The sequence below is a fragment of the Marmota monax genome, unplaced genomic scaffold, assembly GCF_021218885.2.
Source record: "Marmota monax isolate L192 unplaced genomic scaffold, Marmota_monax_Labrador192_F-V1.1 WCK01_AAM20220418_F8-fsc00136, whole genome shotgun sequence".
Taxonomy (NCBI): domain Eukaryota; kingdom Metazoa; phylum Chordata; class Mammalia; order Rodentia; family Sciuridae; genus Marmota; species Marmota monax.
The window spans coordinates 3720149-3965950 of record NW_026693905.1 but is presented as its reverse complement, the minus strand read 5'-3'; the positions used below and the strand labels follow the sequence as shown (position 1 = coordinate 3965950).

At 36.1% G+C, this 245802-nt stretch overlaps 1 protein-coding gene and 1 non-coding gene across 2 annotated transcripts; one reads left to right on the top strand and one right to left on the bottom strand.

Moving 5' to 3' along the window:
- Positions 1 to 77343: 77343 nt before the first annotated feature.
- On the top strand, positions 77344 to 198725 carry Cps1 (carbamoyl-phosphate synthase 1). The gene is made up of 38 exons (XM_046462888.2): positions 77344 to 77620; positions 92378 to 92487; positions 95175 to 95319; positions 96234 to 96323; positions 98374 to 98430; positions 107826 to 107918; positions 110995 to 111084; positions 112926 to 113054; positions 113625 to 113731; positions 114566 to 114704; positions 115378 to 115455; positions 117510 to 117608; positions 118637 to 118732; positions 121638 to 121827; positions 122799 to 122956; positions 124720 to 124848; positions 127866 to 128010; positions 129523 to 129733; positions 131165 to 131363; positions 134679 to 134855; positions 138211 to 138329; positions 156575 to 156716; positions 158153 to 158218; positions 158686 to 158749; positions 160795 to 160976; positions 167343 to 167537; positions 167959 to 168026; positions 169606 to 169681; positions 174228 to 174305; positions 176797 to 176904; positions 178519 to 178608; positions 179923 to 180093; positions 182535 to 182609; positions 185249 to 185347; positions 194549 to 194608; positions 195345 to 195457; positions 196765 to 196894; positions 197643 to 198725. The coding sequence occupies exons 1-38, from the start codon at positions 77495 to 77497 to the stop codon at positions 197739 to 197741; spliced, it is 4503 nt and encodes a 1500-aa protein (XP_046318844.1). The 5' UTR covers positions 77344 to 77494; the 3' UTR covers positions 197742 to 198725.
- Positions 138634 to 138740, bottom strand: LOC124105689 (U6 spliceosomal RNA). The gene has a single exon (XR_006855811.1). It is a non-coding gene; the product is annotated as a U6 spliceosomal RNA (small nuclear RNA).
- Positions 198726 to 245802: the final 47077 nt, after the last annotated feature.

Below are 245802 nucleotides of genomic sequence, written 5' to 3'. Positions count from 1 at the left end.
TTTAACAAAAATAAGAAAGAAAAGAAACAAAAGTAATAACAGGACCACCATTAACAAAAACAAGGAAATGCTGAAAAGAGGGATAATAGGTGCTTTGGGGATAATTTATACTTAAGGGCATTCTAGAGGCCATGTGAATACTCAAATGACAATTGATAAAACTTCAGGAAATGACTTTATAAAAACCTAAATCACAGCTCTTACACAATTGAATTTGTTATAGCCAAAATGGGACCATAACAGTAGATACTGAAGCCCTTAAAAAATGAGGCAAACCGAGCAAAAGATTTACAAAACACAATTTCAGTATAGAAAGAGAGAGAGAGACAGAGAGAGAGAGAGAGAGAGAGAGAGAGAGAGGAAGAAAGAAAGAAAGAAACCCTTAAATCCCACCTGGAACACATTAGGCCCATTCTGTTGGTTCAGAAAATTTTGGACTCCAGTTGAAATGGCAAAGTCACTCCTTTTCCTCCCCTTATTTAGTGAAGGATCCTAGCCTTCTACTTTCAGTTGTTGAAGTTCAGCTCCTACCCCAGTTATGCTTACCCTGGACCAAGTTTGTCCCTCTGTGGTTGCCATCCTAAGCTTTCTCGGATTTTTTTTTTTAACTGTTGCTCTCTCAGAAAAACATTAGCTCCTTTACCTCACCAAATTCATGAAGATTTAGTAGAGACTTTTAGTGAATCTGAAACTGGACATTGTTCCTATCTTTAAAAAATGGTTGTTTGGAGAAGCAACTCATATTAGAGAAAAGGAAAAGGAATTAGAGGTATTTGTTAATTTGCTTTCATTAATCATTAAGAACTTAGTATGAATTTTTATCTTACTCATGGCCTTTATATGAGCAATTAAAATCATATTGAAGTGTCATATTGTAGCATGGAGCATGGGGTTGGGTTTTTTTCCTTGTGAATTCAAAGAATGAAATACACAGACACGAGGGTAATACCAAATTAACAGGATTTATTGGAGTAATAAAAAAGAACAGAGCTTCCAAAGGGGAGGAGTCCCAGGAGAGGGATACCAAAGAATGGCTGTTGTCTAAGGGTTTACATGGGTCTGTAAGGGTTAATGGAGCTAGCCCCCTCCCCAATCCTGGATAAGACACTTAATGTCTATGAAACTCTTCACTTGCTCTTTGGTCCAATCAGATGACTGAGTCACTCCTACCCGTGGCGCCCTCCCCCCTTGTTTTGATGGGGGTCTGGGTACCAGATAGCAGGCTGGGTAGTATCAGTTTTTTTCTTTTATTTTTTCTTTCTTTCTTTTTTTTTTTTTTTTGACTACACAGGAGTCAACCTGACCTTGATGAGTCCTCTTTTGTGTCTGTATTTTCTCATCCCTGCTGAATAGAAACCTGACCTGAAGGAGCCCAAGTTTCCTGCCTGTTCACTTTAACCCTTTCTCCTTCTTCAACATTTAAGTACATTTAAGATTCATAGGGGGAGCAAGGCATCATATCACAGCAGCTAGCATAAGTAGATTGTACTTAAGCAAATGAAAGCATGAAATAAGAAAAGGGAAAGAGCAGAAGGAGGCAGGGAGAGAAGGAAGAAAGAGCATTTTTTCTTGGAGGGCAGCCTCCCAAGACTGAAGTAGCATATACTACATGGATAACATGAGACTGATTAGGGGCTCTCAGCCTCAACACTATTGATGTTTTGAAACAATGCTTCTTTTTTGGGGGGTGCTTTCTTGTTCACTGTTCAGCAGTATTCCTTCCCACTACCCACTAGATTCCAGTTCCAGCCCCCCAAGTGGTGCTGGGGATGATTCTTCCAGGTGACAAATATCTGTTCCTTGGGAGGTGAGGGCGCGACAAAATTGATCCTATTTTTGTGGGGGTGGTATAACCCAATTGGTATAACCAAAAATGTTTAATAAGATCATATGATTTTATTCCGGTATCCCCATTGCAGATATGGCTTGCTAGAATAATGTTAGTGAATTCTCAGGGAACTTTTGCGTATGTGTTGAAAACGCTGGTGCAGAATTGGTTTAACTATATCCTTGGGATTTAGTACAGCATCATCAGTGCATTCAAGACCCTCTTTTGTCTCCTTACCGGTCTTTACTTCCTGCCCATTATTCTCCTCCAGAAGGCAACTAGTACAATGTTTAACTCATATGTCCTTTGAAAAAATGTCATGTTTAGTGAAATCATGCAAGAAATACTCAATAACCTATATTTAGATCTATCTGGATTACTCTATGTACAGTTTGCTATTTTTAGATAATTGTACAAAAGTTTCATAGTATATACCTTTATATCAGTTTGTATTATGTTGCCAATAACACAATACCACAGACTAATTAAGGTATGTAAAAGAGGTTTGTTTGGCTCATGCTTCTGGTTCAAGGTCAGGAAACCACAACTGGTGACGGCAGAGTCCTGAGGTGACACAGAGCATCACGTGTGTGACCGTGTGTGTGTGTGTGTGTGTGTATGTGTGTGTATGTGTGTGTGCATGTGTGTGTTCTCTTCTTGCTCCTTCTTATAAATTCACCAAGATTCCGTTCTAAGGGCTCCACCCGCACAAATTTATCCAATTCTAATCTCTCCCAAAGGCTCACCTCTAATATACCTTAGGTAGATTAAGTTTTCACCCTCTTACTATTTCACATTTGGGATTAAATTCCAACACGTGAAGTTTTGGGGAACCCATTGAAACCATATCAAAACCATAGCAGCTTCTATCTCATTTTACTAATCCTTTTCCTGAGTGATGGGCATTATTTCTAACATACCACAGCTAGGAATATCCAGGTATGTTTTCTTATAGAACTGGGTATGTGTACACCTGAGATATATGCATCCAGAAGCTAATTGCCAGATCATAGAACATTCTCATTCTCCCCCAACAATGTTAGATTACTTTTTAGAACCACTGGACTAGTTTATCTTCCCTCCAATAGTCTCTAATATTTTCTGTCATTACCATATCCTCTCCAGCACTTTGTATTATTTAGAATTCTAATTTTTTCATTCTAATAGGTAACATTGAATCTCATAAATGTTTAAAGTTTCCTTTCTTTTGTTGCAAATGGTACTGAGCTTTATGTATAGACTGGCTAAACAGCTGGGATTAACTGACCACATTCTTTATTGCATTATTTTCTTGTCAATTTGCAGGAGTTTGATTTCTTTTGAAAGGCATATTTCAGATTTTAATTTCCTTTGGCTTTAGATTTTGCAAATATCTTCTTTAGTCTTCTAATGTTTCCTAGGGTATCCTTCATTGAATGGTAGCTCCTTCATTTTTTTTTTTTTTTAGTTGTAGATGGATACAGTATCTTTATTTATTTTTATGTGGTGATGAGGATCAAACTCAGTGCCCCTACCACTGAGCTATAGCCCCAGCCCTAGCTCCTTAATTTTGATGAAGCTGAATTCATCAATTTTGACACTGGGATTTGAGAATCTTCATGTTCAGATGAAAGTTCAGATGTAGTCAAAGCATGAATAAGTCCTCTGTTTGTTGTGAAAACCCCGAAATATGAATTTTTGAAAACCATGTGATCTTGCTCTTCCTCCCTTCATTTTGTTAGAGAATCAATCCCGAGAATCCCTCTTTGGTACCTGTGATTGACATTTAGTACTTGTATTCATCTACTAGGGCTGCCATAACCAAGTATCAGAGACTGAATAGCATAAACAACAGAAATTTATTTTCTCAAGGCTAAGGATAGAGGTACTCTACTAAGATTGATCTCATCAAGATGATGGCAGAGTAGATTTCTTCTGTGGCATTTCTCCTTGGCTTGTAGATGGCTGTTTTCACTTGGTTTTCCTTACTCTGTGTTGTCTGGCTCCAAATCTCTTCTCAAGAGGACATGATCATAATTGGATTAGAATCCCCTCCAGTGACATTTCTTAACCACAGTTACCACATTGGAGATCCCATTTCCAAATATAGCCAGATGCTGTAGTACTGGGAATTAGGACGTCAGCATATAAATTTGGGGGCAACAAGGTGGTCCATAAAAGTCTATGCTTTCACCTATAGTCATGGTGGTGGAACACATATGTGATTAACACAGATTTCACTGTCATAGTTTCTCAAGAACCTTTCCACTTTTGATAAATTTAGAATGATTTTAATGATGTTCCTTGCTGCGGTTGGGATGTGAGGTGTCCCCCAAAAGCTCACGTGTGAGACAATACAGGAAGGTTCAGAGGAGAAATGACTGTGTTCTAAGAGTCTTAAACCAATCAGTGATTTAATCCCCTGATATGGGTTAACTGAGTGGTAACTAAGGTGGTAGGGTGTGACTGGAGGAGGTGGGATTTGGGATGTGGCTTTGGGGTATATGTTTTGTATCTGGAAAGTAGAGTCTCTCTCTCTGTTTTCTGATCACAATGTGAGCTGCTTCTCTCTGCCACGCTCTTCCATCATGATGTTCAGCCTCTTCTCAAGCCCAGAGGAATGGAGCCAGCCTTCTATGGACTAAGACCTCCAAAAACCATGAGCCCTCAAATAAGCTTCCCCCCTCTACAGTTGTTCTGGTCAAGTTTTTTAGTTACAGCAGTGAAATAGCTGACTAAAACATTCCTCTTCTTAATTTGTGAAGCAGTCTTGTGTGATCTCTCAGGAAATAAAAATTGTATTACTGTCTTTAGAAGAGAATACTTCTAGAAATTTAGGAAAGTTTATATTAAACAAAGAAAATAAATATCATTTAAGGGCCCTTTATTTCCATTCTAAGACCCCTCAATTTCAAAATGTTATAAGGTGCATTCAGGTAAAATCTAAATTATGGCTATAAAGAAGCCCCCGAACACAATCCTTGAAGTAGAAATGTATTTATCTTAGTTCAGGGTGGATTTTGCTCCATGTAACCATTCAGAATTGTAACTTCCTTTTATCTCACTCTGTCACAGGTGAGAATTAAGTCATATGACCATCTCTAGCTGCCTGGAAGGCTTTGAAATGAAATCTTCTGAGCAACTGCATGTCTAGCTATGGTGAAACAAAGCGGAGATTGACTTTGATGGGCATTTAGTGGTCTCTAACACATAATGGAAGTTCCAGTAGTAGATACTACCTGCCTGCTGGCAAAACAGCAACATTCTTATGTTACTGTGGTCTTTCCTTCTCCCCAACCTCATAGCAACCACACCTTCTATTTCCTCCAGTATATTCTCTTTAACTTATTTTAGCAGCTGGATCATTGATCTATGGTAGAAGATAGACCGTGAAGCTACATAGTCTTTCTTTTTTCCTGAAAATTTTCCTCTCTTAAACATGCACATCACACACACACACACACACACACACCAGGCAAATGCCTTTTAGGTCCCCCACCCCCCCATCATACACACTTCCGAGTATCATGTCTTCTTCTTGTAGAGGGTATTGTATTTCCTTTTCATTTTAAAGAAGGTGTTATCTAAGCCTGAGTTTAATATCACCATCTTGTTTGAACATCTATCTGAGACTGTGTACTAATGAGGCAACTTTATGTATTGTTCATGGTATAAAACTCATGAATTGACTGAGCTATCTCCAGTGGAGGAAACAGATATAGCCTGGGCACACTAAGGTACCCTTTTAATATTCTGGAGACTGTATTTCCATGGCATTGGCAACATTTCCTCCTTGCCTTCTCAGGATTCTGATTAGTGTGCTGACAGATTCATTTCTCTAAATGTACCTGCTGGGTGAAAGTCACTATTAGGTGAAACAGATGATCTGGGGTTTCCTTGGGAGACTAAAAAGATTGTGAGTACAGAAAGTTGGTAAAGATATACAAACATTTACACTGTTTATTTTTCCTCCCTATACTTATTTAACACTTGAGCAGGGCTCTTGGTCAACAGAATAGTTTACATCTTTGTGGGCAAAATGAAAAAGAGGCTTTCCCCTTTAATGTTGAAAATATGAACCTGTATTGTGTTAAAATCGTGCAGCCTCCATTCTCTGTCTGCTTGAAATTCATGGTGAAGGTGAGGATGGCCTCTTACCTGGGGTCTTCCTCTTAAGAAGTCATTGATCAGGTAGATTCATTTGTTTCCTCCCCAACCCAACCACACAGAACTCACCCACAGAATAGATGATGTCTTAGCAAAGCCCTGTTGAGGCGTTCTTCAGCATTTAAGTCCAGCCTTCTGGATGGGCAAAGCATCCAACAGAGACCCTGACCCTTATGATGTTTCTTCTAAGCTCTGGAATTGCCTAACATAGGTAATTTTCAATTGTTTAAAATAAAGTCTTCAAAAATTTCCAACTTGCATGGTAGCCACGGTATTTGTACTTCATTTTCTTTTCCATTGGCCACAAGAGGCAAGAGTTCAAATGTATAGGTGGGTAACTGTGCATCCATAATAGTTTATAATAAGAGGTGGGAGAAGCTGCTTCACCAGGGTAATATGGACTTAGCAGTAGAGTTTATGGACCTAGAAGGACGCTATGAATCTAGCTGGTTCAGCCTGCTACCACCTTGTGGGATCATCTTGAACTGAGCACATTACTGGTCTGGCTGTGGTGCAGGGAGGTGGAGGGACAACGAGGCCATACCAGCAGGAAAGGACTGGGCCCTTTGCCTTTACTACATCTGGACTCTGTCAAAGCCTGGGTTGGAACTGTCTTCAGCAATGGCTGAGAAAGTGAGAATGAAATTCTCGGGTATGATTTCTTAACCCTTGAAGGCTAGAACTTGTAGTCCTAGGTCAGACAAAACTGTTGCCTGGTTAATTCCCCATTTCCAGACCACCGATTACCACACATTATTTTGCTTCAGAAGCTTATTCAAAATACAGATTTGTACACCTCACTGCCATAGATTCTGATTTAGGAAGGTTTGGGTTGAATCTGCATTTTAAAAATGAATGTATGAATCTATTTCATATTAGGGTCCAACATACTAGGTTGAATCTTTGTATGATTCTCTTGCAGACTTTTGATATATGTTGGTTTCAGTGAGAGAAGAAAAAAATCCTGAATATAGAAACATGGCTCTAAATGGTAACAGACTGAAATTCTGTGAATTATGATGTCTTCCAGTGTACATTTAGGGCATTGTAGTCTGTCAAATATTTCTTTGACTATGATTAAAAAAAATAAGAAAATAAGAAGAAATGTCTGTCCACTCTAACCTATGCCAATGTGTACCTATAGGTAGTTATTTTACCCACATATTTTCAGAGAAAGAACATTCATAACTACTTTTGGCAGTCAGTTAGGATGTTTTATATACCCTTATTTCCCCAGGATTTCTTTCTTAGAGATGACTTAAATGTCTCTCAAATAGAAGTTTAAACATATATTGAGCAGGATGAGCAACTAGTCAGGAAAGTTTTTGGTGTTTTTTTTTTCTTTCCACTTTTTTATTGGTTGTTCAAAACATTACAAAGCTCTTGACATATCATATTTCATACATTAGATTCAAGTGGGTTATGAACTCCCATTTTTACCCCAAATACAGATTGCAGAATCACATCGGTTACACATCCACATTTTTACATAATGCCATATTAGTAACTGTTGTATTCTGCTACCTTTCCTATCCTCTACTATCCCCCTCCCCTCCCCTCCCATCTTCTCTCTCTACCCCATCTACTGTAATTCATTTCTCTCCTTGTTTTTTTCCCATTCCCCTCACAACCTCTTATATGTAATTTTGTATAACAATGAGGGTCTCCTTCCATTTCCATGCAATTTCCCTTGTCTCTCCCTTTCCCTCCCACCTCATGTCTCTGTTTAATGTTAATCTTTTCCTCCTGCTCTTCCTCCCTGCTCTGTTCTTGGATGTGAGGGCGATCTGGCTGCGACATCTGTCACCCCATTGATCGCCAGGGTTGATTCGGCTGATCTGGCTGGCTAGGCAGGTGTCCCTTTCCTCCCTCACCGCTCCATGTGTGTCCCTCCCTCCCGAAGCTGCTCACTCGGTCGAAGAGGACGACCTTCCCCGATAGAGGAGGACTGTTCTTCGGTCAAGAGTCAAGAGTAGCTGCACTCCCCTGCTAGAACCTCCAAACAAGCTCTCAAGGTCCATTTGGTGTTTTTTTTTTTTTTAAATAAATTTTCAAACTTACACTTGATCTTCAGACAGAATAATTTCATTTTACACCTTTTTTTTAATGGGCCAAAGCTCTTTAATAAAACTCCACACTGTTAAGCCAGGTGCTACTCAGACAGATGCTGTGGGTACCCAGAGGTTTGCTTTCACTCTGTGTGCAAAGGTTCATAAACTGTCCAGAGCATTTGAGGTAGGTGGTAGGAACATAAAAAGGCCTAGAAGAGGAGATTGGTACATAGCCTGTTCCTACTGGCAGCATCTGCTGTTCAGAGGGCCTTCACAGTCACCAAGCACTTTACCATTATTCCCTTTGTCCTTGGAATAGTCTCCTCTGAGTAGCACCATGCATCATCCTACCTTTACACATGATGTCACCATCATACTAGTGATGACACCAGAACTTCTGACTTGAGAGCTAGTATGTATAACAGCCCTTATCCCCCTATCTTAGCCCAGAAGGCTCCAACCTTCCATGTCCTCTTCTCTATCCATGCACCCTGTTGACATCAGGGCTCTTGGGCCACTGCACAGGACCTCTCACAAATCCCAAACAAATTCCTAAGTAATTCTTTCTGCTCTAAGGCTTTATTTCCTACACACTAGGTTGCTCTGAATATTAGAGTAGAATTCAAATAAACTGGTAGAGATGTACACGACTGTTATGGTTTGGATCTGAAATGTCCCTGAATGTCACGTGCCAAAGGCTTGATTTTCAGCCTGTGACATTATAAGGAGGTGGTACAATGTTTAGGAGGTGGGGCCTAGTTGGAAGAAGAAGGTCAGTGGAGTGGCACTCACCAGTAAAATTACTCATCACCTTCACTCCTGCCTCTTATAAAGTCTCAAGCCATAAATAGAACGCAGACAAATTCTTGATCATGGTTTAGCATTGCTGGATTCTAGTCCAGTTTCCAATAGATTCCTCATTTCCATCTGAAGACATTTACTGTTCACATTCTCAGCATTGTGGTCTTCTCAGCCCTCATCAGAATCATCCATTAAGTTCTGTTTACAACATTCTTGGCTTTCCTGTAGCCTGCTTCTCCAAACTTTTCCAAACTCCTTCCATAAACCAAATCCATAAGCCTCCTCCATATCTCAAGGTGTATAATAACAGCAAAGATTGTCCCTCTCTTTGGTACCAGTTTCTTGTGTTATTCAGTTTTCTATCTCTATAATGAAATACCTGAGGCATTTAACTGATAGATATGAAAGCTTTATTTGGCTCATAATTTTGGAGATCGATCCATGATTAAATGAATCCACTAGCATTAGGCCTCTGGAGAGAACGTATCATGTCAGGAGCATATGGTATAAAACTGCCCACCTAATGAGTCAGGAAACAAAGACAGTCATCGTTTTTTATTGTTTAGTTGTTTTCCATTGTATGTTTATATCACAGTGTTACTTCATCACCCATTACTAAACATTTGGGTTGTTTCTAGTCATTGGCCATTACCAACAAATCTTCTTGTAATGTGTACAAGCCTTTGCATGGCTATATGATCTTGTTTGTCTTGAGGTTCATATTCTCTCAGAAGAGGAAAGTCTGGGTAATATGTTAGCTGTGTTAACTTTAAGAAACTAATAAACTGTTTAACAAAGTGATTGTACCATTTTACACTCCCAGTAGTAGGATTTAAGAATTTCAGTTCCTCCACATGCTCACCAACACTTAATGTGTTCAGTTCTTTTAATTTTAGCCACCTAGTGGATTTGTAGTAGTATCTCATTGTGGTTTTAATTTTTATATTCCTATGCTATTAAAAACCTTTTAATGCTTATTTGTCAACCACATGTCCTTTTTTGCTGTGTGATATGTCTATTCAAATCATTTGCCCTCCCACTCCCGTTTTTTTTTTGGGGGGGTGGTGGTGCCAGGGATTGAACTTAGGGGCACCTGACCACATCCCCAACCCTATTTTGTATTTTATTTAGGGACAGGTCTCAGTGAGTTGTTTAGTGTCTCACTTTTGCTGAGGCTGGCTTTGAACTCGTGATCCTCTTGCCTCAGCCTTCCTGAGCTGCTGGGATTACAGGTGTGCGCCACCACCCTGGCTCCACTTTTTAAATAGTGGTTTGTCTCCATAATAGCATTCTGAACACAAGTCTTAGGACATATAATTTGTACATGTTTTCCAAAGCGGGGCTTGTCTTTTCATTTGATTAACCATGTCTTTAAAGAGCATGTAATGACTGACTGTTCCTCCATAGAAGAACAAGTGTCTAGGTCCCTTGCTTCAGTCTGGAACCACTCTGAAGGAACAACTTAGGTCTAGAGTTCTTCATGGGATGGGATGACAACTCTTGTGCAAATGCATTGAGGGTCAACTTCTCTATCCACTTGATCTATCTCTGCATGGCTCTCATTCCAGAGAACGCTATACCATGACCTCTTCAATGCAAGCCTCCACCTCAAGTCAGTTTCCAGGAACCAAACCAATAATGTTGACTTGTGTCTATTTTTGTTTGCTTTAAATCTTTACTCTGTATATGAATCACTTCTTCTATACAAAGAAGAATGTATACAGAAGCACATATTTATTTGTCCCTCACTATCATTTCTAGAAAATGAAGTCTAACTCAAGAATACTCTTAAATTTCTACCCTCTCATTTCCTTAAATAAGCTACATATAATTTTCTTGGAAGGGTTTACTTAATCACATGCCACTGATTTTTATTCACATGGCTCTATCTGTGGTGTCCCCACCTGTATTTTTCCGTGTTACCCTGTGGTCTTTTGACCTCAATCATTTAGATATTCAGCAGAAGGAATTGCTGCTCTCTGCTATCTTATAGCTAGACAGTAGAAATGATAGATGAACTTCATATGTCACAGATTCAATCTGATTCATCTGAATTTGTGGCAGTTTAGTAGTTTACAAATGGGAGTGACTCAGGCAGCTGCTATGGGGTGGAGAACACAATGGGGTTGTCTGAACCTGTATTTGCAAAACACTTGACTAAGACAGAAAAGCGTCAGTTGTGCACATTAAGGAATGAAAAGAGAGGAGGTTGATGGAAATTACAGGATTGTTCCTCCAATTCACTCCTTGACATGGGTATTGTTTGAATGACTTCTTGTCCTTATGTTTGATATTATTTTATTGGTTGCTTGTTATATTGTGATACTCCTTTTTGGTTCAAAGCTAAATCTAATCCTTCTCTTTTATGAATTCTTTTCCCCACAGTTTGGTTTTTCTCATTCAAGCATTTGGATAGTAACTTTACCTTTACACATGTTTGTGCTCCCAGCCATATGTATCAATTTGTAGAAAGTGAAATAGAGAACAGTTTAGCATCAGTGAAATGTCAGGAAAATGCCCAGAAGGCACCATTGCAATACTTGAGCTTCGAATTTTGAGAATGGAATTAGGCCACTAAATCAGTTTTCCTGCCTGTGTCATGGACTATGGGGATGTGTCCTAGTTCTTTAAAAAAATGGTATCTGCATCTCACTCAGTACAACTCTGTGGTGGGGACCTGTGGGAAACCTTTGGACTTAAAACTAATTGAATCTGCATTGCAATCGCCTTTTCTTTTCTTTATTAAATCTCTGTTTTGCTCCACAACCTTTCTCTGTGCCTTGCTTGCATTATTCTTTTTTAAAGCTGCACAAATTGGCTATTCTCCAAGCTTAAATGAGAAGAAAGAAAAAGAGAAGACAAAACTAGAACTGAATCATACTTTTCAGATGCTGGGTGTAACTTTTCCTTTTGTGTTAGAGGAGAGAACACACCTCCACTGGTATAGAAGGGAGAAAAGCTAGTTGTCAATGCAAAGTATTATTACATCTTCGAGGTCACAGTTGAAGCTAAAACATCCTTTTTATTTCAAAATCGAGGGAGGATAACATACATCTGGGCTCATGATTATCATTCAGACCCATACCGTAAAAACTGTCTGATTGTAGGCTGAATTTGCTCATGACCACATTTCTTTTCCAGGGCGTGACAGATTGTGGTTTTTCAGCTGTCTCCTTATTAGCATGCTGCCTGTCCCCTCTATCTGCTTTCACTGCACCTGCTCTGATAGTGAATGTTTTGTGTATATAGGTACCATTGCCTTCAGAGATTAAGGGCTCACTGCAAGCAGAAATAAACCAATGGATTTATCAGCAGCTATACAAATTCTACCCATCTTTTGGACAATAACTGAAAAATCTCTCTTGGGAAAGTAGTTTTTTGTTTCTTAGAATTGTAGGCTAAAAATTTACATTTACAACTCTGCCTATCTCCCCTTTCCCACTCTCTTATTCCTCCTATTTTTGATTTATAATTGCATTTCACAGCCCCCCCAAAATAGTAAAGAGCTTATTTTTAAATAAACTATAAGGAAAAAAGTGAATTTTTTTCCCTAGTAGGTTTACTGAGATTTTTCTAGTAAGTCCAGAAGTTTAGTATACTGCAGATTTATGCACTTTATGAATAGATTTTTTTAACATCAGCTTTTTCTCTGCTATGATTAAAGGACTCAACCAGCACAATTGTAGAGGAGGAAGAGTTTATTTTAGGGGTTTATGATTTTAGAGGTCTCAATGCATAGACTGCAGGCTTCATACCTCAGCTCAAGATGAGGCAGAACATCATGGTAAAAGAGTGTGGTGGAGGGAAGCAGTTCACATGATGATCAGAAAGGAGAGGAGTGGGGAGGAAGGGAGGGAGGGAGGGAGAGAAGCGCTCTTCTTGCCAAATACAAAATAAATATATATCTCCAAATCACTTCCCCGATGCCCCACCTTTTCTAGCCATACCCTACCTGCCTTCAAATACCACTCAAATAATCCCATCAGATGATCAATTCACTGATTGGGTTAAAGCTTTCATAGCCCAGTCATTTCTTCTCTGAACCTTCTTACATTGTCTAACATGTGAGCTTTTGGGGGACACTTCACATCCAAACCATAACACCTTCTGATATATATATATATATATATATATATATATATATATATATACACTTTTATATAAATATAAATCTTGGAAATTAGAGATATAAGAGAGTGTAAAAATTATTTAAATTTGTTCACTGGAGAGCTCAGGCAGAAAACTATTTATTTTAATATTTGAAAAATTATTTGGTGGACCTATACTGCAAATTTGTAGATGTTGGAAAGACTTTTCTCAAAGGGGTCAGTGGAAACAACCCTGAAGAAAGTAATCGTGATTTTGGCTTACCTTTTAGTTCTGAAGGGTGTAAATTCCAGGGTTTGAAGGGTAAGAGCTTCTTCTTTCTATCTCCCAACAGATATCCCTTTTCTCTTAGGATCAGTCCAATTTGATGGACGAGGTAGTCAACTGCTACTGCTTTTGTTTAGAATTCTTGTCTACTGAGTTCTTTGGAAGACAGAGCATGGTTCATGTTGGGTGTAATAAAGGCGGATATTTGTTGGTTTTTGGTCCTCCCCCACACATCTTGGGAATTAATGCTTTCCACCTTACACATTGACTTTATTCTAGGGGAGTGACCCAGAAATAAGGCTACCCCAGTTTTATGTGTTAATAGGCAGGGGGGAGTTCCCTTCCCTGATTCATATACCTGCTGGCATTCTGACATTTCCAATTTGGAGGTCATAGAAACAAGTAAATTAATACTAAGTAAGAAACAAAGATATGGCAATTGAAGCACCCTTCCCCCCAAAAAAATCATAAAATAGGGAGACAGAGCCACAAATAAGTCATACCTACTTTTATCCATGTTATTTTAAGAATAAAAGAGGAAAGGAAAGAATGAAGGCAGGGACAAACAGAAAAGAAAAAAAAACATTTCACACTTGGGGGGAGATTCAAGAGTTATCAACATTATCTGTGGCTACTCAGGAACACAATTTAGGAAATCTCATAGAGCTAGAGCATTAATAGTAGCAGTAATATTCTGCAAGATTATGGAAATATACATATACTCCTAAATTTACATCTGACATAGTTTTTAATTAGACATAATCCCCTCTTTCCCTTCTTGCACAGCCATGATGGGTTTATCAGTGTAAATCTACACAATTTTAGTAGGTGGATTTCAGTTTTGTATGAAGTAATTTTGCATCTCATACATGCATATATACTTAACAAATAAATCAAGAATTATGACCTAGGTGATTTTATGATACTATGTTATTGGAAAATTGAAAATTTAAAAACTATGTTACTACTGACATGTTCACTGCAGCTTGAGCTCCCATTTCAGATGTGAAGTTAAGTGCATTCATCTGTAGACAAAGAGGGTTTCCACATACTTGTGGAAGGTGGTGGGAAGAAAAAAATTTTCCCAGTAAGGGAAATTACTGGTCTATTTAATGTTGACAGGGCATATTAAAAGTGGGAACAGAAGACAGGTTCTCTTCTTTTAGTGGTGAGCCATGACTACAATTAACAAGATCTGTATTTCTTGAAACATTATAAATAGTATTATTCAGTTTTTACCATGAAATTGGCTCTAAGATTTGGACCACACAGTACAAAAATACTTACATATACACTTGTTGGTCTATTAGCATAATTTTTTTCTTGAACACTTGGGAAATATATTTTATTTTTATTTTTGGCTTGTAGCATCCAAGGACATTCTGTCAAATAACTAGCTGAACATAAACTAAGAAGCAGACTTTAGTGATCACACATGACAAGGGATATAGTCTCTTCAAATATAGTTAGGAAAATCAATAGAGAGGTGGATTATTAGTCTTCAACAATTAAAACAAAGAAAGTAAAATAGAAAACTCTGTATAAAGGGATATATCTGATATCTAGAGTTACCATATCATAGTATTCATGTGGTGAGCCGCTTCTGCCGTTTCTGCAGATTATGGTCGCCATTACAAGATGACGCTGGCTCCGCTGTGGTCTGTGACAAACAACTCCTTATCTGGGAGAGTTGGCACATGATTTTTCACCACCCTGTGAGAAAGCTCCACGCGGCAGCTTTGCATTGGGGCTTGGGATGCTTTATTAAGGCTGGGAGGGGCATCAGAGAAAGAGAAGAAGAAATATCAAGGGCCTGAATAAACTGCTGAAAGAAGATTCCTGAGTTGCGTCTTCCTTGCGGGCAAGGGGTCGCGACAAGTGGCGCCGAGACCCGGGAACCAGAACTTTCAACAGTCAGGGGTGGTGCACCGGTTAGTCCCAGGTAAGTGGGATCCGCGATCAAAGCGGGGTTAGTCCCAGGTAAGTGGGATCCGCGACCAAAGCGGGGCAGCTCCTCTGTAAACACAGAGAGAGCCTTACATTTTATTGCAGCTGCACTGTGTACTTTCGCTTTTGTTTTCTGTGTTTCTTTTGTTGTGTCATTTCACTTTTGTTTTTTGTGCTTCTTTTGTTGTTGTGACGACAGGGATGCTCCCCTGTAAAAGGAAGAGAGCGGGGAATTCATAGAACGGAACGCTCCCCTGTAAAAGGAAGAGAGCGGGGACTTTTGTACTTTCACTTTCTTTATAGCTCTAAAAACATTATGGGCGTTGCTTCTTCAAGCCCAATTTTGTTGGCCCTAGATGGGTTGTTACATTCAAAAGGACTTAAGATAAAGCAGAGTACTTTGCAGATGTTTTTAAGAGAAGCTGATATAGCGGCTCATTGGTTTGCTTTTTCAGGGAGTCTTACGGTTCCCAGCTGGGACAAATTAGGGAAAGATCTAGATTTCGCTCATGAGCAAGGTACCTTGCAGGGTGGCGTTATACCACTTTGGAAGTTAGTTAGAGGATGTATAACAGATGGTAAATGCCAGGAAGCTGTGAGAGAGGGTCAAGCTATTCTTGAGCAATTGCATGAGGAAAAATCTGAAGGATCATGTAGTGAAGTGGCAGAGAGTATTAAAAGTAACAGTAGTGAGAAGGCAAAAGAGCCTGAAGATAAAAATAGGAGAAGGCTCTACCCAGACTTGACCGAATTAAAAACGCCTGAGAACACAAGCGACTCAGAGAGTTCTGAGGACCTTGATATATTGTTACAACAACTACATAAGATAAAAATGAAAAAGAAGAAAAAGGAGACACAGGGCACACAGGCCTACTGTAAGAAGGGGAAGGGAGTTAACATCGGTCAACAAAACTCTGAGGAGGAGGAGGTAGAATATCTAGAAGAAGATATGGTGCCGATTGCCCCACCTCCGTATGTGGGGGGGAGCCAAGGTTCCGGGAGATCTTTTCATGCACAAGTTTGGAGGACAGTTAATACAGATATGGGACTTGCATACCCTGTATTTCAGGACAATAACAGGGGAAGATATCATGAGCCTTTAGACTTTAAGATAATTAAAACCTTGGCAGAATCTGTCCGCACTTATGGCATAGATGCCGCTTTCACTCTCACTCAGGTGGAGGGACTTACTAGATTTTGCATGACTCCCTCAGATTGGGCTAGTCTAGTCCGCGCTTGTGTTTCCCCAGGGAAATATTAGGAGTCCAAAGTTGGCTGTTTAATGTTTCTGGCAGTACCCAAGACTCGGAGAGAGGTAGGAGGCTTAAAATTTCTGCAAATAATTCACAATTATCTAATGCTACATTACCCTCCGCAGCAGTCTGTCTCCAATCTCCGTTCCTGTTTCTTTTGGCTAATGTTACATTACAGGGGATGCTTAATTGTTCTAATATTACCTGTTATTTGTCTGAGTGTTGGAATGGATCCTGGCCTATGGCAATGGTTATGAAAATTCCAACTTTTGTCCCGATTCCGGTTACTACAGATCCAGAGTCTTTTCCTATTGTTGAACTGATTAGAGCCCGTAGAGATTTTGGAATTACGGCAGCTATAGTGACAGCTGTGGCGGTGTCTGCTGCTGCAGCAGTTACAGCTGGAGTAGCCATGGCCAGCCAGGTACAAACTGCTGCCACTATTAATCAGGTTATTCAACAAACATCCACCATACTTGAATCTCAAAGTAGAATTAATCAACACATTTTATCTGGGATTCTGGCTGCTAATCAAAGGATAGATCTGCTTCAAGCTCAAGTTGAGGAATTGTCTGATCTAGTACATTTGGGTTGTATTGATCAATGTGCACATTTATGTATAACCTCTGTCAGATTTTATGATTCCAGAAATGCCTCCCGCATCATCGGGGAATATTTATCCGGAACCTGGTCCATGGAAGCAGAAAACTTGATCCAGTCTCAACTAACTCGGATTGCTGTTCTGAATAGCACCCGTGTCGAACCAGTGACTTTGGGTCAATTCACCAGTTGGCTATCCTCTGCCTTTTCCTTTTTTAAGGAATGGGTGGGAGTGGGCATTTTTGGTGCAATGTGTTGCTTCGGTATGTTCCTCTGTTTGTGGTTTCTCTGTCGCCTTAAGGCCCGCAGTGCTCACGATAAGGCTATGATCATACAAGCTCTTGCAGCTTTAGAAAATGGCAACTCGCCTCAAGTCTGGCTTGCGCATCTTAAGCAGTAAACCTTTGTCATGGTCGTTACACCCCAAGTTATTATAACATTGCACTGGGATCGACATGACTTTCCTTGTTATTCTCTTAGTGTTGGAAAGCCCTTGCACTCTGCCAGTCTTACTGCCATTGCACGCAGATGGGTTTCCACACTAGTGCTTTTCTATCGCCTTAAAGTTCGTGCCTTTCTTTCAGGGTGCTGTCAACTTGTTTGTCGTTATAAACAGCCACAGTTCAGCCTCAGCTATCCCCCTTCGTCCACCATCGTCACGATACAGGATGCGAGGCAAGGCACTGCACTTGAGTGATCCTTGACGTGGACCTCAAGGAGAGCATGTCCTATTGCATGCGGGTTCCACGCGTCCACGCCCCGCCCCACGAAAAAAGGCGTCGGCTGATATGGCCTCAGATCTGGGGAAGGGCCCTCCTTAGGACTGAGCCATACTATGCAGCCACTTCTGCACAGTGGGATAGGACCTCTACTCTCGCCTGTATTGTTTTAAGAAAACAGAAAAGGGGGAACTGTGGTGAGCCGCTTCTGCCGTTTCTGCAGATTATGGTCGCCATTACAAGATGACGCTGGCTCCACTGTGGTCTGTGACAAACAACTCCTTATCTGGGAGAGTTGGCACATGATTTTTCACCACCCTGTGAGAAAGCTCCACGCGGCAGCTTTGCATTGGGGCTTGGGATGCTTTATTAAGGCTGGGAGGGGCATCCGAGAAAGAGAAGAAGAAATATCAAGGGCCTGAATAAACTGCTGAAAGAAGATTCCTGAGTTGCGTCTTCCTTGCGGGCAAGGGGTCGCGACATATTCAAATGTCCGTTTTCAACAAAAATTACAAAGTATACAAAGAAACAGGAAGATTTGGCCCATTCAGTTTTGACAGAAACCATCCACAAAGAAGTTCAGACATTAGAAGAGTACCAAAGATTTTAAAATTACCTTAAATATGCTCAAAGTGCTAAAGGAAAATATGGACAAAGAACCTGAAGAAAAAAAAAAGGCAAATAGTGTATACACAAAATAATAATAATGATGATAATAATATCAGCAAAGAAATAGAAATTTCAAAGAGAACTAAATGAAATTTCTGGTGATGGATATACAGCAAATGAAAAATTTAAAAGATCATTAGAACGAATCAACAGCAGATTTGAAAGCCAGAAGGTAGAATCAGGGAACTTGTGATTAGATCATATGATATCTTCCAGTCTATGGAGTGAAAGAAAAAAGAATGAGGACAGTGAACAGGGCCTAACACCTGTGGGCCACCATCAAATGGACCAGCATCTGCTTTGCCAAAAGAAGACAGAAGGGGACATTAACTGTATTTTAGTATTGATGACTAAAAATTTCCAAATCAAACTGAAATGTACAGTCATCCCAATTCTAAGTTAGTTCATAGTCTGTTGAATAATTTATACAAAATAACTCCTAGATCTCCTACTTTATTTTATTTATTTTATTTTTGGTACCAGGGATTGAATCCAAGGTTTACCTAACCACTGAGCCACATTCCCAGCACTTTGTAAAATTTTTCAAATTTTGAGATGGATTTTTACTGTTTTTCCTGACTAGGTTGCCAAGGCTGGCTTTGAACTTTTGATCCTCCTGCCTCAGTCTCCTGAGTCACTGGGATTCCAGGTATGCACTATCATACCCAGATTCTTGATTCTTCAATCCTGTACTGTCTTCTCTCCCCTTACTTATGTGGTTTTGATTCTACACTCTACAATTTCAATCTATTCAATCCTGTTCTTCTCTAATATCCTTCTTTTCCAAAACCCCACATTTTCTTATATCAGTAACTTGCTGCTATTGGCTACTACTGTATATAAAGTATATTTCTTTATGACTTGCTACATTGGGGTCACCATAAAATGGCTTTTTTCCTGAATTAAAGGATCATTTTTTTTTTATATTTTCCTAGTTAATTATTCTTCACTCTTCCCAAGTACAGTATCTGCCCCAGACATTTCATTCATACATTTTCAACAATGCCTCCTCTACCCTCACTTATTATTTATGTAGTTTTTGAAAAGGCTAGTTTATACTTTTTGTGTGCAAGATAAGAATATTGTCGAGAGACTCCTAGCTTGGTAGTCTAGTTCTGTCTCAACCATGGAAATCTTTGTCTCAGAAGAGTCCCTTCAAACTGTATGGTTCCTGTATTCCTCATCTGTCGGATGCAGATTTCTCTGGAGACAAAGATGGACATTTCTACCCAGGGCTGTGGTGCTTCAAAGTGAGATACTACAGATGCTTCTAGGATGCTAATTTCTGGAGGCGATTAGTAGGTTTGTAAACAAATTGTTTTGAAGTGAAGGTTTGAATTGTATATTGGCAGAGATTGTTTGAATAATTGACTTGAATGAGTTTAATTAGTTATAAGACAGTGTTTTGTTTTTGTTGTTTCTTTGTAAGATGTAATTATCGCCTGTGTTGAGTTCCTGCAGGAACAATTTAGATGTTGGATATTTAGAATTGTGAGCATTGTGAAAGCATGCATTTGATAGCTGTGGATTTGTATGGTTCTCCCTGACATTACAAGTGGCCTGTGATAATGGAAAGTGACCGCCTCACCTCCATTATTAAGGTATTAAGTTGCTACCTCTTTCCCCATAAAATGAGTTGCAGGTGCTTCTGTCAGCACTGGGGAGTTGCACAGGTGCCTCTGTCTTAGGAATCCTCTGCTGGGAGCTTGGTGGTCTTCTGACAGTTGGAGAACCAAGCTTTCCCTTGAGCTTATTAACCTGAGGAATGGTGATATCATTCCACTCTTTTGTTTTAACCTCCTTCACTTATCAGAGACTGGAGGGGAGATTTAATTAGTTAGCACTGAGGCTCAGGAGATAGCATACCACTAACCACTGGCTACACCAACATTATGGTATGGAGAGTTACTAGATATTCCAAGAATTTGCTGACAGTGCAGGAACCACAAAGTGGCTGGATATGAGTTCAGTTGATGGATACGAGTTTAGATATGATATACTAATAGACAAGAGTTAGGTTTCACTATACTTCCAGAATTCTTTTTTCTGTATAATACCATTTTGTAATTTTATAACATTCATCATTTGGAAATCTCAAAAGATGTTATAAGCGATAGTAGCATTTGATGGCTGAAGAGCCTTTGGCTATAGTTATACAGTTTTATGACACACAGCTTTATGCTTTGTATATATGGAGGAGAAGTTCCAAAAGGTTAAGTTAATTGCCATAGTCCTTTAGCAAGTCACTATACAAGTTGGAAATGAGATAGCTACTGTATATGAGTACTGAATAATTTCTTTTCTTTTGAAAGAAATGTTGGTGAAAGCATTTCATGTCATTGAGGCTTGATCATCTGCAGAAAATAAAATTTTAATGTTTTATTTGGAATGAAGCATAAAGGATATCTGTCTTCTGTAACTCATCATGAAGCCCAGAGGGCTATTGATAGCACAGAATGTAACAGAAGATACTTTGGTTTCTTTCCTATCTTCCTAATATGAATTTTAGGATTTATAAACTCAATGAGAAAATTATGTACTTAGGATATATATTAAGACTACACAAAAATTTAGCACAAATGAGGATGAAAAGAGAAGTCTTTTGAAATTAAATTTTCTTAAACTTTTTGTGTCATGATTGGCAAGTCTGCTGAAGTGTATCAATTCTTCTCAGAATGCTTTTAAATTCACAATATAATATATGAAGGATTCAAAGAAAAAATACCACATTGAAACAGTTATAAAAATAAATAAAACATTGTGATATAGTATATGTGTGCTTACTTGTAGAATCCAGTGTTACACATTACATAATAGAATCTAATAATCATCATAAACCCAAAGTAATAGTGCTTACAGTTTTTGAAAATGTGTATAACTGCAATTAGAAATAGAAATATCTGTAAATTCTGTGATGAAGTCACAGTAACAGCTAATACTATCAAGATTTCCCCCCTTGCATTTATGTTTGAATGGAATACTAAATTTCAGTTGTTAATGAAAGTAAATGATGGAATTTGTTTTTAAATTCAAGTTTATGGATTCTTTGAATTCTATCACTGGATCCCTCTCTGTGAGTTCAATATTAAGAACTCCTTTGTTGAGTTTCCAAGTCATTTTTCATAAACTGCTTCTTTCAGATAGTGTTTCAAATAGATTTTCAAATGGGGGCAAACTGGTGGGTTCTTTGGAGGAGAACTAGCAAGAACACTATCTGAATAAATCCTAGAACAAATTATAAAGTGATAACTTTTTTCTGTTACACTCACCATACTTTTTGTGTAACCTTCCTCTAAGTCAGGTTTTCAATACTTTTGAGTATTATGAACAAGTTAACTAGATGTAATTGTTAAGTGATAATGTTTTTGCCTTCACATGGGCATAGTATGTATATTTACATGTATTCTACTGGGAGATAGCACTATTTAAAACAAAGGAATCCAGTACCAATGATGGATTTGGGGCTCCTTGTCACCTGGGTTAATAGGTAAAAGAATAATTTAAGCTATTGCAGAAACCTTTGAATCACCTCTTGATTGACTGTTTCTCTTTACTATCATAAGTCAATTGTTGGTTTTATTTGGCAAATAGGAAAAGTGGTTTTTTTTCTGTTTGCTCTTGGTTCTACTTATCCTGGCAGTAACATTTCCCTGGGGGCAAGCAACTATTCCTTCAATTTGAACATCTCATTTGCAGTGTTGTCATTTGAGGTGATAGTCATTTGTAGTTTATAGAGGCATGATTTCATTCATAGGAGTGAACAGATGGGTTAATAAAGCTGTCAGAAGTTGTAAACTGGTTCACAGGCTCTTTCAGGGACATCCATCATGGTGTCATGATGCTGAATACTCAACTACTAAGAGTCTATTAGATTACAAGCACCTTGAAAACCAGGGTTAAACCTAATCTAAACCAGGTCCATAGCCACACAGCATGGAAAGGAATGCTTTCCTTCTGTGCTTTGAGAGGTAAAGAGGGTCTGCTGCTTTCATGCTGTTGAATAGCCAGAGGAAACATTCAAGTTATAAGTTAATTTCACAATAAAGAACTAAAATAAGTTTTGTGCTATCTTATTCTAAAAGCATATTTCCCTAATTTTTCTGACTGTAAAATGGTTTTGGCATCTTGAAAAAAAAAATGATCGAATAAATGAAAACATACTTTTAAAAGAACTGACACTGTATGGGTTATAGGTGAATGGATTATATTATATTATATATATTCCATGCTCTCTAGTTTTTGGAATGAACTCAGTTTTGCTTTATATTTCTTTGCAGTATGCAATGAGATTTATTTTGAAATCATATAAGAAGGGAAGATTGGGAAGGTAGTGAAGGAAGCTGCCCTAATGGCTGGGTTTCTACTGGGCTTAATTGTCAGGGTGTACATGGCATGCAGCATTGATGTCTGATTGCGTAAGGCAACGAAGTTTAGCTCTGGCTCTACATTAGAATAAGTACCAGAGTTTTAAAATATACCAGTTAAGTTGCAGTCTCTCTGGGTGGGGTTCTATCTTTGGTATATGTTGCTGTTGTTATTATTATTATTGGCCTGAAGCAGTATTTGCCAAGTATTAAAAGCACTCCAGGGGATTCTATGTGTAGTTAGGGTTTTAAATTATTGGCAAGATAAATGCAAATATTAGACCATGAACTCAGATTGGCAAGAAATACAACTCATTTTTTTTTTCATTACTAACCTCATTTTGCTATTAAGCTCATTTTTTCTTATGATTCACTTAAATCCATAGTGTAAAGTTCTTATAGATTGTGTGTGATGGTACCTGAGAAGAACAACTTACAGGAGGAAAGATTGATTTTGTCTCACAGATTCAGACCATGCTTGGCTGTCTACTGTTTCGGGCCAGCACCAGAAGGGTGTGGGGGAAGAAAGCAGCTTACCTCATGGCAGCCAGGAAGGTGAGGGAGATGGGGTGGCTATAGTTTCTATCACCTTCCAAATAGTCCATTTAGTTATGAATTCATGAATGGATTAATCCATTGATGAGGTTGGAACCCTCATGATCCAATCAATTCCCCAAAGCCCACCTCTGGACATTGCTGCATTGGAGACCAAGCCTTCCTTTGGGGGATCATTTCAGATTTAAATTGTACCACAGTGTAAAATTTTGGGGAGAAGATGATTTTTTTTCTTTTTAAATTATTTTTTAGTTGTAGTTGGACACAATTCCTTTATTTTAATGTGGTGCTGGGGATCAAACCCAGGGTCTCGCACGTGCCGGGCGAGCACTCTACCGCTGAGCCACAACCCCAGCCCCTTTTTTCTTTTCTTTTTTTGTAAGTTATGTCTCCATTGAGGAGTCTGTCCTTCTATTAGTGTGGCACTTTGGGTCCGCTAGAGTGGCATACTTGGAGAACCAGCATCTTCCTGTGATGTGTCTTTACTTGGGGAATAGGGCTGGGACTAACAGTTACTAGAGAACTCAGTGATCACATAATTTGTATTTTAATGTAGAATTGCCAAAATTCAAATTGATGCAAAAAAATCCACAATGCACAAAATATCTTAACTTTACATAATAAGATGACAACTCCCTACATCACCAGAGAGTAGTGGTAGGAAAAAAGTTTCTAGTAACATGTAGTCACCTTCTTTCCTTGTGATTGGAAACAGTTTCTATCAATATACAGACCATCTTTTTTTCTGCCTGTCTCTTCTACTTGAGGGAAATCTCAATCCAGGGAAAATATTTCTCCTTTACATTTCTGTCTTGCATACTTAATCTATTCAGGAGAATGGTCTTTTCATTTTCCTAAATCAAGCTTAGAATTTTGGAAACAGAATATATGAAGAAGTGTTTAGCAGGCAACTTTCATTTTTTTTTCAGGAATCTCATTTGTATTAGTTGCACCAAAGAAATATTTGCATTAATGCACAAGGAAGCTTGTGAAAGGAAATACATCAATGTCTAGAATACTACACGTTTAGAAGCAGCCTACATATCCATCAAAAGGGGAATGAAAAAATAAACTAAGTTTCATCCATGTAATGCAACACATTACATGGGTAAAAAGAATGAGCAAATTTGTAAATAGGAACATAGATAGATCTAAAGATGCATTATTAAATGAGGAAAACAATTTCCAGATGATTCACATAGCGTTTTAATATTTCTGGCAATTTTAATTTTGCTTTTGTCTTACCTCTCTTCTTTTTCACTAAGAGTAGAATTCACTACTCGCTCAAGGTATGTGTGTTATGGTTTAGATATAAGGTGTCCTCCCAAAACTCATGTGTGAGACAATGCAAGAAAGTTTAGAGGTGAAATGATTGGGTTATGAGAGCTTTAACTCAACTGGTGAATTAATCCCCTGATAGTAATTAACTGAGTGGTAACTGCAGGCAGGTAGGGTGGGCTGGAGGAAGTGAGTAATTGGGAGTGTGCCTCTGCTCTTCCTTCTCTCAGAAAAACTCTTGTGTAGGAGCAGCTGACATCTTGTTATCAATATTTCCTGCTTCTGTATTCAGATGTCCTCGAATAAGACTTTACTCATCCTCTGACTACAAATAAGAGCCAATAGACATGAAATGAGTCCTTTCAAGGAGACCAGGTGCAAAGATGTCTGAATGTAAGCAGTTCATGTATACCATCAGGAGATAAGGACAATGAGTTCTTGGAGGTGAGATGATATAGGACCCTACACTACAGATCATTGGAAGGACTTTGTCTATCTCCCCAAATGAGACAGGAAGCCATTGGAGGATTCTGAACACAGAAGTGATGTAATCTAAATAAAACTTAATCCTAGCTATAGGTACTCTCAAGCTAGTTTCCTTGCTACTCCCCAAATATATCAGGCATGTTCCTTCATCAGAACTTTGATAATTGCTATTCTTTGCATCGGATGCCTGCCTCCAGAAGGCAACATGGCTCGGCACTTTCCCTTAGCAATATCTGTCCTGGTCACTCTACTTAATGCTTAAACTCTATCTTCCCTGCTTTATTTTCCTTCATAGCACTTATCGCTATCTGATACTACGTGCTACTTATTTATCTTACTTTCTGCAAAAGAAAACTACTCTTGTTCTGAGCAACTGATATGTTTTTACCAAATAGGGAATGAAAATCTTGCAACTGATGATATCTCCCCTTTTCTTTTCATTAGCTCTTATAAGCTCAGCAAAATATGTGTAAGATTTAATAAAGGAATATATTCCTGTATCCTTGATTCATCTTATATGTGGTCATCATTACCCTTCACTCTGATTTTAAAAATTTAAAAAGGTGTTGTCATTCTTACTGTTGTTATTATTTATAGGTGTGGTGCTGAGGATCAAACGCAGGACCTCATGCAAGCTCGGAGAGCACTCAACCACTTGTGAGTCACATCCCCAGTCCAGTACTGTTTTATTTCTACTTTTCTTCTAAGCCTTTTTTGGAATTGAGGCAAGTTATAAACAAGAATTCATCTTTATACCTCTTATTGCCAGCAAAATTTGTGCACATAGAACCTGTCAAGATGTTTAGTAAGTGTAATGTGTAAGATGAAAAACATATTCCCCAAAGACCTGCATTCTCTTCATCTTGAGAGGTTTATGCTTTTTTCATTATAATATACATTTTTTTAAGAACACAGCATGAATATGTTGATAAATCAAACTAAAATTTGAACAATTTCACAGTTTGGGGGTAGACTTCAGGATAGGGGAAAAAAAAGGAAAAGAACAAAGGGACTCCACTCTAAAAGGAAGTCACAGTTTCTGGGTCTAGGGTGCTTCTTTCCTGGCTCCTTCCCTGACCCTTCACAGTCTCATGGTTTCCACCTTGATTTAATAAGAATTCATGATCTGAGTGAGAACTGGGTTCCCTTCTCTGTTCCTCCAGCAAAGGATGGAGGTAGTGTGTTGCTCCTTCCTCCTTTCTACATTTTAAAACAGGAAAGAGCTGAAGCTCAGGGTTTCTCAAAACTTAAGTGGCCCGAAGAGTTTAAAAAAAAAAAAAAAGAAAGAAAGAAAGATCCCAATTCTTTGGCTAACTCCTAAAATTTCTGACTTCTTTTATTTGGCATGATACCCAGGCACTGATGTTTTTTTAAAAAGCTTTCCATTCGATTGTTTTGTGAAGCCAGAGTGAAGATCGTTTGGTTTCACTAAGGTCTCGCTTAGCTCTGACATTCTGTGAGGAGGTGGCTGATTTAAGTCTTCCCAACTCTGTAGAGAAAGTCAGCAGATTACATTGATGGCCGATCGGGGGTTATATTACTTTCTACCACTAGATGGCGCAGGCATTTCTTGGGAGGGAGGAGATTCTGGTTATTTGTGAATTTTCTTTTCCCTGTGCAATATACTTGAGATACCCAGTTTAGGAAGCTTTGTGGGGACATAACACTTTAACGCAGAAGGTGCAGCTGTTTTGCTTGACAAGTTGATAGAGAGAAACTCATTAAATAAACGTTTTGGTGTCTGAAGGGAGAGAGAAGGTGAACCCCCTTGCATAAATATTAGTTCACATTTTTCTTCTTACTTCCAGAAGGTGTGTACTCCTTTCCTCTTCTCTCTCCCTTATTCTTTACTGAAGGACTCTCTCCCCTTTTGGTTTCTGCCTCTAATTAATATTTATAATCTGATTATAATGAACTAATGGTAGGTAAATTTTTATTTCACTATCTGGTTGATAAAAATGTCAAGAATCCAAGCATGGGTTCCAAAACGACATTCTGAGAAGAGCGAACATGTTCAGGTCACAATGGGAAATTCTTATGCAGGGGACTAGCACTGCAATGTTATGTTTGTTCTTAACAGCTGAAGCAGCACCAGCCAAATCCAGGAAGAAAGAAAGAATTTTACGCCCTATCAGGGAAAAACAGTCAGCATCCTTTCCTCTTTATAGTACAATTGGGGTGAGGGCCAAAGCTCTTAGCATACACATAAGTAGGGGTTTTGCACAATAATAGGGTGTGCTTCTCTGCTCCTTTCATTGGAAGATCTCAAAGCACACTTGCTGCTTTATTCTATAAAGCAGCCTCTTTTCTGCGACTATCAAAATAGGAAGATGTGTTGTGATTTTTTTTTCCCCAAAGAGATTACATTCCTTCCTTGGCTTTGCTCCAGCCCAGCTGTTGTGGTTCAGGGAGATGCTAGGCTCTTGGTGCCAGGACATACCACTGTGTTTACTTCCTCCCTAAGCGACATATACTGATGGGTCACTGCCTGGAACGAGGAGCAAAGCATGGTGTGTGTCCACCCTTGAAGACCCCTTGTTTACTCTTCTCTGGTTTCCATCTGGAAGCCTCGGTTTCCTTTCTTATTAAAAATCAAAACAACCGACCTCAAACTCCAAATCATGCAAAAAACAAGAACTATAAGAAAAAGTGTTTTCTATACTAATAGCTAAGGTTTATTCAGTGCTTACTATATACCAAATGCTTACTGTATGTACTGCCATAAACACTTGGCATATATGATGTCATTTAATCCTCATATCAATGTCAAGCTAGGTCTTATTGTTACCTCCATTTTATGATGAGAAACTGAGCAAAACCAGAATTAAGTAACTTGCTCAAGGTCATAGAGCTGATAATTAACCAGGCCAAACCTCTGAGTCCAGGTGATCTGATTGCAGTACATCTTAACCCTCCATCTAGATTCTAAAAGGTTAGGGATTGAAGTCACATACAAATAAAGAATAGATTCTCCACTTGACTAATCATTAAGAAAGCATTTATTTCCTTTTAGTGCATTGCATTTCTTTTGGTATAAGATTGAGCAGATGCTTTAAGTTACCTTCTTTCCCATCCTGGAGGATCTTTGTATTGTGGAATACTTACTTCTTATTGGTGAAACAATAAAGAGGAGGGTGGGGGGGAACATCCTTCCTAATTGTGACAGGCATCAGTGACTACATAGTCCCAATAAGTTGGGGAAGCAAACAATTAGAATGATGATCTTTGTCTTTTTCTTTTTAATTTTTTATTGGAACTAGTGATTGAACCCATGGGTGCTTAATAACTCAGCCACATCCCCAGCCCATTTTAATACATTATTTAGAGACAGGGTCTTGCTAAGTTGCTTAGGGTAGGGCCTCACTAAGTTCCTGAGGCTGAATTTGAACTTGTGATCCTTTGCCTCAGCTTCCTCCTGCCTCAGCAGCTGTGATTACAGGCATGTGCCACTGTATTCAGCCTTTTTTTTAAAAAAAATTCACTTGTAAATTACCTGAAAGGGGTCAGGGACAGGGGACACTATATTAAATTCTAACAGATGGTATTTGGGAGATTTTCCCCATTAGCCATATCCTAACTTCTTTTGGCCAAGAAAAGGCTAGAGGAAAGAGGCAACTATTCATTTTGCCTAGTTCAATATGTTCTTAATGTAATTCATGTGATATGGGGTATGAAGAAAGAAGACAGAAACCATTCTCCAATGAAACTCTTTCTAGGAGAATATTATAATATTGCAAATGGGGAATCTAGAAGGAAGAAACTCATCCCATCATTAGGGCTTCAAAAAATAAATCATGAAGAGACTGTAGCCACTAAAAAGAGAGAAGGAATACAGTTTTTGCTAGAGAAGAATGATAATATCAATGGAACAGTTACCCAAGAGCCAGAAGGCTCAGGTTGGAAACAGCAGAATCAGGACAGTCTTCCAGGGGAGTTGAAGAAGGGAGGCTCAGTATTCAAAGATCTTTATGATTATGTAAGCAAAACTTAAGGTTTAGAAATAAATTCATATCACACTGTGGTCAAACTTAATGAGAAAAAGGCAATAATGGGCTATACCTAGGACAACATATAGACACTATTAGACAGGCTATTCCTGGAGCCATACTGGTCAAGGGTCAATATCAATTCCTTAGAGAGGAAGAACTGTTGGCTAAACTTGCAACTGACTAATAACTCTTATAGTTTGGGTTATATATCTTACTTTGTATATTATTATTACTTATACATTGCAATTTCAATAATTCTTAACAATTTTTGTCCATTAATGTAATCCTTCAGCTAAGAATTTCTCAAAGTCTTATTCTATGTGATTCATTACATCATGAATTAAGGTGAATTTCAGATTTGCCCATCAATTGCCTTCTGATATTTTCTGTTCATTCTCAGGCAGCTCAAATTGAGCATAATCAAAACTGAACATATTCTCTTCTCTCTGGACCTCTTTTTTCTTCTGATGATCATATTTTAGGAAAAAAAAACCAGCTCAAATCTGACACATAGATGGCATATCTTACACCCCCTCCCTCCCCCTCTTCATCGAGTCAATTACAAGGCCCACAGTATCTGTTTCCTCATTCATCTTGGTTTTACTGTCTTTCCCTCTTTCTCGGTGCCTAAGTTCAACATTGTCTGTTCTCACCTATATAATTTTCTGCTCCTCTCTGACCACATTCCTATATATCCTCCTTTTTGGTTTAGAGATTTTTTCTAAAACACATATCTGGTATCATTTCTCTGTTTACATTTCTTCAGCTGCTGTCAGGCTAAAGAAAAATTCTATTGCAGAAAGCCCTTGGAGATTCCAACCCTGGCTACCTCTCTACCATTATTACCCTTTGATTGTTATGCGCATCTTTCTGTCTTCACATGAGCTTTTCACTCTCATCTCTTACTTGTCCTTCAAAACTCAACTCAAGCCACCTCATCCAGAAAACTTTTAAATTATACACATCAGCCATATAGTAAAGACTTTGATTTTGCTTTCTCTAATATATTTTCAGTTTCTTTCTTTACTATCTTTTTTGATATTAGGCTTTTCTTCCTCTTTATCACTTATTTATTAAAATATTAACTTTCATTCTCTTCAATGTTCTTTTCCTCTCTCTATTCTTGGTAAATAAATTAATGCATGTCCATGGCACCTATTTTTCCCTACTCTCATATATGTCCCTCTGTTATTTCTCTGCAGATTTGCCTTACAATGTTTTGTAAAGGAGAAAATATTTCATTAAGAAATTTCCAATCTCACTTTGTTAATAACATTAAACTAAGGAAAATCTGGGAGCAAACACATTGGACTTTTCTACCTAATTCCTTTAAGTTAGTTTTCTTGCTGTAATAGCACTGTTCTCAGCGGTTACAGATTTGGCTGTATCAAAGATTAATGAACTTTATTGGTGCATAATCTTCAAAGAGAGTCTTAAGGTCTACAAACCAGAGAGGTAATACATGCCTGGGTCAGAAGTCCAGGGTACACTCCCAGGTGTGAGTTCTTGTAAGGTAAGAGTTTCTATTTATTGGTGATAAAACAGGTAGGCCAAGATCAGCTCCATTCATAAATTTGGTCTGGGTCAGATTCAATTCACAGATATCAACCAATAGAAGTGTGAGCTGCAATTGTTAGTGGCCTTGAACTGCCCCACCTTGGATCTTGGGAAATCAATGTGGCTTTGTTCAGCAGTGACTGCCTGAAAGGACCATAAATCAGCAGCTTCCATAGGAACCTTTTATTGTCAAGGTAATGGCAAAGAAAAATGATAGCAGTTATTCCATTTACACAGTTTAGCCTTTTTCTTCTTCATTGATGTTTCTTCCTATTTTCTTTTTTTTTTCTTTTTTGTATCTGACTAATAAGAACATATGGCTTTGCAGTGTTTTTCTACAGGAATATGTGATATAAAAAAAACGACATGGAATTCTTCAATCATTTTATTTGTTGGAACTCGTTCTATCTATGCTGTATTTGGAAGCAGTCAACCCAGCCCTCATTAAAAATGAGAGTTTTGCATTTTTTGGGTGACTGTTAACCACCTTTGTCATTTGCTTTTTTCTCCCATATTTTTTGTCGGTGCATTATAGTTGTACATAATGATAGGATTTGTTGTTTTATATTTGTACATACATACAAAAATCATCTTTGTAATTTTGTATCATGATTATATATCAGAATCAGGCCATTAAATATAACATTTATGTGATGGAATCTATTTATGCACCCCTTTAAAAAATGGCTAGCACCATTAGACTTTCAATGGTTATGTTATGATAGTTGGTCATTGGTAAGGTTCTCTGTTCATGATTTCCTGTTGTGATCTGTGTGTCTTTCAAGAAATTTGTCACTAATAATTATTAAGGTACCAAAGATTGTGAATGCCTTCCTGTTTTAGAAATTAGATTGCATTCACAGTGATCCCTATGATGATGTTGTTACTACTACATGCTGTTTAATGGAAGAGAGTCTACTGCTGGAGCCATTTCTTCTAGGTACTTATGCTTAGTGCTAATTATTACCCAATAGGTAATAATTTTTTCCATAGTAAAATAAGCCATGATTTTTAGGTGAGTAGAAAATGGTTAAAGATTGAATTTCCCATCCAATCTTGCAGATAGATGGATGGCCATGAGGTAGAACAGCATTCAATTTATAGGAAGTGTCTCTAGAGGGAGGGAAGACTTTTATTCTTCTTCTTTCTCTTTTCCTGTTGAATAGAATTAGGAAGGCATTCACAATCTTTGGTACCTTAATAATTATTAGTGACAAATTTCTTGAAAGACACACAGATCACAACAGGAAATCATGAACAGAGACCCTTACCAATGCCAACTATCATAACATAACCATGGCTGAAGCTCCAGCAACCCTCTTGAACCATGAGGTAACTTTTGGGAAAGGAAGCTGATTCTGTGGAATCTTGTATCAAGCCAACTTTTGGACTTAACAAATATGAGAGAGAAATGAGTTTCACTATTTGTTTAAATCACTGCAATCTAATTTTTTTGAACTAATTCTCATTATTAAAATGTGCAAACAAAATAAAGGTCAAGAATCAAAACAAGTAATTCTTTGATTCCTAAATAACAGATCAAAATTTCCGATTACTAAACCTTTCCTTGTGGATGACTCACAGGCCCTTCAAACATAAATTTTCCAAATTCAATTTATTACTTTTCCTCTAAATTTGCTCCTATTATGTTTTTATTTCTGTTAATTTATAAACTCAAATTTCATGCCTTTTTTGTAAACCCTGCTTTCTGCCCACGCTTGCTCTCCCTAGTTGACCCTTCTTGACTGTCATGGTTTGGGTACGGTTTGTCTTCCAGGGGTCCATGTATTGCAAGCTTGTTCCCCACTATGGTAAGACTGAAGTGGGGGGAGCTTTTAGGAGGTAGGGCCTGATGGCAAGTCCTTAGGTCATTGTGGGTGCTGCCCTTGGAAGAGTCATGTGTTCCTGCTTCACTGCATTTCTGGTAATTTTTGATTGGGTGTCAGACATTGTGACTTATTTTGTCCTGCAGATGTTTGTATTCATATAATTATTCCTGAGCTTTGTTCTAGAACACATAGAAGTTACCTGAAAACAGTTTGACTTCTTACAGGTGTTGCTCTTACATTGTCTGAGGTGAAACTAACTACGTTGAGTCTAGGGTTAGCTCTTCCCCCACTACTGAAAAATGACTCTTCTATGTCTAAAACTCAAGTGGATTATAAAAATTTTTAGTCTATCTCTACCCTCTGATATTTTGAGGTGGTTTTCCCCCCTGATTTTGGGAAAGTTCCTTACATGTCAATGTTGAATACTTGAAAAACACCCTCTGTAGACCTCCAAAGTTCTCTTGGGATAACTCACTCTATGGTGATAACTCTGCTAAGAACTCTACTTGCTTTTGTCCCTTGGACCCAGTTTCATGTTCTGAAATTTATGGGTCTCCTGGACATTGTGTCAGTCCCCTCTCCCTCAACTAAAGCCAGAAAAATCTTCAAGACACTAAGGTGTGGCAACCATTTGTATGCAGTATGTGAAGTCTATCCTTGGTTACCTATTTCTTAGAGTCTTGAAAACTATTATCTTATTTATGCTATTTTTTGGTTGTTTTGTGTGGGAAAGTATATCCAGCCCCTGTTAGTAAAAAAATGGAAGTTTTACCCTTTGTTTAAAGAGCTTTCTCTTGTTTTCGACTGACCGCAGCTCATTCAGCCATAGAACAGGTAATTTCCGGCTGCCATTCGCCTGCAGCTTGCAGACAGATGACTCAGGCTCAGTGCCTGAGTGCTTCTTGGAGCCTGCTCTTATCAGAGCATACACCGAGCACGGAGCGGCCGAGTTCCGGCTCCCGGAGCTGCCCTGGCCCAGGGCTAAGGAGCCCACGGAAACTGCTTCTCGGTCCGGGTCCTGCTGAGGACCGGTCAGGAATCACTCGTTGCTTTGGTTACCCGGCAAAGGGAACGAAATGCTGCCATTCGCATAGGATACCAACATGGCAGAGATCTGATGTCATCAGAAAGCAGTGGAGGAGAGAACTTCATCAATACCAGCGGGGACAGAAACAGCTGGTCTCCTGGTAGGGAGGGTGAGGCACAGACACCCGAGTCTGTGCCCGCAAGGTAGGCAGACCTGCGACCGACCGGTGGAACAGACCCAGCGGCCGGCAGGGGTGGTAGGCACGTCACCCCAATTGGAGTAGGAACAGAACAGAGCCTTCGCCCGCGCCCAGAACAGGCTCAGCAGTCCGCAGGTGTGGTAGACAAGTCACACCAATTGGAGGGGGGGCAGAGCAGAGCCGCCGTCTGCGCCTGCAGGGTAGGCAGACCTGCAAATGACCAGCGGATCAGGCCCGGTGGCCTGCCAGCGTGGTACACTCGTCACCCCAATTGGAGTAGGGGCAGAACAGAGCCGCCGCCCGCGCACGGAACAGGCCCAGTGACCTGCAGGCGTGGTAGTCACAACACACCAATTGGAGTAAGGAGAGAGCAGAGCCGCCGCCCGTGCATGCAAGGTAGGCAGACCGCCGCCCGACCCTGCAAGGAAGACTTTTCAACTATACAAGAGCAATATAAATATATAGGGGAAAAAAACATTTCAAAAACAACAGTTTCACCAAGCAGAAAGAAACGCAAGCAGTATGAAAAGACAAGGAAAGAAAGGACCACAAGCAATGCAGTTCAACTCAACTTTAGAAGAGGTAACAGCTGCAGCAGATGGAATGTCAGATAAAGAATTCAGGATATACATGCTTCAGATGATCTGGAGTATCAAGGAAGACATTAGACAGCAAAATCAGACAATGAAAGATCACTTCGACAATGAATTACACAAACAAATCCAGGAAGCAAAGGATCAACTATACAGGGAGATAGAGGTTATAAAAAACAAACAAACAGAAATCCTAGAAATGCAGGAAGCAATAAACCAACTTAAAAACTCAATGGAGAATACTACCAGCAGAGTAGAACACTTGGAAGATAGAACATCAGACAATGAAGACAAAGTATTTCAACTGGAAAAGAACATAGACAGCTCAGCAAGACTGTTAAGAAACCATGAGCAGAACATCCAAGAAATATGGGATAACATAAAGAGACCAAACTTAAGAGTCATTGGGATACAGGAAGGTACAGAACTCCAAACCAAAGGAATGAGCAATCTATTCAATGAAATAATACGAGAAAACTTCCTAGACTTGAAGAATGAGACAGAATCCCAAATCCTAGAAGCCTACAGGACGCCGAATGTGCAAAATCATAAGAGATCCACACCTAGACACATTATAATGAAGATGCCCAACATAGAGAATAAGGAGAGAATTTTAAAAGCTACAAGAGAAAGGAAGCAGATTACATTTAGGGGTAAGCCAATCAGGATAACAGCTGATCTTTCAACACAGACTCTGAAAGCTAGAAGATCCTGGAATAACATATTTCAAACACTGAAAGAAAATGGGTTCCAACCAAGAATTGTGTATCCAGCAAAATTAAGCTTCAGGATGGAAGATGAAATTAAAACCTTCCACGACAAACAAAAGTTAAAAGAATTTGCAGCTAGAAAACCATCTCTTCAAAACATCCTCGGCAAAACATTACAGGAAGAGGAAATGGAACATAACAATGAAAACCAACAGTGGGAGGTAGGACAGTAAACGGGGGGGGGGGAAGGAAATAATCAAAGAGGAAAACAAACCATGTTTAGTAACATAAATAAACAAATATGGCTGGAAGAACAACCCATATCTCAATAATAACCCTAAATGTTAATGACTTAAACTCACCAATTAAGAGACACAGGCTAGTAGAATGGATCACAAAACAAGACCCAACAATATGCTGCCTACAGGAGATGCATTTGATAGGAAAAGACATACATAGGCTGAAGGTGAAAGGTTGGGAAAAATCATATCACTCATATGGACTTCGGAAACAAGCAGGAGTGTCCATACTCATATCAAATAAAATAGATTTCAAGCCAAAGTTAATCAAAAGGGATAAAGAGGGACACTACATACTGCTTAAGGGAACCATACACCAACAAGACATAACAATCATAAATATAAATGCCCCAAACAATGGTGCAGCTATGTTCATCAAACAAACTCTTCTCAAGTTCAAGAGTCTAATAGACCACCATACAATAATCATGGGAGACTTCAACACACCTCTCTCGCCACTGGACAGATCTTCCAAACAAAAGTTGAATAAGGAAACTATAGAACTCAATAACACAATTAATAACCTAGACTTAATTGACATATATAGAATATACCACCCAACATCAAGCAGTTACACTTTTTTCTCAGCAGCACATGGATCCTTCTCAAAAATAGATCATATATTATGTCACAGGGCAACTCTTAGACAATATAAAGGAGTAGAGATAATACCATGCATCTTATCTGATCATAATGGAATGAAACTGAAAATCAACGATAAAAGAAGGAAGGAAAAAGCATACATCACTTGGAGAATGAACAATAGGTTACTGAATGATCAATGGGTTATAGAAGATATCAAGGAGGAAATTAAAAAATTCTTAGAGATAAAAGAAAACACAGACACAACATATCGGAATCTATGGGACACATTGAAAGCAGTTCTAAGAGGAAAATTCATTGCTTGGAGTTCATTCCTTAAAAAAAGAAAAAACCAACAAATAAATGATCTCATACTTCATCTCAAAATCCTAGAAAAAGAAGAGCAAAACAACAGCAAAAGAAGTAGAAGGCAAGAAATAATTAAAATCAGAGCTGAAATTAATGAAATCGAAACAAAAGAAACAATTGAAAAAATTGACAAAACTAAAAGTTGGTTCTTTGAAAAAATAAACAAAATCGACAGTCCCTTAGCCATGCTAGCGAAGAGAATAAGAGAGAGAACTCAAATTACTAGCATACGGGATGAAAAAGGCAATATCACAACAGACACTTCAGAAATACAGAAGATAATCAAAAAGTATTTTGAATCCTTATAGTCCAATAAATTAGAAGATAGTGAAGGCATAGATAAATTTCTTAAGTCATATGATCTGCCCAGATTGAGTCAGGAGGATATAGACAACCTAAACAGACAATATCAATTGAGGAAATAGAAGAAACCATCAAAAGACTACCAACTAAGAAAAGCCCAGAACCTGATGGGTATATAGCAGAGTTTTACAAAACCTTTAAAGAGGAACTAATACCAATACTTTTCAAGCTACTTCAGGAAATAGAAAAAGAGGGAGAACTTCCAAATTCATTCTATGAGGCCAACATCACCCTGATACCTAAACCAGACAAAGACACTTCAAAGAAAGAAAACTTCAGACCAATATCTCTAATGAACCTAGATGCAAAAATCCTCAATAAAATTCTGGTGAATCGGATACAAAAACATATCAAAAAAATTGTGCACCATGATCAAGTAGGATTCATCCCTGGGATGCAAGGCTGGTTCAATATACGGAAATCAATAAATGTTATTCACCACATCAATAGACTTAAAAATAAGAACCATATGATCATCTGGATAGATGCGGAAAAAGCATTCTACAAACTACAGCATCCCTTTATGTTCAAAACTCTAGAAAAACTAGGGATAACAGGAACATACCTCAATATTGTAAAAGCAATTTATGCTAAGCCTCAGGCTAGCATCATTCTGAATGGAGAAAAATTGAAGGCATTCCCTCTAAAATCTGGAACAAGACAGGGATGCCCTGTCTCTCCACTTCTGTTCAACATAGTTCTCGAAACACTGGCCAGAGCAATTAGACAGACGAAAGAAATTAAAGGCATAAAAATAGGGAAAGAAGAACTTAAATTATCACTATTTGCAGATGACATGATTCTATACCTAGCAGCCCCAAAAGGGTCTACAAAGAAACTATTAGAGCTAATAAATGAATTCAGCAAAGTGGCAGGACATAAAATCAACACGCATAAATCAAAGGCATTCCTGTATATCAGCGACAAATCCTCTGAAATGGAAATGAGGACAACCACTCCATTCACAATATCTTCAAAAAAAATAAAATACTTGGGAATCAACCTAACAAAAGAGGTGAAAGACTTATACAATGAAAACTACAGAACCCTAAAGAGAGAAATAGAAGAAGATCTTAGAAGATGGAAAAATAAACCCTGTTCATGGATAGGCAGAACTAACATCATCAAAATGGCGATATTACCAAAAGTTCTCTATAGGTTTAATGCAATGCCAATCAAAATCCCAACGGCATTTCTTGTAGAAATAGAAAAAGCAATCATGAAATTCATATGGAAAAATAAAGACCCAGAATAGCAAAAACAATGCTAAGCAGGAAGTGTGAATCAGGCGGTATAGCAATACCAGACTTCAAACTATACTACAGAGCAATAGTAACAAAAACAGCATGGTACTGGTACCAAAACAGGCGGGTGGACCAATGGTACAGAATAGAGGACACAGAAACCAATCCACAGAAGTACAACTATCTTATATTTGATAAAGGGGCTAAAAGCATGCAATGGAGGAAGGATAGCATCTTCAACAAATGGTGCTGGGAAAACTGGAAATCCATATGCAACAAAATGAAACTGAATCCCTTTCTCTCACCATGCACAAAAGTTAATTCAAAATGGATCAAGGAGCTTGATATCAAATCAGAGACACGCCGTCTGATAGAAGAAAAAGTTGGCTATGATCTACATACGGTGGGGTCGGGCTCCAAATTCCTCAATAGGACACCCATAGCACAAAAGTTAATAACTAGAATCAACAAATGGGACTTACTCAAACTAAAAAGTTTTTTCTCAGCAAAAGAAACAATAAGAGAGGTAAATAGGGAGCCTACACCCTGGGAACAAATCTTTACTCCTCACACTTCAGATGGAGCCCTAATATCCAGAGTATACAAAGAACTCAAAAAATTAGACAATAAGAGAACAAACAACCCAATCAACAAATGGGCCAAGGACCTGAACAGACACTTCTCAGAGGAGGACATACAGTCAATCAACAAGTACATGAAAAAATGCTCACCATCTCTAGCTGTCAGAGAAATGCAAATCAAAACCACCCTAAGATACCATCTCACTCCAGTGAGATTGGCAGCCATTATGAAGTCAAAGAACAACAAGTGCTGGCGAGGATGTGGGGAAAAGAGTACACTTGTACATTGCTGGTGGGACTGCAAATTGGTGCAGCCAATTTGGAAAGCAGTATGGAGATTTCTTGGAAAGCTGGGAATGGAGCCACCATTTGACCCAGCTATTCCCCTTCTCGGTCTATTCCCTAAAGACCTAAAAAGAGCATGCTACAGGGACACTGCTACATCGATGTTCATAGCAGCACAATTCACAATAGTAAGACTGTGGAACCAACCTAGATGCCCTTCAATAGACAAATGGATAAAAAAAATGTGGCATTTATACACAATGGAGTATTACTCTGCATTAAAAAATGACAAAATCATAGAATTTGCAGGGAAATGGATGGCATTAGAGCAGATCATGCTAAGTGAAGCTAGCCAATCCCTAAAAAACAAATTCCAAATGTCTTCTTTGATATAAGGAGAGTAACTAAGAACAGAGTAGGGATGAAGAGCAGGAGAAGAAGATTAACATTAAACAGGGATGAGAGGTGGGTGGGAAAGGGAGAGAGAAGGGGAAATTGCATGGAAATGGAACGAGACCCTCAGGGTTATACAAAAGAACATACAAGAGGAAGTGAGGGGAAAGGGAAAAATAATACAAGGGGGAGAAATGAATGACAGTAGAGGGGGTAGAGAGAGAAGAGGGGAGGGGAGGGCAGGGGAGGGGGGATAGTAGAGGATAGGAAAGGCAGCAGAACACAACAGACACTAGTATGGCAATATGTAAATCAATGGATGTGTAACTGATGTAATTCTGCAATCTGTATATGGGGTAAAAATGGGAGTTCATAACCCACTTGAATCAAAGTGTGAAATATGATATATCAAGAAATTTGTAATGTTTTGAACAACCAACAATAAAAAATTAAAAAAAAGAAAGCAAAAAAAAAAGAGCTTTCTTAAGTTGTTACTTACATACTATAACATCAATGCATTTAAATGTACAATCCAATGATTTTCGATACATGTTCAGTTGTGCAACCATCACTACTATCCAGTTTTAGAGCATTTTCATCAATCTCCAGAAGAACACATGGCAATTTTCTGTCAATCTTTATTCCTACCTCCAGTTCAAACAGCTAAACTCAACTTTATAGATTGTTTTTTCTGGATATTTTATCTGACTGGAATTGGACAATATAGTGCCTTTTGCATCTGGCTTCTTTTAGTTAGGATGAAATTTTTTAGGTTTATCCATGTGATAGCATTTATTAATAGAGTCTTCTTTCTTTTGACTGCGTAGTATCCCTTTGTATTAATATATCCTATTTTATTTATCCACTCATCAATTGATGAATATTTGGATTGTTCCTACATTTGGGCTATTATGAATAATGTTTCTATGGATATTCATGTATAAGTCATGGTAAGAACATATTTCTTTTCATTTCATTTCTCAAGTAGATAACTAGCAGTAGCAGTAGTATTGTTGTATCATATAGTATATTTATGTTTGCATTTTTAGGAAACCAGCACACTGATTACAAAGCAACTGCATTATGTTACAATCCCATCAGCAATTTATGAAGTTCCAACTTCTCTGTATCTTCATCAACACTTTTATTACCTGTCTTTTTGATTATAGTTTTTGTAGGGGTCACGAAGTGATATCCAATTGTGGTTTTAATCTGCATTTTCCTGGTGACTTCTGATGTTGATCATTGTTTTTTTGTACTTGTTATCCTTTTTCATATTTTTTTCTGGTAAAATAGCTATACAGATATACATATATTCCATTTTAAATTTAGTTATTTGTCTTCTTTGTCTATTCTGGATACAAATATCTTATCAATAGTATTATTTGCAAATATTTTCTTGCTAGTCTATGTCTTATTATTTCACTTTCCTAACAGAGAAAATAGTGTCATTGAAGTGCAAACTTTTACATTTTGATGAAGTTTAATACTTTATTTTTAAATTTTATGAATCATATCTTGGTATAGTTAAGAGTATTACTGTTTTAAGAAATCTTTTTTCTATCTAAACTAGTAAGAATGAATTTTCTTGTGTGCAACTAAAAACCACTGCTAATATGATAATTAAGGAAGGAGTCAAGAAGAATTATATTTACATTCTCAAGATTTTGAATTCAAAATGGGAATGAGATATTCTGAAATCATAACTTTTTTTCTGGACTATTAAGTTTTTGTTACGTGTCTTTGATTCTGTCAACCAGAGGGTGCTATTGGCTCAGCTTCTGAGGCTCACTGAGCTTCCTTATCTGGATGTTTGAAGTTGTTTTCATCTCAAAAATCTTCAGAGATCATTGTGGACACTTGATGTTGCTTCTTGTTTCATGGAACTCCTTGCCATGTTATATAATTAGAAAGAGCAAACCATCATGTTGGGTGAGATCTCAGATAGAAAAAGTTTAAACTTCTCAAGGAAATATATGATTTTTATCTCTAGGGGTCTTATGAGAAGGATATTGTAGACAATTTAAAGCTACCATGGAATATGAGAAAACTCTGGTGAATAAGAACAGAACTGAATTAGAAAATGTGAGACCCAGGTTAAAGTCTTGGGTCTCATATTAGGGACCTATTAGGCAACTCTCTTTTTTTATCTGAGCTTTCATTTTGTCATCTGTAAAGTAAACATGGACTAGATATTGTAGAGTTCTTTAGACCCTTTCTAGGTCTAACCATCAGTATGGAAAATGTTCGATAGTCTCTTATTTTCCACCTCAAACAGCAGTATTCTAGGACATATTGAGCTGGATTCCATCCACTTGGGAAGATAGAAGAGAAAGAAGTTCCCCCAAAAGCAAACTGGTCATACTGTCTACACATGTTAGAGAGAAGGTTCATGTAGGTACATAGAGCTTCGTGTTATTTCCTGCAGTGAGTGTGTTTGAAGGTAAGGCAGATATGGACTGCAAAGAGTGTTGTTTCCCTGACCAGCAATGTTGACCCTTTGCTCTTTACCAGAGCCAATGGCCCCATTGTGCAAATTAAATGTGTGCTGAGTGGAGGGTACTTCAGGTCAAGGGCCAGCTGTACACAAGATTATGAAGTAGATGAAGTCCACATTCTGTGGTAGTCATTATCTTTGCACATTCCCTGAAGTTTTGCTACACCATTTTAATGACAGAGCATAAGCATAACTGCTGACTATAGCTGTGAGAACATAGGCATTCATGAACAAGACTTTCCTTTCCCTACTTTCCCCACATCTTGCCCCTGCATGTACTACACCATTTATATTCCATAAGCCTCTGGAATCTTCCTATTGTTCTCCAGACATTTAGGATTCTCAATTGCAATCTGACTCAGGCTTTGATCCTTTTCTAAACTTTTGCTTTTACTAAAAATTTACTAATGGTATTTTTTTTTTCCTTTTTGGATCTACTAGTTATCTAACTGGTGTAACCAAAAGGCAATTTATTTAGAATTCAATTAATTGAAATTAAGTGAATTCTTACTACGTGCTTGGTAACAGTCCAGTGATAAAAGTACAGTAAGGAACAATAGAAATAAAACTTTTGTCTCCATGAAGTTTATACTCTAAACACTAATGAAAAGTAGGGACATAAATAAGTAGTGGCTATTCTATCTTTGTTCTCCCCAATTCTATTGATCTGTTTCCTCATTTTCTTCTTTCTGTACCCTGATATTTCTGTGGGAAATTTGTCATTCTTATTTGATTGGAATCTTGGTGGGACTGTCCCCAAAATTACTCTAATCTCTCTCTCCCTTAGCCAATCTGGGTACACGTGACTACATTCAACCAATCAGATGCTCTGTCAGGTTGAGTAACAAAAGACTGAAAATGATTGGACTGAATTCTGCCCAAAGATGGCCCTTTGACAAAGGCCAATGCCTCCTGTTACCTAAAACCTCAGAGCTTCACTAGTTCTTGTTGGTTCCAAAAGCCTTATTCTTTAGCTATTGCTTCTGTGCAAAATTTGCATTGTTTCTCATTTAAATTATTGAGCGTAATTTTGTGTTGCTTGGGATCCACTAACCCTAATATGAAATTTGATGAAGTGAGAAGTATCACATTTCTTTTGGTTTAATATTTTCCCTCCAATTCAACTTTCAGCTTTTATTCACTGGGCTAGTAAAAAACTAAATCTAATTCTTATTGGAGGTCTTCCTTCTCTGTGGTATAAAAACTAAGGATTTCCTATTATCATCATCATCATGCTGAAGTACCTACTATTGCAGCTTTTGTGTTATACAAGGAAATCTAATGGGGTTGGTCACCCCTGAGAGTTTAGCTTCTACAGGTGTTCCATGCAAACCTTAGGGTAGGTAAAGCTATATAATTTCTCTGAAACTTTGTACTCTCCAGCTAATTACTCTGATGCAAAATCTCCCTTAGACAGTTAACTTATCTGAAAGTGTCTGCTATCTTCTATGAACAGAGGGCAAACTATCATGTTCATTCTGTCTTGTTCACTCACCTATCTTTAAATTACTCTGGATTTATATATTAAACTCTAGGGAACAATTACTTTATTCATTCATTTAGCATACACATATTAAGTTTCTCCTCTAATCCAGGTCCTATTTCAGGCTTTCAAATGACAAAGAACTTATTATAGTTTCCACCTGACAATGACTCATCTTGGGCTGGGGAAGAGGAAGGGTTAGTGAGATGGCAGCTAAATCATCAAGTAGCCATGATAAGTGCCACAATAGAGGTATAAAAATAGGCATAATGGGAGCCTAAACAAGTCTCCCATCTGTTTGGGGATGTTATTCTGGAGATGGCTTGCAGGACAGGATAGGTGGGCTTAGACCTAGGGAGCAAACAGAGTTTGCTTATATACTTATCAGTAGATGTAGAACATTCCAAACTGAGAGGAGAGAGAGAGAATAGGAGGCGGAGGGAAATAAGAGACAGGCAGAAGAGAAGGAATCGGAGGAGTTTGGAAAAAGGGGAGTGGGGGAGAGAGGAGAATGGCTTGTGCTAAAAAATGCAAGTTGGACAACATGCCTGATCCAATTGCAGTGGAGTCGACTGCGGGGCTTATGAGAGATGGGCAAGGAAAGGTGGGCAGAGGACAGAGCTCAGTTGGAAAGGAAGACTCTACAATCAGGCCACCCTGCGAGAGAACTGCTCCTTTGGTTCTGTGAGCTCAAGAAAGTGACTTAACTGTGGCTTTATCTGTAAAAGACTTAGAAGGTGACAATATCTCCATTTTAATATTAGTTAAAGAATTAATTGTGTTTATGAATGAAAAGTGCCTACATGGTGCTGTCACATAAAAAGAATAAAAAAATTTTCTTTTTTCCCTTCCCTCCCTCTCCTGCCTCCCACACCCTGAAGTTTATCAGGAAAGTCATAAAGCTGAAGGTTTCTGATAAAAAGTCCTTGGTGGATGCATTTGGGAAGTGCTGGGAAAATGAATGAAGAGAGAGGAGGAAGCTGAATTAAAGAGCACCATTGAAGCTGGGTAGAGGGATTGTAGTTAAAAATCACAAAAACATCTAAACATCACTTAATTGCAAACATAGTATTAAAACAAAAACAGTTACCAAAGATACAAATTATCACAATATTGTCATATAACCATGATATTTCTATTGAAGAAAGACTAAACTATCTATTTTCAATTTTTATAGATTTTCAAACATGGTTTAGATGGGATGTATACATTTGAAATTTTACTTAAAAACGAACCATGATATTTTTCAGTTATCTGACAGCCTTTTTGTGCTGTATCCTTTCCTGCCTTTTATATTCCCCTTAGGAACCATTAGCCATTAACTTATTAACCATTGTTAATAGCTTGGTGTGTTTCCCTACATATATTTCTCTATGTTCATAAAACCCTGTATAAACAAAAAACATCTATATTAAGTTGTTATTTTCCTAAAAATGGAATAAACCACACATTTCTTTGCAACTTAGTTTTCTTACATAAATATACATAAGGGACATCCAGCCAATTGCAGGGCTCTCATGAGATGCAATGTTATACTGAAAAATAATCGTAGAAACTTTAGATCTACATGAGACCATACAGTTCACCTAAACTAGTGGCTCTCAAAGATAAGTCTCCACAATTTAATTATTTCCTAGTAGGTAGAGATTTTGGACATACAATAAATTTTGAAATTGCTATTAAATATTAGTTAGATAGTAGCAGGAAAAAAAAAAGATTTTGAGGGAGTAATCAGGAACTATCTCTTAGGACTAACTTTAATGCCATTGCCCCAGGGAAGTTCCCTGATAGCCCTTACTAGGATAAGTCCCACTCTTTTATTTCCTAAGAGAATCTTCTATTGGTTCTTCGTTTTATTCACTACATGATCAGTGGTCGTTAATAAACTAGTTGTTTTTCATCTTTATGCCCATTTATTTTACTACCTAATATATGCTGGACACATTTTTAAAAAGGAGGAGAATGAATCCATGAGCAGGGGATTTTGTGGTGGAGGGGCAGTCCCAGCTGTTGGAATGTGATGCAATGGAGTGGGAGTGAGGGATGAGAAGTTGGCATTGGAGCTGGAGAATGGTATTTTCCCTGTGAATCCCTGGAAATTAATGTTATATTCCTTGGCATATTAAGACCATAAAACTAACTTTAATGGTATTCTCAGAAATGATTAGACTCTTGGTAAAAAGATCAGAGTGACCAAATAAATACATAGAATATTATTATTTTAAAACAAGACTAGACCCTTTAAAGTGCTTACATCCTGCCCACAGGTCACCCTGTGCCTGTGTTGTGGTATGGGGATACTTAAGTCATATTTGATTGCTTCATGGGCACATAGAATGAAGGGACATTTGTGATAATCTTGAGGCATATTTTGTCTAGGTTGCCATGGAACCAGATAAAACATTTTTACCCCACAGCAGAAAAGGAAACACTTTCTTAAAGTCTGAATGTCAGTCTCTTTCATGGACACAGTATTATTTTCGCCCCTTTTAAACATGTCTTAACAGTAGCTTCCACTTATTATACATAGTTTCTTTGTGTCAACACCAATTAAGCTTTAGCAAAAATATTATAGATCTGAGAGATTTTCTAATTCCTCTTATTATGTGTTGATTTAAATCATTTAACTCTCAATCTTATCTCCCTTTGTGTTGGTTATGTTTCTTCTGATTAAAAGCAATAGAAACGGATACTTTTAAAAAAGGTAATTTATTGGAAATACACCATGGTTGTTCAAAGATGGTAGGACAAGCAAACAAAGGTGCTCAGGAAAGCCAGGCGCAGTTCCGCTCTGGAACCTCAATGGTGAACCTGAGGACAAGAAAGTCATTCCAATTCTGTCTGTTACATTGTTGTTATTCATTAGTTTCAGGTTCACAGATGTGGGTAAGGCAGATTCTGTAATCCTGTTTACTTCTGAATACAAAGGGAATCTGAAATGAGATGCATTAGTAGGAGAAATGGGGAGTAAAGTAATTTTATAGGGTAAATTCCTTGGGAAAATTTGATAGAACATGGTGGCTCATTGAATGTGGGATAAGAAAAAAAAGATACATGAAGAAAACTAACTTTTATAGCCTTGGATAATTGGGGAAATAGTGGTGATGCCACTGCAGAGTGTTTTTGGTAGAGAATTGGTGCTTTTTAAATGCTGGGCATTGAACCTAGGGCCTCACACATGGTAGGCAAGTACTGTACCACTGAGCTACATCCCCAGCCCAAGAAGGGATTCTTATGTTTGGCTTTTTAAATTTTAATTTATTATTATTTTTTTAATTTTAATTTATCATATGTTATTATTATTGTCCAAGTTCACGTTTTTAAAGGGGATTATAGTGAAAATAGTACTGAAAAAGTCAGTGTTAGGACAGTCATCAGAATAGAAAAACTCGCCTTGAAGTTAATTCTGTACATCTCTATCCCTTGTTTCTTTGAACATAACATTCGTGTGTTGATCATCTTTAAGTCTCCTAGGGTTTAGCATTTAGTAGGTGCAAAAAATGTACCTGTGACGTTAAATTGAATTGAAACCTTGAGGAAAAAAAGAGCAGTGTGCCAAGGATAATTTCTATTTGCTACTGGAACTAGTTTAAACTTCATTTTGAACTGAACTGGCTCTGTCAGAATAAACCTATTTTAAAGTCAACCTCTTTTGATAACCAGAGTCTACGTGCATCATTTATTTTCTTCAGTCAGGTTGATACTGTTTAGGAATAGGATTTTCATTTGCTTCTCTTGGGTTTTTGAACTTATTGCATTCCAACCCTAAAATTTGCATCTTGAAAGAAAACAATAAGGGATATATTTTTGTCTGATTTCCTTTTTTGACTCTGACAAAAACAAAAACAAAAAAGATCTGGAAAAATAGCATCCCAGAATACCTTCACTTACTCTTCACTACTTAATCAATACTTACACCAGCAGCAAGAGACAGAATGTCCTCCCTCACATTGGAAGTAGCAATAGGTTAGACATGCTGATAATAAGCGACGGTGTTGTAGAGATAGATGGGATGGATAAAATATAGATTCTATTTGGTTTCTTCTTAACTGCATTTATTCTTTCCCCATTTTATTGCCCATTCATTGTTCCATGTCAGCTCAATTCTATTTCAACTGGAGATATACACATAATAGAATGCTAGATGTTTTCAGTCAAAAGCATTTTCAGATCTTGTCATCAGCTAAGTCTTCTCTCTTTTTAAACAATTCAAATTTTCTGTAGTAAATTCTAAGTGGGTTTAAACTCCTAATTGCTTTCAACCTGTAGACTTCAGCATTTTATTAAAAGTGTAGTATTATAATATTTTGATAAGGCTTACTGCTTTATAATTATTTTCATTGACAAGAAGGATTGATTCTGAAGGCAATTTAGTGACCTGCATAAAGGCATGATGTGATTTTGCTAAAAGTTGAGTGAAAATGATCAAATCCCTGTACAAAATGGGTTGTTATATTAAGTGTAATATAATTTTTGATGAGTAGAATTTTTGGATTCTTAAAATTGATGAGGCACTTCTGATATGGAATCAAAGTTGTGGAAAATGCCAACCATTTGCTTTTCTAAAATTTTATTGATCCTTGATAAAATAATTTACTCTTTTTCTTCCATTTTCAATGATAAAATAAAATTATTCACTCTTTTCTATCAAGTCTGTGTTTTTTATAGAACCTTATTCTTTATGTTGCAATAATAGGGAAAGATTGAGCATTGCTAGAACTCTGCTGATCACTGTGCATGAGACAAGTCCACTCATTATGCTGATTTTGCAAAGCAGGGAAACAAATGACATAAACATTAATTAATTTGCTCAAATAAGTGGAGCATTAACATTTAAATTCAAATGGTTTAACCCCAGAATGCTTTTTTGTTGCCACAACTGCTTGTATTTTTGAGATATTCATGTTTAATTTATACATAAAAGACATAAGGATAAACATCACAGTTTCAGAGTTTCTGAGAAAAGTAAGTTTTTAGAATTTTGTTTTAATTCTGGCTTGCCACAGGGGTGTCCAATTAGAGTGAAACCCATCCATAAAACAATGCTTTAAAGTAATTGTTACTATTTTCACTCCTGAAATGAGGAAGTGAAGGCTTAGAACAATTGTATAATTTAACCTAAGATAGAAATTGTGAGTGGGAGTTGTTAGGTCAGCTGTGAAACCAAGTTCCAGAAACTTCCTCCAGCACCACAAATGTTAAAAGTAAAAATGGTTCAATGATACTTGTTAAAGCATAGTAAGGAATGCTTTATTCAAGATCATTGCAATGGCTACAGGGTCCACTGTAATAATGTCTTGTGGTGGAGGAGATGAATTGCGCTCAACTCCAAAATTGGAATGGGCAAGTAAATTTTGCAGCTAAGAAGGAATGTTGGAGCCATTATCTAGAGAATTAATAGGAGAAAACATTAGTTAACTGGAATTCTGGCTAAAATGACCAAATAGTATTTATACTGAAGATAGGCCAAGATGACTTTATATGAGTAGGGATTGAGGAAGAGGACCCTGGTCAGGTATCAGGGTGTTTGGATAACAAGGATGGGGATGTCTTACTAAACTGACTTAGCAGGTTTCTTAGCTAAAACTGGATTTCACAAGAAAGCAGAAGATCAGAACATCTAGAAACCTGACTAAAAATTGGTCAAGCAAGGAATCTTTGTCAACAGAATACTTCCGTTAGTTTATACCCCAACCTCCACACACACTATAGTGCTATGAATTCGTAGTTGGCAATCACCTACTTCAGAATCAACCAAGGGAGCTAGTTGCAAATGAGGAACCCCAACTCTAACTGTAGAAATTTAGATTCAGTACAATAAATATGTGGCCTGAAAATCTGCATATTTAACAATCCATCTTTGCAGTTGTTACACACAATAAGCTTGCATGATAACCACCTTTGTTAATATCAGGAAAATGTTCATAAAAGAAATGTTGCCTTAAAAAAATGTTTGTTCTAATTTAAGCCTTGTGTATGTATTTTGAAACACAGGTGGTAATATTGCTCTAGAAACTCTTGCCATGTCACTAGCTGAATAAAACTATAAGGCCTAAAAACTCTTGTATGTGACTTAAAATTTCTGGTTTCTGATATAGAAAAAATGATGACAGAAGAAGTAACTTATCCACAAGTTGAAAGATCATGGCCTTGGGGCTGAGAGCCTTGGGGAATCAATTTCAGCCACAGTGGGCAAAGACAAAGAGAAAAAAAAATGAACTCTGCAGAACAGATAATTCTGTGTTCTGTTTGTAATTTGAACAGTACTCTTCTGACAGCCCCTTAGTTCCTATGTTTTCTATGTAACATAGTGTGATGGTCTCTCAATTGTCAAGTTATTTTAGAATTTCTATTTCTTTGGTACTTATCATCCCATGCCTACTGAAAAAGTGAAAAATAAAAGTAATCAATTGGGAACATTGTAATGAGGCAATTCAACCCAGAGCTTTGCATTCAAATGTTTGCTCAAATTTGAGGAAGCTATGCCTACAAGCTCTGTTTCATTTGGCATAGCCAATGAGAAAAGACAAAAGAGCTTCGGGAATTTCTGGTAACTTAGAGTTACAGGAAAAAAAGGTTGCTGATGGGGAGAAGTTTACAGTAGAATGCTCCTTGAGTAGCTAGTTTGCTTGAATTGTCTACAATTCACTGCCAAAGAGAATTGGGGAACAAGATTATAATTTGGCCTCAGTATGAGGTGAAGTTTTAGTTAAGTTGTATGGTTTCCTGAATATTAAAATTTAAACATAAATAGTCATACCCTGTTTTTCTGTTCCTCTGGTTCATGGATTTTTAGGCTGCAATATATATATGTACATATATATATATATATATATATATATATATATATTTGTCATTATATATATATATATATTTGTCATTATATATATATATATATATATATATATATATATAATGACAAATATATATATATAGTTGTCAATGGATCTTTATTTCTTTATTTATATGTGGTGCTGAGAATTGAACCCAGTGCTTCACACATGCCAGGCAGGTGCTTTACCACCGAGCCACAGCTCCAGTCTGGCTGCATTGTTTTTGTGAGTTGGATACCCCCAATATAATTTTCCCTATCATTTGCAGGAAAAATGTTTATTTTCACATCAAGTTGGGAACTCAATGTACTGAGGTCAATGGGAATAAGTTTCTCTTATTGCTTCACAGGACACTCTTTCCCTAAGATGGGGAGTTCTACTAATTCAGAAAATCCCACAATTCTTCTGTATTTTTTGTTTAGTTACATCTCTTATTAACTCTACATTTCCTCTTTGTGGTTTTCACGAAGGGCCCCTGGGGTGAAAGTTTAAACATTTCATTAATCTTGACTAGGTCACAAAGAACTATGAGGCATTTGAGAGTGTTTAAATAATTTTGGAGGGAAGTAAGACAGCTCCAAATTTTAAAATGAGGCAGCAAGGTCTGTATCTTTGCCAGATTTCAAGAGAAGAGGTTAATTAGTCTTTGACCTTACAGTCATTTAGAAGGGAAATTTGTTACTTGGAAAGTCTTAGATTAAAAATTATTCTGAAGAATGGAGAGAGCACTTGATAAAATGCTAAATGAAAAGCTGTATTACACTTGGCACGCATAAATTCGGAGTTACTTTCTTGTTTTGAAATGATCATACACAAATTTAAATAAATGTAGATTTTTTTTCTGTCTTTCTTCCCTGCTTCTTCTTAGGACTAGAGTGGTGATTAGAGGGGGAAAGTTATTAGCTATGTCTACCTTTTCAAATTGAAATTTTCTAGGTCAAAAAAGATAACAAAATACTTCAGATTTTCATCCAGTGGTGCATATTCTGATGTTTATAGTTTGGAATTGTTCTATAGAATTTAATTCCTTAGGTTTAGTTTGACATTAATTTAGAAGATAACTAACTTTAATTAGTTATCTAATTAAACTTTAATTTAGAAGATAACTCTTTCTAAATAAACATATGTGTATATATATAAATGTATATCGTATATAAATATATATATACCTTTTTTTTTGCAGTGAGTTTACTACTATTTACTACTATTCACAGCGACTTATATCTAGTAAGCCATTCTAGCACCTTGGTTGAGTGTTGATCCACAGTCCAAATGGGAATATATGTCCAGAGTACTAAGTTTTAAAGATCTCATTATTTGAGGTTGACTAGATTTCTTAGCTTGAAAGGGTCTTCAAGAAGGGGATGCTGCAATAACTAATTTTCTGTTATTATCAAGCTAATGGAAACAACACCATGAGAGCAAGTGGTTAGTTAAGTAGAGAAAAGCAGGGAAGAGCAATGGCAAGAGGAGAAGAAAGTCACTTTTCCATTGTAAGATTTCATGGGAAATCTGCATGACCGTGATAGACATGTAGGTGTCCTGCTGAGGCTTGTCACCATCTTCCTCAAGCTGTGTCTTATGAATGGAGTCTTATGGAGTCAAAGAAGACCCTAAACCATGGAAAGGGTTTCTGGTTTTCTGAATGTGTAAGTTTAGCTAAGAGATTTAGCAAACAAACCTCATGAACAAAGGACTTTGAGATTGCCAAAATAACAAGACAACAATAGATAGTAGCTAACAATCCCATGGAACTTACTATACATTAGATACTGTTTTAAACACTCTTTTAGAAATCACTCCTTTAATCTTTTCTGAAACCCTATGACATCAGTAATGCCAATAATGCAGATGGCAATTAGACAATTAGACAATTTTCCTGAGTTTGTGCATTTAATAAACAGTGGATCCAGGATATGGACCAGAGAGTTGAGCTCCTGAGGATGTGTTTTCAGCAACTTTCACAATCAAGTTCGTTAAAACATGGGTGGATCAGTGGAAGCTGTGTACATTTAGATTCATGGGGCTGGAAGTGGTGGTAGCAGGCTATGTATTTGACTCTCCAAAAACAAGAACAATTTGTATGTTTTCTGAAAACAAATCATTTTATTAACTGTCTTGCAATCCAGGGACTTCTTGAATGGCCTTTACATCTATTTCTAGAAGTAACCCGGATGATCATGCAACAGACAGTGGCCTACTAAGGGGAACTGATCAAATGATTTTTTAATAAACACTGTGGGAACAAGTTCATTTCAGAGAAATAAATGACGATCCTCTGTTCTTTTTCTTTTAAGGAAAGCTGTTGGGGAACATGATCATCAACCTCTAGAATTTTCTCCACCTGGTTTAATCAGACAGGGAAGTTCAATTAAGCCAGTGTCCTTAGCTGTCATTTTCTGGCTGCTCCTTGATTAGTCAAAGTGTGATTTGAGTGACAGAACCATGTTGGATGTTCCTGCCATGTGTTCTGATGAGTTAGCCCTCTGCTGCTGCTGTCACACAGCTTCTTAAAGAAGTGTCAGGATATCCTGTGGGGAAATAAGCAATGTTTCCATGGCAAAGAGACTGCTTGCAGAGGAGCTGCCCATGGATGCACACGTTGCTTAGGCACGCAGCCAGCCCTGTAGTGATTGATGGATACTCTGCTGCCTTCAGGAGTATTTTCACTTGTACTGGGAAAGGCATGAAGGGCACCTTCGAAAGAGGAGGGACTGTAATAATCACTTCATCTTTCTTCTGTTTAATGAAAATTCATTCTTGAAGGATAAATGAATGTCCACTCTTGTAGCAACTACTAAAAACCAGTACTCTGTATTGCCGTGGGCCAGATTTATACATTTCTAGGATGTTTCTACTATGGCGATGATTGACTTTAGTGTACGGCCTTGATTGCATGCTTTTGTAAGGAAAGTGTCTTAGAAGGAGTAGGGACTAAGGTTCTGAGAGGTCTCAGTAATCTGCTTTACATGGAAATATACAATTGATAAGATATTGTAGTGGATTTAAATTTTTTTATTTTTAATTTTTTTCATTTTATTTTTTTGTAGTTGTAGATGGACAGAATACCTTTATTTTATTTGTTTTTATGTGGTGCTAAGGATCGAACCCAGTGTTTCATACATGCTAGGCAGCGTTTGACCACTGAATTATAGACCCAGCCTGTGGATTTAAAATTTACAACCATAACTCAGGGATAGAGAAGTAAGACTTTTTTTTTTTTGATACTGAACTGAACTTTGGTCAAACCCCTATTTGCTCGGTTGGCTGAAAATAGTTATTCTCATCACTTCAACTTAATTTAGTGACTTTCAGTTTATTTGGTCAAGTTCTAGGGTTTCTTTCTTGCCCTTTCTTTGATTGTCTCTCGAGGTGATCTATGTTACTCGGTGGCTTACGGGTCATCTTGGCATTAGGAGAAGAATATCTTCTTTCCTGGTCCTTGCTGGTTTCCTAGAGCCATAAAAGTTTTCTTGTAGCTCCTGGGCCTCTTTTGCAGCATCTGACGCATGTGGTATATATGGGCCTGGCCAGTTCTCTGGACTAGGTGTCTGGGTTACGCCTTGTGCCCTAGCTCTGGCTCTCAGAAAACAGGTACTCTGAGCACTTTCCTGTTTTTTCTTACTGGATGCTCAGGAACTGAAGTGGTTGCTTTCTGTGCAGGAGGGGAATTCTGGAACTCTAGGAGGCTTTCTCTGGTTCCTCTGTCCAGAACTTTCCACAGTGATTGTCGGGACCACATTTACTTTAGTACCATGCTGAGTGAAAGGTTTACCTAAGAGGCTGCAGCATTCTCTGGCTGTGCTTTGAGAAAAAAAGTATTAGCATCCCCGCTCTAGGTGTATTAACTGATCTTTGAATCTGGGGTTTCCATGGCGGGATGGGCGAATGGGTAGAGAGTAGACAGGTGTCTACCCTTGTGGGCAGGTGGCAAAATGCCCAACCTCTCTCACAGGGGTTTGAAATCTGCAAATTCATTGTTTTCTTATAATAATACCTTAAATTTCCAGATTATCTCAGTTACTGGTTTTAAAAAAGCCAGGTTTGAATACCAAAGGTGAGGAATGTGGTTCTTTGTTCTATTTGCCCTCCAGGAAATAAGGAATGCTGTTTGACTCAGTGGGTAGGATAGGAAACACAGGGATCCCTGTGGAAGAAAACACATCAGTTAATATTTCAAAAAATATTATCCTAGCCATAACACCTTTTCTTTTTACTGCATTCAGGAGAGAGAGAGAGAGAGAGAGAGAGAGAGAGAGAGAGAGAGAGAGAGAGAGAGAAATGTGTTAAGTTTCTCTTCTTTTCCTTCTCCATTCTTTGATGACATTGAAACCTCCTTATTAATGGAGCAAAGTTATGGAGCTTGGAGCTAGGCCCCTGTTCCACCAGGCCAGATTGCTGCCCATCTATAGATGACCTATGGAGAACACTATGAGGGAAGTGCTTTTTTTTTTTTTTAACCAGAAATTGAACCCAAGGGTGCTTAAACACTTAGTCACAGCCCCAAGCCTTTTTGTTTTGTTTTGAGAGAGAGAGTCTCACTAAATTGCTTAGGGCCTTACTCAGTTGTTGAAGCTGGCTTTTGAATTTGAAATCCTCCTGCTTCAGCCTCCGGAGCTGTTGGGATTACAGGCATGTGCTACTGCTCCAGGCATGACTTTCATTTTTAAGATGAGAAAGCTGATTTGGAGAGATTGCATACAGGTTCACTCAGCTAGTGAGTGACAAAGCTGGGTTGCAGATCCAAGTCTGTTGGCATTGACTTGCCATCCTCAATGAAAGTTTCAGACTTATGCAAGAAGTAGGCTAAATCCATCCTGAGTACACTACATGGTGATTAAGTTTCTACAAAAAGAGTTTTATAGACATGTTTTATATACATACAATTTTTAAATTTGAGAGAAAATCAATTTACTGTTATTGGTAATCTTAAAATTTTTGTTGATTTAAAATATATATCCAGCCAGGTGCAGTGGTGCACACCTATAATCCCAGTGGCTCTGGAGGCTAAGGCAGGCAGATCATGAGTTCAAAGCCAGCCTCAGCAATAACAAGGTGCTAAGCAACTCAGTGAGACCCTGTCTCTAAATAAAATACAAAATAGGGCTGGGGATGTTGCTTAGTAGTTGAGTGCCCTTGAGTTCAATTCCTGGTACCAAATTAAATAAGTAAATAAATAAAAAATAAGTAAATAAAGAAAGAAAATATATATTCTGACTTAAATAGCATTTAAGTATTCTTTTGATATAAACCCAGTGGGTTAGCAATCCATAATGAGCTAATAGATCTTCAAAACATTGGAACCACCTGTGGGTATCTACTGTCTAACAATTTTGTATAGAACAACTTAATCTGCCTGATAAGTCTTATATCCAATAAGAGGGAAATGAGAATAAGGGAGAAAGGACATAAGAATAAATTGTTGGCTGGGTTTTTAGATTACTTCTTAAAACTAAAGCTAAATAGTGCAAGATACACATGAAAAGAAAAAAGCCCATCTGATGATTTCACTATTTCATGTGGTAGAAATATTAGCCATTGAAAGACTGTGATAAATTTATATCACATTTATGAATACACCAAAGACCCAGAAAGATATAAAGTTCACCATTTCCCTCCTTAATGACACCAGATGCATTTTAGTAGGAATTTCTTTAGCTTTTGTACTTTGAAATACTGATAAGCTACTGAGGTGTATTATATACTATCTAAAGATGAATTATCAGTTTTGGATTTCTATTTCCTCAAATCACTACCAGGTTCAGTTACAGTACATTGCTAAGGGGTTTTTTCAAACCAATGAGCGATGAGGAGGACTAATGTTAAGGGAAGAGGAAAAAGCAATTTTAATTGGAAAAACTCTTTCCAAGTGAATCATTTTTTCTCTTTTGCAGTTTATGTGTGTTCTGGAGGAATGACAATTTCCTAACTCAGTCTGGTTGGAGTGATGGGTAAAGACTGTGCACAGGATGACGAGTTCCTTCTAGCATGGAACTGTCATCCTCTGCCAGGGGTATGACTGCCACACATAAATAACATAAATAACACCTGCCAAAACAGCCCTCTGAAGTATTGAGTGCTGACACAGTCGAGTGTTCTCGTGGTGTTACAGCAACACTGTTCAACTGCTGTTCAATTGCAGTCTTAATCAAATATGATACCCTGATTCTAGGGTGCGTGCCTTAGACCAGCAATCTCTAGTAAGCTGCCACATTTCCCTAAACAGTGTGCCATTTTATATGGAAATTATGAAACAGCAGTGATTATGTTAGGATCAGCAGTGATGCGATTCATCAGGTACTTAGACTGGCCTTGCACGGAAACTAAAGCAGTTTGTTCTCCTATGAAACACTTGCTGTTCCCTCTTCCACATGACTTCCTGGTACTACTAGTCCTCTCAGGCTGAAAGAACAGTACTCTATTACATGGAAATATAGGCTATCTACATATCTCTGTCTATATTTTTTCTCTACTATACGGATGAGATCATTCAATGCCAAAATTTAATATGTATCTTTTATGTTAACTGTATTTTCCTGGAAATGAGCAATGAAGGACTCTTTTTCCATTTAATATGTTTTTTTTTTTTTTTTTTGAAGCTTATGGCCTCCAAGAGGGTTGTGTCATTCATTATCTTTTCTATGGTAGCATATTTTTTTTTAAACTTTTTTTTTTTTAAATATTTATTTTTTAGTTTTCGGCGGACACAACATCTTTGTTTGTATGTGGTGCTGAGGATCGAACCCGGGCCGCACGCATGCCAGGCGAGCGCGCTACCGCTTGAGCCACATCCCCAGCCCATGGTAGCATATTTTTGATTGTCTAAGCAGGATTTGAAGTAGAGAGATTACATAATTGTGTAATGAAATTATTTTCAAAATTAATAAGGTGCCATTTTCACAGATCTGTTATCCAAGTTTTAAAAACCATTATAAACTTTACAAGAACCTACATTTCCAATTATAATAAAGTCTGTATCCTTATTTCTTATGCTTTTGTGCATGGATATGCATAAAAATAGTGCTCCGATTGAGATGTTCTACTGTTGTATATTACAGATTGCACAACATCCCAGAATAAGGTTCAAGTGGTCTTTAAGAGAAATCAGAAAAACTGATTTTTATGGTAGCTAAACCATATTTCATATATTAAATGAGACATCTTTATGTGTTTTAACTTCAATAATTTACTTCCCAATCTTTTACTTTTTAATGAAAACTATCTTGTCTACAGTAACTATTTTTGTTTTTGTTAGTGTTCATGAGAGAATGACATTGATCCCTATTTAATAAATACTGCATAATTAAAAATCAGCCCTTTGACACCCAGTGGGGATGATAGAGCAACTGTGTGCAACTTATTAACTTTCAACTTTATGCAATTCATTTCTTATATTTTCTTATAATTTCGGCAATACAAGCAAATAAATAAAGTAGAAAATAAAAATATTACATATGTCCATACTTCAGGCCATCATTTTTAGCATCATATATTTTGTCAGGTTTTAGTAAAATGAGTACTCTATTACTATATTCTCAATGTGAAAAAAAGAAAACATTAGGAATAAGGCTAAAATCTCCCTATGGGAAAAAATATTCATCTTGCTGTCAACTTTATAATATCCTTTCAGACCTTCTTCTAGACACTTACAGATAAAAGTTGTATAGTTATAGTGTTGGCTCATGTGTGTTTGTGTTTTATTAATGTCATACTATGCACGTTGTCTTGTAAATGGTTTTTCTCACTCTCTAGAATACTTTACAGATCCTTTCATTTAGGCTTCATCACTAAGTACTAGGGGACACCAGAGAAGACAACTTCTATGCAACAAGTTTCTTCACATGTAAATGGAAACAATGGAAACTTCCTCACAAGATTTTATTTTATTTTTGTACCAGGAATTGAATCTGGGGGCACTTAACCACTGAGCTACATCACCAAAAATATTTAAATATTTTATTTGAGACAGGGTCTTGCTAAGTTGCTTAGGACCTTGCTAAGTTGCTGAGGCTGTCTTTGAACTTGCGATCCTCCTGAGCAGCTGGGACCTACAGGATTATTGAAGGATGATATAACATCTGTAATGCACTCAGCATAGTCTGCCATATGGTAAATGTTGTGTCAGTGTTGGCTCTTACTCTCTGCTTTAATGCTGTAAGCTGCTGAAAAATATTCCACAGAACTGGCATACTGTATTTTGTTTAATCTTAGCTCTATAGATTACTTTGAAGCAAGGTTTGAATTGCCCACAGTAGGTTCAAATGTGCAAATAAGATGTAACTGTTAAAAAAAATAACTAATCTGGTTTATTTCATCTACAAAAGACTTATCTTTAGTTTAATATGACAATTTTTTTTCCCTTGGGTCCTTTTTCAGGATGGCTGCTGGTTGTTTGGCTTACATGATTTGGTGGTGGAGAAGGGAAGAGTGCCTGGATTGATGTGGTGACCTCTGGACCTTCCTTGATATCCGCAGAGGGTTCTGAGCTGGTCTGCTCTTTGTGTTGGTCTCTGGTGTGATGTTAACATTTCATTTATTCTTTGGAGTGATATTGGTTTGGCCAGCTGTAGCTTGTCTGAAATTATATGCTTTCACTGGTCTTTTTATCATCACTCCAGGCTCTTCATTCCTTTAATACACTTAGAACTCTGGGTTGCCCCAGTGTGGATAATCCTGGGTCTTCAGTGTCCAGGCTCTGGGATGCCATGGGCTCTGTCTGCTGACCTGCTGCTGTCATTTCTGTTATATCACTCTTATTTCTTTGATGAGTGGTTCTTGTTTGAAGTTTGGGTGTAGGAATGGAAATAAAGGATGCTGATCTTGACTCCTACATCTCTATTTTTCTTACTACCACTCCTCTTTCTGGAAGTGGTGGACTTTGGGCTATCTATTTCCCCTGTGCCACATCTCCTACCTTCTACCTCAATATTGAACAATCATAATAAGAAGGCTTGGCCTCATTTTGATATGAAAATATGCAATATAATCTGAATGTCCTCTAAGCTGGGTCATGATAAATAAATAACAGTATAAGGATTAAAAATTCTTTCTCCCTGGATAAATCTTACATTTTAGAACTATTGTCTTGGAACAAGATCACATTGGTGTACTGGAAAATGAACATTAACTTTTTATTTCTCTTGTTTTCCTGTAATAATCTTAAACCACTCTAATAAAACAAGTGAGTATGTATCTAGAGAAGGTCAGTAAAAAGAATTTCAAAAGAGAAAATTATATGAATACTTTTAAATATTATTTGCACTGGTTCTTTTATGGTGCTTTTAATGTCTATCCATATATGTAGCTATCATTTGGGGCACATTTAAAAAAAATTAATATTTGTTTTAATTAGTTATACATCACAGTAGAATGCATTTATGCACTTTGATATATCCTACATAGATGGAATAATTTCTTATTTTTCTGAGTGTACATGTTGCACTCAGACATATACATGTAGTCACACATACACATATAGTAATATGTCTTTTTAATTCTACTATCTTTCCCATCCCCACATCCACTCCCCTCTCCTCCCATCACTTCCTTCTACCTAATTTTAACATTGATCTAAGTTACATATGGAGAAATGCTATTGCCATAGGGTATGCACATTTTACATATTACTATAGAAGGACAGATTGTGCTAAAAAGTGACAAGACCAATTTATAATCTCGCTGTAAGTGGCTGATAATCTCCTTTATTCACCAATGCCAGGCTTTATACATAATTTATTTCACTGAAATTATCTCAACAACTATCTATAGCAGGTGTTTTTATTCCCATTTTATATATGAAGAAATTGAGGTTCAAAAAGTTAAAGCAACTTGCTCAAGGTCACATAGTTAGTAAATGGCTAACTTGGAAATCTACTCAAACCAAGCCTACTATTTTATTATTCCACTCTAGAAATGTCATTATTTTGAATAAAAATTGATCATATTGATTGCCATTTTTTCTTCATATCCTAATTAATAATCTACGATAAAATAGAAAACTGTATCACAGATAATGGACAAATGATGTTACTTTCTTATTTAGCTCAGTTTCAATATCTATTTGATGGTCAGGAATAGTGACCTCACATCTTTTTGACTCAGCCATTAGTTACCCTTGAAAGGGACAGAACTTGGGTGGATTAAGGCTGGGAGTACAAGTGATCTCACCACTAGGGATTGTGAGGCCTGAGGCATAGTCCCAAGGCTCGAATCATCAGGGATGCTCTCTGTCCAGAGGGACCTATATTCATAGTCTGCCTCACCTACAATTATGGGCATCTTTATTGAGACTGACAGTAGCGAATTCTTTGGGTTGGCAAAAACAGAAGAACTCTTTCAGCTGAGTCGTGATATTTAAAAATCTCTCTTTTTGAGTCTCTTCTTCGGTCAATCAAACTGTCCTCCCAGAACAAATTGTCGGATAATGAAATGCATATACGGTAGCTGGAGAGTGCTGTCCTATTTGTAGCACTGGCTTCAGCCGGAGGCACATCTCTGGCTGCTCCTTTCTATCTATAAGTTACAGCAATGGCCTCACAAGCAGTACACTCTGTACAGCAGCTGCAACTCGTTATCGGCTTTGTCCAGAATAACAAACAGAACAAACACGTTTTGCAAGGGCTTTTTCCCCCTCTTATGTAGAGCAGGAGGAATTAAGCAATCAGTGAAATGCTGATTGATCAGTTGTGCTGACTTAGAGAAGTCCAAGGCCACATTAGTACTATTAACCCCTGGAAAGAATTTTGTTTTTAGAACTGTATTTAAATCAGTATTTCTGTGATGTGAAATTTAGGTTCCTCCAAAGGAAAAACTGGGAGAATATTTGTTTTATTGGATACAACTTATTCATCTGGGCTGCCTTGTAATACAAGGCATATAATTATTTTCTGAAAAGAGAATTAATGTTATTAGGCAGATGTGGCTGGACCACAGAGTACCCCAGTTGTGTGAATCAAATAGGTTGATGTAAAGCATCTTTAGTAAATTTCCCAATCCTATGCCTCAGCTTTGACTTCAGCAACCAACTCTGACCGTCACTTCTAGACCTCTCTTTATGAGAAACTAGTCCTCCTTAGAATGTCAGTGTTCTTCTTCCCACCTCTCCCCTCCTGTATTTTTTGACCTTGTATATTCATTGATGGTTCTTTGAGCTATAAGAGTGCTTTGATATATGATTACTCAACATGTGTAATGTAACTCTCCATCATGTACAACCAGAAGAATGAGAAGTTATTCTCCATTTATGTATGATGTGTCATGTCATGTGTAACTAATTAGAACAAATTTTAAAAAAAGAGTTATTTGAGCATCACTTCTTATCTGCTTTAAAATCTAGGGTTTACCCTTATAATTATTCCTTCCGATGCTTTCTACTTCCATGCTCCCATTCCTCTTTCACTGGCCTGGCAAAGCTCAAACCTTTGTGAACAGTCTTCCATCTCTATGCCTGCATCCACGCATTTGAAAATGGCTGGAGAAAACAATATTCATGGCCATTCTGCTGTCACTATTTATGATCACCAATCTCAAATGGAAATCTAATATTACTGGCTTTCTTGCTGTAGTGCTCTAAGGAGAGCATGATCTTATTTTCCAAAGGAAATATTTCATGATTGATTGATTGATTGATACTGGGGATTGAACCCAGGGTTGCTTAACCACTGAGCAACATCTTCAGCCACTTTTTAAATATTTTATTTAGAGACAGGATCTCACTAAGTTGCATAGGGTCTTGCTAAATTGCTGAGGCTGGCTTTGAACTTATGGAACTCCTGCCTCAGCCTCCCAAGCCGCTGGGATTACAGGCATGTGCCACTGTGCCTGGCCAAAGGAATTATTTTAAACCATCCCATCTTCAGTGGAAAACTGAATGAAAGACATTCTGCTTCATTATAAAGTGGAAACCCCTGGGTGGCCATGGTCTTATGTTCATACTACTCAATCTATAAGCTTTCACCAAGAGAAGGGATATTTCATGCACCTACTCCTCCTACCCTCCTGTTCCTCCTATGAAAAATGAATCCTTCTCCATGCTCATTGGCTCTCGTCTTTTCTCTTTTTTTCATAGTCTTCAATTTTTCGTTATATTCTCTCCCATGGAAACGTCCTTTCAGGTAGAATAGTCTTATCAGCCTCCAAATGTGTACAGATCACCTTTTATCTCAAAACAAACAAATAAATAAACAACAGCCTATCCCCTCAAACTTGAAAAGCAAAACAAACCCACACCAAATAAAACCTCCTACTTCTGAATTCTCATCCAGCTTCTATTCTTTTATTTAACTGTTTTCTTCCCATATTATCTCCACTTTTAAAAAAATGTCCCATTATTCTGATCTACTTCAAACTGACATCTACCTTCATCACTTAAATAACATGAATATCTGGTTTCAACTACAGTCTAGCCTTGGCATGATCCACAGGCAAAGGATCGTGGAGTACAAATGACATGGCGGAATTGCTTGCCCTCGAGATAAACGAGTTTGGTTTTTCATGCTTCTGTGATGGAGCAAGGAAATGCTCCTAACCGGTACAACTTTCTGAAAAGGGTGTCAGGGGTGAGTGACTAGCAGCCAATGCTCACAGTGGTTGGGCCATGAGTGCACTGGCCAAGTAAAGGGACCTGCTTGGGGCACCTAAACAGGTCTACCACAGCTGGCTTATTACATGAACACCCCTTGCATTCAATGCATCTCTAGACAGCAATCACATTAATCTTTTACATTATAAATAATTTCACTTTCTGTGTTCAAATCCTTCAGTGATATCTTATTGCACTGTGAATGCAAATCAATGTCTTAACACCTCCTGTCCACCTCTATAGAATCTCTCTCCTCTCAGATCTCTCTTGGTAACATCCCCTGCCTTGTTCACCTTTCTCCTGTTCCACCAAGCAATTTCTGGAAGTGCCACTAATTCCCATCTCAAAGTCCATAGACCATGCTCCTTCTGAGTGGGCTGCTTTCCCTCCAATATTACTCACAGAACATGTATCATTTATATCTCAGCTTCCTCAGATTGTCCATGTCTATTCACCTGAATTTTACTCCCCAGAAAATACCCTACTATTTTTTCTGCAGTTTGTAATAGTGTATTGTAACTATGTATTGTGAAGTTATTAAACTACTTTAATACACTAAAAGCCACATGCATTACTTCATTTTTATGTTGCTATTACAAAATACCAGAGGCTGGGTAGTTCATAAATTTATTGAACACACTGTCCTTGAGGGTTCAAAGGTATGGCACAGTATTGGTTCTAGTGAGGACCCCATGGCAAATAGCATCATGACAGCATGCTGATTGGTCTATCATCCTGGGTTCTCTCCTGTGGCTTCACTTCCATGACTACATTAGGCATCTCCCCATTGGGGACTGTCTGCAGGGGTTCTGATCTGTGGCAAACTTCCATCTGGCTACCAAGGTTTCCTTTGAAATCTCCGTGCAAACTGTCATGCCTCATAACTCTTGTACTTGGTGCACCTGCTAGTCAACACTGAGTGGCTGCTATCAAGGTCTTCCACAGGCACCAGCAGTGCTTATACCTGTTGAACCATAGCTGCAGCTCTGGAGAACTTTTCCAGGAAACCAGGGGACATATTCTAAAGTGTTCCTGGGCTAAATGCCCAGGGAAGTTGCCTCAGAGCATTTTCTAAAACAGTTGCGCCCTGGAAGGACTCTGGTTCTGTTGATGGGAGGGACAACCTTGAAGATTTCTGAGATGCCCTTGAGATCTTTTCACAATTGTCCAGATGTAAAGCTATTGGTACATTTTTTTATCTCACTAATTTCTGTAGCAAGGGGATAACTAGAATGCATCATTATTTTGTTCTCCTGAGCATACATAATTTTTCTCTCTTTCCTTGGTCAGGCTGTGAATTTTCCAAATATTTCCATTCTATTCCTTTTGCTCCTGTACTACTATAATTCTGAGTAAAAGTGGCCAATAATACCCTTGCTGCTGCCTGAATACTTTATTGTTTAGAAATTTCTTCTATCAAATAAATTAGTTTATCACTTTTAAGTTTGGTCTTCTGCAAAGTCTTAGGTCATAGACACTATGCATCTAAATTCTTTGCAGTGGAGGTTGTAAGAAAGGCCTTTTCTTCATTTTCCAATATGATCATCATTTCAGGTCTGAGACTAATTCCCTAGTTTCCTTGTCTTCTGAGCCCTCACCAGAATATCACTGCTCTATTTATAGCATTCTAGGCTTTTCCTAGCCTGCCCCTCTAAACTCTTGTGACTTTTATGGCCATTATCCACTTCCAAAGTCACCTCCACATTTTCAAGTATATTTACAGTAATGACCCTGCTCTTTTGCAACAATTTTCTATATTAGTTGCCTGTTACTATAAAGGTTGAGCACTTTGTAACAAAAAGAGATTTATTAGCTCCCAGTCCTGGAAGTTCAAGAGCTTGGTGTTGGCATTGGCTTTGGTAAGGATCTCATATGATTGGCATCATGGCAGGAGTGTGAGAGGGAACACTTGGCAAGACAGGAAGCCAGAACATAGGGAGAGGACAAAAAGCACCACTGACTTCTTAAAGGTCATATTACTTTTTAACATTGCCACACTGGAGACCAAGATTCCAACACATGAATGAATGCTTTTTTTTTTTTTTTGGTACCAGGTATTGAACTCAGGGGCACTGGACCACTGAGCCACATCCCCAGCCCTATTTTCTATTTTATTTAGAGTCAGAGTCTCACTGAGTAGCTTAGTGCCTCCTGTTTCTGAGGCTGGCTTTGATTACAGGCTGGGATTACAGATCTGCACCACTGGTGCCAGGCCATTAACATATGAATTAGGGAGCACACTTAATCTTACAAACCCTGGCACCCTAATTAAGCATCTCCTGTGAGATATCATGACATTTGGGACCACGTCAGTTTATTTCACCATTGCCTCTTGGAATTTCTGGTATGTAGTAAAAGATAATCAACTGTTGAATGGATGAATGAATGAATGAATAAATAATGACTAAGTCAAACATACAAAATTAGGGGTCAGAATCCCCCTCCCCCTTATTCCTTAACAATTCCATGAAGGCTCTGAACATTGATTGGGCCCTCTGAGGTTTAATCAAATTGGCATTTCTTGGTGCTCTCTTCTGAGATTATAGAGCTTGATAGATATCCTCTCATTAACTCTTGCACGTCTCTGTCATTTTCGTCTCATTGACTTTCCCAGTTTTTAGAAAATCTGGGCCATCAGAAGATTAATTGACTTGGATAAGGGTAGGACAAGGTTATGACAGAGCCAGGGACAGAATTAACCTCTGCTTCTTGACCAGCTTAACATGCTGCACATGTTAGTGGTTACAGAAAATATTTGGGAATGAATTCATGTCAGTGGTTGTGAGATATTGGAAACTGCCTTCTGAAATGCATGACTGAAAATATTCCTCCTCTGCACAGAGAACATTTGAAGAGACGCACCTTTAGGCCAAGAGTTCTTTTTCTCATGATCATTAATCTTTCTCAATTTTCTTATGTGAAAATGATGCATACAAAGGTTAAATAACTCAGCCATTGTGAGAGAATGAATTCATGATAAAGCTCAGCTCTGGGGTTTCTAGTTGACTTGTACGAACACACAACTATGCTTTTCATACTCATTTGAAGAACATTTTATACATTTAATATTAAAAACTTCTAATTCTGCTGATTGTAAGGATTTAAATATATCAAAAGAAGATTAATAGAAACCAGGATGCTTTGCTTTCTTCAAGAGAAACATTTTAATAACATTTTACTTATGCTATGTATCATTTATACATGTAAATGTTACTTAAAATAGTTTTAAAGCCATAAATTATTTTAAATTGTATTTAATTAGTTTTCCTTATATTACTTTGAGAATGTGATATTCCTTGAAATAAAAAATTATACTAGGCTTGAGATATAATTACAAATAAAATTTGAAGCATGTTTCTGCTACTTAATTAAAAATGAGGTATGGCATGCTGAAGTGTAATATATTAGTTATGTGAAAGTATACCCATCATATTTAATCTTGAAATTCATCAAGGTATTTGTGACATATGTTTACTGAGGAAATATATTAATTTTGAGGCTTTTTTTTAATTGAATCAAAACGTCCAGTACATTTTCCCCCCTCACACTAGTTCAAAGTCAGGTGATCTGGCAAAGCCTCTAATCCTATTGGTATTACAGTATGACCTGTCTCCTGGACTTTGAAGTCATTTCTTTTCTTCAGAGAAGATAAGGAAAAGTGTCTTATCTTAGGTCTGGAAGAACCACGGAGTGCAGTATCAAGGTAGTGGAGTAGTTATTTTCCCAGACATAGCACAGGGTTTTCAAGCCTGAAGAAAAAGATTAATCTCCTTAAAAAAAGGACTTTGCTAACTTGGGCCTGGACATGGCAATCCTGTTTCCAGCCATCCTGTGTCTAAGCTTTAACAGTCAAAAGTGTGCTTGCTTTGATTTTGATGTGGCTCATCTTTTCTTAGCTGCTCATATTCAAGATTTGGAAAACAAAGAACAGTGGTGAGCTGAGTAATTCATTGGATTCTGATGAGGAGTTCTTGAGAAATTTTATTATTCCTGAGTTTTAAAACCCTTATATCTTTACTATAATTTTGGTATGAGCCTTTACTTTTCTCTCTGTGATCTAGTAATTATATTGTGGTATTCTTATTTGGTGGGATAGGAAGTCTAGATTTACAATTTAATGAGTGTTTGGGGTGTATTTATTTTAAGACTTTCTGTTTTTCATATTATGCCTATGTCTTTACAGCAATCCATACTCATCTGAATGCATTTTGAAATGTATTTTATCCTGACTTTATCTTTCACATATTCTCAGAAAGCAATTTTTTAAAGCTGTTAATGTTATATTTCAGAATTTATACCTTGTCTGTGTAGTCATATTTACAGTGGATATTTACAGTTTTACTCAATTTGTTTAGTGTTGATCACCAGACCTTGTAGACAACACTGGCTGGTGGAAAATGTGATTCTTTTTGTTTACTTGAGAAGGTGTGGGATCTGAAGGGCCTCCCAGGGTATGGGTCAACTCCTGTGGGATATGAACAATGACATGGGGGCTTTTATTTTGTGAGGTGCATAAACAGGTGCTGGCACTTCAACCTGGGAGAGCTGCTGGGAGGAATATTGATTTGGCCTCCTCTGCATGGGTCTTGTGGGTCTTGGGCTTCTTAGGTTTTCAGTTCTTTTTTGTTATTCTTTTTTGTTCAATCTCAGAGTAGAAAGATTGGTTTTGTCTATTTTGAAGATAAGCCTGAAATGTTTTCCAGAATGAGCTTTTGTGGGGGCAGGCCCATGGTCCAGTCTTGTTTTTGTTCTCTGGATGTAGCTCCATGCCTGACACACAAAAGGCTGCTAAGAAATGTTAACCGGGGGAATTGGAAAAATTAATTATTATTTATTGCCTATGGGAGGAAATAGTTGCTACTAGTTCCAATTTGTTGATATAAACAGACAGTAAACAGATTAATTTAGGATCACATAACATAAATGAGGCAAAGAAGAGTGTGAAGCTTTGGAAAAGTGAACATATTGTATTTTTAGCTTTGCACAGAGGCCAATAACCAGTGTGGTGCTAATTTAATGATTTTAATCAGGAGAGTATCAGTGTATGAAGTAAAAGTATTATTATAGTGTGTTCACTATATGGTACATACAGGATGGACTTAAAAGTCTACAGCGAGAATAGGGCTTCATGTAGCTTGGAGGACAGACAAGATATAGATAAATTGAGAAATTCAATCTAATTAACATTCAGTTTCAGATTTCTTCATCAAATAAATATTGTATCATTTTATATTGGGTAAATAACTCCTAATCTGTTTTATTACTTTTTCCTCTAATAACTCCTTTGAATAAGGAGAAAATTTTAGTAAAGAGAAGTTGTATGGTTCCTGAAGCTGTGAGATTCAGTTCTATCTTTTAAATATATCATTCAATAATCATGCATTCCTGCTTTGACTCCTCTCTCATTTATACCCTTCCTGTTATGTCCTAAATATCTTCTCTGGTGAAATTTGTGTGGCAGAATGAGGAAAAGATGAAAAAAAGGATAGACAGAGAGGTGGAGTGTAAGACACTTGGATTCCACCCAGTGGCCATGGGTGGTGAAAGAACCTGGCTATAGAGCAGGACCTCCCAGGGCCCAGGCCCTACCAGGAGTCAGGCTTGACCGTCATTGTTCAGGAGTCATCTGGCCCTCACCCTCTCTGACCCACACATTTTTGTTTGCCTGAAATCTAAGCCAAACTCTACCTCTAAATCTCAAGGGCTGAAATAACAATTAAAAAAAGATGGCCTCCTCTGCATGTTTTGCTGTTTTTCATATTATGCCTATGTCTTTACAGCAATCCATACTCATCTGAATGCATTTTGAAATGTATTTTATCCTGACTTTATCTGAGTGGACACATTTTTTGTCCATTAACATGATAAACTTTTTTTTTTTTAAAGCACTTCCTCTTTAGAAGAATGATTTTCGTGGAAACTGATTCTGGTTTATAACCAGAGGATTGGCTACAGAGGCCGATTTTGCTTGTAGACAATTCAAAACTTAATTTTAAAACTATATTTCCATATATGAATCCTGCTTTCTTGATTCAATGTAATATTTCAATTTGCTTTTAAATATTATCAAGACAAATATTGGGATATCTTCATAATAAATTTCTCACTTTTCTTACCCCATATATCAAAAATGAAACTAAAATGAAAGAATTATGTAGTCTAATGAAAGCAATATTTTTGGATCATATTCACAGAGAGATAATTAGAAGTACTTTGATTTACTTGTATATAAAAACTACACCCTTGAAAAGCCCTTAGTTGAAGGTATTAATAACTTTCATTAGATCTTAAGTCTTCTAATCTCATCATGTGAAAGAAAAATAAGAAAAATTACTATCTAATAAAAGGTTTTTATTAAAAGTATTTTTGTTTTTTATTTAAAGGTTTCTCAACTAAGCAATTTATTTACAGAATGTATAATTTCATGTGTTTGAGATTTTGGCAAAGCACTAGATATTTTTGAGAGAATCCTAAGTTTGGGTTGAGAGTAGCAATATTTTATAACTGGGATTTCATATTACTATATTATTATAGCCCAGGTCCCTGAAAGTTCTATATCTCTCCTTGTTTTGAAGGTGAGTTATAATAAGAGAAAGATTGATTAGTTAAGTACTAATGGATTAGTTAAGTACTAATTGATCCAGATAGTTAAAAACATCAGACACTTATGGACAAGTGACTTTTTGGATCAGCATATTTAGAAATGTGAAGACACTTGTCATTCTTAGTTCATATCTTATTCTGACCTGAAGAGCTTTTTTTTTTTTTTTTTTTTTTTGTCTAAGTCATGCACTGGTGTATCATCCACAGTAATTAGCACAGTAGTAACAATATTACCCCTGTCATCCAAAGGTTTCTCTCATTTGTCTTACATCTTGCAAGGTATCTAATCACTTTTTCATAGGATTTTCAGTACTGCTTGACCTTAGCATCTAATCCAAATTAACTTTTAAACACACACACTTTTTTTTTTTTTAAATCTTGACATGTTTTTTGTTTTTCTGATACTTGGCTATTGTAGTTCATAAAGTTTCCAAGAGCGTTCTCTTTAAATAATTAATTCCCTAATCCAAAATCAATTCAGAACAATTTTATATATTTTCCTCTTCCTACTAGCAGAGAATAAATATAGTCTCAAAATAAGTGACATCAAATAAATAGTACCAGAATACAACATTTAATTCTTCAACTCTCAAAGGCATGTCAGGAATTGGAATCCAAGAAGGCACTCATTGATTCATTGTTAGCAGTTTGTAGAATTCGAGGATCAGGAGGTTGACTTCTTTTTCTTCTTTTCTTCTTCATCCCTCTTCTCTTCAACTTCTTATTATTCTTTTTTGTTGTTTTTTCCAACTCCAGAGCATTAATTTTTTTCAAACAATTTTAGCCTTTGTAAAATAAAAATAGACACTCCTGCACTAGAATGATTCAACTCAGAAATCTGCCAGTCTGGAGGAAGAAGCTGTGCAGTCCATTCAGGGCAAGTTGCACTAAGATTCTGGGAAGATGGAATTTAATGTCTATGAAAGCATTGGCCCCATTTCTAGGAGGGTAGAAAACATCTTCTACTTGGACCAAATTCTTCTGGAAATAGGAGGTCATAGAAAGAATCAGATTTAATATAACAAATGTTCTATAAAAGGGGTGGAGTAGGAATGTGCGTGGGTGTTCCGTTAAAAAAAATGTCTTCTACGTCATTTTAATGTAAACTGCTGCCCTTTATTTCATGAAGTTGGCAAACTGCAAGACCATTGCACAACCAGCTTCTCTGTGATCCTCAAAAATATTTAATTTAAAGAGGATCCAGTACTCTTCTGGAACATGAGTGGTATTACCATTGATAACCCCTCCTCATGGCCAGGATTGCTCTTTAGAATCTTGCAAAATCATTTGTGTTTACTTTTGTCACAAGTTGAGAAAACAAGCTCATCAGGGCAGTTTGTTCTGTTCAGCACATTAGAAGATTTTTTTTTTTCATGGATAATTATTGTGCAAAGAAGCCTGCTGATGAATTTTCTTTCTTTTCATTTTTTTTGTTAACTTTATCTTAGAAATACTTTATAATTAAGAATGAACACTTATCTAATGATTTAGTCATCCTATTTGGTGAAGTTTATGTTGTAGACATGCTTAAGTTAAGTTTTAAGAAAATGCTTTGGCCAAGATTAGTTTGATTTATGTAATTGTTAGTTTCTTCCTAACTGTTTCATCATTTGTAAAATTATTTCTATTTGAAGTGTAGTTATTGTTTGGAACTTAAGTTTCTATGTGAATTTCTACTAAAGGCTTGGGATCTAGCATTAAATAATTAAGAATAATGGATAAAGTTGGCTCACATAGATAACTGTTTCTTACTTATATAAAATAAAGGAATTAGAAAAACAATTTGGAAGATTCCTTCCAGCTACATCAGACTGTCTATCTATATATTTTTTATACTCTGTCTGATGGGAATTTAGCATTTCAAAAGTTTATAACTTTCTACAAAGCATCTGTTGGCAAGAGACAACCCTATTTCTTGATATACAGTGTTTGATTTAGAAACTAATCAATAAATCTTTCTTGAATTGATTATTCTTTTAAAAATTCTATATTTTATTTCTGAAAAAAATCATAAATATTCAACAGCCTTAATATACCCAGATTCCATGGTTCTAGAATAAGTGACTCCAAGCAATGAGATATTAGAGAAATATGAAGTAACCTTTGCTAGCTTAGGTGAGACCAACCAAATCATTTAGCCAGCTAGAAGTGCAGCGCCCAGGCCAGTTAGTTTTAATCAAATTACTGGAAAAAGTGATTGTTAGCTTTATTTCCATATTATTTTCTTCATTTCTTATATTATTTTTATTTAAAAAAATAACAAATCAGATAAGTTATGTTTATTTCCTTCTCTCTCCTTATTTCATTTTTACTGAATTTATATACTCATTTTTCACCTGGTGTCATAAATACTTTTGAACAACAGAAATCTAGCCTTTGTAACCTTCACACTTATATATTCTTTCTGTTACATTGAGTCTTAACTAGCCCACTTTTACAAGTCATCCTGTGTTGTTCTCTCTGTTTTCCCTAGATGCAACTGGCATGCTGGAAGAGGGTAGGCATTGGCTAGGAATTGAGTTTGAATCTTGGCTTTGCAACTTATTAGCTGTGTGATCTTGCACAAACCACTATAAATTGTGCTAGCATTAGCTACTTTTTTTTTTTTTTTAACCAGGATTGAACCTACCGGCATTCAACCATTGACCCACATTCCCAGCACTTTAAAAAATTTTTTTCCCCAATTTTTGAGTCAGGGTCTCACTAAGTTGCTTTTGAATTTGAGATTTTCCTGCCTCAGCCTCTCCAGCTGCTGGGGTTACAGGCATGCACCACCATGCCCTGCTCAAGGATTGCTCTTACTATTAGCAAATATCGCATGCTAATTACTAAATCAAAGGGTTTGACAGATGGCAAGTACCTCAACTTTCAGTAAGAATCACACTAAACAAGATTGGAGCCATTAAAATGGGTTTGTTTAGGGGCTGGGGATGTGGCTCAAGTGGTAGCCCGCTCGCCTGGCATGCGTGCGGCCTGGGTTCGATCCTCAGCACCACATACAAACAAAGATGTTGTGTCCGCCGAAAAACTAAAAAATAAATATTAAAATTCTCTCTCTCTCCCCCTCTCTCTCACTCTCTCTTTAAAAAAAATTGGGTTTGTTTAAATATCTACTTGCATTTACTGGCATAATTCCAAGTGTATATATCTGTCTCTCTTTGTAGATATAGATAATGTGTTAATATATATGCTTATAAATTCCAGTGTTTTAACTTCTATTGTAGGATTCTTTTTATTTATTATTCAAGAATTTCTTTTTTTTTTTTTGACTTTTAGGAAGATTAAAGAATTTGATTAGGAATCCTCTATGACATCATTTTAAATTTCAGAGTCATCTATGGTCAAAATAACACTTGAATTTTAATTTATTTAATATTTAATTTGCTACTGAACTTCCAGTTTCTTTTTTAAAAATTCCACTCTAAATCCTACTTTATCTATGTGGCTTTTATAACTACAGCTTTTCATGACTAACTTTGGGCCCCTTGTTGTGCATTATGACCGTTTCATATGCGATTTGACTCACTTCCTTACAATCAACCCTCTACAATTTTTACTAGCAATTTGTTTTTCTTCCTCCTTTTTTGACTCACACTTGAGCCCACTTTGCTTTCACTTCACCGAGTTCGTGTTTGGCTATGTCTTCAATTTTCCAAGGTCACTTGAATTCTGAATCATCTTTCTAAAGCATTGCCCACTCTGTTCTCATCTCGAGTGCTTGACAAGCTCAGTTAATTCATTGGCTGACTCAGTCTGTCCTCTTAGGTTTTCGATAACTTGTTTATATACATTCTCTTGCTAATGTGTATGCACCTCATGTTGGTCTAGAATATAACCTTGGAGCTATTGAATTAAGGTAGATTGCATCTAATGTTTCTACTTCATTTAGTAGTAATATCATTTTTAAATTAGTATGACAAGGTTTACTCTTTATAAATACAAAATATGTGCTGCTTGTACTGACAAACCTGTTCTCTTTTAGGTGTTTTCAAAACTGGGTCTTATAAATGATTGCTTTTTTATTATCCTAGGATATAAATTACATGTGCCTTGGATTTTATTGTGTGAAACCAAATTTACAAGGTCTCTTTTCGTGGTTCATTTTTCATCTTCTTTTGTATCACTTCAATGTTTATGTTATCAAATGTTAGATGGATAAACACATTCATCATATTTGATTCCTCACTTTCTATTCTTCACAATGCCAATTGGATCTTAATGAACATGTCTTACTTGATTGGGTTTCCAAAGTCACTGGTTATTCTACCCTCTAACCGTCTAATATCTGTCTACTGTCATTATGGATCCTTATATTGCTAAGTGTTAAGATAACTTTAAGTCTTTTTCGTGGCCAAACTTAAATACTTTTCCCAGCTGTCCTAGTTTGTATGCTAAGAGAAAGCATCTTTTTTTTTTTTTTACATAGACACAAATTTTTATCACTTTCTTTCAAAGCATGGCCTTTTTTTGTCCCTATCCTTACTTGTGACAGTGTTCCTTGTTATGATAAAAATCATAGAATTGAATCTAATCACTTCTAACTTTGACACTCTATTTTCATGTATTCCTGCTCAAACACATACTAGTGGAACTTTCTTTAGAGACTTATTGTATTTCCTTTCCTTCTGAATTTATTTGCCTATAATACCTTGCTTCTTGTTTTAAATTTATCTCTTCAAAATCGTCTTTTAAGAATCATTGTTTGGCAGCTCCCTCTACGGATTCCTAAGCATTTTTATTTCTCCCTCTTATGTTCTTCTGACATAATTTTGTTTGTTCCCATTTAAATAATCATTGCCAATCAGGCAGGAATTCAGGATATAGGAATCCATTTACTCATTCCGTCATATTTCCAGAAGTACCTCTGCAAACTTGCTGATTAAAGACTTTTTTGAAAGATGCTCACTTTCTTAGAGTTGTTTCTGATTCATTATCTAGCACACTCCAGGATGGCAGTTGGCAGTTTCCTTACCTTTAAAGAAAAAAAATTACTAACACTATTATTTTCTCTTCATTCCAGAACCTGAGGTCTTTCTTCTCTAGAATGAGCTGTTCTCAATTTTCCCAATCAGCAAGCCTTCCCTTATCTTTGATTTTGAACTATCCAAATGAAGAAGATACTCAAAATTAGTACACATACAGGCTGGTAATCAGTGTTGCTTTATGTTTCCCTTAAAGAGAATTTTTATGATCATTAACATAAATGGATTGATGGAGGAAAAAAAAGATGAAAACAGCAGTTGGCAAAAGAAGAATAGCACTAATTAAAAGCATATAGAAGTGTTCAACTTCACCAAGAAACTAAATTTAAAAGAAAGCAAAACACCCCCTGCTTCAGTGGAGCAAATAAAATAAAAGATAATACTTAATGTTGCTGAATATATATTGAAAGGGACACTCAGGTATTGAAATTGGTAGATAGGTTGTTCTTTCTGGAAAGAAATACTGCCAATATTGATAAAAATGGCAGTACTGATATGATTACAGCAGCAATAGAAGCAACAAAAAGAATTTTTTGCTGTTATTTCAACTAAGGTTTTAAAAGAACTTTGTAACAACATTAAACATACTTTTAATATAACATTACTTCATAATAGCATAATGCAAGTTTATTACAGTTTTTAAAACTGTGACCTGTCCATAGACATAAATGCTAGGAAAAATGCCCTAAAATATTAACAGAGGTTACATTTGGCAGGGTGGGCTATTGTCTGTTTTTCAAAATTTCTTATAATCTGCAATGAAAATAACTTAGTACTTGATATATCACTATTTTTATACCAGTTATCTCAATTGTGTAAAATTTAAAATATTAAGTGCTCTGAGGGATTTGGAATACTGAATGATTCTATTCCTTTGAAGAAATCATAAGTAATTGTATTAGTTAAAAAAAATTCTCTCTACACACACACACACACACACACACACGTGCATGCAGCTTGAATGACATAGTTAGACATATAGATATATGAGGTAGTATTACATTGAAAAAGTATGTATGCCATTTCCAAGTTCTTTTAAAACCTTTATTGAAATAGTCACAATAGTTAGAGAGAAAGAAAAGGAGGGAGAGGAGGAGAAGGAGGGAGAGAGAGAAATAGAGAGAGAGAGAGGTGGGGAGAGAGAGGCATTTTCCATACACATATGCATCAAGACATTTCCAATTTATGGAAGAAATAAAATACTTAGTCAGCATTGAATAAAAAGGTACTAGGATGTTTCTCACTCCATCAAATTTGAGAAGTGCTTAGTTTTTAATTTTCTACATGGGATTGTACAGAGGAAAATAGCCCAGAGCTGGAAGGAGTGACAATAAGGTCAATGTATCAATAGAAAATAGGACTAAATCCATACAAAATAATTTGCGTTTCTGAGTGAGTGGTTTATGTTTAGGGGATCCTTAATTACCTGGCTCACAAAGAAGGCATTTTGTTATGTGGATTCCCTGGGCTCCCATGTGTGGTTGTGTGTGTGTGTCTGTCTCCCTGTTCAGTTGTGTGTAGGCAGCTTATGGGAGGAGAGGATTGTGGATGTGTGATCAGAGAAACAAAATCATTCCAAACTGAAAGGCACTCTTTAAAATGCTTTGAAAAGCATCTTGTATTAAAGCACAATATTTCTAAATTTTAAATATTAATTTTAATATTCTCTATCAATCAACTTTTAGAGCCCTGCCCCTTTGATTTATCCTAAGATAAGCTCCCTCATTCAGGTGAGATTTCTTTTGCAGTTGGGTTGTTGATTTCAGTCTATCTAAACACATGATCCTGAAACTACCCACTACTTTATGAGGCTTTCCAATCTCCATGACAATAGTAAAATCACAATAGACAGATTTTCCTTCTCTAATCCAGAATTTTCCAAATCTTCTGTTTCTTTTCCCATTATTCTGGTGACTGGAAACATGAAATGAAACTTTTACTGATAAAAATGAAAGCTCACTACAACTCTGACACCTATATTTCTCTCTGGGTTTAAGAGTTGCAGGATTTTGACCCCACAGTTATTAAAATCTCTCTGGAAAACCATACTCAGTTCATCATACTTTTGTCAACAGCTGTGGCTTGCATTAAGTCTTTCTCATGGTCAAATTCTGGATTCCTCAGCACTTTAACTTTCATAGTTAAATGTCCACTGCATGGGTGGCTTTGGGGAATGGAGCCATAACACATTTTGATTTATTTTATTTATTTTTAAACACTTTCTATAGGACTGCATGCCATTTTTCTAGTTAAGAAAGACAATTCTTGGCCTCCCCCCACTACACATACAGATATAGGTATTTATGTGTATATAACTATTAAAAGACCAGAGATGAGAGTGAAGACTAAGCTAAAATAGACTAAACCAACAGCACTGGTTCTGTTCTCAATTCTCTAAGTTGGGGTTTTTTCTTTTGCCAGTTTCAGCCTATTCTAATTAATTTTCTATGATATTTCTTTAATAGAGATTTCACCTTTATTTCTTGTTCACAGCACTTCCAGGACTACCAGGAACACTATTTATGGGCATGGAGCCCAGAGTCATCTGTGACATGGTGCTCACTCATTTTCCTATCCTGTACCCAGGATCTAGGTTTCACCAGGCTCAGTTTTTAAAGGACCATGATTTCATGCCTCCATGGTATTGCTCAGGCTATTCCTTCTGGTCTCTTTTCCCATTCCATCTTCTTGAAGCATTTGCATCCTTTAAGACATGGTCCCACATGATAGCTTTGAAACTTGGAACACAGAAGAAACCAATAGTAAGAATATAATATGCCACTCTACTAACCTACAAAACAATGAAGATGGGTTTACTTTGTGGAGAAAAGTTTATTCTGATAATTTTTTTTCACCATTTATGATTCTCATTACCTTTTTCCATGCAGAAAATGGTGAGGACTCAAGTTTTTTTTTTTTTTTTTTTTTTTTGGGAGGGGGGGATTCCAAAGTTTCTTTTGAGGTAAATTAGGCACCACATGTAACACAAGTAAAAGCCTTTGATCTTTAGCATCACTGGAGAGTTGCTGCTCTTTAGCGTAAGTGATATTCCTAAGGTTGTCCACTGTGCCTAGGTCATTCTATTCAGCTGCATAAGCAATTCCTTTGATGGATGATTGGCTTTCTACAACTCTAGCATTATTTCAGCAGGAGAAGGTAGTATTTGATGTGTTGCAATTTGTATTACATGTCCATGGAACATCTCTGGACATCACCTGGGAGGAGGAGTTAGGAGAAGGAGGAGCTGTGGCTAAAGACATTTAATGGCAGAATGAATGGAAACTCAGATATCGCTGTGCAGTCAGCCTTGAGCCCTGTCTGCACCATCCCCCCAGCTTTTTTTCATTTCAATTAAGAAAATCTTATAACTAAAATCTCATAAATATACGTGATTTCATTGAATTTTAGTCACAATTCAGCTCAAAATGACGAGGATTTTGACAGCTTGCAAAGTGGTGAGGACCCTGAAGAATGGCTTTGGCTTTACCAGTGTGACTGCCCAGCAACAATGGAAGTTTTCCAGACCTGGTATCAGGCTCCTTTCTGTCAAGGTAATTCCACGTTCCTTGTTTCTGATATCATTGTCTGGGTCACAGTTTAGGACCAAAGCAGAGGTGCTTCTCACAAGGTGACTACAGATTTGAACTTGTTCCAAAGTGCTATTTTTTTTTCTATTTGTTTTACTGTGGAATCTATTGATTTAGCAAATGCTCATTTTTATCTTCTCTGAGTAATATTACAATAATTGTTACCCCAAATAAAAAATGGTCTCAATTCCTGGAAAGTGTAAAATGTAAGTGGACTGCTAGAAAATAAATAAATATTTTAAAATTTTGATACTCTTTTTTTAAAATTTATTCTAGTTATACATGATAGTAGAATGCATTTTGACACATCATACATAGATGGAGTAGAACTTCTCATTCTTCTGATGTAGAATTACAGTGGTCATGTAATCATATATGCACATAGAGTTAAAAAAACAATTATTTAAAAAAGCTTTTATAGTTCTGTCTGTACCTAGATTTCATTGCTCAGTTTGGGTCTAAAAAAAAAATGGAGTCATTTTTTATGTGTGAGCCATGCACACTACATAGTGGGTTAAGCCCCTATTCTGTAATGGCTCATTGGAAAGTTTTCCCTTTTGAAATATATATTTTTTAAAATTTAGAAGTAAAATATCTATATAATTTGGGTATTTTCAGGTCATCATGTAGATACGCCTTTAGCATTCTCTTTTTCCTCATAGCCCTTCTTATAGAAGGTCAGATTTGTTGTTTTCACTTTGTACATAAAGATGCTAAGGCAAACAGCAGCTGATAATTCATATTCTGCAAGTGTATCTATGACTGAGGGCTAAATCTAGGAAAGGAGCATTGCATTGCCCCCTCCCCACCACTGGATTAGGAATTCTGTAGGGACCTGGTCCCTTTCCTATAATTTTATGAAGACATTTGTTGCTAGAGGAGTCTGAAATTACTCCATTGGCACCTTGCCAAAGAAAAACATCTTTACATAATATAAAGTTTAAGTAATCACAGTAGCTTTAAATGTACTGTTTCTTTTAAGAGCTGTAAAATGTGAAGTAGGAGAAAAAAATCATATATATGTTGTTGTCAAGATTGGTTAGAATAGTTTTGAGTGTTCTGCTTATAATTTATGTGTTCACTAGGTTGACTAAAAACTTTCCAGGTGCTTCCACAGCTTCTACTGCTTAGGTTTCTCAAATTAGGATCCAGTGTGTTTTACTTAGACAGCTTCAGGGCCAAGCAATGTCATAGGTTTTTGTAGTCTCCAGGGATATATGTGGGAAAGGAATGCCAATAAAGGGGAAGAAGAGAGAGGGAGAGAGGGACAGGGGGACACGGCAAAGGAAGAGACAGTAGGCTAGAGAATGAGGGAGAGAAAAGTGGGTGGGGGAGGGAGACTAGATCCCCTTCCGCAGAGAGGATGGGTAAGGTAGCATTAGTGGTATCTTAACAACTTCAGCCTTCCTTGTTGAGAAAATTCTAACAGGAGGATAAGAAACTACCATTTGAAACCGAGGAAACCCATTTTCTTGAGTTTGGTTTAATTATAACTAGAGAGCCAGAAAGGAGAATATCCTAAACTATCTTCCAAGACAAAGTAACTATATAAAAACTATGATGGTGAATATATGGCTTTAGCTGAGTACTAGTAATATCTTAGGGGTGCTTACCTGTCAACTCAGAGACAATAAATAGTAATGAAAATATTATCCCTTATGGTTATAGGTTATCTTTTAAGAATTCAAAGCCAGGTCACATGGAATATCTTTTTCTTGTCACAGAAGCAGGTAGGTAAGGACAGGTGTGTCTCTGTCAGACATAAGAAACAGAAATGAAATGACCAGGGGCTGGGGTTGTGGCTTAGTGGTAGTACACTTGCCTAGCATGTGTGAGGCACTGGGTTTAATTCTCAGCACTGCATATAAATAAATAAATAAATAAATAAATAAATAAATAAATAAAGTCCATTGATAACTAATAAAATATTAAAGAAAGAAAGAAAGAAAGAAAGAAAGAAAGAAAGAAAGAAAGAGAAGTGACCACTTAAAATGGTAGATGTGGCCGAGTTTAGAAGCCATTCCGGAAGATCACCATAAGTGTTCTACACAACAACCACTCCAACCCCAAGCACAGCAGAGCGATCTAATTATGTGGATGGACCACTGGGAAAACAGGTCTTCTAGCTTGCAGATCTGTTTTAAGGGTTTGCTTCAGGGCACGCTAAGAAGGACAACTTTGTTGGAGGAATAAGCCATCATTTCATGGTGTAAAAGCCATTACTCACACTCAGTAATAACTGGCCGGAGTTTTGGAAAAGTGCCAGCCATGAAAAATAGAAGTTCTTGAACTTCACGATAGTGAATTAAAATTCCACAGGCATTTTAAGAGGACCTGAGTTATTTTTGCTTATTTTGAAATAATCCTCCACCTACTTTACCCCCAGTTCTTCCCCTTGAAAAACTCAACTCTTTGAGAAAGATATGTCCAAATTTATGGGCATTGTATCTGAATGATAGTTAAAATTGTTAGGATGTAGTTGCACAATGGTCAGTGGAGAGTAGTGAGAAGAGTTTCTAAAGGTTAGTAGCCTGGTTGCTAGTTACAGTTAGTAAATGAATTGTGAAAGACACCCTGTGGTCAGATCTGTCAGAGTTGCCCTGCAAATGGGGTTGCTTTTTCAGTGTCCTTGGAGGTCACTCTTCCTCTTCCCTTGGCTACAGAGGGAAAGGATGGATTTGACGACAGCGCTGACGCACGAGTATTTTTTTTTGTGGTGTTTTCTAGCCTATTTGCTTGTGGCTAATATTTATAGAACGTGCCTGTCCAACAGATGCAGTCATATTTCACTTACAGGGAAGAGGAAAGAGTTTAAAGTGTTCTATATTGTAAAGGAACTTGTTATCCAAAGTAAAAATGAGCAACAACCATAAAATATGAAGTTTTAGAGACTATAATCTTTTTCTACTAGTGTTGAAAATGTTCAGCATTTATTTTTACATTCAGCCAGTTGTAACAGGGTTGTGAAAATACTGTGGATGAGGAATAAAAAGATCTGGATTCTAACCTCTGCTACATATTTCCTGGTGCTCTGACCTTGGTCATTCGTGAATTCTCGGAACCTAAATTTTGTCATCTGTAGTGTGGAAACAATTTTTGATTTACTCAAAGAATTGTGTGGTCATCATACATGATTAATGCTTAAGACCTATAAAAAACCCTTAAAACAAAAAGTGGATACTTTAAAATTTTTCTGTTCTAACCATTTTAGCAGAAAGACCTAGCAGAAGGTTGGAACAGTGTCCTCCTGTTTTTTATGTACCACAAATTATTATAATGATAAGATATCTGATGAGAATTCTCACATATAACAATGATTCTTTCACCTTTGCTTCAATATTAAAAATATTTCTAAGAAGATATTTCTTATAATGGATCAAACTCAAAGACCATAAAGCAAATAATCTAAAAAGAAAGAAAGAAAACTTCAGTATAGAATATTCACTTCCAAAAGGTGGAACATACACCAGAATATGTTATTTCATTCATTCATATTCATTCATTCATTCATTCATTATGTAGTAAATAACCATGAAAGACTCCTCTATCATGGAAGTTTATATGAAGAATAATAGGTAAAATAAGTTGAAAATAAGATTACAGTCTCTGATTTCTTAGAAATTCTGAGTTCACAAGTCTTGGAAAGTCACCAAGATTAAGTAGTTTTATTTTTACTTGCAAATGAATTTGGAAATCAAAAGTATTAAATGGAAAAGGTTACATTCCCTATGAATAGAAAAGGATTCAGTAAGTACTGGCTTTAATGTTAATCCATTCATTTTTAGAAACGATGACCTGTGTTACAATTAAGCCAGGAACCTAATGGTCCAACTGTCCTCTCTGATACTTTGATGTGAATGAGCCCCAAGAGTCATTATTCCCTTTGAGAGACTTTCATTTTGTAAGATTTTATATTCTGATTCCAACATAGAAGTGTCTATTTAGCTTAAATTGGAGGTCTATTGTCATTTGATTAGAAATTGGCAACTACAAAACTCCTACAATTATGACCATTTAGTTACATTGTAGTCATTTTAATAGTCATTCATAGGAAATAGCATTCATTATAATATTGGAGTATCTTTGTACATATTAGAGGTAGGGGTAGGTGAAGGGGAAAGGTTATCACATACTTTTAAGACTAAGGATTTTATTAGACTTTATTACATATGGATACATTTTAGGGCTGGATTTTATCTGTGGCAATCTGAAGTTGTCAGTGATAAATTATGTTCCAGTCCTAAATGAGCAATTGCATCATTAGTCTGTATGATGGACAACTTTACTTACTTTTGGTGTGCATTAATTTTCTAGTTGGATGGTGGCCTCTTAAATATTTTGGTGTATGTTCTCTATGTTTTATCTTTCCCTTTTTAACATATTGATTCATTTGTTTGCCATCAACATGCCTTGATATGTTGAGCTTTTTGACGCAAAAACCTTTGAAAAAGTTATAGAACAAATTGCATACATTAGAAAGAAGTGAGCCAGACACCTATGGTGCAAAGTTTAAGGAAGCTTTCTCTGGTTGAGTCAAGGTGTGTCTCTTGCAGTCTTGTGCCCTAAGCATCACTAGCCTTGCCCTACCTAGTTCTAGCCTGGGTCTAAAGCTAAGAATACCCTATAGGAACTGCCTAAGGTCTAGCCTAGTTGTGACCTGTTTCCCTGGTCCCTCTGGAGTCCTGATTTGCTTATGTATGGGCACTTTCCAGTGATCTAGGGGTGAGATTAGGTCTTACTGCTATGAATATGCAGAGCATTACTGTGCCCTTAGATCTCCATTAGACTTTCTCCATATTTCTGACTTGTTCCAAAGGTGAGGGGTGCAGTAGAGTTTTCATTAGCTCTTAAGTGATGGTCATGCCAGAGCTCACTTCCGTGCTTCAACAGGAGTTTGCTATCCAAGACTGACCATCTATGACTTGACTCATATTTTTCAGGGTCTTTACAGTGGCTGAGCTCTGAAGAAGGCTCCAGGGTCAAACTTGAATAGACTTCCCAGTCTAGTTCAGATTTATTTCTGAACTAGGTATTAGATTGTTAATTTACACTTGATTTTTTCCCCATGTGCTCTAAATGCATTCAACTCATGACAATATTTTCAAGGCTACACTCTTCTTTTTTACAACTTGTTAAATGTCACACATTGATTTTCTAAATTTTGTAGGATGGTTGGCTAATGTAAAATTCTCATAAATGAATCAATGATGTTGCTGCCTCATTATAGAATTTTACTAATTAAGTTTCTTCTATGATGTAGAGCTAAATATAAGATCATATAATTTATTACCATAAAGTAAGAATTAACTTACAATATTTAAGGAGATCCCTCTCAGATTCAGACCAATTTACCACATAGCGTGCACTCACTAAATGTTTGTAAAAATACCTAAAACTTCATGAAAAATTTTGCAAAACAAATTTTATAAATACTATATTTATTTATGATGAAAAATATAACTAAAATAAAATTACTCATTGATCTGTGCATTTAGTTTACAAATGTCCAGAGCATAGAACTATTCAAGTAAATTAACCTTGTGATTCCACCCCGCCCCTGCCCCCGTATTGGCTTATGTTTAACCAAAGGAAGATGACTTTGGGTGTTGTAAGGTTAATCAATTATGGAAGTGCTTAGAAATCCTGATGTTAGGCATTCCTAGCTACAGAGAAGTCTCATTAAACATTTTAAAGATGTAACAAATTATTACATTCTGAATTTCAAAATATCCATGTTTTGATAGTATAATGTCAGGAATATAAAATAAGATTTAATTGACCAAAAAAAGCACTTCATGATTTTAATTTTTTACCACATTATCTACACAATAATTATCTGAAATAAATTCTGGCTTTAGGCTTCCTTCTTTCCAAAGCCTAGTTCAGATTTATTTCTTAAGAGACTGAGGACTGAGGCAAACCAATAGCTAAGAAACATCAGATAGGCCGGAAATCAAATATGTTATGTAGCTTGAGGCCTTGGTGGAAATGGAAATAAACACATGGGGCCTCTACTTTTTCTGATATGCAAATAATTTAACATAGATAAATGACTCAACAGCAGTATGGTCTGATTTCCAGAGTAAATCATTTTCATTTCCACTATTAGCTTAAGGGGATTATTATCTCTATAATGTTTTATATTAAAATCTTTTATGGAGTTTATTGCTGAGTTAGCTTATGGCTTTATATCCAGAACATTTTGCTGGTGAATTCTGGAACCCAGGGGAAGAAATGTGCTGTTCTTCCCATTTTGCAGATATGTAAGTGCCACTGTCAGCACGAGGATGGGGATATCTGCTTTTGTAGGTAGAGTGAAATAAACATTAGAAAATCTGGTCAGAACTTTAATTAGGCCCCAAATATCAGATGGATCTTTTAAATCTGATCTCTTGTTATTATGCTCAGGAACCTGAAGCCATAGTTGTAGGTTAACGTGGGTTTAGAATGTTCTGAATTGTTTCTCCTTCTGGCGTTTATTTGTCTACTCAAGAGCCTATTTACATACTGAATTTCATCTCAATACAAGATAAATCCCATTTTTCCATTTCTTTTGCTGAATTTTGAGAACAGGTTGTTTAAATAAAAAATAAGTAAAGATTACTTTTTATATGACTGTTAGAGATTACATAAATAGAACATTTTAGGACAATGTTGTTTATTGTTGACATACTTCTTCCACTTCAACCAAAATATTCCCATGTGTTTATAACAGAGAATGCTGCTTTAGTTTCCATTTTTTTTCTCATCTATTTCTCTAAGCTCCATGTGCACAAAAGCCTAATATCATTTTAGTCTGCAAGGAAAATCTTATTTTGACTTGTTTCCAGTGTCTTGAAATAAAGAATCCAAGTAAACAAACAAACAAAAACTCCTTTAAAGGTTCAACATCCTCAAAGTTAGTCCAGATTGATACTGGGATGTGGAACAATAAATAAACAACAATTAGATGAGTTTTAATAACATAATAGCAAATACAAAGAAAAAATTCAACAATAATAATCATGAGGCTAATTAAAAAACTTTTATAGGTTAATTATACATTATGTTTAGATTATAACTTTGTTTCCAAAAACTAAGTCCTCCAAATCAGTTGAGAATAGCACAAGGAATACATTTTCAAAGCCTTTTAAAAGTGGAATTTAGTTTTATGACTCACATTAGTACCTGTTGAATTATTTTTATGCTGAAAAAATTTTTGCAACATTTACCCTTTCAAAACATGCTTTCAAATTGAGAGTATTAAAGTACAAAATTCTGGTCATTTGTTTGTGGCCCCATAAAGCTAATCAATCATCTTACCAGAAAATGAAAATACACCCCAAAACGTAATTTTAAGATAAATTTTAATTTTGAAAAAAATTAAAAACCCTCAAGATATTTGGGAAAAATGTCAGTATCACATTGCATAATATCATTAAAAATAAAATAGTTCATTATTTGGTGAAACAACATGCCTCAGCAGACAAACCAAAAAATAACCATTGAGAATTTGTTATAATATCTACTTATCTGCAAAAGTATATTTTCATAAAAAATTCTTACAATTTGTGAAAGATTCTTCAGGTTTTACAGACATTAGTAACCAATATTAAACTCAGTTTAGAATGTTCATTTTAAAAGTAATATAAGAATGGTGATTATATAGATATTTCTGTAACTCAGCTTAATTTAGAAACAGCATATTAAATAAAAGTTATAAAGTAGGAGATTAAAAATGGAGTAATTACATACACATAGGAAAATTAGGTTTTAATCCATCTAAATATTGTGAGTGGGAAAATCTATAACCATATGGATATTCCTCCTAAAGTTTTGCAGATTAAAGTAACATTTAATATTAGTAGGTTATAGAGACTTTTAATTTCAATCTTTAATCTTTAAATTCATACAAAGTAACAAGGAACCCCAATTTTTGAGTACACATTTTATAATCCCACTGACTCCCAGATTACAATACATACAAGCTAAAAGAAACAAACTAGAATGTAAACTGGCTTTACTGCATTTTCCTTAATAGTCATATTTGCTATAATCCTTGGCCTAACTTTTTTTGTGTTTGTAGCTTGTTAGTATGTTTTGTAGGTATATTTATATGGGTAGGAGAGGACAAACATAATTCTGAAGAGGTGGAGATAATAATATTAATTGCAGATACAATTTAAACGTTGGTTCAAGACAGCAGGCAGCAAGTCTTTCCTGGAGGGAGAATCTGAGGGAGCATCTCCTTACCTGCCTCAGCATCTTTGGTCCTAAAAGTCTCGTGAGCTTGATTACTCAGGGCCTGGAGTCATTGTGAACAATTCTCCAAACCTGTTGGGCTCTCTTCAGATTATAAAATATAATTAATGACTTGACATTTCACTATGACAGTTTACAGATTTATAGACAGGTAATTCTTAGTTGACCTGGGTCTTGTTGTGGCTTATCCATGGCAATTTTGAATTAAAGTTCTTATAAATCAATTAGAGTTCATGACTGAATTGCCTTTTGTCTCCACTTAAAAAAATTGGAAAGCAGAAATAGAAATAAGCTTAGAAAAGGAAAAAGGGGTAATATGTTAGACTGACTGGCTGCAGGAATTGCTGCTCCTTCAGTTACTAGTGGAATGATCTCTGTTTCCCTAAGGCTCAGTTAGCTCAAGTGTAAAATGGAGGTCTTAATGTTACCTACTTCGTTGTATTTTTGTGAGGATTAGATGAGAAAATCCCTTAGTAGTTTTAGAGGCAGTTCTTTGTATATTTCTGTTAACTATTAGCTAGGGAGGATGTTTTAGGGAGGAGATTAGTCCAGAATTCTTGTTGATGTCATGTGCTCTCCTATTTTTCCAACATAGACAGCATCTTGATTCTATTTGGAATACCATACCTTTCCCAGAATAGTGGAAATTAGTTCAAATCTAAAAACTTAATTTTCTGTGCAAAAGCATATGGATTTTAGTCAACATAGATACCTATACATGTAAACCAGTTTATATCTTAACAGCTTTTCATTAAAGTTATGACAAAGGGTCTAAATAGGACAGGGACTGGTTAATTGACTTCTACAAGACTCATTTAAGAAATGTAATGATTTACTTTATTCAAATGTATTACTCAATTTTTTTAAAAGAGGGAGGTGCCTTTATATGAGGACTCCTGCTAAAGAAAATTTGAAGTATTTGAACATTATATTATCATTATTTTAAAAATGAATTATACAAATATTTATTGAGTGTATAATTATACAAATATTTATTGGATGTACCAGCACAACATATAAATCTCAACAGCAATAATGATAAAAACAACAGCCTCAGTTTTGTTGGGGAGGGAGGAAAATGGGCCAATTATTACAAAATATTTGGAAATTTAGTATAAACATGTAAAATTGCAAGTTTGAGTCTACAACCAGTGACATGTAGACTACTGTAGACATGTAGTAAAATTTGTCAAGCATTTTAGGTTAAAAGTAAAAAGAGAAAAGAGAATGTTTGGGGTATGTATACGGAATCCAATTTTATTTCTTTTGCTAATGATGGAGGATTTGATTTCTAAATAAAATAGTCAATTATTAGTATTAATAATGAAAAAAAAATGATGTTGGAATCATCTAGAATCTTCTGAAGACATTACTTATATGACACTTGGTTAGTATGGAATGCCTAAAAGTACTTGCAGTTAGTAGTTGCTGCTCAGCTTCAACTGATTCTCCTTTTATCCTTTAGCGCAAACTATAGGTATATGGGATATCCATCTTTGGTTTCAAGAGAAAAATGTGAAAGCTAGTAAAAATAACCGTAAGTCAGTAGGCATCACAGAATTACTTTGAAGCACCATAGTGTTGGCATGCTAATATCCCAACATCCCACTGTGCCCCGTTTTTCTATATATTCACAGAGTGTGTGCTAACCACAGTACTGTGTAAACCACAAGCCAATATTCACAATGTTGAATTTGGATTTGGGCTTTTTGTTTGAGAAGTCACGACTTAGTGGGGGAAAGAATACCTTAAGCGATTAACATAGAAGCTAACATACAAACTGCTCCTGATCGGGGCAGGAGCATAAAATAATCAGCGATTAGTTGTGACTTGAGTGATCTTTGAGGGTGTAAGCTGGGCACTAGCAAGGATAAGCAGAGTATAAACAGGACACCAGGAAACACTGAAGGCACAAAGAACTGACATAGAGAGTAAGATTCTAAGGTATTAAAGAGAATGGACCAATGAAGGGATCTTACATGCTAACAGAGAGTTTGAGAACACTAAATGGTTGAGAAACCCTTAAGTGCACTGGCTGGGATGGGTACAGCAGGGGAAACTAGAGGCAAGCAAAGCAATTAGGAGGCAGCAGTAAATGATGACAAGAGTTTTCTCTTGGGTGATGGCACAATTTCATGTTAATTAGAGTTCATTCTAGAAGCAAGTGGGTGGCTATTTATTAGTTGTTATAGTCTGTATTATTAAATATCAGACACTATGTGCTGAGCTAGAGCTATTTTTAATTGGAGTATTATTTAAATAAATTTTTTCTCTATAGGAACTTTCTCTTTTTGACCAAACTCATTATTTAGTCATTTAGCAATACTCTGCCAAACAATTAGTAGGCTTTCTTTCTAAAGTAATTTCACCGAAGTGTGAACGAGGCTTAATTACTTGTTCTGGGAACTGATGTAAGCTGGTGAACAAAACAAACCCAATGCACTGCCCACATGAAGTTTCCTTTCTGGTGGTATAAGACAGATAATAAGTAAGGCACCGCATGCTGTGGTAGAAAGCAACAAGGGCAATGAAGAAAGGGCAGACCAAGGAGACAGGGGACTAGGGCAGCAGATTATAATTTTATTTTATTTTTTTACATTTAATTTTTTAAAAAATTTTCCCCCATGGCATATTGTAATTTTAAATAGAGCAATCAAGGTGGACCTTGCCAAGAAAACAACATTTGATCACAGAATTGAGGAAATCTTTAAATTTTGGACTTTAAATTCAAAATTTGACAAGCATTTATTGAAGTTTTAACTTTTTATTACTTGAAGCATAGGTGGAAAAAGAAAATTATTTATTAAAGAAAACCCCCCCAGATCTCATGAAAAATCAAAGGGAGATCAGTTGAACAGAGGAATGTGAGGAGGTGAGGAAGGAGGGGAAGTTCAGGGGAGTGACCAAATTATATTGGCTAAATTATATTGTTATATTCTGTGCATGTATGAATATGTAGTAAGAAATTCCACCATTATGTAGATGCCAATGAAAATTGTAGAAAAAATAAATAAATGACATATGTCAAAAAAGAGAAAAATCCCCCAAAGGAAAGGATACTAACTTATCTATCTGTGTACTTCCAGGTGTTTCAGTGATACTTAAGCAATAGTCTTCTTGAGACTTCCTCTATTTCACAATACATGCACTTGTCTAGCTGTAACTAAATGGGGAGACTGGGGACATTCATCCATGTGTCTCTAGAACTGAATGAAGTCCTTAGCACATGAATGGAGCTCACTGATGTTTGTGGCTTGAATGTCTAAAACATCTTACTGGCATTACATGTTTATTATATACATAGGGATCATGTTATGATAATGCTCTTTATCTTGTAGAACTCACATAATCCTTTGGTTACATTTCCTGATATTCCAGTGCATATTTCCCTTCATTAAGGTTTTCTTTGCACTTTTCAGCTTTCAAAGTGGCAAAGTGCTCTGGCAGTAGGCACTTAAATTAGAACTTAATATTACCATCCAATTTGTAGGTTATGCACCTCTGTCTGCTAGAACTGAGGCTACTAAAATATCTTATGATGGTAACAAGGTGATTTCTTTTGGATGCATTGGAATGAAATAGCATTTGGGGAACTGTTAGCTAGAAGAGGGGATTCCAAATAATAGCTCTTTGTTCAGAGGTCCTCCATCAATTCATAGATAAGTCAATTGGCACTCATCATTTTAAAGTCATTGGAGGCCGGTGTAGTTAAGAAGAATATAAAGGGTACTGTAGGCAATAAACAGAAGCCTTGTAACAATATAATGCGTAGTGGGAAAGAGAATTGGAAGATCTATAAAAACTGCCAAAAAGAACAAAAAATATAATTAAAGGAGCAAAAGACATATTGAACACAATCTCAGGAACTATTTCAGGCAGTAGTAAATGTCTCCTCAAATATATCTTTAGAGAAAGAAAAGCAAAGTAGAAAACTAGTTCCTTGGAGAGAAGAAGAAAAAATACCAAACAGAATTGTAGGAACAGGCTAACAAGAGTTGGATTTGCTTATGTTAATTTTTACTTTCTTTAAAATATTTGAATAGTGTCTAGCCCAGATGTCAGTTTGATGTTCTTGCATGAGAAGAGGAGAGAGGAAAAAAAAATTATGTGTGATATTTTAAGCAGTCATGGCTCAGAGTAGGGCAAATAAATTAGTATGTTGAAAATAATTGAAATCTTCAGTTTACACCCCAGTTTTGTGAACTAAGAAATCTTAGGTTCTATCAGAGTTACATATTATGTAAAAAAAAAAGTCTCCTTCCTTACTTCCATTTTGTGAAAGCATGTTGGTTACACATGACTTCCTCAAGAACATAAAATAGTATTTCCAATAGAAAACTTTTTTGACAGTGCATTTTCATTACAACCAGAGGGTTCTATCTAGTGAAACGTGTCAGAGTCACTTGGGGAGTTTTTTTCAATAAACACATCCCTGTTGAGATCCATCTCTATAGAAGGGCTTATAGTAATCTTTGGAGATTCACTGGACATTATCACTTTTAGTTCCTAAATAATTATCCTCTCTCTTGAATTAAAATTAGACAAAAGTAATTGACAAAAAATGTAGAGTACAGAAAGTCTGGGTACAGAAGCAGAATTCAGATTTGTGTGTTAAGCTGATCGCTGCCCAAAATGTCATGTTGTCACTCATTTTAAATTTAATCATGTGTTTTTCTTTATGCTAAGTAACTCCAAGTAGTGACTGTGAAAACAAACCATAACTAAATTAAAGATAGTGTCAAACTTGCAATCTCATACACTGGTTCCAAGGCGATATATAAAAGTTTACTTGAAAGATAATTTGATAAGCCAAAAAAAGGGCAAAAATATTTAATCTTTCCCATGGACAGACACACACTCACACATAAATATCTATAGCGCTTAATACAGAGCTTTTAAATTTTTTCTCTGAAATGTAAACTTGAAACCTGTATGTCATACCTCTGATAAGAAAAATAATAAAACTACCTGTTGAGAAGAACATATTAAACATATTCTTTCAATTTTAGTAGAAAATGCTACAGTAGTTTTTGATGTAAATACAATAATTTCCATACTAATCTAGAAATCATTTTTGAGTTCCTGTGCCTGCCAAAGTTGGGGTGTGTGTGTGTGTGTGTGTGTGTGTGTGTGTGTTGGGAGTATATACTAAATGATTAGTCACTATGACACTAATCCTAAAACTGTAGGGGACAGGAAGTAGAGAATTAATATGTCTAGGTCTCTAATGACTTACCTTACAGAAAGAACAACCCAATGATAAGCCTTAATTCAACAGTTTAACTCAAGGTCAAACTGGTTTCATCATATTCCTATTTATTTCCTAAGTCCTGATTATCTGAAGCAAATCTCAGACATCATATTAATTTATCCTTTAACATTCCATTATTTATCTTTTAAAAATATAAGGACTGTTAAAAATATAACCATGTTGCTACTGCAATCTTTTCAAAAAATGATTATACCAATGTAGTCAAACAGCAATTGATTATTCAAATTTCTTCAATTATTACAAAGATTTTTTTTATAGTTTGTTTTTAAAATCCATGTTCCAATTAATTTGTCCTATAGCATTTCTTACAGAGTCTAGATTTTGCCTCTCAAGATATGTGTTAACACATTTTTCTCTCCCCTGAATTTTATGGAAATTGAGGGTTAGATTTGAATTGTTTCAACAATAGAATTTAGAGTATTTATGAGGAGTGGATGATGTCTGCTTCTTAGATAAGCTTCTCTAATTGTCCCTTTTTCTTAGCCAAGAATTTTATAGAAGCTGGTTCAAAGATTAATATGGCAAACTAATCAAATTCAGAATGCCTGTAGTCTTAAGAGGGAACCAGACATGGATATAATTAACTCTAATAAAAAGCAAAATACATTATGCGTTTAGAGTGTTACACAGTGCTTGCTTTTGTATCAGTATTAATAGAGTGATAAAGCTTCAGCTTCTTCATGACCATAAAGCTGGTGTGGAGAGGGCAGCCCTTGGGACAACTCCATCAAACACAAGAGCTCCGTGGAACACAGTGATAGATAATCTTGAAGATTCCTTCTAGCTCTAAACCTCAGAGCAAGGAGGAGTTGTATGCTACAGTTCACAATGTTTTTGCAAACGCATAGGCTTCCCTTACAGCTATCCTTGAGCAAAGCTAGGGAATATTAAGGAGGAAAAGATAGACCATGGCATTCTAGCTAAATTGAAATATTTCTGGCGTGTCAACAACTCTACAAGTGGACTTAGAATAGGCAAGATATCGACATGCTTCAGTTCCTCTTTGAAGCAACACAAAACACCTACCAGTGACAAGAGAAAAAGTGACAAGTAACAGAAGTGAAATTTCAAATCTGGGCAACATAGTTTCATTAAATATACTGTGCATTTATTTAATATGCTTGTATATTTTTCTTTGGATTTTTTCTTTTGTGTGTGTGTGTTTTGTATTTAACATTGTGCTAAGATTCATGCCACTGTTTCTTCAGGCACAGACAGCACATATTGTCCTGGAAGATGGAACTAAGATGAAAGGTTACTCCTTTGGCCATCCATCCTCGGTTGCTGGTGAAGTGGTTTTTAATACTGGCCTGGGAGGGTGAGTGATGCTTCATTTCAAGGCTTTATCCTTCCACTATGTAGAGAAATAACTGGACAATCTTCCTCCTAGTGGTAAATTGAAATCCCTGCACCAACAGGCTATAGATTGCCCTGTAGTCGCACAGTGTCTTGCCCATAGCCTACTGCAGCCATCCCTGAAAGGAGGGGCAGACACATACCTCCTCTTAGAGCACATGCACACTCTGGTGGCACCTGGGTGAGGGGTAGGGGGCAGAGAAGAAAATTAATTCTAAGAACATGTTGTGAGGACATGGGTTATGTGAAATTACCATATGCTTCTGGAAGGGAAGGTCTGGATCTGATGAAGGTGAAGACTGGACCAGGGAATAGCACACTCCAGTGCCATTCCATTAGTGAAAACTCAGCCTTGCATGTGTAAAAGGAAATACGGCAGTTCTTGGGTATTTTTATCATTTTGCACTTTAATAAGAAAGACAAACTGACAGATACACTTATTGCTTTAAAAATAATCAGTGAGAGAGTGGGTGCACAGCTCTAATATTTTAAATAATTAACAGTTCTTACGAAGAACTGCTAAGTGATATATAGCAATGAAGATAAGATTGGCTACAGAAATCACGTGGCTGGGCTTATCGAGTCAAAAATGCTTATCTAGGAAGCTGAAGTTCTTGAAGTTCTTGTCTCAGTTCTAATGATAACTGATTATGTGATAGTGAGAGCATTGCTTAATTATTCTGAATTCTGTTTTCCCTATTTAAATAGTAAGGGGGCTGGATTAGATGGTAATTTATAGCCAGGGATTTAAACATTATGAGTCTTTAAAAAAAAACATTACTACACTATTTCAAAAGGTTTCCATTAGAAAATTCAACCAAATGACCTTCTATGAAACATTTGATTAATTTTTTTAAGGGAAGTTCAAGTTAGCCTCATAAAGACATGGGGGCATTTGGTTAACTGAAGATATTGATTGACCCAACAGCCATCATGTTATTAATGTACATTTTTTAAAAACCTCTTGCCTCTCTGTGTGAAATGAAGAATATTAGATGGTTTTTTAAAAATGCTTCCACTGGTGAGAACATTAAATTACAGTGTATGAAACCTGTTTGCAAAGTTTTGCTTCACCAGGCAATTATTTAAGCTTTTCGACAGCACTAATTACTAGCTGTGTTAATATACCTGCCAACAAACAACTGTTTAATATAGATCAGAATGATGGAGGGCACTAGAGTTTTCTTCTTGGTGATAGATTACGGGTAATAAATCTTGTCACATCACAAAAGTCAAACAGGACCTGATGGATTAATTTGCTTCCAACACTGCAGTTCTCTGGAACAAGCCATATTTATTCATTTACTAGAGAATACTGTAAGTGTATATTTAAAGGGAATGGTCAGTTAGTTCTTTTATAGAAATACAGAAAGGGAAGTAAAAGTCAAATTAATTAAACATTTTTTTGTGATGTAGAAAAATGCATTCATTTATCAGATTAGTTCACGGATCCTATTTTCCTTTGAGAAATGCAGCTTTCATTCTTGACATGGCCCACTCAGTAATGTGGTTGATAATTAAAGGGGTTATTTTGTTTTTCATCTTCAAGAAATACATTTATATTGTGTGTAAGTCTTGGTTAAAAAGTATCAGTTCCTGACAGGTGAGAGGCATTCAAAAAATTAGCAGATGGTGGCTAATACCACAACATTTGAGTCACCCTAGGGATCACCGAGCTGAAAGACAGAGGGTTCTGTTGACAAAGTTAGCTCTGGTAGGAGTTAGTTTGAATGGGATTGAAGAATTTATGTTGACTACTGCCTGAGCGGAATTTTATTAGTTTCAAGGTTGTCGATTCTGTGCCCCTCAGCACGTAAATTCACTTTCAGTAGAAATCCACAAGAAAGATTTGTCTTAACTCAGTCTTCAGAAAGAGAAAATGTAACAGGGTAGAGAAGAAACTCAATTGCAATATTGTTGTTGAAGGGATGGATGTTTCTTATTCATGATGCTTCTTATAGATAACATATCAGGAATATATCTGTATATTCTTAGCCCCCAACTTTAAAATATAAGCTTCCTGCATCCCTAATTCTAAATCAGTACTTTAAAATAGTTGCATGGGATATTTTAATTCAGAGGTCAGAAATGCTTTAGGTTAGGTTTTGTGAGATTGAATATTTTTCCTAAGTTGATAAAACTGCTATCTTTGTATATTTCTTTCTAAAACTAAAATATTTTAAAAATTTAATGTTATTGAGTTCTTCTTTCATGTAAATTAACTTTTTTTTTTTTTTTGATGTGGTACTGGGAATCAAACCCAGGGCCTTGTGCATTCCATAGGCTATGGAAATCTTCAGATTATTTGCAAACTTTAAACAAGGCAGCGATAGTTTTAAAATAAAAATGTTATAAATGATTTTTAACAAGAATTCAAACACTTTAAAAACTTTATGGAATAAAATTATATGAGAATATGTGGTAGTACTTAACAGATTTTCTTTTCATATTAATTGTACCATATACTAATTTGATATTATCACAAAATTTCCCCAGGTTTGCTAAATTCTTGAGACAGGCTGTAGAATTTTAATCTCCCATTCTTCAATTTTTAAAGATTAACTAATTCAGAGTATATATGTAAATTGTAATTTTGGTAGATATACACATATTTGTTGTTGTTGATAATGTTTTTGCATGTTTACCCAGGTACCCTGAAGCCCTAACGGACCCTGCCTACAAGGGACAGATTCTAACAATGGCCAACCCTATTATTGGAAATGGTGGAGCCCCAGATACTACTGCACTGGATGAACTGGGACTTAGCAAATATTTGGAGTCTGATGGAATCAAGGTAGTATTACTGATGACTACTTAAACAGTCTCAATGTGTAGCAGTGTAGTGACATTTTGAAGAATCTAGGATGGGCAGTTTCTCCCTCAACATTACACAAAATAAATTCATGTACTCAACCTCATTCCTAAATAAATGAGAATAATCTTTAATGACATTATTTTGAGTTTTATTTTTCAGGCCACTTTAGATTTTAATGCCTTGGAAAAACAGCTTAATCTGAGAAAATGTTGTTAAAAGTCCAAATAACAACTATGCTATATGATTGATGAAGAATTGTCTTTTAAAAGGACTCTGATAATCAGTGCTCTATTACCTATTTTATTTTTCATCTAATTTTATTCCTTTGAGGGATGAATAATATATGACAGTTTAAAAGTAAGTGCATTAGTAACTTCTAGTGAAGGAATTTGGGGTAATATCTTAGGAATATAGGTTATAAAAACAATTCAAAAAATTTACTTTTCAAATTTACCACTTTTTCACCACTCTATTTTGGAATGATTTGGATTTATCATTTAGTTTAGCTCATTTATCACAATTTCCCCAAATGTCACAGTCTCCTTTATATGTAGATTAAGAAATTACTTTATTTTTCATGTGCATTAAACAGGTAAAAATGAATTAGATTATTGATGAGTCTAACAGGAAAAGAATACAGTGTACTAGCTGAGTTTCTGGATTTGGCAAGCAAAGTAAATCTTCTCTCCTGCATGATAATTAAGGAAACAATTATATATTTGAAAATCAAAGTATAGAGAACCCTTTTTGCTCTATGTCTATAACATTTTAAGTCTCGTTTGGTGGAGAGAGTAAAGCTTTTCTTTAAACATGTAAAGTGATCCTCAAGAAGAATCACAAGAGTTGGATAAAGTTCTGTAGTCACCATTTTAAAAGGATTTCTGTCTTTTTAGGTTGCTGGTTTGCTGGTGCTGAATTATAGTAATGAGTACAATCACTGGCTAGCTACCAAGAGTCTAGGGCAATGGCTACATGAAGAAAAGGTGAGAAAGCTGCTGGGGTGCCCAGAATCACCTCTGGGTTTCTAGTGAATATAAGGAAAGTTGGGAAGGTGTATGCAGATCTGAAGGGGCCAAATATATGAGGGAGTTTGTAAAGTCTGGGATCTTTTTATTTCAGAGAGTGATTCCTTTTCTTTACTACAAACAGGTTAAACTGGACTCTTCCTCCTCCTGGCCTAGGACCAGTTTTTTTCAGTTTATCCACTAGGTGGCGCCCATGAATGCCTGGTAGCATTTCTCATTAGGGAAAGCGATGGGGAAATTTTTTAATTTTCTATACTGTTGAGCAATCTAAGTTCTTCCCACCCTTTTATCTAGGATCTAGTCACGAATTTGCTTCATGGGTTCTCATACCAGCTCTATGGATTAACTGGATGTGCAGGTCATGTAATCATTCCATACAATACTTTTATCACCTTTAATTCTTGTGTGTATAAACTAAGATTCTCATCAAGTATCTTTGGGTTTTAAACAATATGACATATAACTGGATATAATCTCATTTGAGTAATATAGGAAAAATATAATAAAACATTACATTATATTTTCTATACCTTAAATATTAATTTCTAATCGAATAGGAGGATTTACTTTGTTTGAAGTTGGAAGTACTTCACTTCACATTCATTAGAGGACTTAACTATATTTAGCTTCACCTCTAGTGTTATAATTCCTGTTTTTTGTTGAACTGCTGCTGGGCCTGTCATTGATAGAGTACTATTCCAAGAAAACTCTGCCTCTCCAATAAGTGTCTAAATACTGGTGCTAAATGCTGCCTCTTTCCGACAAACTAAAAACCTCAATCTCTGAGACCTTATTCCTTTTTAAAAGGGAGAAGACATCTGTATGATATTGTGGGCCACTGCTGTTTTCTTCTCAACTCTTTTCTGAATCTATCTTCATTTTTTAGACAGCTAATTTCTATAATGGTAATTTTGGATATTCTCTTTTAGTGTTTTCTTTGTGTTATTCAGCACAACTGATTTTATAACATCTCCATATCAGAACTAATATTTTTAGCATAAATCTAACCCACGGTTTGTTAGTTTTTAAAAAATGTGCTTTTAATCTTCTATGATCACAGATACATAAAGTAGACAAGGTTCTAAGATAATAATCAGTTCACCCCTTCTGTTATCAGAGGAGGATAAGCATTTTGTTTAAGCATCTCTTAGATAATTGGTAGAAGAAAACAAATTGGAATTTATGGAAAGATATTCAGTGGGAATATGTTTATACTTATAAGGATTAAAGATGGTGAAACTATTGTATGGGATGATTACACAATCTGCACAGGTCATAATTCCCAATCCATTGCTTTTTCATTATATATATTACATCTGTCTCTATCCAACCTAGCCGAAGAAACTAAAACCAATGGAAGCATTGCCTGAATGGGGCATATGTTAGTGCAGCATGGCTACTAAACAGAGTCCTTCAGAAAAATGTATTGAGAACTTACTGTGAGCCAGGAATGTTTGGCTCAAATCAAAGATTTGCATATTATTGCCTATGAAGTTCACTGATTCTGTTATCTTAAAATACATATTTTTGAATATATTTGTACATACAAAATATATATGTATATTAAACTTTATGTGTTTGTACTCAAATATATCCAATTTAAAAAAAATAAATAAGTATATGTGTGTATATATACATGCATATATATGATGAAAATATTGTATGAGAGATATATATACTTACATATACATATATATAAGTGTGTGTGTGTGTGTGTATACATATAAAACATCCTAGGTTAAAGGTAACAAAACTGTAGCAGAAGATTGATGTTCAGAATTTCTCATTTCTTACTCTGAGGAAGGGCCCAGAAAGTAAGAGTCCCATGCCCAAATGGAGCAGCAATTTACCGTATTCTGACAACACAGTCACCCTGGGTCAAAGAAAAGAAGGAGTGGGGAAATTATTTACTGCTCAGGAAGATAGATGAGGCTAAGTTTGTAACTTGAAAACAATATGCTGAATCTAATTTCCTCCAATTTCACTGTCACTATGATTTTTTTTATAGGTTCCTGCAATTTATGGAGTGGATACAAGAATGCTGACTAAAATAATTCGGGATAAGGTACGATCATCATCTTTAGCCAAATCTATGTTTCTTCACATACTTTCCTCCCAGTGTCTGAGAGACCTATTAATGTGGAAAGGAACAAATCTGGCCAGCTTCTACTATTTGAGTCTCTGTTATTTTGCTTTCCTATTTTAAATGTAATTTTCAAGGCTGAAAATTAATTGGCATTTTTGTAACTGGTTGGATTTGGGATTAATTCACCTGGCAGGAGTTTATGGGGTTACCACTATGTGTTGTTTACACTAAAGACAAGGCATTTGTAATTCAGCTCACATGACAGGACTTTGGTAAAGCAAGTGGAGAATGGAACTAAGGCCATGATAATTTTGCCTAAACTTAGTACCTACAAACTTGAGAATACAAATCAGAAAGTATGTGGCATTGGTGCTGATCTTTATTTAGTTCCCTTTGAAGAATTATCTGTGAAATTAGTGAGTAGTATTTCATGGGTATGCCAAAGAAACCCTGCATGGATTACCTTAATTATGTAGCCTTTCTTGAGACTATATTGTTGATCAAGTGGTAAAAGGAAAGGTTGGCTTTTGCTATTTTGTCTGATTGCAGTGACACCAAGATCTGAGAAGGTCTCATTGCCATCTGCTTGCTTCTTCTTGCTGTAAGAGATTGATCCTACATGAATCCTTCATATTCCAAACCAGAGAAAAATATTCCCTCATTAATGTTGACTAGATTCCCTAAATGCAACCAAAATTTTCTTATTGAATGTTATTTAAAAACAACACAATTTAAGAGTAAATGTGTGAAACAGATTCTTCAAGAAAATTTTTGTGGATCCTTTGTAAGAATATATGGCTAGTTGGTCCTCTGTATCCATGGGTTATGCATCTATGGATTCAGCCAATTGGGAAAAAATGTTTGTACTGAACCTGAACATATTTTTTTCAAGTTTTTCCTAAGTAATTCAATATAACATCTACTTGCATAGCACTAGGTATTATACATAATTTAAAAATGATTTAAAGTATATGGGAGGATGTTCATAGATCACACACAGAATCCACTGGGTCTTGGAACCAATCTGTTGCACATACTAAAATTCAACTGCATATTGACACAGGCTATCCACAAGCAGAAAGAAAAAACAGGTTTGAAAATAAGAACATGGCTACATTTCCATGACCAGAAGGAAGACAGTGAGAGTTTATGCAGTCATTCTATTTTAGTTCTGATTTTATTACCTCCACCATGTTTTTCCTGGGAATAGACACCAGTGAAATTATATATTCCAGGTAAATTCTCATGTTTTCTTAGCCTATAATGTGTGGGAGCAGTAAACAATGATGAGGCTTCTAGGATGAAAAGGGAATAAAATTGGGGAATTCAATTCAGGCTGCAGAATTGGCAGGTTGAATAGAGTATAGTTAGCCCTATTGATTGGGTAAAACTCTTTAGAAGATCACTTTGTGTCTCTTGTGTGATGTGTGAGGTTAAGACAAACTTCTATTTCACCACAGGCAATTTGTTTTTTTAAAATTTTGACTGAAAAGAGTAGCACAGATAAAATAGTAGTATTGCCTGTTTATGAGTAACAGTGGATCACAATTAAAATATATATTAAAATATATATATTAATCTCAGGTTGGAAAGTAAGATCATATTTCATCAACATCCTTTTTGAAAAAGGAGAAAATGAAATTTCAAAATTAGGGATTCAGAGTACCTCCTCAACAACGGGGTCAGAGAGACGCATGGATACGCTTAGATTCGACCTGCTGAGAAACTCCTAGCAAAATTCCACTAAAGAGAGACTGGCCGGGAATTGGTAGGATTTTTGGAGGTGACAGTTTGCGCTAGACGAGTGAATCTCCGCCACGCAGCGCAGAGGTCCAGACCTGCCAGCCGCTGGCCGTGCGACTCGGCGACTGTCGGCTGCCTGCACACGGCCCCTGCGTCAGGGTGGATAGCCTCTGAGGCGCAGCACAGCAGGAGCGGTGCAGGGACTCTAGGAAGAGGTCTCTCGCCAAGCCTTCATGAAATAGCGAACCAGGAGCTGAAACCAACCAGAGACAGACCAGTCCCACCCCTCCCTTCGGACACTCTGGCAAGGAGCCTGGGGCCCGCCATAGCAAAGAGGTGACATCATCAGAGTTCCGCCAACAGAATTCCTTCCCAGCGGAATCCATATTAGCAGGAGCCACCATACACGGATTTCTGTCAGCACATAGAGGGCAGAAGCTCAGATCAGAGGGCACAGCTCCGCCTATTGGAAGAGAAGAAAATGGGATTCAGCCATAGAACAGGGGATGCCAGCATGGCAGAGATCTGATGTCGTCGGAGAACGGCCGAGGAGGGAACTTCATCGGTGCCAGCGGCGACGGAAACAGTTGGTCCCCTGGTAGGGAGGGTGAGTCACAGACACCCGAGTCTCTCTCGCTTTGTCTTCGAGTCAGAGGGGAGGAGCAGGGCCGCCGCCCGCACCTGCAAGGTAGGCAGACCTGCAACCAACCTGCAGATCAGGCCCAGCTGTCTGCAGGCGTGGTAGGAGGGGCAGGGCAGAGCCCCCGCCTGCGCCGGCAAGGTAAGCAGACCTGCGACAGAACAGCGGATCAGGCCCAACGGCCTGCCAGCGTGGTACACCCTTCACCCCAACTGGAGTAGGGGCAGAGCAGAGCCTTCGCCCGTGCCCAGATCAGGCCCAGCGGCCCGCCTGTGTGGTGGTCAAGTGACCCCAATTGGAGTGGGGGTGGAGTGGAACTGACACCCGTGCCCGCAAGGGGGGCAGACCGGCGGCCAACCTGCAGATCAGGCCTAGCGGTCCCCGGGCGTGGTAGGAGGGGCAGGGCAGAGCCTTCGCCCCCACCTGCAAAGTAGGCAGACCTGCGACAGGACAGGAGGACCAGGCCCAGGGGTCCGCGGGCGTGGTAGACACCTCACACCAATTGGAGGAGGGGCAGAGCAGAGCCCCCGCCCGCACCTGCAAGGGAGACTTTTCAACTATACAAGAGCAATATAAATATATAGGGGGGGGGGGAAATTTCAAAAACACAACAGTTTCACCAAGAAGAAAGAAACACAAGCAGTATGAAAAGACAAGGAAAGAAAGGACTACAAGCAATGCAGGTCAACTCAACTTTAGAAGAGGTAACAGCTGCAGCAGATGGAATGTCAGATAAAGAATTCAGGATATATATGCTTCAGATGATCTGGAGTATCAAGGAAGACATTAGACAGCAAAATCAGACAATGAAAGATCACTTCGACAATGAATTACACAAACAAATCCAGGAAGCAAAGGATCAACTATACAGGGAGATAGAGGTTATAAAAAACAAAAAAACAGAAATCCTAGAAATGCAGGAAGCAATAAACCAACTTAAAAACTCAATTGAGAATACTACCAGCAAAGTAGAACACTTAGAAGATAGAACATCAGACAATGAAGACAAAGTATTTCAACTTGAAAAGAACATAGACAGCTCAGCAAGACTGTTAAGAAACCATGAGCAGAACATCCAAGAAATATGGGATAACATTAAGAGACCAAACTTAAGAGTCATTGGGATACAGGAAGGTATAGAACTCCATACCAAAGGAATGAGCAATCTAGTCAACGAAATAATACGAGAAAACTTCCCAGACTTGAAGAATGAGACAGAATCCCAAATTCTAGAAGCCTACAGGACGCCGAATGTGCAAAATTATAAGAGATCCACACCTAGACACATTATAATGAAGATGCCCAACATACAGAATAAGGAGAGAATTTTAAAAGCTACAAGAGAAAGGAAGCAGATTACATTTAGGGGTAAGCCAATCAGGATAACAGCTGATCTTTCAACACAGACTCTGAAAGCTAGAAGATCCTGGAATAACATATTTCAAACACTGAAAGAAAATGGGTTCCAACCAAGAATTGTGTATCCAGCGAAATTAAGCTTCAGGATGGAAGATGAAATTAAAACCTTCCACGACAAACAAAAGTTAAAAGAATATGCAGCTAGAAAACCATCTCTTCAAAACATCCTCGGCAAAACATTACAGGAAGAGGAAATGGAAAATAACAATGAAAACCAACAGTGGGAGGTAGGACAGTAAAGGGGGGAAAAATAATCAAAGAGGAAAACAAACCATGTTTAGTAACATAAATAAACAAATATGGCTGGAACAACAACCCATATCTCAATAACAACCCTAAATGTTAATGGCTTAAACTCACCAATTAAGAGACACAGGCTAGTAGAATGGATCACAAAACAAGACCCAACAATATGCTGCCTACAGGAGACGCATTTGATAGGAAAAGACATACATAGGCTGAAGGTGAAAGGTTGGGAAAAATCATATCACTCATATGGACTTCAGAAACAAGCAGGAGTGTCCATACTCATATCAAATAAAATAGATTTCAAGCCAAAGTTAATCAAAAGGGATAAAGAGGGACACTACATACTGCTTAAGGGAACCATACACCAACAAGACATAACAATCATAAATATATATGCCCCAAACAATGGTGCAGCTATGTTCATCAAACAAACTCTTCTCAAGTTCAAGAGTCTAATAGACCACCATACAATAATCATGGGAGACTTCAACACACCTCTCTCGCCACTGGACAGATCTTCCAAACAAAAGTTGAACAAGGAAACTATAGAAATCAATAACACAATTAATAACCTAGACTTAATTGACATATATAGAATATACCACCCAACATCAAGCAGTTACACTTTTTTCTCAGCAGCACATGGATCCTTCTCAAAAATAGATCATATTTTATGTCACAGGGCAACTCTTAGACAATATAAAGGAGTAGAGATAATACCATGCATCTTATCTGATCATAATGGAATGAAACTGAAAATCAACGATAAAAGAAGGAAGGAAAAAGCATACATCACTTGGAGAATGAACAATAGGTTACTGAATGATCAATGGGTTATAGAAGATATCAAGGAGGAAATTAAAAAATTCTTAGAGATTAATGAAAACACAGACACAACATATCGGAATCTATGGGACACATTGAAAGCAGTTCTAAGAGTAAAATTCATTGCTTGGAGTTCATTCCTTAAAAAAAGAAAAAACCAACAAATAAATGATCTCATACTTCATCTCAAAATCCTAGAAAAAGAAGAGCAAAACAACAGCAAAAGAAGTAGAAGGCAAGAAATAATTAAAATCAGAGCTGAAATTAATGAAATCGAAACAAAAGAAACAATTGAAAAAATTGACAAAACTAAAAGTTGGTTCTTTGAAAAAATAAACAAAATCGACAGACCCTTAGCCATGCTAGCGAAGAGAAGAAGAGAGAGAACTCAAATTACTAGCATACGGGATGAAAAAGGCAATATCACAACAGACACTTCAGAAATACAGAAGATAATCAAAAATTATTTTGAATTCTTATACTCCAATAAATTAGAAGATAGTGAAGGCATAGATAAATTTCTTAAGTCATATGATCTGCCCAGATTGAGTCAGGAGGATATAGACAACCTAAACAGACCAATATCAATTGAGGAAATAGAAGAAACCATCAAAAGACTACCAACTAAGATAAGCCCAGGACCGGATGGGTATACAGCAGAATTTTACAAAACCTTTAAAGAGGAACTAATACAAATACTTTTCAAGCTACTTCAGGAAATAGAAAAAGAGGGAGAACTTCCAAATTCATTCTATGAGGCCAACATCACCCTGATACCTAAACCAGACAAAGACACTTCAAATAAAGAAAACTTCAGACCAATATCTCTAATGAACCTAGATGCAAAAATCCTCAATAAAATTCTGGCGAATTGGATACAAAAACATATCAAAAAAATTGTGCACCATGATCAAGTAGGATTCATCCCTGGGATGCAAGGCTGGTTCAATATACGGAAATCAATAAATGTTATTCACCACATCAATAGACTTAAAAATAAGAACCATATGATCATCTCGATAGATGCGGAAAAAGCATTCTACAAACTACAGCATCCCTTTATGTTCAAAACTCTAGAAAAACTAAGGATAATAGGAACATACCTCAATATTGTAAAAGCAATCTATGTTAAGCCTCAGGCTAGCATCATTCTGAATGGAGAAAAATTGAAGGCATTCCCTCTAAAATCTGGAACAAGACAGGGATGCCCTCTTTCACCACTTCTGTTCAACATAGTTCTCGAAACGCTGGCCAGAGCAATTAGACAGACAAAAGAAATTAAAGGCATAAAAATAGGAAAAGAAGAACTTAAATTATCACTATTTGCAGATGATATGATTCTATACCTAGCAGACCCAAAAGGCTCTACAAAGAAACTATTAGAGCTAATAAATGAATTCAGCAAAGTGGCAGGATATAAAATCAACACACATAAATCAAAGGCATTCCTGTATATCAGCGACAAATCCTCTGAAATGGAAATGAGGACAACCACTCCATTCACAATATCTTCAAAAAAAATAAAATACTTGGGAATCAACCTAACAAAAGAGGTGAAAGACTTATACAATGAAAACTACAGAACCCTAAAGAGAGAAATAGAAGAAGATCTTAGAAGATGGAAAAATATACCCTGTTCATGGATAGGCAGAACTAACATCATCAAAATGGCGATATTACCAAAAGTTCTCTATAGGTTTAATGCAATGCCAATCAAAATCCCAACAGCATTTCTTGTAGAAATAGAGAAAGCAATCATGAAATTCATATGGAAAAATAAAAGACCCAGAATAGCAAAAACAATGCTAAGCAGGAAGTGTGAATCAGGCGGTATAGCGATACCAGACTTCAAACTATACTACAGAGCAATAGTAACAAAAACAGCATGGTACTGGTACCAAAACAGGCGGGTGGACCAATGGTACAGAATAGAGGACACAGAAACCAATCCACAGAAGTACAACTATCTTATATTTGATAAAGGGGCTAAAAGCATGCAATGGAGGAAGGATAGCATCTTCAACAAATGGTGCTGGGAAAACTGGAAATCCATATGCAACAAAATGAAACTGAATCCCTTTCTCTCGCCATGCACAAAAGTGAATTCAAAATGGATCAAGGAGCTGGATATCAAATCAGAGACACGCCGTCTGATAGAAGAAAAAGTTGGCTACGACCTACATTCGGTGGGGTCGGGCTCCAAATTCCTCAATAGGACACCCATAGCACAAAAGTTAATAACTAGAATCAACAAATGGGACTTACTCAAACTAAAAAGTTTTTTCTCAGCAAAAGAAACAATAAGAGAGGTAAATAGGGAGCCTACACCCTGGGAACAAATCTTTACTCCTCACACTTCAGATAGAGCCCTAATATCCAGAGTATACAAAGAACTCAAAAAATTACACAATAAGAGAACAAACAACCCAATCAACAAATGGGCCAAGGACCTGAACAGACTCTTCTCAGAGGAGGACATACAGTCAATCAACAAGTACATGAAAAAATGCTCAACATCTCTAGCTGTCAGAGAAATGCAAATCAAAACCACCCCAAGATACCATCTCACTCCAGTAAGATTGGCAGCCATTATGAAGTCAAACAACAACAAGTGCTGGCGAGGATGTGGGGAAAAGGGTACACTTGTACATTGCTGGTGGGACTGCAGATTGGTGCAGCCAATTTGGAAAGCAGTATGGAGATTTCTTGGAAAGCTGGGAATGGAGCCACCATTTGACCCAGCTATTCCCCTTCTTGGTCTATTCCCTAAAGACCTAAAAAGAGCATGCTACAGGGACACTGCTACATCGATGTTCATAGCAGCACAGTTCACAACAGCAAGACTGTGGAACCAACCTAGATGCCCTTCAGTAGACGAATGGACAAAAAAAATGTGGCATTTATACACAATGGAGTATTACTCTGCATTAAAAAATGACAAAATCATAGAATTTACAGGGAAATGGATGGCATTAGAGCAGATTATGCTAAGTGAAGCTAGCCAATCCCTAAAAAACAAATGCCAAATGTCTTCTTTGATATAAGGAGAGCAACTAAGAACAGAGTAGGGACAAATAGCATGAGAAGAAGATTAACATTAAACAGAGATGAGAGGTGGGAGGGAAAGGGAGAGAAAAGGGAAATTGCATGGAAATGGAAGGAGACCCTCAGGGTTATACAAAAGAACATACAAGAGGAAATGAGGGGAAAGGGAAAAATAATACAAGGGGGAGAAATGAAGGTCAGTAGAGGGGGTAGAGAGAGAAGAGGGGAGGGGAGGGGAGGGGAGGGGGGATAGTAGAGGATAGGAAAGGTAGCAGAACACGACAGTCACTAGTATGGCAATATGTAAATCAATGGATGTGTAATTGATGTGATTCTGCAATTTGTATATGGGCTAAAAATGGGAGTTCATAACCCACTTGAAGCAAATTGTGAAAGATGATATATCAAGAACTATGTAATGTTTTGAACAACCAACAATAAAAAAAAAAAAAACAACAACAACAAAAAAACCAAAATTAGGGATTCATAGACATAATCAAGGGATTATGGAACTTGGTTTTCCAAAGTAAGTACTGATCACCATGACCTTTAGCAATCCATTGTGGAGATGAAAGATGGTGTTTGGTTCATTTTCCCAGATATCAAGGCTGGTTTTAAATAGAGCACTAAAATAACCATCATGCCTGCATAGTGAGCTACCATTTTCTACCCTTACTAACCAAATGACTTCTCCAAGGAATAATTTTAAAAGGGAAAGAAAGGATATATTTCTTTTTTAAAGAAAAACCATTATAACTAAATATAGAATGCTATTTTCCTAAGTGGTTCCAAGTAGACTTTCTAACAAATAAATAAGTCTTAAGATACAGCTGATAAAAAGAGGGAAATGGAGCTATGTTTAATCAGCAAAGCTGATTAGTGAAAACTTAAAAAGAGAATTAAATACTCTTTAAAGTTCAGGCTCTTAGAGACACCTGGACATGAAAAAGTAGTGAATAATTTTATTGCAACTTCTAGAAGTCTATGATTTATGTTGCATTTCACTATGTTTGGATATCAAAATATATAGCAATTCTTTTAAATCTTCTATAGTTTTCAGATGACTTATTTTCTTTTCAACAGATCATTTTGTCCCTTCCTAGAAAATGTCTCTAAGTCATATGCACTAAGGAGTTCAGGCACACTAAATACTTCAATCTATATCAGCCTGGAATCTGAACATCCAAATTCTGATTCCCTTTGACTCTGCTCAATCTGGGAAATGATCTGAGTCCTAAAAGAACTAATTGAATTTGCCAGAGTATTTCTCAAAATATTTGTGATGATTGCTTCATTTTCCCATTTGAGAAGATGAAGATCTTCTGATGATGGCTACAAGTAGTTATAAAGACATCTAAATCTTGGAGCAGATGTTCAAAGTCCCTGTGAGTTTATCCTGTCAGCACCTTCCTGATTGCTTCCTTTTAACTGTCTAATGTTTTTAATTTGATAGGGTACCATGCTTGGGAAAATTGAATTTGAAGGTCAGCCTGTGGATTTTGTGGATCCAAATAAGCAGAATTTGATTGCTGAGGTTTCAACCAAGGTGAGAGATTTTCCCTTTGTATTTTATAATTTTGGTTCATTCACTTTAGACCTACATTCTTCTGTAGTATCAAAATCTTCATTGAGGCAGAAGTCATCTTCCGGAAGTGCAAGAGTTGAGGGTTTAAGAGGTACCTCAGTAGCTAAAATACATATTACAAAATCAGTGCATTTAAAATTAATAAGTTTTACCTACAGGATTCATAGAAACATTCATGCCATGATTTAGAGACTGATAACGTTTATTTTAACTTCCTTCTCCCCCTTTTCTTGTTTCTCAGGTTAAGCCTTTAACAGCATCAAATAAAGGTGAATTACCAAAGATAGTCATAGCAATGATAAGGAATCAGAGCTAGTAACCTGTCAGAGATCCCAGAGGACTTTATAGAAATCAGACACAATAATCAGAGGCTGGGGTCATTTTGTACAAGGGAAATATTTCTTCACATTGAAGATTTATTGGATTATAGCTGAGTTAAAAAATTAATGCTCACAATGTTGACTGTGCCATCCCAAATTGAAATATGCTTAGTGTATGTATAGAAACACATTTTAGAAAGTCATCTGTTGTTTTTGGTTGAGTGTCTACAGATTCAGGTATGAGTGAATCCCAGGAGCTACCTACTGTCTCTGTCCCTGGGGAACATAAGAGTCTGGTGGGAAAAGAGAACAACCAAATCATGACACATAGATCCAGTTGTAAATATGGTCCTTGGATTGTGCACAAGATGCCACAAGGGCATGCGTAGAGCAGCACTGAAAGTGTGCAGGTGCATCAGAGAGGACTCTGCAGAGATTTCAGGCTTTCTAGGAGATACGGAGAGCTGATGGACACAGGTAGATGGAGAACCAAGAGAACTGTGTTTAGGGCAGAAAGAATGGGCCCTGAGAGGCAGAGAGGGATGAAGCATTGGGCATGTTTGAACAGATAGTGTAGTTTGATATGGTTGAACCAAAGGGTTTGTGCATGTCAGTTCACAGTTTGCCAAAGATGAGTGGGAATGCAGTGGGGCCAGATCTGGAGGGTTTCATATCATTGACTGACTCTCATTACTGGAAACCATGGGGGAATTCATTCAGCATAATGTTGGAGCAAAGCATAAATGGACAAGGGAACAAATAATTAGGTTAGTGTGGCATTTTCCAAATGTGAGGAACACAGGCCTAGAAAAGTTTGCCTTAAAAAAATTCTGTGGTCAAACAAGTTTGGAAAGTACTACATGATAGATCTATCTCTCCCAGAGAGATGTGTCAGGCAAATTCACATATTCAAGTGTTTTGATGTCTTACATAACTTCTGTCACTATATGTGAAAAGTGTATATAGTTGTCCCCCTTTATATCTGCAAACTCTATATCTGTAGATTTCACCAAGTGTGGATTGAAAATGCTAAGAAAAAAATTGTGTCTGTACTGAAAACATACAGACTATTTTTCTTGCCATTATTACCTATAATATAGTCCAATGGCGTATTTAAGTAATTTAGAAATGATTTAAAGTATAATGGATGATGTGTGTAGCCTGTATGCAAATACTATATATTTTATGTGAGGGACTTGAATGTCTGCAGATTTTGGTACATGAGGGGGGTTCTCATATTATCCTCATGCTAATGCTAGCAAGTTTATGTAGAGATCAACAAAATATGAGCATATCTGCATGTTTATATTTAATCAAGGGAAAGATTGTGGAGAAAGTTGTTCCTGTTTCTTAATGCCAGTGAAATTAAATAATTTCTTACAGCTATGATAAAACACCCATTTGATTCAGATTACATATGTTTTCTGAGTTTTGTTTGATTACATGAGCCTTGGAAGTGTTGGTAACTTAATTCATTGTCTTGTAATTGCAATTTGGTATAGCTACAACTAGATGGTAATATTGCTTTATTTTATAGCAGAAGGCTAAGGTTAAGGATAAATCTGTACTTTTTCAAATTATCTTATGAGAGAGATTACCTGTATTCATGGATTACTTCAGAATTAATTCCCAAGATCATGGAAGGACTAGGATATATCTATATCTATATCTATATCTATATCTATATCTACATCTACATCTATATCTATATATAGATATAGATGTAGATGTAGATATAGATATATATATTTTTTTCCTCCAGAGTAGTTAGCAAGAGAAAAAATAATACAATGACAACCTTTTCTTATATTTTCTCCTCAAGTACAGTCTAATAAGGATTATAATTTCACATTCCATATAAACTTTGCGGAGAGACATTTCAGCTAAAGTGAAATGCTCTTTCAAATATTCAGATTGTACCTTTCATGTAAAACCTTTGGCAAACTCTGAACTCATCCTAAATTCAGAATGTGCTGGCTAACTCTCAAAGCTGGAACCAGTGTGGCCACTCAGTCCTCCAGGCTTCCCTCTCTCCATTTCTTTGCTTTTCCCTTTTATGAGTTTGGAGAACTGTTTCTTGGATAAATGCCTCTGAAAATCGATCTGCCTCCAAGCAGTGTTTAAGACATAGGTAATGATTATGATATGCTCTGGGATCCTTTTATGAAATCTACCATTTAAATGCAAATGATTCTGCAGCAACCTAAAAGGACCAGTGGTCTACATGAGTTTAGTAATTCCTGTGGCTCTCATACAGATTTTAACCATCTGGCTTCACTGTACAAGCCCAATGAATAGTGATTCAGCTCTACTCCATCTGATCTTTATTGCAAGTTAGGATCAAGTGGTATTTAAAACATGATTTATCTATCACCTCATCTGTTTAGTGCTGAATCAGACAATGATATTTGAAAATTCCATTGCTAATGGGGCAAAGCAAGGGAAAGATGGTTTTAACTATGGAAGCGTTGATTTCTCAGGGAGTTTTATTATTACTCTAATCAACAGGTTACATAAAATAGCAGAGTACTTTATTTTCTCATAAAAAGATACAGTCTATAGCACTTGCTGTGCCTTTCTTACAAACTGATTATCTTCTAGTCACTCTCTAGTAGTTAGCAATCAGTTATAATCTCAGTGCACAGTGACTTCAGTTGCGTTTGACTAATGCGTATAGCTGGGGATTTCCTCTTACATTCTGGTTTTTACAATGGCAGGATGTCAAGGTGTATGGCAAAGGAAACCCCACAAAAGTGGTAGCTGTAGACTGTGGGATCAAAAACAATGTCATCCGCCTGCTAGTGAAGGTAAGTAATGTATCCCATCTCCGGGGTGAGGGTAGGTAATGTTGGTTGTCAGTGTTCAGCTGATTTCCTGTGTTTCAGAGAAAGCTTGGGTATTTTCTCAGAATGTCAGGGATCAACACTTTTCTTGTTGCCTTTGATCTATAAAATAGCACATTTATCCTTGTTCAAATTAAAGATATAGACTGCTATGTTAAAAAAAAACTCTCCACCGAGAACTAAAAAAATAAATAAATATTAAAAAAAAAAAAAAACTCTCCAGGGCCACTAAAATTCAAAAAAGAATGATGACTCTTTTTTATCATTTATTGACTGACATTCTGACACATGCCACATTCATGTTCATTGAAGTTTAGAGATGACTAGAAAGCCAAATTTAGTCTGATATCTCCTCTATTGGCCTACATTTATTATGCACCATATATTTGCAGGAATTATGCTCTGGTATAGTACAAACTTTCAAAGTGCTTTATATTAACTCTTATGTAACCAATTAAAATTAAACTTTGAAAATCATTAAGAAGAATTTAATTTTTGTAAAAGTGTTCCTTCTTTTTTTTTTTGATATTTCTCCTGATCACTTCTCCTTTCCCAATATCTCTGTGTCTTTCCATGCCTCTCTAAGAAGCATAGTCTCTCTGTCTTTATCTCTCACACACATGCACACACTCATATACCAAATTAGCATGAATATTGGAGATCCTTCAGTGCACCTATGAAGTTAGAGAATATCAGAAATATCCAAATCATGATTTCAGGTTGTTGTCAGTTTAATTAACAAAATTTGCATGGATTTCTCAGTAGCAGATGCTGTGAGTGGCCTATCCATATTCCACTCTCATTTTCCCGTTTTAATTCATGTCACCTATTTTCTAATTGCAAGCTTCTTACATCTCTTTGGTTGATTCAAGGTTTCTGGCAGTCAAGAAATTTCTGCATAAGAAATTTCCCTGGAGCATCCCACAATCTATGAGCAGAGAGTCAGTATATGGCTCCTTTGCCCCATGGATGAACTCCACACTGGCTCTCAGAGTTCCCCAAAGAGCTTGAGTCTCAATTGTCCATGGTGATAATGTATACCTAATTGGCGTGTCCCATGGGTTAGTTACTCTCTATTCTATTGATATTTATTTTTAAATCCTTCCAGATAAGCTTATTTCTCTCAAATTCTTCTCTCAGGAAATGCTTAGGGAAACCCTCAAATGTACCTTTCTATATATTATTACAACAAAAAGATCTATTTTTCTCCTCAGAATATAAATATCATAGATAACATGAGAAAACCCTAAGAAAGTAAGTTGATTAAAGTTTTGTCACCCAGGCCTAGTACAGAGCTGCAAGTGTGTAATCCCAACAACTTGGGAGGGAGGATTGCAAGTTTGAGGCCCCAGGTAAGTTAGCACGACCCTATCTTAAAAAAAAAAAAGTCACACAAAAAAAGGCATAAATGAAAAAGGGAAGAGAGATGGAGCAACTAAAATTCTGCCAAAAATGGTTTTACCTTTGTTTGCAACTCTAGCTGGTAAAGGTACCTGTGCTCCTGGGAGTCCAATCATGGAGCCTTCATACCCTGAAATGAAGAACAGGAAAGTGCATTATCTATCTTTTCAGAGTCAAAACCTCAAAAGTGTTTTCTCCCTTTTTGCATTGACCATTGCTTCCATTTATTCCACCTAAAACACACTGAGTCACACAAAGAACATTCTGTTTAGCCGTATTTGTTTAAATTATATACTACATTTTCCTTCCCTTTAAGGAGTGGCTAGTCAAAAGAAGATCCATCAAGATTAGAGTTTGGCAACGGAAATGTAATTAAATTCATCACTCTTATGTTTCTTTTCCAGCGAGGAGCTGAAGTGCATTTAGTTCCCTGGAATCATGATTTCACCCAGATGGAGTATGATGGACTTTTGATTGCTGGAGGACCTGGGAACCCAGCTCTTGCACAGCCACTAATTCAGAACGTCAAAAAGGTGCAGTGAACTTGGGTGGTGGTGAATATTAGTGTGTCAGGCGAGGGTCTTCTAATTTGAACTTATTCAGTTATGTTTTAATACTTGTATTTGGGACCTCTCAGGCAATATCAATGTAGACATTATACAGGCAAACCATGAGGAGAGAATACCAGAGGAAACACAGCTTTTCTTCACGGAGAATAACCTTGGGCTTTTGTCCTGCAGTTGAAAGAGGTGGAATCCAATCTTCACATGTATTATTCCTTATGATTGTAAAATGACAACTCATGTTCCTTACAATGACCATGGGGCCTATAAGACCTTCAAGTTGCTAAAGAAATATTAAATTAGATTTAGTTGGGTCTGAATGTCAAGTATGTCTTATTGAATTCTAATGCTACCAATTTGTCAACCATGTCCTTCTTTATATTCTATCTTTTTAATTTAGTTACTATTTCCTTGTTAAGAGAGAAACTACCTTGTTAAGAGAGGAAAAAAAAAGGGGTGCTTCATTTTTATTCTTTCAGTGACAGCATTCTTTTGGAACCTGTGCTACTACTGTGCTAATAAAAGTTCTTCCTGGTTTAGATTTTGGAAAGTGATCGCAAGGAGCCAGTGTTTGGCATCAGTACAGGAAATTTAATAACAGGACTGGCTGCTGGGGCCAAATCCTACAAGATGTCTATGGCCAACAGGTAAGGCTGTCTTATTTTGTTTTTGGCCAAATCAGTTCTGAAATACTAACTGTAACCAAACATAAAAAACTTAGAGAACTCACCTGCCTTTTCTTTAGAATCAATAGACAACCATCCTATTCCACAGTTCACAGTCACCAGACTACATGGTACCATTTCTATTGCATTTCTGAAAGGCAGCCTTCTCTAACGATAACTTTGCTGTAGTTTAAAGTCATTTTCCTTCTCTTGGCATAGATTGAGGTTGTAATATTCAATCAAATGGTATTCCGAGGGAAATTGTTCTGATTTTAAGCTTGATTTCAAATCACTGATCATACTTTATGAAGCTAGTATGACTTAATAACCGAGAAATCTTCAGAATGTCTTGGTTTCACTTTTTGCCTCAAATGATGCTAATTTATTCAATGCCAGGTGCTCCCCAACAGCCCACCCTCCACAGAAAGTATAATTCAAAATGATTCAGGTCTGATCAGTCACCTATCTCAGTATCTCTCAAGAACTCTCCTTGGGCTTTAAAATTACTTAAAATCAGTTGCTTCTATTTTTCTGTTTCTGTTCAGGTAGTGAGCAACTCTTTTGGTTATGAGAGCTTTTCTAAAACCGATTATAGAAGTTTAATAGACCTGATATTTAACACACAACAAAGCTTACCGAATTGATTTTTGTTGCTAAAATTATTGGGATTAACAATCTGTGACTTTTCTCACAAAGTGATTTTCACTAAGCAATTGAAACTTTTGAATTGTAAAAGGTTTTTCTTTTTCACAACTAATGCATTTGCATTCTCTTTTCTTTTCCTTGTCCCTATTCCTTCTCTCCTTTGATCTCCAGAGGGCAGAATCAGCCTGTTTTGAATATCACAAACAAGCAGGCTTTCATCACTGCTCAGAATCATGGCTATGCTCTGGACAACGCCCTCCCGGCTGGCTGGAAGCCACTTTTTGTGAATGTCAATGATCAAACAAATGAGGTAAGTGCTCTCAATAAGCCTGTTCAGTGGGTGATGAGAAATTCAGGTGTTAATCCTGTGGTGCATGCTCCTTTTCCCTATTTTTGGTGTGCGAAAGAACTCTTCTAGACTATTCCCAGAACCGTCTCCTTTTTGAAAGTTATTTCTCTTTTATTTTCTCATCAGTTGACTCTGAAGATCCAGTACATGTGTTCTTACTCAACAGCATCTTACACACTCATAGTTTATGGGCAGTTGGTCCAAATCTGTTTGGGACCAGTCCAGGCTAGTCTTGGGCACTTCTGTAGCACTGCAGTAGCCTTGAGAAGACCCTTGGAGAAACAATTTAGAAACTGCTGATAATATGAGAATTTGGGTATATTTTGAACAGAGCCCAGAGGGGCCCCAAAAGCTGTGGATCAAATTTATAGGTTTTTTTTTTTTTTAATTATGGAATCATAGTTGGTTGAGTCTTCCTTGGCCCATTTTCTATTCTTATGGAAATGGTTTGGTATGTCAGTCCTTAAAAATCTCCAATCAGGTTAATTTAATGGTGTTGGTATTTATCAGAATGTTATTAAGCACTCGGTTCAATTTTTAATTTGAACTTAATATTGTCTATTGAATAATACATTGCCACTCTTGACATTTATTGTTACAGAAGGAATTTTTTTCCTGTTTCTTATTCCTTTAGGGGATTATGCATGAGAGCAAACCATTCTTTGCTGTGCAGTTCCACCCAGAGGTCAGCCCAGGGCCAACAGACACTGAGGTATGTCAGAAAGATGGGGCCTATTAATATACTTAAAATAAATCAGAGGTGTGTTTATGTGAAAATTCAAGAAACCAAAATAATTACCGTAGATAATTTTGGTGCCAGACATTCTCAACAAGGGTGCTTTGGTAACACACATTTTGTATTAAAATTTCTCCATGAATATCATGGAGTCAATTTTAATCTTTTCTAAAATTTAAAGTGGGAAAGCCCTTAAGAAACCTGCAGCAACACTATGATGCTATTTTTATTTAAACCCATTATCATTCTAATATATTTAGTTCTGAAATTTACAATTGTTATACTATGCAAATGAATTCCCTCTTGCTCACTCCTTCTCATAACTGAAATGAAATTTTAATCCCCCATCTGTGACTTCAAAAAAATCCCTATGGCAACTGGTTGTGTAGCCACTAAGGGAGAATAAACAGCAGCAGGAGAAAGAAGGCAGGCAGGGAGGAGGGCGAGAGAGGGCTGCATGCACATTCATGTGATCAGATGGCTTAGGAAAAGAACCATAAGGAATGCTTGCAGGAGCTTTGCTTCCAAGCTAAATATTTTTACTTTTTTATGTGAGCTCTTGGTTCAATGTTCAAGCACATCTTTACAAAAAAGAGCTCACAATGACACTGAGGGAAATCTGGGAAGTGTCAGGTGACTCTTCTCTCTCACACCCAGGGGCCTCCAGTAGTGGGTAGGATGATAATTCTTTGTCAGCAGAAACCCTCAGAAAAGACATCCAGGTAAAATGAGGAGCAGAATAACAATTTCCCCTCTATAAAGTCCTCTCTCTCATCCCTGAATTGCCCTTTCAGACATTTATATTTTATTCTTGTTTTAATATTATGGAGAATATTGGTTCTTAATAGTCAAAATCAGTATGATATTAACCTACTCATAATGAAGCTCATAAATAATATTCAGCTACATATATCATGTAACACATGACAAGCAGTTTTTGAAAATTAAAATTTAAATTGTTAGCTTATGTTAGTACTTCAGATTAGAAACATTGCAATTATGGTAGGCAATCAAATACACTATGATTTAATCCTTTTTTTGGTCCTGCCAAATAATTGTAAAATGAATATTTTTGTTGAAATTCGTTGTATCTATTAGTGTTAGTCAGCTTTGCTGGGACCTAAATACCTGACAAGAACAACTTAGAGGAGGGAAACTTTATTTGGGACTCATGGTTTCAGAGGTGTCAGTTTATAGATGGCTAGTTCCATTGCTCTGGACTCAAGGTGAGGCAGCACATCATGGTGGTAGAGGTTCAGGGGTGTGGTGGAAGAGCACCGCTCCATTTATAACAGCCAGGAAGCAGAGGAGAGGGGCCACAGGAAAGATATACCCTCTTAGCACATGCCCCCAGTTCTTCCTCAGTCACTCCTCACCTGAATACAGTTGTTCCCCCAGTAGTCCTTTCAAACTAGGATGAACTGTTAGGTTATGGCTCTCATAATCTAACCGTCTCACCTTGGAATATTCGTGCATTAATGCAGGAGCTCTTAGGGGATACCTCACCAGGAACTCTTAGGGAACACCTCACCAAAACCATAACACTACTAAAACAATGAGAATTAAACTCATTGGTAAAGTTTAAGATTAATTTTTAGAGATTATTTTAGAGCTGACAGAAACTTAAAAAAGAAAATTCTCAGCTTTTTATTTTAGGGTACATAGTGATATAACTTTAATTTTTTTTGGTCTAGTTAGGATTTAATTTAGAAGAAGAAAATGAATTACAGCTAAGAGGCTGAAAACTTGATATTCTCAGAAGGCATTATCTGAAATCTTTATGGTCTGTTGAAAACTTTATTTTCATAGGATTTGAAGGCAACAGTTAGAAGTGTTTATTTTATATAATTTTATGGCAGTAGATATTTGGTTATTGGCAAAAAAGCAAAAACAATGACAAAACCCCAAATATTGCATAGGAAAATCATTTATTGCTTATCTGAATTTCAACTTTAATAGAGCATCCTGTATTTTACTGGCAAGCATATATGTTTTGAAGTTTCTAACCAGTTGGTTATATTTCTTTTTAGTACCTATTTGATTCCTTTTTCTCACTGATAAAGAAGGGAAAAGGAACCACCATTACATCAGTTCTACCAAAGCCAGCACTAGTTGCATCTCGAATTGAGGTCTGTATGAATGGGCTTCTTTTGGTTTATGCATTTTGGATTTTCTCTATCATGTGATTTTTTAAAGCAAATGGTGGAAATGACATTAGTATTTATGAAAGATGACTGGTAACATTGTATTCACTTAGAATTTCACAAATAATTATTTGGTTTGCTCTTGATGATATTCATTGGAACTTTTCATGTTTAGATTTAAAATATATCTATTAAAATTTACTTCTATTTACTTCTTCAAATGTTATAACATTTTGAATAACATAATTTAATAATGAATAGTGTTAATTTAGTTTGTATTTTGATAAATTTTCTTTACCCAAACTATTATAGAACTATGTAAAGCCTGAGATACAGGTCAGACTACAGAAATCATTATAGTTAACACAACTCTTTTTTTTTTCAACTATTAAATTATTGTTCAGTATCATAAACTGAATAATATAGTTTTACTTCTAGATAGCAACTGGATTAAGATTAGTAAGGCATAAGAATTATTTATTTGAATATATATTAATATGACAATTTTCTTTGTAGTTAAAATATACATCTCCTCCACATCATTATTATATAAAATTTAGAAGGATATACTTGTATTTTAAAAAACATTATATATGCATATATACATAGATGTGTATTTATGTATATTAATATATTTGTATAGATATTTTAGATATGTATATGTGTTCACAAAACCTCTTCCAATTTTTTTTTTTTTTTTTTTGGTGGTCCTGGGAATTGAACCTAGGGCATTGTGCATGCGAGGCAAGCACTCTACCAACTGAGCTATATCCCCAGCCCCCAAATATTTTTTACTTAAGTGAAAAAAATATTTATGAACTTTGGGAAGTTCATTCAAATGAGAGATGTTTAAATTGTTAAACTTTTCCCTCATGTTTCATATATTTTTTGAAGCATCATATTTAAAACCATTACATAAAAGTAGAAAATATGGCTTGTTTTTTTCACTCTTGAAAATGCCTTCTTTTCATAATTTAGTAATAAAACTAATGTCCTTATCCTGTTGTTTATAGGTTTCCAAAGTCCTTATCCTAGGGTCTGGAGGTCTGTCCATTGGCCAGGCGGGTGAATTTGATTATTCAGGATCTCAAGCTGTAAAAGCCATGAAGGTGAGAGAACATGAGCTCTGCTAGAATTAATATGCTCTCTTTAATGAGTCTAATTAGTATTTTACAATTTAGATTTATGACACTACCTCTTTTCAAAGTGGCTATAATTATTTTCCTTAACTATACTTACTTACATGTCTATATTAAAAGACATTTGTTCATGAACAAAATTTTTAACTTTTTCAAATGTGCATACCTGTCAATTAAGGACGTTAGATTGATTTCCAAAATTATGTTATTGCTTACTCATAGTGAAAGCATACAAAACTACGTTTATAGAAGCTGCTTATTTCTTTTGAGTCAGTGAATGTTGCAAATATATTTGTCTTTCATGTGAAAGAGGGAATATGGGCATCCTTTGTGCTTTAGGATACTTCAAATGCTCTGCAAGATGCTTCAGGCACCTTTATGGTAGACAATGGAATCTCTAGTTGGGAGAGCAAGGACAACAATGTATTTTGTTCAAGTATTAGAAAGTTTTACATGTCACCAGGGGACCCAATTTCCTCATCAGTGACTTGGAAAACTGGTTGGTATGACTGCATTTTCAAGTGAAAAAGAGCATTTGATATCCAAGTTGGGAAGCATGTGTCCTTACTTCTTCACTTTCTTGAAATATTTTTAAACATGATTGCAGTAAAATACCTCTTTAGAGAAATTGTATTATATATCTGAGGAATTTCTATTGGAGAGCAAACTTGGCCCCTTTTTGGTGTTATTTCCCCACTTGGTCTGCATCTTGTGCTAATCAGGCAATGTGAGCTCTCCGTGACTTTGCCTCAGGCTTTGCAGTGTAGAGGTGTTCACCAGGGACCCGCCAGTGGAAAACAGCACAGAGATGTCTGCCGCAGAGGACAGGAGGCATGGAAAAGCAGTTGGCTAAAGTTTTTCTTGTTTTCTTTTCTTATTATTCTATAGTCATTGAGTTTCCTCTGATAGATGTCTGTTGAAGAGAGGGAGAACATAGCCCCAAATACCTTATTCTTCTTCCCATTTGTTTTCATTTCTTTATACTCTTCTCCACGCATGCATGGATGTATATGCACAGGCACATATTTTTTGTTAATATTTTTAAAAAGATGCCTTGCTTCATTGTATTATGATTTAATTTCTTATTAGACAGATAATCAGAAGATGTCCACTGGTTTAGATTGATTGTAATACAATCTGAGTGTGTTCAAGCTTTAGAAGACTTGTAAATGGTTTACAATTTTTATGCTATTTGGGAGTTTTATAAAAATTTAATAGCTTATAGTTTGGATTTTTATGTATTTCATATCTATCTGTAGCTGAAGAATAGGAATTCTTAGTTGTCATGTTATGATCATTTAGGAGGCTATTAGAGATCAATTTATAAACTAAAAACATTAAAATCTTATGGCACATGTATTATAACCCAAATTAGAAAAAAATTAGAAAAAGTGATATAAAATTAATTAAAAATATTTCAAAATTATTTGTTTTAAAATGAATGAATACTTATGTATGTGTGAGATTTTTTTTATAATTTTATGAAAATAATCATATTCATTGTGTTAAGCACATTCAGAAAAATAATTAAATATACTTCTGTGGGTGGAACTTTTCTTTAGTAGAGAGACTTTTTGTAACTCCTGGTGATGATGTTTTCTCAGTTCAGATTCAATTATTTAAATTCCAACCCACATTCAAGACGTATTTGCTTATCTATATGTATCATGCTAACCTTCTGTTACTAATAATGCTCTCATTCTGAACAATTTCTTAAAATCCTAAAGGGTGACTCATATTGAGACAAGGCATAGGACTTGAGTCATAATATTGGATTAGAGTCCTAGTATTGCCACTTTCCAGCCATGACCTTTGGTGAGCCATTTAACCTCATTGAATCTTAATTTCTTCACCTAAAAAGCAGAAATATCTCCCATGGTCTTTGTATAAAAATCAAATAAATTAATCAAAAGTATATTACATGCATCAAGGGACTATTTGAATTTAAAGTTGCAGAAAATATACTTAATATTTATTCAGATCCTCCCCTTAAGGTATGTATGTAGGGCTTTCAAGGATGATTTCTATACTTCTGAATATTTTGTTAATGTTTTAGAAGAATCTAAAATTGACATGCTAACTCATGAAATAATAAGAACCATCTGGCCATATTTCATAATAATTTGCTAACTGTTGCCCTCATCCAGATTTATAAACATATCATTCTTAGTAGCCTAAATGAAGAATTGTTTTGAAGGCCTCCATATGTAAGAAATGGATAGGGCTATAGATACTTTCTTCATGCATACACATGAGGGTGTGCACACATATGCATTCATGAACATAAACATGGTTTTTGTTTTTATGTTTTTTGCCCTATAGTTATTTTCATTTTATATAATATGTATGAACAGTTGTATAGTGTGCTTTGTTAAAGTACTATAGCAGGCGAAAAAATCTAGAAAACAATGGGAACCAGCAAATGGCTCCTAGTGCTTCTAACAAGAGGAGAACACATTATCCTACATTTAAAAAGTATACTCAACATTGTTTTCAGACAGATAATAGAAGGAGAAGCAGCTTCATTGTTGCCTCCAGTTCTATTTACTCATTTTAAAATTTTTGAACTATTTTATTCTTTTAAGGTCAGTTGAGCCATAAAGCTCAATAGTATTTGCAGACCTCTAACTTGTGGTAATTCTTGTGAAGAACTTTTTTTTTTTTTTAAAAATGGTTTTATTTTGTTGTTAAATAAACAAATGCTTGTCTTTGACCAAATGCTTGTCTTTCTTTTATTTCTGTTCACTTGTACTGTTACTGATTGCCACAACAAGCCCACAAAATAACCCCAAATCTTCTTTCCCCCATAACCCTTCATTTGAGGGTAGCATTGTCTTTGGACCATATATTCAAATACTTGATGGTTTTGTTTTAGGAAGAAAATGTCAAAACTGTCCTGATGAACCCCAACATCGCATCAGTGCAGACCAATGAGGTGGGCTTGAAGCAAGCAGATACTGTCTACTTTCTCCCCATCACCCCTCAGTTCGTCACAGAGGTCATCAAGGCAGAACGTCCTGATGGGTTAATTCTAGGCATGGGTGGCCAGACGGCTCTGAACTGCGGTGAGTTCTTTTAAGTTCAGCTGCAGAGTTTTGACCCTGATACCTACTTGTGACATATTTTGTTTGAACTCATCTAACAATTGTGCTCTGTGTACTCTGAAAACCTTTCCTCTTAATGCGTGACAAAGCAGTTAGGAAACAGCCACTGGGAAATGTGATATGATGAGTACTATTCATTTGTTTCACAAAACAGCTGAGCAATACAGAAAACTTTAGCTTTCATAGGTTTCCTGGGTTTCTTCCCTCCATCTTAGGATGTGTTTTTTCTCTGTTATCATGAAGCTGTAAGAAGTATTGTGAATGAACAATGAGTTTTAACATGGAATAAGTGCTCTTCTGTACCTGTTCCTGAAACATCTGACTTTTACATATATGTTCATGGTGAGATAGATCAGCTCCTACCATTCTTCAGGCATCAGCTGAGTTTACTACTTAGTCTCTTTAGGGTGCTTCAAATCTTTGCAGCTAGATCATGAATGAAGATCTCTAATGACGTTGGGGTGAACAATTGGGAATATATTTGTATGTCAAACATAAAAGACTTATCCAAAATTAGATGGCAAAGTAAAAGAAATAAAAACAGTTTTGATGATATTTTCAACCTAGATAGAAACCCATGTTTGTGAGATTATTTAAGTAACAGAATCTTATTATCTAAATATACCTTTGAAGGAATGGGAATATACTGAAGTCTTAAGGCTTAGTGTACTTCTATGATTTATGTTAATAAGGACACTAAAATTAATGTGAAGGGTAGTAGTGGCAAAAGCAATATCAGCATCAGAAATTTTATTTCAAACTTTTTCTCTAAGTGCAATTATATTGTGGACTGAAGTGACTGCTTGGGTTTAATTTTAAGATTTTGGAATTAATTTTAAGATTTCTTTTTAAGAATATTGTGTTCAGGTATCAGTTAAAGGAGACACAGAGTATGAGATTATAGAAACTAATCATAATTGGTTCTCCTGTAGGAGTGGAACTATTCAAGAGAGGTGTGCTCAAGGAATATGGAGTGAAAGTCCTCGGAACTTCGGTTGAATCCATTATGGCCACAGAAGACAGACAGCTATTCTCAGACAAGCTAAATGAGATTAATGAGAAAATTGCTCCAAGTTTTGCAGTGGAATCAGTAAGGAATCTTTCTGTCTGGGGAAACAGGCATTATTTATTTTGGATTGTAGGGAGAATGATTTGTCATGTGTAGTAATAACAGTTAAAGTTCTTATACTTGCATGTATTTTCTTCCAGAAATGTATTAGTACTTCAGAGACATTGTATATTACTGGAAGCATTCAATGTTGAATATTAGGGATAGGTATAAATATTTTATTTTATGTAAAGAGAAATACAAGGCCAGAGATGAAGTGGTTTATCAGTGGTTGAGTGCCAAGGCATCTCAGTCTCCTCAACTGAAACTAAGAACCATACAAACTGGCAATACTGAAGTGATTTTCCCTTCTTCCTGACATCAGTCATACATAATTTATTGCAAATGCCCTGAAAATGGGATTGGATTTAAAGTATTTTTTTTGAATGGAATAAAAGTTTTAGAATGAAATGTCTCTAGTCAGTAAGACTCATGACTGAGAAATTTGTATCTTAGATATTTAAAGAGGATGGTTTTGATTTTTCTATTACTCATTTTTTATTGTATGCTATGCCTATCAATAGGGTTTTACCAGTTACCAGGAAATAATCAATTAGCTGTTCATCCGTTTTTGTCCTAAACTTTATTTTTGATTTTGGACGCATGTTACATGAAGTGGAGGTGCTACAGGAAGTTTTAAATGTAACTTTCCAATGTAGAAATAGGCAAATTCTTAGGGATAAGGCAGGCACAACTGGGAAAACTAAAGTTGGGTATGTGTGTTTCAGAAAAGAATGCTACCAAGTACTGTCAATCAGGAATAATCCCAGGAAAGCTCTTCTGAACACTTTGGGAAGCTATTGCCATACATTTATTCTTCCATTGCCAGATATAATTATGTCCTTGCTTCCCCAGGATGAGAAACAGGCATATGGGAAAGGTGTAATTACATTCCCATTGGTAGTGTAATAATATTCCATGACAGAAAAATATAACCACCATATGTTGTATTCTGTAAGTTAAAAAAAATCCAAGCTTCTGGGACTACTCTCAGTCTGAATTTGAAAAATGAAAAATCTCTTTCTATACAGTGTTCTTAATGGCTTATTGTGGAGTAATACCAACTTAGCTTCAGCAGTAGAAAACCTTGTTTCATTTAAACACAAAATTTAAGATTTCAATAATTCAATATGTTTTCCCAGTTTCAAATGAATGATGATTATTTGGCCATAGTTTTATTTTTAGAGAACAAAATATGATTTATCAGAAAAAGTGAAGATTATATATATATATATATATATATATATGTGTGTGTGTGTGTGTGTGTGTGTGTGTAAAGAGAAACACAAGGCCAGAGATGAAGTGGTTTATCAGTGGTTGAGTGCCAAGGCATCTCAATCTCCTCAACTGAAACTAAGAACCATACAAACTGGCAATACTGAAGTGATTTTCCCTTCTTCCTGACATCAGTAATACATCATTTATGTGCAAATGCCTTTAAAATAGGATTGGATTTAAAATATTTTTTTTGAATGGAATAAACATTTTAAAATGGAATGTGCGCACGCACACACGCACACACACACATATGAAGTCTCCTAGAATTCTATAAATCCACTTAACATTTGCATTGCAACATATATTTTCAGAAGGAGATGAGGGAATAATAGAACCTTTCCATACTCATGCACCCCAGATCAATTTATTCACCTAAATTGCCAGGCTCTTGATGTGTTTCTTCTTCTTCTTTTTTTCGTGAGAGTGTGGTATCTTTTCAAGTTTGGTGTTCTTTTTCTTGTTTATAGATTGAGGATGCCCTGAAGGCAGCAGACACCATTGGCTACCCCGTGATGATTCGTTCTGCTTATGCACTGGGTGGCTTAGGCTCAGGCATCTGTCCCAATAAGGAGACCTTACTGGACCTTAGCACAAAGGTAGGTATTTTCATAGATGGCATTCTTACCAACCAAAAGAAGAAAAAGAAAAAAAAATCCCAAACAAAACAAAACAAAACAAAAACAAAAAATGAACTGGCTATTGATAGTCCCTTTCCACTGGAGAAAGTTATGCAATGAGAAATGACCCTTTTTAAAAAATTTCTAAATCACTATCATATGCTCTAAAAGTGTGGTTGAAAAGACCACACTCTGAGAGAGAACAGAAGTGCACATATTTATGGCGGGACACATTGAGAGTCCCTAAGGCTCTAGGTAAACCAAAGGTCACTCTGCCTAAAGATCTGTCTTTATTTTATAGTTAAAAGTCTTCAGTGATTGGAAATTAATCCAACTATATCTTAATCCAACTCATTAGTATTTGTAATACTAAAATATTTTTAGTGGTTAAGAAAAAAATCAAAATATAATGCCTCATTTTACCATGATTTTTTAAAATAATGTGACGTGAATTCACATATCCAGTAAGTGAAGCAAAGTTCTTTTCATAGTTTACCTAAAATTCAGATGACTAAACTCTATATACTGTAAATCTCTCAATTTAATAAATGAGCAGATTTTGTCACTTACTATACACACATAAAATCAAAATTGAGACTTAATCATTTATAATTTATTTTCTCTCAAAATCACTTCAATATATTGACAAACACTTTTTGAGTATTAAAGAAAATATCTTGAGAAACTTAAGATATGCTCAAGAAACAAACCACAACAAAAGAAATCCAGAAATTAACACACGAAACTTTGCTCCAGAATTCTGCCCATATTCTATTTCCACAGGACAGTGTCTGGCAATTCTGGGAGCTCAATAATTACTTTGAATGAATGAACACATGGCAGCCAAGAAGCTTGTGTGACTTACATGGCAGTGTGGAGGCGAGTCTGGCAGGATTATCGTGAGGATTATTTTAGGGAGTGCTTAGAGAATAGCTCTATAACAATTTATAGCTTAATCATTACTTTCTTTTGGTATTGAAGCAAAATGAGACCCTTGAATTAATTATTGATGGTATATGTTGAGTACAGATAAATAAATTTAAATATAATATTTAAATGACACTAATGACAGGCTTATAAATCTGCAACTTGGATTTAGTTTTTCTAATGTTACCAAAATTACCACCACCACAACAAAAAAGCTGGGTGTGGTGATGGATACCTGTAATCCTAGTAGCTCAGGAGGCTGAAGCAGGAGGATGGCAAGTTCGATGCTAGCCTTAGCAACTTTTTGAGGTTCTCAGCAACTGAGAAAGACTCTGTCTCGAAACAAAAGATAAAAAGGGCTGGGGATGTGGCTCAGTGGTAAGGTGCCTGAGTTCAATCACTGATACAAAAAAAAAAAAAAAAAGAGGAAAACAATCATATAAATAGTTCTTGTTCTGAATCATATATTTAAAGCAAAAACATTTATGTGGATATATAAAAATTAATTTTCTATAGCCTATCAGATGTTCCAAATGTTCTTAATATTAGCAATCTCATCATTACTGTCAATAGTGGCAATACATACTTATTCTCTATCAAAATATATTTTTCACTTATGAAAAACCATTCTAAGTTCCAAAAATTTTTATGCAGAAGATAAGGCAATTTTGGAATGAGATAGTTTTCAATGATTTTCATTCTGCTAAAATAATCACTAGCTTGTTGAATGAGCTTCCTTGTTGAAAACCTGACTTTTACCTTGAAATTAATTAATCATAACTTTACATCCTAAGTCACCTCCTTATATTTTTGAGGTTATACTTAGTACAACTAGGATCTTCATTAACACATTTAGGTCCCTAAGTTAACATTTTGTATAAAATCTGAGACTTAAAGAAAATAGAGGAAACAGGTGAAAATCATCTCAATTTTCTTTGTATCCAAATATCCATTCTACTTCATTAGAATGCAGAAGGCTTTCGTAAATTCATACCCTTTGTTTTCTATATTTCTTCTTTTTAAAGGCAACCCAAATGGCAAATTAATCATTATTAAATTGTTAACAATGGCTACAGAGTGGTCTGACCACTTTGAGAACCTCATCAAGGGTAGCTGTGAGGACAAACATCACATTTTCAGTAGCATGAGCTACATCCTGTAGCAATGACTGTTGTTAAAAAAAGAATAGGTTTGATATACACTATGAAAAATTTTAAATTGAGTTATTATGTTATTATACAACCTACTAATAATTTTGAAAAAAAATTCAAAGTACCTTCCCTTTCATGCCTTCCTAAATCATATATATTAGCAGAAAAAGGGACATTTCTCTCTTATATTATCAGTCACTATATGTCCTAAGGTCAGAGATTGCCTCTTTCATATTTTGGGTTCAATATTCTACCAACTGTGGGTACTCAGTAAATATGAAGTGATAATTATACAAATTCATTTCTGTCTAATCAGGCATGCATGATATACGACTCCAAGTATTTAAGCACTTAAGCAGTGATTAGCCATAATAATAGCTGCATATGATTCTTCTAATTCCCAAGTTTCCTATGCCATCTTGCCTAACTGTCTACAACCATCATCATCTCCTTTCTCCCCCTCATCAACATCAACTAACTTTTATTGTGTGTGTCACTGTACAAAGCATCCTCAGCTATTTTAGAGAAAGCCAGAGTCTTTAGACTTATTTTTCCACATTTATTTGTACTTATCACATTTTCTGGTTTCACAGAAGCTTAGCTGCTGAAATAATTTCATTTCCCTCTGCCTGATTGCTCAATTATTTTCTCTTTTTCCTAAATTAGTTTGATTTAATGTCATATCAGCACTTTGAATGGCAAGCCTCAATAATGTAAATCAAGCACATTCACTGCAGGATGCTATTCCTGGTCTCACTGATTTTCTGACACACTATGCCGTCTGGAGTGTGGTGGAATATGGAGACTGTGTTTGAGACTTCAGGCCTGACCAGGATTTAGGTCAGAGCATTTTGCTAAAAATCCTTGTTAAGCCGGTGCCTTTCCTTACTCTTTGGTACTTGTGTCACCAATTTCCAGGCATTTGCTATGACCAACCAGATTCTGGTGGAAAGGTCAGTGACGGGTTGGAAAGAAATAGAGTATGAAGTGGTCCGAGATGCTGATGACAATTGTGTTACTGTCTGTAACATGGAAAATGTTGATGCCATGGGCGTTCATACAGGTAGGCAGAGAATCTTCAAGAATTATAGTAATGCTTTTAGCTCCTGACTTTGATGGCCCTAGCAGTCTTCATGAAGTTCTTTTCTTTTCTTTAAATTACTATTCCTAGCTGACAGACTAATGATGACACTTAACACATGTACAATATCTTGTAGTATTGCAAATATTGTCACATTTAATTTGACCTTCATAAAATCCCTCTGAAGGAGGGCAGAAAAAACTATCCTGATTTCATTTGTGAACAGAACCAAATATAAGCAACGGACTGGAGGTAAAATCTATACAATTTAGTGTTGACAGGTAAAGAGAGAGGTTGAGAAGGTTTAAACCAGATTGAGGTGTTAGTCACCAAGTGATTGAGAAAATAGACTCAAGTAACAAAAATAGCTTTCTTAGCAAGCTAAACTAGTTAGACAAGAGGGCAAAGATGATGACTTAGATTTTAAAAATGCTAAATTTGAGATGTGGGTGGAACTTTTGAGAGGGGAGTTGAGAATGTGAAATGGAACTCAAGAGCACAGAAAGAAAAAAGCTGGTATAAGGTCATTGGAAGTCATTTGGTACAAAGGAAGTAAGTTGGAGACACAGTATTCAAGGGCATAGTTACAGAAAGAGGAGAGATAGAGTCAACTTTGAACTGTGGGAAACACTTAGATTTATGGGGAGGAGAAAAAGGATGAGTATTGGAAACAAAGGTGAGAAATGAAGAGTTAGGAAGAAATGAGGGTAGAATTTTATCTAATAAGCCAAGGTGAGTACTTAGTTTTATAAAAGAGCTTTGTTTTTTGGCAGTGTCAAATGATGTACGAGGTCAATCATGAAGATTTAATTTGGGTTTTTAGATGTCCAAGAAGGCAATTTCAATGCAAAGTTAGTTTTGAGAACCATATGGTAAGAAATTATATCATAATGAGGGATAAGGAGAATTGGCAAACTTTTGGCCATATAAAGAATGAGACGAGTCTGTGTGTCTGGTTGATACTGGGAGATGGGCTTGCTGAAGCAGAGGACCTCTGAGCATATTTGTGGGCAGAAGGAATGGAGACCAAGGACGGTGAGATGGAAGACACAAGGGCTATGATTGGAGAGCAATGAGAATGAAAAGGGATGACATACAAAAGATAGATGGATGAGCCAGTGGATAAAAGAGAGATAATATTCTATAGAAAGAAGAACTTGAGAGACAATTTGAGATGAATGAAGAGAAGGTAAGTTGAAAAAGCTAATGTCAATCCAATAAGTAGATGATTAAAGCTTTAATAGCTAGATGAGCTTGGGCAAGGTTAGTAGGGTCTCGGAGTAATGTATCGGAGTGCTGGGGTTTAGCTCAGAGTATAGCACTTGCCTAACATGTGCAAGGCCCTGGGTTTGATCCCCAGTATCTCAAGATAATTATTTTCCCAACAAATCCCAGGGTTGTTCTGTGTCTTTCATCATTTAAGTGGCTTGCTAAGTCTCTGAAGTTGGCTATTAAAATATAACACCAGATAATGCGTGCTGCTTGGGTTTACAGGTGATTCTGTTGTTGTGGCCCCTGCCCAGACACTCTCCAATGCAGAGTTTCAGATGCTGAGGCGTACTTCAATCAATGTTGTTCGCCACTTGGGCATTGTGGGTGAATGCAACATTCAGTTTGCCCTTCATCCTACCTCAATGGAATACTGCATCATCGAAGTGAATGCCAGACTGTCCCGGAGCTCTGCCCTGGCCTCAAAGGCCACTGGGTAAGATCAGAATGATTGACCATGCCTCTTGCAGATTCTTTGGAAATGGAAAAATGGACTCCTAGTGGAAGACTGTGCTGCATTTATAAATATCCCTCCTTTCTGTGTGCTAGCTCCAAGTCATTTATGGAACCCTAAAGACATGGTTATTAATGAGCTTGCTGCCAGATTGAAGCAAACGGTATTGCTAGCTGGCTTTGTTTGCTGGCTAATCATAAACTAACCAAATCTGGGTGGTCAAAACAGGCTGTGAAAAATCTGCTTCTTAATTGCACTTTGCAGATGTTGTTGCAAAGTGCACACTGATCCTTAATTTTAGCGTCCAACTGGATTCTTTAGGAATATAGCCCTATAGCAAGTATTAAAAAAATATAAAAATTATAGTTTGCTCAACTCAAGCCTTTGATACATATTGTTTTGATTTTAGCAATGTTGAACATGATAAAAGCATACAATGCTATCTATTATTTAATGATAAATGAATGAATTAAAAAAAATCTCCTCGAGACTTGACAATGTAGGATTTTTCCACAGGTAAATGTTGCAACCAAAAAATAAATTTGCTTCTGTTTAACAACTGCTAACAAGCATAATTGGGAGGTGAAGCTAATTAAAACCTTTTGTTTCTATTAATATCTTTAGCATCTGGCATTTTAATTATACAGAACTTAAATGAACAAAAATATTTACTTCTATAAATTTTTATGTAGCTACACAGTGCTGCATGGTGTGATACAAGCCAAGTATACAAGCCAAGGAGTCACAAGACCTGTGTTTCCATTGGGTCCTTCCATTGACTATTTGACTTTGGGCACAATAATTGTCTCATCTGTTAGATGGGTTGTTTGTAATAAAGAAATCATATTAAATTCTATAGTTCATGAATTATATTCTCAAATAAAAATAACCAAAAACTGACATTACAGATGAAGATAGTTGAGTTCCCAGAGGCAGAGCTAGGATCCAAACTTGCAATTCCTCCATTTTCCTTACCATTAGAGTTCTTATTAGTACCAGCTAACTATACTGTCTTCCTACCTACAGATAAGTATGATACTGTTTTCAAAATGACATTTGCAGATTCTCATCTGAGTGGAGGTTAAACACAAGTGGAAGTCAAACCTTATTTATCAAGGAAGCTATTGATTTAGGGTTGAAGAGGTGAAGGCTGGGAGCTGTAGAAGTGCCTGCAAGGCATAGAAAGTGGATTCTGCAGCGCCTCTGTACTTTATCATGACTTACATTATTTTAAATAATGGTTATTAAATATTTATGCAGAGCATAGAATCAGGAGAGCCTTATGCACTAACGTGGAATAATACCAGAATTTTAAAGAAAGATCAATTAATATTTGGGGCTGTTTTCAATACTTATGGCTCAAAAGAAAAAGAAAAGAAAAAAACCTCAAAAATTTTTTCTCTCTCTTTTTAGCTATCCATTGGCATTCATTGCAGCAAAGATTGCTCTAGGAATCCCACTTCCAGAAATTAAGAATGTCGTATCAGGGAAGACGTCAGCCTGCTTTGAACCCAGTCTGGATTACATGGTTACCAAGATTCCTCGCTGGGATCTTGACCGTTTCCATGGAACATCTAGCCGAATTGGTAGCTCTATGAAAAGTGTAGGAGAGGTGAGTTCTTGGTGTTCTTCTCTATTTTGTATTTGTTCTCAGAGATTTTGTTAAATCCTTAACACCATTGAAAGTCCTAAGGTTATCTGGAGATTGGGTTTTTGATTGGAGAACACACAGTAATTTTGTTCTGTCTTTAGTGTTGAGCATCTCTCTCTTTGATCTTAGTATGAAACATTTGTTACATGGTCATTTTGCTGGATTAAGGGGCAAACCATGCCTTTGGGTATATAATACATACACATGCATGTTCATATAAATAAAACAGAGTTACAATATATTTTATAACCAAATCAAGAAAGTTAAATGACATATAAGACAACAAAGAGCACTGGTAAGATCTCTGAGCTGAGGTTAAGAATTTGATTTTAGTCCAGTCTTATGAATTGGTATTTTTATCTCCTTGGACCTCAACTTTACACATCTATAAAGCAGAGGGTAGGACCAAATGATGTCTCAAGGACCTTCCAGATCAAACATTATAAATGGAGAGGAGCATAGTGAAATATTAAGGTTCCTTTCATTACATGGAAAAGTTCTAACCTTTTAGTATCTTTAGAAAAATTTTCATAATGTTCTGTGTTAGACTACTAGAAATTTAAGTTAGTGTTTGATTATTCTGTCATCAAAGATGCAGTGCTCTTCTGTGTGAAAGGAAGGAAAGGAATTCAGATGCTTGCTTCTGAGATTTACTCCCTTGCCTCCCCCAACTAAGGCCTTCTCTCTTTTGCATGGAGGAGGTTTGGCGTAGTGGATAAAGCAGGAACCTTAAAACCAAATCTACTGGGTGGAGCTCTTGAAGCTGTCACTTAGTAGCTAGAGACTCTCAGGCAAGACTCTGAGGCTCAGGATCATATCCATGAAATGGAGATGACAATACCTAAGGTGTAGGGTTCTTTTAAGGTTTGGGATTAGTATGTGTAAAGTATTTAGCGATGTCTTTTAAGGTAGAGTTATAGTAAAGCCCCCAAATGTAATCCATCCTTGATATCATCATTAAATTGTATTTATAAATGTTATATAGGAGGAGAGTTTTTGAATAACCATATGCTTCATTTTTATCTTTCTGTCTGTCTTACTTTATGTCTATCTCATCTGTTGTGCAATGTGGAAACACAATCTATGTCTAGGTATCTAAGCTGGTTTGAGTGTGAAACAATGATTATTTATGATATATACTTCCATATAGGAATTCATTGTTACATAACACAAAGTGTAGCCTCAACTCAGAAAAGCCATTCAGAAATACATGCCACTAATCACAAGAAATAAAGTTTACGTCTATCACCAATTTAGGGAAAGGAAAAAAAAGGCATTTTATTGGTCTATGATATTCATACATAAAAACAGAATTATTGCTATTTTGGCTTCCTTAATTTTCAAGGTATTAATGGAAGATTTTGAGATAATGAAAGATAAGGAACAACTTGACCTTTTAAATTAAAATATCTTACTAGTTGTAAAACACCACGTGGTGGTTTTCATACCTCCACATTAATTTTAAATCTTATTTTTCCTATCATGCTTCTCAAAGCCCGATAGAATTAGAATTCCAATTTTATGAAAACACTGCATTGGTGGTGTTTCAGTCAAACAAACAACTGTTATTTAGTTTACACTTCATGGGAAATGTTCTTTTTCATAAATGTTCACAGTAAAATTTGCAGGCCAAAGAATTTGAGTGAATTTTGTAATGTTTTCATTTGGGACGTATTATCTGAGGAAGTTTTGTTGCCAGTGAATATTTAACACCTCACATTTAGTTCAATTCCAGTTAGCAAACATTTCCTGAATTCTTACCACAAGCAAGACACTGACAGGATACAACAGTGAATAAACTGAAGATAATTGTGATGCATTATCTTCAGTTGGAAAGCTCAGAATTTATAAACAGAAACAAATATGATATGAATTAATCTGTCATAAAAGTAAAAATAGTATGTACATAAGGTGCTGTGAGAACGTAGGAGAACAATGTCAAGGAAGGCCATGATAATTATTTTACTGAAAAATGGTGAAATTTTTACTTAATAAAAATAAATTTTAATAATATAAAGTATTAAAAAGCACAAAATTTGAGCAATAGGTTAAAGTTATACATGCCTTTATTATATAGGTATGCTTTCTTGTTGAATGAATTATGTACACCATTTTGTACAAATTAGAATATGAATAATAAATATATAGAGAGAATTATTTGTAGGACTAGCTTATTTAGGGCTAAATTTTAACTGGATAATACTTCAAATTTTATTAAATACCTTAAAAATATTTTCTTGGTTTTATGCTTCCATGCCTGGGCTATACAGAGTATAAATATATTGTCTAATTTTTAAAGGTATCATTATGAGTTGCTAATTTGATATCTGAATTGAACCAACACTTTTTTTTATCCATGCTATCATGAATCTTCCCTTATTTCTAATTAAATTTTGAAACAGTGGGAAAAGTTTATCTGTTTTGCTTTAGTGTATTTTGAGTATGTATCTTGTCACACAATTGATTTGATGATTCATAAGCTGACATTAATGGGAATTCAAATCTATTTGAGGACTCATGGAAATTTACTGAAGGCAGCATTATGACTTTTATTATTTTAAATTGAAGTCCAAAAATGCATAGCAATCTATTATTCCATGGAAAGTATCAAAAACAGTGTTTATTCAATGAAAATTACTGGGTAGGTTGTAAGGTGTAACTTGTAACTTGTTCAAACTTAATCACCACATGTTTTTTCTAATTGATTAGTGTACTATTAGTTGTAAAGATTGTGGAAAGACACACTGAATTTGTCATGGAGAATTTAGGCTCCATCTATATTTAAAATCATAATCTATTAGTATTTGTTATGATTCTCAAGGTTCTGTTAATATTAATACTTTTAAGAAAGCCAACCCATCATGGATGCTAACACTCATTTAAAAATAGTTCTGTTTTTGCTTTAATATGTCTGTTTTCTCTTTATTTGCTTTCTATCAGAAAGGACATTGGCATAAAAGCAAGAACTTATTGAGGACGGGTCTGTATACTCTGGCCACTTATTCTTTATTTTAAGGTCTGTTGGTTCAAAGCAGGTACAGGTGAACACAGCTAAATTCTCTGACAGAAGACTGACCTAATGTTAAAGACTCATTACACCTAAACCGTGGAGAAAGGGGAAGAGGAACTAAAAAAAATGCCTCCAAATTTGAGCAGTGTTCTCACTTATTTTTCATTCTTAAGCCTCTTGGGAAAAATATTCTGCACCCATATCTGTAACGAATTAAAAAATAGTTGTTCTTTTCTTCATTATGATATCTCATATGTGCATTACAGGTCATGGCTATTGGTCGCACCTTTGAGGAGAGTTTCCAGAAGGCTTTACGAATGTGCCACCCATCAGTAGATGGCTTCACTTCTCGTCTTCCAATGAACAAAGAGTGGCCATCGAACCTGGATCTCAAACGAGAGCTGGCAGAACCATCCAGCACTCGCATCTATGCCATTGCCAAGGTGATATGTTAGGAGGGGTCCAGAGCTATTTTATTTTAGAATATGGTCAGGAATTCATGGATTTGGGGAAAAATTTTACTTGTCTTCAATAGAGACTTCTGAGGAAGACTGGAGTCCTACATGGATTTCATGAAATACTCTGTAATTAATGAAAAATAATGCTTTGTTAATTTGACTTTAAGCTTGGACTTAAGGGCACATTGCAGTTTTAAAGGATTATCACATAGATAAAATGTCCCTTCCTTTTAGTATATATAGTAGCTATGCTCGTAAGTAGATTTGACAATATTGACTTGTCCTTTCCTATCACCTTCATTACTTATTCCTTGAAAATGTGTAAAACTGTATTTTAGAAAGGAAGATGTATACAAGGCTATCATTGAGTATTTGCTACCTGAGACCCTAGAATAATCCTAATTATTTGCTTTTTTTCTGTGTTTAAACAACAACAACTACAACAACTGACTATGAAAAAATCTCCACGATTATAGACTTTTCCATGTAATTATTTTATTGGTGTTACTTTTAGAACAAAAGAGCCCCACATTTCTCACTTCCACCCTCTAGTTCCTTTTTATGCAAATTAAATGCCATATTAATCTCCTTTCATATTTACTGTGCTTAGATTTTTTGGAGTGTCAGCTCATCTGATTTTATAAAAGGTGACTTGGGCAGCTGGAATCTGTCTGGTCAGAAATCCCTGAATGGCTTTTTGACATTTAAAGAAGCACAGGCATTAATCCTTCAACAGTATCAAACCATACTCCCGTCTCCAAAGCTCTGCTGACCATTTTATGTGTGTGTGTGCATGTGGGATTAGTTGATGAAAATATGAATTTTACCTTTAAAGAGGAAGTCCAACTTTATGATAATTTGCCTTTGTAGCAACAGAAAAGTGCTGTTTATGATTTTTGAACTCATTTCATGAGTATATCCATATGTTGAGAGTCCTGGAGGGGAAGGGAAGAAGAGGAAGGGATGCTTCCTTCATTGCGTTTAATATGTGTTCTTCTCGATCTTATGGTTTTTACACACAGAATATTTAAGTACTATTGAAATTCTGAGAGATACTATTATCTTTTGATGAGCACTTTTCAGTGTTAGGGGTTCAAAATTAGCATTTTTCTGGGGTGCTGGTAGAAGAGATTATTCTAAAAAGCCGTCTCACCTTCATTTATTGTTCCTATTTTCATCTTTTATATAAAAATAAATCTGTGACATTCTTGTACGTGAGGGTGTATGCATGTGTGTGTGTGTGTGTGTATGTATTTTTTTTTTTTTTTTACTCAGGCAAAGGATAGTAAATGGATTTTTCCTTTAAGTCTAGCAATCATGTTTCTGCTACTATGAGGCAGATGAAAAAGGGAAGCATTTCCAAGTTCCCAGACAGGCTGTAAAACTCAAGCAAATCTCTCATTCTTTTCTAACAGACTTATAAAGGATGAGGATTCAGGGCAAATGTGTGGAGTTTCGTTCCTGTACAGAGTACCCTATGTACAAGCAAGAAGTGCAGTGTCTAAGATATAAATTATTGTCTGCCAGAGTGCCAGGAGAAGGAACTGGTTTCTGTTTGTGAGAGGTCAACATTACTGTTCATTTCCACAGCAACCAGAAACTTGGTGATTTTGACAAAGAGTGTGAGGTTTGTGGAGAGCTGAAGGGGGAAAAAGAATGAAGGAAGTGTGTAAATCTTCGCTTGCTTTCATGATTTTAGAAAAGGGCAACTTGCTCTGAGGTCTGATTTTTGCAGAGTTTTATTTCAGGATGACTGGATCAACACCTCTTTTGATTTTGGGAGAATTCAGGGCATCATTTTTTTTTTTTTTTTTACTTTTAGAACAGTAAAGCAACCTCGAACGTGTCTGGGGTCAATATGAACTTCATTACAGCAGCATAACATGGCAAAACTGCTGTGTGTGAAGTCCCAAGACTGATGGGATTTTACTTTCTGTTGGAAACTGTGGATGTGACTGGAAGGTGTTCTTTCTCACAGTAAAATGACCGTGAGAACAGGATTCCAGGTCCTCCTGCAGTGTTCAGGATTGGATGACAATCTCATGATCTGTCAAAAAGCATAAGGATCTTAAGGCTCTACCCTCCTGATAATGGTGTTGATCATTCATTCAATCACTTGGAAAATAGGACAGATTGTAGTCCTGGGAACTCTGACTATAGTTTCAGGAAAAGTTAAGTAAAAGTGACATAAATGAACTTAGGAAATGAACATGACTTTGAGTGTTCCCCTTAGATGTCATACTCTGGTCAATAGAATTGTGAGTCATGATATATTTCACCACTTAGAATCATGGTCTCTGATACTAGAAATAAGTAGGTCTAAGGAAACTAAACTTCCTTGGTTGAATATAATAGCAACATTACTGTATGTAGTAGTTACATATAGTTCCTAGTGAGGTTTAAAAATATACAATATGATTCTAAAATAAGTGGTTTTGAAGTATTACAAGGTTATTATTTTTCATTGGGTATATTTGGTGTGTATACATATGCACATATATATCTTTACATGCACAAAATAACAATAGACAGCCTTTGCATATAAAAGTTTTGGTTTTAAGAGTTTATCTCTTCTTTCAGATGCATTTTCTACTCTGCTTAATTACACAGTTGTAATTTTCCTTTTGAGAAATTGCTAAAGAGAACTTGAGAAAAAGGTTGTGCTGCCTATAGAACCTAAGTTATTACTACATTGTTCTAAAAAAAGTGTTAGGATTTTGTAAAATGCTTGTCTTAGCACAAAAGTCATAGTAACTGATTCAGAATAATTTTCTGTTAGAAGTCTTCTGCAAAGCAATGTTCTAGAGAAATAATGTCAAGTCAGATCCAACCCATGGATTCTCACTGATTCTTGCATATTTGTGTGAATCTAGAACGGGGGCTTAAAAATATGCTATTTGCTGGAATATAACTATCGTAAACACAAGCAAAACAATCATTGTATCAATTCCAGATTTTCTTACCAATTTGATTTAACTATAGTTTCAAGAGATTCTATTAATTCCAAAGAGTTGTACCAAACTTGGAACATACATAATTGGTAACCCATTTGAATTAAGAGGATATGGAGCCAGAATTTGTTAGGGTGACTGCCCTAAGCACACACCACTGTAACAGCTCAAGGCAGGCATCTGCTCTGTCTGCTCTCCATACATGTAGTTGGCAGCATCTTTAGGTTTATTGGAAGGAATGTCAATGAGGTCAGTTTCATGCTTATATCTAGGTGGTTAGCCTCCGGCTCTCTAAACAACACAGACAGGAATGGTTTGCTCTCTGTTTCCAGCCAAATAAGACATTTATAAATGTTTGCCAAAGAAAGTGTCTCTTCTCCCTCTGGCAGGCCTTGGAAGACAACATGTCTCTTGATGAGATAGAGAAGCTCACATCCATTGATAAGTGGTTTTTGTACAAGATGCGTGACATTTTAAACATGCAAAAGACACTGAAAGGGCTCAACAGGTAAGCCAGTCTTGCTCTGATTCCCTCCACAGCACTTCTGTACATTTTCTGAATAGTCTTCTTACTCTTAAGCATTTGGCCAAAATTCTGCTTCAATGAGGTAAGTAGTACTGACATTGGAAAATAATAGCCATAGCCAGAAGATAAGTAGGAAATTTTCAGATATTATTTTTTGAAATATTTCTGTTAATATATTTAGCCATTTTCTACCTCCACTCTTGTTAGCACATATAGTGATGATTTTATTAGGTTCTTTAAATTTACAAAAATCAGTTACATGTATGAATGTGTTATTTATTTATTTATTAATATAGAATGTTTCATGAATTTGTGTGCCATCCTTGTTCAGGGGCCATGCTAATCTTCTCCGTATCGTTCCAATTTTAGTATATATGCTGCCAAAGTGAGTACTGAATGTGTTATTTAATTACCAAACCTTATGCAGATTTAAATTTTATTAATCAGCAATTAAATGAATATTATTCCTACTTTTTATAAATTCTTTCAAGATATGAAGCCTACATTTCCTTTTTAAAATAGTTTTTTAGTTGTTGATGAACCTTTATTTTATTCATTTATTCATATGTGGTGCTGAGAATTGAACCAGTGCCTCACACATGCTAGACAAGTGAGCTAACACTGAGCTACTTTTACTTTTTGATATCAAACCCAGCCCCTACTTTTACTTTTTGATATCAACTTATGCATTTGCTATATATTGATGAGAAAATGCCTTCATCTCGTATCCTACTGATGTTTTTAACTGTGGAATGTCTAGTTCAGTGTACAAATAAGCCACATGCAAGTTTCTGTTGATAGACTCCTTACCTCTTCCTCATTTACATTTTTATCTCCTTCATAGCCAATTATTTTAAAATTTTATTTCATGTTGAGAATATTCTAATAATGTCAATACTTTAAAATCTAAATTTTTTCATGGGAAGACTGCTTGCTGGGGCATCTCAAGCTTATGACATCTTGGATATGTTTCAAACATACATCTTTGATAAGAGGAGCATTTATTTCCAAATTAAGAACAGACAGTATGGTCTTCTTTAGTTTCTCCCCTCTAAGAGGTCTCTGAGATAATTTCTTTTTGAAAAGAACCAGTTTAGGGATATGTTTAGAGAAGGAAAATTTTTTTTTGCATTTGAATTTTTCTCAAATGATTTATGAAAATGTAGAAAGTTTAGTTACAATGTTGTTGAGGACAGTGGAAGTTCTGATAGCTTGGGTGACTCATCTATTTAGCAACTACAAAAATAGTTGGGTTGCTGTATTGGCTTCATTGAGATGTACACTATCTGAGAAATAAAAACACCTGCTTTTACTTTTAAGCGAAATTAGGTATTTCTTTATTCCACAATTTCCCATGTCAAATGCTTGATTTTGAACATTGGGGATTCCTATCTGACAGAGATGAAACTAGCTATAGTTGCCTGTAAATCATCCTTTCTAGAGATCACATAAAATGAGCAGTATATAGCAAATAAGTTAGGAATTGAGCCTATACATTCATCTTAGAATTTTGCTGACTTAAGTTTTCCTTTTCTGGTTTATGCTGCCAGCAGAACTTCCATGTTGAATTATAGCCTGTTCTACTGTTCAATTTAAGGCACCTGATTTCAAATGCCTATGAGATCACTCCAATTAAACCACATGAGGGTGCTAGAAACTTACAGAGTGCCAGATGTAACAGTGCAAGAGATTTGGGGTGGAAAAGAACAGATGTTATCGTGATTTAATTTCCACTTGATGTATATTCTGATTTTTGGACAAATTTAAATTTTTAATTAAATAGTTTTTGTTACATCTAGAAGGCAGGTTGAGATACTAACTAAGCACAAATAAGTGTATATTGATAGTAAAAAAAGGTCCTTGGAGGATTAGAACAGTTCACTGTCATAGATCACTTATAATATCTTTCTGACTTCCACATTCTGTTGCATTTATTAGCTGATAATTTGACGTTTTTGGTTTCCATTTGCTGACATAAATTTATTTGTAAAAAAGGCCCTTTCTCTTGTATCTTCAAAATGATCTACATTTAAAACACTTTATATATGGAGCTTTTAATAATGTAAAAGATTATAAAAATTATTTACATGCTGTGTAAGTTTGTTTTGATTCAGGGAGGCTAAAATGCTATTATGTAACAAAAGCTGACAATAACTTGGAGTGAAAGTCAATAGATGATCCATGGCATTAGTAAACCTAATATCTGAACTCATTATCTCACAGATACTTGACTTCATTTTTTTTCTTTTTTTGGAGAGTCACTGGTGCATACATAGCATTATGATAATGACTGCTATTTAGAAGTGTTAGGTAAATGGAAAGAATGGATGGCCACTGAGGCTAGTTGTCTCAATCCTACCGTGGCACATAGGGGCCTGAAGTTGAAAGGAAAACAAAGTTGGGCACTCTTGTATTAAGGTGCCCATGCCCTTTTGCACTTTTCACACGGGTCCCTGGGGAAATAGGCAATGGGGATCTCACTGGGAGAAGAGAAGAAAGTTAGAGGATGAGCATAGAATGCTAGACAGTGGTTCAGTTCCTTCCTTGTACCTATAAGGGGAAGGGGCAATGGAGCCAGACAGATCATTGTGCAGGTCCCTGCCTGCTGTGGAGTCACGGATGCATTACCTCCTTCCTCTTGCTTCACTTCCTTTCTGCTAATGTCTACTTCATAGTTTTGTTGTAAATCTTAGATGTTAAAATTATAAAGCAGTCCTGGCACATGATGAGTGCCTGAGACTTTTCCTTTTTTCTCCTGAAAATGAAAATACCACTTATATTATGAAGATTATTTCATGACTTCAAATATATGCATTTGAGGACTCATTTTACCAGTCATAATTTGCATTTATTTATTTATTTTGAAATGTATCATTTCTTTATGAAGTATTGCCACTATTTTTAATGCCAGACCTATTTTTATAAGGAAGCAATGAAAACTAGTGATACAAAGACTATTATCAAAAGATTAATAGCACTCTGTTATGCTAATGAACCAAAATTCTCACTCTACAATTTTTAGTCATGTCAAGTTCTTCTAAAATCCAATAAACATTCTTCAGGAGAGGATGAGAATATCACTTGCACTGATGGTCAATCTGTGACTTGTATTTACATAAAATCATCTGAAATGAAGTCTAGAATTTGACTGCCAAATGAATATACTCTCATATTTAGAATATATGTGAATGTCCATAGACAGATATAGGACAAATAAAATAATGATTATTGCAAGGTAGGCATTATGGAAATGACTAATTTCTATGCTTGTAAAAAAGTGGGAATTATAGTAAAAGATTCATTTCCTGGAAGGATGGAGATAAACATATAATGAAACCCCAATCTTCTTCAGGGTGATTGGTCAAGATAGGTAGGCAATGTTATAATTAACTTAGTATCCTGGCTCTGAACCCACACCAGAACTCAGTTTGTAGTCTCCATTCCAGGAGCTTAGCAATGGCAGCCCTTATAAGACCTTCAGAGCAATATCCATTTTTAGAATTTAGGGGATACTCATTATTCAGACAGCTTCAGGAAAAAAAAATTCTCTTTCCCACTTGAGTTCACTGACGTTTTCATTTTCCTCTTAAATTGTTTATTGCTGCCCAAAGGCAGGCTAGACAAGTTGACCATTCTAGGTAGTCCTCCCAAATTATAAGCTAGTATAGTGGCATTAATCAACCAGGCTGATAACATTTACAGTTGACTTCTTTAAGGTTCAGAAGTTTCTCTTTACTCAACTTGGTGTGAATTGTGTCATGCAGGATTCCAGTTTTTCATGCATTTACCCTGGAATTTAGATGATTAATGTTTACTGAAGATGTATTAACTTCACATTAACAGATCATCCAGCAAGGAGTTTGAGAAAGATTAAGATTATCAGAATTTTTAGTGAAACTGCAACATGTACATGAGCTCTATCCATTGGTCTTCACTGCTTAACTGTCCTTTCCTGTACTCATTCATCCTTCCAGCCCTTACTTCTATACCTTATGCTTCTCCTGTATAACATTTCCAAAAATACTCACGTAAAGAAAACTATGCTAATTTTTAGATATTAACAATTATAAAAATATTTCCTATAGTCCTTTTCTCCACTACCACATAGACTTAACCTTAGTCTTGCAAAAAACCCCAGTTTGGAGAATGGAAGTACAGGTATCACTTATCAAATACATGTTTCAAATGTCTTCATTAACTAGGTTCTCCTGCTTATTCTCTGTAGTAACAACAGGATGGGTTTAGAACTCTGTTAATATAGAAACTTGAGTTTTGATTCAATTCAGTAATTCCAAATATCTTCTAAATGTAAGATAATAATTACTGAATTTTTGGACTATCTATCAGGTACTGTGTCAATCACACTATTTTGTTCAATATTTCCACAGCATTAAGTTTGCAATTTCTTAATATGACTGATAAATTCAGCAGCTTCTTGTGTATCACATACTAATAAATCATGAAACTGAGATCAAATCTGAGTAGGACTCAAGAACCTGGAACATTTGATATTTAACCTCTAATATTTGATATGTTAAGTATGTAACTGTGCCTATATATGTATACAGACACAAAATATATATTATTGGTAAGGAAAGGCAAATTTGATAACATCCGGAAGAAACCAGATGACACATAACAGGCACTTCCAGTATCGTAATGGCAGTCAATAAAAGGCTGATAGTCCTATCACTTTAGACCCAGCACGCAGGATAAATATTTTAACTATATTCATAATAAATAGAAAAGCACAAGTGTAAGATTTCTCAGTTGGATTGCTAGTGTTATAAGGAAGAAAGGGAGTGGTCTATAATAGGACTTCAGAAACTTACACTCCATTTTTATTTATAATATCAATTTGGAGTAGAAAGTTTAGATTGAAAGATAACCATTATGTTAAACACACACACACACACACACACACAGAGTCAAGAAAAAATTGTGAGAGTACTAATTGCTAGCTTTGAACATCTGTTAAATCCTTTGCCTGTTATTCTAAAATTAATTATTTTATTTTGGTTTTTGGGTTCTTTAGCTATTTCTGACTGATACATTCAGCTCAAGGATGTTATTATACCTGCCTAACTTGTAGAATTTTTCTCTTTTACTGGCTAAAACTAAGCTGCATTAAGTTTTGAATCCTTCCAGTGATTAGCTTAAAGACAGCCAGCCTCTGATGTTAAATTACCAAATGGAAGATTTTCTGCCATTTGTGATGATTGTTTCTTCTTTTGCATTCCATTTAATTTGGGCAATTTTCCTGGAACGGTCCATTTTGCTCTCTGGTTTTTATGCACAATGCTGCTATTTATGTTGGTATTTTTGTAGATGACTGTTTAAAAAGAATCTGTTTTCACCCATTTTAGATGTTCAAAACTAGGGCACAGAACCAATGAAATGAAGTTTATAGCGCATAAGTTTGGAAGCTAAGGTTTGGATTTCTCTATTAATTATTGACATAATTAATGGGTTTGGGTATAAATTATGCAGAAATTTCTTTTATCCAATATTCTATAGACTTCATGGGTTTTATTTTTGTTAAATTTTGGTAATATTCTCTTCCCCCTTCACTGGCAGTTACTGCTATAGTTAATGTAGTAAGAAAGAGTAAAGTGGAGTTTTGAAGGGTCTGATTTCCATCTGAACATCACTGTGTTCAGTGTGATAAACTATGCCCATTGGTGAGTGCTGAAAATCATAGGCATGCCTATTGCTTAGGAAAACAATCTAGGGCAAGCCTGGCGAGTTCCACTTGGGCATTCAAGTGCTAAATTGAGCTCAGTAAAGTTGGCCATTTCCCTGCAGCCACAAATGTCTGGCAGATGTAATAATGCAGGTGTCACCTTAGCTGGAACACTCCCTTTGAACGTCCTCTCCTACACACGGTAGTTCCATTGACTTTTTATTTAACTTGCTCATGAAGCATGGCAAAATCAGACAAGAACGTTTTGTGCTTATATTTGATTGAAGTTTCCAGGAGAAAATTGTCACCTAAGAGTTGTTAGATATAAGAAAGAGAGTGGTCAGCCCTTTACTTTCTGGTGGTTATTTGTAATTTCTGATAGAAATAGTTAACAACTTCAGCCTTATTAAATATGAAAGTAAATTAGGAAAATATGTGTGTGTGTATACACACAATTATAACAGTCACATCTGATAACTTTTATGACTCTTTAGTATGTCATGCTTATGATACCATTTGTCTTTTTGGATATAGAAATGGGAATGGAGATCCTGTGACACTTTAGTGGAGTCTTCTTGGTTTGATGTGCAGAAAATGGTCTTATGTCTGTTAGTTTCACTACCAACTCACACTGTATTTTTAAGTCTCATTTTCACTTTATAAAAAGCAAGAACAAAACAAGATAAAAACAACCCCAAACAACTCCCTTCTTATTTTGCTGGGCTTATATACAAATAGCTAAATATATAATGTACTGCATATAAAGTATTTTACATTAAAGGAAAACAGTCCCACCAGTTACTATATATTACCATCCTCTGGTTGTACTTATACTGTAATCTACTTATATAATAAAGCTCTTAAAGAAAACTAAAAATTCAGGCTTACACAAACGTTATTTTTTCCCTCTGCAAAAGAGGAGTATTACTATGTGAAATTTTATGCCTCTGTGAATTAATGTCAAAACATGTTTTATTTTTAATTTAGTTTTATGTTCCATATGATAGGATATTTAAGGTGATATAATATATTTGATAAGATTTCATTAATTTTTTAAACTAATGATTTATTAAATTAGATATAACATAAAATTTTACATCAAATATTTAGTATTCTGAGAAACTTTATTTTTAAAAAATTTTTTATAGTTTTGACAAGTAATTTTGAATTGTTGAAAGTGTGAAAGAGTATGATTCTGATACAGACAAGATTAATGTTTTACTTAAGAGATTTTCAGTGTGATATCTAGATTATTCACAAAACATGTATTTTTAATTTTCTATATATTAATTCTTATGTTTGACAGCTACAAAAATCTTAAGTTGCCTTAAAATAATTACATGTTCATATGTATATGTATCTATTAATAGACAGTAATTATTATATTATCTCTAATCTTAACTTGATGAGTGATTCATTTACTTGATGGTATTTCTCTTTATTAGGAGCTACATGACCATATGATATTTAGCTAGTCAATTATTAATATTGGGTACTCATTATGTACAAGGCATTGTATCTGGTATATACCCTTTGTTCACAAATAATTCTTGGTCATTAATTTGCCTTCAATGGGTTTAAACTCTTATACTAATAGCTATACATAAACAGGATGCATTAATGGACATTTGAGAAACAGAGACACAAAGAAATGAAAGGTGAACCAAGGTTAAAAAGAAGACGGCTTTTGCACATGTATCAAGTATTAGTCTCAACATAAAAGTTTCTAGGAATTTGTGTGTCCCTACCCCATATTTCATGGCAGAAATGATGGCTTATGATGTTAAGTAAACTTTCTAGTGTTTTACAGGTAGTACATGTCGGAGCCAGGATTTGATTTTAGGACTTTCTGAGTCCAAGGGAAGCATTCTTTTCTTCAATATGTTACCCTGTCATGGGAGCAAAGGAAAGAGAGAATTTCCTATAAAATAAATAAAATAGGAAGAACAATACTGCATGGCTTAGAGAAGAGAATTAGATGAGTCTATCAAATTCAAATTTGATTATAGGAAGGTATGAGTGGAAAAGGAGATTCAAAATACCAAATATGTGGAAGTAGGTAACTGTATGAATCCTATTTAAGAAATGACAAATTGTTCATATATTTTTCTTTATGCTATGTTTTATAAAAGTAAGACTCTTACTACAAAATAATTAAGGCATTTAAGTACCGTCATGAAACTACATGTTATCTACCTATTTGCCATTGTTTCTAACAGTTGAAGCCACAAAATTTCTTTTCACTGTTTTATAATTATTACATAGTTGGAAGTATCATCCCTGAATTAAATTGCAAATTCCATTAGAGCAAATCCCAAATAGCATAATGTCTTAATATACTTTTACTTAGGTCTAGTTTTTAGGTCTTTCCTCATCAGAACTTTTGTTAATTTGTATGAGTCCAGAATGAAATTCATAATTCTAAAGTATAATGTTAATTCTGAAACAGAAATGTTTTCCATTTCTCTATTTACCATATATCTTCTTGGGAATTATTGTAAAGTAACAACAATATTTGTATGGCAATGTACCATTTTAAGAGAGAAAGAAATATTGTTAAGAAAGTGAAAAATCATGATTTCTCAGTCATAGCAAAGGTGGGGGAATTGCAAAGGAAGAAAATGCATAATGTTCATAAAAATGCAAAGTGTTCATAAATATTCCTAGTTTCTCAAAGGGATGAACAGAATTGTTGATTGGAAAATATGTAGTTCAAGGTACAGACTAACTCTGTGTTGAAAGATATTATAAATCAGCATTCCTTTGTTTTAATTTTGTTGAGTGGTTATACATTTTAAGAGGAATATTCTGATAATATTCTCTTAGCTAGGAATATTTTGAATAAGTTTTTTCCTAATAAAAGAGGATTTAGCTAATTGTATTATCAAATAGGGATTATATACATGTAAGCATTAAATTATTCAAAGGTGCATTATAAGATCTTTTATTGCCTATTGAGAACAAGCCCGCATTTCGTATGCTTTTTCTGAAAAAAGTATCCATGTTTTCAAGTTTTTGCATTTTCTGAAAAGTTTTTGTGAGAAATGTTCATAAATATTTTCAATTGTATTGAGGAATATGAATTGATGAACAAAAAAAAAAAGGGCTAGGGGAAACCAGAGTATTTATAGTACAAATATCTGCATTTTCTGATGACCTTAGAGCACATTTCTATTATAATACAGGTGAAAAATACCACTCTATCTTTATGGATGGTGAACTGAGTCACACTGAGGCAGGTGTCTTACTTATGTCACACCAGGCAGAGGAAGGCAGGGAATTTTGCTCAGGGCTTCTGCCTTCACTTCTAGTCACTAACCCTTTTCAAAAGCTTCTTTTTAGAGATATGACTTTTAAATCAGACAGTCGGAGATCAGTTGCTCCTTAGCTGTCAAGTTGTGAGCTGCATGTTTCCCTGCCTGAATTGTTGACCCCACTTAGAGAAGAAGCATTGTGAGGAATGTGCCCTTTCCAGAACTCTAGTGGGGAAACACAGGGAGCCTGGCAGGAAGGAAGCAGGTCACCTTTAGAAAATGTAAACAGAATTTTCAAGGCTATGGAGACCTCAGATAGGATATCCTCTTAAAATTTTGCTTGATTTATAATAAATCATGTATATATATTCATGTATATGGACACATATTTTTCTTTTGAATAAAGTGTATCTGCCCTGCCGGCTGTGTTTATGTGGCTATGAGTAAAACAACTGAGCATAGAATGGAAATTAAATTCAGGCAAAACAGGCTGCCAGAGCTAGAACTAGAGAAGTTAGACAAGCAGTCACTGATTCCCAGATTTTTTTTTAACCTGTTATTTAATACCTGGGATGCCTGTAGTGGGGCAAGTCCCCAGGTCTGACCTTGGAGATGGAGTGTGGGATTTCATCTCCAGGAGCAGAGGAGGCAGCCATGTCTCCTGAGGGTGGAGAAAATGCTTGAGAGCACATTCTCTCCAAAAGATCAGTTCTGATCTGCAAGGAATGACAAGTATGGGGGCACTCCCTGCCTTGAGGTGTGGGTACAGGAGAGCTACATAGGAGAGGGAGGAGAAAGAACAGAGGTGCAGGGCTAAATTTAGGTGACTTGCCAGTTTTGTTCTGCTGAGCTCCTGTTCTTGTCCTCCTCTGCCTCTTTTTCCTTCCTCTAGGTCCTTTTTCCTTAGGCATCTGCAGTCTCGAAGCACACATTACCTGCTGACTTTTGTACAAAGCACTTTATGTGTTTATTCTTTCACCTAATTGACAAGTTCTTCTCTCAGTTGAGTTGGAGCCAGACTCTAGGATTTGTCCAGTTTCTAGAAGTCAAAGAAAGTTATGTATCAGATATTATACATCCATGGTTTGGGACAACAAATGTGATGTTTGGAAAAGTACTCTGTGGAGCTATGACTTGATTTAAACAAAGATCATAGGGAGGCTTTAAAATATAGGACTTTTAAAAATAAATTTATGTAACACATGGAAATGCTCAGTCTCAATTTTCTGCTGAGGCTTTATAAAGTGTGCCTTTTAATCTTGAGATTTAAATTCTGGACCTATATTCATGGAAATCCCAGGGTTTTATTTACTGAATACATTCTCTTTATTTTTGGGGAAGTATGCATTGGATGGATTTAGAATTGTGAATAAACATATTAATCAAGAATAACAAACAACATTTCATATCTAGACTTTGCCTTTTAGTTCAGTCTAATTAGGTAAAACTTATTTGGTTAGAAGCATACTTTTTTTTAATCTGTAAACTGTTTATTTCTGAAATTTTCCATTCAATATTTTTAAACTAAAGTTGACTACAGGCAAATGAAAATGCATAAAGCAAAATCACACATAAAGGGGATGAAGCATACTTTTTTTTTTTGAATGTGACAAAAAAAAAAGTATGCTTCATCCCCTTTACAGACAGAATTTATTCTTTTGGTCAGGTGGTTTACATCTTAAATCTTGAACACAGAAAGAGTCCTTGCACTTTTCAATTAAGAATCATGGATAAATAAAATGTGATTTATTAAGTTTCAAAATTGCAACTAACTTGTACTATGTTATTTGCCTCATTATTAGTATTTTTTTTGTTCATAGAACATAATTATAATATTATATTCAATAGCATATAAATGGCTTTGCCAGATTGAAAATAATGTCACAATATTTTTGGACTACTAGGGTTATTAATGATTTATAAAACAATGAACATGGAATTGGGGATGTAGTTCAGTGTTAGAGCAATTGCCTAGCATGTGCAAGGCCCTGGGTTCAATCCCTAGCACCACAGGAAAAAAAAATGACTATAGGATTCAGGAAATTGAAAATTACTTATTTAAAAATATCGACAGCTTGTAAGCTGTTTATTTCTGAAATTTTCCATTCAATATTTTTAAACTGAAGTTGACTACAGGCAAATGAAAATGCATAAAGCAAAATCACACATGAACTTTTCATAAGGTTTGTTTTTCATTTTGATTTTGTTACTGTCCTTAATAGCCTTGAAGGTTAAATATGGTTTTAGGTATGCCATTTCTTGAAAACTGATTCTTATATTATTATAGCATTGTTTGATGATGCTAAATGGACTCAGATCCTAGTACATAATTTTCATGTTACCATACTTTCACATGAACATTGGTGTAGGTATTGTTTATCCTGTATATGAGATAAAATGATAAGGCCTTCGAATGGAGCAGAGGAAATGAACCAGGGAGAAGGAGGCATGGAGAAAAATGGGAAATACTGGGGAATGGTTTTGAAAAAAATTACATTGTTATATCATGCACATGTATAGATATGTAATAATGAATATTATTATTATGCATAATTATAATGCAATAGTAAAAATGTAGACTAAAAAATCAAGGCCTTTAATTCCTACAAAGATCTCATTGCTCCTGAGAACCAAGCCATGATGCTCTTGAAAATTAAGAGAAATAAGTAGTATTTACCCAGTTGTGCAATTTTTATCATTTGCTTTTCTAAACATTACTTATTTTTTTGACTAATGTCTTTTACATTTCTACTAGAAAGTGGGTTATACCTTATCTCTTTGCAAGAAAGGATGAGTAGACAAATAGCTGCTTAACTGATGGAATTACTGTGATTGTGGCATGGTCTGAAACCTGTGAAATGCCACAGATAATCAGCGAAGCCATGCAATGTTTAAGGGAGAGGGAGGTAAGGGCTATGTGAGGCAGAGAACATACATCTCACTCAGGCCTCTTTTCTTATTAAAGAAGGTGTCATTACTGAGCATCAGACCTAGTGAATTTTCAGGTTCTGCCGTTTGGGAGATTTTTTTTTTGAAAAAGAAGATAATAAATTGCAAGCCCACCCCATAATTGTAGGCCAAGTGGAGTGCTCATTTTCACATTAGAGCTTGTGCAATCTGGAGGGAAATTTGTTTAGTATTTCTTGTGAGTTGGTGGATCAGATAAAAGCCAGTCAAGTGGAAGAGAGGACTGTGTGAAGTGCGCTGGTTCCCCTGGTAATTGCAATGCTGCAGGCGTTCCTCCAGTCGGCTAATAGATTTCCCCAGCTCCTCTGTGCCAGGTGAAAATTTCCTCATTAAGGGGAATTTATTCCATTTCCTTTTATCATTTATTATTGAAGAATAAGTGTGAGTGGAGGAAGTTTCAGAGGTGACAGGGTGGAATTTTAAACAACAACAACAAAATCTACATTGGAAGTCAGAGAGATAGAGAGAGAGAGGAGAGAGAGAGAGAGAGAGGAGAGAGAGAGAGAGAGAGAGAGAGAGAGAGAGAGAGAAGAAAGGCTTGTATTGTTTATAAACCAGAGAACACGCAAGAGACTTCCTGCCCTAGAAGCTGAGCCATGCTGTCTAAAGTTAAAAGATTACAGGCAGAGTGTGTAAAAGTCTGATTGCCTGGTTTTAAGACATTTCTCCCCCCTCTAAAAATTTCACACTGTCATTTTGTGCTGCTAACTAGAGAAGAACTAAAGATTATGAAAAGACCAACATAATAATGATTTGGTGTATCTCTGTTTCATTGTTTCGGTTTTATTATACAGTGATGAATATCTAACATTTGAAGAATTTGCCCTTGAACTCTGAAAGCAAGGAAAGCTGGTAGGGAAAGAAAAGTGTATATAGCATATTTTAGAGGATATAGTTCTGAAGTATGGAATTAATGTGCATATGTTTAAAAGAGTAAAACTAAATGAAATAATAAGACATATAAATACTTATTACATAACAGAAGGATAATTTATTATATGTATTTAAAAACTTTGTGCTTTAATGCAATATGCTCCATTTATCTGATCACTAGTTTGGTATAATGCTCCCTTGATTTACAATATAATATAAATGGTGCATTCCCTATTGATGCTTCAAAAAGCAGTTTTGAATTACAAATCTGACATTTATATTTCCTTTAGTAATTATTCTGTTTTGAGTTTGTTCCAAATTGAGGTATTCATTTTCCTTCAGAAAAATAAAAGTGTTATAGTCTTGTTCCCTAAAATAAGGTTCTACCTAGCTTGATTGAAAAACAAAAAACAAGAAACTTACTATGTTGGAAGTTCTTTTTATCAGACAAAATGGAGAATTACCCTATATGGGCAGATGTGGAGGAAGATCAGGTATTGAATCTCTACATTGTGAACTTTACAAGTGAACTTTATGTTCACTTAAGATTATTCATCTTGAATTTGACTCTAAGGAGGTTTAACCTTATCTAAATCACTGGCCCAAAGCTAATGAATGGTGTCTTCAAACTGTCTCTTCTCTTAATTTATTATAATGGGACACAAAATAAAATTTTGTATTAGAATGTCAGGAATAAAGTCCATTTTCTTCTGTGTATAATGATATTCCAGCCATCCTTGTATTACACAGAAGAGAAAACAAATTAGGGAAATACAGAGAGAGTCTATCTGTTTCTCATTTAGAGTTAGGTGTACCCTGCAGAATTACATAGCACTCAATTTGGGAAAGGAGCTTACTTGTCTTTGCAATTGCTATGATAGGTCAGGATTAATGTCAGTTTCCCAGTAAGGAGGGTTCCAGAATGCTTTATGTTATTTCACAAATACATCTAAAGAGTAGAAATTAATAACCAAAGAGATCACGAGGGGAATGCTATAAAAAATATACCACTTTGAATTTTGTAAGAATGTACCTTTCCAATGTTTGCATCCATGTCAAGGTAGATGAACATGAATGTGGTAATATACCATTTTGATTTAATGCATTCTGATTTTTAAGACACTGACAAAATGTGATATTGTATTATTGATCTAGCTATTTGAAAACTGGGCAAGGTTAAAGTAGTTTTTGGTTCATCAGGAAAATATTCTAAGAATCAGTTATTGAGCTTAAAATATGCACTGTGAAGGTCTAACTTGATGTATCTGTTTCTGGTTCTCACTTGGTGTGCTTGAGGGGGCCAGGCAGAAATAACTTCACCCTTGTTCTAAAGTATCATGATCATTACTTTGTGTTATCGTCACTCTTTCTCAGTCAACCCCTTTAACTAATGAAAGCTCTCTGGGGTAGGGGATTCTCAGGGGAAAAGTAATAACTGAGTGAGTCTTAGTGACAGAAGGCTATTTTCTTTTTTGCACCAGAGCTTAGCACAAAATTAATTCACTTTTTTTATGTAGAAGGCCAATACAATCCATCGATCTTTATTTCCTTCCTCCTGTCCCCCCCTACCTTCTTTCTCCTTTTCTTTCATTTCTTTACTGACAGGAGTCAAAGTTTTATTTTGTGGGTAGAGGAGGAAGACTGTTTGTTAGAGATTTCTACATATATATAATCTATTGAATTCTTTTGTAAAAAGGAATGAGGAATTATGTATGTTCAAGTAATTGAAAAGACTGTTTATTGTGTCCTTAATAGAAATATGAAGGATTTAATCTTTCCCTTTATGTTTATTTAGTATCATTACAATGTCCATTTAAAGCCACATAACAACCTTTAAAGAACTGCTTGGTATTTCATATAAGAAGAAGTTAAAATAAATCATTAATGACCAAAACAAAACAAAACCAGACCAAAAAAAAAAGTAAAAATAAAACCCCACAATAACAAACAGAAAATCATGATCCCACAAAAACTAAAGAAAAATATGTAACTTCTCTTGTCCTTGGACTAGAACTTGTATTTAGGGTGCTGCTGGTCCATAGTTACATCAGAAGTGTGATGGGTCTTCTGAATGCAGGTGTCTTTAGTGTCTGGACCACTGTTTTTGAGGGTTAAGACTTTAGTCATTTAAGTTAAATGGTTGTCTCTTCAGTAACATGATATGGGTTTTGCCAAAGATGGTTTTTGCAGTGTCATATTAAAGATCTACTTATTCTTTGCTCTTCTTCATTGCTATCCAGTAACAATGGGAACATTTTTCAGCAAGCAGTAGAAAAAATATCTGTGGGTAAGAATGTTCTGTGTTACATGTACACTGTTTTCCCATCTAAACCAAACTTTATTCCTTTGTTTTTAAGATTAATAGAACACAGAGAAAATAAGTAGCCTTTTCCGGTGCATGTAAACATTAATATGATTTCAGATTTGAAAACTCAAAATTAGAGTTTTTTTTTTTTTTCAAAAGAACCTCATCCAAAGATCTAATTGAACAATAGTCTACTTGTTGTGTACTTCCAGTTTGAGAGTAAATGCATACTTGCACATAAACAAATGAGCAATGGGTTTAGGGTCGTCTTCTTGGCAAGGAAATTAGAGACATACATTTCTAAAACAGATAGCAACAACAAGTCTTTCCTGTATGTTGTTTTCTTCCTTTTTATTTTTATTTTTTGGTAAAACTAAAGGTAATCATAAACTTGGGTTCTTCAGAGTCCCTTGGAAACTCAGAAATCACTACTTGGATAAAGCATTTCTAAACTTACCTATGGGAAGATTAGCCAGAGCCTCATCTTGTCTACATTTCTCTCACGGCGCTCTCACAGTGTAGACACATCAATAGCTATCTGTCTGTCTCCTAATATACTCTAACGACGTAAGAATTCAATATTTTATCTCCCCATCATTCACACAGGTAGCACAGGCCTGATGTCACTAAACATTAAAGCACTAATGAAAGAGTGACATTGAATGAGATTCCACTCTCACCATCCCATTCCCAGGCACTTTTCCAGCTACAATCCTTGTTGTATTTCCTATACCTGCCATGTCCATTGTTGCCCTCAAATTCTTGTGAATACAGTTGCCCTTGCCTATAGTGCATTCATCAACTCTGTCATCTATACAAAGCTGAACTTTCTTTATGGCTCTGTTCGTGCTCCTCTACTGCCACAGTATTTCTCAAGTATGACCACTCACACTTTTATCTCTTTTCTTTGGCTTTACATTACACCACATAGCTTATCCCTCCATAAATTGCTTTGACTCACAGTTGATCAGGTCATTGTTCCAAATATGGTTGTGTATCTTCTCATGCAGCATTTTCCAGTAGAAATTTCTATGATAAAATCTTCTGTAAGCCACACTAATACAGCAGCTCTTGGCTACGTGTGACTATTAATCATTTGTAGTGTGACCAAGTGTGAATGTAAACTTAAATTTTTAGTTTTTAAAAAGATTTACTTGATTAACCTTTGAGGCTAGTGGCTACTTTATTGGACAGCAATAGTTTTAGAGCTTATAGCCCAGGGTATGGCACATGTTATAAGCAACTAATTATAATATCAGGTTGTATTCAAGAATTTGACAGAAAAATGTGTTTCTCTCAGGGAATACTTATCAAAAACTTGAGAAGGTGAACACTCAAAGTAGGAATAAAAAGAACAAATTAAATGCATTTGGAGAAATAATGCATTGATTTGAGACAGAAGGGAATTATGTAATAGAACAAGCAAATTGACTAGGAAGAGCTGGAGCTGCAAAAATCCAAACTAATACTGATGCAAGAAAGGCAGGAAATAGCCATTACATACAGCAGCTTGATTGTCCTCCAAACTCAGAATATGAATTAATTAAATAAAGAAGATGAAAGATTGGAATGAGAAGTATGCAAGAGACTTAGTTCAGTAATATTCTATTAATAGATTTCCACAAAAACGTTTTGTTTAGTATAAGTTAGGTCTTCTGATAACAAACTATTATATCTTAGTTTCATTGTATCAACTATTGAATTATTATAATTACATTTTATTGTATTGACTATTGCTTGAAATTGGTGAACCACAGGCATTTGACTACAGATGTTTTATAGCAGTATTTTATTCTTCTGTAGCTTAGCACCTTACAAATTATTTTTATGCATATTTTGAAATCTGTTTACAAGTTGATTTCAAATTTACATCTATGTTCTTTTCAGTAAAATGAAAAAATAGTTTTAATTTCTTTTGTTCATTTAGTAAATATTTATTGATTGCTGTCTGTGGGCTAGATAATGTGCCAGACTCGGGGAATAACCTAGAAAATGAATCAAATATACACTTTGCCCTCTTGGAATTTTAATCTAGTAGGGAATATTTAATTGATCAATAAATGTTAAGAAATAATATAAATACTAGGTAATGCTGACATGCCAAACCATATAGTTCTGACTGTGTTCATAGCTCCAAGCAAAACAGGCAGGAAAAGCTCAAGTTGCTCATTGGGTGACAGGAAGCTGAGAAGCTTTGTGGATGAGACCTGGTTTTATTTGACCTTTGTGGAGTAGCTGAGGGTTGGAGAAGTTGGGTGGATAAAAGGTATGGCAAAAGCTTTACAGCCCAAGAGAAGCAACTCAAGCTCTACATGATATAAATGAACATAAGAAAAACAAGAAGACAATCTAGCTTGAAAGGAAAATAATTATAAAGCCACAAACTACTTTCTCAAATAGAAAGATGTGTGATATTAGTAAATAGAGGCAGTTTATAGAGAGACAGTTCAGTCTGAAGCAAGACGGGGACATGGGTAAAGATGATTCCTCAAGTTCACATCCATGATGACCTAGAGCACATGTCAGTCACTGGAGAAGAGGCCACAGATTTGAGAGTCATCACCCAGCTCTGAACTCAAGCCACAGCAGTGGCTGACTGTATGGGGGAGAGAAGTAGATGACAGAGGGTAGAGGCTTGGGGAAAATCAGAAAATCAAGAAACAAAACCCCCAAAACCCCAAACAGCAAATAGTTGTGAGCAATAAAGTAGGCTGGAAGCAACTTAACAGAGGCCAGAGAAGGTGTCTCTTTAAGGAACGAAGCTTCAAAAGGGTTCTATGGTGACAGGTTGAGGAAAATGAAAACTGAGAAAGGGCTCTGGATTTAGACAGAGAGGTCTCTATTACTGAACAAGAAAATTCATATGAAAAGTAAATACAGGACCTATTTTTTTAAGGAAATAAGCAGAAAAGAGGGCACATAGGCTATGAAAGTGGGAGAGCACAGAGAGGTCATCATTGCCAATGCAGAAGAATATAGAGACTGGGCGACTTAGTGGGTAATTTGTATATTTTTTAAACACAAGATGAGTGAACTATGTTTGAAAGTAGAAAATAAGGAGTCTTTGTTGCTTTTGGAATTAAACTGTTTACTGCTTTTTTGTGTGTTTGGTCTAACTTTGAATCGCTTTCACATTCAACTCCAGTGAATCCATTACAGAAGAAACCCTGAGAAAGGCAAAGGAGATTGGCTTCTCGGACAAGCAGATTTCAAAATGTCTAGGACTGACTGAGACTCAGACAAGGGAGCTGAGATTAAAGAAAAATATCCACCCTTGGGTTAAACAGGTAAGGGAGTTTCTTTTTTCCCAGGATTTCCATGGTGAAATGTAGGCACCACTCAAAAAGTCATTGTCAATAGAAAAAAAAGGTTTGAAAAATGACCCTACTTGTCCAATTGATGCTCATGATGTCATCAATTTTATTCAACTTTATTTTATGCTTAAAAGGGAAAAGATGTAGTAAACAGTGAGATGTAAAGAAAAGAATGAATACCTGATTTTTATAACCTAAATAAATTTATAAAAAAGAAGTGACATTTCCTTTGCTTTTTGACCTATGTTCAAATATATATGTCATAAGAAAATTTCTTTAGTGTAATATTAGGATTTGAAATACCTTAGCATGCTGGCTGACCCTTTTGAAAAGATAGTTATTTCCTTTGGCACCTTTTTTTTTTTTTGGTGGTACTGGTGGTTGCACATACTAGGCAAGAGTCTTCCATCCATCTACACCCCAGCTCTTTTTTTTTACAGTTTGAAATTTAATTTGGAGGTAAGGTCTTGCTAAGTTGCCCAGGCTGGGCTCAAAAATATTTTATAAGGTGATACTTCAGGTACCCTGTTGCTATGGTTCATTCAGTATGCATCATGATAGGGCTGGGTGTAATGAGTTCCTCTAGTATTCATGACAGTCATACATGAACAGTCATAGTTGTGCCTTTCTGGTTTTTAATGGAAGGAATGTGTTCACTTAAAGTACCATCAGCTGATTTTTGCCCTTTAAAATCATTGACTTTTCTCTGTGTGCTCAGGGGGCACATGTATACTCTTCTGTCTCAAGCTTGATACTAAATTTTTCCACTCAGCAATTATTATCTTTCTTCCTTCTCACCTGCTTTATGCCAACTTGCCCTGTTGGCCTCAAATTCTTGCTCACTAAGCTGAGCCCTTGAGAGTGGAACTGATTTACTTTTTCCAAATATGTTCAATGAGATCCTTGTCTCTCATCCCTAGTGTATGCTTTATAGTATTTGTGTCAGTCCATGTCTTGGTGCCATTGGTAATGTAAATCCTACACATTAATTTGCGACCAAATGCATCCTTACATATAGGCCATTTTCTCTGATTTTAGATTTCATAGACAGTTGCTTTAAATAGCTGACAGGTTAAATCTTCCTGGTAACCAGTGAACTGCATGATCATTTTGTTGTTCTCATGGGAACTACTATAGTGACCCAGCAATCCCCTAGGTGTATATGACTGTTAATTGCTCAAGTGATAACTAGATCACATCATTTTTTTTCTCTCTCTTAATTCATAATTAGAAAGCAATTAGATTATACATAGCTTTTCCTGTCTTTATATTTGACAACATTAGGCATTAAGTAAATATGAATGCAGCATACAAAAAAATAAAACCACAGTTGTTAAAAATGTTATAATGGAGATAGGGAGTAAAATTCATGTTAATCAATCAACTAATAAATTACTTTTCTCTTTCAGATTGATACACTGGCTGCAGAATACCCATCAGTAACAAACTACCTGTATGTTACCTACAATGGTCAGGTAGGAACTGCCTAACTGCCATACACAGAGAGCTCTAATTTTAGTAGCTGGTCTACTATTGGGAATACAAAGTTTTTTCCTTCTTTGATTATTTACTTATCTTGGCAATAAAAAGGGCCTCACAGAGGTATATGCAATGATGTGTTTCTATATATAGTCTGTTAAGAACTCTCTTATGATAATGAAATCAAGCCAGTGAAAATATGATAAAGACAATGGTCACACAAGCATACCATTATGCTGGGTTCTCATGACTTACACTTACAAATATTTAGCTACAGCTATTTTTTTTTAATGAAAAAGTAACTTGGAGAACACCATACTTTGGGTTCCCAGAGACTAATAGAGGTTTCATGTGAACAAAAGAAAGAATGAGAAAGACACATTTAAAAGACAGGACAAATAGTTGAATTAAATGGAAGAATAACATAATAACTTCTATATTTTCTGTTGTTTTCTATCCTCAGGAGCATGATATCAATTTTGATGAACATGGAATGATGGTGCTGGGCTGTGGTCCATATCACATTGGTAAAGTGATGACATATGTATATACAACTTCACAATTTATATAGTGCTCATTAATGTTAATACCATTGTTCTAAGAACTGTGTACAGTAAATGCTGTTAGGGTAAATGTTTTGAAAATTAGGAAACTGAGGTTCAGAGAAATAAAACCCAAACTTATAAAGCTACTTAGTGGTAGAAGTGGAATTCAAGCACAGATTTTAAACTAGAAATTCCATCTCCTTTCATTTTACCATGTTACTGAATCATTTTCATTCTCTTCAACTGAATTGACATCCACTTTGGATTTGGGGAGTTAATTAGACTTGGCTATTTCTCTTCTAACAGTTTTTCATAAAGATGTACATTTTCCTCAAAGACTTGTACATCAGCTAGAAATTACATTGCTTATACAGTCTCCGACTTAACATTTGATGCATACATCAAATGCAGAGTTTGTCTCATTGGCAGGTAGAGATTTATAAAATCCAATTAAAACAAACTCACCAGAGATGGTGACATTTCCTCTCTAGTCAATTAGATGCTTGATAACCACTCCAAATCTATTACACAAGGTGTATATTATGTGGGCAGGATGTTAACCAACAACTGCATTTCATATTTAGTCCTTGAAAGGCATTCTGATATGGAAATTACATAATACACAATTTAAATACATGTAGTCTTACTATTTCTTTAAGTACAGTTTGAGTTTTTATAATTAATTAATGCTTCAGGGTATTCTAATTTACCAATCTTTGGCCAAATATGATATAGGCCAAAACTGTTTTTTTTTAATCACTCTATTATTGTCTTAGTTCCATTTCTGCTGCTACAACAAAATACCTGAGACTGAAAGAACAGAAATTTATTTCTCACAATTCTGGAGGGTAGAAAGTTCAAGATCAAGGAATAAGGCCCTTCAGTTATTTGGTGAGGATTAGATCTCTGCTTCCATGATCACATCCTAAATACCTGTGTCCTTTGGAAAAAAATGCTGTCCTCAATGGCAAAAGAAAAAAGAGCATGAAGGACAAACTCTCTCTTGAGGCCTTTTATAATGGCATTAATCTATTCATGAGGTCTCCACCTAAACACATCTCAAAAGGTTCCACTTTCCCAACACTGTTGCATTAGGAATTAACTTTCTGACACACAAATCTGAATTTTGATTCATTCAGCCCATAGCAGTTATAGGTAAATGGCCTAAACTTTTCACCTCCCTGGACCTTTTTTCTTGTTTTAAAATTTAATCTAATTTATTCAACAATTCTGCATTAACCTTAGTGTCTAGCAAGATTAGCTAAGCTGATAATCAAGTACATACTTGCTCTATAGTGAGAATTAATGCATTACTGTATTGGAACACTATAGTTTGACAAGACTTTTTAGGAGACAATGTATTAATACAAAGAATTAGGACAAGTACCAGGACTTTCAGTTCTATGGCATCCCAGCAGAGGTGATATTTGAGGCTGTTAGGCCATTATTATATTTCAGATTGCTTCACAGAAGGTCACTCACTCTGCATGGGGTGGCCTTGCCAGGCTTAAAAGGATATGCTCAGAAAGGACAGGACTTTCTAATCAATCAAGATATGTCAGATCAGCAAGGCACTCAGGGATTATTTGGTTTAGCCCTCAAATAGTGGGTTAAGTGGAAAAACTGAAGCAAACATACAAGTATTCTGATCACTGGCTTAACTCTTTTTGTGTATTGAGGCGATTGTGTTCATTTTACATTTCTTTTCAGAACATGAGGGTTATTTTTACCATTGAAACTATCTCCTATTAACATCGAGCTCCTCAAATATGGAGATCATCAATTGTAGAATTCTGGATATAAAACAAGCCAAAATTTTCATGATTGTTTAATTAGTGCTTGGTTTTCCTACTTCGAATATAGTGTACCTCATAGGTCTGAAATTTATATTTTGCAGTTTGAAAAATTGAATTGAAAGGCATTGGCTACCTTAGCTTGGACTGACTGGTGATATATTTTTCTGCTTCTCTTTGTGCTGCTACTTCATGCTTCTCTCACCCCTTTTGCCCATCTTGTTGCCTCTGCAGGCAGCAGCGTGGAATTTGATTGGTGTGCTGTCTCCAGTATCCGAACACTGCGTCAGCTTGGCAAGAAGACAGTGGTGGTGAATTGCAATCCAGAGACTGTGAGCACTGACTTCGATGAGTGTGACAAACTGTACTTTGAAGAGTTGTCTTTGGAGAGAATCTTAGACATCTACCATCAGGAGGTAAAAAAAAAAAGGGGATATATATATATATATATATATATATATATATATATATATATATATAAAATGCATTTTATGTATATCTGTATTCATGTCTCTAGATTTATATTGTATTTCCCCTAGGAGAAATTTCTGCCAGTGTCTTCTGTTGCCTAATTTTTTAGTGAAACTCTAAAAGAAAATCAGTCCAGCCTTATATTCTTGAGGCCTTGGCATTAAGTGATTGTTTTCATGTAAAATTCTCTTTCTTTCTAAGCATTCTGGCTGTATTGAAAACTTTACTTGGTAAGATGTACCAGCCACATATTAGCTATCAAGGTGGCCTTTCATAAATATTTTGCAGATGTTTTAATTGGTCATCTAGACAAACTATAAACAGATTCTTTCTAGTTCATGGGATGTGTTTTGATGAGGAACAATTCCCAGAAAGAGACATAAGTTGTTTACCAAGGACCAGTTAATGCCTGTTCCATCAGATAAAGTTGTTAGTCTTCAGTTTAAGATCAATGAGTCCATTCTGAATGATTTTGCTTCCTTTAAGGCCTTTTTCTTAGAGTTGCTTTTCCATTTCCATGCCAATCTTATTGAGTGTGTTTTCACTGTGGATTCACATGATTGCATCTGTAGAACAAATAGTTGTCATACAATTAAAAAAATAGCAACTGGAAAATTCCAAAATGATGTTCAGTAGTCATGTCTTGAGTTATTATTGTTAATTCCTTACCACAGAGAATCATCCTTATGTATAAAATATGGTCATTTAGAGAAAAAAAGTACTAAATTGAGTCACAATGCTTGAATTCTAGTTTTGATTTGAAAACTAATTGACTTGTGCAATTTGAATTCTCTGTTCTCTATCTCTGTCTGTCTCTCTTTCTCTCCCTCTCTCTTTTTATTAATGCATCCTATGCATGTAAAACATGCTACTTTCAGGCACTGTGGAGATAACATTGGGTTTATGATAGAAGTCATATTGTAAAGTGTAAACTACATGCTATAGCAATGTGACGATTTTATTATTATAAAGAGAAACCGAATTATGATATATATACAATCATAATTGTGTTTAGGCCCAACTTTCCTTTATGCAGAATATAGGCTATTTTTAGTCCCTTTTCTGATAATGTTTTTCTTCTTGCTCCTTAATATTCATTTCAGAAACATATGTGGGCATCAAAACAAATACATTCTGCAAACATGTCTGGAGTACCTTATATAGACCTGGACAGCTATAAAATCAAGCCCCTATCTTTAAAATATTAACAATAAAACTGAGTTTCATGATATAAATATGTGAAAAAACAAATATTTGTTTCAAAAATATGAAAAAGCATCACAGGCAATAGGAACAGATTTGTGATTTCCTTGTGAAATCATCTAAGAAAAGATGAAAAACTTCTACAATTGCTTTTGGATACAGTTACATATAACTATTAATGAGATTCTTCTAGAATAACCAAAGTCAGTACTATAGAAAGAAATAAGCTGCCCTTTCTTTGAAGTTAATTGGCATTTAAAGTAATATTCCTATATATAAATTGAGGTAATTTACAATGTTATGTTGGAATGGAAGAACATTATTCCACTGATGTATTCTTCAGACTATCTCATAGGAAATGTTGTAAATCACACAGTACACACCTTATCATACACACATGTAATATGTGTGTGCGCTTCCTTTTATGAGGCAGGTGTGTACTTCCTCATTAAAGGCTCTGTAGTGCTGCTCCGCTGTCTCTGATCAAGGAAGAAGCACACATCTAAGTCACTTGGGCAATCTATTTTCCTGAGAATGCATAGCTCCATGGGTACAATGGGTCTTCTGGTCTGGGTCTCAGTCTAATTTTGGACCAAGGTCATTTGCATAGTATCAAGGAAAAAACCATGGATAAGGCATTAAGGGAAAGTCAGTAATAACATGCCACAGAGGTGAAGCAGGCTGTTGTGGAAGAGGCTTTCATCGAAGGTAGAGCAAGAAGGTGCTGAGGTATCCTCCTGTTTATTCTTAATTTTTCATGTAAAATGTTATAAATTCCACTTACTGCCACTCACTTTGACCATAAGATCATTCATTTGCTTTATAGAGTGACCCCTTAAGCACAGTCATTTATTCCTTGTTGTTATGTTTATAGGTTCTGCTTTCTGAGAAGAGATTTAAATTTGATTTTTGTTGTTTGCTTGTTTGGTATGTGGAGTAGAGTCAAGGAAGCAAGAAGTTGGTGTAAACCATCTATGATGCTTTGTAAGATGATGTTTTGCCTGGTTTACAGTTTAGGTTAGGATATTTCTTACAAAGGATAAAGGTGTTCTCAAAGTATTTGAGGTCAATAGCTTGAAATTGTTGCATTGTTTGTAAAGTTGCTACATGGTGCTTTTCTTTTACTAGATCTATCTATTCGCTACCGATAAATTATTCAATAATCTTTATAGGCCACAAAAAGGAACCACATAGATCTGATCCTAAATTCATATCCCCCCCCCCTTTATTCCTTTGAACACTCATGAGTTAAAAAGTTGTGTTCACAAACAATCATAATATTGGTCTATATCCAAGCCTCGTTTCTCAGTCTCTTTTGTCATTGTTCATTAAAAGATAGATTTGAACCAGGTACGGTGGTGCGTGTGTAGTCTCAACTACTTGGGAGGCTGAGGCAGGAGGATTGCTTGAGTGCAGTTTAAGACCAGCTTGGGCACTGGGCAACATAGCAAGACCCCATCTAACCAACAAACAGTAACAACAAAGAAAACCTCATCAGATAATGTATCTGACACCTTTTGATGTCCCTGTTTGGTTAGAGTACAGTTTAAATAATTTTTTTCTTGCTTGTATAATGCTTACTTTGCTGACTATAAACATGTACCCTGTTTAACGGTTTCTTTGCCGTATTTTCTCTCTCTATATATATACCTATAGATAATGGCACAGGAGTTAAATGAATTAAGTAATTACAAATATTAATTAGTGGTAGGCAAAACTCATTAGGGAATGTATGACTCTAAATAGAATTGGGGTTCATTTCTAGCTTTTGGTTTAATTGCAATTAAATATAACCCTAAAGTTCTGCCTAAAATGTAAAACATGTTACTAAAATGTAAATGATTGAGATGTGTCTCAGTGGCAGAGTGCTCGCCTAGCATGCATGAAGCCGTGATTTTAATCCCCAGCACTGTAAAAGGGAAAACAAAAGAAGAAGAGAAAATTAAAATTACTAAAATATGAACCACAATCCTTCCTCATTGGCAAATGTATAAATAATGGAATTTTGTAAATTGAAGTTCATCCATGAAATTTTAAAAATCAGGGCCATTTTTAATGAGGCAAATGCTATTTCTACTAGTAAGATAAATTTTCTCATATTGCATCGTGCCTAAAATACTGCATCTAATTAGGACTGACCAAAGTGATTAGTGGCTAGGAGCAATTAAAATGATGTCAAATAAATTTAAGACATTTTCTTTTAATTCTTTAGTGCTTAAAATAGATTTCTGCTGTGATTTCAGCTTGAATATTGTTTCAGAAATACTCTTGTGTTACTTTTCTTGGTGGTATCAGATTTAATAGAACGGAAATCAAAGATAAGCAAAAAAATACACAGATGGAGGATGTAGCTCAGTGGTACAGCATTTGCCTAGCATGCTTGATGCACTGGGTTCAATCCCAAGGGCCACCATCGCCACCCAACCAAACAAACCCCCACAGAAAACAAACAAACAAAAAACACAGAACAAATTTAGATAAGAGCTTTGGGAGCCTAATGTATTATTTTAAGTCTAAATATTTTAGAAATTTGTGGAACAATATATAAATTTTAGAATATTTTATTTTAGTAAATTATTTACAACTATTTAGACACAAGTGATCAAAATGATGATAATTTACCTGTGTGGGATACCAGGTTCCTGTCCTAATGTCCATACAAGCCCTATTCTTAGAGTTAGGGACAATTTAAGATTAGATCTATGAAACTGCCCTACCTTGACTTCATCTAATAAGCATGTTTTCATACTGAACTCCTTTTGCTGTGTGGGCAAAACCTGCACTACATCTTCACATTGTTACTCTATAACATTTCTGTGGACATGATTTATTGTCCCAATGATGTTCTATATATCTGGAGGTCAACTATGAGGATTTGGTTGTGCACTGGAAGATTTTCTTTGTATCACTTTTGTAAAACAATGCTTTAGCAATAGCTTTTCTTTTATCCTCTAATATTAAACATTTCTGAAAATAGCCAGCCAAGTAGAGTTAGCCTAAGATTGGAATATTTGGTCATTTACTTGAGCATACCTGTTGTTCAGTCTACAGAATTGAATTCACACACCCTCTCTCTACTGCTGGGGAAGAGATATGAATGAATCATTTCAACTGATTGAGTCTCAGTTTTTTTTTTTTTTTGGATGTAAATGGGGATAATAAAAGTCACCTTAGAAGGTCATCATGAAGGTCAAAACATATTGACCAGAATACAAAAAGTATCAGTGATTAGCCTATTCTTATTTTGAAAGTTGATGTTTAGAAAATATAAATCAGTGTAATAATGCTACTTTGAAAAAAAATCCATGTACTTATTAATGAAGGCCTTTTCATTCAACTTTAAGCTCCCATTTAGACCAAGTAACTACAGTGTTTGCTACTTTTTTCTTATTTTTTAAAAGTTATTTTGAAATGTCTCACATAAAAAACTTGAAGAATTTGTTTTCAAGCCTCAAAATCTTAACAACACTGCTAATAAACCAAGGATGATAATAAGAAAAAAGATTATTATAGTAAAGAGAATAATTCTTTTTAAAGATTTTGCAAGAATGTATGTCGAACATATTTTAAAATGATGATAAAAGTATCTTAAGTACACTTATAAATATGCAGAACGTTGGATTATTATTTTCAGTACTGTTTACAATGCCTTAAAGCATTCACTTGCAGGGTGTTTGTTTAGGCAGTACTGTAATTGCTCTCATCAGAGAGAAATTAGCTTTATCCCTTAAAAGAGTGTTTCAGAACAATTTCAAATAATGATAAGATGTATTTGGCACATATCTATCACTTCAGTAATTCTACTAATATTTATTAGCAGGTCATTATGGCAAACATAAATTATGCCAAGATCCATGGACTGTCAGATAGTTTAAATATTAATAATTATATTTTATTTATTCATAAATGTAAAGTATACATAGGATTTTTAATGTTTATTATCCTATTTCATCCACATAGCAGTCTTGTGAAGCAGGAAGGTATCTGATTCCAATTTTATACACAAGAAGTCTGAAGGTATTCTAACCCTAATTTTATATACAAGGACTGAACCTTAGGTTGAACATGGTAGTAAACAGAGGGAACCAAGATGGGAAGAGTCTTGTATCTGCAAATCCAATCCCCACCATCACACACTGGCTCATGTTTATTATTCCAACATCAATCTTAAGAGACTTTGAGATTTGGTGGGCTAATATTTTTTAATCTTCAATCTTTTAATCCTTAACTTTAGACTGCTAATAGGAGATTTGGTTTTAAGTAAGGAAAATTTAAACTAATCTAACATCTGAATGAAGGGCAATGATTCAGGCACTGGTTATGAAGCAAGTAGGAAGGAAATAGGAACTAAAAGCAGCTACTGGGTAGTGGGGATAGATGCTAAAGTGGCAGGAAAGGAGAGGAGATGGAGGTGGAACATGAGGTGGTTAGAGGCTTGATAACTATAAGAGAGAAGAAAGGAGTAACAGTCAAAGAAGTTTTGGTGGAACAGAGAGTTTGCTAGTGGGAATATACGTTCTTGGGGGGAATGAGTAGTGGAGTCTCTGGGGCTGAGAAGGGTGGTGATAGCCAAGAGTGGAAGGTTTAAATGACCTGAGGTAATGAATTTGTACTTTATTCTCTAGGCAATGGGAATTTCTGGAGAACTCTGCGTATAGGACTAACTTGGCAAAGCAGTTTTGTAGGGGGTTTAATTTGAATGTAAAGGATTGGATGAAGGGGTTGCAGGAGAGGCACGTTGGAAGAAGAAATTGGTATCCATTTAGGGAATTATGTGAGTAGTCCAGAAAGTAATTGTAGTATAGAGTGCAAATTCATCAACTTGTTTTTCTTTTCCAGACGTCACAGGTGCAAATGTTGCCAGTGATATATACCATGTGAACTTTGTGGAGATCTTGCATAGATTTTAGGATGTGATAGCCTGAAAAGTAAAAACTAAGTTCATTTATCTCTTTATGACATAATTTAATATCATCCCTTCATAAGAGGGATGGAAACATAAAATTCAAATTGAAGATTGTCAGTAAGGAAATGGTGGCACTATGAGCACAGCTGTCCATTCATGATGAAGCTACTGCTGCAGCTGATGATGTGAATGTCTTTTCCAGGCATGTAGTGGCTGCATCATATCTGTTGGAGGCCAGATTCCAAACAACCTTGCAGTCCCTCTGTACAAGAATGGTGTGAAAATCATGGGCACAAGCCCTCTGCAGATCGACAGGGCCGAGGATCGCTCCATCTTCTCAGCCATCTTGGATGAACTGAATGTGGCCCAGGCACCGTGGAAAGCTGTTAATACTTTGGTAAGGAGAGAAGCAAGTGTCTCCTTTTAAGGTTCTTTTGTGGAGAGTTGTAACCTGAATGTTAACTACTGAAGATACTAAGGAGAGGGCAGACAGGATGCACATTATGCGTAGTGAATTTACTGTAAAGTTGCTGTATTTCCATGATTGCACTCTAAATGCTGATTATAAATAGATAGCAGTATTCTCATTAAGATTCAGACAATGAAAAGAAGTTCAAACTATTTTTGAACTAGACTTGATATTTAGAATTAGAAACTAGGAATTTTATGTATTTCAATGCTCAATTTACATTTTAATGGAGTCTTTTGAGAGAAAGAATAAAAAGAGTTAGGTTATCCCTTGATCTAAGATACAAGTCTGCATTTTGATTGCATATTTTAGCTACTCACACATTTTTGTTGTTGTTCCTATTAATTAGAATGAAGCACTGGAATTTGCAAAATCTGTGGGCTACCCCTGCTTGTTGAGACCTTCCTATGTATTGAGGTAATGTATTGTTTTCAGAAGCAGATTTAAACATTGGGAGATACAGAAATGCATGCTGTATGCTGATAGCACTAGACTTTGATGTGTTGTAATTTGTGAATCCATCCACAATCTCGAAACCATCACAGCCAGCTTGAGGACCAACATGTGTTCCTTCAGTTTACCAATTTTCCTTCAGGGAGAGACCTCAGTCCTATACCTAGAAGCATAGCTTCAGGCATCTCCTCGCCAAACTGAGTGAGGGGAGGGGAGTGTCAAATAAGAAAACAGGACAATTCAAACAAAAATTAGAAGGTCTCTTGCAAGCATCTATTTTCTGATAACCAGAAATGACAGCTTCTCTTTGACTATTTCAGCACCTTCTTGATATTGTTTTGTTTAGCAATTTTGAGTTTTTGAGATCAGATTTTTTTAAATAGATGAATTAGAACAGCGAGGAACATGGGCAGTTAGGATCTTTCATATTAAACTTTGAAACTAAATTCTATCATCAAAGGAGAAGTTGTGAATTATCACTTCCTCTCTTCAGATGTTACCACATGTAAGGAGCCACTTCACCAAACAGAGGATAATAAGAGAGACACAATTTGCTGTGCACAATTTGAAAGTGCAAATGGAATTTGAGATGGGATCCTTTAAAATAATGAAAAATTTCAAATGAGGTGGAAAACTTTCCTTTTTATTGAAATGTCATTTTGTGTAAACCAGAGTCTAAGAATACTAGTTCTTTGAGGGAATTAATTTAAACAACATGCATTTAAGAAAGGATTGGGAAAAATGAAAAAAATTAACCAGCGTTAACAATTGCATTTCCTTTCCCATTTTGCAATCTATACCTTTGTTCCAGTTTTATATACTCTGGATTATCCGCATTATTTGCTTATCCTTCCTGTCTTAAGCAGATGAAGCAATTAAAGCTTTTTATGCAAAAAATTATAACAGGGTAGAAAAGGTAAATAAATACCACTTTTTTTAAAAAGGGAAGTGGGAAATGATTTATCCACCTTATTCTTTAGTGCCCCTTCTTTCCTCCCATCCCATTTTGAAAATGTCAAAAGTCCAGTGTAAATTGATCTCAGATAACATTATTTCTTAAGTATTTAGAAAGAAGGACACAGATGAATAAGTTTCTATCAGGTACTGTATATTATATTTGAAAATGTTACTAAAAATTGATTCTTTAATGATAGAGAGAGTAGAGTGGTTTGCTTTGACAGCTTGCTAGTGAGTTAGAATCATCTGACTGAAGAAACAGGATTAGTGAAATTAGGCTCTAGGCTGAATCCTTCTAAGGTTTAATAATGACCTGGACCCAGCAAAACATTAATAAGTCAAACAGAGCGAACCTTGGGGAAATACAACCTTTAGAGCCATCAGGGTTCCCTTTGGACCCATCCCCAACTCTGGTGACTTTTCACTTTTGCTTAATAATTCAATGTAGTAAAGTCTTAATTTAGACAGTCACCTTAATCCAGACTGGAACCAGAAGATTGTCTGGAGCTGTTTTGATCAAGTCTAGCATGCTTTATTTCCAAAGTGGCAAAAGAACTTAACTGCTTTTCACTCCCTCTTTCCCCAGTGGATCTGCCATGAATGTGGTATTCTCCGAGGATGAGATGAAAAGATTCCTGGAGGAGGCCACTAGAGTCTCTCAGGTAGTGTCCAATTTCTTCCCGGTGACTTTGTCCTTTCCTTTAATGGCCATCTTATTTTGTATGCTGTTTATCTTTTCACACAATATTGTTGGGATGATTTCCCTCAAAACAGACTTAGTTTTAGAATTCAGGAATCTATAAAAGTAAGCATCCTTGCTGGATGCTGGAAAACACCCTGATCTCATGAATTAGACCCAGATAAAGTCATTCCTGGGATTCCTAGCCTCAAGGCTTACTCAACCAGCTCATCACTAACCAATAAAAGGATTTCTGATTTTTAATTCTCATACCTGGGGACTTTGTCTAAGTCAACCATGCAACTCTAACAGTAAGTTCACTCACTCCCCTATTTAAATTTTTTTTTTCATTTTGGCACATTTTATTTGTGGGTTAATAAGAATGTTTATAATTTTGTTGTGATTCCACCACCTTCCTTCACTGCCCATAGTTTTTGCTTTTTCCCTTGGTGTTACCTTGGCATGATCCATTTAAGATTTACCCAGTGGGGTTATTGATCTGCAGACCTTGTACTGTGGAGGATGAAAGTAATGTTTTCCTTTTAAAAGCTTTCAAAAGCTACTTGGGGTTTAAAAAAAAAAAAAGAACAACTCAGAAGAGTTTCATGTTAGGCAAGTGGAATTTGGAGGGAGCTGAAAAGTGAAATCAGAGTCATTTCAAAGAGGAATAAAGGGCATGGATTGTTCCTGCACACAGGAAGCCAGATTCCTCTTCTCTGTGATAGTTGCTCCCCATGGATGTTTAGGTCATGAAGAGAGTGGGTAAGGATGAAGAATGAGAAGAGGCTAAAAGTATAAAGAAGGAAAACCATGTGGGTTTAGAATTCACATTGGTGTGAAAGTCAGATAACTGTGAAGGGAATCTCTTTAATGCCCACTTTTTGTCAATGCTGTCTGGAGTGAGACACAAACTGTTCCTTCTATGTTAATCCTTGCCAGGGGTCCTGCAGCTCTCCCCTTTTGAGAGACCAGTAACTATACCCATTTGATTTCATGTATGTGATAAGCAGGGTTCCCCTCTTTTCTGCCTGAAACATTGAATCTCATAGGATTTCTACTTATTAGATTATTTAAAAATATTTTTCTCAGTTTTATTGATAGAACTCACACAGAACCAAAGTCTTATAATACAGATATCCTGATTGAAGAGTTTCTGATTCAAGTGTCCCCATCAAACCACAGCAGAATCTGAGTTCCTCAATTCAATATGTGTAGAGTAAAACCAGCCCCTATCAATCATTATTTCTATTTATGTATTCATTTCATATATAGTAAAAGCTATTTGTTGGCGCTGTTCCCATTATCAGGAGATATACTCGTTGAAAGATATGGTCTCTGCTCCCTTTGCTAGGGACACCAAAATTTCAAGTAATTATAATTAAATATGAAAATCAATGAGCATTGTAATGGATAAAATACAGGATTCAGAAGCAGAGTGTAAAAGTCTTGCTGTCCAGATCCTGAGAAAGGAATTTTAAAATTATGTCTGATTGTTGGTTAAGAGTTAATTGGGTGCAAGTTTTATATTGTACATGTGACTGGGAAGAAAGAAACAACATGTGTAAAGATCTGAAGATGAGAAAGAGTATAGAATTTCTCAAAACTGATAAAGCATTCGTTACATGGTCAGGATGCCAAATATGTGGTGATTATATTGATTAGTCTGCTGTAGTGCAGAGAAAGTGAATTATATAGCAAAACCGAATTCATGCAAAGAGTTTAGTTGGCTGTTGCTGTAGCTCAGGGTAGACATGACAATGACACAATGACTTAGCTCAGAAGAATGGCAGTAAAGGTAGAGAGAGAAATATTGAGGATGTGCATTGAAGGAAATTAGTGAGTGGATGGAGGTTGAGGGTAAATGAGGATAAAGGATGACTCCTGAATTTCTATCTTGGACAATTGATGGGCAGTAGTGTCACTTACTGAGATAGGGAACACTGGAGAAAAAAAAAAGTTTTAGAGGAGGAAATCATGTATTTAATTTTTGACCTTTTGAATGTGCGCCGCCTGTGAGGAATCTAAGTGGAGATGATTTAAAGGCAGAGGGTTATATAGATTTTGAATTGATGATCAAGATCACAACTAGAGATGGAGATATGAATATAGATTTTAAAATAAATAGCTTATCATTTCAACTGAAGCTTTGGGGATGGAAGCAATTACTAAAGAAGGGACTTTAGAAAGGAGAATATCTAAGAGGAAAGCCAATATTTTAGTGGAAAATCAAGAACCCTGACAGATCCTGAGAAAGAAACATGAAAATGTAGTTTCCAGATACCAAAGGAAGAAAGTATTTTAAAAAGACCAACAATGTGTATTATTATTATTATTATTATTATTATTATTATTATTATTATTATTATTCATACTGGACCACTGAGCCACATCCCCACCTCTATTTTGTATTTTATTTAGAGACAGGATCTCACTGAGTTGCTTAAAGCCTTGCTTTTGCTGAGGCTGGCTTTGAACTCACAATCTTTCTGTCTCAGCCTCCCAAGCTGCTGGGATTACAGGTGTTTGCCACTGTGCCTAGCAACAATGTGTATTATTAGATTAAAATTTATTAGGATATTTTATTTCTCAACATAGGGCTCTTTCACAAATCTATGCACTTGTCCAGGATGATGGATGTCATTGCCTGCTCCCACTAATCCCTTTATCTGTGGGAGCTCTTGTCCCCCACTGCTGTGACAGCTGACCATACTTCCCAGCTACACTCTTCACTGGGAAACTATTCTCAAGTGAGAGCCTCATCAACCAGAAGGCAAGATGCCTCATCTCATGTCCACCATCAAAACCCTAGACAATGACACACTTGGCTTCAGGAGGGGATTTAACCCTGTGGTGTAATTCATGCTGCAGAGCTTCCTGTGGAGTAAGGCTGAGTCTCATGTTCACTGAGACCACAAACATGCTAGCTTTTCCTGCTCCCCTACCTTGCTTTCGAACTCCTTCAGTAAGTCACTTGAACATGGATCTCCATCTCAGGCTTAGCTAGAGGATCTGACTGACAAAACAACTGAAAAAACATCTTCCCTCTGCTTTTTCTCTCTGTGTGTCTCTTTTTCTCTCTCTTTTGGAGTTAATGTTATCGTATGGCATAGAAAATAAAACAACAAAAAACTCCTCATTTGTCTCAACGAAACTCAATTCGGCCCTCTATAGTAAACATCCAGGGTTTTAAAAAGAGGGAAAAAACATGGGGAAAAAATCTCTCTCTTTGCTAATAAACACTTGCCTGTCCAATAATCTTCAGAAAAGAAGACAGTATTAAAATTTACCTCACTGAATAATAAATTTTAAGAAGGAAGAAGCTTATTGATGGCATGGAACATTGTTTATTATGTCTTCTTCACAAAATTCATTTCTGTTTAAAGTGTTCAAGGAGACAAGACATGTTAAATTTAGCGCACACACAAGAAGATGTGTCCCAGGATGGCGGCCAGAAGGTGTTTATGTTCAAGAGGAAAACAAGATGTTCAGAGCAGGCTGTAGGGAAGAGCAAACATCTAAGCTAGGGCCTGAGGAACAAGTTGAGATATGAAAAGCCGAAGCTGAGGAGAAAAGGTAGAAGACACAAGAGAAAGACGGACTTGGAGACAGGTAGATTCAGAGTCTAGTAAGAACCAACTTGTGGTCCAGGCTGCAGGAAAATGGGACACAGAGAGGCTGGCGATGATTTTCTCCCATTCTGTAGGCTTTCCTCTCATGCTTGTGTTTCCTTTGCTGTGAAGAAGCTTTTTAATTTGATGCCATTTCATATATTAGTTTTTGATGTTATTTCCTGAGCTTAGGAGTTCTACTGAGGAAGTAGGAGGCATCTAAACTTGGGAGATTATCAGGCAATATCTTCATTTAGTCTGGAAAAAGCAAATGATGGTCAACACTGTCCTGGAGAAAATGAGTGTGGGAGGAAATGAGAGGCAATGTGAAACAGCCAGGAAAGGAAGCATGTGCTAAAATTAGTGTAGAATATGTTTGGTTCTACCTCTGGCAATGTTGAAAGCTGGATAAGGCACATCAACATCAGGCAAAGGATTTCATCTTTGGCTCAATAAAAAACAAAAGTAAATGTTACTCTCCTTCTTATTTCGTTCACAGTTCTCATGTAAGGAACTTTTAGAAAGTTGTAGTGGTTGCAAAAAAATGAGGGTAGGAAGAGACAAAGAACTGGAAGCAATAGTTATATATAATTATAGATAAAGTAGAAAAATTTTCACGATTCTGGTAACAGAGAAGGAAGCCACATTTTGTATCCTTCTTAGCTTCCTCTAACTGGCCTAGAAGTCAGTATTTGAGATTTTAAAACACATGTTCAGTTTGCAGAAAGACCCTTGGTCTCATCTTAAGCAGAGAATGACCTTGTTCTTACAAAACAGACTGGCTAATGAGTTTATGTGGTGTTTTCAGCCTTATGTTTTCTGCAAGGTTTGTTCATATTTACTCAAACTACAGGACTTACTTGCAATGATGCACATAATTTCAGTTAAGGTTCTTTTCTTCTGTGTTTTCTGTGTTGACAGGAACACCCAGTAGTGCTGACAAAATTTGTTGAGGGGGCCCGGGAAGTAGAAATGGATGCTGTTGGGAAAGACGGAAGGGTGAGTGCTTTATCCTCATCTCCCCTATCCCTTTCCTTCCCATCAATTTTTTTTCTTCCTTAGCAGTCTTGAAACATTCACAGGTAAGAATTCACAATTTCTACAAAACAGAGCTGACAACAGTGGAGAAGTTGCTCAGTCCAAAAAAAAAATGAAATTCACTGACAACCAGTTGATGTGTCATGGGTATCATATTTCCTGTTTCATACTGTTAGAATTTTTCTTTGATGATACTCAAAATTAATTATCATCCTCTTCTCATCATTCTTTTTGAATAGATTTCCTCTCTCATTTTCTTTTGTCTGCAGTTTTCCTTTTATGTCTCAATGAATATTATAAAAACATCCAATACTTTTCTTTCTGAAGTTTCTAATTGAATCCCTGGTTTTCTTTTGGTTTCCCACCCTCCCCCCTTTTTATTGAATTAATAAAGGCAAAACAAAACAGAGGAAGGTGGATAGGATAATAATATAAAATTACTTTATTATATCACATCTGGTATCCCTAATAGAGCAACACATGCTTCAGGGAGAAATGAAAATATGAAGAATGTTTCACTTAAGCTTGCCAGTTGTGTTAATAAGGCATTTGTGATTTATCTTGAAATATAGGAAGCTATGTTTTAGAGGTCTATTTCATCAAGGAAAAATAAAAAGCCTTCATCTTCTGTTTTGCAAATATTTCAAAACACTACTAAAGATGTTAAATGTTTTGTTTCTCTCTCTCTTTTTTTGGTCCTGATTAGCAGTTTTCTTATTTTTCTTTTTAAACATCTAATGTCTATTTACCACAGAAGCATGGAATCTTGATTCGAAGCACTATTAGAGATAATTTATTCCAGCTTCCCTCCCCTAAGGTCAGGAGATATATATATATATATATATATATATATATATATATATATATATCGTCTTCAGAAGGCAGTCATCTGATTTCTTTTAAACTCTTAGGCAATATAACACAAAAAAATGCTGAAATACTGCAAGAGTATATTGTGGAAGTTTATTTTTATTTATTTATTTATTTATTTATTTATTTATTACTGGAACTCTCTGTCATTCCTGACCTCCTGAATTTCAGAGCATAAATTTAATCTCTTCTCTTTCAACATTTTAAATATTTGAAGGTTCAGATGTAAACAAGAGGAATATGAGTGTACAACTGTGAAAGTGGAGACTGTAAGACTGTCCTAGAGACATTTGCATTTATTCAGTTATTATGCTCGTACTGCTCTGGTGATCCAATTTGGCTCCAGGATGCTAGGATATTGAGCACCTAGCTTCTCTCAGCTGCTGACTATTGTATCTCTTGTACTCTCTGTTTTATGTATACTCCAGGTTATTCACACAGTTTTTAAACTAGCATACTCAAAATGGGGCATAGAAGTTCAAGTACATTATGATTATTCCCAAGTGGGATGATTGCCTCCCATTTTCCATACAATCATGTGTATGCACGCACACACGTGCATGCACACGCGTGCACACATACACACACACCACACACTCACACACAACATGAACTCTTCCTCTGTGTCAAGTATCAAGCCAGATATTGTATATGTATTTTTTTATCTTTAAAAATATTATGTGAGACAAAAACGATTGTTATCTCTTGTCAGAAACCAAAGTTAAGTAGATAAGGCACCTTGCCCAGGTCACAGTGCTCAAAAGCGACAACAGAAAGATGGAGACTCCATGTCACTCCGATTTAAGTCATTTATAAATCTGATAAGCAAATCTTCCATATAATTTATGTGAGTCTTTTACAGTCACCCTATTATTCTGCCTCACTTTCAGCTTCATTACTCCCCCACACACACACCCCATACACATATTATTAACGTCCAGGAAAGTGATTGAGGCCATGGACTTTAGAATATGACAGATAAGGGTTCAAAATCCTAACTCAGTCACTTACTGCTTAGATGAACTTGGTTATTTATTCTTGCATTGCTTTCATTTCCGTATTTCTAAAAGAAGACAAGAATATTTTCCTCTTGCATTCCTTCTCTCTCAGACTTCAATTTATAGATGTCTTGATCAGATCTAAAATGCTTTCTAGTCCACCTAAGTTATGCCATTCCTCTAGCTGGATTAGTCACCTCTCCTATCTTCTTTTCTTTGCTAGTTCTAAAAGAAAAAGGTATCCCCTGTGCCTTTCCAATGCTGTAGCTTCTTGTCCTGTTCTCAAAAGTCAGGATGGGTTGGTTTAAGTTTTTATTTTATGTTTATTTATATCCATGTTAATCAGTGTAAGAGGAAGGCAGCTCTCAGGCACTCTCAGCTGCCTCTGGAGGCAACTGTCACTGAGCAGGGGCTTTGGACAGTGTGTGTGCACCTCATTCTCCTGTTTTCATAAAAAACTTAGCAAGGGAACTGTTCAATGCTCCAGGTGAGGAGGCATCTGTTAGGATCAAAGGGGTGGGTAAGGGAGCAGCTTCCTTGGAGTAGGTGTCTGACAGCACTTTCTAAAATCTTCTTTTGGCCAGGTTATCTCCCATGCCATCTCTGAACACGTTGAAGATGCAGGTGTCCACTCGGGAGATGCAACTCTGATGCTGCCCACACAAACCATCAGCCAAGGAGCCATTGAAAAGGTCATCATTTATAAATGAAAGTGAAGGGCAATAGCAAAAGATGAAGAAAAATAAAAAAGCGCAGTTTAAAAAAATTTGGTAGCAATGTAAGACATGCTTTAGGTTAAATTTAATAATGAGGGGAACTTCCTTGTCCTTAGCTGAATACTTTAAAGATAATTTCTTTCACTGCCCATAGTGTGCATTCAAACTACCTAGGGAGCTTGATAAAATACAGATTGCTGGACTCTACCCTGACATTTGTAATCATGTAGTTTTGAGTGAGACCCTTAAATTGGCAATTTCACCAGATCCTCCAGTGATGCTGTTGTTGCTGATCTGGGGACCACATTGAGAGAGTGGCTGCCGCAGGTGACTTTAGTGGTTAAGAGCCACTTACAGATTAGCAGCATATGAAGTGATGCTGATAGGAGTGGTAAAGCAGGTGTGCAGCAGTCTGACTTGGGAAACTTCTGGAACCTATGCTTTCATTTTTCACCCTTACCCTCATCTCCAATCAGCAATTCCCGATATGTCTCTTTTGACCCATCTTTGAGAGCCACTTCTTTAAAGAACTTCCCAAGAAAGTAAACTCTGCCTCAGCACTCAGTATGCATGGCTGGTGTTCACCTAGGGGGGCTCTCAATATATCTTCAGGTACATTAAGTCAGGCTTGGCTTTTTCCAACAATCCTGCCATCAGAATCCACATAGGCCTGTTGTATATTGGGCTGTATCCTGAAGGCTTTACTTTGTTCTAGAATGTGTTTGTAGCAGGATGAGTTTTAATAGTAGCAGTAAAAAAGGAAAAAAGTCCCTGAAATTCTAATATGCTTCACTGTCTCATGTCAGGATAAATGACTTTAAAAAACTCAGATTTTTTCCAAATCTCTCAGAGGTCACTGTGCCACAGACTCCACTTCCTTTCATACCCAGTTAAGTTGCTGACCTACTCCTGTAATGGTAATGAGCAAGGTGCTCTGGCTTCTTGAAATTAGTGCCCCCTCTTAGCATAGGGACCTTCTGGCTCTGGTTGGGTTCAGAAATTCCTATATGTGACATGCAGACATGCAGGGCCTCCCTGCTGGCAAACACCATTTCCTTCTGACCATAATATCTACCCTTGTAGAGTTTAGGGCAACAGAAAAGCAACATAAAAGAAATCTCCCTGGTCTCTTTGCAGTACCATGTAATTTCAGGGCCTGCACCTCTCAGCAGGTAGGTCATTAGATTGATATAGAGTTTGGACTGCAGTTTCTGCGCTGAAGCAAGTAGACAGAAAGGATTTCATTTAACCCTGTATGTAAGATCAGGGTATATAATTGTAGGAGATAAGGGCATTTGACAGGCAGATAATCCTGTGATATTATTTGTCTTTTTCCACTGCTAGCCTGTTATGATTATATAGTACATATTATTTTGTTAATAGAAGCCAAATAATGTTCCCTATCATCATCATCACCATCACTACTACTACCATCGTCATCATCATCATTATCATCATCATCAATATAGATATCAATCTCCATAAGGAGAAATTTAAGCAATATAAATTTAAGGTATTACACATTTTTGTTTGTTGGTTTTTAATCTAAGCTATGCTCTTCATCACCATGTCATTGGTCTTTTGTTTTAGGTGAAGGATGCTACCCGAAAGATTGCAAAGGCTTTTGCCATCTCTGGCCCATTCAATGTCCAGTTTCTTGTCAAAGGAAATGATGTTTTGGTAAGAAATATCAACATCTTCCATAGAGCCTGATCAGTTTGGTTTGTGTCCCTCTGGTAGACTCTGAGCACCAGCCAGAGAGCTACCAAGACCCCTGCAGCTACTTGTCTGAGAGTGACATTGCACAGCTTACAATGCTGATTTTGTTTGAAGCCAGAGGCTCTTGGTGACATTGATATGTCAGTCACAGCTTTGTGAAGCACTCTGATCCATTGGAAAGAAGATCACTGTATACTCTACCATCTACAGTGATACATAGTGCTATCTTAAAGTAATGCAGAGAGTATTCATAAATGTGTTCATTAAAGTTCTGCTTTCTCCTTAATCAGAGAAGAAAGCTATTTTGGAATCCATTTATAAAAAGTAAACATGTAAGACAAAATTTAAATTAACCAGGTTATTCCTAAGTAGCTTATTTATTTAAACAATTAATAACCAATTAAATAAGTTATGCCATTACATGATGGCTACAAAAAGTGTTTAAGGTATAATCTTTGTTCTCCAAAACTTTGTAACTTAGGACTGTGAAAAAAAGAAATTTGTAAATAAATATAAGAGTATAGTAGCTGCTCGTTGTTGTGGTGGGGGGTTATACAAATAAAAATAGTTTTGGGGTTAAAGAACAGAGAGATTATAATTGATAGTGTATTTACACACATGTGCATGAGCCTGAATATCATTTGCCTGGTTTGGCGTAGATCATAAAAGGCTTCCAGGAAGGTTTTGTCTTATGAGCTGGACCTTACAGAATAGTTGGGATTCTGACAATTAAAGAAGTTAGAGAGGATATTATACATAGATCATCTACAAAGGTGAGAAGATAGTATATTTTATGAGATAGTAAGTAGTTCAGCTTAGTGGGGTATTTTTCTAGGTAAAAAATGGGAAGTAAACTTTGAAGTGGGACTGGGGCCAGGAAGGTGGCATAAGATAAAACAGAGAGGTGTATTGAGGCAAGAGGATAGAAGGTCCTCATGGACTAGTCTTTGATGCCAGCGGAAATTTTTAAAAAGGCCTTTCAGTAGAGGCCTGGCATTATCTGAGCTCTGCATTAAACTGAATTTATCAGCGGTGTGTGGGATTCAATTGGGGAAATGGGATGAAAAGTCAGAGTCCAAAGGAAAAATCCCAAGATGTCAACAAAGAGGAAACCAGTTAGAAAAAATCCAAGCAATGGGGAGAAAGGGACAGGATTAGCTAAACAAGTGTTGGGCTCTAGTTAACAACAGTTGGAATCAAGTGGCAAGGAGAATATTAATACTCTATTTTTGGTTCTCATCATCTCTTTCCTGTTGAATTTTCCTTTCTCTTCAGGTGATTGAGTGCAACCTGAGAGCTTCTCGATCTTTCCCCTTTGTTTCCAAGACCCTTGGAGTGGACTTCATTGATGTGGCCACAAAGGTAATGATTGGAGAGAACATTGATGAGCAGCATCTTCCAACGCTGGAGCGTCCCATAATTCCTGCTGACTATGTTGCAATCAAGGTAACGTTTTCAAAAATCCAGTAGTCATTTTATGAGTTCCAGTGAAGTAAAAGGAAGTTTGACATAAAAAAATCTAGTGACTTTATGAACCTTCTAACTAAAGTGACAGACTGAGGATTTATACTTCCTTTCAATAATGAGATGCAATTGTACTGTAGAAAATTCCATGTGAACTGTTGTGCCTTTACAGAATTCCCCCAACATCTAGAATTCCTAAAGTCAAAATTAACTAGCAAGTAAATTATAAACTATGTTTATGCAGCTGACACATGATGGTACCAGTTTAGATGATAAATAGAAATCCTAGACATAATTTGTTGGGATAAGGGTAGAATTGTGCCACTTTTAAATTGTGTCATGACTTCTGTAAAAGTGGTTACCCTGAGGAGATGGTTAAATGCTTACCACCTTGGTCACCTTTCTTAGTTTGTATTTTCTTCAATGGCATAAATTTTCCTTTTGAAAGACTGAGATAGAATTTGCTGTTTATAGAGATGCTATGAGAGTAATGGATTAAAATTATATTTTAAAAGTACTTTAATAATAAAGTCATGGTACTTCTCTAATTGCCTCAGTATGTTCATGCATGGAATATTTATAACTGTGGTCTTGAACTTCTTTGATGGACAGACATGAGGACTAGTGTGATACATAAACATTTATAAATATTATATAAATATATAAGTATATTTTAATTTCTTATTAAAATTTTTAAATTTGTTTTAATTAGTTACACATGACACTAGAATGCATTTATTCACTTTGATATATCATACATAAATGGAATAATTTCTCATTTTTCTGAGTGTACATGTTGCAGAATCATTGGTCATGTAGTTATTTATATATACATACAGTAATAATGTCTGTTTCATTCTGCTATCTTTCCTATCCCCACATCCTCTCCCTTCCTCTCCCATAACCTCCATCTACCTAATCAAAGGTAACATTATTCTTCCCTAGTGCCCCCCCCCACCTTATTGTGAATTAGCATCCAATCATTTATTAAATGAAGCATACAATAAAAATAATTTATACTCTGTGATTTATTTAGGTCCTCTTGACGTATTTTGGATGTCTTCAAAAAGTTTCTCTTTCTAAGGGTGCTAAGTGACTGCCCTCTGATTTTTATAGTGGGAACTTCAAGTTGAAGCTATGAATCAGAGTATTTATTAAACTTGCTTAAGTTGACAACTTAGGATACTTTGGATTTTATAGTGCATTAAGATGGAATGTTACTTCATGTGGGGAGAAAGGTGGCATTTTGTTCCTAGAGACTATGACATAAACATAAATTGGTAAAACTTTTATTTGTATGTGCGTGTGCATGTGTGTGTGTGCGTGTGTGTGTGTGTGTGTGTGATGTGGTTTTGTTTGAGACAAACAGGTAGTAGGCACTCTAAACTATATTTCAGTGTATATAAATTTTAAAATTTGTGTTTACTTGTAGATATAGAAATATGTCACTTATTTTTCTTATAAATATCATGTGTATATATGAATATGCATGCATAATTTCCAACTAAAAATAATATTTATGGGTAAACTTTTTTCAAAATGCACCGTATTTTCCAGCTTGCTTTTTTCCTAGTTATCATTGTATAATATGAATTTTGAATTTTTTTATATAGTCAATAGCCCTAGTGGGTTGATGGACATCAACAGAAGGAAGAATAGGGAAGCTGGAGTGCAGGAATATATACTAATTTGATTTAGATGATCCAGTGAAATGAGCCCAAGGTAGAATTCCCATGATAACTTAGAAGGGTAACAGAATCAGTGACAAAATAGTCTAGATCAGATAATTGGACATATATGCAAGATACAAAAACTTGGTTCTTAGTGAATTTCATTGATAAAATAAAAGAAAAGGAACCACTCCTATGTTCCAGTTCATATGAAAGTTCTGGGAAAAAGTGTTCCCAAGTAGAATGTTTTCAAAGCTTTTAAGAGGTGTCAACAACAGTTTAATGTCTCAGAAGTCAGCTTACAGACAGCCAATGCTGGCAAGTGGCTTGTTACAAGTTCAAATAATCCGAAAAAGAAGAAGAATGTTCCAAAAGCCTATCAAGGAAAAGAAAATGTGTTTGAACTCTGTGTTTGGGGAAACCAATGCCCAGTAGACGTTGTTTGAAATCACTCCAATAAGAATATGTGTAGTCCAGATTAGAAGCACTGGTCTGGACTGGTCACAGGGGACCTATTTACAGAAATAATTTGTGATTATTTAACCCTAGTTTTTGGCCAAGAGCTCAACAAATTCTTGGAACAGAATTTTAAAGCTATTTTTCAAGTCAGATTCTTGGACCAAAGATATTTCTTTTTATGTCTTCCATAGCCTAAATGAATTCTATGAGAGATGATCCACTAAATGTATTTAGCCTCTCTTATCTTTTTGTACCTTTCCCTCACATATTTTTCCTCCTTGTTTTGTCTGACAGGCGCCAATGTTTTCCTGGCCCCGGTTGAGGGATGCTGACCCCATTCTGAGATGTGAGATGGCTTCCACTGGAGAGGTAACTAGTTAATGATCCATGAGTACTTTCATCAAATCTACTTTGAAATCTATGGTTTTATGATGTGAATATAGTAAAGCAAGATACTGAGTAGTGAGAGAAACACAAACTTCTACTTGCAGAGTCTCAAAGTGCTGAAGAATTTTGCATTAAAGAGAAATCACTTCTTTTGTAACATTCAAAATTCTCAGTTATATTTCAATGTGGGAAAATAATATATGTAGTCTTGATTCATTTCCACATTGCACATTTATTTCCACATTACAAAAATTTCAAATATTTCTCTAGATGTTTACTGCATTCTCAGTAAATGCACCCTGTGTGTTTCCTTTTATTTTAAGGTTCTCAGTTTTCTTTGTAACAGCACTTCATCCCCTGCTTTGTTATCATGAAATCAGATCATAGTATTTTTACAGACAGCATGTAGAATGACAGCATTAACGAGATCATAGACCTACATAGTGTGAAAATCTGCAAATACATGCAAAATCTGTGGACCACTTTTAAAGCAACTTGAACCTCTTGGGGATTTTCTATAAACTATAATGGGACTGGCCACTGGATGTCCCTCTTCACTTGTGTTGGGACTGTGTCAATAGAAGGTTTCTTTGAGAATGTGAAATGTGTTTTCTCATAGCGAGCTGTCAGATTCTGGAAAGTTCTCTACATGTCAGTGTCAGGACATTTTATGAATCACCTAGCCCTTGACAGACATACTAGATACAACCTTCAGATCCTCATCAGTGCACATCGGAGTGGCAACATCAGACTGCGAGGCGTCATTGTTTCTCTTGGTATTAAGGAAAGCCTGAAAGAGGAGAATACTTAATTACAACAAATACGTGATGTTTTATATGGTTGCCTGGTTACAAGCAAGATCTGTGAGAAGAAGCCAAGTGAGACAAGAAGGCAGGCAATGAGGAATAAATGACTATCCTGTTTTTACATGAATTCTTAGAAGAGGGGACTTTTGGCTCCTTTGCTACCTCTTTTAATTTAATAGGGGAGAAAATCTAACTTTAGACCAGGTACTGCATTCTATTTTTGGTCAGGTAAAGGAGACTTCAGGTTCATCTCGATCCTATGGTCAGTAGTAGTAGGGCTGTTTTCAGCCGGTCCAGGGTCAGCCTGGGAGAGGTCTATATTCTTTCATGCATTTTCTCCAGTGTGACAAATTTGGTTTCAGTGCTAATGTCCTTGCCGCCTCCCTACATACATTTTTGGAATTGTTGAAATATTGAACAAGAAATTGAGCTCTGCTCTTGGTTGTACCTTTTTTTTTTTAAATTAAGTATAAAAAGGAGAAAATTCCTCTGTTATTAGAAAAAGTCATATTTCCAAGTGCCATCAAGTGTCATGTTTCAAGGTCTGTTTTATAATTAAAATCAGAATAATAATTTTAGCTTTGAAATCTTGATTATGTTTCAGAGAGATTTTTCCGTGTTTAAATGGCTTGTTCCAGGTTCATGTAAGACTCCAGCTCCTGGATGAATGAAAGGACATTTTATTTTCTTGGTGGTAAACTGGGGATGCAAGTCTTAATCTTTACTGGAATATTCACTACTTTGTATTGTTTCACAGAAAATTGCTGAAACCACTCCTGTGTCATTTTACCTGTACTTTGTGACTGATTCCACAATTCATTTCAATAAAATTTCTGATCTGTTAACTTAGGGTGATATTATTTAAGATAGTTCGTCAGTACACGACTGATTAAAATATTCACTGTGGAGTGAAAAGCAGCATGCACTTGTGGTCAGTGAAGGTTATAGTTATGAGCACTATCCTTGCCCAGTAAGGGAGTCATTTGCTTAAAGAATGAATTCAGACATTGGTGTTATTTACTATAATGGTGGTTCTGTACCTGTGCCAAATGATGATGTGCATGGCAGAAATGACTCCCATCATGTTGAAATATACCATTTGTCCTCTAGTTATGGTGGCTATTTGACTTGTAGCTAGATTGTAGCACAGTTACCCTCCATGAAACCTCTGTACGTCCTAATACGTGTTAGTTTGGAATCTTTTTTTAAACATATGGCTGTGGCATTCAGGACTAGTTGCAGGGTATTTTGGTTCATTCTATGAAAATGATAAAAAAAAAGAACAAGCTCCTCTGAGATTTTCATGCTGCTATTGAATTTCCTAGGAGGTTTTTCTATAAGCTGTATGAAATGACTCCTAACCAGTTGATCAGCAGTTAGTCATTTCTACTACTGACCTGTGAATTCATGCGCTGCTGGGTAGTATATATGACATATACTGTTATTTAAACATTAAGTCATATTAACATTTGGAAACTCACCACATTATGGACCAGAAGCTATGATTTGTATCCAAATAACTCACAGTAGAATCCAGTATGTTGTTCCACTGAGTGTTGTTGAATAGAGAAAGAATTGCTTATTCATTCATTATGCTTAATTAAAAACATAAGATACATCTGCCTTGGCCAGCCTTTTAATCCCTGGATTCAGATTGCCTGGTCTTTGGGCAACATTGATAAAAATCTAAGAAAGAAGTCTATGAGTAAATTGCTTTCCATTTGTATTTTGTTTTGTTTTGTTTTTATCTGTTTTGGTAAGTGCAGTTGACCCTTATTTTCTTTCTGTTTTATTTTTTCCTTTGTTCCTAAACAGGTGGCTTGCTTTGGTGAAGGTATTCATACAGCCTTCCTGAAGGCAATGCTTTCCACAGGGTTTAAGATACCTCAGAAAGGCATCCTCATTGGAATCCAGGTAAGGGTGTGCAGCTGTGCACATTCCTGGGGTAGCACAGAGTGCCTGGGACATTAATTGTGGCATAGAAGAGAGGAGACTTGCTTCACATTCCACTAAAGAAAATACCAACTTATAGAAAAAAATGGACATTTGTTATTCTATTTGTTCTCTGGTTTTTGCCTTTTCCTGTTACAGTAGCCAATTCAAAAATAAAATAATAGGATAAAAAGAAAGGAAATGTCTGTAGTGAAGGAGGATTTGTTCTAAAAGGCACTCAGGTACCTTAAAACAACAGCAATCTCTCTTACTCCTTGGTATGGCCTTTTTTGTATATCTTGCTTATGGCTCCTCCTTCTTAGCCCTTCAACATAGGCTTTCAATAGAGTGCACTCCATTCTCTCCTCTTTTGACCATCTCCCTTGCCATCTCCTCTGTGTCTATAGTATCTATTCTCTAGCTGTAAGTAACACCTTTAATTCTTTCTCTTCCATCATCTCATGTTTCCAACAATCTATCTACCTCTTTTGGATGTTTCAAAGCCAACATTTATCAAATTGAAGTCATGTTTGTTCTTTCTTGAATATTCTTTCTTTCTCCTTCCATTTCTTTCCTCTCTTTCCTCCTTCTTTCCTTTCTCATTCAGTCCTGCATATGCCCAGTCCTTCATATTTCAATGTCTGCTAAATGACAAAGATTCAAGTTTGAAGAAAGGAAAATTATTTGAGAAATGTTCTCAGTCTAACTTCCCAGATTGAACATTCTTGCAGGGCAGTAACTTAAGAAATACTCCATAGTATATTGTGGAAGCTCTTAAAATATTAGTATTTGATAAGCTTTCAAGGTCAAATCAGGGAGAAATTATTATAAATATCATGTACAATGAAAAGGGCATTATCAGTTTATTTTTTCAAGTCAAATGTAAATCTTGGGATAAAATAGCACACAGAAAAGTCTATTATCCCTTGGAATGTTTATTGGAAAAGTGTACAAATCATTATGTTTGCAAATTTCCTGAAAAAAATACTATATGCTTCTCAATGGTCATTTTTTTTGAGATTAGTAATTCTTGGGTCCTATAAAAATGATGGATGGCCTTATATAACATTCCCACTATGCTTTTAATAAGTACAAACCCTGTGTGGTTACATTAAAAAAATCAATAAAAATATAATTAGAACAGTAACAGGTATTCTTAAGTCAGTAGGTGATTATTATAAATGCTGTCTCATTAGGGTTTCTTAATATTAGTAAATGAGACTCTGGAGACTGGGCAAGTAGTGGTTTTAGAGAAGTTTCTGCAAAGAGTAACTTGAGATTTTGCTTCATAAAGGTGCCAGAAGGAACTTAAAAAAATAAAAAAAATAAAGGTGCCAGAAGTGTGATGGTGAATAGTTAGAGCAGAGGCTAACAAGATGACTTGCAATTGTGAAGCTTAATGGCAGTTTAGAGACAAATCACATCATCTGAGCGACTCATCACGTTATAAACGCATATTAAGTATTATTAAGTCTCAAGTATGAGAATATTTGCCCAACTTCCAGTTATGGCTTAAAGTTTAATGTGAGACCTGGGGGCATTCAAAGGAGACCATGCCCTTAGCCCTGATCTTCAGACTAATCATAATAGTGCTAACATTTTAAAATACCAGTTTAAGAAGGCAGTGATGTAAAAAATTGTGCCTTGTTTGGTTCCAGTGCTGCAGGGAAATGTGAAGCCAAAATTAATTTGATCCCTATGAAGTATTTGTGTGATTTTGGCATCAGTGAACAGAATTTTGCTTTGTAGGAAAAAAGGGAGTTTTTTATTTTAAGGGGAAAAATTGTTTTCTTAAAGCAGTACGATTCTGTCCATTGGAATTCTACCTTTCAATGCATTCTTTTTAAAGGATGTCAGTTTTAAAGAATATCAGTATTCTAGCATCTACATGAATTGTCGTAAAGGACCTTCTGTCTGTGTATAAATACAAAATTTTAGGAATTTAAAAATATGTTCTTAAGTATAAAGTCAAAAACAAAGTTTTAAGGAAATATTTGCTAAAATTATATTTAATGAAATATTTACAACTGTGGAAAAATTTGACAGGACTGGACTGTAAATCTCTAGAGGTAGACAAGATTCATTTTTTAACTTATTTTATATGAGAGGCAAGGAAAACTTTCCATTCCAACAGTTAATGTATAGTCTCTTTATTGCTAGATCAAGGGTTTTCTTTCATAGTGATTTTAAAAAGTGCTTAATCAGACAATTTAAACTGAAAAACATGACAGAGTATTCTAACCAGAAAGTTAATAGCCATAAAACTCACCAGAAATCTTCTTAGCTAGAAAGGAACCAAATCTTATCTCATCTTTTTATCCAATTTTCATAGCAGATATAGATAAAGTAATCCAAGTTTCATATTTCAGGATACACTGTTCCTTTTAGAAAGCACTTTACTGACCATGATCTTACTTGGTTAGAGAATATATATAAACTTTTTTCAAACATATAATGTCAAAACTGAAAAGATCATAAAATACTACTGCTAAATGTAAATGGAGCTTGGGCCTAGTGAATATATTGGAAAGTATATGGTTGAAGATGAGTTAGGTAATAAAGTTCTGAGAGAACAAGTTCATGATTACAGTTTGATTTCTTAAGGGAATCATTCATTTAATATGAAGCTCTGTGAACTTCACTTACAGAAGAACATTGGTACCCAACTTTGCTGCAGTTAATTTGATAATTTATTTCTTCATTATTAATGGGGAAGATGATCAATATCCCATTTGATGTAAAGGGCTTCCTTTGTCTTCCTCTCCCCCACCCCTGACAAATTTCTGGTATGGGTAGAAGGATTTAGTGAAGGTACCTTGACTTATTAATTTTACTGCAGGTTTCAAGAGATAGTTGTAGGAACAGATAAACATGAAGCAGAGGAAAAAGGGTCTCTGAGCCAGGAAACTTTTTTTTTTAGTGTTTAAACTTGTTACATGTTTTAAATAGGCATTTATTACTAGCAGGTTTCAAAAACCGCTTCTCAATATTTAATAAGTAGATTGGGTGTGCTTGTGTGTGTGTGTGCACGCGCGTGTGTGCACACACATTATCTGTGGCAGTCCTAAATATTAAATTCTCACCTCTTTTCCACCCTACTCCTTTACAAACTCTTTGTTTCTTTCTGCCCTTCCAAATTAAATCCCATGGGCCAAATTGCTGGGAAGTATGAAATATTCGTAATATCATCATATCAATCTTGCCTAACGAGGATTTAGAGAAAAAGTCAGGATTCACATATTGACAAGAGATCCTCGCCAACTTAACTGTTTCAAGTCTCTACCAAGACTTGCCATATTCCAAGGCATTTCAAAAGTTAGAAAGGCTTAATATAGGTTTATGTGGCAACAAAATCATGCTTGATTTTCCTGCAGTAGTTCCAGCCACTGTTCATCACATCAGAACTTATTTTTAGTTTCTATGAGTAGGCAATCTGCCTTGTTTTGAGGTTTTCTGGAACACCCTTTAACAATAAATGATTCACTCTGGAGTAGATCAAGAGCACTCGCTTTTTTCCCCCTCTGATTGGGCTATTCACTGATGCTTGTGAAATGGCAAGCACCAACCTGACATCTGCGCTTCAGCATTGCTCAGAAACACAAAGCAAGCATTTTATTTGAAAGGACAACTCCAAGTGACATGAATAACCTTTTATCTTCAATACAGCATCATTAGGAACAACCATAGAGTTGTCAGTCCCGATGTCCCTGGAGAATCTGTAGGCATTACTTAGTATTAACTTGGCTTTCTTTTCTTCAGCTAGCAGTTGGGTTAATGGAAAAATGATCATTGGAGGAAATATATATGTGTTTCACTTTTAAAGGGATTCCTCCTTATAAACATTTCCAAGAAAATAAATCAGCTTGTACTTTTCACCTTTAGTAACAAATGGTTTCTTACACAGGTATTTTCAATCAGCTTTTAAATCTGAGGCTACTCAGATGCAAGCTGACAGCTGTAATTTCTTTTTGTAGAGAGGCTGTTTTATGTGTCACAAGTGTTCAATACATGTTTGATAGAAGTTTATAATGTGTCTATGGAAGCCAACACCCCAGACCAGAAGGCAGAGTGGTTCCCTGGCTGGGAACTGCCAATACTGTCATGTTGGATATTTATCTTTTCCACTTGGGGGACAGCACTGAAACAGCTCCATAATGAGGTTCTGCCTGGTGTCTGCAGATCTTAGAGGCCTTGCTGACTTATTTTACTTTAAAATGACAAAGAAAAAAATTGCATTCTAGTACTCCTCCCTCAACATTTTTCATTGTGACTTTGGCTGAGGTTAATGCATCTTGACCTTAAATTGCAAAATGAGTGAAGGATCGTCCACTCAGCCTCCCTTCTTTTCCACTTCTAAACGTTAATGTGCACCAGACTTGCCTGGAAGGTTTGTGAAACTACAGATTGTTGGGATATACTCCTTGAGTTCCTGATTCAATAAATCTGGGTGGAGCCTAAATTTTCATATTTTTAATAAGTTCCAGGTAATGCTTGCTGCTATTCTCAAAGTCTGCTTTGAGAACCACTTTACTGGTGAAATAGCCTTCTAGAAACATAGTTAAAAGTTATTTTCTGCGCATGGTGGCACACATCTAGAATGTGAGTAACTACAAAGGCTGAGGTAGAAGAATGGAAAATTGAAGGCTGGCCTTAGCAATTTAGTGAGACTCTGTCTTAAGATGGACTCAGTCATTATTTTTTTTATTTTTAAATTAAATTTAATTTTAAATTAAATTCTAATTTGTTATACATGATAGTAGAATGCATTTCAATTCATGCTACACATACAGAGCACAATTTTTCATGTTTCTGGTTGTACACAAATTAGAGTTACACCATTCGTGTCTTCATACGTGTACTTAGGGTAATGATGTCCATCTCATTCCACAATCTTTCCCACCTTTCCCCTCCCTCTCCTTTGCCCTATCTAAAGTTCCTCCATTCCTCCCATGTTCCACCCCCACCCCCATTATGGATCAGCATTCACATATCAGTGAAAAGTTCAGCCTTTGGTTTTGGGGGATTGGTTTATGTCACTTAGCATCATATTCTCCAACTCTATCCATTTACCTGCAAATGCCATGATTTTATTCACTTTTAATGCTAAGTAATATTCCATTGTGTATATATACCACAGTTTCTTTACTTCATCTACTGAAGGGCATCTAGGTTGCTTTCACATTTAGCTATTGTGAATTGTGCTGCTATAAACATTGATATGGCTATGTCCCTGTAGTACGCTGTTTATAAGTCCTTTGGGTATAAACCGAGGAGTGGGATATCTGGGTCAAATGGTGGTTCCATTCCAGTTTTCCAGGGAATCTCCATACTGCTTTCTATATTGACCCTACCAATTTGCAGTCCCACCAGCAATGTATGATTGTGCCCTTTTCCCCACATCCTCACCAACATTTATTATTGTTTGTATTCTTTTTAAAAATATTTTTTAGTTTTTATAGTTGGACACAAGACCTTTATTTTATTTATTTATTTTTATGTGGTGCCTAGGATTGAACCCAGTGCCTCTCATGTGCTTGGCTAGTGCTCTACCACTGAGCCATAACCCTAACCCCTTGGTGTTTGTATTCTTGATAGCTGCCATTCTAACTGGAGTGAGATGAAATCTTAGAGTAGTTTTGATTTGCATTTCTCTAATTGCTAAAGATGTTGAACATTTTTTCATATATTTGTTGATTGATTGTATATCATCTTCTGAGAAGCGTCTGTTCAGGTCCTTGGCCCATTTATTGATTGAGTTATTTGGTTTTTTGCTATTAAGTTTTTTGAGTTCTTTATATATCCTAGAGATTAATACTCTATCTAATGTGTGTGATATTCTGTAGGCTCTCTCTTCACCTCACTGATTGTTTCTTTTGCTGAGAAGGAGCTTTTTAGTCTGAATGCATCCCATTTATTGATTCTTGATTATATTACTTGCCCTATACAAGTCTTGTTAAGGAAATCTTATAGACCAATGGTACAGAATAGAGGACAAAGAGAGAAACCCACATATATACAGTTATCTCATCCTAGACAAAGTCGCCAAAAGCATATATTGGAGAAAAGATAGTCTCTTCAACAAATGGTGCTGGGAAAACTGGAAATCCCTGTGCAACAAAATGAAATTAAGCCCCTATCTCTCATCATGCACAAAACTCAAATTGGATCAAGGACATATGAATTAGACCAGAGACCCTGCACCTAATCGAAGAAAAAGACGGACCCTGTCTTTAAAAAAAGACTTGGAATGTAGTTTAACTGTAGAGTATCCCTGAGTTAATTCCTAGTATTTCAAATAAATAAATAAATAAAGTCATTATTTACTATTATTATCACTATATTTTCAGTGACTTTTTGTTAAGAAAGTCTAAGGGATTAATAGTTAAGTTCATGATTAATGTATCATTTATTCAATAAGCTTGCTGAACACTTTTATGTTTTATCTCCTAATCTGATTTTGGGCAAAGTTCCATCTGGTCTGTGTTTAGCCAGAGTTCACAATATAAGTTTTCATATTAGGAGTTTAACAAAACTCAGAGGTTCATTTTGAATATTTCATGTATATTTCCTGTAAATCAAGAGACTTTAGACCATGAACAAAACTAAATATGTCATCTAGTTCAGTTCCTTCCTTTACCAGAAGGATCATACTTTAGCATATGATTGTTCTTTTCTTCTGCCTGACTTCTTTTTATGAGTCTGCCATATAACTCATTAAACAGTCCTAATGTCACTAAGAGTTATTCTCTAATTTTACTTGTCTAATTTTATTCTACTCTTTTAAATGTTTAGCCATGAGATTCTGTATCCAAGCTCATTTATTCCTGCTTGGTCCCAACTGTATATGGAAAATGATTGTCCTGGGCATAGTTTCAATTCATATTCTAGAAGACTGTCATGAATAACCCCTTAGCCTGCCTTAGCTGAGATACATCCTGTTGCATTTATCTTTTCTATTTGCCAATAGTTTCCTTTCATAAAACTTCAGTTCTGGGATTGAGAGCATCAGAATCTGAAAGAATTTTGTATTTGAATATAATCTTTGGAGTCTTTCCCTAGGATTTAAATATACTCTCAGAGAACCTCTGCATATAAATACGAGAAGGTTTTATCCACTGAACATTATCAATATTGTACAAGAATCTTGATAGGTTTTATCGCAATTCCTAGTTTCTCTGAAATAAGATTATGTCCATGATTTTCAACCATTTATAGTACGATTTAAGATATTTACTGAGGTAACCAAATTACATCATCTGTTTAAAACCTTTTTCAAGGGAAACCAGCAAAATTGTCCCATTTAAGAATTGATATTTGGGCTGGGATTGTGGCTCAGCAGTAGAGTGCTGGCCTAGCTGTGGGACCAGGGTTCAATTCTCAGCACCACATAAAAATAAAGGCATTGTGTTGTGTCCATCTACCAAAAAAAAAATCTCTCTCTCTCTTTTTTTAAAAAATAAAATAAAAAATAAAGAATGGATATGTTTTAAATATGACTTTAAATAATATAGGACAGGTGCTCAGACATCCATGTTAATGAAACCAAGATCAAGGACTGGTCTTTAGATATGTCACTTAGCTTTATTTCCTTTCATCCTGACTACTGTCTTGCAAAGATTAGCTCTTAAACACGGGTGGTATATTTAGAAGTGGGAATGCCCTGATGGTAATGGGCAGAAGTCCAGGGAAGGTAGGACCTGGAAACTATCTTGGGTCCTGGGAAGGAAAGGACAATGGACTACTAGTAAGTATTTGAACAGTGAGTTGGAACATTAGGGAAACCTGTGTGGAAGTAAAATGTGTATATGTGATATCGTTTGGGTAGCAGTGTAACTGTTACTAGTATAACAGCTGCTTTAAGATCCCAGGCTTGGATAGATCCCAGGTAGATGAAGAAATCTAACATATAAGAAACTGGAAAAAACAATGATTTCAATAATAATAATAATAATAATAATAATAATAATAATAATAATAATAATAAATATTTATTGAGAAATATTATTGGGCCTGTCACTGTGCTAAGTTGTAGTATTAGCACTTATGTACCATTTACAATTACTTTATTGAAAACAACACTAACCCTGTGACAAGGTACTGTTGCTATTTCCATTTAAGAGATGAGGAGAATATATCATAGAGAGGTGAAGTTGCTCAAGGTCGTGCAGTTTAGCACAATTTGTCCAATTGTCCCATATTTGAGGCACTTAAAAAATTAAATTGAGCAACAAATATACCACTTGTGGTAACTTTGAATAATTGTTATATTTTTAGAGGTCTGTTCTTTTGAGAAAAGTAAAAGGTGAATGATTAGAGCATTTAAAAATATGTGTCATATATATGAAAAAATATAAAGGATATATAAGCTTTAGATTATGACTTCAACCTATTTTAATATACCTATGTTGGTTTTCTTATAATATAAGCAGAATTGAAAACTTGGGCTTAATTTGTTAGTAAGTTGTAAGTCCACAAGAAGTAGAAATATTATTGTCATCACTGTTTTAGAAATGAGTGCTCAAAGATATTAACTTCTCTAAGCACATGTTACTTGTGAATGGTAAAGCTAAAATTCGATATGCAGCTTAGAGACTCCAGAGCTCTATTTTTTTTCTCTCTCTCTGTATGTGTGGTATAGAGCTCATTCTTTAATCACAAAATTTTATTGCCTCAGAGTAAATGCAAAATTGAGTTACAAATGATTGAGCTATTTCCAGGACCTGTACTTGAGCTACCAGGACAGTGGCTGAGTTATTGAAGGCAGCATGGAATTAGAACTTAGCAATTAGAGCAGGCTGGACAGGCAGAACAACTCAAGAGGAAGACTTGGTATTCATATCCTAACCCAGGTGTCTTTTACATGCCCCTGACATGGGAAAGGATCCATGTAGAATTGGGGGGATCTAAACCTATAGTCAAAGACTAAGTGGATTCAATAGGGAGACTTTGTAATAGTATAGAACAAATCAGTGAGGTTGAAATTTCATCTGTTGGAAAATTAATAAGAACTTATACTCAGTATAGGGGAATAAAAGGGGAAAAAAACCCTGTCATCTTTAATATAAAGTACCCAGCAACATGTGGTTTTGTCTTTTCTGACAGTGTGAGGGACTGCCATATTGAATATATTTAAATAAAGAGCATATGCATGTAGAGAGTGAATCTTATTAAATTCCATTTCAGCAATCATTCCGTCCAAGATTCCTTGGTGTGGCTGAGCAGTTACACAATGAAGGCTTCAAGGTATGCTATATTATTATTCTTTTCAGTATTTTTGGTTTGCATTGATATCTGCCCACAAAACCAAATACGGTAGAAAGAGGGAAATAAATCACTTAAAATGTTTCCTTTCAACCTGATAGGTTTAACTCACTTGGTAGTTTCCAAACTTCAATAGAAGGAAAAGATTAGAAAGACTAGTTTTTTAACAAAATTACCACAAACTCAATAGACGTTGTCAGCTAAAATCTTAGCAAGTTTAGCTGAAGCCTAATTGGAACAAAGTTCCAATGCATTTCCACATAGTTTTCTTTTTTATTTTCCTGTTTCCATCTGAGGTCATAGTTTCCAGCTGTTATTGTTACAGGCAAAACTTCTTTGCAGTGAATACCTGTACACAAAGCCTGTTTCAGTAAAGCAAAATTATTCTCATGGCTCAGGGTGGGTCTGTGACCATGGGGCTTTGTTGACCTGATAAAAATAAGTCCTAAGCCATGAATAATTCTATATTTTTCTCTTCTACAAAACAGTTACAGCTAAGATTCTTATTTTTTTTTTTTACTGCAAATATTTTAAAAGTATTTAAAGTGTCTATGCCTCTAGATTTTGAGTCCCAGTCTCTACTACTGGTGCCATATTACTTTTCCTGCTTATCAATTTCTTCTTTATATTTTAAATGATACATATATCTTAGTAGGCTTCCTTGATCTACAAAAACTTTGACTATGACACAGTAACTGATTTCTCATTTTGAATGCAGCTCTTTGCCACAGAAGCCACATCAGACTGGCTCAATGCCAACAATGTCCCCGCCACCCCAGTGGCATGGCCATCTCAGGAAGGACAGAATCCCAGCCTGTCTTCCATCAGAAAGTAAGAACTGAACTATTTTATGAGTTTGTGACATAGAGGATTAATTGTGGGAATGAGTATAATGTGAATGAGTTACTTTACAATTATAAGCCTATGAAAAATCCTTTTAATCAACCAATTTAAAAATGAATATATTTGTGGATGCTAGTAAAATTTCACTTATGAAATTTTCAAATACTATAGAACACACTTTGTCTATTGAGTGCATGGTATTATGAAACATCTTTCAAATACTTCTTGGTAGGATCATTTTATTGACAGAAAAATGAAAGCAAGAATGAATGTCTTGCAGTACTTTATTTCATGTCAAACTCATGTATATTAAGTGTAAGGTTAGTCATCTACATTTCACTGATGTTGTGCATCAGTGGATCAATTTATTGAGCCCTTGCTTCATGAAAAATACTTTAGTGAGCATTGTAGTAATGTCATCCGTCAGATTTCTAAAGTGCTCATTGCCTGATCACATTGTTATCATGCCTTAGACCACATCACCATTAGGTTTTGTAAGACATTATTTCAGAACATTGTGTGAGCCTTCAGGAATACCAGCATGTCAATACTAAACTATGTGGTCTAAGTGCATGGCAGACCATTTCAGGATATTACAACCTACCCACTGGCTACATAATACCAAATCTTATACATGCTACTATTTGTCCAAGCTTTTAGAAAGCCAATCTATAAATTATTATCAAATTAATAAAAAATGGCATCATGTACAGACCGTCACAGGCTTCCCAAGATAATGTAATTCCTCTCTTTAGAGCTTTGTAAGACAATAATCAGTACTACTTTATGCTTTGGGTATTTAACTCTCTAGTAGTGTCTGTAGCAGCACCATAACAAAACGTGAAATAGTTTAATTCAAAATCAGGTTACCTGTGTTTTTACACCATCTGCTGAGAGGCCCTGGGAAGCAGGCAGTGAAGTAGATAGAATATGAGTTTGGATTGTGGGATAGGAAGGCCTTCATTGATGCAGAGATCACCACTTTGTAAAAAAAAAACAAAGTAAATATGTATCAAATTATCAATTCTTACTATGGTCAGATAGCATTTTTAAATAGAAACAGATTTTAATTCTCATTAATTAAAATTTCAATTGAACTTTTTCAAGAACACAATAAAAGAGTTATAATCCCCAAATGAGTTTGAAAATTTACTTAGGAATAGAGGAAGGCAGGAGGCAGTCAATTCAGTATGACATTGACTTAAATGACCAAGAGAATCATTTATGTAAGTATTTTAAAAACAAATTATACAATATACATTGCAAGTTTTAATTTATTTTGTTTATTCTTCCAGACTTATTAAAGATGGCAGCATTGACCTAGTGATTAACCTCCCCAACAACAACACTAAGTTTGTCCATGATAATTATGTGATTCGGAGGACAGCTGTTGACAGTGGAATAGCTCTCCTCACTAATTTTCAGGTATGTTCTCTCCTTTGGGTATAGGCTGCACATAGGTTTTATTTTTGGTCCCACACTAAGAATGTTAATCAGTATATGCACATCTCTTTCCTTCTCCTTGCAATGTTCAGAATAGATTGGAATTTTTAATAGAGCTTAGATAATGGTAGTAACATGGTAGGTCATGGCTTTAATGGGACAGTTGGTGGTCAAGCAATTGAGATCATTAAAATTCTTGAATAACCATGGCTCTTTCATTACTTCATTCCTTATACAAGTACCCTTTGAATAAAAAGTGACAGTGGGGTATGGAATAAAGGTTGAAATTTTATTCCACTGTTTCTCAATGAAAGTGACCACATGTAAGCAACAGATAAATAATTGAAGGTACAAGTGCTTGTCCAATCCACAGAAAATGGTTGCATAAGGTCCATTCAGTTTTTACTTAGACATGACCCACCAAATTTATCATAGGTAGACTCACAGACTTGAGACTCATTAACCTCCTGCCCACCATATACATAACGTGTGTGTGCACACACACATACTAAATCAATAGCAATCCCTGGGGGTGGGTGGAGAAATAAGCTTATTCATAGTGACATCTGAGAAATGGGGAAAAATCTCCATGAAATAAAATTTTTTATTCCTTTCATCCTATATCCCTTTAGAAATTGAGAGCACACAGTTGTGACTTTTCACTTCTTATTCATTGAACATTCACTTTCATTGCATGTGGGTTGCTAAGATTCTTATCATTTATTTGCAGGTGACCAAACTTTTTGCTGAAGCTGTTCAGAAATCTCGCAATGTGGACTCCAAGAGTCTTTTCCACTACAGGCAGTACAGTGCTGGGAAAGCAGCATAAGGAAGCAGAAGCCCGGTCCCATTCTTCAATCAACCTGAGCCCTGTTTTATCAAAATGAACTGATTCCCAACTTTGTTTTCCAGAGATGAATATTGATACCAGACTTTATTTCAGTTTACCCTGTTATGCCTTAATATTTCATATCTTTCACAATTTAATTGTCAAAACTTGATTAGAGTCCTTTTTAAGTAACTCATTCTTTGTGAGATTTTCATCCATTTAATAACACCTGTTTTGGGTGGGCTAGGCTCACCTATGTGTTTATTTGCAGTTAACATTTTATGGTGCTGATTAATGACAATCATGGCAGGAAAAAGTTGCCGTTCTATCTTCTGAATTCTCAGTACTTTAAACATACCCTTGGCATTGTTTTTAAATAGTATCTGCCACACTCAGGACACATTAATAATGCAGAATACTATAAAAATTTGGTAACATAAAATGTAGGTTTAATTTATGAGCCACTTCATCATGATGTTATGTATTGCTTCTTTTTGATAATAATTCTCACCTATCTGACTAATCCACAAATACCATTTTCCGTTCTCATGTGACTGAATTCAAGAAATGTGACAGAGGCCTTTAGGTTAAGGATTTCTTTCCAGGATACTGGTTAGTTGTTTTGGTCTTTGGAGTACGTTCACTGATGGTAGAGAACACTGAGATAGTTAAGTACTTGTTTGTTTGTTTTACATTGGAGTTTTACGTGGGTAAAATGAAATTTGTAGATTTGTGTCATTCACCCTCTCCTCCGATTTTGGAATGACTTGGAATTCTTGCTTACTCCTTTCAGATAATGGATTCTGTCGATCTACTGAGTCCCACAGTGCACTATGAATTCCACACACTTTAAACACAGGGACACCATTCCTTTTACATACTAGAAAAGTCCTTCTTCTGGGCAGCCTTTGTCATTTTTAAATGTTTTGTGTTATTACAAGTGCTCTAATTGTGAACTTTTAAATAAAATACTCTTAAGAGACATTGCCAGTATAGTCTTGTATTTATTCATTTAATTACACTGATATATACAAATCAATTTGTTTCAATGATAACACAGAGCTTAGGGCCAGGATCACATTGCTTATTTTTTTCTATACAAACACATAGAGGATATGAGCAAATTAATGTTGAAAATAGAGGAGCTTTTGTTATTAGTTTTCCATCTTTTTTTTTTCCTTATCTCTCTCTCTTTTTAATGCAATACTGGGGATTGAACCCAGGACTTCACACATCCTAGACAAAGCACTCAACTCCATGCCCAGTCCTTTAAATTTTTGTTTGTTTGTTTCGTTTTTGAGGCTGGGTCTCAACAAGTTGCCTAGGCTGCCCTTGAACCTGTAATCCTCCTGCTTCAGCCTCCTGAGTAGCCGGGATTATAGACATGTGCCACCATACCTGGTTCTTATCCCTCTGGTGTCAATATAAAATTTATAATGTAGGCATGTTGTTATACACCACCTTTGATCTGGATCCTTTAAAATGTGTAGTTTCGCCCATACACTGACTAAATATTGTCACCAATGTATAATAAACTTCTATAAGAAGTTTTGTGTAACACAGAAAAGAGTGACTGAACCCAATCAGAGGCTGACACACATTGACTGATGGAGACAGTGCCAATGGGCACAGTGATGCTGTATCCTGGACTTATCAGGCTATGTGACTTTGCGACAGTCCTAAGATAGTGATGCTATATAGATTTTATTCATTGTCTCTCATCCCAAAGTCAATTGTTGACCATTTTGCATAGATCTATATGACACTATTTCAAATTTGTTTTCTCCATTTCTTCCCTGTTACCACTGTGGATGAGAAATTAATGGCTTCTTCCTTGTAATTGTAAAAGTGTAATTCCTGGTTATTCATACATTTGCCTGAAGATACTTAACGAGTTTCTGATGTGCTTTATGTAGGATAGCCATGTCCCTCCTACTCCAATTTTTCTAATACTTTTCTCTTACTATACTACTTGTCACCAGTAACACCACCCCATCACCGTAATAATTAACATGTGGCACCTGCTATTTCTCAGGCAGTTCTAAGTACAGTATAAGAACTTGATCCTCAAAATATCCCTATGAGTAGGTGCTGTTATCTCTATATTATGAACAAGGAAACTTAGGCATACAGAAGTTAAGTAACATGCTTAATATCACACAAAATACAGCCTTTTTTGGTAACTTATATTTTGATCAGATAAAAATAAAAAGAAACAATTTCTCATAGCAAAAAAAGAAATCTTGCCTGATGATATCAGACAAAAGCATTTTGGGGAGATGAGCTCATGTGTTGCACTGTGTTGAAAACTACAGGGTGAGGACATTCATTTAAGGGAAATACAAGTAATCTCATGTGAGTGGAACTCAAGATACAGTGCAGATAAAGGGCTAGAGATAGAATTTGGGGCTGGACTCTCGAGCTGTGCATATTTAGACAACATAAAAGTTTTAAATCTTTTTATTTTGGAAAAACATTTGGGACTTAAAAATTTCAGAACTAAAGTATTTAATTTTGTTGTTTAGTTTTTATATACTTTACCTTATTTGCTTTATTGTGTCTCTTTTTCTTTCTCTAGTACAGGTTTTTTTATTCTAACAAAATACCAAAGGCAGGCTAACTTTATTAAAAAAAAGAGATTTTCTTAGCTCACAGTTCTGGGTTCAAGGACATGATGTTAGAATCAGTTAGACTCTGTTGGGGGCCTCTGTGCATCAGTTGGAATGCTTATGTGAGCAAGAGATCACATAGTCAAATAGGAAGCCAGAGAGACCCAGGGTCAGGATTAGGCTTATATAACAACTCACACTCAAGAGAACCAACCAGAGTCCCACAAGAAATACCTTACTCCTTTTGAAGGGAAGGGCCCCACTAACCCAAGGACCTCCCCTAAGACCCACCCCTTAAAGGCCCACACCATTTTCCTACCACTACCATTCTGGACACCAAGTCTCCAATACATGCTCCATTGGGGAGACACACTTAAATAATATCCAAACCATAGCACTGTCATAATTATGTATCTCTCTCTCTCTCTTACACACATACACACACACACACACACACAAATTCATACTCTCACACATATTCACACTCACAGAGAAAGATAAAGATTGCATTTTGACCAAAAGTAAACAGGCTGGTAGGGACAAATTTAGAAATGCAACTCAGTTTGAAATAACTTCCAAATATCTGAAGTGATATTTAATTTTTGTATTGTGGGGATTTAATAAAGTTTCTTACCTTTTATATTAATTTGAACAGAACATTTGCAAAATTCAGTAACATCAGAAGCTAATAATAATTAATCAGCAACCTGGTTGGTTTCTATACGAACACTGTCTTGAGGGTGTAATCAAGAATCTTTGGGAAACCAAAGACCAGATACACCCCTTTCTTGATAGTGAAAATAGAATTATGTTAATTGTTGTTTTTGTTTCCTTTCTGTCTTCTAATGTTTCAAACTTTAAAAAGACTTCAATAAAAATAATAAAGCATTCAAGAACTTTGGTCAGAGGTGAAAAATGAATGCAAGAAAGTAGAAAGAAACATACTTGTGCTCAGTTCTGGTGAGGCACTGTCCTTTTTGGAACACATTTATTCTTTCCTATAAACAGGTTAACACGTGTTTTTAAATGTCTGAATCTGTAATATATCACCAGTGCAGACAACACAGCCACTGTGTCTGTAAAGCCCAGTAGTAAATCCAAGAAGCTTTTCCCCTACGAGCATTTAACAGCATGCAAGGAAGATGGGTGCGGTTGGGTAGGGAGCAGGAGCTCTGCCAGTTCTGAAAGAAGAGCAGGAATGAAGAACAATCCATTTATAGATTGAGGATTCGTGACTTTGGAAAGGTAAGTAGAATAGTTTAAGTGTACTTCTGTCAAACTTTCCTTGCCAGCAGCATTCCTGTTGGAAACTTTTGAAAGGGCTACACCATTCACTTATCTCAACAGCTGCAGGTACTTGAACCTCAGCTTCTACAGTGTCCACAGCCTCTTGAACAATGAAAGTGGAAATTATCAGAGAAACAAACCATGTCTGAATGCAGTTAAGTGCTCTGTAATTACACACCAGCCTTACCATTTGGCTGCTGGTGCGGCCCCCTGTGGGCACAGGTGCCATAAATGCTCACACACACCCAATCAAACCCACAAAGACCTTTCATTACATATCATTTGAGACACACTTAACTTGAAAAGGACTAGCTCAACTTTATTTCTCTCCCTTCTTTCTCTTACCATTTTTCCCCTTTGTTCTTATGTATAAAAATTCTATTTTTCCTACGACTATTACTATGCTATTTTATAAGACGCTATTGAGGCTGGTGAGTATGGAGGGAATGTGGCAGGAGAAGGTTGTCTGTGCTCCCTCTGAGTGGCTCCCGGGGCTCTGTGAAAGATTAGTAATAATTGTCTCTACTTCTTCTCTTGTGCATAATGTAGGGTGCAAGGGCTCCTGAAAGAGAATTTAAGTACCTACAGCTGTTGAGATCAATGCAGCAATGGAAAAGAAATTCTCTGCAAGCCCAAATTAGTACCATTTGTGCATGCTTTTTGTTGCTTAAAGATGATTTTTGAGTCTTAGCAACTTTTATTTTATAAAGGACTTAATCCATAAAGGAAATTATTAATTGCTCACAAAAAAGGGCTTTCCCCAGCATCAGTAAAGGTCCATTTTTTCCTGAAACTACCAGCCTACCAAATTATTTCTTTAAGGTATTTCCTAGAAGAAACACAAACCACAGGGAGGAGCTTTTGTTCATCAAAGCAGCAACACCAGCCATCTCAGGAAACAGTCAAAGATGCTTGTGTCCTCTGTAGACAATTTCCCACACAAAGCTCAGTGCCCTTGGGCAGCCATAATGAAAACCTTGAGACAAGATATCCTTGAAATGCAGAAAAGGAATAAAGGACAAGTTTAAAACATGTCATCAAAGGAGAGGAGTAACTTGAAATTTTTATTTTGTTAATGAAGGATATATTCTAGTATCTAGAGCCCAGATAACTATGTTTTCCTGTCTGAAAGTTAAGGGAGTTCAGTAATTTCTTTAGCAATCTCTCTTCTACCTGCCTATGAAGCCCCTGGAAGGCTGAAATATGGCAGGATTTTGGGATCTTTAATGTAACAGAAGTATCCTAAGCGCTTTCCATAGCTCTTTAAACATTTCCTGATAGAATACTGCAAGTGAAATCAATATGGAATAATTTAATTGGATTGTAATATTAATCTTTTTATTCAAGAGTATTTGTATATGGATTCTTTTTTTAAAAAATAGCTTCCTATTATGGGGACATAAAGTACAATGTTTGGTACACTTCCTTTTCCACACCTCATTAAAATATTCAGGGAGCTGCAGGGGAAATGGTGTTTTCCAGTTAAAATGTGAGTGGGAATTTGTAGATATTTTTGAAAGCATAGGTTGTAAGTATTTGATGTAAATTAGGCTTAAATTTTATTCATTGGATCAAAATGAGATAAACAACATTGACTTGACTTTCTCAACATTGGGGAGGCCTCCAGAGCAAACAATCATCTTGTGCTACATCAATCATTACGTGCCTTATGTCCTGCGCAAAGTCCTGTTCATTTTAGATGTGCCTCACTAAGTCTAATGTCTGGTTCTGTTGAAATCTGTGGATCTGGGGGCCCCAGCAATTTAAGAATGCAAACATGTGGTACATTGTGAACTGCTTCCTCCTGGAATGGTCCCTGGGTTGCCCTATTGGGTTTTACTATGCTGGCTCTGGAAAGCTGCTTTCAAACTGATATCCTCAGAAATACATGAGACACAAAGATTCTGGTTACTGTTTTTGGTTACTGTCTTCATAATATTAATACTAATGTGATGAGTTGGTTTTAATCAATGACAGTTTTCTTTGCTCTATTAAGGTGGTCACTATTCCAAATATCGTAGCATCCCTTTTCTTCAAATTGACACCTATTGCTGAGAGCAAATCATAAGTCCCTGGTATTTATACAAGTTCATGAAAGGCAGAGACATGTTTGTCTTATTGACTGTTGTGTTTGCAGAACTTAAATTATAGTTGCTGTTCAAAATGATTGAGCCCACACACTTTGATACTAAAATATCATTGTGGTGAGAAGTGTTTGATCAGAAGGATTATATTTCTCTCCTCTCTTTTTAGTTTTAGGAAACTGAGTATAATGGGAATGTTGAGCATACATGCTTGATGGTGAGGCCAGAGAAACAGGACTAAATCATAAGGGTCTTGTAGGTCACGTTAAGGAGCTAGGACTTTTCACTAAATGTATAAGAAGCTGTTGAAGTGTTTTAAGTCAGAAGGTGTGTTTCCATTTTGGGAGAACTCACTTTGACTGCAAAATAGATTGAATGTACCAGAATTGGAGTCACAGAAACTAGGAGGCTATTCCAATGAGAGAGAGAGAAAGCGAGAAAGCACGCGCGCGCGCGCGCGAGAGGGAGAGAGAGAGAGAGAGAGAGAGAGAGAGAGAGAGAGAAGAGAAACCCAGTTTGAGGAATGATGTTTTCAGGGGAAGAACTGCTATGATGTACTTGGATGAGTGAAAGTGGGTATTCAAATTCCAAGTTTCACATTATAGACTAGAAAAAAATAGGTGAGAGGTCACATTGTTTTTTTTTTTTTTTTTTTTGGCCCTGGAGAGCTGGAAGTTAGAGTAGGATAAAAATGACGTCATGTTTGGGCCTGTACATTTCAGTGTTCATTATAGCAGAATGGAAATGGTACACAGTCAGTCATTAAATGCCAGATATCACAGCTAGTTTTCTTGGATTTGAATACAGGCTCTGACACTTGGTAGTTGTATAATCTTGAGCAGGTTATTTAAATTTCCAATATCTCAGTTTCCTCTACAGTGAGAAGAAAAACTCCTACCCATAAGGGCATTGTGATGTTTAGACAGAGGAAATATAAATTATGAACTTGGAACAGTGCTGTGTAAAAAGTAATGCTAGCCATTATTATTATTATTATTATTGATATTCAAATGAAGATATCTAGTAGACAACTGTATGTTTAGGTTTAAAGACTGGAAAGAGATTGTTTATCAGTATGTTTGTGTCTTATTAAGTATCTATTAGATACTGTAAATAAATGAACTGTAACAAAGGAAGTCCTAATAGTTATCATTGACTTCCTATCAATATAAAAGTAAAATTGATGGAATAATGACATGTTTAGGGGTCAATTATATATAAAAGCATCCTAGGGATATAAAACTATGAATTATTATGACTCTTCATTGAATATATAAGAGCTTTCTTAGTATTATACTACTTGGAATAAAATGAAATGTTCCAATATACTATAAAATAAAACTAACTTTGATATGTCCATCAAACGTAATATATTATGCAACAAAGTCATAATGTGGTAAAGAGTAATTTCATTGGCACAATTGGATCACAGAAATGGCTTTAGTGAGTTTGGTAAGAGTCTCTGAGCATGATGGGGCTGGCCATTATACCATGTCCAGGATATGCTGTGGTTTTCTGGGCATTGTGGTTACTTTTATTAGAAGGCTTTGGTTGTGGCAGATGTGGTCCTGAATGAACTCAAAGGGAATGTGGATTGGAATGGGAATGTGTGATAGGGTGTTGTAATTGTCAGTCACACAGGTGCTTATTGGTATGAGTTTACTGCTTTAGGTTAAATAATAATAACAAAAAATAAAGGTGAATATGTGTTTAGCACTTACTCTATTTATACTAAGCTGCTATTTTAATTATGTGTTCTCAATGCTTACAGTATTGAGATGCGAGGTGGAGGCTCAGAGAGGGGCAGTGACTGCCTGAGGCCACACAGAAGGAGGAATGTGGGAGAGACGCACAAACGGAAGGAAGAGGTGGCTGCTCTGCACATTGACTTATGGGACCTGGTTTTGGGGTCCTTGTGAAGATGTTCATGAAAATATAAGTGACACTCAGAATCTGAAGGCCTTTGCTGGACCCAGAGGAAGCTGAAGGCCTTTTACTGGACCCAAGGATAGAGAGATAAACCAGAGAGTGGCCAGCTTCCACGGGCTCATTCCTGAATATGCGGGAGATGTATTTTGAGGGTCCAGTTAGAGTCAGAGGCCCAGAGTTATTTAGGCAGATCCAAACACAGAAGTGAAATCTGGCTATAAATATGAAGTGACCTCCATGGGCCTTTTGTCTTTGTGTTTGGGTGATGATAGGATCAGAATGTCAGGTTTGATTTCATTGAGACAAAGCCATATACCATACTCTGTTGTGGTTACCACTGTTGCATAACAAAGTACCACAGTAGTTATTAGCCTAAAATAACCATTTTATTATGTCTCATAGTTATGTAGATTAGAAATTTGGACCAGACTTGTCAGTTTGATTCTTCTTCTCTTGTGGCACTGGCTGAGGTCATTTTGTGGTACTAAGCTGGTAGTTTGGCTGGTCTGAGAATCCAAGGTTCTTCACTGGGATGTATTGTACCATCAGGGAAAGAGTCGGTGGAAGCCTGGGCCCAGCCGTGGTGATTACCATGATAACCAGAGTGCCTTCCCTTCATCTTTCTAATATGTCTGCCTCAAGGCTGAGACATGACAATTGGGTTCTTTTCAAGTGAGCATGTCAAGGGACCCAGGTGGGAGTGGAAGTCTTTTTATGCTGTGGTCTAAGAACTCCCAGAAATGGCATCCTTCTCTGCATTGTGTTGGTTAGATATATTAATCACGAAGGACAGTTAAGATCCAAGGAAAGAGGACCTAAACTCTATCTCTCAATTGGAGGAATCGCAGAGAATTAATAGCCATATTCAATTAATCACACACGGGTAACTCCAAATGGACCATTTGCAAATAACAATTGATCCAAGAGCCTGAAGTCATCCTTACATACTCACCATTTTTGCTGTAAACACCATTCACAGTGTAAATCTCATCAGCAGTGTAAGAACAGCATTTTCTTCATTTGAAGACACATTAGCTCCTCCAGAGTACAAAGTAATATTTTGCTATCAGAGGGTAGGTGATACTTTAAAGTCAACATGGGTCAAGGACTATGATGATAATAATTTTGACTGACTCAAAGGCAAAGCAGAATCATTACTGGAAATATCTATTTGGATAAGGTTTAGAAAGATAGGTGGGCATTTCTGATATAGTTGCATACCTAGATCTAGATAACAGACTATACTCATGGCTCTAAAAATCACTTTGGACATATTCTTCTAAAGAGGCATCCATACACAGCATGCACACAGATAGGAATTTTTGGTATCAATCACAGAGCTCTTTGCAACAATGAGAACGTGACATGCCTTCAAGAAATGAATGCCTGTATGCTGTGTACACTTTCTTTCACCCTGGTGTCAAGGAAGAAGACTGCGATATAATAGTTAAAATCCAAGTTCTTGAGTTTAAAGTTGGTCTCTAACAATGACTTGCCACATAACTTTTGTCAAGCTATCAAAAACCTTCTGCTTCAGTTTTGTCAGTGATAAGGTTGGGGGAAGTAACAGCTAGTTTATAGAATTGTGTTACAGATAAACAAGATAATGCATGTAGACTGCTATAGAAAAGTACCTGTCACATAGCAAAAACTCAATAAATATTGAATCTTAAAGGTACTTTAAAAAAATCAACTACTCATTTCTGACCACAACTTAACCCTTTGTAGACACAAGGGTCTTTAGTTCCATAATATTCTTGTTAACACACATTCAAGCGATTGAAAAAAACTGACCTACTGTAAGATCTGATAAAATCAGAATGAACTTTGAAATATTTTGCGACGTTTGCACATTCAAACACAGAGATATATAAAAATCAATGCAGAAACGGATATTCAGGTGCTCAGAGATAAGAGGGAAATACTTCTCTTCACAGATAATAGAGATAGAAGGTATCTAAATGCCAATTATATAAAAACCATCCATATATTTAGATATTTAATTATTTTCCAAAATACAGTAGCTAAACCGAAGTTAGTGAAGTATTTGGTTCACTATAAAGCAATGCTAACCCAGAGCTACTTAACTAAAAATAGAGTGATTTTATTTAAAAAAAATTAACTGTTGGAGAAATAGCCTTCAACAATTTTGACTCACTAGCCACAATCAAGGAAAAGCCTATTAACAATAATTGGTAGGTTCTTATATTCTAGGAACCCATAATTAAATTTTATTGTCTTATAAGTGATTTGGATTAATTACATCCATAATAGACTGATGCTTATTCCCCACTTTAAAGTAGGAGATGGCAGTTTCATAGAATCAAGTCATTTATTGCAATCCTTGAGCATTTTGTTCCCTGCCAAGGCAAATCTGCTACAAAGCCCATTTCCTCTTAGGATTTACTGAAAAGTGACAGGTGTTGATTTGCTGGTATCTTTCTCAACAGATCCGAATGAGCTAAACAAAATGACTTCTGTACCCATTTAGGCAGAAAAATAAATGGGGACACCAGCTAATGAGGGAATGAAGAGGTAGCCGGACTCAAAGCATTCCAAGCTGTTGGCAGCTGGAATCAAAAGAGGAATCATGCAGACAGTTGCTCATGTTTATTGCTGAACATGAAATTAGAAAGACACTTCATCTTCTCCACAGGTGCAAGAGCATATAGTTATTAATTGCAGCAAAACACATTTATTGACAACCTCAAGCCTACAAAATCCCACACTCAGCAAATGGCTTTCAAAGTTCATCCAAAAAGCACTTTAGAATCAATACAAAAGCCTCACATAGTTGACGAATCTGTGCCTAGTGAAATTCTGCATCCTGAAAACATGGCATAGACTGTCTCCTAATATTTATGTAATTGAACATCATCAATGCTTTCTTTGTTCTTGCAAAAAAAAATGAAAAACAAAAAATTTCCCCTTACAGTACAAAAAATAAAAAGAAAGAAAGAAAGAAATCCCTAATTTCCCGTTCATTTGATAGGTGAATCTCCAGAATATTAAGATTGAACTATTTTTGATTTTATCTAGGCATTTTAAGCACAGTTTCACCCTTTTATTGAGCCATATGAATTTAGCTATTTGTTTATCAATTAATTTAACAAAAGTCTATTGAGGATCTATTATATGGCAGATATATTCTGAGTGCTGTGGAGAACATATACAAATACATAAGGGCCGAAAATCTTACAGGATCTATGTTATGAAATAAATAGAACATACCATATGATAGTATTTTTATCAATGCTGAATGGTAGCCAAAGGACTTTAAGTGTTACCTTAGTATTGATTGGGGATAAACACTTGAAAGATTCACAGAGAAGAGATCCTGAGCTGCCTCAGAATACTGCCTGTAAGTAATAAACAAACATGTATATTTTATGCAGTTGTTAAATTTTGCAATTTAGGTCAATTCACATAGGATTTGAGATGATTTACAGAAAAGCATACAGCACAACATGATAAAAATAGAACAAATAAAAAGGGGGATTTGATGGTGCACACCTATAATCCCAGTGGCCTGAGCAGCTAAAGCAGGAGGACCAAAAGTCTGATGCCAGCCTCTGCAACTTAGTGAGTCCTCCAGAAACTTAATGAGACCCTGCTTTAAAATAAAAATAAAGAGGGCTGGGATGTAGCTCAGTGATAAAATACTCCTGGGTCCAATTCCCAGTACAAACCACAACAACAAACAAAAAACCAAATAAACAAAGATATATATATATATATATATATATATATATATATATATATACATACATAGCATCATTTATTTATTCAATTAAGAAATATATAAAATGTATATTGAGGACTTGCTATGTGCTGGATTCTTTCATACTGGAGACAGACTTGGGGACAAGATGGGTAATGTGGGTAATGTGTCCTAGATGACAGCCTGTTTTGAAAATAGGTGATGAGTAAATATCTGACCTTGGTTTGAAGAGGAGACAGTGCAGCAGGATCACACAGTGGGGAGGGAGCAGCCTCTTGGAAAGATGGCATTGCAGGCACATTTAAATGACACCAAGGAGATGTCAATACAAGACTCAGAAGTAAGGTTTACAGATGTGGAGAACAGCAATATCATAAGATCTCAGGGGAGGAAAGAACTGGAGTGTGTTGGAGAAATAGTGAAGAAGCTGGTATGGCTGGAGCACAGTGAATGAAATAAAGAGATGCTAAGCTGAGGCCGGAACTGGATTCAGTAACCAGGTTGCCATAATCCAGGGAGCCTGTAGCCAGGAAAGAGGCTGGACACAGCTCCACTGATGAATGCAACTACTTGCAAAATCACAGCCTCCGCACAGCAGGGGTATGAGCCTTGGGAATACATTCCTGACCTCTTACTCCTCCTCCTTCCTGCCATGCTCTGGCTGGTGCCTGCATTGTTAAACCCAATCCTTGGCTTGTCTGATGATAAATGCAGAGATTTTCAATCTCCTAGGAAAATAGAGCAGGGTAGACATAGGCAGATATTTGATCTTGATGGAGAAACAGACAGTGACCAGTTTAAACTATTCTACCTATTAAAAATGATTTCATAAAAAGACTGGTTCTTGGAATTGTTCTTCAAATTTCATTGGCTACCAGTAAATTCTTACTGTTAGTTTTTCTATCAAAAGTTTATCTTATTTTGCTTTAGTAAAATTTGTTTTTGAAATATAATTACATACAGAGGCATACATGTATCAATACTGTACCACTTGATGAATTTCCACAAAGTGAAAATACCATGAAATCCTCACCCAGATCAAGAAACAGAAAGTCACCTGCTCCATGGAAAGCCCCTTGTGGTCCCCATCTCCTCAGAAGGGTGATTGACTGTTATCCTGCTCTAGCACTAGATTAGCTGTCACTTCTTTCAGAGGTCAGTATTATACATGATATACTCTCTTGCATTTGGCTTTTTTATTTTTTGGCTCAAAAAATTCATAAATTTCATTTATGCCGTTGTGGATACCTGTAGGTTGTTTACTCTTATTGTCAAATCACAGTATTTTGTATGAATATCCCATCCTTTATATATCCATTCTTCCATGGATGGACATTGGATTGTTACTGGTTTTTGGCTCTTTTGAATAGGGTGCCCATGAGTATCCCTGAACATGGCCTTTGGGGAATATGTGTTATCTTTGTGGGATGTTTATCTGGAAGGAGAGTTGCTGAGTCAGAGAGTGTGCACATGTGATCAGATTAGTAAATGCTGCTAGAGTTGTTTTGCCGGCATGCATTCCCGCTAGCATCAGATGAGTTTCATTTACTCCATACTCTCACCTGACATTTGTATTATCTTTTTTCTGTTTGTTTGTTTTTTTTTTTTTTTTGGGGGGGGGGATTTTACCTATGGTGGCAGAAGTGTGGCGTGTTAACTTTTTGTTGCTGTCACCAACATACCCCAAAAGGAAAACTTACAGGAGGAAAAGTTTATTTTGGCTCATGTTTCAGAGGTCCCTGATTGGCTGACTCCTTTGCTCCAGGCCCTAGATGCGGCAGAATGTCATGGTGAAAGGACAGGGGGGAGGGATGCTGCTCAGCTCATGACAGTCAGGAAGGAGAGAGAGAGAGAGAGAGAGGAGCACTGCAGGGAAGTTGCACAATTCCAGGTCCCAGAGACCAACCTCCTCCAGTCGTGCCCCACCTTCCTGGGTTACCACCCAGTCAGTGCATTGGAACTAGGATAGACTGATTAGGTTGGAGCTCTTATAATCCAGTCATTTCACCTGTCAATATTCCCATGTGAACACAAGAGCTTTTGGGGAACACCTCATGTCCAGACTCGAAGCTGGTGATAAGGCAATATTGTTTAAATCTGCATGTGTGTGTTGGCTGACGAAGCTGAACATCATTTCGTGTTTACTGGTCATGGAAATAACTATTGTGAACTGCTTGCTTAAATATTTTACCTGTCCTCCAGTAGGTGATCTTCTTTTTTCCTTACTGATAGTAGTTGTTTTTATCTATTCTGCATCTGAACACTTTTTTGAATGCAGTTGAATCTTTGTGTATCTATCTGTTACAAATAAATGTCTTACATTCTCTAGTTTGCCTTTTATCAGAATTTTAGTGGTTTTACTTTTTGGAGAGCATAGTTTGTGGACACTTCAGAAAATTTTGCCTGCTTACGAATTGCACACCTGTGTTTTTCATTTAAGAACTTTGCAGTTTTCTCTTTCACATTTACATTTGCAATCCATCTAGAATTTATTTTTGCACATGGTACAAAGTATAAGGTAAGATTTATAGCTTTCCCAGGTCTGTTTATTGAAAAGACTATCCTTTCTCCACTGTAGTGCTTGTTTTTAATTTATTAGAGTCACTTTAAGTTTATAAATTAATTCATGAAGCTTTGGCGTCGAAGAACCAGAATTGTTTTCCATTTACTCTAGTCTTTTTGAGTTTTTCAGAAACATTTAAATATTACTCCACACAGGTAGAATGTAGTAACCTTAAGTATGAAATTTGCATACAGGTTTTGTACTTTTCCTAAGTTTGTTCCTGGTTATTTTTTCAAAATCTCCTCTATAAATAACATATTTTTCCCAGTTTTACATTTTATTTGTGTATTGAAGCCATTATTCTCATAGATTTATCTTGTACCCAGACATTTTACTGAAGTCATTTATTGTTTGTTATTTTCAGTTGTTTCTCTTGGCGTTTGTAAGATTTCATCTGTAAGTAATTATTTTTCCTTTTTCTGCTGAAATTTTTACTTCCTTTTTATGTTTTACTTTGATTTGTTTCAGCTAGTTTTCCTGAAAGAATTATAAATAATAGTAGTGAGAACTGATAGATTCATTGTTTTGCTAATTTTAAAAAGTTGCTTCTATTTTTTTTCCTATTCAGCACAATCATGTTAAGAAATTGTGCATCAGTTTCTTTTTTTTTATTTAGAATTTTTATATCCACATTGATAAATGAGATCAGCCTGTTCTTTTATGTTTATTTTGCTATGACATAGAACCTATGAGATATTGGGGGTTAAAAAAATTAAGAAATGCTATCAATTTCCTGTGGAGTTGTCCAGGACTGATGCTTTTGTTGAAGAGAAGCCTTTGAAAAATATTTTATTTAAAATAATTGCTCTGTTTAGAGTTTATTTCTCTTTTGGTGTTATTTTGAAACATATAATTTTAGAAAAATAATTAATCAAATTTAGTCTTAAAAGAAATTCATATTGAGGTAAGTAAAATATCTGCATGTGTAAGTAATATGTTAATGGGTAACCATTACTCTTTTAAAAAAGTTGTTCTTTTTAGTTATACATCACAGTAGAGTATTCATATACAAACATGGAGTACCTTTTACTCCAATTAGGATCCAGTCTTGTGGTTGTACATGAAGTGACTATTCACTGTGATGTATTCATGTATGTACATAGAAAAGTTATGTCAGAGTCATTCTACTGTAACTCCTATTCCTGTCCCCCCTCCTTCTCTTGATTCCCCTTTGTCTAATCCACTGAACTTCTATTCCTCCCGCCTTGCCCCTTAGTGAATGTTAGCATCCACATATCAGAGAAACCATTTGACCTTTGTTTTTTGGGGACTGGCTTATTTCACATAGCATGACACTCTCCAGATCCATCCATTTACTGGAAAAATCATAAAGTCATTCTTTTTTATGGCCGAGTAATATTCCATGGTATATTTATATCACATTTTCTTTATCCATTCATCTTTGAAGTATTCCTAGGTTGGTTCCATAGTTTAGTTATGGTGAATTGAGCTGTTACAAACATTGACATGGCTACATCACTGAAGTATGCTGATTTTAAGTGTTTTGAGTATATACCAAGGAGTGGGAAAACCAGGTCAAATGGTGGTTCCATTCCAAGTTTTCTGAGGAATTTCCATACAGCTTTCCAAAGTGGTTATACCAATTTGCAGTCCAACCAGCAATGTTATGAGTATACTTTTTTCCCCAAACACTCACCAACATTTATTGTTGCTTGTTTTCTTAATCATTGCCATTCTGACTGGAGTGAGATAGAATCTCAGTGTGGTTTAATTTGCATTTCTCTAATTGCTAGATATGATGAATATTTTTTCATATATTGTTGAGCATTTGCATTTCTTTTATGAAATGCCTGTTTGGTACCTCTTCCCATTTATTGATTGGGTTATTATTTTGTATTGAGTTTTTTGAGTTCTTTATATCCTGGAGATTAATGTTCTATCTGAGATACAGGTGGCACAGATTTTCTCCCATTCTGTAAGCACTCTCTTTGTTCTCTTGATTATTTCCTTTGCTATGAATAAATGTTTTAGTTTGATACTATCCCATTTATTGATTCTTGATTTTACTTCTTGCATTTTAGGAGTCTTATTGAGGAAGTTGGTTTATAGCCAAAATGATGGAGTGTTGGGCCTACCTTTTCTTCTAATAGTTGTAGAGTTTCTGGTCTAATGCCTACCCCTTAGATCCAGTTTGAGTTGAGTTTTGTGGAGAGTGAGAGATAAGGGTTAAATTTCATTATGCTACATATGGATTTCTAGTTTTCCCAACACAATTTCTTGAAGAGGCTATCTTTTCTCCAATGTTTGTTTATGACACCTTGGTCTAGTATGAGATAACTGTATTTATGTGGGTTTACTCTGTGTCTTCTATTCTGCACCATTGTTTTTCCTGTCTGTTTTGGTACTAATACCATGCCATTTTTGTTACTATAGCTCTGTAGTATAATTTAAGGTTTGGTATTGTTATACCTTCTGCTTCACTTTTCTCACTAAGAATTGCCCTGGCTATTCTGGGCCTCTATTTTTTCCAAATTAATTTCATGGTTGCTTTTTCTATTTCTGTGAAGACTGACATTGGAATTTTAATAGGAATTCAATTAAATCTGCATGGCACTTTTGTTAGTGTGGCCATTGTGATAATATTAACTCTTCTTATCCAAGAACACTGGAGATCTTCCCATCTTATAAGATCTTCGTCAATTTTTTTCTTTAGTGTTCTGTAGTTTTCATCGTAAAGGTCTTTCAATTGTAAAGGTCTTTGTTTGGATGATCTATCCAATGATGAGAGAGGCATGTTAATGTCAATATTATTGAGTTGTTGTCTATTTGATTCTTATAATTGAGAAGAGTTTCTGTGATGTATATAGATGCACCATTGTTAGGGACATAAACATTTATGATCCTTATTTCTTGTTGCATAATTCCCTTAAGCAGTATGAAATGGCCTTCTTGGTCTCTTCTGATTAACTTTGGCTTTAAGTCCATTTTATCTGATATGAGGATAAAAAATCCTGCTTGTTTACGAGATCCACGTGAATGATATATTTTTTCCATCTTTTACCTTCAGTCTGTGGATATGTTTGCCCATGGGGCGAGTCTCTTGGAGACAGCATAATGTTGGGTCTTGGTTTTTTGGTTTTTGTTTGTCTTTGATTGATGATTTTAGGCCATTTACATTCAAAGTTACTATTAAGAAATAACTTTTAATTCCTGTCAATTTGATTTGTTTCTGATTTTTAATTTGAATTATTTTCTCCCTTGATTGACTAGTATAGTTTGTCCCTTTGCTGGTTTTCAATTTTATTTATTCTTTATGAAATATTTTATTGAACATGTTTTGTAGTGCAAGCTTTCTAGTTGTGAATTCTTTTAACTTCTGCCTATCATGGAAGATTTTTATTTCATCATCAAATCTGAAACTTTATTTTGCTGGTATGGTATTCCTGGTTGGCATCCATTTTCTTTCAGGGCTTGGTATATATTATTCCAAAACCTCCTAGCTTTCAGGGTGTAGGTTGAAAAGTCAGCTGAGATATGGATTGGTTTCCCTCTGAATATAATCTGTCATTTCTCTCTATCAGCCTTTAAAATTTTATCCTTATTCTGTATTTTGGATATTTTCATAATGATGTACCTTGGTGTAGGTCTGTTTCAGTTTCGTGTATTTGGAGCCTTGTAAGCCTCCTGTATTTGATTTTTTTTTTTCATTTTATTCTTAAGGTTTGGGAAATTTTATGAAACTATTTTATTGAAAAGATTGTGCATTGCTTTGGTTTTTATCCCTGAGCTTTCATCTATCCTGATAAACCTTAAATTTTGTCTTTTCATGTTATGCCATATTTCTTAAAAATTCTGTTTTTGTTCTCTTAACATCTTTTCTCCATGGTAAACTTTATTTGACAGATTACCTACTTTGTCTTTGTTGCCTGAAATTCTGTCTTCCTAGTGGTTTATTCTGCTGGTGATGCTTTGCATTGAGTTTTTAATTCAGTTTATTGATTCCTTCATTTAGAGATTTTCCGATGGATTCTCCTTCTTCAGGATTTCTATCTCCTTATTGAAGTTGCCGCAGTCTGGCTGGGCACAAATGCCGCAGTCTGGCTGGGCACACAATCACGAGCCACCACACAGCTTGTAGATTCAAACAGCAACTCTTTATTCCCAAACTCACACCAGCCGTCTACAATCACGTTCTGGGGAAATCCACATTCTCTGCCCAAATCCACCTCCACTGGGCTTCTATCTCCCAAAATATACTGTCTGAATCCCGTGAGAACTCAAGGGGAACTCAGGCAGCAGGATACGCCCTATTCCCAGCAGGAATAATCTTAAACCTGGAACGCCCTAAACCCGATTATCCTAAACTGGGAACACCCTAAACCTGGAACCGCCCTGGTCCTTGAGCAAGGTCACCTACATGCAATGTCACTGCAAAATGTCCTATTTCCAGGAGTCCTTCCACTAAGCAACATGGGGTACGCTGGCAAGGAAATTGTCATACCTACTTGGCTAATGGCTCCCAGCATGAAGTGATCTTTCACTACTTGGAATTTCTCTCTGATTTCTCTTTTTGTTCTCCTTATTTTTCACCAGGAATTAAACCCAGAGGTACTTAACCACTGAGCCATATCACTGGCTTTTATTTTTCTTTTAATTTTATTTAGAGACAGGATCTCACTGAGTTACTTACGGCCTTGGCATGTTGCTGAGGCTGGCTTTGAACTCACAATCTTCTTGCCTCAGCCTCCCAATCTGCTGGAATTACAGGTATGCACCACCACACCTGGCTTTTCTGATTTCACTTCTTACATCTTTTACCTTGCAGATCAGTTCAACTATGAACTTTATAAATTCCTTCTCTGACATTTCTTCCATTGTGATATTTGATTATGTTAATGAGGCATGTTGATTTGTATGGGATGTTTTGTTCCCTTGCCTTTTCATATTGTTTGTATCAGTGAGAATCTGAGATGGTAGAGCCTCTACCTTATAAACTTATAGTGCTCCTGAGGGTTTCAGTACCTCATGATTTAGGGGGAGACAAATAGTAACAATAATCAATGCAATCAATATTCAGCATTAAACTAAATCCTTAGTTCCTATTTTGGCATCCTTAGTTCCTATTTTGGCATCTACAATGTTAATTGGCACTATACACAGAAATGGTATGGTAAGCCATTGCCAACAGTAGAGATCTATATTTCCAAAAGGGTTTGCTATTTCAAAAAGATAAAGAGAGAAAATGCAGAAGAGATATAGGATACAATGATAATTGACAAGAAGGATGAGAAAAGTAGTAGTAAAGAATTAAATGAAGAGTGAAAGAATTTGTCTGTGAGGGAAATAAAAGAGAGTAACGAAATAAAGGAATATAAACAGGAGGAAAAAAATAGATCAAAACCAAAGTATAATAATCAAAAACTTTAGTCCTCAATAGACAGTCAAGAAAATAATTACCTTTAAGAAATGCTAGAAATGGGAAGTGAGACAAATATGTGCATGCACAAATGTCCACAGACCATTCAGCCCACAAAAGTTAAAAAAAAAGTTTATTGATGGAATATTAAGAAATTGTTTCTGTTGCAATGGTTAAAAAAAATTGTCAATAATGTATATGTTGGTTGTCAGTTCCCAGTTGTCTTTCTTTCTGTTTTTTCTTGAGGTGTGCATTGTGTGCAAGGGTAGTGTTGGGGGCTGCCAATTCCTTTTTTTTTTTTTTTTTTGTAAAGCTAGTCATGTTACCCTTTCTCAGCTTTCCTTCTTGGAGAATGGAGTGGAGTGGGTCAGAATGTGTTGTCTGCTTCACCCACAGCACGGGGTCTCTGTGGAGTGCTGTGGCAGGGTTTCCCAGAGGCGGAGGTCCTAAAGGCAAGGTTTGGGTCTAGCTAGACCCCCAGTGCTTTGCCAATGATGTTTAGGCTAAAGCCTTTAAGTCAGCACACCTCCTGGCTGCTTCTGATCCATGCTGGGAGTCTATATCACTGGAATCTCCCCTGGTTTCTAATGCAGGTGGACAAACTCGTCCATAGCTCCTTCCCCCTCCCTCAGCTCCCACATCTAGGTCTTCTGGGCTGAGTCCCAAAGCCACTTTTACTCTTCCTTACCTTTACTGATCAAGTTCCCGGTTTCCCCAGCTGGTCCTGTGAATCATGAGATTCAAAGAGTGAGAGGCACCAGAATCCCTAGGGTCTGAGTGTCTTAAATTCCCCTGGGTACAACACTCTCCACACCCAATTTCACCTGGTTTTCTCTCTGATTTGCCTGCTGTGAATATGCACCCATGGCTGCTGGTGCTAGTGGTAGGTTTTTTCTATTTCCTTTCCTCTTTAAAAAAATGTATTCTATCCAAACTTTTGAGTCCCTGGACGGTTCTGAGAGTCCAGTATTAAATCCCAGTAGAATTTCTTTTTTCACCTACCTCAAAGAGAAACTGTCCACTTTTCTGGTTTCACTCCACGGAGCAGCTTGGAAAGTAATCTCCTCTACCCTGCCATCTTGACCCTTCCAAGTCTCCATTACTCTTTGTCTTGTGTACTTTTGTGCTATCCCTCTATTTTATTTTTCTTCATTCGGTCAACTGAGAGTTTATGCATTACTACATTTTTTCTCTACCTACTATTTAACCCAACACTTTTTCTGTGGTTCTAAATGTTCTATTTTTTCTAAGTCAATGATTTCTGCTTTATTTTTTCTTTACTAATTTAATTACATCCTTAAAGTCCTTTAGGTAATTTTTAAAATTTTGTTTGTCACATCGTGCATTGATTGCTCACTTAATTTATTTTCATTCTTTTTTCATAATAGATAAATCTATAATTCTAAGAATTCTACACTAAGTCTCATTTTATCTGAGTCCCATAGACCCTTATCTCAATAGTTTTCAATTTAGTTATTTCCTAATAGTCTACAATTTGAGCCCTGTTTTTTTAAAATTTCACAATCTTTAATAAAAAGTGCAATATTTTCGAGGTTTGTATTTTAATTGCTGTTGTGCTTTAAAGTAATTTCTAGTATTGCGTAGTAAACAAATCTCAAATGTAAGTTTTGAAATTTCACTGGAAGTTTCTTTATGACTTTACATATGGTGAATATACTTTGAATTTCCATGAATACATGTAGGCAAGGCATATGTTTGTTATGTATTTATGTTGTCATTTATTTAATATGTCATGGCCAGAAGAGATAATTTTTTTTATTTTTGTGTATTTTCCCTCTCTCTGTCTTTTGATAGATTTTTTGTTTAGAATTTCAGTGTTATACTTAGTAAAAAGATATTCACAGCATTAACATCTTTGTTATATATTGTAAACCTCATCATTAAAGCAGGTGTACATTATGTTATTACCTTTGTCTGTGTATTCAGCTTGGTTAGCTGTTATGTTTAGGACCAATCACTAATTTTCATACTTTTTGAAATTGTTGTTTTTAAAATTGGATGTGCTAGGTAATTCTTTGCTATACTTTCATTTTCAATCTTCAAAGTTAAATTTGTTTAACTGCATGGGCATTTATTTCATATAGCCCATGTTTGGATTTGGTTTTGAAATATAATTTGTGAGTTTGTTGTGTTATATAATGTATATATGAAATGAAATATACAAACATACATAAATATATAATGTGTATATAAATGAAATATATGACATATGTATGTCAAATGTACATATATGTGCGCGTGTGTGTGTGTATATATATATATATATATATATATATATATATATATATATATATGAACTTTTTATTTTAGAACCACTTTAGATTTACAGGAAAATAATGAATATAGTACAAGCAATTCCCATATAACCTATACCAAGTTTCTTCTATTAGTATTATTTTTCATTAGTACATTTGTCATAATTGATAAACCTAAAATGATACCTTATTGTTATTTAGAGTATATACTTTATTCATACATTTTGGGTTTTTTTTTTTTTTTGTACTAGGGATTGAACTCAGGAGCACTCAACCACTGAGCCACATCCCCAGCCACATTCCCAGCCCTATTTTGTATTTATTTAGAGACAGAGTTTCACTGAGTTGCTTAGCGCCTCGCTTTTGCTGAGGCTGGCTTTGAATTCGTGAACCACCTGCCTCAGCCTCCTGAGCTGCTGGGATTGTAGGCGTACGCCACCATGCCGGGGACTTTCTTCCTCATGTCTTCCTAGGCTTTTTTTTTTTTTTTTGATAATAGGGATTAAACGTAGGCCAATTTGCCACCAAGCCACATCCCTAGGCCCTTTTATTTTTATTTTGAGACAGGCTTTCTTTAAGTTGCTTAGGGCCTTGCTAAATTGCTCAGGCTGGCCTTGAATTTGTGATCCTCCTGCCTCATTCTCCTGAGCTGCAGAGATTATAGGTGTGTGCTACCCCAACTAGTTTTTCCTTATTGCAAAACTTTATCATACTTTATAGTTTTTGATGGCTTCATATTTTTTGTGTTTATATTTTGTATTATTTATTTTTTTAGTTCAACATGGACACAAAACCTTTGTTTTACATATTTATTTATTTTATGTGGTGTTGAGGATTGAACCCAGTATCTCATGTGTGCAAGGCAAGTGCTGTACCACTGAGCCACAACCCCAGCCCCTGTGTTAGGTTTGAGGAGTACTGATTAGGTGTTTCACAGAAAGTCCTTCAATTGAAGTTTATCTGAAATTTTCTTCATGATTAGATTGAATTTATATCTGTTGGGGAGGAAGACCATTTTCATCACATCTTCATTGTAAAATTACTTTTGATTCTCCTCACTCTTTGGAAGAAAGCCTATATATAAAACCCACCCTTAAAGAAAAAAGAACTATGCTCCACCTCCTTGAGAGCAGGGGTTCCCCATAAATTATTTGAAATTCTGCACTGTGGATTTATCTCTCTCCAAAATTTATTAATGTAGTCAATCATGACTTTATGTCAGCAGGGCTCAAAGAGATTCATTTTATATATTGGGTTATAATCTAACATAATCTTATTTATTTTCTTGCTCAGTTGTTTCAGTTTTGGTTTTGGGAAGATCTTTCATTTGGGCCCTGTGTCCCTTTGCCCTTTTTCTACCAATCATGATGATTTCTTTCTTCTTTTTTTTAAAGCATTCTTATTTTCTGACTTTACAAGTTTATAAGGTGTTCCAGGCTCATCTTGCATATTTCATTATCAAATTACAGAGTAAGTAATTTCTCCAACAAGCCTTATTATTTTTTCCCTCACTCTGTTTTATAGTTTTTTTTAAATAGTACAACTATTTTTTAATATAGACATAAGAAGAAGGTTATAGATATATTTGTATTACATATAAACCAATACATTTATCTATTTCTTTAGTTTTTATCAATTCACTTTATAGAATGAACCACAATGAAATTAATATATACTTTCTTCTTTCTGCCTTCTTCTTCCTTCACAATGTTTTATATGGATATTATTTTTCTTAGGTATCTGTTGATTACCTCCTTTGAATAACTTATGTCCCTTCCTCAGTTTATTACACTTAAATAATATATTTCACATTCTGCATATAGAATTTGAGGATATTAGTGTCATGTCTCTTTTTCCTTCTCCTTTCTTTATAATTTCTCTCATTACAATTCAATTTTGTTTCCCCCAGGTCTTGTCTTCATACACATTACTGTATTTTTAGCAGTATTGTCTCCTTTTTGTTACTTCTCTGGTGGATTTTAGTTTTGTGATTCTTTTTCATTTCTTTCTGAGCCACTTAAAATTATGTTTCATCTCCTTCTATTGTCTCACTATATATTTTTCTCTGGGTTCTTGTAGTTCTTTGAACTCTTTGATTAATTCACTCAGTCACTTTGAATTCATAGCAATGTTCTTGGCCAAGATTTCCATCTGCTTAGTAGCAATATTTTTTCTAGTTATTGTGTTTTTGGTCTATCATTATTTTTTCCTGTTCCTTTCCTCTTAAAGTATTTTGAAGTGATTCTATGCTGTACTCTTTTTCTATTATACCACATTCTTAATTGAGGTGACTAATTGTATGTGAATCAGTGCTTTGCACAATGCCTATGTGAGCAGTATCGGGGCATTATTATAAGTGGCAGCGATTTATTTGTGAGTTGTTTATAAGTTATTTGCCTTCTTGTCTTGGCCAAAACCTTTGACTTTTCAACAGTCAAAATGTACTATCATTAGTCTCTTCTTAGTTTCACCTGCAGACCTCTCTCTGTAAATATGATGTGTCTGTGTTTTCTCATTCTGTGGTGCAAAATATGTTCTAGAAAAAGTCCAGTCTTCAGTCAACTTATCCTTTTTCTATTGTTGTAAACAATGTACATCAATCAGAAAACTGATAGAAAGAAGGTGGGTCATTCAAATGGAGTAATTGCTTTTAAGACTGTAGTCACACAAAAGGGAAAACACCAAGAGATGATGAAATACCCTCATTAGACTAACAGCAACAGGGAATCAGGATTTCCAAGGACATGGGTATAGGAGATGGAGTCATTATAGGAAGAGAGTGTGAAAGAGAACTATCTGCCAACAAGATCTGCATCCTTTGGTAAAGGACTGATAACCCATGGCTTAATAGGGAAAAAAAACTAGGAAATAAATATCTCAACTATGTATTCTTTCTTCTTGATTGTTCTCTGAGATGATTCGCATTATTCAAAGCCAGTTGGAAACTCTGTGCAGTGACATGGGTCAATACAGACCACATGACTGTAGGGTAATGAGGTTGGAATAGGCGCAGAGTGGATCTACAGAAGCAAACAGAAAAGATGGAGCTTATAATCAATTTAGTTAGAATTTCAGGATTTGTCATCCATTTTAGATTGGTGGCATATGTTAGACAAAACTTGGTAAACTTGTCCGAGATACATATCCACAGGTTTCTTTTTCTTTTGTTTTTTGGGAGGCAGGGAAATTCTTGCACTCTGGTTTTATCTATATTGCATTTGGCAGCTTTCTCTGTTTTGCTTTTGGATGTCTGAGAATTTCATTAAGGTCAACTTTGGGGATTTATTTCTTTTTGTATTGAGTGATTTTCAAAAGGACAGTGCAAAGAGGTTATCTAACTCACTACTGTGGCTGCAGTAGGCCTGTGATTTACAAGAACACGAGACGGGACATGAAGCTGATTTTCAGGATGATACTGCAGTATTCTAGATAAGAGATGTCAACAGCTTAGACTTGGGTGGTGACTGTAGAAATGGTGAAAAGTATATAAATTCCAAAAATGTATAATAAGTTGAGTAAGGCTTTGATGACTGGCTGAACACAGTGAGTGAGGTAAAAGCAGCTATGGATAATTCCCACAATGGTGGCATGTGTGACCATGTGGATGGTGATTCCATTTACTGAGGAAGTTGTGTTATGATGGACTTATCTTCACTACCATTATTTCTTGACTCTCATGCCCCTCCTATTTAAGGAAATAAAGAACAACTTTTAAACTATCATTAATATAGTGTGATAAGGGGGTAAGTCAATAAGATTCAAACTCACTGGTCGAATATACCTGAAAACTTTGTATATTTCACTCAGAACATAAACATTTGAAGAAATCTTCCTTCACTTCCTCCTACTTTGTGATTTAAATTTACATTCTTTCCCCATCCAGCAGGAGAAATAGGTGGAAAACAAATGATTCCACTATACTAGCAGACACTAAAACTTTTGGGGTGAATAGAGCTTAAAAAGCATTGATGCATGAGAGGGAAGGGAGACGATATATTATCTATGCAGATGAAGAAGTGTGGTCATGTTGGTCACATGTGTGTGATGTCCTACACAGTGATTAGAAAAATAGACTAAGTACACCATTCTCCAATCCTTACTAAGTCTGAAGTTAGAAACTTATATTGAATTTGGGAGCATTCTGTTCAGTGTGTGTGTGTGTGTGTGTGTGTGTGTGTGTGTGTTGTGTATGTGTGTGTATATGTGTGTATCTAATAACATGTAGAAGTGCGTAAGACATACTCCATGAACCTCCTTCCTACCTCAAAAGTAGGTATATACATGTTATCAGTGGGCAAAAATTAATTACTGAATGATTGTTTCCTGACTGTCCCACATTCTTTTGGTAAGTTAAAGTATATAACACTCAGGTTATACAGGAAACATTTGATGAGGAGAAGTTTGAGAGTGAAGGTCACAAGTTCAGTTTTGGCATATTGAATTTCAGGTACTTGTGAGAAACCTGAGTATAGACTTCAGTTAGGCAAGGACAGATAATCTGAGGTTCAGAAGAGAAGCTGGGGTTGGAGACATAGTTTTGGTTTTATTGTTATATAAAAAATAATTGAAATAGCACCAATGAATGATATTGCTAGGAATAGTGTCCACAACGAGAAGAGAAGCACTGTGGAGAAAAAGGGATTCCCCCTCTTGCCCTTCCCACCCCCACCTTCCTTGAAAAGCTGGGTGGAGGAGGATGAGTGATCACAGGAGACTGAGATGGTGACCATAGGAAAATAAGTGGAAAACCAGAAGAATCTGGGATCAGAGAATTCAAGGAAATATGTGTTTGTCGGAGAGACAAATTCTACCAAATACTGTTAAGAACTCCTATAAAATGATGAAGCGAAAGTTTGAGTCACAAAATGTATTGACTTTATTGAAAGTTACCTTCATGAGTGATGTAGCAGATGCATACTGAAGCGGATTGAAGAGTCAATAGCAAAAAGAGACTAGCAAAACGATTTATGGGAGTAAAGAAGAGAGAGAAGAGAAACTTAAGAGAATGTGAGGTACAGTCACATTTGTCTTTTTTTTTTTTTAAATAAGGGATCAATTAAAACATGTTCAAGTGTGAAAGGAGAGAATCTGGGTGGAGTTTCAGCGCAGGGTGTGGAAGAGAATCTCTTGTCATGGAATCCTAGGAAGGTGGCAGGTAAGGGAGACCGTGAGACAATTGGCCCTTTTCAGAAAAAAAATATTTCCTCCATTTTCAAAGTAGGGAAAGGCTAATCTGAGTGCCCAAGTTTGTATGTTTCCCGATGAGCATTGTAAAATTCCCTTACAGTGTTTCTAGTTTATCAGCAAAATCCTGAAATACCAGAGGACAGAGATAGGTCAGGGCTTAAAGAGAATAAGCACAAATAAAATGGTCATGGTGGAGAGTTGGAAAGCAAAAAAGGAAATCTTGAGGGCCTTGAGGAGTTGATAGAATGTAAATGCACCCTACTGTATATTCTTTTCTCCAGAAATGTAGAGTTATCTGAAAAAGAATGATTAAAGATCTGACGCTGGCATCTTTAAAGATCTCTGCCTGGCAGAGTTTCTGTGTTGTCCCTCTCCAGTGTTTGAACACCTGTCCACAAGAAAGCTAGTCTGATCTCTGCAGAACATCTCAGTTATCTTCTACATAATTGAAGGGACTTTCTTGTAGATATTCTAAGTCAATTCTATTCTGTTAAATAAAGCTTCCCTTAAAATAGTAATAGGAAAGGCTAACAGGTAGATTTTGAAGTAAGAATAACTGCCATTCATAAATATGCAATCATTTGCCTCAATTCCCTGCTTCAAATTCAGCACTAAGTGCCTTTTGAATACTGAAATGTTCCAAGCTCTGTGGTAGAGCCAATTAAAAAATATAGACAATAGCTTTTCTGCTGGATGCGGTGGCAGATGCTTGTAATCCCAGTGACTTGGGAGGCTGAGACAGGAGAAGGATGAGTTTGTGGTCAATGTCAGCAACTTAGCAAGGCCTTCAACAACTTAGACTCTGTCTGAAAATAAAAGTAAATAAAAAGGGGTGGGGATGTGGTTCACTGAGGATGTGGCTCACTGGCAAAGTGCCCCTGGGTTAAATGCCTAGTACCAAAACCAAATCCAAACAAAACAAAACATAGCTTTTATTTCAGGGAAATGTATAATGTTTAAAGATCAGTTTTAAGAGGATATTTTCTTAATATTGACATTAAAACTTTCAAAATACATTAACTCTTCAAGTATTAACTTCACATCTAAACGTGGTTTTAGAAAACTAATAAGTAATTTGTAGGTTAATATGCTTTAATAATGCATTATTTCTTTGGCAAATTAGATTTGGTAATTTCTGGTTTTGCTAGTATAGTGAAAATATTTCTGTTTAAGAGGGTGACAATTTATGTGCTTTGGGCCAATAGAAATTGAAGAACATAGGTAAAGGAGATAATGCATAGATAATTCTTGCTTAGCTACTGGAGAGTATGTCCCACTTCTCTGAAAGTTTGTATTTTTTTTTTATTGTTTGTATCAGAATTTGAATTCCTTGGTGTTTTGCTGCATGTCAATCAACCAACACTGTGAAATGTCACAGAGGTTACCATGCATTTGAAATAATGTTCTCTTGAAGTAGGGGAGTGGAAGCTGCACTGGAGTATTGAAGAGTGAATAGGAAAAGGGAAGCTGGGAGACAGCTCTTTCTAGGAGGTAGGAAAGTTAGCTCATTTGTTGAGTCGTAAGTATGGGTATACATACAGAATTTTAGTGTGTATATCCACGCCCACAAAACAGAGGATGAAAGCAAACCTGTCATTTTCAGCCACTCTAGTTGACCTGTTCAGAATTACTAAGAGGCAGGGATACTGTAAATTATTCTTTTTGTGTGCGTGTGTGCAAGAATTGTTTTTGTAAGAGGCATGTGTGGGTAGCTTTCATTTAAGACTAAAATATTTTGACAAATCAAAACTTCAACTAGAACCACTGTGACTAAATTTAAGTCCATACATTGAGATATAAAAAGGCACTAATCACATATTCCAGCTGTCAAAATTCCTGGCAGAGTGGATTAGTGAAAAAAGAAGACATAAAAGAACAAGAAAAAATTTATCTGCCAGGGAAAAAGATGGTTATAAATACAAATTTTATCTGTAGATTCAAACGTTTTCACTAAACATGTCAAGAAAGGATAATTTAGAATCTCAGTAAGAGGATTTAGAAGGTCCAAATGAACATGAAAAAGATAGACCATGCAAATGACAGGGGTCAGAAATCTCCAATAATTTTTATGTAAGGTCTTATAATCTCATTGAATTTGTATGAAATTATAACTCAGAGATATTAGGAAACCTAAGATCAGATTTGTTTTTCTTATTGATATTCAGCTGGAAGGGCAAGTCATACATTATTTAAATAAAGAATAATAAATCCATTTGAAAGGACTAGATCAAACTCATACAGATATGTATTATTCTCCCAGAACTTTACAGACTCCAAAGGCAAGTGGAAGACCCCAGAGTTGGGCAGTTCATTTTCCTGCACTTAGAGCACTCCAGAAAGACAGCTTTGTTTCTTCTTATTGAGTTGTAGACGTGCAGACGTGTTCATCCAATTTTTCCCTATTAAATTTTGGTTCAGTGATTTCTGCTCCATCATCTTCACCATTCCATTTATTCAACAATTAGCAAACATCTATTTTATGGAAGACACTTAACCAATTGCTGTGGGCACCAAAGTTAATAAGTGTTCCTTTCCTTGGGGAAATTTGGTGCGAATTATAATGAAGTGGATGCTTTGGAAGTTCAGAGAGGATATCTAAAACAGATGGAGGACAGGACACGTAGAAAAGTGTATTTGAACTGAGCCTTGAAGATACAATATAATCGAGCTAGCAGGAAGAATTAAAGCTGGACATTTTGGGAAGAGGAAACAGTCAATGCAAAGATGTGAGGGTGACAAGAGTGTGATTCGTTCCAGAAGCACCATATGTATCAGGTAAAGCCTGCTTTTATGGAGAGATGTAGGAGCTGAGGTTAGAGCAACATTCCCAAAAGTGTATTTGGAGGAATATTAGTCGTGCTAGAAACACTGCAAAAAACTGTTTCAAGTCTTAATCGCCCTTGGTAAACCAAGTGCATTATATCCCTATCCTGAAGATTCATAAATATATTATCATATTAACATTGTAAAAATGCTATAATAATAAACTTTATTTAGTACCACACTTACGGTACCAAGAACCATTTGTTTTAATAAAGCACTTTCAGCATAGAGGAACAGTGCTCCATGGTGCACACTGAGAAACACAGAACTAATGGGAGAAAAGGCCATGAAAATTTTGAGTTCTATCCTGAATGTCTTGAAGGGCACTTGAATTTTTAAAATTTTAAACAGGGAATGAACATGACCACTTATAAGATTTTCATTTTAGAGCTCTCTGGCACCTTGAGAGGATGCCAGCTTTGACTGCTTTGGAGGCCATGATAGAAAGGAATGGACTGGAGGGAGGAAGACTAGAGGCTGCTGTGGCATTTCAGAGCATGACGCTGGTCAGGAGTAATGCAGCAGCAGCAGCAGCAGCAGTGGCATGGAGAAGGGAGGAGAGGCACTGCGATGAAGCCGTGAAACCTGACGGAAGTCCCTAAGAAAGATGGGGACTACAGGAACGCTAGAGGAGGTTTTGATTGGGAGGGCAGGCAGGGGAGGACACACTGGAGAAAGAAAGCTTGGAGCAGTATTGGGCTAAGAGTCCAGGCAAGGAAGGAGAGTTGCAGCAATGGTGAAGGGAGATGAAGGTGAGGTTAATGACTAGAGCCACAGTTTCCATGATTGCTAAACAGAGGCACTATGGAGGCATTATCCAAGACTGGATGCTTCAGATTTTGTCCATTGAAATCATGAGCAAATACGTCATGTGCTGTGACTCCTCTCCAAGTGGTGTGGTCGCCCATGCAATCATTGACTTTCTTTACACCTCCCCTCTTCATCAAGTGTCTGCAGAAGGTCACATCCATCTTACAAAAGCCTCAGGGACAAGTTAGAACTTCAAGGCATCTTGCTTGGCTCTGCCAGCCGTTCACACTCCAAGTTTTCCCAGCACCTCCTGTTGGTAATATAGTTCTTGACTCTCCTATCAGCCCTTTGTAATTCTAGAATTCTGGTGCTCATTTGAACTCAGGATTAGGGATGATAATTTTGCTTTCCCTTTTGATGACTTACAAACTGGCTTCAGACTGTGATCATATCCTTGTAGATGACCAGCTAACATCTGCTAGGTTAAATGCTTTGGTAGGTTGACCAGCTGTCTGAATGTTCCTAGAACTGAAGTTTTTCTGGGATGGAAGACTTTCTGTGATAAAAATGGACAAGTCCCAGGCCAACTGGGACAGTTGGCTGATATAAGTTACTCTGTATGTTATATTCACTACTGTATCCCAACACAGTGCCAGATAGAAGATAGCATTTAAGTTTTACAAAGGAATACTTGTTATAATGATTTATAACAATGATTTACCAAATATTTATATGTATTATATCATTTTATCTTCATAGTCAGTAACCCTCTGTTCATCATACATGTGAGAAATTTGAAACTTGAGAGGTTTGCCAACTGTCCAGGGCCACATATCCAGTAGGTGGCAGAGTTATGAGATAAACCCAGATCTGTCTGATTTTGAACTTGGGTTATTTCTGGAAGGCAATGATGCCTCTATCGCCTCCTGTCATCCACCTGCTGGGGTAGTGATTTAATGCTGAGTTCTGGGAGCTGTCAGAGACAGGCTCCAAGGGAATAAGAAATGTTAATAGGGCCTAGCACTTTGTAAACTCTCAGTAATAGCTACCACCCTTCTCTCTCCAGGGCCCCTTTCCCCAGGGAAGCTTGTTATCTGCAAGAAACATGAATTTGTGAGAAAGAGAAAATTTGTAACTATCAGCAGGAGTTAGAAATCAGGCATTTGTAGTAACTTTTATCTTCATGCACATAACATGAAGTATATTGCTTTAATAACCTTAAGCCTTCATGTGCTCTTCAAATGACAGTGTGTATAACCAAAATTAAGATACCATTAGGATAAAAGGTAGGATTTCTCTCATGTGTTTACCTACAGGTATTTTCACATTGGAACTGGTGCCCTGTGTATTTTCCATTGACCATCTCATGACAGTAGTTAACTTGTGACATCTTCTGCTATGGAATAAGTCTCCAATCACTCAAAATCCTCTGAGTAGCTTAGATTTATAATGCAGTGTTGAGTTCTCTTAATAGACTATTATTATCAGATTAGTTACTCATGTGGCAGCTATTATTTTAGTATAATAAACAAATGTAGTTCATAATTGTAAATTGTATTGTGATTAATGAATGTGTCACCCTGGCACAGCAGTAACATATTTGCTCTTTGTTTAATAAAATTTAAAGGGAGATTGAAGAAGGAATTACGATATGACACCTACTAGAGATGAAACTGGTAATGCAGCTCTAGGTCAGTGCTTCTTTCTCCTATATGGGAGCAGTTTCCTTGATGTGAACAATTCATAAAACCAGGGATTACAGTGGACTGCAATGTATGTACAGGGTCCACTTTCATCATCAATTAAATAATCTGGTGTGAAAGACTCTCCTACTTTAAAAAAGCTAAAAAATTAAAGACATGGACGTGCAGTTAATTCATTGACTACTTTTTTTCCCTTAAAACTGTTGTCCACATTGTCACTGTCTTGCTTCTCTGGGGTGTGAACTACAAGCAACTTTGCAATTGGTCAAGTTGTTTAGCTTAGAAAATTAAAAATTTAAACTTGTGTCTGTATTATAATCGTTGTAATATGCAGTGGTAAAAATGACAGCTTAATGTAGAAAGCTATAATTGGTTATAAAAATGCTTTAAGAAATATTTCTATGAATAATTTAAAGGCCAAAATTTTATAATGCCAAGTCAAAATAAAACTGACCCTTGCCTGCCACTAGAAATCGAGTCATACTGAAGTTCTCATAAATGAAGGAACTGAACATATTTTTATTTCTACTGCTAAGTATAATGACGGTTTGGGGCAGCTAATGTGAATACCCAGTTTGGTGTGATAATCAGGACCAAAGTGATGGTTATTGGTTAAAGGAGATCCAAATCACTCCTTTGTCAACCTTATTACTTTTTGTCCTTTTTCTTTTTGCTTTAAAAAGTACAGTTCTCAATTATCCACTCAGTATGTAAATACCTTGATGACAAAAGAGATTTTATGTATTCTTGTATTCTCTGAAAAGACCAGCATGGTAACTCACACCTAGTTGGATTTTGTAAACATGTATTACTTGCTTGGTCTATACTTTTGGAATAACTGTGTAAAGGACATGGGAAGATTGCTATTGAGATATGAAAAATAGATTAATGTGATATATCTCAAAGTTGGGGGATTAATCAATTATGCTTTACGTCTGATAGGAGAAATAATATCCAACTAATTAGCAGAATTTAATGATCTGTCTTGCCATCAATTTGTCGCTGCTGTCACCAAGAGGGCCTGGTTCCTGAATTGGATGTGGTCTACTAAACATAGGCACCTACTAATGCCCAGAAAGAATCAGTGTTTTTCCATACTCAATAAATATTACTTCTACTTAAAATGTTATTTACATTCTTCTCACAATATTATGAAAATTTAGGGAATGTTGATCCTTTAGAATAATTTACATACTTTTTGGGGAATGGGACTTATCTTAAACAATTGTCAAAATGTAAAAAGTATACATTAGGTCGCATTTGGTGGAGGCAGGGCTTAAGAAGATTGAAGACAAAAGGCACTGCTATGTGAGATGTAGAGTAAGGTGGGGAAGCTTCTCTTTTCTACTACCTGCGTGGAAGGATCTACAAGTTCTAAATACATGTAGGTAACAATGGTAAGCTAAATCTTCCCTTAATTAATTTGGGGCACTTGGAAAGATTATCTGTGGTTGTGACAGAGCAGTTAAACTCTTAGACCTTCTAATACTGAGGACTGTTGAGAGTAAATTTCAGGAGAGAATCTTTGAACAAAAGAAGACTTGATTTGTAATATGTGTTAAAAATAAATTGTATTAGGTTGCAATGGTATGACTATGTTCCTCCAAACTTCATGTATTAGAAACTTAATCCCCAAGGTCGTGTGTTAATGGCATTTAGAGGTGGTATCTTTGGAAAGAAATTAGGATTAGGTGAGGTCATGAAGATGAATCTTCCATGACTGTACTAGGTTTATAAGAAGAGGAAGAGAGACTCAGCGGGCACACTCACTCTGTCTTACCATGTGCTGCCCTCTGACATGTGAGGTGTGGCAAGAAGGCCCTTGCCAGAAGCCAAGGAGATGCCAGCACCATTCCCTTGAACTTCTCAGCTTCCAGAATTATAAGCAATAAATTTCTTTCCTATATAAATTACCCATACTCAGGTATTTAACTATAACAACAGAAAATGGACTAAGAAATAGGTCTTTTTTTTCTTTAGTTACCAAGAAATGTACTGTAGGTTTTTTATTTCTTAAAGAAAACTTTCTCTAAAAAGATCTTTTCTTTGGCTAATATTACTTATGTTCACTTGCCATAATAAAGTTATATTTCTATATCAAAATATATATATTCCAATCTCTTCTTAAAGTAAATGATGAAACTCTGTCTTCTTCAAAAGCACAGATGTGGTGTACTGATCCAAAATTGCAGGTCCAGTGTTTTTGAGTGGTGAATAAGCCTAATTTTAAAATTTGGCACTCTCAAACTAAAGAAGCATGTTGTATGCCTGAATAGAATCACTAATGATGAATTAAGCAAACCATTGATTTGGGAACAGAAGGGACAATGTGGGTTCTATTTACTAAGTCCCAGAATCTTTTGAGGCAAACTACATATTACTGAGCAATATTGAAACTCTATGTTCCTGGCTATATGTTCATTTACAGCAATATATATTTTTGAAAAAAATCTGTGAAGGAGCCAAGTAATTAAAATTTCTCCCTTCTCTTTACAACACAGCTCAGGGAATACTCCAAAAATTCTCTGGAAAACAAAAATTTAGAAGATATTTTAATAGAGTGAATATATTAGTTCCGTTAGGAAGTTAACCAGTTGCATCAAAGTTTTTTTTTTTTAACAGTTTATTGAGACATAATTTACCTACCATACAATTCACCCATTTATATGTACAACTTAATATTTTTAGTTGTAGAGTTATTATTTATTCGCAGAGTTGAGTGACCATTAGCACAGTTTTAGAATATTTTTATGATTCCTAAAGGAAGCTGTATGACTATTAACAGTCACTCTCCATTTCTCCCTCCAGTTCCAATTTTCTGGAGCTATCAGGGTAGAAGAGACACCTCTAAAGAAGTGTTTGAGGAGTTCCCAGAGGAGAGGGAGACCTCAGCTTAGGACCAGCCGGGTTCTTGACATATATGATGGAAAAGAATTTCAGCACGGGCCAGACAAAGGCATGGACGGAGGTGTATTTAGGAAAGTAGATATATGTTTCAGGGAGATTGCCAGGTTTCTCAGGTGTAAACTATTGGCTGGGATCCAATATTTATAGAAGGGCTGTATCAAGAACCTAACTGGAGATGGAGCCAGGGTGGAGCTTTACAATTTCACAACAGTTTTCCCTGTGCTTGCGTATTTCCCTCATTTTACAAGGGCATGTTTTTCAAGATTTACAACTGTGCTTTCTGCATCTCACTGGCTTGTGGGCATTCTTTGAAGATTCAGCATTTCTCTCTCTTTTTACTAACTCCCCTTCTCAGAACCACTTACTTACTTCTGTGTCTTCAGACAACACATGGTCTTTTGTGACTAGCTTTGTATGTGTGTGTGTGTGTGTGTGTGTGTGACTAGCTTCCCTTCTTAACATGTTGCATGTTCCCTTCATTCATGTTGCAGGATGTGTTCAGACTTCATTCCTTCATGTTGTCAACTGACCTTCCATTATAAGATTATACTTCATTGTATATGTTCATTCACCTGTTGATGATCATTTAGTTTGCTTCCAATTTTTGTTATTATTAATAATGCTATAAAAATCTGGGTACAAACTTTTGTGTAGAAATTTGTTTGCACTTGGGGGAAATAGATACCTAAGCATAGCACTGCTGAGTTAGATGGTAACTCTATCTTTAACCTTTTGAGGATCTATTTCTTGAAGCAGATGTGTATGTCACATTCCTATTGGTATGTTGGTTCCAACTCTGGATACTGATACTCATCCCTCTCCAGGGTCTGTTTGGTTGGAGCACTGTTGGTGAAGTTTGCCCTTCCCTGATATGTTGCTGGGAGGGTGCAGTCTCTAGCATTGCATTGATGCCCTGCTGTGGCAATTATTTTAGAGGGTTCTCTCTGTTTTTTTTTTTTTTTTCCCTGATCTCTGCTAAACTGTCTGTCTTTGATAGCATCACCCCCAGCACCTAGCCTCCACTAATTGCTGGCCAATCCATCTATTGTTTTTAGCAATGTCCTGGGACATAAGTTGCTCCATGTTCTAAGCCAGTTAAATTTCATTCTCTTTGCAGGAGAGCTCTGCTCTTTTGAAGCTAACTTTTGAGGTTTGTTCTTAGCTCAGAAGGAATCTTCTTCTTCTCTTAAAATTCCATCTGTCCTTTAGTTTAGTTGTTGCTTTCATGGAACCATCAGGCTCCAAAATTGCTTACTAGCAAAACCTCTGCTCTATTGCTGCAGAGCTGGGGGCAAGGATAGTGACCCACTTTGTGAGAAGCAACGCCCTTCTCTCCAAGTTGGCACTGCATGGGGCATTAGCCTCTGGTCTTTTGGCCTGCCTCTTTGGGCACAGAAAACTATATCTTACTAACTAGTGATCTGGGACAAGGACAGTGGGCAACCTTTTATTTTTATTTTTTGTTTTTTTCATGACATTGGAGTAGAGCCTTGATTTGAATGAGAGTTGGGTGAGCAAGGGCATCCCAAACTGAGCCACTTTTGCCTAAAAGTAAGCTGCTCCAACACAGAACTCCAAGAGAAGTAATGGCGGCTTGCTCCACCAGGACAGGTACTACAGCTCTTGCCTGAGAGCCCTTGTTCATGGCTGCACCCTGAGGTGGGAGAAGGGCAGGTAATGGTGCAAAATGCCACAGACTCTTGATACTCACCAGGATTTCACAGATTACTTTAAATGTTTCCTCATTTGTTTTATGCCCTCAGGACAACACCCAGAGTCTTTAAATGCTCTTTTTGTTTTTTCCCTTTGAATAATTTTCACCAGTTGTAGCTGTTTCATTGATGATGGAGTCCAGTGCACCCACCCCTCATGTTGCCATATCTCTGGGGAAGATAGTGCAATTTGTACATAGGTCAGTTTGGTTAAGACAAAAAGAGCATTCTAAGAACAACAAAAGAACATGAGCAGAGAGAGCATGTAAGAAATATAAAAAATCAGTAATATGTTATACTTGTTGCAACAGAAACTTGGATGCAAGAAGATAATGGACTATTACTAAAATGTTGGAAGAAAAAAGAAAATAGAAGAGCTATTTATTATCTTGGTTTCTGTGAGACAGGATTATAGACACAGCTTAGCTGGGATTTCTCTTCATGGTCTAGGTGTTAGCCAAGCTTCATTCTCATCACAGCTTTGACTGAGGAAGGTTGTGCTTCTAAGCTCCCTCCAGTTCTTGCAGAATTCATCTTGCAGCTATGGAACTGAGGTCCCCATTTTATTACTTGCTGTTGGCTGGGGCCTGCTCTCAGTTTAGAGCCTTCCGTAGTTTTTTGCTATGGGAACTGCCTTGTTGGCCCTCTTACGCCATGCCAGATTAGTTGAAGACCCACTAGAGAATTGATATCTCCAGTTTTCTAAGTCAGAGTCTTATATAAAGTAATGTAACAGTCAGAGTGACATGGTATTACTTTTACTGTTTAAAGTAACCTAACAAAGGACTTGGCATCTTATCACCTTTCCTATAATCTATTGTTTGGAAGCACATGCATATTCCATCCTACACTGAAGGGGAGACTAGACAAGGACATGACTCAATGGCAGTATACAAGAATTTTATTTAATTTCAGAATGGCCCATTTGGGGCTGCTGGTTGAACAGCAGGCTCAGGTAGAAGAGCTGGTGAACATTTCTCCATACCTCCTTGATGCTGAATGTCTTCTCTCAGGGTAGTGCCCCAGTCATTATGCATTTGCTCCATGGTCTCAAATCATAACATCAAATTACAGCATACATTATTTATTTTCCATTTCTGCTTTACATTCCATGACTTCTTCCCCCAAGGATCTGGGTATATCCTTGACAACTTTTAATTATAAACTCAGTCTTCAAAAAGGTAGAAAAGGAACACTGGGAGAGGAAAGGTGTGAAGAAACAGGATTGGGATAACCAAGGGAAATTTTTAGAAGACAGATGCATGCCTGAGAAAAAGGAGAACAGAAACAGCAAGGAAACAGAAGGGCAGATTTGGTTTAATACCAAATCAAAGGAGGAATGAAATTAGCTTGGTTGCTTATTCATATTTTTAAATCTCTAGCTAATCAGTTAGTGAAAAGTTAAAAAAAGAAAAAAAAAAAAGTTCAGGAGCTGCAAGCAACATTTGAGGCCAAGGCATTACTCAAGATTAACGCAATGAGCTTCATTCTGTAGTCAGCAGTGACTCCAAGTAAAATTTATGAAGGCAGTCAGTGACTTAACGTGACATAAAAAAGCTATTTCTCTTTACTGATATTTTTTTAATCATCCTGTCTTTCCACATGGTCCTTGTGGCTGGTGGATTGCAAGTATGTGTCAGCATAGAAGCTGCTTTTGGCTTTGATTTCTAGAAGCTGATTGATGAGGGTCTTTCTAAGGAAGCAGAAGTTACCAATAAAATTGACTCTAATGGGTGCTTAGGGTACTGTTATTACACAGCTGCAGACAATAAGCCAAGAGAGGAGCAGCTGATGTACATCTTGAGATTAAGATAAGGTGGTGCTTGGAGCAATAGTTTAGTAGAAATTACAAAGTATTTATACTATTTATTGTATTCATGGTGCATTCATTGAATTGGCAAGAGTGTGGTATTAAGAGAGCCATGGATCAAAAGCTCAAAATAATTTGAGTGGAGCCTGAATCCCACTAACTCCAGACGGTCTTCTAGCTTGTCTGGGCTAGTTACTAATGAGGGAATGAATTACAAATTAGAAAATCTGCTCACCACCAGTCACTTGCTTAATCCCTTTGCTGAATTTTTAGTTTCCCTGCTTTAAGGATGAATTCCCAAAGCCTTACCTGACCTATCAGGCCTTCCATTATTTTTTCCTTGACCAGATTTCCAGCCCTTGCTTTAGGCACTCCAGACTTCCTTGGTATCATTATTTTCCTTCAAAATGTCTGACTCATTCTCATTTCAAGTTTTTCATACATGGGGCTCCTTTATGCTGCTAATTCTTTCTTGTTTCCTTTCTCTTATTGACCTTGCTCATGGGTTCATTTTCTCATGTCAAATGTCCCTTCCTGGAGGGGTTCTTTTCTCATCCTCCCAGTAAGGTTAGTCTTTCTGTTCTATGCTCTTAGAACTCCTTATTCCTGCTAGGGTCAATAGCACCTGTAATATTGATCAGATGTTCATTTCCTACATTCCCTGGTAGACTGAATGTTCATACTGTGTCCTTATTTCAGTGACTCAGTGTGATCCTCTGTGTCTAGTATTTGGGTCAAGTGATGAAGAGCAGGACTTTGGAGTCCAATGCAGCCAGTTACTGGTTGACTGAGTTACTATTAGTGTTATGGTTGAGATGTAGTGTCCCCAAAATCTCATGTGTGAGACAATGCAAGAGGATTTGGAGGAGAAATGAATGGGTTACAGCCTTAACCTAATTAGTGAATTAATTCCTGATGGGATTAATTGAGCTCTAACTGGAGGCAGGAGGGGTGTGATTGAAGGAGGTGGTTCATTGGGGGCGTGGCTATAGGGTATATATTTTGTATCTGGAGCCTAGAGACTCTCTCTCTCTGCTTTCTGATCGTTATATGAATTGTTTCCCTCTGCCACACTCTTTCGCCATGATGTTCTGCCTCACTTCGACCTCCAAGGAATGGAGCTGGCCTTCTATGGACTAAGACCTCTGAAACCGTGAGTCCCCAAATAAAAACTTTTCCTCCTCTGCAATTGTTCTGGTCAGGTCTTTTAGTCACAGCAGCAAAAAAAGCTGACTAAAATAGTTACTGTTAGTTACAGCCAGTTACTGTTAACCATGGAAAGTCTTTTAATTTCATTGAAACTTATTTCCTTTTACATGAAAAGAATGATATCTTCCTTGCCCAGTTTTTTGAGAATTAAATGAGATCACACACTTGAATCTGAAAGAGCAGCATAAAAACCATGGTTATGAAGGCCAGACAATTTAGATCTGGCCTCTGCATGATATGAAACCCATTATCTTTTTTTTAATGACAGACACTAATCCCAGAATACTGAGAAACAACATATTTTAGCAATATACACAACTAATTTAATTCACTTTTGATAGTTTTGGTTTGTGTCTGTCTTTATTCTTAGTCATTGGCCTTTATGTTGGGTAATGGGGGAGGGGATCATGAGAGCTATAGTAACTTTCTTCTATAGTCCTATGTGAACATTCCTGCCACAGGGTGAACACTTCATAAAAGTTACCTCTGTGTTAACCTTGTTGCCTTTGAGCTATAGAGAATTTATTTGCCTGTGTATTTTTTTTTTCTCCTCTTTGGCTATATTAGGAGGGCAATAAGAGATCAAAGAAGAAAGTTCAAGACATTGTACAAATTGGCTTTCAATGAAGATTTTTAGCATGTTGTAGGAACTATGGAAATGTAGTAGTATGAGACCACCACTTGGATTTCCATTTTTTTTTTCCCATTAACTTTATTTTTATTTAGTTACGGTTACTGTTAGTACCAAAAGGAGCCAAGACTTATTTATCCAGTTATTGTATTAAATATTTTCATGTATTAATCTCTGTGATAGCATTTTGGAATAGTCAGTCTTCATATCCTCATTTTGGTAATAAGGCAATAAGAGAGAAAGCTCTTGACCAAGGCCACAAGCCTAATGGAGCTGGCATTTAAAGTCTTGATTACTATATCACTCAGCACCATGGTGGAAGCACATTTCTAAGGGTTTAGAGTGACCAAGAGTCACCCAGGGAGCATTTCTAAATGCAGTTTCCCTGGATCTATTACCAGAGTTCTGATTTAGTGATCTGTGTTGGGGCTTTTAAATCTGTATTTTTAACCCATGTTTCTAAGGCATGTGGTCCCTAAGGCACCTGGAAAACATAGATCGATATATCCTGAAAGAAAAGTCCATTGCTCCTTTGAGTTCTTGTGTAAAGCAAATGTAGGACTGAAATTCTAAAGTGATTTTTCTAGGCACAAAAATCACTTCTATGTGCCAACACATTTTTATCTTGATATAATCAAAACTAGTATTGGTTATCCAATTAAGTCATTATAAAGAATTCTAGAATAACAATTCCCATAAGTATGTCGCCGATGAGGTAAAATCTTCTTCCAGGTCTAGGGACAGTGGTCTTATCCACAGTATATATGAGGATTTGGATACCAGAGACCAACTGAACCCTCTGCCACATGTGTGGTTCATTCCATAGGGCTCTCTTCATGTCTTCCGAATTGCAAGAAAGAAAGAATTTGTAAAGAAACTGATAAAATATGGTTAGTTATTTCAGGTGAAAGAAATCAAAGCCTTCGTATAAAATAAGCCTGCTATCAGAATCATTCAAATAATTCCCTTTGATCCACTCGAGAAAATGGAATGACTTGTTTGTGGTTGATGCTGTACCCCAGCACGTCGTTTCCTTTCTTAACCTCTTTCTTAGTGGTTGTAGTATTTCTTACAAAAAAAATTACATCTCTAGTCAGACAGAAATATAGCACCTATCCTGACTCAAGGCTTTCTTTGCCAGACTGTACTTGGTGAATTCATGACCAGATTCTCCCGAGGCCAATCAAGCAGGATAATCAGCCTGCCCAGACTGACCCAATTAAGTTTAATTAGTTGTTTTTTCAATCTCTAAATTTCCTAGCCAGGTGGACTTTATGGTTTTTATTAAACAATGAAGAAGAGCTGAATCTTTGGAATTAGTTGGCCTCTCAGGTGCTTTCTGTGGGTAATAAAACTCCAGGAAATCTTCAAATCTCCATAAGGAAGACAAGTGATGCTAAAAAAAAAAAATTTTTTTTGGCTTTGCTTTTCTGTTTCTCTTTTAAATGGAAAGTATTCCTGCCTTAGTTTGAACAAATGTCAGTATCCTCTGTTTTCTTTGGCCAAGATGATAATGACAGTGCTGAACCTTAGGACGTGCAGAGTACGCCTCACCACTCCTGGCTGGCGTCTTTTTGACATTCTACATTGGAAGTCATCTGGACAAGGGAAAATGTAGGCTCTGAAGGGGGCCTTAAAGGCAGTCATGAAGACTCTAGGGGTAAAGCAGAATTAAAGTAAGATAAGAGGTTGATCAAATAGAGAGTAAAACTCCTGGGAGAAAATAAATGAAAGTAACTGCCAGTCTGTTTTCTTTTGATCATAATGAAATACAACAGATTATAATAGCCTAAGTTATAAAGTCATGAAGAAAAAGATTATTTTGGTTCATGGGTTGGTCCAAGGTTGAGTGACCTCATCTGGTCATGGCCTTCTTATTGATAGAGTCCCGGTGTGGCACATGGTGAAAGATGGGGATATGTAAAGTTCAATACTAGGGTGGGGGGCACCCTGATGACTTGATCCAATCCTATTTGCCTTCCAAAGGCCCAACCTCCAAATGCCATAGTTGGGTTAAGTTTCTAATCTTGCAGTGGGGATTAAAGTCCAATATAAGTTTCAGAGGGGAAAAAACAAATTCAAAGCATAATATTGTTAATAATGGACTAAAATAAGTAATGTTAAAATGGCTCTTAGCTAATTTAATATTGATCTATTTGGGGGGGCTAATGATTTTATTAGACACTACAAATACTAGGTTTCAGGGCATTTGGAAACTGTTTAATTTACACAATTCTTAAAAATACTGTGAATTGGGGCTGGGGTTATGGCTGAACGGTAGAGTGCTTCTACCACGTGTGAGGCCCTAGGTTCAATCCTCAGCACCACATTAAAAAAAAAAAAAAAAATGATACTTTTGTGTTCAACTTCAACTAAAAAATATTTTAAAAATATTGTGAATTTAAAAGTTCTACTTTTAATTGGCATTATAGTTTAGATGCGGTGTCCTCCAAAAGCTCACATGTGAGTCAATGCAAGAAAGTTCGGAGGAGAAATGATTGGGAATCCCTGATAGAAATTAATGGGGTGGTAACTGGAGGCAGCTCTTCCTTCTTGGTCTCCTTTTCTGGACCTCCTCACCAATCTTTGAAAGTTGAAACCTCTCAAAGCTCAGAACTTGCATTTTTTTCTTGCATACACTCCTTAAATCATACCCTGCTTCAGATCTTGAAACAGCATGTGTGTTTGCACACATGTGGGCACACACAAACATATCCCCGAACTGTATGTGATGTTGGCTCAGTGAATTATGGAGGCAAGAAAATTAGAAGAGCCTAAAGAATTACAAAGTTTTCACCTGATTTAAACAAATTCTAATTTTATGTCCAAGGTAATTGCCTTTTGAGTGTGTTTTTCTTTGTTTCTGCTGTCTTTTGCAGGATTAAGCCATTGCCCCTTGATACATATTAAACGTGAGTTAGTTATCTCAACTGTGGGAAGAGCTGCTAAGAATTACAAGGATACTTTCTCAGTTGCTGGGAGAAAATTAGATGTTGTCAGGTATATGGGCTAAAACACCTGGCACAGACTAAGGACAGAGACCAGGGACACTCTGAACAATTTTGGAATGGTATTGCTGGGGGCGCTTTCCAACTTTAAATTTGAAAATAAAGTGATTGGAAGCCTTCGATTACTTCCTCCACCTAGAAACATATTCTCATTGTCCCTGAGACACCATCTTTTCTGACACTCCTTGGATCTCATTGGCAGCTCTTCCTTCTTGGTCTCCTTTTCTGGACCCTCCTCACCAATCTTGGAATGTTGAAACCTCTTAAAGCTCAGAACTTGCATCTTTTTTCCCCCTTATATTCACTCCTTAAATCATACTCTGCTTCAGATCTTGAATCAGCATGTGTATGCACACATGTGAGCACACACATATTACAAATTTTATACCTACAGTCCTGACCATATCTTCTAACTCCAGACTCCTAAATTCAGTTGCTCACATGATATTTATGTCTGAATGCTCAGTTTTCCTATCTACTATGTTTAAATGTTGCCTTTGCTTCTAGAAATTGTTCCTCTGTCTTTTCCATGCCAATAAACTGTGTTGGGAAAGGCCCCAAATGGCTGTAATTAGGCTCCCTCACCAACACTTCCAGCAAGTTACGTTTTTAATGTTTAGCTAGGGCTGGGAACCAGCTATATTATGGTCAGTCAAGGACAGAAACCCTGGTTCAGAACACATACTTAAGGTCATAAATATTAAATTGTGGTCTTGTGTCCCCTTATATAACCTGTTGACACTGTCTTCTTTGTCCTGTGGGGGGAAAAAAGGGCTTATGGAAAAGACTTGGGGGCTAATAGGGACAAAATGAGGGCAAAATGAGGACTACAATGAAACAGGCTAGGAACTGAAGCTGGAGGCTGTGGCCGCTTCTGAATAAAGCACATCTACTATCTTAATTGCATTTTGTATCTTTATTCATCTGATAAGCTCCAAACCCTGTTTCCTGGGTCAGAGCCCCTGCATGATATGGTTTCCATTTTTTTCCCAGTTGCTCAGAATAAAAATGTTCCTGTCATTCTAATTTCATTAGTTTATCCTGTGAGCTTGATCCTCAGAACACTTCTTAATTTGTATTCCCTTGTCCAAGATGATTGTTTCCCCTCAGCTCTTGAAATAGCCTCCTGATTCTCTGTATCTGCCATCACACTCCTATTTTCTGTCCAGAGCATGCACAGTGATGTTTAAAACATGATTTTATTGTGTTACTTTTTGCTCAAAATCCTCTAATACTCTTTCCAAAGCTGAATCCTGTAATTACAAGTACCATAAAGGCCCCAATTCTTAGCTTTCTGATTCGGCTTTACTTTCCACTAAGCACTATTTGGTTCACTACTCATGTGGTACTATTTCTTGCTTCTTTGTCCTGTAGAATGGGTTCCTCTGCTTTGAGATTCTCCCCCCTCTATTTACTACTCCTAGTAGCTTCTACCTTTGAAATGTCTTTTTTTTCCCCCCATTAGGTTTTCCTGGAATCCATTGCTCTTGCATTCCTTCTTTCTTCCCTTGTGTGCTTGGTCTTCCTTGCTCACCAAATGCCTTATGCATGTCTCTGTCACTCCATTTACCACAATGATGATTAATTGTCCTCTGTGCTTGCATCCTCTGCTAAGTTATGGATTTCTTAAGAGTAGGAGCTTAGTCTTCATTCTTCAGTCAAATCTAGTGCCTGGTGCAGTTTTTTTTTTTTTTTTTTTTTTTTGTGTGTGTGTGTGTGTGTAAGTGTAAGGAATGAAAGAAGCAGTTCAACAGTTGGGGGAATGAGATTAGGCCACTTTCCCCCTTTGATTAACCAAAGAGGGGATAAAATAAACTTGAGCATGTTCCATTAAAATTAAAAGTCTAAAAGTTGAAGGAGGTTCTGTGTGATGCCTCCTCCCCACTTCCCTCCCCCGCCCTGAGCCCTCAGTATAACTAGGTTAGTAAAAGCACTGCAAAAATCTGGAGGATTGGAAGTAGGTAAGAAACTTAAATAACTAATGTTTGTGAATAGCCATTTTCTCAAGGGGTTTCTCAGATGTTTTTTAAGATTAAGTGAAAAAGTCAACTTAAAATTCCTTATTCCTAAGACCCTTTTCCCCTTGTCAAAAGAATACCTTAAAGAATAAGTCTATGGATAGAGTTGCTATCAGAAACTTGTGATGTTACATATTTTTGTTTGTTTCTTTACTATGGTTTGTACAAGTGTCTCCCAAAGGCCCAGGTGTTAAAGGCTGGGTTCTGAGCCAGTGAAACTATTGGGAGGTGGTGAAATCCTTGGGATATGGTACCTAGTGAAAGGTTTTAGACATCCGAGGCATTGCCTTGAAGGGGATTATGAGACCAGTTTCTTGATCTTTCTCTTTCAGTTCCTGACCATGAGGGGAAAGTGTCTTCTCTGCCACCATGATATATACTGTGCTACTCTAGCCAATGTCATGGACTAAAATATCCCAAGCTAGGAACCAAATAAACCTTTCCTCTTTTTAGGTTTCACCACTTATGTTTAATGTAGTCCTTGAAACTCTAGCCAGAGCAATTAGGCAAAAGAAAGAAAGGAATACAAATAGGGATAATTTAAATGAGGTATTTTAAAGAGTTGGCCAACATTTTTTTTAACTAGTAAAAATTTTTAATTTTTTTATAATTTTGTTCTTTTTAGTTATGTATGACAGTATAATTTGACTGTATAATTTGACTTATCTATAAAAACATGGAGTACATTTTATTAGGATTCCAGTCTTGTGGTTGTACATGATATAAAGATTCACTGTACTATATTCATATATGTACATAAGAAAGCCATGTCAGAATCATTCCACTGTCTTCTTTCCTTTCCCTTCATTACCCTTTGTCTAATCTACTGAACTTCTGTTTTTCTCTGCACCAACCCCTCTCCTTGTGTGTTAGCATCCACATATCAGAACATTTGACCTTTGATTTTATTTTGGGATTTGCTTATTTTGCTTGCCATAATAGTTTCTATATCAATCTATTTTCTTTTTTGGAAAATGTCATAAGGTGATTCGTTTATGGCTGAGTAATATTTCATTGTGTATACATACCACATTTTCTTTATCCATTTATCTGTTGTAGGACACCTAAGTTGGTTCCACAGTTTAGATATTGAGAATTGAAGTGCTATAAACATTGATGTGGCTGCATCACTGTAGTATGCTGATTTTAAGTCCTTTGGGTATATACGAAGGAGTGAGTAACTGTGTCAAACGGTGGTTCCATGCAATTTGAGATTCCTCAGCAGTTTTCTGAGGAATCTCCATACTGCTTTCCAGAGTGATTGCACCAATTTGCATTCTCACCAACAATGTATTAATGTACCTTTTCCCACATACTTGTTAAAAATTTATTGTTGCTTGTGTTCTTAATTTTTTGCCATTCTGACGGGAGCGAGATGCAATCTCAGTGTAGTTTTAATTTGCATTTCTCCAATTGCCATAAATGTTGAACATCTGTTCATATATTTGTCGATCAATTGTATTCTGTGAAGTGTTGGTTCAGTTCCTTTGCTCATTTATTGGTTGGATTGTTTGTCTTGTTGGTGTTAAGTTTTTTGAGCTTTTTATATATACTGGAGATTAATGCTCTGAGTTGCCGGTGGCAAAGATTTTATCCAATTCAATATGCTCTCTCTTCATACTCTTATTTCTTTTGCTGTGAAGTTGTTAGTTTGATATTATCCCATTTACTGATTCTTGATTTTTACTTCTTGCACTTTAGGATTCTTATTGAGGAACTTGGTTTGTAAGCTGACATGGAGAGTTGGGCCTACATTTTCGTCTAGTAGATACAAGGTTTCTGGTCTAATGTCTAGGTGTTTTATCTATTTTAAGTTGAGTTTTGTGCAAGGGGAGAAGATAGGGGTTAAATTTCATTATGCAACACGTGCATTTTCAGTTTTCCCAGCACCATTTGTTGAAGAGACTATCTTTAATGTATATTTATGGTGCTTTTGTTTAGTATAACTACACCTATGTGTTTGTCTCTGTCTTCTATTCTATTCCATTGGTTTTCATGTCTGATTCGGTACCAATACCATGCCATCTTCTTTACTATATGTGGGAGACCAACCTTACACGTGACTGAGTCACACTCCCTGGCTGTGTGCTGAGGCGCTCAACCGCAGAAATGTGGCAGAGCTTTTCCCATTCTTCTTGGGTTTGAGGGTCTGTCTCATGCATGGGTGTGTCTTGCCACAGCCCCATGGGTGAAGCTATGCTCACCTGTTCTTTTGTAATATAATTTCCCTGTTTAGGATAGAATCTTCCACGGAAGTGCCTTGTGTGTGTCCCCTTCTCTTACTGTGCCCTTGGGTGTGGCCTACCCAGGTGTCAGTCAACCTGCTGACAGTGGACATCATGAAGCTAGACTCAGCCCCCTGAAAACTGACCCCTTGTCTCATTTGAATAGCTTCTCCTCAATAAAAGGGGTCAGCGTGTGCTCTCACTCGCTCTCTTCCTGCGGACCCTTAAGGTC

Coding starts and splice junctions, on each gene's coding strand:
- Cps1 (XM_046462888.2), top strand. CDS start 77,495: ATGACGAGGATTTTGACAGCTTGCAAAGTGGTGAGGACCCTGAAGAAT. Junction 115,456..117,509: donor CAGGGCCAACAGACACTGAG/GTATGTCAGAAA, acceptor ATTTCTTTTTAG/TACCTATTTGATTCCTTTTT. Junction 129,734..131,164: donor CTGGCCTCAAAGGCCACTGG/GTAAGATCAGAA, acceptor CTCTCTTTTTAG/CTATCCATTGGCATTCATTG.